The sequence below is a fragment of the Sinohyriopsis cumingii genome, chromosome 13, assembly GCF_028554795.1.
Source record: "Sinohyriopsis cumingii isolate HCF-2022 chromosome 13, ASM2855479v2, whole genome shotgun sequence".
NCBI lineage: Eukaryota > Metazoa > Mollusca > Bivalvia > Unionida > Unionidae > Sinohyriopsis > Sinohyriopsis cumingii.
The window spans coordinates 77,708,219-77,996,576 of record NC_142973.1 but is presented as its reverse complement, the minus strand read 5'-3'; the positions used below and the strand labels follow the sequence as shown (position 1 = coordinate 77,996,576).

General features: G+C 36.2%; 4 protein-coding genes across 14 annotated transcripts; 1 reads left to right on the top strand and 3 right to left on the bottom strand.

Annotated features, from left to right (window-relative positions):
• Positions 1-38,859: 38,859 nt before the first annotated feature.
• Positions 38,860-62,011, bottom strand: LOC149785862 (uncharacterized). Of its 6 annotated transcripts, none has more exons than XM_089979838.1 (4): positions 61,899-62,003; positions 55,548-57,300; positions 47,554-49,253; positions 38,860-42,266 (listed from the first exon to the last, which is right to left on the bottom strand). In XM_089979838.1, exons 3-4 carry the CDS (start codon positions 49,215-49,217, stop codon positions 41,384-41,386), a joined length of 2,547 nt encoding a protein of 848 aa, XP_089835964.1. In that variant the 5' UTR covers positions 49,218-49,253; positions 55,548-57,300; positions 61,899-62,003; the 3' UTR covers positions 38,860-41,383. The 6 variants fall into 6 exon arrangements, with proteins under 6 accessions (XP_089835964.1, XP_089835961.1, XP_089835962.1 ...); XM_089979835.1 differs by having other exon boundaries at positions 55,548-57,288; XM_089979836.1 differs by lacking the exon at positions 61,899-62,003 and adding an exon at positions 61,610-61,819.
• A 2,062-nt stretch (positions 62,012-64,073) lies between these two features.
• Positions 64,074-64,571, bottom strand: LOC149785861 (uncharacterized). The gene has a single exon (XM_089931143.1). It carries the CDS (start codon positions 64,569-64,571, stop codon positions 64,074-64,076), a length of 498 nt encoding a protein of 165 aa, XP_089787269.1.
• A 31,066-nt stretch (positions 64,572-95,637) lies between these two features.
• On the bottom strand, positions 95,638-161,544 carry LOC149785860 (centrosomal protein of 72 kDa-like). The gene is made up of 14 exons (XM_089931250.1): positions 161,457-161,544; positions 151,407-151,534; positions 145,454-145,491; positions 140,504-140,658; positions 137,665-137,826; positions 131,375-131,500; positions 121,839-121,885; positions 120,714-120,927; positions 120,333-120,493; positions 113,718-113,997; positions 111,440-111,654; positions 106,209-106,344; positions 102,831-102,945; positions 95,638-96,470 (listed from the first exon to the last, which is right to left on the bottom strand). The coding sequence occupies exons 1-14, from the start codon at positions 161,518-161,520 to the stop codon at positions 96,293-96,295; spliced, it is 2,019 nt and encodes a 672-aa protein (XP_089787376.1). The 5' UTR covers positions 161,521-161,544; the 3' UTR covers positions 95,638-96,292.
• Positions 161,545-163,142: 1,598 nt separating this feature from the next.
• On the top strand, positions 163,143-260,913 carry LOC149785859 (PHD finger protein 20-like). 6 transcript variants are annotated; one of them, XM_089979828.1, is made up of 19 exons: positions 163,156-163,266; positions 169,368-169,502; positions 174,352-174,926; positions 179,865-180,030; positions 182,257-182,341; positions 187,969-188,057; positions 198,866-198,926; positions 215,389-215,439; positions 215,859-216,055; positions 218,004-218,199; positions 222,236-222,358; positions 222,741-222,941; positions 228,250-228,372; positions 232,055-232,218; positions 235,966-236,065; positions 237,835-238,099; positions 247,928-248,468; positions 249,834-250,137; positions 260,389-260,913. In XM_089979828.1, the coding sequence occupies exons 3-19, from the start codon at positions 174,364-174,366 to the stop codon at positions 260,523-260,525; spliced, it is 3,366 nt and encodes a 1,121-aa protein (XP_089835954.1). In that variant the 5' UTR covers positions 163,156-163,266; positions 169,368-169,502; positions 174,352-174,363; the 3' UTR covers positions 260,526-260,913. The 6 variants fall into 6 exon arrangements, with proteins under 6 accessions (XP_089835955.1, XP_089835957.1, XP_089835953.1 ...); XM_089979829.1 differs by lacking the exon at positions 169,368-169,502 and having other exon boundaries at positions 163,143-163,266; positions 187,969-188,024; XM_089979831.1 differs by lacking the exon at positions 169,368-169,502 and having other exon boundaries at positions 163,143-163,266; positions 237,901-238,099.
• Positions 260,914-288,358: the final 27,445 nt, after the last annotated feature.

Below are 288,358 nucleotides of genomic sequence, written 5' to 3'. Positions count from 1 at the left end.
GCCATTTTTTGACCGTTTTTCGAGGGCAAAAACCCCAGGAAATCATTTAGAGAAAATCGATGTTTTTGCTGAAAAATCGAAAAAAACGACTATAGGCAACAAAAAATGACCAAAAATGACTAGAAATCAAGAAAAAACCGGAAAAAAACCGGATTTTTATCGAGGGTAAAAACCCAAGGAAATTTTGATAAAATTTATTCCGGTTTTCCACACGGCGGTGGGGGGGGGGTGATCAATCACTGGTGATCACAATCACTAATTGAAAAACCGGTGTTTTTATAATAAAGATGATCATACACTACAACCACGATAAACCAGTACTCGTCTACGTGGTAAACTCGCGATTGCCTGTTTACCGCGCGTACTATGGAGATGGTCTCGGTAGCACCATTGCGGGGTTATTTACAAGAATGGCTCCAAAAGTAGCGCCGTTAGCCAAACAATTAGGAATGAAGGCTATTGATGTTATTCGTGATAGGGGTATTAGTGCTATTGGAGATATTGCCGGAAAGGCGCTTTCTGCAGCAAAGGACAAACTAATGTCGTTGGTGAGGAGAAAAAAACAGAAACCACCGGTGATGCCATCAACGACGGTGATGCCTGCAAATGTCAGTAAAGTAATAAATAACGCCGTGGAAGAAAAACTAGAGTCGTTGGCGGCTCAGTCGTCCACCAACGCGCCCATAAACGCAATAGCGGGGGAGTGGTCTTAAACAGAATTCAAAGAATTTACGACGAAAAAATCGCAATTGAAAACATCAACATGATAAATAATAAAATGTTTGCGCGAACCGCTGATCCCGCGTTTGATATGGATGCCCCAGTGCGCAGGGATGATTCTGTCCGTGATTATCAATATTATTCTTATTATGCAGCGCAACCCGACCTACGATCGCGAATTGAACTTCAAGTCCAAGATACCAGTAAATATTTTTTGCCGTGTGAAGCGTTTATCGAAATTGAGGGAGAACTCGTGACAAATGCCGCCGATAATGCACCATACGCAGATGACGATCGTGTTCGAGTTGGCTTCGTTAACAACGGTATCATGGCGTTATTTGAGAGCGCCAGATATCTTATTGACGGGCGAGAAATTGAATCAATAGAACGCGAGGTTGATGTTGCAACGACGATAATTGGGTTAGCGAGATATTCGGATGATTATACAAGATCGGCGGGTCCATCTATGATGTTTGCGAAGGACTCCGCCGATAACGCTGACCATTTTCAGTACGTTAACGTGCTGGTAGAAAGAGATACCGCAGTTGACCCACAGGCTGAAGCAAATAACCCAGACCGCAGAGCAAGACCAGGCGCTAATTTCAATATTATAAAGAGTATCAACAATGATTACAATATGGGATTCGCAGCACGAATATTGATGCTAAAAAGACCACGCCGACAGTTTTCATGCGCGATTCCACTCCATCACATATTTGGATTCTGCAGAAATGTCAGGAAGGTTATCTATGGGGCTAAGCATACAATCGCGCTGACGCGAAGGGGCGATGATAACAATGCAATATGGCGTGCTGCTGGCGTCGCTGGCGGTAAAGTCATTTTAACTAAAATGGCATTGTGGATGCCGGTGCTGACTCCATCAGTTACCACGGAAGCACGATTGTTAGCATTTATGGAACAGGGAGGAAAATCGTTGTTGAGTTGGCTAGCGGTAACAACTGATGCTAAAGAGGATAACGTCGCCGATACGTTTACATGGCACTTGGCATCAAAACAGGGTGTTTCAGCCCCGCGTCATATATTCATAGCGCTACAGAATAGGGAACGATTGGGTAATCAAGAACGCAGCCATATGATATTTGATCAATTAGGAGTCAGGGATGTTTCGCTGAGAATAAACGGACAACAGGAACCATCCGAGGATATACAGCTTAATTACGGCGACAACCATATCGCACGTGTGTACCATCGATTGCTGTCATATATGGGTCGTGATCAAAACGTCGACACCGGTTTGCAAATATCACAATTTGATTTTAAAAACCTGTATCCGATTTATTATTTTTCGCTGGAACATCTTGATTTAACGAGACAATCCGTCGTTGATATACACTTTAGAGCTCGTATAGCCCCGGGTGGTGTTAATTACAGAGCGGTTGCTGTCATTCTCAGCGATAAATCAATGCTGTTGGAAGGTGTTGGTGGACGAATGAGAATCGTTGATGCGCCAGTGGAAAACATGTAATTGAAAGCACAAACACGTTTACAATAAAATGTCGTATAGTGTAGTCAGTGTAGAGTTAACTGATGGTCAAGTCAAGAAATTACGATCAAAGTCGGCTAAGCAATGCGGGACCACAATAACGCTGAAGCCGTCGCAGATGGCGGGTGGTAATCATAAGATATCGTTGACGGCGCGTCAAATAAAACATTTCAATGATGCGATGAAGAATAAAAAGGGTGTTCAAATAGATTTTTCAGCCGCAGCGATTAAAAACATGGAAAAGACCGGTGGGATATTTCCGCTGTTAGCTGCGATTCCAGCGTTGATTGCCGCGGCCGCACCAGCAGTGGCTAAGGCGGCAGCGTTAGGAGCCGTTGGTACCGCGGCGGGAATGGCACTGAAAAAGGCAACCGGGAAAGGCTACAAAAAAAACGACCCGTGGCCGGAAAGGGTCTAAGACTACCGGGAACTCCGTATTCATGGTACTCGGGAAAGGGTCTAAGACTACCGGGAACCGTTTATTGACTCAGGAGTCAATGACTCCCATGTCTAATTTTGATTTAATAGACGCCGCAAACGCGCTAGCGATAAAAAACTTCAGAGGTGTTTTTATGAGGGATCAATTACCGGCGGCACCAAGGAATACTGAAACCGGCATAATTAACCTCGATGGGTCCTCCGGAGCGGGAACTCATTGGGTTGCGTACGCGATTGATCCGCGTGCGATCGTCTATTTTGATTCATACGGGTTAGCCCCGCCAAACGAGTTCATGCGGTATATCCGGGCGTGTTCAGCTCGGGTTTTTTATTCCACGCTGCCAACACAGCAGTTAAGCGACCCGCCGATATGCGGCCGTGAGGTATTGAACGTACTCGCGGCGATTTCATCATCGCGGAAACCACCTCATATGGTTGTAAACGAATACACTAGTTGGGTCGTAGAGGCCCGGCGGGTTAATTAGAAACGCCGTTTTTTTTTACAATAACGATGATTGATATTTGGGGACGACCGGTTTCGGCGCTGAAAGAATCCACGGAAACGCTCGCCACCGATGACATAAAAAAACTAATCGAGGATGAAATCGCTGATACGTTGAATTTAACCAGTGTTGACCCAGGCGAAATAGTTGTATTTCAGGACCGCCAGGGTAAATTGAAATCCAGTAATGTGTCGCTGGATGACGTTTTAATACGACAGCGTGACGCCGCCGAGGGCACTATCGCGTTGTATACCGGCGACGGACGACTCAAACCGGGTGAACATATATCGACAATAACGAATAGGGTAACATTAGTCCAAGACGGTTTTATAAAGTTGGATAGATTGGTGACCGAACTTGACGCGCAGGTGAAAAAATCTGTCACCGAGGTGAAAAAATCTGTCACCGATATACAACTCACTACCGCTAGTTTTTTTGGGACCCCGACGGTAACCGAACCGAATCTTGCAACAATAAAAAATACTATTTTGGAGTTTACAACGCTGTCGGGCCAATTTTACACGTTACGAAAAAATGTTAACAGGATCGATGACAACTTTGATAAATTCTTTGGTAAAAAAAATACCAAGCTGGATGAGATTACAACAACTATAAATGATATCACTGCGTATGGACAGGAAATAAAAACAATCAAAGCTGATGTTGAAGCGAACACAAATGGTGTAGTAGTACATGAGCGGGAAATAGAAATAATCGGCGCTAATGTTGCAACGATCATAAATAATGTAGACTCGCATGGACGGAAAATAGAAACAATCAAAACTGATGTTACAATGATCATAAATAATATGAGCGCGCATACACAGGAAATAAGAACAATCAAAACTGATATTGAAGCGAACAAAAAGGGTGTAGACGCGCATACACAGGAAATAGGAACAATCAAAACTGATATTGAAGCGAACAAAAAAAATATAGACGCGTATTGGCGGGGAATAGGAATAATCAAAACTGATGTTGCAGCGAACAAAAAAGGTATAGACGTGCATACATATGAAATAGGAACAATCAAACTTGATGTTGCAGCGAACAAAAAAAGTATAACCGAGAATACACGGGAAATAGAAACAATCAAAACTAATGTTGCAGCGAACAAGAATAATATAGACGCGAGTTGGCGGGGAGTAGGAATAGTTATAACTGATGTTGAAGCGATTAAAGACAGACTACCGAGAATGGCAGAGCAACTCGAAAAAATAAAAACCCCTCATGAGAACATCATCAACACAGTATACACAATTCGGCATGGATCATTCAATTGGACTCCTACACAGAATACAGTAAATATTACCGCAACTGTTAAGGGCATTTATCGATTGACACTGGTTTCAATGATGCGGTTTAATATATTATCGTCGAGTTCATCCGGGTTTAACAATACAATATCAACAATTATAGACAAGGACGCAACTGAACAGTTTACAATTTATGCCGTTGATGGAAATCTAGCCGGGGCAAACATCACATGGTATGTGGAATTTGTAGCGAATCTAAGTAATTAAAAACACTAGCTCTTTTAAAATAAAAATGACCACCAGGGTAATTGAATCAGAGGTATCACCGACGTCACATCAATATCGATTCGATACCGCAAAACAATTCTCCGCGAATTTGAAAACGCTTTCCGAACAATACCGTGCAAAAATAAAAAAATACCGCCGAAAAATAACCGCCATCGACGCGGTCGTGTACTCGGTGTCGGGTATAGTAGCCGGTACCGGTGTTATTTTATCCACGGTGACCACGATAGCCCCGATCGCTGTTCCAATCGCTATCTCCGCGATGACAACAATTGCTGGAGTTGCCAACGCAATCACTAGGAAGATATCATCGTGTTTTCAGAAAAAACTCGACGAGTATACAGTAAAACATCAAATAGTATCCGACGCGTACTCGAAATTATCCGGGTTGATCTCGTTATCGATTGATAATTTGTTCATATCCGATGTTGAATTCTCCACGATGGTCCAGTTGTATAGCTCCGCGATGTCAAAAATCGAGGATTTTCAACTGGAAGCCGGAACCACTTCAATGGGCTCTGGTTGTTGAAATTAGACACTAAAAACAACGAATAATAATAATGTCGCTGAACCCCGAAGGGTTTCAATTACTTCAGCGGATCGCGGAGAACACCACTCCGGTACAAACAAATATGATATCGATAACGTCAACGAAGCCAGAATTCAGTGTGAACTTCCCGTCGCCGGTTCCAGTGAAGGAAATAGCGCTGGCAAAATTGCGAATATATCACAGCTGGCCTAATATCCGAGCGGAAGCATTTAACGGACAACAACCTAATAACTCGCTGGTTTTTGCATGGACAAATAAACCCGATGGAACCCCAGACTGGAAGGAGGTTACAATACCAACTGGGTCATACCAAATAGAGCAAATCAATAAAGAATTTCAACGCAGGATAAAATCGATCACAGGAAAAGAATCAAAAATCGCTATTACGGTTCATGAACCGACGTTATCGTCGACGATTGAAATAAGCACACCGGGGTACATGGTTGATATTTATAACAGTTCAATAAGAACCATACTAGGATGGCCTAAGAATCCACCTCATGAAATCTACGCGGACGCCCCCCCACCAACTATCCTCAGACACGATAACGGAGATGGTGGTAGGCATATTGCTCCATACAACGTAAATATTGCATCGGTGATAGCGATCAATCTGGTGTGTGATGTTATCGAAGGGAGTTACCAGGTGGATACCAAGCAATCAAATCAAGCTCAACAGGGGTATATCCTTTATTCGTTTTCACCAACAGCCCCTCCGGGATTTTTAATCGTTGAGAGTCCGATTAATCCGGTCTATATGCGATGCCATAATCGGCTTTTAACGAGAATTAATTTCAGACTTACCGATCAGTCAAATAACCTAATTGATTTACAAGAGGAGGAGTTAGTGATCACTCTGTTTGTAAGATCATAGCAGCAGGGGGGGCGATGACATCGACGCGGTCGTCGCTGTGTTTACCGGACGCTGACGACGCTAGGATCGGCGCGCAGAAGGTATTAATTAAACCAAATGACGTCCGGACAATTGTCGATTTGGCCCCTCGACGATGACAACGACGACGACGTCGTTTTTTTTTTACCAGGCGCTGACGACACCGGATCCGCTGAGTGCAGAAAGTACTAATTAAGCCAAATGACGATTGGACAAAATGTCGGATTCGCCCCCCCCGCTGCTTAATGAAGCAGATTGTCAGTGGATCTATGAAAATCCCCTAATTGCCGCGTTTGAGATTCTACCGGAATGGAAAAACAACGTGTTGAGAAAAAAAATCAAATATAGCAAATGCATGGACCTGGTGGGTATGTAGTGAAGTTACTGCGTTTAAACATGCAATTGTCCTACTGTATGAATTTTATAACAGAAGGCTTAAAACAGTTGCAGATGAAACGTTGACGAACGCAATGAAATGCAGCAAACATTTATGGAAGACGAACATAGGGACAGACTCAGAAATTGGCCTCGCGCATGTCGACGCGAACCGAATCATCACATGAGTTTGAACCTGAACCCGACACCTCGTACAAGTTTTCCACACATGTTGAAAATGAAACATTTGCACGAATAATCGAATATTTAGCTGCATATTTAACGGAAAAACTTACCCGAACAAAACAACCCGTTACGAACAAAACATTTACACCTGCAGCGGCAAAACAAAACCATCCCATAAGAAAATAAAAGCTATACCACGAACACAGGAGCAACAACATAAGAAAGGAAATGGTGTAACTGAACCTGACCCAGAATAGGATCCTTTACCACCAAGAGGACAGCTAAAATTTCGTCATTCGCGTGAATAGCAATACTTGTATGAAGAGGGAGTAAAACAATATGTACGTCCTTGGCCTTATCTTGCTGAGTTTGCTTGTTTTGCCACTAAATTACCAATCATACAGTAAAGTGAACACCAACCAGAAAAGAATAAAAACAGAAAACATGAAACCTGTAAGGGTATTTACCGCCATATACGACAATAAATAAACATACAATCATTCAACGTGGGACAAATTTAATCTAATTGTAAAATAAAATAAAAACACAAACGACCTACTGTGACAACAATAAAGCTGTCAATTTCACGCCTCGCATGCTTTTTCAGGATGAAATCTAACTCCATTTCGTAGAACCTGCCTTCTGTATAGTACTTGCATAGGACGATAATCACGTGACGACTGACATCCATCGTATCCAGCATGGTACCAGTTGTAGGCTCTCCACGCGTGTTTGTTTTCATGGGAAAGTGTGTGTGTGTGTGTGTGTGTGTGTGTGTGTGTGTGTGTGTGTGATTTAGATTTTTAACGTAGCTTTAGCAATTTTTCAGTTATATCGCTACGATGTCTGCAGTGTGACAGTTTATAGTGATGTCTAGCACTGGGGCATCATGCTGCAGACTTGCAGCCTGATGTCCCACCCAGTCACATTATCCTGACACCGGGCCGACCAGTCCTAACACTAACCTCTTAATGCTGAGCGCCAAAACTGTCAAAGTCTGATCGAAAACTGTATGGATCTGGAAACTTGAACTTAAAGTGCTGGGAAAATTTACATATGGACTGGGGTCGAACAATGAGTTCAGTGTACAAGATATATTTCTTGTAAAGGGACTGAATCAGGCACTCTTGGGCAGGCTCACGATTCAGGCTCTCAAGATTATTGAACAGGTAAATATATCATCAGTAAATGCCTCGGATAAAAACTCACAAAATCCAAGAAATATTCACGATAAATACATAAATTTAGATAGGGATTATCGCGAGAAGTTCCCAAATTTGTTTAAAGGTTCTAGGTAAAACAAAATGGTTCTATAACATAACTCTGAACAAAAACGACAAACCTTATACCTTATCTATTCCAAGAAAGGTTCCTATCCCTTTATTGAATTCTCAAGAGGTGTTGGATAGAATGGAAACAATGGGTGTTATTTCAAAAGTAGATGAGCCTACTGAGTCGTGCGCGGCAATGGTTGTTGTTCCGAAACTAAAAGGTACGGTAAGAATTTGCGTGGAACTAACTGAACTGAATGAATCAGTTAAAAGAGAGAACCACTCACTACCATCAATTGAAGAATCCCATCGCTGCCACTATGTAAAGTTATTTGTTATTGAAGAATAACTGCAGAAGGTGTTCTACACTATTTATTGAATTCAAGACATCAATAGAGTTAGGAAGGGGAGCAAAAACTGCCTTAACGTATTTTTCCCATGGATCATAAACCCAAGTGAATGTATAACGTAAACCAGCTGTTTGTGTGTGCCTATTCTAGTTCAGTGTGGAATATCTGATTACTTTTACTGTCAAGTGATATGTGATGTGATTTGGATTTTTAACGTAGCTTTAACAATTTTTCAGTCATATTGCTACGATGTCTGCACTGTGGCAATTTATAGTGATCTCTAGCACTGGGGCATCATGCCGCAGACATGTAGCACGATGTCCCACCCAGTCACATTATCCTGACACCAGGCTGACCAGTCCTAACACTAACCTCTAACGTTGAGCGCCAAGCGAGGCAGCTGTTAGTACCATTTTTGTAAGTCTTTGGTGTGGCTCGGTCGGGATCGAACCCACGACCTCCCGCATCCGAGACAGATGCTCTAACCACTAGGCCACCGGAGCGGTGTCAAGTGATATTACAAAGGTAATTAGATTAAGGCTTACACTACAATCTTTGCTCATCAGTTTTACTTTAGTGGTTGTGATCCAATCCCTGAACCATCTTAGATCACACGTAAATGCAAACGGATTACCTGTCCGGTTAAAATTTTGTTAAAGGAAATCGCGACCACAGAGATCATTCAAATTCTGGTCTCTGAGGATGGCGATGAGATTCATACTGAAGTCAACATCCGTTAGATGTACATTTGTCTTGAAGAGGTCTGAACCCCATCCAGAGATTTTATTGTTCCTCAAAGCGAGATTCGGTAAAGAGACCAAATCGAGAAACGAGAGGTCTGGAAGATCAGTGCTGTTATTATTATCTAAATAAAGTTCGTACAACTGTTGAAGTCCTAGCAGGAGAGATGAAGTACCGTCATTAGCTTTCAAAGGTCCAAAGTTGTTATTTTCAAGATGTAGTTACTAAAAAGAGGCTAACATGTTAAAGGAATACAAAGGAATATAGTTGCAATAGTTGTCTGCGATGTTCAGTAGATCAATGAAACCACTGGAGAGAACAGGTCATCTGCATCTTGAACATGCTTCAAATTGTTTTTATTTAATTCAAGCGATTTGAGGCATATCAGAGAGTTGAAAACCTTTTTTGGGAGCGTAGCAGTTTTATTTGCCATAATATGAAGTTTACTTAAATCTGCCAAACCAGTGAATGAATTTTCCATCAATTCATGAATCAAGTTATCCCCAAGGTAAAGCTCCTGAAGATTTAGATTGGCAGAAATATTGTCAAGTAAGGAAGCTATCTTGATACCATTTAAATAAAGCTTACGCAAAGTCGATGGGAGATTAGATGGGACATCGTTCAGGAGGTTGTCATTCAATGCCAAGTTTTCATGGGGGCAATTTGTAATAAATCCAATAAAACTGTCATTGCATGACATCATTTATTAAATTGTATGATAGATGAATGAGCTTGTATGTATTCGATAAAACTAACTTGACAAGAGAGCAATAATTATGACAGCGACAAGACGGCAATAATTATGGCAGCTACAAGAGGGTAATAATTATGGTAGCTACACGAGGACAATAATTATGATAGCTACAACAGGCAATAATCATGGCAGTTACAAGAGGTTTTCCCGGGTTCTTCCTCCACCATTAACACTGGCCGCCATGCATAGGCTATCGTGTGCTGAAAAATGGCATTAAGCCCAACAACAACAACAAAAACTACAAGAGGGCAATAATCATGATAGCGACAAGACGGCAATAATTATAATAGTTACAAGAGGGCAATAATTTTAATAGCAACAAGAAGGCAATAATTTTAAAAACAACAAGAGGGCAATAAGTATGGCAGCTACAAGAGGGCACTAATTATGGCAGTTACAAGAGGCACTAATTATGGCAGCATCAAGAGGGAAATAATTATGATAGCAACAAGAGGGCAGTACGTATGGCAACTACAATAAGTCAATAATTATGGCAGCTACAAGAGGGCAATAATTATAATTACAACAAGAGGGCAATAATTATGATAGCAACAAGAGGGCAATAATTATAATAGCAACAAGAGGGCAATAATTATGACAACTACAAGAGGGCAATAATTATGGCAGCTATAAGAGGGCAATAATTATGATAGCAACAAGATGGCAATAATTATGGCAGCTACAAGAAGGCAATAATTATGATAGCTACAGGAGGGAAATAATTATGGCAACCACAAGAGGTCAAAAATTATGATAGCAACAAGAGGGCAATAAATATGGCAGCTACAAGAAGGCAATAATTATATTAGCAACAAGAGGGCAATAATTATGATAGCAACAAGAGGGCAATAATTATAATAGCAACAAGAGGGCAATAATTATGACAACTACAAGAGGGCAATAATTATGGCAGCTACAAGAGAGCAATAATTATGATAGCAACAAGATGGCAATAATTATGGCAGCTGTAAGAAGGCAATAATTATGGTAGCTACAAGAGGGAAATAATTATGGCAACTACAAGAGGTCAATAATTATGATAGCAACAAGAGGGCAATAATTATGATAGCAACAAGAATCAAGCATTGGTAAAGAAAGACAAGACTATAAAGACCTCAATTTCTTTCATTTGGGAAAATATTTTTTTTTTCTTCTTTCTTTGATGTGCTTTGTTTTGGTGATGGATGTATGAATGGGTGGCAGATGCAAGACAAAACAAAGCAATGTCTTCGAAAGCCACAGATCCCAGACAATTTTGTAAATTATGCCTAAGGAAATAAAAATGATAGATCGCGAAAGCTATCGTTGCAGCGCTGAATTAGAAGACTGGCAAAATAACTCAAAGCTCTGAAGAACGAAGACAAAGAGAAAAGGTCAAGACTAAGTAACCATAGATCAACCCTGCATATTATCTGAAACGATTGCAAGTAAGTTGTAGGACACGCTGTAGTATTCGCATTCTATCCCGTTTGTTTGTATCCCCTACCCATTTTAAAAACGAAAATATTCAGGATATAAAAAATGCACACAACCTAGTCATTTTCATTCATCGATTTATAATTTATAATCTGACTGTCGCCAAGGGGTCCCTAACACTAACAACTTTTTGGCGTTTCAGAGCAAACGGAAGCTCTAGATGTCAACAAGCTGTCAGACTGCTCACTCTCCTTTTCTGGTTTCTAGAACAGTCCAATTCAGTAAAAACTCTGTCGTCTGAGTCCAATATTTGCAATTGCTAGTTTTAATATTTCTAAAATAAATAGAACATCCCGTGGCAACATTCAGGTCAGAACTTATAAATCAGTGAATGTAATGACTAAGTCTGTGCATTTTTTTATATCATTGATGTCTTTTGTTTTTAAAATCGGTGTGTGAGGGTGGGGTGTGAATACTATAGATATGATTACCCCTCGCAGAAGAGAAGATATGTCGACAAAGTGTAAAAGGAAAATGGGTTACGATAAGTGCCCTCAGAGATGCAGAAGCTGGTGAAGGGGATGCTATGGATTAACTTCAAGATGACTCACGGCACAGTATACAATTCCTGGATCATGGAATGTCTTCAAAGCCAGAAATATATACAAAATATAACCATAAGCATCGTTATGTGCAGAGAAGACACAGCCAGCGCCTAGCTATTCAAAGGTACAAGTAAGGTCATTGTTACCACCATTATTGCACTTGTGTACCCTATTTAAAAATGACCAATAAGAAAAAGCCGAGTACACAAAAACCAGACTGTGCAGAAGTAATAATTTGACACCTAGCCATCTATTGTATCCAAGGAACCTCGACTGATTCCCAAATTTAGCACGTCACACTAGCATTAGATATGCTGTTAGAACTGTCCTGGAAATACAATACGAAATTCGTCGTCAAATGCTTTTATCATAGCTTAATACGGAGAATGGCAAAAAGAACCAAGGCAAAAGCCTGACGTAATGTAACGGTTTAGACCGACCACATTTCAGTGTAACTGAGGCTAGACAATGTTGATAATATACAGTACAAGGAATTAATGAAAGGGGTGGAATTTGTGGATATTTTTTACGGAAAGGAACAGAATAAGTGAACACATTTAAGAACTTATTCTGAAGTCAAAAGGTCATGAGGTTTTGACGACAACTTCCTATAAAGTTTTGTCCCAGACCACTAGTTTAGGGCATGACGTTTCTTGCCTGTCGTGACATTTCTGTTCTAAAGACTGACACTGAATCAGATGTATCGTTTTTATGCACTGGTGAATTTAAGATAATATTTCGATGGTAACTGTTAAATTATGGTTAACGATGCCAAGTTGATGCCCCAAATGTATATGTTAAAACGTTACCATATATCAAATACTGAAGCTCCGGCGAATGAAGACAGAGCAGGGCGCCATTAAAGGTGGGCAGGGTGAAGTGCCCTCCTAAGAAAAACGAAGGACAACACTACTGTCAAAGAGTGCATATGAGGAAATATTGACACAAAATACAATCGAGTGCATATGAGGAAATATTGACACAAAATACTATTGGGTGCATATGAGGAAACATAATGCATACGTTAAGCAGCGGAAATGTAGCGTATTGGATCGATATTGCTTAACCTTAAAGGTGTTTGATGAAAACAAAATGTCCAATTTGGGAAAGCGGTCAGACAGCTGCTGGCAAAATGGCTTTGTAATAGATGCTGTTAGAACTGTCTTACCCATTCACTTATTCTGCACATTCTCACCCATTCTATATTTTACACACAAATTACACTGATCATGCCAGTCTTTCGCTGATTTCGGATTTACGATCTATTGCTGATTTGGTGTTTTACAGCACAGCAACACAAGGAGATTCTTTAAATATTGGGGTATAGTGCCTTGCCTAATGACAATCTACGGTAGCGGACCCAAGCTTTACCGATGGTAGGATACGAACCCGCACATTTCGGTCATGAGTCCAGCACGCCATTAACTAGGAGTAGTTAAGTGGGATACTATACGTACAATGGGAATTAGCATTACGGAGACCCCTGGGACAATACACGTACAATGGAAATTTAACATGGCGAAAAATCGTGGGTCAATATACGTACAAGGGGATTTAACATGGAGAAAAATCGTGGGACAATATACGTACAATGGAAATTTAACATGGAGAAAAACGCTGGGCCACTTTAGGGACAATGGGAATTTAACATAGAGTTTGGGTCTGTCTAGGGACAAGGGAAATTAACATGGGGAATAGAGTTTGGGCTTTTGGGATTTTTTTTTTTTTTTTTTTAAAAAGTTTTTTTAAATTTAAATTTAAATTTAAATTTAAATTAAAAAAAAGGGGTAGGCAATGGAAAGGCTATCTCTTTTCGAGAAATATGGCTGGCCCTGAAAAGGGCCTTTGGGTTTTCTTCTGCTTCTAGTTTCTTCTTTTTCTCCACCAAGTTCTTATTTTATCTCCAACACTCTTTCTCTTCTTTGGGGCCCCGAGTGGCCGAGTGGTCTAAAGCGCTCTTCGTTACGGATCACTGCCATCTCACCTCTGTCTGCGGCGGTTCGAGTCTAAGATTCAGCCAATGTGGGCATGTGAGAAAGCTTGCCAGTAACTTCTCGTGGGTCGGTGGTTCTTTCCGGGGTTTTCCGGGTTCTTCCTCCACCATTAATACTGGCCGCCATGTATAGCCTATCGTGCTGAAAAATGGCGTTAAACCCCAAAACAACAACAACAACTTTCTCTTCTTTTCTTTCTTTTTTTTCTCCTGCTCTTCTTTCTTCTTCTCTTCCTCCTCTTCTTTCTTCCTCTTCTCATTTTCTTCTTCTTTTTCAATCTTTTCGTTCCATTTGCTTATTCTTATTCTTTCCTCTTCATCCTCCTTCTCCTCCTTTATCTCTTTCATGACACCACTAATCTTGTCCTTTACCTTTTTTAAGTTATTAATTTCCATCTTTACACGATGGGGACTATAGGAATAATGGTCTTCAACCAGTCTTATCAACATCTGCTCCATCATTCCTAAGTTGTCTAAAACGTCTTGTAATGTTTGTATTTTGTCCAATTGGTTAGAAGCCATCTTCTTTTTTATTCTTTGCAGAATGGTTTGAACGACGAATACTGTGGGTTCTTATACTTAAAGCGCGTACGTGAAGGAAAACATCCCCCTAAAACGTAAAATTGATCTTACCTAGATCATGACCAAACAACGCGCGGACGTGAAGGAAAACATCCCCTACTTTTTCATTTCATATAATAAAACCCAAACTATACTCTCCACATACGCTAAGAAACAATAAACAAATCCATAATCTACTATCCACACAATCGTACGTGAGCGGGTACAAACACAAACACACAAACACATACGCTAAGAAACAATAAACAAATCCATAATCTACTATCCACACAATCGTACGTCAGCGGTTACAAAACCCAAACTATACTCTCCACATACGCTAAGAAACAATAAACAAAATCCATAATCTACTATCCACACAATCGTACGTGAGCGGTTACAAAACCCAAACTATACTCTCCACATACGCTAAGAAACAATAAAGAAACCCATAATCTACTATTCACACAAACATACCTTAGCTCTTACAAGCACCAACACACAAACACATACCCTCACACTATCTTAGAAAAGAGTTAGTGTTTATATTCACACTACTCTACCTACACATTGGCAAATTGATGGTTATTTCTTTTCTAGTGTATTGGGTAGCCCTGAAAAGGGCTGTTTTTTTGGAACTTCATGGACACCTGGTTAATGGTGGCACCTTCCAGGCCTGGCGCCACATACACATCTTATCCCCCAGTTACTTTTTACTTTTTTGGGGGAGAGAGCAGAGGCAGGATATGTCGCTTCAGAATCCCAATTTTCGCTCTCTGGGATTCTGAAATTTATTCTTCTTCTCTTCTTTTCCTTCTCCCCCTCCTCTTCTTTGTTTCTTCTCTCCTCCTCTTTGTATCTTCTTTCCTCTTCTTCTTCTTCTTTATATCTTCTCTCCTCCTCTTCTTTTTTTCTTCTTTCCTCCTCCTCTCTTATCCTTCCCTCCTCCACAATGGCTTCCGCGGCCAGTTCATTCAACAGGCGCCTGGCATATTCCAGATGCACATGAAGTTCCAACAGTTTAGACAGTCTCGTGTTCATTTTTGGTGTTGATCAATCAACAAGGGTAGCTAGACTGTCCAGCGAGTTTCAATTTATAGTGAAAGCGCGGACGTGAAGGAAAACATCCCCCTAAAAAACATAAAATTGATGTTACCTACATCATGACCAAAAACAACAACGCGCGGACCTAAAAGAAACACTCACTCACTTTTTTATGCTACCCATCACTATTTTAAAATTTGTTATAAATCACTTCATTAGACTATCCACATACGCAAAGCAATCCAATCTAACTCCAAATATACACCTCAAACACCAAAAAAAACATGATTTTAATCTACTATTCATACCAACTTACTTAAGCACTTACTAACACACAAACACATACCCTCACATTTTTTAAAAAAGAGTTAGTGTTTATTTTCACACTACTCTACCTACACACATTGGCAAATCGATCGTTATTTCTTTTCTAGAGTATTGGGGTAGCCCTGAAAAGGGCTGTTTTTTTGTTTGCTATGGCATTCTTTTTTTAGTTTCTAAGAATGCGATGTCCTCTGAGGATAGACTTTCTGGCGATAGGTCTGCTTCTTCGGAAAGAAAAGAAGAACTCTTTGGTGTCGATACGGCAATCGACAAAGCCTCTGTCAGGTTCAGGTTGCTGCTGCTGCTGCTGTTGTTGTTGTTGTTGTTGTTGCTGCTGTTGCTGCTGTCTCTGAAGTCTGTACTTCTCTGTCCATTCTTCTCTTTCCCTGTTCATTTCTTCTCTGAAGAGCTCTTCTATCAGGTCTTCAGTGATTTTTAACATTCTCACATTCTCTATTTCTTCTGGCTTCGGTATCAGACTGTGTCTGACCCTATGCAAATTCACGTAGGCTTCGTTGAGCTTAGCCAGTTTGGAGCACATCTTCGTAGGAGGATGTTTTTCAAAACACAACATTTTTTTATTCAAAAATCACTTAACACTAAACAACAACTCTAACATTTTTAACAATAATCCAACATCATAACATCAAACAATTTTTTTCAAAACACAACATTTTTTCCACAGTCTCATCACATTCCATCTTTAAAGTTTCTCCACTAGGTAAAGAGGGATAACAGTCTTCCATGGTTTCTAGTAATCTAGGATGACTTCTCTCAAACTGTTGATTTCTATGGTATTATCGAATTCTGCATACAGGATGACGTTCACCGTTTCATCAGGGTCTCGGTCTTTAAACTGAATTTCCACACGAATCTGGCCGGATTTTATAGGGTGGAAATGTCCCTCGTCGCTGCCTTGGTCTGGAGTGAAATCGAAAGCCCACAAAACGTAGCCTCCTGCATAATCCTCGTACGTAATACCGTGACTGGTATTGGTTCCTAACTGTCCGGTGGCTTCGTACAGGGACAAGTACGATCTCAAGTAATTCTTCTTGGTAAAGTCAGGTTCGAAAGGTCGGGTACACAAGGTCTTGCCATCGCGACTGACTTCGATTTTGGACACGCCAAAGTGTTGAAAGTAGAAAGGATTTTTTTCGGCAGCTCCGTTGAAGGCTGTATTCTCGACGATACCAACGATCAAATGTTTGGGTAACTGTCCTTGGAACAGATGATCTTCGATCATGGATCGCTGTCCCTTGGGAATGGTGAAGGTTTTCACTTCCACGCGTCGTATGGGATACTTGGCGGTCGTTCTGCTCAACGTCTGACTGATGTCGTTTCCCACTTTAGGTAACACTTCCACACGGCGTACGTAGAGTCTGGCTTCTAGGATTTTGGTTTTGTAACCGTCACTATCAGCCATCAAATGGAAAGCGGCACTGCTACGATTCAGTCTCAGGCGGACATCCACCCCGTTCAGCAAATACTTTTCTTGCAACCACATGTCCAAATGCAAACGATCCATCAGTTCTAAACTTGTGTCGGCTCCCGTGATTCTCTTTCTTCGTTCTACAAATCCATCATTGTTTTCTTTCTTTTCATCAGTTTCCAATATTTCAAACTTGGTAGGTTCGTCAGCTTCCCATACCACACAGGCATTGAGATGAGTGTTCTTGGCATCTATTCCGTACGTCAAGAGATTTTCCAGGTAGGCACGATAAGGGTAAGTATCCATGCTGCTACTGACCAGTTTGTTATTCAAGTACAAGTCCACTCCACTGAACAAGGAATGCATGAAATTGTTGACGGGAGCTACTGCTTCATCGTCTATAGGACCTCCAGTCTTATCTAGAATTTTGACTTTCAGGTACAAGTAACTGCTATTCAGATCGATGTAATCTTCGGGCTGTCCTTTGATTTCAAACTCGATGGGAGCGGAATCGGTCAGTGAGGAGACGGGGTGAAATTCCACCCACTGGGATTCTTGCATGGTCATCATGGTAGGGGGCATGGCAAACAGGTCCAGTTCCGTCTTGGAACAAGCGCAAGATTCTCGGTGCATCATTTTTTTGTCTCTTTTCTCAATAATCGAAAACGTCTAAGTCTCGAACGGTTCTTCTTTTCTTGGCCTTTCTCGCTTGAAGTCTGGTGAAAGGGTGTTTTCTTCGTCGTCTCTTTCTGCCTTGTCCTTGCTGAATGCCTGACTCGGTAGCGTGCAGGGCATTTATAGGTGTTTCTCGTTGGCCTAAAATGTCTTTGCCCGTTTGCAGCAAGACATTTTTGCCTGCCCTCATGAAGGCTTCTTTAGGGTTTTGTTTGTCGATGATGACATTTTGGAGAAATTCTTTGCCTTGCGTCAGTGCCGCATCTTTCAAGGCGTGCAATCCGCGTGTCACCATCGGTTTCAACACCGGGGCCACCGAACGAAAGGCTGATTTTAACATATCTCCTAAGCCGTGTCCTCGCTGTCGAGCAACCCCTCGGTACACTGGATACATGACTTACTTACGAGTCGTGAGAGAACCGTTTTCGAAAATGGAGTTTCACCGTGACTTTTCCTTTGGTGAATGGAATATTTTGTCCCAAATCTCCTTTTATAGCAATGTTGATCGTGTCCAAATACGACTTGCTGACCGGCAAATAGTGAGGATGAACAAATTCGCGGTGGACGTGGTAAGTGTTTCCACCTTCCTCGTCAGCGTTCGTGGCAGAATCTACCTTGAAAGGAATGACACGCAGTAACGGTACGGAGGTGTGTCCCACCACGTTGTACTCCACCACATCGGAATACACGAACATCAAATTCAGTCCTTGGTTCAGTTCTACCGGGGCACGAAATAACTTGCTAAAAGACTCGTTGTCGTAAACGATGGGTAATTGGTTTTCTTGAGCATGGTCTTTCTCATGTCCATGTCTCCGCCCAACATGTCAAACAATTCAGGACAAAATAAAATGGACATGATTTTACTTCGTTCAAATTTCATCAAGAAGCGACGAACTGCTTTGTGGTACTCCATGGTGACACTTTTGTTGACATGCTCCAAAGCTTTCAGAAACACGACATTAAACCTGGAGGCTATGGTGCTGACCAAATGTTGACCACTAAAATAATAGCCTGGGGGAATGAACAAGTGATAGGTGGTGTACATTTGTGTACGGGTTTTCTTGTCATATTTGACATTGCTATCCATCCACTGTTGAATTTGCTCGTCATGAACTTCCACATCAAAAAAATTTTGATTGGGAAGGACATTGAGGACTTGGGTCGGGTGAATCATTTCTACTAAAGCCACTTCCCAATGGGCTTCGTGATCTAACTGGATGGCTTGAGGTAATTTGGCCGTGTAACAGCACAACGTGTTCTTGGGAAACACCTCCATGGAACTGTCACTGGGTAAGGTTAAGTAAAATTGGTTTTGGTGACTCATAATTCCAGAGTTCTGTGGCTGTCCGAAGGGTTACTGGACGTCAGAGGCGTGTCTCCTTCTAAAATGGGGTTCTGGTTGTGATTGAAGTGGTGACTGGCACTGGCACTGGACACAAGGTTCCCGTGGTTCCCGTTCGAGGTGAATTTCAGGGAGGGATTAGGAAGCAGGTAACCGATGCAACTGCTCAATAAAATGGTCCACAATTGGTTGTCTCCTTGTTGCAAACTCAAATTGGCGATGGCTGCCCCGATGACACAATACACCACGAAGATTTGGCAGAAAAAGACGATTTGCGTTTTAGGCACACGTTCTCCACACCACACCCACAAGGGTTGTTTTTGTAAATCTTGCACAGAAGAACTAGGTGAAGGAGGAGTGGTCGACGTAGCTGCGTCTGCTGTGTGAAAGGGCATGATGGTCACTTCTTTTTATAGTCAATGACTTGCGAAGCGTCGATCCAAGAATTAAAACTGGGTGGATATCCTTTCCAACGTACTTTGACTTCTTTGACACGTCGTTTGCCCACTTTACGGGTTCTGCGTTCGAGAATGCTTTCGATGTCGTACACGTCGTCTTCTTTTTTGGTCACACGTTGTAACTCGGGCAAATAAAACGTTCCTTTGAGCACTTCTCCGTTCATGTCTTCCAATTTATAGACGGCAGGATGACGGCCATGCACTCGTCCAGTGACACGAAACAATTCGGTCGTCCAGTTAGGTAAGTAACCTTTGTCGAAAGTGCGTTTGGTTTTGCCAATGCGCACCCAATCTCCTACGGCCAACTCTCCACTTTTCTCGGGGACAGCCCTCGTCGGGGACGTACCAAACAGACGCTCAAACACCAACACTTCGTTGTCGGGAGTCACGTCTTGCGGGGCACGTCCGATGCTTCGATGGTAAGATTGGTTGTACGCTTGCACCAGGTGCGGTAAGATGTCGATGTACTTCAGAGTGTGGTGATGCGTAAAATATTTCCACATGCGTTCTTTCAAAGTGCGTTGAAAACGTTCCACGATGCTGGCTTTGGTTTCGGGATTCTCGGTGGTAAAAAAATGAATGTCACGTTTCTTTAATTCTTTTTGGAAAGCTTGGTTCAGAAATTCGGTGCCTTTGTCCGTTTGCCATCGAAGAGGGTGACGACCGCTTTGTTTCAACACCCGTTGCAGGGCTCGCACTAACTCGCTGCTCGATTTGGAAGTCAAGGGCACGACCCAGGCAAATTTGGAAAAGACGTCGATGACACAAAACAAATATTTGTAGCCACGATTGTAGCTGGCCAAATGAGAGACATCGGCTAAATCGGCTTGCCATTGATGATCGATGCCTTCCACTCGGGTGCGACTTCTGGCAAACTTGCGTCGAATGGGTTTGTGTAAAGTGTAGGTAGCTTGTTCTTGCAACTATCGTTGCACTTGAGGTAAACGGAGACTTTTCAGTCGCGTTTTGGCAGCACGATACAATTTTTGAACTCCTGCGTAACCTGCAGGATGGGAGGGATCGTAGTAAATGCTGGCTAAGACTTTTTCCATTTTTTTTTGTGTTGGTTGGTGTGTTAATAAGACACCCACTCTTGGAGGATGCTACTCTTTTTCTCTTGGGGTATTTTCTTGGATTGCAATGCTTTGCGTGTGCGGCCAGCAATAGGTGTCGAAGAGGAGAAGGATGTCTGAGCGGGGGATATCGGTTCTTGTTTCACTTCTGTCTTCACTTCTGTCTTCACTTTCTTTTTCTCTTGTGAGGAAGAAGGGGTGGCCATCATCTTTTTAATCCATCCAATTCTGGAGGTAGGTGGTGTTGTTAACTTGCGTACTTTTTCTGGTGGAGTTTGAAACCCTTCCTCTTCTTCTCCTTTTTCTGTCTTGGTCACGGGTACTGGTGGTACTGGTACTGGTACTGGTACTGGTGATGGTGCTGGACTTTTCATCAAGGTCTTAAAATCTTTCAGAGTGGGTAGAGCTGTTTCGTCTAAAGCTTTCTGGTGAAAGAGTTGCAGTCGTTGCAAGAGTTGACCGTACTTTTGCGATTTTTCTGTTTCGGACAAATCTTGGCGATCCATCAAGGACTGCAATTCGTGTTGTAACTGGGACATCTCGCACAAATGGGGATTGGGAGGTAAATGCGGGGTGTGTTGTTCTTGCCACCGATGGTATTCCATCCATCGTTTGTAAGGCACTAAAGCTAGTTTTCGTCCTTCCATGGGGTTGTCAGGGGTCGATTCTGAGATCTTGGAACTTCCGAGGCCTTTTTATCTTGCTCCCACCAGTCCTCCCAACATGGTTCCCAAGACTCCTTTCAGAATGGGGCCTAACAAGAGAGGTAAAATACCTCCACGTTGCACTAACATCTTCTTTTTTTGACGAATGGGAATTTTCTTTTGAACCATTTGGCGAAGAACGTGACGATGTTTGCCTAAGCATTGTTTCTGGTGTTTGGACAAAGGGATCGTGCCTTTCAAAACGTTCAAACAACATTCGCACACGGTATCGATGACCTCTTTGGAGGCCGTTTGAATGAGTTTTTTTCGTAGGGGTGGAGAAGCTTTGGACAGGACAGATAACATGTCCCCATGTTTGGCTAAACGTGGTGGCAGTCCTTTCCTTTTCTTTCCTTGGGGTTTTCTGGAGGGTGACATCTTTGAGTCTTCAGGAGCACCGAAAAAACACTGATACCCGACTTGGTCACAGGCCTTTTTTATACTGGAACGCGTCGCCACTGATTGTCTTTACGTCGTATTAGTTTGAGGACAGGCATGACACGTCGTGCAGGGGTACGCAACGGACTAAATCGAGCCAGTTCTTGCTTGGACAAATCCAGTAAACTTTGTAACATGCCCGATCTTTCTTGAACTTTGATTTTGGGAGAAGGTACTTTGTGAGCAGCAGACACTGCCACTAAATTGGAAGGTCCTGCCACTGGGAAAGTTCTTTTGGGGGTCATCAACGGAGAAGTTCTTGGTGTGATCAACGTCTCCAAGTACTCTTCAGTTCTGGGTGTCATTAACGGAGAAGTGGACAAACGTGAAGCTGCCGGAGACGCAGTCACCGCTGTGGCAGGTCGTGGTTTGCGAGTGTAAGGTTGCGTCCTGGCCGAAGTGCCTCTCTTGCGACTAGTTTTCTGTGGACTTTTCTTTTTCTGGGGGGCTTCTTTTCTTTTTCCGGGGTGGTGTCTGGTCAGAGGAGGGTCCTGCCACGGGAGAAGTTCTCCTTGGGGACCTGGTCTTTTTTTTCTTGGGGCTTCGTTGGACTTTTGTCTTGGGGATAACTTTGGGGACATTAGGATCCCATCTTAAGAGTGAGCGAATGATGACCCCTCCTAGAGTACCGCTCCCTCCAGGTTTCAAAATGATTTGTTTTTTGGTTTGAGTGTCGATGCGGGGATCGGCCAGTTGGACCAAAGCGACTTTGTTTCGATCGAAAAAGCGTTTGGTTTGATGAGGAATCTGAATGATTCCTTGGAGTAATTGACGTACCGTCACCGTGAACCATCGTAAGACTTCTTTGAGACTAGCTTCTAAGACACGAGCTCGTGCTTGTGGATCTTTTTCTCGACTGATGCCATACAAGGCACGAATCAATTTGACGGGAAGATGCGACTGAAGGGACGTCATGTTCGCACTGAGAGTGAGACAGACGAAAAAGGGTCTGAGGTTTTTATAGATTTTTTTTATGGGGAGTGAAACGAAGTCGAGGACGGAGACGTGTACAGGACAGGCCCTCCGTCTTGGCACCAGTGGTGAAACAAGTGGGTACGAAATCGCAAATCCTCGGGGGTCGTAGGTTTCAATCGACGAGTAAATAGGCGTGTGGAGTTTGAGTGGCATCGTCGTACGCCTGAGTCAGCCAAGGCGTTCCTAACTGTTTGGCTAAGACGTGCACTTGCGATTTATCTCGAGGGCTTTTAAACAAGACCACGTAATGCGCATTGAGACTGATGGTGCGATGGGCTTTACTTTGTTGAAACAAATTTTGGGTGATGTAAACGACACTGGCATTACGGTGATGCCCTTTGCGCGTGAACCACAGTTTAATTCCTTCTTCGTCTTCTCCTAACATGTCGTCAAAAATGACCAAATGGGTTAGACGGGAGTCAGAGACGATGCCATCGTCTTCTTCAGGAATGCCTTCCACAAACACGATGGAATCGCCTTGACTTTCTCGCAAGAGGCTGTACGCCGATTGCCACTCTTTGTAACACCACACGATTCGTTGAGGGGGTCGATCGATCAAATGATGTTTATGTTCGATCAAACGTTTGACGAATTCGGTTTTGCCTGAACCGCTAGGTCCAGCAATGAGCATGTTAAAGGGATGGCGAAGATACAAAGCCTCCCAAATGGCACGATCTAAGTGTTCGTCGATGACTTTGACAGTAGAGGAAGAGGGAGCAGAGACAGCAGAGGTAGCCATGGTGTGAGAAATGTCACTTGTGACACGAAAAACAAACAAGACAAGAGTTTATATACTTTTTCAGAACACGTTTATTGAATGTTTCAAACATGAATACGAAAGACAAAAATGCATAAAAGCCAAAGGCTTAAGTACAAGAATAAAAGGCACATGATAACCATGAACGTGGAATAAACACAAGTGTCTGTACAACATGTTTTGGGTAAAGTTCTAACCAGTTCTATAGTAGGGGGTAAGGTCACACAAGTGTCCTCCCGAAAGGGTCTTTCAGGCCTGTCCACGACAGTCCTGTCCTGGGTGACGGGTTCTTCTGGCACCGTCACTAACACAGGTTGAAAAGTAACTTTTTTCCTTGAATAACTCTCGTGCATACTGGGCCACCTCTTGTGTCCAAGCCTCAAAACCCTGGTCTCGGTGATGTCCAACATTTGACTCCTAACCAATCTGGTTTCTTCTTCGTCAACGACATGGTAAGTTACTTCAATGAACAATGAACTATCGATCTTGCCTAGGGTTCCTTTTCATATACAGACCAATACCGACGTGACCGTACGGTAAGGTGAAGTGATTGGGAAGTCTCACTCGCTTCTGGTATACAATTTGATAGACTTTTTCCAAGGGTCGACTGACGATGTGGTGAGTGGGTAAACGTACAATCTTGTTCGGTTGATAGGTGGTCACTTTAAAGTTTCCATCCTCTCCCGATTGCAAGGCTTCTTTCAATACCCCAAAGTTGACCACTCGACTGGTACGATGATTCAGAGTCAGTCCTTTCACTTTGCACGTCGTGTGCACTTCTCCTTGTTTGTCCCGGTATTCGTAGCCGTAATTTTTGGGACCACCACTGACGAAACTTAGAATCTTGTCGTCGGGATGCTCGTCTGTCCAGGCTCCTAAACGGTCTCCTTCGATGTCAGGGTGCTGTTGAATCGGGTGATGGATGTAAATGCAACTGTCCGTGTCAAAGTACAGGACGCGTTCTTCTAACAGTTCTAAAGCTTCGTACAATTTTAAGCGAGCATGAGCTGTCACGTAAGCCGCAATGATGACATTTCCAAAAGGGTCGTCTTGTACAAAGTCCAGATCTTCTTCGTAATTGACCAAGATCAAATCCTCTCGAACGACGTCCACGTGTTTCATGTATTTGGTTTTGTCGTGAATCATCTGGAAGTAGCGGGAAGGTTCTGTCAAATATTCCGTCTTGGGTAAACACGGTCGTTGTGCCATTTTACCCCACAAGCAATTTAACATCACTTTGGCAAACGATCGCCTGCCTTCGTTTTTTTCGATGTGGTCTAAAGAGATGCCTTCTTGTGCGTAGTATTTCTCTTTGAATTGTATTTGGTCTTCGGGAGTGTGACACCAGGAAGGATAGCCGCTGGCTTCTTGTTTCAGTTTCAAAAAGGCATCCACGTAGTCGGCGAAAATGCCTTTCTGAGTAGGGTCACCCTTGTGGTACTGTTGTGTCTTGGGAAAGTGGCAAATTTCGTACACTTCTAACAGTTGGTATCCCATGTCCAGAGCTTTGAACAATTCCACGCTGACCCAGGTTCCCGTCAAGGCACGTTCTTCCTGGCTGTGATGGCAAGGTTGGTCCTGGTTGCACGTTTCGGCACAAGTACGGCACAATGGAAACATCAGTTTGCCTTGACAATGGTGAGGTAAGATGGGATGGTATAGGTTCGTGGGAGGCAAAACTTTACACTTGATCAAGCCTTCGTATTGTCGAATGTTTTTCAGGACGATGTGTTCCGTGAACAATTGCGGGTGCCCTACAGGAAAGCGACAATATTTGCACACGTAGGGATACAGCGAACACACGTCCAAGTATTTGATTTCTTCTCCTTTCTCTTCGTCGGCTTGGTACAGCAAACAGGTGGCATTGGTCCTTCCTCCGTACAAACTATCCCTCGAGTTCAGCGGGTCCATGAACTGGTAACTTTCCACGAGGCGTTTAAACTCGGGATCGGTTTTCAAACGGTGATCGTACTCGTGTTCCCACATTTCCACCACTTGGTATCCTTGCTGTTCTAACTTTAGGCGTCGCTGACAAGTGTCCTGGTACAAGTCTTCCATGGTTCGTTGCAAAAACTGATTTTTAGTGTCACGGTCAGGGTAACAGACGGGACATCCGTGAAATAAGCAACCGTTAAACTCGTACACAATCTTGGGGTTTTCTAAGTCCCAGCCATCTACCGAATACGTTCCGATGGTCTTTTCGCCTCCTCCGTTGCGGGCATGCTGAATCCATTTGTCTTAGTTGTCGCACAAGTAATGTAACCAACGTAGGGCTTTGACCGAGTATTGACGCTTGACATAGTGGGTCGTTTGAGGACTGATGACAGCCACGGTGTTTTCAGGCATGAATCGTTGGCGGTACACTAAGGAACACGCTTTGGCAATGGTGCAAGCTTCTTTCAAAGGATCGACCCCTCCGTGTTCCATGAACAGTTCTCGAAATTTTCCACAGCAACGCCGTAAAATGTCCACGTCGGAACGACAATACTTTAACATTTCTTCCTGAAAGTCGAAAGGGTCCGAGGCGTGAGCTTGGTGCCAAGCGTAGAAAGCTTCTCGTTGTTCGGTACGCATGTTGTCGGGGTCGTAATAGTGAGCCTCAGGCAAATGGGGTAGAACGGCATGTTGATTGGCTTCCGTATTGAAAAAGTGTGGAAAGTACCCTTTAGCCATTTCTGTCATTCCAAACGTTTTAGGCATTCGGCTCAAAGGCATGGCCAAGTAACTCATCGAATCTTTAAACTGTACTTGTCCCACTTGCATGAAAATGATTTTGGCTCCGTTCAAAATCACTTTAGGACGTTCGGTGCCATGTTCCGTATAGTACCTCAAAAGAAACTGTCCATCGTATCCGGAGAAATTGTGAGCCATCACCGTGGCATGACGATGACAATCTCCGTAACGTTCGATGTCCTCTTGGCTCCACGTCTTGTCGATGGGGTGTAAGACCCATTGGGCAAAATCGGCTAACGTGTTTGGTCCCCGAAAGATTTTTTTCACGTCCTCCAGGAATCTTGCTGCAGTGAGGGCAATGACTGAAGATAGGTTCTTGAATGCACTTCTCGCACGCTCGATGAGCCACGCAGAAATTAGGGATGTGAATGCCAGTCTCTTGCATGCATTCGAAATCGAAAAAGATGAAATTGCCTTTCTTCTTGTGACCGTCCTCTTTCTCTGGTGGGGGTTGGTATTTTTGCACGTAACATTCGTGTTCCAAGTCCACGATGTGGTGACAAATGTGACATTTTTTCTTTCCTCGACATACGTGTGCCTTGGCATTGTTGGTAAGTATGCCTTGTCCACACGTAGGGCACAATCTCAGGAGTTGACAAGCACATTTCTTCTGTGAACCTTGTGTTTTCAAATGTTGCTGGTAACAGGCAGGGCTGACAAACGTGCGCAGACAAGTCGAACAAGGCACTGGTTCTTCGCTCAGACAGGGTGGAGAGGCCAAACATCCTGGGCATTTCAATCCACAATGCTTGTGTTGCTCTCGATTGTTATAACCATAATCACATTTCTCACAATAATAACCGTATCCCAGGAATCCGGTGATACTGGTAATGGTATCGAAATGGTCATCGTGATGATAAACATGAATGTATTTTCCGTCCTTAAAATCCTGGCCTCGAAACAACAGAGACCCGCGCATTTCTTGAGGGTACACTTTCAAGGTGTAGCGTGGAGCTAGGGCATCTTGCAATTTTTGCATCTCAGGAATGCCACAGGGTGTGTCTTTGGACAGGCCAGCTTGTTGCAACAGGAGTTCTGCTTCGTTTCGTTGTTTGGCTCGATCGGATCGTTGAATAGTGTTCCAGGTTCTTTTCCATTCTGTCGTGTCGTTCTTGTTGGCATAGGTTCGTCCCACCACGATGGCACGGGCTAAACACATCTGGTCATGAGGATTGTGTATTTGGACAAGACTACGCTTAATGCTGCGAAGCTCGTTCACCAATAACATCTTTTTGCGTCCTGTCCCTTGAGGAAGAGAGACGTGGGCCATTTTCAGTGTGGCTTTACCATCGGTGATGTCAAACTGGTCATTAGATTGTTGTACGTGTTGAATCTTGTCCATGATTTTGGAAGGGGTTAGTTCTGCAGGTCTGCTAAACTCGATCCAAACAGGGGATTTCAAGCTGTCGTGTTGTATGGATAGTGTCAAGCGATCGTCTTCTTTGGGTTGACATTGTCGCTTGAGTGTGGTGAGCAAAGAATCCCACATCTCGGTGATGAACCCTTCTGCTTTCTCCAAGGGTACGTCGGCCTTGAAATCTTTAAACTTCACCGTGTAGGTGTAAGCCGTGGTTCTAAATTTTCTAGAGGAGCGCTTTTCCGTCTCTCGAATGGAATAGTATTTTTCAGGGTTGACTAAGGGTGACGAACTTGGTTTTGAGGTTTCAAATTCTGGTTCACTCATGTCCTCTTCAAAATCACTGGCATGAATCTGTGCCAAGATTTCAGCCCTGGTACGAGGCGATAGATCACGTTTCTGCCTCTTACTTTCTTCTTCTTCTTTCTTCTCGAATGAATGGGATCGTTTCATCTTGAGTGCAAAACGTCAAATGACTCAAGTTTAAACACCATAGACTAATTTATAGTCTTGGCAAACCAGCGTATATAAAAAGGGTGTGTGTCTTGTCCTTTCACTATTCATTTCACTCTCAAGCTGAGCACAACGATGGAAGAGACAACCCAGATGGAACGTTTCGTCAGAGCTTTGCGAGGGGTCATTAGAAAATTCTCTTCAGACCAGCCGACAGACTACTCTCCTTCCTTTCGAGATAAAAGTCAAGATACTTGCTATATCTGTCAGAAGAAAGGGCATTGGTCTTCAGAGTGTCCAGACCGTCAAAAAAGAACAAAAACAGGGGCTAAAAAAGACAAAAGTCAAGATACCTGTTATTATTGTAAAGAAAAAGGACATTGGTCTCCAGATTGCCCAAAAAAGAAACAAGAGGAGTCAGAAGAAAAGAAGGATTCTTCAAAAGAAGAGAGGGATTCTTCGGAATAAGAGAGGGATTCTTCAGAGGAAGAAGAGGAAGAAAGAAGACAATTCTATTTAAAAGAGGCAAAGAAACAGGAGAAGAAAAGAAGAAGGGAAGAAAATGAGGAAAAAACGGTGAAGAAATTCAAAAAACAGAGAGACTAAATAATGAAAAAGAAGAAGTGTACGAACTTTTTAAAGTGTTCTGTGGTGAATTGTGAATTGGATTGTAAAAAATGGATAAAAGAATACATGAATGATATAAGGTAAGTGTCTTTGAGCTTTGATTTTAAAATAAGAAGCTACACTCACGCACTCATACACAGACACGTACTATAAGGGTAAAATGGGTGGGTTTATTTTTGAGTTATTGGCAAATTGAAATTGTATTTCTTTTCGAGAAATGTGGGTGGCCCTGAAAAGGGCCTTTTTTCTTTATGGTGTAGGAGTGAGTTTAACCAATCAACTTTAACTGCCTTAAGCCTTTGCCACGGCCAAGGCCTACTTCTGATGATTGGGTTGAAATCACTAAGGGTGGTACGACAGGCTTAGTCACAGGGTTGGCGTGTTTAGCTCGGGAAGGTCGTATTCTCTTCGGTCGTGATAAAGAAGTCCTTTACATTTGTTTCAGACTTCTTAACTCCGCTAAAATGTCCAACAGTACCGTAGCCGTTTGATTTTCACCCTCTTGTTTCTTTGCTGCTACTTCTTCTTGCTGTTGTTGCTGTTGTTTTTTTCTTACCTCTTCTTGTTGCTGTTGCTGTTGCTGTAGGAGAAAAGCTTGTTCCGCTTCCTTTTGTCGTTGCATAAATTTCTCCAATTCTTCTTTCTGTCTCTGTCTAAAATTCTCCACTTGCGGTAATGAAGAAGGTAACGAAGGTTCCGGAACAAATTCTTGCGAGGTAAGAAAATCCACAAAATCCCAATGTACCTCTTCTGAAAGTAAGTCCGGGTTCCCTTGGGCAGTCTCCCCTGCTGGTGCACCCCAATGGATCGTTTTCTGAGTTTCCGTCATGTTGAATCACTGTCGCATAGATTGACTGCACACAAGCGCTAGCGAATCTATATAGACCAACTGACGTCACAGACTACTCTCTTCGGATTGGATGCGGGCTGACTGAATTTTGTAACGCGTGTTTGGATTGGTGAATGAACTCAATCCGTTTCAATCCTGCCTCTACCTATAAATAAGCGCAGTTCAGTGCATTGATTCACCTATTCTCGTCGCTTCAAGATGTGGACCGATGTGCAATCTTCTACGCTTGTGTCTTCCATGATGTTCCGGACGGACATACCCATGTATGTCCGATCCAAGTGGGCCGTTGTCCACAGGACAAACACCAGCCTGTGGATACGTAGGATCTACGTAGAAAGACTAGGATGCCTGAAAAGAATGCTGATTTACGGACCAACAGTGAGACGTAGCCTAAGGACAAGAAGAAGACCAATGCGGTACCATTTATGTTAATGAATACATTAACATAAACCCAAAGGCCCTTTTCAGGGCCAGCCATATTTCTCGAAAAGAGATAGCCTTTCCATTGCCTACCCCTTTTTTTTAATTTAAATTTAAATTTAAATTTAAAAAAACTTTTTAAAAAAAAAAAAAAAAAATCCCAAAAGCCCAAACTCTATTCCCCATGTTAATTTCCCTTGTCCCTAGACAGACCCAAACTCTATGTTAAATTCCCATTGTCCCTAAAGTGGCCCAGCGTTTTTCTCCATGTTAAATTTCCATTGTACGTATATTGTCCCACGATTTTTCTCCATGTTAAATCCCCTTGTACGTATATTGACCCACGATTTTTCGCCATGTTAAATTTCCATTGTACGTATATTGTCCCAGGGGTCTCCGTAATGCTAATTCCCATTGTACGTATAGTATCCCACTTAACTACTACTAGGCCTATAAATCAGCCCTTCACCCATGATGATGTTGATTTTCGGGTTATGGGCTGATATCACCTATTCATTAAAAGCTGCTATTATCTGCATACAAATTTGACTGCAGAGATCGGTCTACATTTTATACACTTGCCGCTACATCTCGTGGCTGTGCAGCTACCGTCGGCTGTAGAATTCTTTTGGTGACATGTATAGTATATTTCCGAAGCATATAATATGTTTGGTGACTTGTAAATCCACCTGGAATAGCACAACCATCTGTCCTGTGGCCATTTTGAATTTCGCGCTTGATGTGTCTGTTACCAATTACCTGTATGTGTCTAACGTCTACGCAGGTTTGTTCCGGAAAGATTTGCATGCAGCAAAATTGCACATTATAATGAACAGGTCACATCATACCCACATATCATCCATCAGTATCAACACAGATTTGGGAGGCTGATTTATTGGACTAGCAAACAACTAAACCGTCGCGCCTCGATCGATGTAAGTACGTAACAAGCTCTTACAAGCTGCCACTGTATTTATGTAGAAATTGGACTTCTCAGTAAATAGAAGTTTAATATTACTCTTAAAGTCCCTTATCTCCCTCTCGCTCGCACTCTCTATACAAGGACAGTTGCGTACAATGTGTCACGGAGGACAATATAAGCAGCGAGTCACCGGAATAAGGAAATTGATCAATATATTATTGTCATTGTGATACCACCGGTAACGACGGCACTAATGCTTCATAAATGAGAGCAAGAAACACCGTATTTAGGGGGAAAAGTAAGAAAAGTTGAACAAAAAGAATGTTACGATTATAACGAATAATATTGATCCAAAATCCACATGGCACCAAATGTGTTGAAATTGACGTTTACATCCATTTTTCAGTTTTAGGTTCCTTTATATTCTTTGACAATGCGCTCGTTTTTCTTCTTTTCAGCATAGAATTTACAGTACAGTCAGTTAGACTCAATGTCAAAATACAGACAGTCAACTGTTACATGCATAGCGCGAGCGATATGAATGGGTGCAAAAAGGGAAGAGATTTAAAACGCATTGTGCATTTAATAGAGAACATAACATGAATTGACCACACACACACACACACACACACACACGTACGTGTCAGCTTTTTCAACCAGCTAAGTATCAAAGTCTTTTTAAAAATCTTGAATACTCCACAACACCTAAAGTTTTATCTTTAAAAAAAATGCAACTTGTGTACATTTTAATAGTAAGGCGCCAGGAGAATTAGGTTAAGCAATCTATTTGAAACAAAAATATTTTTCATGTTGATAAGGTGTGAAATAGCTTTAATGTGGTATTTTAATTTAATTTTACTCTTTCTTCTTGTCAGATCTACGGTCCTACGTGGAGATCTGACTGACATGGATGGATTAAGTCTCATGTTTTGGTGACATTTAGAATTCTCAGTCACCTTATTTTTAGCAGCCTGTCAGATGAAGCATTACAAATTCGTGTTAGGGAGAGTTATTGTTAGTAATAATATGTTCCGAATGACGTGTGTCACTTTCAAATCCTGGAAAGTTTTGATTTGATTGGTCAACTACAAGATCAACAGAGCATAACCTCTTATTGGTGTCTATCAGATCTTAACGTAGGCCTGTGATGGTTCGATTTTATTCAGTTTGGGCATAAAGCAATTTTTTAGTTAGCCAGTATATATATATATATATATATATATATATATATATATATATATATATATATATATATATATATATATATGCAGAGTATTTGCTTGACCGAGCAGTGTCAAACCCTGGCGCGATTCCGCTAGAAGTCATAAGTTTACCCCAAGTTTCCAAAGACTTGCATACAACTTCAGTTGTAAATTAGAAAGCCGGACGCGTCTATTCAATACATAAATTTAACTCTAATCAATACCACAGATCTCACAACTTTCCAAATATCTATCAACCGCACTTGTGCATGGTTTCTCTTCATCAACTTTCTGTACCGTCAGCAGTTGACGCGGTAGAAACTATACAACTATCCCATAACACAGAATTATTTTACTACGCCACCTTACGCTAGTCGAATCATAGTTTCGGGCTACATTTCGCCAGCAAAACTGCATCACATTTGCCACCATGACGACATAAACGGTATATGTTGTGTCCCTTCTTGTTTATTCCGCTGTGTAATTTACCAGTCTCCAACCATAAATACTGCACCTGGAGTCACACAACCAATGTACACCACTAGATTTTAATAGGGACTAAGGAACGACAATGACACTCATGCGGCTCTGACCTGAATTCACTAAAAGTAAACCATGGCATCATGGAAACTCACTAACATGTCACTCCATGACGTTTGCTCCTTGCGATGAAAGGTAAACTAGTATTAGGGTCAAGTAATTAATCGACCAACTATTATTATTATGGAATCGATTTATTATAGCCCAAGAGGATATTGGAGTGGTATAGCAGTGATTAGTAAACTTGCTGATGCAGCAAATGACACACATTCTGTTGCTGCAAATTGGTTAGCACGACAGGCAACATGGCAAATTTAACTACCACCACCTAAACAAATTCAGTATGGACATTTGTAATGTCAGCGCTCCCAATGAAGTTCATCAAGCAGATATTTTCTTTTACCACATACTATTAAAACACGTAGACGTCAATCGGGCACATACAAATACGTGTATATTGCCGTTGACGTTGCAAGTAGATATAAAGAAGCAGAACTACTATCAAGTAAAACAGCAACTGAGGTTGCACCTGCGTTTGAACGAATTTATCAAGGTGGTGGTCTACGATGGCCACAGTTGCTACAGGTTGATCCTGGCAAGGTATTTCTTGGTGCAGTATAATCTCTAATGAAAACACGTACCAAAAAATCAGACGAGGACATACCGCAATTCATCGCGATCAAGCAATCATTGAACGATTTAATTGAACATTTTCTGAGTGGTTATTTGGATATCAATATGCAAAGATATCCACCGACCTTAAGTCCTGGGATAAGAGATTTCGCGAATGGGATGCAAGACTCGTGCAAATTATATGAAACCCATTAATGCAGCCACACAAAAAATATACCAATACAACGATATGAATCCTTCTCAAAACAACCAGTAATAGGTAGTGTGATTGTAAAATATTTATATGAACCTGGTGAAATTGAAGGGGGTAAAAAAATGACAAATGATCCCATTTTGGAGTGTAACACAAAAAATTTTCAGCGTGGTAAGATCCATGGGTAGACCTGCAATCTACATATTAGATTCAAGTGCTCCTCGGCGTGGATTTGTACATGAACAATGACAAGCAATTCCTGAAGACACAATTGTCACTATGTTCATTTTTGTGTACTAGTACCTCGATGTCGATTACATTCAAGACAGGTCAGCATCATATTTTCGTGTGACCAAAACTGCTATTAATTCTGTTGACAGTAAACTGTCTTGGATTATTATCTGAATACTGCCACATTACTCTGTTACTGCTCACACAATGATTATTCTGTCATTGTTTCAGTGTCATGATAAATTCAGCAACAAGATCAAAGTTGCACTTTTTTTATCACACTGCTTATAACTAGCTGTTTTTTCCTTACTACATCGTCGTTGATTTTCTGAGTTTGATTATTATTCACTGCACAGTCCATGACAACCCTCCATAGCCGAGATATTCTTCTGACTCAAGACACTGCGAGATAAACTAAATTTGACCATTCAATATGATCATCAACAATCCAAATATTTGTATCAGAAATAGTTAACCCTTGTGACGAATGAATCATAGTAGAATATCCTGGAGTCCATGGAGTTGTGTCCATCATTAACATGCTCTCAACAACAATGACAGGAACTAAAACAATATCATTCAATACAATAATTTTTCTTCCATCACCTGGAATTTCAACTTCGATATTTTGTTTTCTAGTATCTAGCAGTCAATAGCATAATGGAATGGGTAGATTTGAACATTTTTCTTTATGTAACAGAAATAATTGTTGCTTAAATGTATCACAAATTATCTTTCTACTTGCAACTATCAAATCATCTGGTTTCCACATATTCCTAAATTTGTTCATAAGAGTTTCTGAAATTATCTCATGCATTATTTCACACTGAACTTTATTTGGTTGTAGTCTGAATAGTTACATAAGCTCTCTTTATTCTGGATCAAGCGCTCTATGATCATCAGTTATTTCCTCATAATAATCTATGAACTTTTTTAGCCATTCATGTGGAGACAATCCATCGCAAGGCAGTGGTTGACCATGATCACCACACATTTTCACAGCAGTATTTTTCGTTAACAACCAATCAAGAAATATTTTAATGTCTCCAGCGACACTGTACATACTTCATCCCAGATAATAATCTTTGGAATATATTTTTCACCTAATTTAGTTCCATCTGACATGTGTAACTCACAATTGTACCTAATTTAGTTCCATCTGACAGATAAGCTATTTCTGGGCTAATCAGGTATTCTTCTTTGTTGTATCAGCAATTAAAAAGTCTAGTTCAGCATCATCAATAACTAATAGACAACAATGTCGTTTATGATCGAGTGATCCTCCTTGTGTGAACTTACTGATTTTTTTTCTACCGAAATCCTGAGTGAGTTTATTTTTGTAATCAACTTTATCTTCATCCTCATTGGGATCCAAATATCATTTTTTTCTCTAGCCAAATTTGTTTCTGTGGTTGATATATGATCGCTTCACTTATTGTTAACAATATTAGTGTTTTTACATCAAGCATATATCATAATAAAACTACTGGTGCTCACATTTTTTCTGATTTTATTTAGCCATGGATGGCTTGTTGCACTGATCCTCAAAAGTAATTTTTGCCTGTTCCATGTTTATTAATCAGTGCAAATTCAGGTGTGGCACTACCAAATATCAGTGTCGCAAAATCCTGTTTTGGGAGTGTGGATCTGATTGGATTCCTAAGAAAAACATCAATTCGAGGATTGCGATCAAATCTGCAGCTCATTTCCACGTAGATGTGGTCAGCACAACCATGGATGGTCAGAAATAAATCCAACTCACCACGAGGTTAACCACAACAGCACTGAAACAAGTTCTGAACACTACTGGGAATTTATCACATGCTCTGATGGAATGTTTCAGCAACCACCTCTCCAACTCAAACTGTTTGTCATGCAGTCATTGCTGGAATTACTGGGGGTGTACTTGCATTTGCAGAGGGTAGTGGGTGTGGGTGCATGTGCTGGTGTTGGCCCTAGTGTTGGCCTCAGTGCCAACATTGGATTCAGCCACCCTATTGAATTTATCGTGGCCACTTGAATCACATAATCAACCACAGACATGACAAATGTGACCATGGCAATGATATCCACAATTGTCCTGGTTGACCTGGAAATAAACACCTATTCAGAATAACATTCCAGTATTTCGTCCGATAGGTCCTGTTCAGAAAACAATTCTAGCACAATATGTAATAAATTCAAAAACATGGCTATTCTCAAAGATCAACTCATAGAAGCTGCAATGGTTGGTGGAAGTTTTCATTCTTTATTCCAATCTGTCCAAAGGTTTTCTCTGGACAAATATAACGTGCATCAAAGACATTCTGATGGCCATGGTCCATAATCATAAAGAGATATACTGTATGTATGGGAGAGTTTCCAAATATCATCCCATCTCACCCCACTGACGTCGCATTGAAATAATAAAAAAATAATAAAATAATATCACTATGGTTGCATATGCAATTGATATAGTGGTATCGGCACAAGTAGCAACAAATCATAGTAACACAAAATGATCTGAACAAGAAAACCACAAAAGACTTGCACTAAAAAGCATTGTTGATATATCAGCAACACCTCAACAAGTACAGCAAGAATTACACTGCATTACAAGATGAACTTCAGGACTTTGCAAAGTGACTTCACGTATCATGTCTCCAATGAAATGCTATGTGACTATTAAGCATAAGTCTGTGCTGAACTAATCCTACACACACCGTCACAAATGTCCATAAAACCGACACTGCAATCACTGCCATGGCAACTGGAGCAAGTGTTTTTCTCATCAGAAATTAGCCTAATCACAGTGCTTGTTTCCTGCTTGGGGGAATCCACTTGATATAAAGCAATGATGACTACCATCCCAAAACAAAATCTGGTCGATTTCAAGTGCAGTGAGGACTTAGATACAGATCAATAATATATAATTTGAATTCATCAAGGGTGGTGATGCACAGCAACAATGTACTTCATATCACCCACACAGATCTGCATGTAGATATCCACATACATGTTAACCGACAAGGTATTCCTGATGACAACTTGACCCTAATTGACGCAGTTAATCATAGAATCATATATTAATGCAACCACAGCGAAAATAGTTCTGGGATGAAACTGATATGCATGATGATGTGCAATCATGATGATGCTTTCAGTCACGTACAGACCTGAATTGACCCAAGTGCATAATAAATCAATTGCTGTGTCGCTGCTGAGGAAAACCTCATGGAAATTAGGTTTCCTGACCTATTTTCACTAAACTATTTACATGTGTACATGCATAATTTTGCACAAGTAAAATCAGGGTCGATCATGTCATTGCATTTATGATATTGTTGGTGCCATTACTTGTTAAGATTTATTTGTTGTGGATCAATAAGCAGTGAGCCAACTGAGCCTAATAACATGTACATATCAGGAATGATTGACCACTCCTGAATGTTCAATGCTAGGATTGACTGTTATTAACGCAAATAGCCTAAATGCACTTGGCCACATCACTGCAATTAATTTCACACATGGCCATGTCACCCCTCTCAAATCATGACTACTTAAATTATCACTAATGACCCTGTCACAGAATTGCTTTAAAAAATGTGTTGAGATTGTAATAAAACTTCCTAATGCACAAAATGAATGCAGGGAAAAATATTGTGTCAAAGTATTTCCAAAAAACTGGATGCGTTCAGATTCCTGGAATAATTTCAGTAGCATACTCAATGTGTTGATACTGGCACATTTTTTCAGTTTATTTTGACAGTGACATCAGAGTGACCAAGCACCTCCCTGTGCTCATCAAATATCTCTGCTGCACCAATCTGTGACTCATGCAGAAAAGTTCTCAAGAGGACAGGGATTGCGTGCACAGTTCTCCACAAGTATTATGTACAGTTATTATGATAGACTCGATGATACTGACAGTTAAATTGTAATCGGGACCTAGAATAAATCTCCAAAGATCAATATCATCAGCCATACATCACGCACGACCGCACTTGTAATCATTGCAGAATTTGTTGATGCTTAAACTCACAAGTGGATTGCAACTAATCTCAACCCAACCACAAGTGCCTGGTTAAGCAAACGTGATGATAATAATGATCAGGATTCTGTTCTGCTTGCTACTATCACGAGAGTGTTTTGGTAATACTGGTGTGAATTGGTGTGTGTGTTATTAGGATTTTTAACGTAGCTTAAACAATTTTTCAGTCATATCGCTACAATGTCTGCAGTGTGGCAGTCTATAGTGATGTCTAGCACTGGGGCATCATCATGTAGCATGATGTCCCACCCAGTCACATTATCCTGACACCAGGTCGACCAGTCCTAACACTAACCTCTTAATGCTGAGTGCCTAGCGAGGCAGCTATTAGATACTTTTTTTAAAGTCTTTGGTATGACTCAGCCGAGGGTTCAAACCCACAACCTCTCGCTTCCAAGACGCTCTAACCATTTAGCCACTGGAACGGTCTGGTGTGAAATGGAATCGATGTGTGAATGCACTTTTGATGATACCTATGCATTTGCATTTATGAATAAATATCTGCACGAGCCTATTAATACAGCAATTTGGTATCATTTTGTTAACAATGGTTGAATACTCTCAGCTGGCCAATAATACAACTATATCAGTCTATGGCAAGTACAAGATCACACAGAGGCATGATAAATTGTATAGATTTTGTCCTTACTGGTGTTGTGGATACTTATTTGTGTCAGGAGATTTTACAGAGTACAGCATAACCCTTTATGGCTATGCCGACATGGAATAATATCAGATTATCCAATCAGCAACTGTTACAAGTTATTTCTCACGACTGAGCAATACCTCCACAGGTCAAATAGGGGTTGTGGATTTGGTCCGAATCCTAATAGATTAATTAGATAATTCCTGTCAAATCTACAGCCTCAATCCAAATGTCTTATTGCCAATCCGAGCCCTCCATGTTGTGGAACCTAACCTGTGATAGCACTGTTTATTCAGTCTTCTGAGTATTGTAATCATCAAGACAACTGTCATTTCGACAACTGGGGAATCTGAATCAAAACCACATTATTGTTTTTACAGTGTCCTGTATTTGACAACATATCTTTTTCTGATTGATCATCATCTACAAATTTTAATTTCATGAAATAAATGCTAAATCCCTGCATGTGAATATAAATAAATTAATAGTATATTATGCATATATTGCTTACAAGTACAGTTGAACAACATGGTAAAAAGTTCACACAGACAGCATGTTTAGCAAAATACATTTTACAAATTTATGGAGAATTCCATGCATGTATATGCAGTCTGTTCTGCATTTATGAGAAGTTATCGAACACAACAATATTCAAATTTTGAGTCTGATTAAGAACTGCTAATGGAAGAACAAAGCTGAGCTCTTCTTTATTATTCTTAAAAGTGTATGGAAGAATGATGCCAAACACTTACTGACTTATTTGAGGGGCCCAGAGGGGCCAAGTAGTCTAAGGCACTCTCCGTTACGGATCACTGCCATCTCACCTGTCTGCATGGGTTGGAGTCTCGGATTCGGCCAATGTGGGTATGTGAGAAAGCTTGCCAGTAGCTTCTTGAGGGTCAGTTGTTCTTTCTGGGGATTTCCCGAGTTCTTCCTCCACCATTAATACTGGCTGCCATGTATAGCCTATTGTGTGCTGAAAAATGACGTTAAACCCTACAACAACTTATTTGAAAGTGCATGGAACAACGATGCCAAACTCTTATTAATGAATTTGAAAATATACAGAACAACAATGCCAAACTCTTATTAATGAATTTGAAAATATATGTAACAACGATGCCAAACTCTTATTAATGAATTTGAAAATATACAGAACAATGCCAAACTCTTATTAATGAATTTGAAAACATACGGAACAACAATTCCAAACTCTTATTAATGAATTTGAAAATACACGTAACAACGATGCCAAACTCTTATTAATGAATTTGAAAACATATGGAACAATGATGCCAAACTCTTATTAATGAATTTGAAAATACATGTAACAACGATGCCAAACTCTTATTAATGAATTTAAAAATACACGTAACAACGATGCCAAACTCTTATTAATGAATTTGAAAATACACGTAACAACGATGCCAAACTCTTATTAATGAATTTGAAAATACACGTAAAAACAATGCCAAACTCTTATTAATGAATTTGAAAATATAAGGAATAATGATGCCAAACTCTTATTAATGATATTGATAATATATGGAGCTATGATGCAAAATTCTTATTAATGAATTTTTTTAAATATACGGAACAATGATGCCAAACTATTATTAATGAATATTTTTAAAATATACGAAACAACGATGCCAAACTATTAATGATTTTTAAAAAAAATATAAGGAACAATGATGCCAAACTCTGATTAATGAATTTTTTTAAAAATATACGAAACAACGATGCCAAACTCTTATTAATGAATTTGAAAATATATGGAACGATGCCATACTCTTATTAATGAATTTTTGAAAATATATGGAACAATGCCAGTCGCTTATTAAAGAATTTGAAAATATATGGAACAACGATGCCAAGCTCTTATTAATAAATTTGAAAATATAATGAGCAATGATGCTTGTTGTTGTTGTTGTTGTTGTGGGGTTTAACGCCATTTTTCAGCACATGATAGGCTATGTATGGCGGCCAGTATTAATGGTGGAGGAAGAACCCGGGAAACCTTCGGGAAGAACCACCGACCCACGAGAAGCTACTGGCAAGCTTTCTCACATACCCACATTGGCAGAATCCTAGACTCAAACCCACGCAGACAGAGGTGAGATGGCAGTGATCCATAACGGATAGCGCTTTAGACCACTCGGGACCCCTGAGCAATGATGCAAATTTCTAATTAATGAATTTGAAAATATAAGGAACGAAGCCAAACTCCTCTATACTCAACTTGAAAATGTGCTTGAAAAAGATATGTCAATCCCTGAGAAAATCTAAAGGAATCATGTATATGTTTGAAGGCTACACCTTTTTTGAACTCCACTGGTGTGGATGAATCTATTGTATAATTGTACTGTAACTATTGGATCTTGAAAACACTGGGCACCATATCCATCAGAACTGGGCACCATATCCATCAGAGCTGGGCACCATATCCATCAGAGCTGGGAACCATATTCATTAGAATGGAGAAACAATCTGTATACATGTTGAACTGCAAGTTGCAAATGCCCTGACAAAATTTCATGATAAATGGGCAAAAGAGTGGACCAAAATAAAAGTCTCTCTAATGTTGTCTGTCATTCTTAGAAAATCAGCTTGTTGGGCATGACACAGGGCAGTTCATCAGTTGAAGGTTTGAAAATGTCAGTATTTATTCCCAATTCAGATGTCCAAACTTAAGCATAAACATATCATGAAAAAACTGTCTAAAATTTATTGCGGTTCAGATGAGGAAAGTGATGGCAAATATTTAGGTAGCTTTTTTCTCTATTAGGTAGAACTGGAAACCAATGCATGAAATAATAAATTAGAAATGAAGAATAGAAACAAGATTTGTTTTTAAAGTAAACTTGTACATATTTTTAATACATTTATGTCACTTGAATCTTTATGCCAATATTGATTATCTGAATTCAATTTTCAGATTGCTGAATTACGATCGTCCCATCATTTTGAGCAATTATATTTTCAAAAGAAGTAATGCAGGTTATCGCCTCCGTTGCCTCTCCAACTTCGTTCTTTAGCGACTGCACTGTCTGGATTTCAGAATGTTGTTCCTGTGGAATAGCAACTACCTCCATGGGGTGAAGAAGCATGTGATGTGATCCCGTTTCCATGGCAACATCTTGCAAGGAGCCAAGTCCATGAGGAATGTGAAATGTAATTGTATGCGTAGTCAAACCATCTTTTATTGAAGAAGAACTGACAGATGTCTGCACATTTGGTAAGGGATTGGCAGTATCACCATCATGACCACCATTCTGTTGCTGTTGAGAACTCTGAGAAATTGCATTAAGGGCAGAGTATATAAGTTGTGCTGCAGTAATGTCTCCAGGAACAAGCCCCTCATAGCTTGAGAGTTTAGCCAGATCTTCAGCACTGATGACACTTTGTCCTTCCTCGTTAGTCTGAACTCGCATCTGGACTTCTGTAGTTTCACCAACCTTTTGCACCTCTGCTCTTATCTCATTTCTAAGTGCTCTCGGTTTTCTGGACTTTAACTGCGCTTTGACTTGAGACAATTCTGAAGCATCTAAGGAGTCTATCAATCCATTCTCGTGGTCCTTCATGTGATTTAGATAATGCAGCTTATTGATAGTTCTAAAGAGACATAATTCACAGTTGTATACCCCTTCCATGCCTGGATGTTTGTTCTTCATATGGACCTTGAGAGAGATGGCCTGGATACATGCATATGGACAGTGGGGGCATTTGTATGGCTTCTGACCCGTATGACGCATCTTATGGCGTCTTAATGAGTTGTGATCTCCAGTTGTGAATGTACAGACATCACATCTGCAAAATATCAATGAAAGATAATCATTATTTACATTCACACTGAATTCACTTGCAATAATAAATTTAGATGTATCAAGCATTTGAAGAAAGAACATGAAATGGTTACAAACATACAAAAAATTTCAAATACACTGGCGGAAACATTCTAGAAGAACTCCTCCCTATTCTCAGACCTTCTTGATAGAGTCAATGAAACTAGATGATATCCACAATAAACTTTTGACACACTTATCTGACACAGCTCTAAATACAATGCTAAACATTTTCAATAAAGTTAAAGAATCTGGTGCCTTCCAGCAGACTTGGTGAGAAGCAACAATGATACCAGTGACCAAACCAAAACCGACCTTTCTAAATATAGTCCCATAATATTCACAAGCTGCATTTGCAAAACTATGGAACAGATGATAATAGTCTATCATTCTGCTATCTAGATTGTTGCAAGTTACTATCAGATGTTCAATGTGGATTCATGCCACCTTATCAAACTCTAAGCATTTATATGAAAGCTTAATAAAGAAAGAAGATATAGTTGCTGTCTTTTCTACATCGACATAGCTTACAACGCTGTATGGAAATACATCTTAAGTCTAAGTGGCTGCCTACTTTCTTTTAAATGTTTTGACATATTGGATATCTCAGAACAAAAGCCCTGGGTTTAGTATGAGTCATGGCAAATATCAATTGGGGAGCAGATTGGATGGTCTTGCTGCGGTTATACAGGTTATTAGTAAGATCAAAATTTGACTATAGCTCTTTTGGTCAGATTAACTTGTAAATCTTATCTGCCGATGCTTGATCCGATACTCAATCAAGGATTTCCCCTTCAGAAAGCCTTAATACTGTGACAAATGAACCACCACTTTATCTCAGACAGACAAAACATGGTCTTCAGTATGCTAACAAACTATCCATTTACCAAATCGCATACTATTGATATACCAAACTGCATTCCTTCAGTATGCTACCAAACAATTCACTATTCTACCAAAGTATCCATATCTCAAATCACATTATTGAGTATGCTACCAAACTATCCATTAACCAAATCGTGTTCTTCAGTATGCTACCAAACTCTCCATTAACTAAATCACGTTCTTCAGTATGCTACCAAACTATCCATCAACCAAATCGCATTCTTCAGTATGCTACCAAACTATCCATTAACCAATTTGCGTTCTTTAGTATGCTACCACTCTCCATTAACCAAACCGTGTTCTTCAGTATGCTATCAAACTCTCCATTAAACAAACTGCGTATTTCAGTATGCTACCAAACTCTCCATTAACCAAATCACGTTCTTCAGTATGCTATCAAACTATCCATATACCAAATCGTATTCTTCAGTATGCTACCAAACTATCCATTAACCAATTTGCGTTCTTCACTATGCTACCACTCTCCATTAACCAAACCGTGTTCTTCAGTATGCTATCAAACTCTCCATTAAACAAACTGCGTACTTCAGTATGCTACCAAACTCTCCATTAACCAAATCACGTTCTTCAGTATGCTACCAAACTATCCATATACCAAATCGTATTCTTCAGTATGCTACCAAACTTTCCATAGACCAATCTGCGTTCTTCAATATGCTACCAAAACTATCCATTAACCAAATCGTGTTCTTCAGTATGCTACCAAGCTATCCATAAGCCAAATCGTGTTCTTTAGTATGCTACCAAAACTATCAATATACCAATTTGCGTTCTTCAGTATGCTACCAAGCTATCCATTAACCAAATCGTGTTCTTCAGTATGCTACCAAACTTTCCATAGACCAATCTGCGTTCTTCAATATGCTACCAAAACTATCCATTAACCAAATCGTGTTCTTCAGTATGCTACCAAGCTATCCATAAACCAAATCGTGTTCTTCAGTATGCTACCAAAACTATCCATATACCAATTTGCATTCTTCAGTATGCTACCAAGCTATCCATTAACCAAATCGTGTTCTTCAGTATGCTACCAAACTATCCATTAACTAATTCATTTTCATCAGTATGCTGCAAAACTAAACATATACCAAATCACATTCTTCAGTATGCTACCAAACTATTCCTATACCAAATTGTGTTCTTCAGTATGTTACCAAACTATCCATATACCAAATTGCGTTTTTCAGTATGTTACCAAACTATCCATATACCAAATTGCATTCTTTAGTATGTTACCAAACTATCCATATACCAAATTGCGTTCTTCAGTATGTTACCAAACTATCCATATACCAAATTGTGTTCTTCAGTATGCTACCAAAGTATTCCTATACCAAATCACATTCTTCAGTATGCATCCGAACTATCCATATACCAAATCACATTCTTCAGTATGCTACCAAACTATTCATTAACCAAATCATATTCTTCACTATGCTACCAAACTATTCATTAACCAAATCATATTCTTCAGTATGCTACCAAACTATCCATATACCAAATTGCATTCTTCAGTATGTTACCAAACTATTCATTAACCAAATCATGTTCTTCAGTATGTTACCAAACTATTCATTAACCAAATTATATTCTTCAGTACGCTACCAAACTATTCATTAACCAAATCATATTCTTCAGTATGCTACCAAACTATCCATTAACCAGTTCACCTTCTTCAGTACAATACCAAACTCTCCATATACCAAACCACATTCTTCAGTATGCTACCAAACTATTCATTAACCAAATCACAATCTTCAGTATGCTACCAAACTATTCCTTTGTTCAGTATGCTACCAAACTATCCATTAACCTATTCGTGTTTTTCAGTATGCTACCAAATTATCCATATACCAAATCGCATTATTCAGTATGCTACCAAACTATTCATTAACCAAATCGTATTCTTCAGCATGCTACCAAACTATCCATTAACCAGATTGCATTCTTCAGCATGCTACCAAACTATCCCTTTGTTCAGTATGCTACCAAACTATCCATTAACCAATTCGTCTTCTTCAGTATGCTAACAAACTATCCATATACTAACTAAATCATGTACATTCAGAACCAAACTCCCTTCAATATTTTGGCAGATGAATTTGTCGTCACTTGGAAACAGCAAAAATCAATGTTTGAACTATTGTCAAATTATGTATTCTCGAATCACCAACCTGGCTATTAAAAGACCCAAATTAATATTTGAGCTTTTAAAATAAAAAATGACCTAAGGTGAGTTTTAGAGTAATTAAATAAGCCTATCATTACTATACATCACTTTAAACAGATGGTTTGAAATATTGAGACAAAATTGGAGCCATTACAACACCACAAGGCACCATCTCGAGCTAAATACCCCAAAAGCCTCACTTTATACTTCAGAAATTACAGTCATATCCAAAATTAGGTACAACGTTGAAATCCAGATCTGTCAACTCAAACAAGAACTGCTCAGTAGGGCAGTCAATTTTTTGCTGCAAGTTAGACCAATTTTCAGTAAGGTGTAACAAAAAACCGTGTACTGCTATAGTCAAGTTGGGAAACATACATTTGAAAAGTTCAGTGGCGTGACTGGAGGCTGATACAGCAATTGTAGACATTATGTTCAACTAAAAGGTTTGAAAATTGCACATAGACCTTAATTACCCACAGCACAATTAAATTTCACAAGCTGCATTTCCAAACCCTAAGGAACTCAATATCTTCTTGCTATCACTTAACTGTTTGAAATCCTTTAAATTTTTATCCAATTTCTCATGGAGACGGCAATCATCTCTCTCACCACAAGACATACTCAAATCAACACACGATGTCTAATAAATGTAACTGTTGCCTTTCTCTTCCTATTTTTCTGTACCGACTACTAATATTTCTTATGATGCTTAAGTTATTGCCACTTTCTTATGATGCTTAAGTTATTGCCCCTTTCTTATGATGCTTAAGTTGTTGCCCCTTTCTTATGATACTATAGTTATTGCCCCTTGCATCCTAAAGGACTTGTGGCTAAGGCCAAAACAATGTGCACATACATACATACATATATACATACATATATATATATATATATATATATATATATATATATATATATATATAAAATGATCAGTATATATAATGTATTAAGCATTTCAAGTACTAGGGTAAACCAACTCAATTATATGCACAAATCAATTTCAGATTATTTTTTTTAAATTTTCTTTTAATTTTTTGAAACAGTATATGTATTATAGTAATTATTGTACTTCAAGTACTGGGCATAAATTACATGCAGAAATCAATTTTGGAATTTTTTTTTTCAATAATTTTTTTCTTTTAATTTTGTAAAACAATATATGTATTATAGTAATTATTGTAGTAAGTACTTCATGTACTGTGCACAAATTAGATGCACAAATCAATTTTGTGAATTTTGAGGTGGTGGGGTTTAATTTGTTATATCCCAGTGGAAAATGTGCTAATTTCAGCCCACCAGAAACACATTTTTTGGGGGGGCGGGGGGTCTATTGATATGGAAGAATGGGAACCAGTCTAGAAATGGGTGAACATAACATAGTATATAAATGGATTTAGTTTGCCAAGATTGGTTGATAATGAAACTAACAATTTAGTGAAAAGATTCTTTTGAGAGCCTATCCAAGTTGTAATTGGAAAAAAAATACAGATAATGTTTTACTGACAGAATTTCAGTCCTATTACAGATGAGTTTGGAAAATCATTAATGAAATTAATATTTTACTGTCGTATGGAAATGAAAATACGTTTCAAAAACATAGATCAAAAGAATGCAGTAGTTCATATGGTTTTCTTTACACAAGGATATATCTATATTAATAAATATAGGTTTGATTGTGAACACTCTGAAATGTAAAATCATTGAATTTTTAATATCATAGTGTTTGCATGGGTTTGCTTGTTCGACGCCATTTGCAGAAAACTCTATAAACAACAGCTGGATCATAAAGATGTTTTGTTACAAAAACTGTAAATTTAGTTTAGTTTTCAGACCAACTCCACTGAATCTAATAGAAACCTAAATCCAAATCAAGCATGGATATGCCAGTAAAATTAATCTTTCACAAAAGTAATGAAACATAATATAGTTTTCCATTTTACTTTAGTTTAAACTACTCTGCAATGTACCCTTCCAACTCTTGACACTTACATCCTCCCCTGTCAGTGTCAGTCCTCCATCTAACTTTCCTCTTGATGTCTACACCGACTATAAACTGAAGCTAAGTACAGACCACTAATACATTTATGTTGAATAGTTATAAAAGTTATGTTTGTACTATTTAAGTACCTAAGTAAATGACACGTCACTAACACAATCAAACACAGCTTACTTGAATGGCTTTTCCTGAGTATGAACACGAAGGTGCAGTTCAAGCATGGCTTTGCGGGCACATGCATGGTTACAGAAGTTGCAAACATATGGCTTCATTTTGCTGTGAACTGCCTCGATGTGTTTCTTCAAACATTTGGCATTCGCAAATGTTCTCTGGCAGATCTCACAATCCTTGCTTGTGTACCACTTGTCCGGGTCATCCATGCTTGGGACACTGTGGGACATCTGATGATTCTTCATCTGAGCAAACTGTTTAAACCCTTTACCACACTGGTCACATGTGTATGGTCGTTCATCACTATGGATTTCTTTGTGAATCAACAGTTTGGACATTGTGTCAGTTTTGAAAACTCCGCATACATCACACGTCAAAAGGTCTGTGTCCATGCCATGTCTCTTCCACAAATGAGCTCGACATGCCTTCCAAGCAAAGAATTTCTCCTCACATGACAGACACCGGAATACCTCAGCCGTTGAATCCTCAACATGGCACTCCAAATGCATATGTAAACTCTCCTCATTTCTAAACTTTGCATTGCACCCATTTGTGTTACATTTGAGAATGTATCCCTCCACTCTTTGTCGTGTTTTTGTTTTATTCTTTCCTAAGTAATAATCTTGCTTCAAAGCTCTTGGTGGACGCCTCTTTCGTTTGCTTCGTCCATTGTACATATCAATTTCTAACTTTTCGGTCCAATCTTCATCCGAGTCGGACATCTCTGGTGATTCGTCCTTAGGCTCCTGAAGTAATTCACTCTTTCTTTTTCTTCCAGGTTTTTTCTTTGGCTCTACTTGAGTTGCAGCATCCACTTTCATTGACCAAGAGTCATCCGCCTGCTCTGACAAGGCCTGACCATGCTCAGCAAGCATGTGAGCCTTACAGTCATGAATACTGTTGAAGCCTACACTACATTGCCCACACAAGAACAACTCCTTGGTAACATGCCCTGACTGACCTTCTTGCAGTGAATCGGCAGTTGTGACTGTATAGTGCTCATATGACGCATCCCCACGTCCAACTGCAACAGAGACTGTGTCAGAGCTTACATCAACCATGGTAGGACTGTTGCTGTCTTGCTTTAGTTCATTTTCCTCCATAGAGACACTGTTTTCAGACTCATCATCCACCTGAATGTTCAATGATTCTGCAATGTGACCTTGTATAACAATCACCTTTTGATGACTTTGTGTGGCATATTGTTTGTTGCTTTCATTGTCTTCTGATACATCGTCACTTACAACACTAGTCTGTGTGTTGGCAGTTTGAAACATAGAAACAAGGTGTTCTAAGGGATCATTTACTACAGTTATGGGTGCTCCTTCATTTACCATAGTGGTCAAAGCTGTCAAATCTTCTGTCCTAGGAATGGTTCGTGTTGGCATTCCTGCATCAATGATGATGGAAGCTGGTGAACTGGAATTTGGAATTGTTTCCTGTACTGATTGCTTCAGTGAAATGTTTGATGGAATGCCACTCTTCTCCTTGTTATTTGTTGATTTAAGATGAACTGCTTTAACATGTAAGCCCATTTTGGGTGCAGCTGTGCACGAAAAATCACAAAATTTGCACTTGTAAGTTGTGACCACATCCATGAAATTGTCCAGATCCATTCGAGTTTCATCATAGTCCTGTGACGTTCCTCCATTCTCTTTATACTCCATCTTGACAAACGTTTCTGCTTAGAGCTATTGAGAAACCTGCAACAGATATAAACCAAACACATTATCAGCTTTTGGCTAATTATTTGTACAACTACAATAATTTACATCAAAATCAGACACCGCTGTCAAACGTTTCTGCTTAGAGCTATTGAGAAACCTGCAACAGATATAAACCAAACACATTATCAGCTTTTGGCTAATTATTTGTACAACTTCAATAATTTACATCAAAATCAGACACCGCTGTCAAACATTTTTTAAAATTCACTTTTAATGTGAGACAGACAACTATATTAGCTGATCATCAACAGTTTTCATTGTTGGCTTATCACTCTGTTCCATTTTCCTATATAAAGTCAGAAATAGCTGAATTGGTGGTAGTATTTCCTTTCTAAGTAAAAATATAAATGACCTGTGTCTTGTCCCTTAAGTTTTCAAATATGCACCTGTGTTAGACAAACTGATGTATTAAATTTTAAAATGGTTGAAATCATCCACGTCATGGAAATGTCTAATCCATCTGGTAAGTTATTATCCAAGTTTCTAGCTTGGTTGGAATGAAATAAGCGATTTGACCACACTGGAATCCAAATATCATATTTCTTGTCTGCATTGACCATTTTTCCCAGTTTATAAACACATCCAAACGAAAACAGAATAGTTCAGGGAGCACTGCGACACACTTCCAGCTTTAGAAAGACTGTAGATAACTTTCATTCACCAACTTTTCAAAAAGTACATAAATTCCTAGCCTAGATCACCCAGTCTGCTTTGGCTTTCTAAGTTATTCAATGGAAAGCTGATATAGGGCCTGGGAGGAAGATAAAAAAAATAGAAGCACATGAAATGAAAATGAGTGTTTACTTAAAGTGAATTAAATTAATACTGAAAATAAATCATGCCAATTCCAATCTTCAAGATAACCTGTTATTTACAAAACAATGATTGACCAAAATTTTTTAAATGCATCAAACTATTCTTTCATTCGCATCTTTGTGATCAATTGGGAAGCCAATCCAATCCCAAAAATAGTTAAGGCGGACCTAATAAATTGCAATTTCTTTTATGCAAGAAATACTTTTGCTGATGGAGCTAGGAAATTCCACACAGTGACAAGCGTTAGGTTGTGTTATTATACGTGAATTTACAAGCTGTCAAACATCGAATTTACAAATAGCCAAAAGGACCCTTCAACCCACCTTATTTTAAGAGCTGTGAGAAACACTGGTGTCTAAAAATGATCAATATAAGCACTCATGTTTTCCAGACAAATCTACCTGCAATTAACTGAAACCTTATGAATAGGTGAGATTGTGGTCCAAACCATCTGAGATACTAGTATCGATCTGGGGATAAACTGTTGCGCGAGGTTCTGCGTCTTCTACTTAGTAGTATAGTAATTATAATTACATGCAACTTTATCGCTCACTTAAATAGATTTCAGTTTCCTATCAATACATTAAGAAAATCATCCTGGAACTGTTGTATTACTTATTCTATGTAACAGTAATTATTACTGTAAATATCAGTTTTGACAAGTGCCAAGAACAGGACTATAATTTTCAAAGAATCTGTTCTTTGCAAATCTAGCTGAATGTAGGACTGCCAAAAACTTTCCAAATCAAAGTTATTCAGAAAGAGATGATTTTCCAACTTCCCAGACTGCATTCAGATCATCTTCATCTCTTTCTGATGTGAGTCGAACAACTTTGACTCTTGAAAGAGACAGACTCGTCCCATATAACATGTATCCATATAATTATACATGTATAAGGGAAGTAGCTACATAGGAACCAGGGAACCTATGAACGAGACAGGTAATTGCAGTGACACTTCCCAAACTGAAAGTTTTCCGGAGGTCAAACATCTGGCTTGATGTGCACAGACAGAGTTTTATAACATCTAAGTTTATGAAAATAACACTCAATGACATTTCAACAATAACACTCAATGACATTTCAACAATAACACTCAATGACATTTCAATAATAACACTCAATGACATTTCAACAATAACACTCAATGACATTTCAATAATAACACTCAATGACATTTCAACAATAACACTCAATGACATTTCAATAATAACACTCAATGACATTTCAATAATAACACTCAATGACATTTCAACAATAACACTCAATGACATTTCAACAATAACACTCAATGACATTTCAACAATAACACTCAATGACATTTCAACAATAACACTCAATGACATTTCAACAATAACACTCAATGACATTTCAATAATAACACTCAATGACATTTCAATAATAACACTCAATGACATTTCAACAATAACACTCAATGACATTTCAACAATAACACTCAATGACATTTCAACAATAACACTCAATGACATTTCAACAATAACACTCAATGACATTTCAATAATAACACTCAATGACATTTCAATAATAACACTCAATGACATTTCAACAATAACACTCAATGACATTTCAACAATAACACTCAATGACATTTCAATAATAACACTCAATGACATTTCAATAATAACACTCAATGACATTTCAACAATAACACTCAATGACATTTCAACAATAACACTCAATGACATTTCAATAATAACACTCAATGACATTTCAATAATAACACTCAATGACATTTCAACAATAACACTCAATGACATTTCAACAATAACACTCAATGACATTTCAACAATAACACTCAATGACATTTCAACAATAACACTCAATGACATTTCAACAATAACACTCAATGACATTTCAATAATAACACTCAATGACATTTCAATAATAACACTCAATGACATTTCAATAATAACACTCAATGACATTTCAATAATAACACTCAATGACATTTCAACAATAACACTCAATGACATTTCAATAATAACACTCAATGACATTTCAACAATAACACTCAATGACATTTCAATAATAACACTCAATGACATTTCAACAATAACACTCAATGACATTTCAATAATAACACTCAATGACATTTCAACAATAACACTCAATGACATTTCAACAATAACACTCAATGACATTTCAACAATAACACTCAATGACATTTCAATAATAACACTCAATGACATTTCAACAATAACACTCAATGACATTTCAACAATAACACTCAATGACATTTCAACAATAACACTCAATGACATTTCAATAATAACACTCAATGACATTTCAACAATAACACTCAATGACATTTCAATAATAACACTCAATGACATTTCAACAATAACACTCAATGACATTTCAACAATAACACTCAATGACATTTCAATAATAACACTCAATGACATTTCAATAATAACACTCAATGACATTTCAATAATAACACTCAATGACATTTCAATAATAACACTCAATGACATTTCAACAATAACACTCAATGACATTTCAATAATAACACTCAATGACATTTCAACAATAACACTCAATGACATTTCAACAATAACACTCAATGACATTTCAATAATAACACTCAATGACATTTCAATAATAACACTCAATGACATTTCAACAATAACACTCAATGACATTTCAACAATAACACTCAATGACATTTCAATAATAACACTCAATGACATTTCAATAATAACACTCAATGACATTTCAACAATAACACTCAATGACATTTCAACAATAACACTCAATGACATTTCAACAATAACACTCAATGACATTTCAACAATAACACTCAATGACATTTCAACAATAACACTCAATGACATTTCAATAATAACACTCAATGACATTTCAATAATAACACTCAATGACATTTCAATAATAACACTCAATGACATTTCAATAATAACACTCAATGACATTTCAACAATAACACTCAATGACATTTCAATAATAACACTCAATGACATTTCAACAATAACACTCAATGACATTTCAATAATAACACTCAATGACATTTCAACAATAACACTCAATGACATTTCAATAATAACACTCAATGACATTTCAACAATAACACTCAATGACATTTCAACAATAACACTCAATGACATTTCAACAATAACACTCAATGACATTTCAATAATAACACTCAATGACATTTCAACAATAACACTCAATGACATTTCAACAATAACACTCAATGACATTTCAACAATAACACTCAATGACATTTCAATAATAACACTCAATGACATTTCAACAATAACACTCAATGACATTTCAATAATAACACTCAATGACATTTCAATAATAACACTCAATGACATTTCAATAATAACACTCAATGACATTTCAATAATAACACTCAATGACATTTCAACAATAACACTCAATGACATTTCAATAATAACACTCAATGACATTTCAACAATAACACTCAATGACATTTCAATAATAACACTCAATGACATTTCAACAATAACACTCAATGACATTTCAATAATAACACTCAATGACATTTCAACAATAACACTCAATGACATTTCAACAATAACACTCAATGACATTTCAACAATAACACTCAATGACATTTCAATAATAACACTCAATGACATTTCAACAATAACACTCAATGACATTTCAACAATAACACTCAATGACATTTCAACAATAACACTCAATGACATTTCAATAATAACACTCAATGACATTTCAACAATAACACTCAATGACATTTCAATAATAACACTCAATGACATTTCAACAATAACACTCAATGACATTTCAACAATAACACTCAATGACATTTCAATAATAACACTCAATGACATTTCAATAATAACACTCAATGACATTTCAATAATAACACTCAATGACATTTCAATAATAACACTCAATGACATTTCAACAATAACACTCAATGACATTTCAATAATAACACTCAATGACATTTCAACAATAACACTCAATGACATTTCAACAATAACACTCAATGACATTTCAATAATAACACTCAATGACATTTCAACAATAACACTCAATGACATTTCAACAATAACACTCAATGACATTTCAACAATAACACTCAATGACATTTCAACAATAACACTCAATGACATTTCAATAATAACACTCAATGACATTTCAATAATAACACTCAATGACATTTCAACAATAACACTCAATGACATTTCAACAATAACACTCAATGACATTTCAACAATAACACTCAATGACATTTCAATAATAACACTCAATGACATTTCAATAATAACACTCAATGACATTTCAATAATAACACTCAATGACATTTCAATAATAACACTCAATGACATTTCAATAATAACACTCAATGACATTTCAATAATAACACTCAATGACATTTCAATAATAACACTCAATGACATTTCAATAATAACACTCAATGACATTTCAACAATAACACTCAATGACATTTCAATAATAACACTCAATGACATTTCAATAATAACACTCAATGACATTTCAACAATAACACTCAATGACATTTCAACAATAACACTCAATGACATTTCAACAATAACACTCAATGACATTTCAATAATAACACTCAATGACATTTCAATAATAACACTCAATGACATTTCAACAATAACACTCAATGACATTTCAACAATAACACTCAATGACATTTCAACAATAACACTCAATGACATTTCAATAATAACACTCAATGACATTTCAATAATAACACTCAATGACATTTCAATAATAACACTCAATGACATTTCAATAATAACACTCAATGACATTTCAACAATAACACTCAATGACATTTCAATAATAACACTCAATGACATTTCAATAATAACACTCAATGACATTTCAATAATAACACTCAATGACATTTCAACAATAACACTCAATGACATTTCAATAATAACACTCAATGACATTTCAATAATAACACTCAATGACATTTCAACAATAACACTCAATGACATTTCAACAATAACACTCAATGACATTTCAACAATCAATGAAATACCTGCACATGTAATTTTAAATCCTATTCCAGCAACTTTGTAACAAATAAAATGGAAGAAATCATTCGATTTGAGTTGTTTGTGACTTTGGCTTTTATCATTGTTATAGTGATGTTAGGAAGTCATTATGACAAAGGGCTTCAAGGTCATTATTTACATTCAAGGTTTTTCTAGCATGGGATGCAAATGGCTGAGGAGGTTCCAACTGCAGATTAGTAAGTTTTTGGCTTCATTTCAACAATAAATGAATACATGCACTTTTAATTTTTAATGTTATTATGACTCTATGGTCTTAAACAAAGTAACAAAAAAGAGCAAAAACCAACAAGTTTTGCAAAATTCAACAGATAATTTATTTCCCCAGAATATAAAGTGAAAATTTAAAAAGAACTTACAGTATTGTGAATTAACTCCCAAATAGTCCCAACAGTTTTATCACAAGTCCAAATGTCTAAAATTCCAACTGAATTCCAGTGGTATTCCAAGTAAGTTCCAATATTGAATCTGATGTGCCTGTAGTCTTGAATATGCTAATGTGCCTTTATCCTGTAGTGTGGCAATGTGCTAACAGTCTTTTGACGTATCACAATAATATAATGCAAAATTGTTCTTGTCTAATATCACTTTAATTCCAAATTAATGTTTCAGTCCAAGAATATTATATATATGCACTTTGTAATTCCAGTGAATATTAATTTGAGTAAATAATTCCACCCATATGAAAATAATTAACATAACAACAAGACTGATTCTGCTTCAAGATGTTAAGGCAGTTTTCATTGGAAATAGAGGCCACTGATCCATAATAAAGCTGTCACCCAAAATGCACATATACATAGATGATGTGCTAATATTTAATACAGTACATATTTCATTGCCGCTGCAGCAAATGGTATATAAATAATGCAACTCCATGAATAACAAAAGGATTCTGTTTTGACATAAAGCCATCAAATTTTTCTAGGGATGAATTCTTATAACAAGGTCTGAACACTTTTCTCTAAGATCCTGATAATGTTAACAAATGACAAAATGTAGGATATTCATCTTCTATGAATGGCAAATTACTGCGATAACAAAAATTACATAAACTATATGTACAAATAACACCATCATGTCTACCAATCTGTATTGAAAATTTATGACTAAAACGTCTGAATCTCAAAAGACCTTGATGAACATAAATAAACATATGGAAAGATACTTCTTAACATTTTATAATGTTTTATGATTCTGATCATACCTACATTCTGATGACAGCATAATTTTATGACGGAAGTATTGACTAGTACAATCCGTCACTATGTGAGATAATGATGTTACAAATACTCCAACATTTCAATCTGATTAAAATCAGATTTCCGCTGTCATACGCGAAGATCTGACGATGACTGCTTTAGGGTCATGTTATGGTGACCTTTGAATTAGCAAATGAAAATGTGGCTTTCAAAAATCTGAAATTGAATCAAATTGTTTGGTACACATTCATGCTCTTCATCCACAGTGGTCTGTCTCCAAATGTGAAGATATAAAACTGACTGTCTGATAAAATTGGCAACTATAGTAATAACATAGGTTTAAAAAACATTACCCCTTAATGGTTGCTGTCAGATCTTCATGTACAACTGTGGAGATCTGATTTTAATCAGATTGACCAACATTTCCAACATTTTGCAATATCCATACAAAGCTGAAATAAATGTCTCACCTGTGAAGCCCATGTGATATAATTATTCCCATTGAGATATTGTTTACAGAAATGGTTATGTGTACTTATGTTTTGAAGAGAACTTGTCTAGTACTTTCACCACACTAATATCTGATGATTATCTATGTATAGTCATTTTCAACATCATGCTCCATTTTATTCGTGGGACACTCTCAATCAAAAGAGACTAAAACAAAGTTTTGGCCTCCTTTTTTGAGGTGTCACTCCTTGCAACGTTGACAGTTATTTTACATCACTGGTGTGCAGAAAGGTACTGGGTTCAAACTGAGAGAAAAGTGAACTCTGTGATGAAGTCTAAGCAGCTTCTTGCAGCAAGGTTCAGGTGGTGGTTATGTGTGCGATACTGGAAGAATGCAACCTCACTTCCATAAAAGGCCATCGATTCTGGCGATGGGCTCATCCTTGTGCTTAAAAAAAGACTTTAAAAAATTAAATTATTTGTTTTCCTGATCTTGCGGAAATTTACAACCTGTCTTATAACATCATCAATTTCCATGTATGTTTGCCCAAGCAGCAAATTTTTATCATACCTCAGAGTTCATAACCTTTCCAATACCTGTTCTCGGATTGACAGATGTCAGCACAAAAAAATTTGCTGAAGTAGCAACTTCTTCACAAAGTATATGTACTGAGCTTAAAAACATAAGCAGTTTTTCTTCCCAAAGTATCTATGCTGAGTAATGTTATTGAATTCACTACCTTAAAATATAACAGGAAAGATTATAATACTCTTGTAAAATGTATTGCAACCAATTAAAATAATACACATCTGAGTTATAAAAATTACATTTTATGACATTTCCTCAAAAATTTTACACAAATTATAAAAGTCGTAGTTGTAACAATAAAAACTGCATTACATAAAAAATTCGTACAAAATTAAATCGTAACACTTTCAATACAATTCTGACTGTGTCCCCAAATTTCAGGACCATAAGTTTTACAACAGTATCAAGTATTTTAAAGGCATCCAGTAAAGAACCCAAATTTCCTTTTGTGTGTGTGTGTGAATAGGATTTTTAACGTTTCAGTCATATCGCTACAATGTCTGCAGTGTGGCAGTTTATAGTGATGTTAACACTGGGGCATCATGACGCAGACATGTAGCATGATGTCCCACCCAGTCACATTATCCTGACACCAGGCCGACCAGTCCTAACACTAACCTCTTAATGCTGAGCGTCAAGCAAAGCAGCTGTTAGTACCATTTTTGTAAGTCTTTGGTATGACTCTGCCGGGGATCAAACCCACGACCTCCCACATCCAAGGCAGATGCTCTAACCACTAGGCCACCAGAGCGGTCTAAATTTCCGTTTGTAATAAAAGATAGCAATAATAGATTTGATACTGTGAGCTAATATTGGGGTTCTACTTAACCATCATCCAGGACAATTGGGTATAAACACAAGACACATATAGTTGTAAAATGAAACTGTACCAATTTATGCCCATTTAAAAATGACCTTTGATAATTTCTTAAAAGTCCTTTATTGTGAAACATGATTATTTTTCTCTTATTACAATTTTTATTTTATTTTTTCAAGAAAAGAAGAAAAAAAAAGCAAGCTCTGTCTTTGTCAGATGATATGAAAAATTAGTTTGGAAGACAATCTATTTTTATCGATGGCATCATGCCCCTTTCCCACTTCTGTTTATGTGTACTGGTGAATGGGGAGTGGGGATTAGTAGAAATATAGAAATTAGTAGATTAAAACCAAAATGCATGCTCTAAAAGGAAAGTAACAATAATATGCATCAACTGGATTAATTTTATTTTCTCCATGTTCTTTTACAATCAGACATGGATTCAATAGTGTCTGAGCAAATACATCAGGGTCTTTAAAGGTTTGTTCCAAATATATTTCTGCAAATTTTTAATATTAGCAGCTCAATTTAGGGGCAAAACTTCAAGAAGTACTGTTTTCTACATTTTCATTGTTTCTCTGATTCACTTTATTGAAAAAAAGTGAAATTACAATTGTGTTCCAAGTGAAAAAGCCAAATTTTGCATTTTAAAAAGGTCAAGCTTAAATGTATGAATGTGTTTCCCCCATCAAAAAATGGAGCATTGCTGGAGTAATATGGCTACATGATGCCTAAATATGTAGTCTGAGATGCATTTCTGTGTTAATAAAATACTATTTACTTCTGTTGCTGATATGTTGAGATCATTTTAATGCTCAGTAATGCATATATTATTATATATATAATTCATTTAGTGTGTGTGCTTGACCAAAATTATTAGGATGGAAAATCAGAATCCATAACACCTATAATAATAATAATAATAATAATATAATAATAATAATAATGCTTTATTTATAGAGGGTGACTCATTAGTCAAGGACTATTCTCCCCCGAGGCCCTCTTAAGGAGAGTATAACAATGCACATTATAAGAAGATAGCAATAATTACTTTTTATTATAACATGTTTAGTATTAAAATTTGTTGTGTATATTTAATTCATATTGCATGCATGACCTTTGTACGTGACTGAGGGTAGAGTTTTTGCTATCATGAGTATTTTTGTTATGTTCTGTATACTTGATTTTTGTCATGCTATTAAGAGGTGTAGAAAATGTTTCCTAAAATTTGGGTTCAAAACCTGGATTTTTTCAGAGGAAATTTGATTGTCTTTTGGGTCAAGTGAAATCAGCATATAGGAATTAGTAAACAATTATTCATTCCTGTTTCATATCAGTATTTTGGAATCTACAATTAGAGTTTGTAGTTGGGTACAATTCTAGAAAAATTATTTAAACCATTCATTGAAATTACTAAAATGTTCAAATGATTAACACATTACTTTGAGATTTTTGTCAATTCATACAAAGACATCCTGATTATATCATTCTGATACATACAAATTATTGGTATATCAACACATTTAAGTCTACTGGTACACTAAAACATTCAAGACTATTGGTACATCAGCACATTCAAGATTGAAATTCCCTTTGAACATTCTATACTTTCTTGACTTGTGATACATTTAGAACTGTTTGGGATTTAATCCACAATTCTGTAAATGTTCACTTTGTAACTTTGATAAATAAATTGTTGATTTTACTAAACTTGTTTTACCTTACAGTTTAAGACCTACAGTATAGATCCACATATATAAGCACATCAATCATGATTGCGTTGGCAAAGTATGCTAAACATTTGTTATTCCTTGTAGTAGTTTCCTATACTCTGATGCATGTATGGTCATGCATTCACATTTATAAATTATGTTAAGACCCACAGAAAGTAATTTCTGGGTGTAATTACATACTATTATGGCTAAATTGGCTTTGTCAATTTTTCAGATTATGTACTACTCATGCGAGACATTATTAAACATATTTTCCTGTTGGTTCAATCCTTCTAAAAAGCCTTCAAATTTGCATTTGCATCAAACTATATGCAATACATTATTATTATTTAATGATAATGATAAAATGATGACAGAGGATAATAGTGATTAATTAGCGATGATTAGTATCATCAACATCATTACTCCAAAATGATGTCGATTTCATAAGTTACTTTGAATAAATTAATGAAATTAATTAGTCAGTTTATGCAATTAAATAAATATAAAACAAATATTTAATAAATGACTGAATAAATAGTCAAATTATCCAAATGTTTCATAAATTCAAATCTTGGTAAGCATGGGTTATAAATTGATGTTGAACAGTTTTCCCTTAACTATAAGCTGTATATTCATGTTAAAAATGTATGTGATTTAATTAAGTACACAGATAAATCTGAAATTGTTATGTAGTAGCAGTAGTTTTTATATACCTCATTTTCAATGGTGACTGCTTTGATGAGTCTGTAAACAACGATCGATCTGGATACAGACATTAATGAATTTTCGTACCCACATATTATGTAAATTATCTCACCAGATATACTTGATGTCACAGTATTTAAGTCAAGTGTACACTGTAGGTTTTGTATTTGATATTTTTTCCATTTCCTTACAATGCTAAATTTGATGTGTGCTTGGAAGTCTCATGTAGTATTTACATCTAAATCAGCACTCTAACTGCCAAAATTCAACTAATTCTAAACTACAACTACTACTTTAAGCTTCAGTAAGTTTTTATTTATATGCATATGAAATATACAAACTTTTCATTCAACTTTGCTGCACTTTCTTGTATGGGATATATAAATTTACTCTGCCATATACTCAGGATTGTGCTGATGTGCCATTATATATGTAGCAATTACACCGAGAGTCGGGCTGTGAAGCAAGCTCTTGTGGTCCTCTTCAAAGGACATTGTTTCTAGTTTCCTATTTCCAAGGTTTTTTTAAATTAAAAAAACAATTTAATCTGTAGAGTTCACCAAAACAAAAATACAAATTTCACAACAAAAAAAAATCTAAGCAAAGAAAATGATAAAAATTCATATATTTTAATATATGTTCAATATAATCCGAAAAAATTAATATACCACTCATTAAAAAAAAACTTCTTTTGCACAGCCGAATTAAATGCATATGATTGAAAACATTTCCACACTGGTCCACAATATTGTTCTTGCATCAAGCATTCCTCTACTTCAAGTTTTAAGAAATATTTAGTCATGACACACGATATATTTATTTAATATATATGTTGATACTGCGTTTGTATCTCCAAGGCTTTACTTATTTCAAATTCACAGGTAACGTATCAGTTCAATTTCATAGTCGTACCAAATTGAAACGAAATATTTTCAACACTTACATATCCAAAGGAGTGTATGTATTAACCCTCAACCAGCACCTACAAATGACTGTAGTAAAGAAACCCAAAAAGGTGTTGAATTCAAAATATTTGTACCATTCTTCTTTAATTTAATGTCTAAAAATGAATTTATACGCCACTAACTTATCTTCAGACAATAAATAGTGTTAACAGCAAGGAAAAAATTTATCGAGAGTACTATCCAATATCCTCGATGCCGTATACAAAAGCCACATAATATATCTTTTTAATCTAAGTGAAATTCAATACACAACCAACTAAGATATACCTTTGTCTTCAAATGATACTTCTGCGGTGTAAAAATGCCCGAAAAGACGTCAATATGCAAGTAATTCTGAACACGAGCTTTTCTTCTCGATTACTAAAGGTCAAGGTGAAAACACTAGGGGCTCTGCTTAAACTTTCACAGAACGAACGCCTGAATCAATTTGATCCGGCTTTTAGTTATCAACTAGGACCAAATTCGGTATTGACACTGACTGTAGTAGTATTTTCTTGCTTGCAAAAATATGACAACGAGTGACAATTATTCTTATTTTTCAGTAATACAATGAAACAAACACATTCTCTACCCTGTAAATTCACAAACTAAATACTCTTCAGTTTACATCAACCTCCAGTATTCAGGGTGCTCTCCTTGGGAATTCACTTTCTTACCATGTACAAAAATCTAATAGCTTTCAAACACATGTCTTGATTATTTGTAAGAAATCAGTTTTATGTATAAATTAGTGGTGGTGTTTTTGTTGCAGGGGTGAGGTGGGGATGAATATGAAATACCCTATTCTATTTAAAAAGAAATGGCTTGGTAGTAGTTGTTCCCAAGTTTAAATAATAATAATAATAACGTTGTTTAAAGAAGAAGCTTAAAATGCACAATTGGTACAAGATAAAGTGTCTTTATATAAAATTTTGTTAAAAGATTGGCAATTGATCTACTGTTACAATAAAAATATGTACAAGGCTTTAAGGATGAGTACATACAGGATTCATACAAATAGCAGTAGCGAACATGTATAAAACATTGTAGGTGAGTACATGACAACAATGTTGTAAAAAGTAGTAGTACTGAATTAAAGAAAATCATACCAATGACTGTTTCTGTAGATGTTGACTAAGAAGCTTTTTAAAACCTTGGCATGTTTCAGCAGGCTTTTAATAAGGTGGTATGGAATTCCATAGTTTGACTACAGCAAAAACAAAACTCTCTTATAAAACTCTGAATTTGGTTTTGGTAAATATAACTTGTTGTTTGAGATGGATCTTAGTTTATACATATGTACATTTTTAACAAATTTAAAATTACATTTAAGATAACCAGGAACTAAACCATGTTAGGATTTATGGACTAGTAAACCCTTCTGAAAGTGAGTTCTTTGCAAAGATGGAAGCAACTTTAGGGTTTTAAAAAGATTTGTTGATGGTGTATCTAAACCTGTATCCAGAATAACTCTGGCTGCTTTTTTGTTGAAATCTCAGTAATCTTTCCTAATTTTCTATACCACGTGTCCATTACCACAGACAGTACAACACTATTCTAGGTGTGGCATGATATATCAGTTTTGCTTGTCACCCCTGCCGGGGTATAGGCCACCCACAAAAGATCGCCAGAGACTTCTGTCCTGTGCCATCCCCTCAAGCTGACTCCATGTGTGACCCATCATAGTGATGTTCACCTCAAGGTCGCATTGCCAGGTGTTTCTTGGTCTGCACCTTCTCCGATTGCCTTGAGGGTTCCACCTCAATGCCTGTCTGGTAATGTTGGTTGGCGGCTTACATAGGGTGTGTCATTATTCAACCCCACCTTCTCTTCTTGATCTTGTCCTCTACCAGAAGCTGGGAGGTTCTTTGCCAAAGTTTGGTGTTGCTGATGGAGTCTGACCAGCAGATCTGGAGAATTCTTCTTAGGCAGCTGTTGATGAAGGTCTGAACTCTCTTTATGGTCGACTTGGTGGTTCTCCAAGTCTCTGCACCATACAGTAGGACTGACTTCCTGTTGGAGTTGAACAGTCTGATCTTGGCAGTCAAGGAAATTTCTTTGGAGCTCCAGATGTTCTTGAGCCATATGAAAGCTGCCCAGGGGACTTCCCTGCAGTTTGTCTGGGTTGTTACTGACATAATTGATCTTGAGGATCTTGGTCTTGTCTTTGTGGATGTTGAGACCAACCTGTGCTTATGTGGCTGCCATTATGTCAGTCTTGTCCTGCATTTGCTGATAACTATGGGACAAGAGCGCTAGGTCGTCGCAAAGTCCAGGTCCTCAAGTCGACTCCACAATGTCCACTGGATCCCATTTCTCTGCCCATTGGTGGATGTCTTCATAATTCAGTTGATGGCAAGAAGGGAGAGAAACTGCGACAGCAAACAGTCTTGCCTTACGCCAGTCCGCACTAGGAAGCTGTCTGTATGCTGTCCTGCATGAATGACTGTCCAGGACATTCTGTTATAAGTGTTCTTGATCAGGTTCACCAGCTTGGTTGAATGCTATAGTAGCAAAGAATTTTCCAGAGTGTCTCTTGGTCCATGCTGTCGAATGCCTTCTCATGATCAACAAAGTTGATGTAGAGCAAAGCAATTTTGGCTCCAACAATTGCTCTACTATGATGCGAGTAGTATCTATTTGGTCCATACACAATCTGTCCTGACAGAAGCCCGCTTGCTTGTCTTGTAACTGTTGCTTGACCACCTCATTCATCCTTTCCAAGAGAACCCGGTTGAAGGCTTTCCCTGGTACTGACAAGAGTGTGATTCCTCTGTAGTTAGAGAAATTGCTGAGGTTGCCTTTCTTTGGGATCTTGATGAGGTATTCCTCCTTCCAGTCAGTTGGTATTTCTTCTTCCTCCCAGATCTTCTCAAAGGGCGGGGGGGATAGCATTTCCACTGAAGCCTTTAGGTCTGCTCTGAGGACTTTTGCTGGGATGTCATCAGGTCCAGCTGCCATGCTGTTCTTCAGCTAGGTGATGGCTTTCCTGATCTCATCTCTGGTGGGATTATAACAGCTTATGGGGAGATCTGCATAGACTGGGTGGATTTCTGGGGGATTTAGTGGTGCTGGCCTGTTCAACAGTTCTTCAAAATGTTCTGCCCATCTATTCATTTGGTGTTCTGTACTTGCTATGGTCTTTCCCTGCTTGTCCTTTATGGGTCATTCTGTTTTGCTGTACTTGCCAGAAAGCTTCTTGGTGATGTCATACAGCTTCTTCATGTTGCCACTTCTGGCCACTTCTTCTGCCTCTTCTGCCAGTTCTTCAACATAGTTTCTCTTGTCTATCTTGACGCTTCTTTTCACTTCTCTGTGGGCGTCAGTGTACTCTTTATGTACCTTTACTTTTGTAGCTCTTGTCCTACGGCTATTTACTGCTGCTTTCTTTTGTTTCCGCTCCTGGCTTTTGAGCAATGTTTCAGCTGAAATCCATTCTTTCTGCTGATGTTTCATCAAGAGGCCTAGTACTTCTTGGCATGTTGATTTTACTGCCTCCTTAACTTTCTACCAACTGTTGTTCGCATTGTCTTCCTCATCTTCAAGAAGCTCTTGTAGCACTTGGTACTTGTTCTTAAGTGTCAATCTGTATTCTTCTTTAGTTTTTGCATCTTCAACAGGCTGATGTTATACTTTGTTTTCTTCTCTTTTGTGTCCACCATCCAGTTCTTCCTCAGCTTAAGTTTCAGCCTTGCGACAACTAAGTGGTGGTCAGATGCCACATCTGTTTCCCTCTTCACCCTCACATCTTGCAGGGATCTTCTGAACTTCTTGGCTATGCAGATGTGATCAATCTGATTTTCTGTCACATGGTCAAGTCATATCCATGAGTTCTTGTGGATTCTATTGTGGGGAAAGATGGTACCCCCGATGACCTGGTTGTTCAGTGCACAAAGGTCTGAGAATTTCTCTCCATTCTTGTTCATTTCACCCAGACCATGGATCCCCATGGCTTGTCTGTACCCTGATATATGTATTGTAGAATATCTTTCTCTGTTCTTGAGGGAGATAAGATTTTATTCTGTTCAAGATATAAAGCTGCGAATTAACTTTTTTAATGATCTTGTCATCTTGTATTTTCCAGCACAAGATCTGGTGTATCATAATGCCATGTAGTTTTTCATTTTCAGACTGTTGTATATCCATTCCTTTTATCATTACTTTGAAATCATTTTTCGCAGCTGTTACTCTTGCTCGACTACCTATGATCATGGCTTTTGATATGGCTGCATTTATCTTCATACCAGTGTGTTTACTAAATCTGTATTTAATTTAGTGCTACTCTAATAATAATAATAATAACTTTATTTAAAGAGGGTAACACAATTAGCTAAGAACTAATCTACCTTGAGCCCCTCATACAAAGAAATTTATTTATTTTAACTGCATCGCTCAATATATTGGGTTTGGAAGAAGGAAATGGAGTGGGCATTTCTAAACTCCACTCACCCATACATTGTGTTGGCATAGGTATAATAATAATAATAATAATAATAATCATCATAATAATAATGACTTTATTTAAAGAGAGTAACACAATGAGCTAAGAACTAATCTACATTGAGGCCCTCATACAAATGAATTTATTTTAGCTGCATCTCTGAAGCCACTTGATATGTTGTTTTTGGAAGTAGGAAATAGAGTGGGCATTTCTAATCTCAACTGGAATATTATTCCAGAGCAAAATTCCAGAGTATTTTGAATAGTTCCTTACTTTATTTGGGAATTTTATACTGTCTGGTAGACATGGATTGCAGGTGGGGAGAATTACCAGGTAGCCTATATTGGAATAGTGATTATAAATATTCAGGAGCACTATTACTGGATATCCTGTACATTAAGTTGGCTTTTCTCAACTACTTTCGGTCTTTAATAGGTAATATTTTAACTTACGAGCTAAATTTTCTTTGCTTTCTTTCTGGATTAATTTTTTTTAGCCCAAATGCTCTTTTTTGAAGATGTGCTTAGATTAGCTTTGTTTTTATCATTTGAATAATACCCCATCATACTGTATACAGTAGTCTAAATAGGTTTGTATGTAACTGTTATTAAAAAGTTTTTTGTGCCTTTCAAGGAGAAAATATCTTATTCTACTGAGAAGCCATAAACTTTAATTAACTTTTTCACTGATATGTTCAGTCCATGTTAGGTTATTTTCTACCAAAACACCAAGTAGTCTATCATGACAGACCATTTGCAAATTGTTATCTTTCCCTGTCAGACAATTAGTTCATCACTATCAAGATTTGTTCTTTTTTGTCATGTTGATATAAGTAGTATTTTAGTTTTACCAGTATTTACCGCCGTACCATTGCATGTGCACCAGTTGTTCAGTTTGCTTAGGGCATCCTGTAAAGAAATTTCCAGTTCACGCTTGGTGTATTGGATGTCTGACAATGTTGTGTCATCTGCACAGAGATCTGTAGATGATATTGAGTCTTTAGTAAAAGTGGTACATCATTAACAAACAGTATAAACAGTAATGGAATTAGAACTGAGCCTTGTGGTACTCCATATCTAATTGTTCCAAGTTCAGACAGAACATCATTTATATAAACATGTGTTCTTTCACTTAAGTATGCTGTAACCATCTAATTTTGTTTTCATCATATCAGAGGCGTAGCTGGGGGGGGGCAGGGGGGTACATATGTCCCCGGGCGCCAAGGTACAGGGGCGCCAAAATGAGGCTTACAACGTTACATTATAATAAGTAAACAAGGGTAATATTCAAAAATGTGATTAAACGGGGAGGGGGCTGGGGCGCCAATTTTATAGTTTGTCCCCGGGCACAAAATATCATAGCTACGCCTCTGCATCATATTGGTAAATTTTCAGTTTCATCAAAATGATTTCATTATCCACCATGTCATGGCCTGTTTATCAAAGGTTATATAATGTTGTATCATCTGCAAAAATGTTGGTGGTGGATAGCTCAGTGTGATATGGTAAATCATTGATGAACAGCAGAAAGTGTAATGGTCCAAGAACTGACCCTGGTGGAACACCTGACCATACCAGTTTCTTATCTGAAAGTTTATTTAAAATATAAACTTGTTGTTGTCTGCCTTCAAGATAGGATTGAAACCAAGTTAAGCTTTCATGGTTAACTTTTGTATGCTGAGTTTTTCCAGCAGGATTTTGTGATTTACAAGGTCAAAAGCATCTGTATGGTCAAGAAACAATGTGCCTACAAGGATGCCTTGATCTATTACTGTTAACCAATTATTCAACACTCTAGTTATTGTAGTCTGGTGTGAATGTCCTTCATGGAAGCCTGATTGTCATGAATGTAGCAAATTAAATGATACAAACATATCTTTTTAACAGCTTTAAAAGTGATGATAAAACTGATATAGGTCTATAGTTATTCATATCAGAAAGATCTCCCTTCTTATGCATTGGAGTTACTTTTGCCAGCTTTAGCCTGTTTGGAAACATTCCTGTGGAAATACTTAGACTGAAGATATATTACATCAGTGAAGATGCAATCAATTGAGATGAGTTTTAGAAATTTAGCACTTATATTATTTAGACCTGTTGCTGTTGTGACATCAAGTTGGTCTAATTCATGTAAAATGAATTCAGTGCTTATTTTAGGTATTTTAAAGCACTCTTCTTTGCTAAGTTTTTAAGAAATATGTTCATTTAATTCATCACTGGAGAATCTTCTAGGAGTTGTGAAATCCACCAGTTTTGAATTCACTCAATAATCATTTAGTGCATTTTCAGTTTCAAGCAGTTCTTTCTTAATACTACCATTTGCATCACTAATACATGTAAATGACAGGTTATTGACAGATTTGCCTTTCATCACTAATACATGTAAATGACAGGTTATTGACAGATTTGCCTTTCATCACTAATACATGCAATGGCAGGTTATTGACAGATTTGCCTCTCAAGTCATTGGTCATTGAAGGTTTTCTAGAGTTTTCTAGGATTTCTTTTTGTATGTACTATCTGATATTTCAGTGGAATAATGTTTTCTTTGCCTTTTGAATCATTGACTTGACTCTTTTTCTACGAAATCTGTAACTTTCAGTATCTTTTAATTTATGAAATCTACCCATTGTCTTAATAGCATTTGGTATATCACATGTAATCCCCATAGTTTGGTTGATTTTGTTGCTTGACTTTCTTGAAATTAATAGGAGCATGAGTGCTCAGGGTGTCAGTAAACATGTCTCTCAAGATGTCAAGAGCATTTGATGGGTCATCAAAACATTCAATTACTGACCAAGGGATATCTTTCAGCTCGTTAAGGAATTGTGAATTGAATCTTTTCATTATTTGATCCTTGATATATGTGTGATGATAAGGTTTACTTTTTTGACTTAATTTTCTTGTACAGCATATAGGATAATGATCACTTATGGAATATTGGGGAACTGCAACTTCTATAATATTGCCAGCATTGTTAGCATAGATGTGAACAATTAGTGTTTCAGATACCTCTGTTATCCTAGTGGGTATATGAATTAGCTGTTTGATAATTCAGGGAATTCATAGTTTTAATCCAGCTTTGACTGGTTTTATAAAGTAAATTGTAACTGAAGTCACCCACTAAATAAACTTCTTTGTTTTCTAATATACTGAATTTCAAGTTTATTTTGAAATATAGTATACAAAGTATTGTCAGTGTTCGGTGGTCTTATATACACAGTCTGATACAAATGGGTTTTGGACATTATGTCTCATTTGTAACCAAATCACTTCCATACCAGTTTCCTCAAAATCATATTGATGTTTGAAAGAAATGCCATTCTTAATGTAAAGGAGAAGTCCACCACCCTTTTGGAAAAGTCGATCTTTTCTTTGAAAACTGTTGTTAAGAATTTTAATTTGATCATCATGAAAATGTTCATGTAAGGTTTCTTTGAAAGCAAAAATATGAATTATTGAATTATTTCCTGAAAGAAGTAATTTGATTTCATCTAGTTTTGGAAAAAGATAATGTTTGAGACCTTTTTGCTTAAGTCACTGATTTTGAGACAATTCTAAGTTTTGATGGTTTTGAGATGAATGATATGGAATATCTGAATTAATATTTTCACTATCAATATATGAACCATGATATTCCTCTAAATTTTCTTCTATACAGTGTCCTAAATCATGACTATCAACTGTTTTTTCATAATTCTTTTCAATGACTCTTGAAACATTAGCATATTCAGCAGTTATGTCAGAAGCAGGTAACACATCATGGTCACTTTCATTGATGGAAGCACTTTATGGGATTGCACCAGAGGTAATTAATGGACACCATCACTCAATGAGGTATCTGTATCTGGGAGAATTACACTTAATAGATCTTATAGGATGTTTTGAAGTTTCCGGAAAAATGTGTTTGGTTGCTAAACTTATGGCCCCATCTTCATTGCCATTTTCCTAATGCTGCATATTTGAGTCGAACATTTCGAAGTCTTTTCCTTATGCTCACATTGTAGACAGTCATGACACTGTATTTTGCTTGTGTGTCTGCATGATTGCATATTGTAGACAGTCATGACACTGTATTTTGCTTGTGTGTCTGCATGATTGCATATTGTAGACAGTCATGACACTGTATTTTGCTTGTGTGTCTGCATGATTGCATATTGCAGACAGTCATGACACTGTATTTTGCTTGTGTGTCTGCATGATTGCATATTGCAGACAGTCATGACACTGTATTTTGCTTGTGTGTCTGCATGATTGCATATTGTAGACAGTCATGACACTGTATTTTGCTTGTGTGTCTGCATGATTGCATATTGTAGACAGTCATGACACTGTATTTTGCTTGTGTGTTTGCATGATTGCATATTGTAGACAGTCATGACACTGTATTTTGCTTGTGTGTCTGCATGATTGCATATTGTAGACAGTCATGACACTGTATTTTGCTTGTGTGTCTGCATGATTGCATATTGTAGACAGTCATGACACTGTATTTTGCTTGTGTGTTTGCATGATTGCATATTGTAGACAGTCATGACACTGTATTTTGCTTGTGTGTTTGCATGATTGCACATTATGCCCTTGTTCAAAACAGTAGAAACATGATTTCTGATGATGGTTAGAACAGTTTGCATGATCCCAATTATGTTTGTGATCTATGTTTCTATGCCTTTCAAAGACATCATAGTTGTCCTTTATCTCATTTACTGTATTGAGAAAGTGGGATAAACCCTTCTTATTTAGATAATTTTGTCTTTTACCATTAAGTATTCCAGAACTAATCCAGATTTGGTCACAAATCCATGTTCAATGTCTATCGTTTTGTGATTCCACTCCTGACATAGATGTTCAGTTAGAGCATTCAACTCATGAATGTGTGAAAGCTAATTGTTAGTTTATTATTTATTGTCTGTAAAATGCCCCCATGAGATAATTTTGTATTTTTATGTAAATGTAAATTGACTCTGAATAAAATAAATAATAAATCGTGTTGGCTATTGATGGTAGAATTGTCTGTTAGCTATCGATGGTAGAAATGTCTGTTAGCTATTGATGGTATAATTGTCTGTTAACTATGGATGGTAGAATTGTCTGTTGGCTATTGATGGTAGAAGTATTTGTTAGCTATTGATGGTAGAATTGTCTGTTAGCTATGGATGGTAGAATTGTCTGTTGGTTATTGATGGTAGAAAAGTCTGTTGGCTGTTGATGGTAGAATTGTCTGTTGGCTATTGATGGTAGAATTGTCTGTTGTTGTTGATGGTAGAAGTGTTTGTTAGCTATTGATGGCACAATTGTCTGTTAGCTGTTGATGGTAAAATTGTATGTTGTTAATAATAGAATGGTCTGTTGTTGATAGTAGAATTGTCTGTTGTTGATGGTAGAATTATGTTAGCTATTGATGGCACAATTGTTTGTTAGGTATTGATGGTAGAATTGTCTGTTGCTGATGGTAGAATTGTCTGTTGGCTATTAATGGTAGAATTGTCTGATGTTGATGGTAGAATTGTGTGTTAGGTATTGATATAGAATTGTCTGTTGTTGATGGTAGAATTGTCTGTTGTTGATGGTAGGATTGTTTGTTAGGTATTGATGGTAGAATTGTCTGTTACCTATTGATGGCACAATTGTTTGTTAGGTATTGATGGTAGAATTGTCTGTTGTTGATGGTAGAATTGTCTGTTAGCTATTGATGGCACAATTGTTTGTTAGGTATTGATGGTATAATTGTCTGTTGTTGATGGTAGAATTGTCTGTTAGCTGTTGATGGTAAAATTGTCTGTTGTTGATGGTAGGATTATTTGTTAGGTATTGATGGTAGAATTGTCTGTTGTTGATGGTTGGATTCTTTGTTAGGTATCGATGGTAGAATTGTCTGTTGTTAATGATAGGATTGTTTGTTAGGTATTGATGGTAGAATTGTCTGTTGTTGATGGTAGGATTATTTGTTAGGTATTGATGGTAGAATTGTCTGTTGTTGATGGTTGGATTCTTTGTTAGGTATCGATGGTAGAATTGTCTGTTGTTAATGATAGGATTGTTTGTTAGGTATTGATGGTAGAATTGTCTGTTAGCTGTTGATGGTAAAATTGTATGTTAATGGTAGAATTGTCTGTTGTTGATGGTAGAATTATCTATTAGCTATTGATGGCACAATTGTTTGTTAGGTATTGATGGTATAATTGCCTGTTGTTGATAATAGAATTGTCTGTTGGCTATTAATGGTAGAATTGTCTGTTGTTGATGGGAGAATTGTCTGTTAGCTGTTGATGGTAAAATTGTCTGCTGTTGATGGTAGGATTGTTTGTTAGGTATTGATGGTAGACTTGTCTGTTGTTGATGGTAGGATTGTTTGTTAGGTATTGATGGTAAAATTGTCTGTTAGCTGTTGATGGTAAAATTGTATGTTAATGGTAGAATTGTCTGTTGTTGATGGTAGAATTGTCTGTTGTTGATGGTAGAATTATCTGTTAGCTATTGATGGCACAAGTGTTTGTTAGGTATTGATGGTAGAATTGTCTGTTAGCTGTTGATGGTAAAATTGTATGTTATTAATGGTAGAATTGTCTGTTGTTGATGGTAGAATTGTCTGTTGTTGATTGTAGAATTGTCTGTTGTTGATGGTAGGATTGTTTGTTAGGTATTGATGGTAGAATTGTCTGTTAGCTGTTGATGGTAAAATTGTATGTTGTTAATGGTAGAATTGTCTGTTGTTGATGGTAGAATTGCCTGTTGTTGATGGTAGGATTGTTTATTAGGTATTGATGGTAGAATTGTCTGTTGTTGATGGTAGGATTGTTTGTTAGGTATTGATGGTAGAACTGTCTGTTAGCTGTTGATGGTAAAATTGTATGTTGTTAATGGTAGAATTGTCTGTTGTTGATGGTAGAATTGTCTGTTGTTAATGGTAGAATTGTCTGTTGTTGATGGTAGGATTGTTTGTTAGGTATTGATGGTAGAATTGTCTGTTGTTGATGGTAGAATTGTCTGTTGTTGATGGTAGAATTGTCTGTTGTTGATTGTAGAATTGTCTGTTGTTGATGGTAGGATTGTTTGTTAGGTATTGATGGTAGAATTGTCTGTTGTTGATGGTAGAATTGTCTGTTAGCTATTGATTGTAGACTTGTCTATTTATGATAGAACATTCATGGATCTGTATGCAAACAGTTGCCATTATAATGTGATTTAATGTCAGTATGAATGAGTCACATTGCTTTGTACATTGCCCATTGTGCATGTTTTAGTTCTGTCAATTGATTGTAACATGGTTAATTTTACTCACTTGGGTCACTGACTTACAATTATAGCAATAGTGCGAAGTTCAGGTGATAGGATTATCCTTACCTTCCACATGCTGTCTGTAGTTTCTGTCATATACAGTTATAAAGAGTGCTACTATTTCTGTCCATGGTTTCCATTATATACAATTATATAAAGTACTAATATTGCTGTCCATGGTTTCTGTCATATACAACTATATAAAGAACTAATATTTCTGTCCATGGTTTCTGTTATATACAATTATATAGAGTGCTAATGTTTCTGTCCATGGTTTCTGTCATATACAGTTATATAAAGTACTAATATTTATGTCCCTGGTTTCTGTCATACACAATTATATAAAGTACTAATATTTATGTCCCTGGTTTCTGTCATATACAATTATATAAAGAATATTTCTGTCCTTGGTTTCTGTCATATACAATTATATAAAGTGCTAATATTTCTGTCCATGTATTCTGCAATATACAGTTATATAAAGTATTAATATTTCTTCCATGGTTTCTGTCATATACAATTATATAAAGTACTAATATTTCTTCCATGGTTTCTGTCTATATACAATTATATAACGTACTAATATTTCTGTCCCTGGTTTCTGTCATATACAATTATATAAAGAATATTTCTGTCCCTGGTTTCTGTCATATACAATTATATAAAGTGCTAATATTTCTGTCCATGGTTTCTGTCATATACAGTTATATAAAGAACTAATATTTCTGTCCATGGTTTCGGTCATATACAATTATCTAAAGTGCTAATATTTCTGTCCATGGTTTCTGTCATATACAATTATATAAAGAGCTAATATTTCTATCGATGGTTTCTGTCATATACAGTCATATAAAGAACTAATATTTCTGTCCATGGTTTCTGTCATATACAATTATATGAAATATTAATATTTCTGTACCTGGTTTCTGTCATATACATTTATATAAAGTACTAATATTTCTGTCTATGGTTTCTGTCTATATACAGTTATATAGAGTGCTAATATTTCTGTCCATGGTTTCTGTCATATGAAATTATAAAAAGCACTAATATTTCTTCCATGGTTTCTGTCATATACAATTATATAGAGTGTTAATATTTCTGCCCATGGTTTCTGTCTATATACAGTTATATAGATTGCTAATATTTCTGTCCATGGTTTGTCATATACAGTTACATAAAGTACTAATGTTTGTTCCATGGTTTCTGTCATACAAAATTATATAGAGTGCTAATATTTCTGCCCATGGTTTCTGTCTATATACAGTTATATAGATTGCTAATATTTCTGTCCATGGTTTGTCATATACAGTTACATAAAGTACTAATGTTTGTTCCATGGTTTCTGTCTATATTGAATTATATAATGATATTTAGTGCTAATATTTCTGTCTGTGATTTATGTGATGTACAATTATACAGAGTGCTAATATTTCTGTCTTCGGTTTATGCCATATACAATTTACACAGAGTGCTAATATTTTTGTCTCTTGTTTATACCATGCACAATTTATACAGAATGCTAATATTTCTGTCTGTGGTTAATGCCATCTACAATGATAGTGAGTGCTAATATTTCTGCCTGTGATTTATGCCATGTACAATTTATACACAGTGGTAATATTTCTGTCAACTGTTTTATACCATCTCCAATTTAGACAGAGTGCTAATATTTGTCTGTGATTTATGCAAAGTAGAATTTATACAGAGTACTAATATTTCTGTCTGTGGTTATATTATGTAGATGCCTTGTAATCTTCATATATCATTCTTTAAGTTCTAGAAGTATATAATAAAAATGTTCAGCATAGTTTGTTATGTTTTATGTTTGGAATTTATCCTAGATTTCTATAATGTCTGGCAATGCTATGGAATTTATCCCAAACTTCCATAATGTCAGGCAATGCTATTTTGGAATTTATCCCAAATTTTGATTATGTCAAGCAATGTTATTTGGAATTTATCCCAAATTTCCATAATGTTAGGCATTGCTATTTGGAATTTATCCCAAATTTTGATTATGTCAAACAATGTTATTTGGAATGTATCCCAAATTTCTATAATGTCAGGCATTGCTATTTGGAATTTATCTCAAATTTTCATTATGTCAGACAATGCCATTATGTGTAATATAGTCAATTTCATGTTTCATATTTTTATCTGAATTTATGAGTTTAATTATTTACCTATAAGAAACTATGTATAATCCCATATGATTATTCTTGTTGAAGATTGATTCTTATATGAACTTGGTTATCAAGAAATTTCAAAGAGTCCTTTTTATTGGCAATAAGTTTTAATATTCAACCAGGTCTTTTTTGTGTACACATACATAACATGTGTCTGTACTGAAAAAATGCTCAGGTTTTATGGTTCACATATTATGTTTCGGTTGTTTATATTTCTGGCTGACTCTGGTTATAGTAGTTGGAAGCATTGGTGTTGGTCTGGCTCAGCATCTTTGGGGTCAACATTGGTGTTGGTCTGGCTCAGCATTTGTGGAGTTGACATTGGTGTTGGTCTGGGTCAGCATTTGTGGAGTTGACATTGGTGTTGGTCTGGCTCAGCATTTGTGGGGTTGACATTGGTGTCAGTCTGGCTCAGCATCTGTGGGGTTGACAATTCATGCTTTAACTTGTGTCAGCACAGAAATATGGTTTCCAGAATGTCCTTCAGCTGATGGGAAAGAAATACAATGTTATTTCTTGTTTATGTCTAATAGTGAAATACAGCAAACACAGTCATTTAACAATGGTGAATTTTCATACATTTATATGTTTTTGTGAAAATTACGATTTCATAGAATTGTATATCATATGTGAACATCTTAACTTCATAATATCATTATGTACACACAGACTAACAATTTCATTACAGAACAGTTTCATATTTGTCAAAGTCACACACAAAATTCATATGTTATTTGAACTAAATATTATAACTCATTGTGTTATAAGCACAATTTACTGTATATAGTTGACTGGACAACATGTGGATTAGCTTCTTAATACTCCATTTGGAATTCAGCAAGTCATTAAAATATCAGTACTCAATGATCCATTTGGAATTCAGCATGTTATTAAAATAGCAACACTCAATGCTCCATATGGAATTCAGCATGTCATTAAAATAGCAGTACTCAACACTCCATCTGGAATTCAGCAAACCACTAAAATAGCAGTAATCAACACTCCATCTGGAATTTAGCATGTCACTAAAATATCAGTACTCAATGATCCATCTGGAATTCAGCATGTCACTAAAATATCAGTACTCAATGATCCATCTGGAATTCAGCATGTCACTAAAATATCAGTACTCAATGATCCATCTGGAATTCAGCATGTCACTAAAATAGTAGTACTCAATGCTCCATCTGGAATTCAGCATGTCATTGAAATAGCAGTACTCAACACTCCATCTGGTATTCAGCATGTCATTAAAATAGCAGTGCTCAAAACTCCATCTGGAATTTGGCATGTCATTAAAAGAGCAGTACTCAACACTCCATATGGAATTGAGCATGTCATTAAAACAGCAGTACTCAACACTCCATCTGGAATTCAGCATGTCATTAAAAGAGCAGTACTCAATGTTCATGTCATTAAAATAGCAGTAATCAACACGCCATCTGGAATTCAGCAAGTTGCTAAAATAGCAGTAATCAATGTTCCATCTGGAATTCAGCATGTCAATGAAATAGCAGTAGTCAACACTCTATCTGCAATTCAGCATGTCACTAAAATAGTAGTACTCAACACTGAATCTGGAATTCAGCATGTCATAAAACAGCAGTACTCAGTGCTCCATCTGGAATTCAGCAAGTTGCTAACATAGCAGTACTCAATGTTCCATCTAGAATTCAGCATGTCATTGAAATAGCAGTACTCAACACTCCATCTGGAATTTAGCATGTCACTAAAACAGCAGTACTCAACACTCAATCTGGAATTCAACATGTCATTAAAACAGCAGTACTCAACACTCCATATGGAATTCAGCATGTTATTAAAGAGCAAAACTCAATGCTCCATTTGGAATTCAGCATGCCATTAAAATAGCAATACTCAATGCTCCATCTGGAATTCAGCATGTCATTAAAATAGCAGTAATCAGCACTCCATCTGGAATTCAGCAAGCTGCTAAAACAGCAGCACTCAATGCTCCATCTGGAATTCAGCATGTCACTGAAATAGCAGTAAACAACACTCCATCTGGAATTCAGCATATTATTAAAATAGCAGTAAACAACACTCCATCTGGAATTCAGCATATTATTAAAATAGCAGTAAACAACATTCCATCTGGAATTCAGCATGCCACTAAAATAGCAGTACTCAACACTCCATCTGGAATTCAGCATGTCACTAAAACAGCAGTATTCAATGCTCCATTTGGAATTCAGCATGTCATTAAAATAGCAGTACTCAATGCTCCATCTGGAATTCAGCAAGTCATTAAAATAGCAGTAATCAATGTTCCATCTGAAAATCAGCATGTCAATAAAATAGCAGTACTCAATGCTCCATCTGGAATTCAGCAAGTTGTTAAAATAGCAGTACTCAACACTCCATCAGCAGGTCATTAAAACAGCAGTATTCATTGCTATATCTGGAATTCAGCAAGTCGCTAAAATATCAGTACTCAATACTCAATCTGGAATTCAGCATGTCAGTAAAAGAGCAGTACTCAATGCTCCATTTGGAATTCAGCATATCATTGAAATAGCAGCATTGAATACTCCATCTGGAATTCAGCATGTCAATAAAATCGCAGTACTCAACACTCCATCTGGAATTCAGCATGTCATTATAACAGCAATACTCAATGCTCCATCTGGAATTCAGCATGTCATTAAAAGAGTAGTACTCAATGCTCCATTTAGAATTCAGCATATCATTGAAATAGCAGTATTCAACACTCCATCTGGAATTCAGCAAGTCATTAAAATAGCTGTACTCAACACTCCATCTGGAATTCAGCAAGTCATTAAAATAGCAGTACTCAATGCTTCATTTGGAATTCAACATGTACAGCAGTATTTAGAGCTTGTGTGTACCACAGAACTGATATATAACACAGTTTTGCAAATTATTATTGTGTATACCACAGAATCAACATACAACATGGTTTTACAAATTATTATTGTATATACCATAGAATTTATATACAACAGTTTTATAAATTATTATTATTTTGTTATACCACAGAATCAATATACAACACTGCTTTATGAATTATTATTGTTATATTGCTATAACACAGAATCAATATACAACATTGCTTTATAAATTATTATTGTTATATTGTTATACCACAGAATCAATATACAAGACTGTATTATAAATTATTATTGTATATAAACTGAATGTCAACTTCATTGAATAGTATACACAATACTTGTTTCAATTTGTTCACTGGCTTAAAAAAGTGCGAAATGTTACATTTATTTGTAATGGTGGATTGAAATATGTCATGTAGTTCATGTTCATTCACTATTATATTGTTATATTAATTCAGATTAATAACACTGAATTTTATTTCTAGTCTGACTCTACATCCTTGTTTGTTTGTACCCCTCTACCGATTTAAAAAACAAGAACGTTTAATGTGATAAAAAGTGCACAGAACTAAGTCAATTGAATCATTGATTTATAATTTCTAACCTGACTGTGACCAGAATGGCATTAATACTGGCATCCCCTGCACCATTTCATGCTTAACGGACTTTCCATACTAACACGGCGCCATATTGCATACACTATAGGCTAGTCTATTTCCATCAGACAACATAATGAAGCAGTTCATCCTGTAGGCAACTGCTAAATAATTGTGTAAAGTACATAACGTTGAGAATTTGGAATTATATCCCTCTGCATATATGAACATAGAAATTAAACCGCTCGTTAAATCCACATGAAGAACAAATTTGTAGTTGTCATTATTTTCCTTTGCTTGATTCAACATTGTAAATATCGGAAGCAGATGACTTGTGTATGTACATTTGTAGTCATGAAACACCCCTTTGCTGAAAATGGACTTGTCCAGAAACTTGAAATGGATCCGAGCATGTCCGTCTATTACACTGAAAACTTTTGTTAAGCATGAAATGCGCATAAGATGATGGAGTTAGGGCCAATCTACTCAGAGTCAGGTTAGAAACTATAAATCAATGAATGAACTGACTAAGTTCCTTGCACTTTTTATCACATTAAAGGTTTCCATTATTTAAATTGGTGGGGGGGGGGTACAAACAAACAGGTTTGTATTATCAGACTATTTTTATTTTTATTTTATAATTTGTGCACCATTTGTTTGCCCATATATCAGTCTTCAGGATTTTGTGTCTGTTATATCACTTAAACTTATCATAGTTGGGGCTTCCAGGGCAAATTAATTTGTACAGGATTACTCTCTTTAAATAAAGAAGTATTATATTATTATTTTTTGTAAAAATAGTACACAACTCACACATGTGTACTGAAACTTCCGAATTCACAGAAGCAATGACTATGGATAAAATATTTATTACAGAAGTAGTAACATTAATTTAAACATAAAGAAATTGGTGAAAATTGCAAGCCAAAGATGATTTATTTTATAAGTTTGTGTTGTGCAGAAATTTTACAAAATGCCATGTATTAGATGCTCCATCGTTTCTCATATACCTGAATCCAAAAAAGTAGGTCACTGCAAACTAACTTTGCTAGCAGTGACTACTTATCCAGATGAATGTACAGGCATTTATGAAGTTTTAAAATTGTATATTGAAGAGATGAATGTACAGGTACTATCAAGTTTTACAACTGTATATTCAACACTTTCTAAGATGAATGTACAGGTACGATCAAGTTTCAAAACTGTATATCCAACATTTGAGACGAATATACAGGTAGGTACCAGTCAAGTTTTACAACTGTATATTCAACACTTCTAGAGATGAATATACACGTAGGTACCTGTCAAGTTTTACAACTGTATATTCAACACTTTTAGAGATGAATATACAGGTAGGTACCTATTAAGTTTTACAACTGTATATTCAACACTTTTAGAGATGAATATATAGGTAGGTACCTGCCAAGTTTTACAACTGTATATTCAACACTTCTAGAGATGAATATACAGGTAGGTACCTGTCAAGTTTTACAACCGTATATTATATTCAACACTTTTAGAGATGAATATACACGTACATACCCATCAAATTTTACAACTGTATATTCAATATTTTTAGAGATGAAAACGTAGGTACCTATCAAGTTTTACAACTGCATATTCATCACTTTTGGAGATGAACATACAGGTAGGTATCTATCAAGTTTTACAACCATATATATATCACTTTTAGAGATGGACATACAGGTAGGTATCTATCAAGTTTTACAACCGTATATTCATCACTTTTAGAGATGAACATACAGGTAGGTATCTATCAAGTTTTACAACTGTATATTCAACACTTTTAGACATTACCTTATCTCTTAGTGACGTTTTTGTTCAGGTTAGTTTTCAGGCATTGTGGTGGTGTATCCATTTTCTGTGAACACATTATATAAAATAAAAAAAATAAAAGCCAAAAGTTTGAAAATTATATTGTATTACCTAAACTTCCACTTTTATTTATTTTTAAATTATGAATTTTACATTTGTAAATTCATTTGATAAATTTCCTTTTTTGGCATCAATATTACTAGTTTTTAAACTTAAGTAGATAAAATGTATGCAGTCCTTTTCCTATTTTCAAGAAGAAACAATATAATTATAATAATTGACAATAATCATTTTGGAGGAAGTATGACCTATAAGTTTTAAAATCTAGATTTATATAGAGGTTGTAGTTTATATTCACTTTCCAGAACCTCCTTTGCTTCAGCAGACCAGCTGTAAATGTAGCATTTCATTATTCTGTTATGGTTTAGCAGTGCCCAATGTACACAGTTGTATTTATGTATGTGGATTCATATGTTTATTAAATTGCACTGTTTAGAGAATCCAATGTTATTCATTGTTGGAAATTCATTTAAAGTTGATAACTTCAGAGACTTAATTACAAAATTTTATTTTGCAACTTGAGAACTAGACCAAAATGTTTTCAAGATTACATAAAGATTAAAATAGAAAAAGGACCCAAAACATTTACTTTTTATATCTGAATCATAGTTTTCGATCAAATTTCTACAATCAATCAGTGAAAAACTTAATGGGTTTAACTGATATTATTACATTTGATATTTTAAATAGATTCCTGTCATGTAAGTAACTTTCCAAAGACTACAGGTAAATATTGGAGAAATGCAGGAGTCATCAGATGTTATAAGTCTACATACTGCATTCAATTTAAAACTGATTTTTTTTGTTACAAGTTAAGCTGATATGATGCCAAATCAAGGAGTAACCAGTCTGGACAGGAGCTCAAACCATACACACTTTCTCTGGAAAAAGTCAGTATTATTACAAAGAAATGCTGTATAAACTCTGGAAAGTCGGTCATAGTGACCTATCTTTGATGCATGATGAACATTTATCCCAAGATGCATTCCCAGTGCAATCATTGTGACAAAGGATGGAAAGATAATGTATTGACAGTCCAGACACATCTAAACATTGTAAAATAAGTCAAAATGACCCATTTTTGATCTGAAAAAAACATTTTCATCAAAAGCTGGAGCTACATAGCAAGTCTGGTGGCAATATGTAGAACTGAAACCATACCCCAATTGCATGTTTATAAATATTTTCAGAAGGGCCAGGAAACAAGATTAAAGCTACCTTGTTGCATTCATACAGAAAGCCTGGTCTCAGTGTATTTATTAAAAATACATTACAGCTTAGACTGAGAGGATGGACTGAGAGGATGGACTGATGGACTGAGAGGATGGACTGAGACTAGTCCATGATCTAATTGTTACATCAAGGTATAAGGCCCCCAAAATATGTTTTCTATTCCACTGTTTTTAGAATTAGGGTAGGCAGGTCTTTTTTAATAAACATTATATATATTTAAAGTGATTTCTTTTGTTAACTTTTTTAACCACAAGGGAAAAACGTACTAGAGTTGGCAATGAGAAACAAGAATGGTCAGCTGAATGGAAACAAATTTTTTCCTAAATGAATAACTGTCACTCATTATAGTACTAGTCTGAGATTTAATTGTCACATCAAGGTATAAATGAATAACTGTGTCACTCATTATGGTACTAGTCGAAGATTTAATTGTTTCATTAAGGAATAAATGAATAACTGTCTCTCATTATGGTACAATTCCAAGATTTAATTGTCACATCAAGGTATAAATGAATAACTGTCACTCATTATGGTATTAGTCGAAGATTTAATTGTTACATCAAGGCATAAATGAATAACTTGTCTTTCATTATGGTACTAGTCGAAGATTTAATTGTTTCATTAAGGTATAAATGAATAACCGTGTATCTAATTTTAGTACTAGTTCAAGATTTAATTGTTACGTCAAGGTATAAATGAATAACTGTGTCTCTCATTATGGTACCAGTCGAAGATTGAATTGTTACATCAAGGTATAAATGAATAACTGTGTCACTCATTATGGTACTAGTCGAAGATTGAATTGTTACATCAAGGTATAAATGAATAACTGTGTTACTCATTATGGTACTAGTCGAAGATTTAATTGTTTCATCAAGGTATAAATGAATAACTGTGTCTCTCATTATGGTACAATTCCAAGATTTAATTGTTTCATCAAGGCATAAATGAATAACTGTGTCACTCATTATGGTACTAGTCGAAGATTTAATTGTTACATCAAGGCATAAATGAATAACTGTCACTCATTATGGTACTAGTCCAAGATTTAATTGTTACATCGAGGCATAAATGAATAACTGTCACTCATTATGGGGGGCCCCGAGTGGCTGAGTGGTCTAAAGCGCTCTCCGTTACGGATCACTGCCATCTCACCTCTGTCTACGTGGGTTCGAGTCTCGGATTCGGCCAATGTGGGTATGTGAGAAAGCTTGCCAGTAGCTTCTCGAGGGTCGGTGGTTCTTTCCGGGGATTTCCCGGGTTCTTCCTCCACCATTATACTGGCCACCATGTATAGCCTATCGTGTGCTGAAAAATGGCGTTAAACCCTACAACAACAACAACAACAACAACACTCATTATGGTACTAGTCCAAGATTGAATTGTTACATCAAGGTATAAATGAATAACTGTGTCACTCATTATGGTACTAGTTGAAGATTTAATTGTCACATCAAGGTATAAATGAATAACTGTCACTCATTATGATACTAGTCGAAGATTTAATTGTTACATCAAGGCATAAATGAATAACTGTGTCTCTCATTATGGTACTAGTCGAAGATTTAATTGTTTCATTAAGGTATAAATGAATAACCGTGTATCTAATTTTAGTACTAGTTCAAGATTTAATTGTTACATCAAGGCATAAATGAATAATTGTGTCTCTCATTATGGTACTAGTCGAAGATTTAATTGTTTCATTAAGGCATAAATGAATAACTGTGTCACTCATTTTAGTATAAATCCAAGATTTAATTGATAATGAAGGCTTATTGTAAAAGTTGTACAAGTTTTGTTAAAATTAGTTAGAACTACAACTTCCTGATTGCCAACAATTATGTTTTATATTTTGCAGTTCCAGGCCTTGGCTACATCAGCTTACATTGCAAGTTTCATCAAATTAAATAAGAAATACAGCCTTTATAGGCGGTATAAAAAATTCAACAACTTAGATGTTTTTGAAAAGGGCACTGACAGAACAAAAACAATGTACAAATAATCTGGTTATAGTTTATTAATGCACTCTTCATCATCATCAGGTGATATGAACACAAAACATTACAACTTTGTACACACAACATTACAACTTTGTACACACAACATTACAAATGTACAAAGTAATATGCACACAAAACATTAGAAATGTATAAAGTGATATGTACACACAACATTACAACTGTACAAATCGATATGTACACACATTACAACTGTACAAAGTGATATGTACAAACAACATTAAAACTGTACAAAGTGATATGTGTACACATTACAATTGCATAAAAGTTGATGAAAGTATTGCAAACTAATACTGTCTGATATATCATCTGTGTTAAATTTGCATTTAACAACTGAAACTCATAAACACAAATGCATGTTTTATTCTTTCCTGTTCAAGTTCAATGCACAACAGAATGAAAAGTTCACCAGTGAAAAATAATACATTAATAATTAGAGTAATAATTAAGTATAATAATGTGCATCACTTTTTTTTATTAAAGCCAACTCTCCTGGACTCAATTATGCAACCTCTGTTGTAAATATAATTATCACTGATTGCACTATTTAGAATAACCCCACCCCCATTATGTATACATGTTCAATTTCAGTGTGAATGAGATATGGTGTTAAATTATACAACAGATAATGACAAGAAGAAGAAGAAGAAAAAGAAGAAGAAGAAGAAGAAGAAGAAGAAGAAGAAGAATAACATGAACAAATAAAGTTTAAAAAATATGTCTCAGAAGCTAAACCAGCCTAATTGCTTTTGGAAATGAAACTTCACGATTTGCTCAAATGAGAAAGTCAGTGAGACCTACTTCCAGTCTGGACAATGGACAAGAGGAAGTTCCATAACATTTGAAATGATACAAAACCTAGCTATCAATGCTGACCATATTCTGTAGGTCTGTCACATATGTGGAAATTTTGGCATCTGTGGTATTTTTTATCCTGAAATACTTTAAAATAATGTACAGCACATCTGAGCTATATGAAGTGACTATTCGGATTGTTGAAAAATAAGTGAAATGATTAAAACAAAAGTAGAATTTGGCAGCATTGTGGTCCTGTATTGCCTCGTATCTGTTGGCTTACAGTAATGTATCAGAGTGGTCCTGTATTGCCTCGTATCTGTTGGCTTACAGTAATGTGTCAGAGTGGTCCTGTATTGCCTCGTATCTGTTGGCTTACAGTAATGTGTCAGAGTGGTCCTGTATTGCCTCGTATCTGTTGGCTTACAGTAATGTGTCAGAGTGGTCCTGTATTGCCTCGTATCTGTTGACTTACAGTAATGTGTCAGATTGCCTTGTATTTATCAACGGACAATGGAAGTTTGGGATCATTTCCAGTTCAAAAAGGCATTAAAAACCTGCTTATTAATATCAACAGTTAAATCATCAAAGTTTTGTTCAAAGAATAGGAAGTAAAATCACTAGCGATAATGACTAAGAACATCATGATTTTGGGACTAACATGCCATCGGTCTATGATCAAGTTGAAATCTTCATTAACTGAAGAAATAAACTGATTATGATTTGTGTCTTCAACTATGATGACAATCTGCATTAAATAAATTATAAAAATAATTACATTCTAATGCTGGGGGGCCCCATGTGGCCGAGTGGTCTAAAGCGCTCTCTGTTACGGATCACCTCTGTCTGCATGGGTTCAAGTACTGGATTCAGCAAATGTGGGTATGTGAGAAAGCTTGCCAGTAGCTTCTTGTGGGTCGGTGGTTCTTTCCGGGGTTTTCCCGGGTTCTTCCTCCACCATTAATACAGTGTGACCCCGCCATAACACAGTAGTTGGGAGCCATAAAACCTGACCGCGTTATATACCGAACCGTGTTATATGCAACCAAGTCAGTTAGCTGAAGAAAATGTACCCCCCAAAAAATTGGGGTGGGGGTGGGTGGGTAATAAATGCGGGCAGTAAAATACGTGCTTCGTCAGCTTAGTTAACATCTTAAATTGATGCGTATTAAACAAGAAATACACCTGTAGTGAAAACAGAGAAGACACGTTGGAAAATGCAAAATTCCATCAGATTCCACCACTTTCATTTAAGTTTGGTACTGACTTCCTTTGAAGAAAAGTTCTTTGCTGTTACTGAAAGATTGTAGTTGGCTTTCTTTGATGAAGGGTGCATGCGCTATTGAAGTACCGCTAAAGGACAGCTTTTGGAGAATCAAACAAATGCGCATTTCTTATTGTGGCAGCAACATCAAATAATTGTATTGCACGATTGAGACTGGTATTTTTTCCATTTGCTGAGTACGTTTTCATAACAGTCAGTGCTTAAAAAATAATCTGTTTCCTTTGAAATTTCAGCAAACTATTTTATCTGGGTATATTTTTAAAAAGGAATTGGTCGTTGTTTACACTATTCTAGTTACTGTCCCTCCATGACTACTGAATAAACCAATAAGATGTATTTTTTTTTTTTACATTTGTGGTAGCAGCATGATCCTGCCTTCCACGCATGCGTCTAAAAATTAACAAATGGTCAACAGACGATAGAGATGCAGGTGTTCTGATGACATGGATTATTACAGAAAACATGAGTGATCTGAAGGATTTAATTCTGAGTGAAAAGAAGAGGAATTTTACTTACCATCCACATACAAATGTCAGTCTTTGTAAATATATTAATTACTAGCGAGCGGCCGAAAATCCGATGAAAGATACGAGACAATGCCTTGTCCGGTTGATCTCCATAACCAGAAATGTCAACAACAAAAAAGCAGATATTTCACAACATACAGAACTCATGCTAGATGTGAGGATAAGCGGATTATGATATAACAATGCACTGTTTAGATGGTTTGTCAGTATGGACAAAGAATTTGTTTATGTAACAACAGATAAATTTCAGTGCATTTTATATTCAGTTTGCGGCTCCCTTTCATGGGGCCTCTGAATTTCTGCACTCCAAACCAATGGTTGTATATAAAAGTTTAAACAGCCAACAATGTCGCCAACAAATATAAAAAGCACCATTTGTTATGCTTTGCAGCCAATAAGGAAAAACAATCCAAGTTTCCGACAATGGCAAAGACCTACGTGATCCCAGAATAAACCTTTTATGCGTTTTTACTTCTTCTTACTTTTAAGAAGAAAAAAAAAATACTTTTTCGTGCACGAGAAAAATACATATAAAATTTCAGGAGCCAAGTCACGATTGTCTTGTATTATTCATACGCGATCACTTCCCCAAAATAATAAGCAACTTGTTACGGTTTTTTTTTCATTCTTCTTAAGATTATTTTTTTTGGCACAAGAAAAATACATGTATATGAAATTTCGGGAGCCACGCCATGACCGCATTATATCTGAATTCGCATTATAACGGAGCGCGCTATAGTTGGGTCACACTGTACTGGCCACCATGTATAGCCTATCGTGTGCTGAAAAATGGCATTAAACCCTACAACAAGATTCTAATGCTTATAAATTCAAAATTAAAGCTCCCCACTAGAATGGGAATTATTTTTAAATGCTCAGTTATAAAATACATTTTCTCAGGTGGAATCAAAGTGTGTTTGCACATATTTTAGTACTAACCACAATGGAAGGAAAGACACAACTTTCCTGATCATGGGTTGTTAACTTGAAAGTACTGGATAGGATTTTTTGCTTTACATTTTGTGACATGCTCTTTGAATGTTTATATGATGAAGAGCAAACGGTAAATAATTTTGTTTAAAGAATAAGCTGTCACTCTGCAGTCACAACCTTGCAACACAATGAATAATGAAGCGTGGTTTGCCTAATTTTTAACACTTTGACACTGATATGATAAGACCATATCCAAAACATGCCCATCCTTCACTTTTTGTCAATTATATTAGGCCAGCCACCTGGTCTTATCATCTGAGAAATATGGTAATGAAATAAACATCTACTAAGACATGCTTGTTAAATAAAATGCTAGAATCTGAAACAACTACACAAATAGAGCACAAGTGATTTAAAGTTATATCAACTGCTTCTTTGAAAAATTAGTAAAAGCATTCAAACTACCAGGAATTTATTAAAATGTATTAGCATCACATGCTGACAATTATATTAATGCAGGAAAATTAAAACGGCAAATGGGTTAGGCTTTATCTTCATACAACATATTAAAAGAAAACCTCAATTCCCCAACAACATAAGTCTACATCTGCACACCAATTATCACTTCAGAGGAAAACAAACTAGATGTTAAACTTTTTCACAACATGTGTGTTAAAGTTACTTAATTTAAACAAGTTACTACAAAATTCAAAAATTTCCACTCTGGACCTAAAAATGGGACATTTTTACTGATAAAGCAAAAGAGCAAGATCAGTAAACCTTAACAAAATTGAAAAAATGTACATAACAATCTGAATCTGTCCAATAGAATGCGTTACACAATCTTTGTTTGCAATAAACCAACACAAATCTCTGTACCCTTCAAAACAGGGGATGATCACAAACAAAAAGCTATAGGAAGATAAAGTAGTACAATCCTAAACTTCTTCATATTCCTGACAGGAGAGTCTTTCTCTCAAGATAAGAGGTGTATTGTGTCCCTCCCATCACTCAATTAAATCTCCTGTGTATGCATAATTAGTGAGAGAAAAAAAATCAATACTTTTTCACACCTTGCTTCCAGTGTATTATATTTACAGTAATATTGCATCTGATCATGTGACTGTGAAATGGCTTAAGCAAGGTAAGACAATTTAGTTCCTAATTTCAAGCAGCATAAAACAATTAACACCGTTTTGATTATGTCTGCATGGTCAGTTGGCTTTAGTGTTGAAATTTGTTGAAATGGATTATATTATGTGTGGTCTAGAGTAATTCCTAAAAGGATTAAAAAGATAAATGGATTATGTTTGGATTACTGAAGAGCTCAATTTACATAAATCTGGGTCAGTGTGGTGTTTAAAGTTTGTTGAGATGTATAGGCATTATATTACAATACTAAAATGCCAATAATCTAAGCAACCAAAATATCACACAAAATTTAATGATGGATGGAAATGGGAATCTCAGTGGCTGGAATCAAGTTCAAAACACATGAATTCACATAATGTGATTCCTGTAAAGTTGATTTTAAAATCTGCTACAGTGGCAAGAATGACATTATGTGTCACACAGCATATTAAATCATATTAAATATCACAACAAATAAGATATCACTCAAATCCATGTCTGCAGAATCTGCATTAAACATGAATAAACATACAGGTGATGAGAAACTTTTGCCAGCTGTAGATAATCTTTCATTTATGGCAGCAGATCTTTTTTCCAGTTCGAGTCAAATTTATAAATTCCATGACTCGTAAATTACAAGAAAGTTCTCATGCAAACATAAAAACTACTCACATAGTGATACAAGCTTTGGGTCATCAATAGGATAAGAAAGTCAAAGATATATGCTGCAATGAAAATGTTGCCTTTTCTCATTGAAAATCCTCCTTCTTTCGAAATTAAAGCATTTGTCCTAAGCTGACTGCTCTGTTCTGTCACATGTATGCTACTTTAAGCTACTGTACAAGGGTAAATTTAATGATTTTTGTCACCTGGTTACATATTGTGTAAACTTAGTATCAAGGAAATAGAAAAAAAAATAACTGGAGCACTAAGCAGAGAAAGTTAAACAAAAAAGAGTTCAAAATTTATAATTTAATTGATTAAATGAAGTTTAAGTAATACACAGTGCATCCTTCTCTGGCCCCTTGCTGGGCCCCTGAGTGTCTACTATGGTTTCTCTGCCCAGACATGATGTCATTGCAGCCAATATATTTTAATAAGCTAGTAACTAAATTTAGATATGTTGTCATGTTGAACCAATCAGATGAATGAGTTGGAGCATGTGATCAAACATTGTGTCAGTCAGGGTATCAGTCATATAGCAACTCAGATGCCTGTAGAACCGCAGTCCTTTCAGTGCAGATGCTGCATTTAAATCTTTAACATTATTTGCAGAGAGAAAATGGATTTAGATTCTCTGCATCAAACTGTTCTTATGGATTTGTGCTGGCTCTGAATTGGTCTACACTGGGACAACATTTAAAACATGATTGACAGTAATTATTGAGGCGGTCATCACAGTAGAGTCAACCCTCTTGCTCCCCCTGGCTAGCCATCAATGTCCAAATATGACTGGACATACCGGAGAATTAGTCTCTGCCCAAGCTTAGATAAAAACTTTCAAGCTGAAGCACATGAAACCTAAAAGTAAATGAACTTATGAAAGAATTAGTGCAGTCAATGTTTAATGGGAGTGAAAATATTCATTGAAACAAATTCACACATCAAGTTTCATCACTGTTTTTGCAAATGTCAGAGAAACAGAGCCAGCTTCAAAAGATTAATGTAGCCACAGGAGCCATGAAAAGAAGGTTACTGAAATATAAATTCTTCAGCAGTGACACCTATGTCTCCTTTACGCTTTGCAAGAAAGAAAAGAAAATAAGATGTGTCCTAACTTACAGAAATAAAATTGCTGCAATTAGAAGAAAGATTATATGAAAGACACTGAGTCTCACATATATTGTACTTGAAAACAAATTACTTAGAAGGCAGTGACAGTTTCTTAACAGTGAGAAGGAAATGCCCAAGTGAAAATGCTGATCTAGGAAGTACATCTGTGAGCAGCAAAACAAAATATCCATACCATCAAAATGCATTAAAATATCATTATCTATTCAATGTGTATACATACAAATGTTATTTATGGTTAACAAAAGTCCTCTAATTTACACATGCTGTGTTTTCTTCATATTCTTTTATCTGAATCAACATAAACGAATATTAGCTTTAAGAATACAGAGTAATGATTCATACATGTGATGCTTAATTGCTGTGTATAAACTCACTAACTTTTGTGTATAAGCACTGCTCATTAATTGCTGTGTACAAACACTGCTCATTCAAATATAACTTGCAAGACATATTCACAAATCTAGAAATAGGAAACAAATATACAATAATACTCAGATAAAATGGAATGACTTCACTGGTACTATAGGTAGATGAAGTTTCAACTGTACAAGAGGTCATTTATCACATAATTACATCAGTATAACAATAATACGGGACGGATGTAATTCAGATCACAAGTTTTGATGCATTGCATCACTTTGATATCTTTCATGAACAAGGAGGGACACAAAATATAGTTGGCAAGACATACACAGTCCAAGTGTAACAGAGGAACACAAAATATAGCTGGCAATACATACAGTCCAAGTGCAACAGACAGGGCACAAAATATATCTGGCAAGACATACAGTCCAACTGGAACAGGGTGGGGCATAAAGTATAGAATGCAAGACATCCAGTCCAAGTGTAACAGAGAGGGACACAAAATATAGCTGGCAATACATACAGTCGAAGTGTAACAGGATGGGGCACAAAATATAGCTGCCTTGGTGACCAAAGAAGCTGATCCAAGTTGGGCAAAAATAAATGTTTTTTTAATGATGAAATCTCATTTAATCATGACTTTTATCTTCTTATTCCACCAATAAGAGGATTACAGATGACCTATAGACTGCCTAATGGCCAGCCTTTGTTCATTGCCTATTTATGACCCATAAGTCAGAAATTTGCCTACAGGTTAGTTACTAATTTGCATATAAAATATGGATGTTATATCCCAAGGTGACCTATAGGTAAAATTTACAAAATTCATTTCAAACAGACTGTTAGTCAAATAAGAGAAGACAGCAAAGAGTCACTGAGTCACTCAATATCCTTTAATTCCACTGAATATAATTCAAATTAAACTTTAACATACCTAGTTGTGCTACCTTCCATCTACAGCACACTTGAAATTGTATTTTACAAGTGTAAAGACACTTCCTATGTTTCTTCATATGCAAATGCATGGACTAGAAATTCTCTTATTATCAGGAGTGTCAATATAATATTTACTGAAATGAAACCAGGTAAATGAGGTATATTGTAGAAATGAAACCAGGTAAATGAGGTCTAATGTAGAAATGAAACCAGGTAAATAAGGTCTGTTGTAAAAATTAAGACTTTTTGCACAGATACAAATACCTCAGAATTTAACTAAACACCTGGTGATCATTCCTTTTTTTTATACAGAATTAGCATTAGTTCATGTTATAAGCAAATATTCAATTAATTGTGAAAAAATATGTCTGATCCACCCCAGAAATAATGTCTAGACCAGTCAGTACTCACACTACAAAGTTACAAGTTTCGTACCAAGAAGGCTGGTTTGTAAGTGACTCTGTGTGACCACTACACTACTCTCCTTAACATAATATTCAACAACCACCATTCTGTCATTTCTCACACAACCTAGTTGTGCCCCTCAAAGTGACTGAAAACAATTTTAAGAGAAAAACATATTTCTTTGATAATATTTAACTGATTTTAATGCATCAGGAATACATTCGCTACTTTCCCAACCCAGTCCTCCCAAACTAAACGAAAACAAAGAAGACATCTGCCATGTGTCCAACCTGCTTTAGCAACAAAAGTGCTCTATCAATCATCTGCTCGCCAAGTCAGACAGGAGTGGTCTTCCCTAAGTAGGATTGTTGCCACATTGCAACAACACTTAGTTACTACTAGAGCTGACATCCACTCTTCAATAGGTGTTAACTGCAGGCAGAACTTGACTTGGTGTGACTCTATTATGATCAAGTAAGTATTATTAAATAAACATTATTTACTCTATAAAGTGGTTTCTTCAAAAATATGTTACCCACGTATAATACATTACCAAAATAAGTAAAGTAGGAGAGAATAACATCCCCTTATCCCAGTGTTGGTTTTGTCTCTGGACACCTAATGTCCAAGAAGGTGCTAGGGTTAGCACATGGTTTGTGCATGGGCATTATTTAGAGAAAAAAATTACACTACCACAATTCTAGCAGAAGTAAAGTAACCTGTCATACAAAGTTGCTGAAGAACAATAATCTATTGAACTGCTGGTCCCACCAGTCAAACTGGGCCCTTTATGATAAACCTACTCAACTGCCGTGATAGGTCCCACCACGTCAAACTGGGCCCTTTATGATAAACCTACTCAACTGCCATGATAGGTCCCACCACGTCAAACTGGGCCCTTTATGATAAACCTACTCAACTGCCATGATAGGTCCCACCATTATGGTGAAAGGCTTGAACCAACAAGGCCCATATCTTCACTGATCCTGCCTGCTGTAGCCATAGTGACTAGAAACCAAATCTTGTATGAGACTTAAATCATGATGACTCTGGAGTGTGGTAAAAGGGATGCCTTAACTAACCATGCCAGAACCAACAAGTTTCCAGTGTAGATAAAGAATCAATATCTTCAGTCAAGACAAAGTTTACAAGAAGGAGAGGCCTTCATTTCAATCTATATTCTCCTGTACATTTTTCTGTGAGAAGGATGATGTGAAGAGAAGTTGGATCAAAACTGGCCATTTCCTCACCATATAATAACCTTCGTGCAGCCTCTTTTTCTGACCTCAAAAATGGCCATGAAATAAAACGTTGAAGGATACAGGGTGCAATCTCTGGATGGTCCTGAGAGGACCTTTTAGTAGCATGGAAATTGTGTAGAATGCTGTTCTTTCTGTGAGGGCCTTTTAGTTGCATGGAAATTGTGTGGAATTCAGTTCTTTCTATGAAGACCTTTTAGCAGCATGGAAATTGTGTGGAATTCAGTTCTTTCAATGAGGGCCTTTTAGTAGCATGGAAATTTTGTGGAATTCAGTTCTTTCTATGAGGACCTTTAAGTAGCATGGAAATTGTGTGGAATTCAGTTCTTTCTATGAGGGCCTTTTAGTTGCATGGAAATTTTGTGGAATTCAGTTCGTTCTATGAACGCCTTTTAGTAGCATGGAAATTTGTGGAATTCAGTTCTTTCTATGAGGGCCTTTTAGTTGCATGGAAATTGTGTGGAATTCAGTTATTTCTACGAGGGCCTTTTAGTAGCATGGAAATTGTCTGGAATTCAGTTCTTTCTGCGAGGGCTTTTTAGCTGCATGGAAATTGTGTGGAATTCAGTTCTTTCTGTGAGGGCCTTTTAGCTTGGGTTTAATGGACTATAGCCATGCTCTATAATTATTATGGACTTCTAAAAGTGGGACCAGTATATGGTGAAGTTGACTAAACTTGCAACATACAGTGTGGAGAATGTTGGCATACATCTATGCTATTTTCATGAACTGTTACTAAAATTTATTTATATGTGGTAAATATGAAAACTATGCACTACGTAAAGCTGACAGCTTTAAAGCTATGTACTATGTAAAGCTGACAGCTTTAAACTATGTACTATGTAAAGCTGACAGCTTTAAACTATGTACTATGTAAAGCTGACAGCTTTAAAGCTATGTACTATGTAAAGCTGACAGCTTTAAAGCTATGTACTATGTAAAGCTGACAGCTTTAAAGCTATGTACTACGTAAAGCTGACAGCTGACCAATATGGCAGAAAAATGATCCTGAACTAGTTCAGAGAACACTAAAGTTGGGAAAAATAATATTGCTAAAGTAGACAATACAGCTTCTGAACGTCCAATAAACTAGTACGGCAAGGAAAATATTGTGAAAAGGATGCTAAGAAGAAAAAAATTAGAAATGCGAATGAATGTTGGAATGATCTTACATGTAACAAAAAATCAATTTCTTAACAAATATCATAAACAATGTTGAGTATTGACTTGAAATGAAAGTACAATAGACCAATGGGCCAGTAATTAAGATGGAACTAATATGTTTATCTTATGATGAAACTAGACCACTATGCCCAAAAATATTCACCTATGATAAAGTTAGACCACTATGCCCAAAAATATTCACCTATGATAAAGTTAGACCACTATGCCCAAAAATATTCACCTATGACAAAGTTAGACCACTATGCCCAAAAATATTCATCTATGATAAAGTTAGACCACTATGCCCAAAAATATTCATCTATGATAAAGTTAGACCACTATGCCCAAAAATATTCATCTATGATAAAGTTAGACCACTATGCCCAAAAATATTCACCTATGAAAAAGTTAGACCACTAAGCCCAAAAATATTCACCTATGATAAAGTTAGACCACTATGCCCAAAAATATTCACCTATGATGAATATTCAGCTGGAAACTGAAAATTTGGTTAGAGGATACCTCACAAAGACATAAGTGAATCTAGTCTTTGCAAGTGAATTTTGTCTTTGTAAGATGCAAGTGACTGCAAAATACAAGTCAATTTTATCTTTACAAGATACAAGTGAATTCAATCTTTGAAAGACACAAATGAATTCAGACTCTGAAAGACACACGTGAATACAGTCTTTGAAAGACAGGAGTGAATTCAGTCTTTGAAAGATAAGTGAATTCAGTCTTTACAAGACACAAGTGAATTCAGTCTTTGAAAGACACAAATGAATTCAGTCTTTACAAGACACAAGTGAATTCAGTTTTTACAAGACACACATGAATTCAGCCTTTACAAGACACAAGTGAATTCAGTCTTTGAAAGACACAAGTGAATTCAGTCTTTTCTGCAAGACCTATGCTATTAATCATGAACAAAAGCAGTAAGTGACAACTGATGGGATTAGGTACCAATCCCTCTATGGGGAGACCAGTCTAGTCTTACCTCCTCCTTTGCATGCAGACAACTTTAAGCACTTTTGTTGTACAAGCCAATAATGACAGTCTGAGCATTTTTTATCATTTGAGGGGCTGGAAGTGTGAGCAAGTGAATGTACTCTTAGCATATAACAATCATGTCTCGAGAAGAAACACTTTAACATTTCACCAGTAGAGGGTTGGTAATGAGGTTAAATATAATAAGAGGACTTGTCAAATTTACTATTGTGCTAAAACAGGATCAAAGTAGGCCACTTTTGTTACTCTGGATTAAAGAAGTTGCTTCAGTCTTTCTTACAATGCTTCCATGAACCTATTCATATTTAGGTCAGATGTGTGATGAAATGTACTGGGTTATATACATCTCATCTCTCTAACTTGCTTGCATATGTATAAGTACAAAGGAAGATTAAAAATATTGGAGAATAACAAAAGGCTAGAGACTGAAATCGATCTTCACTAATTCCTAAAAATTTTCCATATCAAGTTACGAAAGATTTGCTTCTCTTTCAATAAATATATTACCATACCACATAATGATAAGACTGATGGACACATTTGTTTTGTCTTCTAAACCTTATGAATCACTGTCATAAAGAGTTGCAGAGGCTGTGTTTTCTTTTGATGAGGGGAGGTAATCCATGGTCTTCCTAAGCTCTTCATAGTTCCAGTTAAGCTGGGTTACTTCCTGTCTGTGTTTCTCACGTAAGTCCTCAAGGTCCTTTAGTAGATGTTCATTTGTTTGCACCAGAGATCTGAAACAGGGTACCAGAAAAAATTACACAAGAGATCTGAAACAAGGTACCAGAAAAAATTACACAAGAGATCTGAAACAGGGTACCAGATAAAACTACACAAGAGATCTGAAACAGGGTACCAGATAAAACTAGAAAAGAAATCTGAAACAGGGCACCAGATAAAATTAACTAATTTCAAATTAACTAATTACAATTCAACAATGGATCTGAAACTGGGTACCTGATAAAATTACACAAGAAATCTGAAACAGGGTACTAAACAAAATTTGGAGATTAATGACAAATCAGTTGTTGTATTAATCACATTTATTAAACAACAATTAAAACTGGGTACTAGTAATTTACAAGACATTTTATAGTATCAGTTTAATCAATTAATGAAGACTATACTTGTCACTTATCATACACTTTGTACGGTTACAGCTTAATCAATTTTAACTGTGTATAAATAACTTACTATATATCCTGCTGGGTTCCAGCTTAATAATTGAATGTAAACCTGGGACCAGTAACTTACTAGGCATTTTATACACTTAATCAATGAATGAAAACCTGGGACCAGTAACTTACTAGGCATTTTATACACTTAATCAATGAATGAAAACATGGGACCAGTAGGTATTTACTTGGCATTTTTCTACACTCACTGCTGCTGAATCAAGCAATGAAAACTTTGTACTAGTCACTCACTAGACATCTTGTAGGGTAACAGCTCAATTAAGCAATGAAAACTTTGTACTAGTCACTTACTAGACATCTTGTAGAGCCACAGCTCATCAAGCAATGAAAACTTGCTAGTCAATTACCAGACATCTTGTTGGGTCACAGCTCAATCAAGCAGTGAAATCTTTGTACTAGTCACTTACTAGACATCTTGTAAGATCATAGCTCATCAAGCAATGAAAACTTTGCACTAGTCAATTACCAGACATCTTGTTGGGTCACAGCTCAATCAAGCAGTGAAATCTTTGTACTAGTCACTTACTAGACATCTTGTAAGATCATAGCTCATCAAGCAATGAAAACTTTGCACTAGTCAATTACCAGACATCTTGCTGGGTCACAGCTCAATCAAGAAATGAAAACGTTGTACTAGTCACTTACTACACATCTTGTAGGTTCACAGCTCAATCAAGGCTCAATCAAGCAATGAAAACTTTGTACTTGTCACTTACTAGACATCTTGTAGGGTCACAGCTCAATTAAGAAATGAAAACTTTGCATTAGTCACTTACTAGACATCTTGCAGGGTCACAAATAGCAAGCAATGAAAACATTATATCCGTAATGTATTAGACATCTTGTAAGGTCCCGGCTTGATGAAGCAATGAAAACATTCTACTATTAACTTACTAGACATCTTGTTGAGTCATAGTCAATGAAGCAATAAAAACATCCTACACCCTTCTCCTGATAACTTGTGCACAACTGGGTTCAAAAACATAATCTGCACTATAAGCAAAGGCACATGGGACCTTCAGACAACAATGAAGTGATGCCCTTCACACTGGACATTGGGAAGACCAGGGGTTTAATGGCTCTTTACTTGTTTTATAATCATTTTGGGAATAATTGTTAATAAAGCTCTTTTACTAATGAAGATGTTTGCTTTTCTGTATAAATTACCTTTGTTGTCAAGATGCCCAGCCTCTGGAAAAACATTAATATTATTCCATCTTGTTTCAACAATCTTCAAGCGTACACCATAACACTGTGTATTACATCACTACTTTTGTTGTTATCAATTCAGAACCAAACAAGATTCCCATCTTCAAAAACCAGGGTTATTTATTTAGTAAAATATCTCTCAACATCGAAACTCAATTTTTAAAACTATTTTATTTGTAAAATATTTATGCCATCATTTCACTGCAAGTAATAGTGAAGCTTCTTCCCGTCCTTGAGGAAATCTCTGAGTGCCAATTCAGGAATTTTAAGTTAACTACAAACTCTGGAACTTGCTTCTCTACAATGAACCATATCTGTCAAACAAAGCTTTTTATTCCACCAAATACTCATTATACCCGAAATCCTTGCTATGTTTAATTGCATTTGTGAATGAGTAGGCTGATTTAAGGTAGTTATTTATAGCATGTACACAACAATATTTATAACAGTGTTCAAGAGATCCATTTAAATGAGTTGATCTGACACATGACCAGGGACACAAGCTCTTATGCTTAACTCACTGGAGGAACGCACAAAAAACAGACAAATAAAATTCACTCACTTCTGGTAAATGACACCATAGTCACTGATGAAACTGACATTGCAAATGTTTTCAATGATTTTTTCATCAACATTACCACAAAGTTAAAAGAGCCAGTGATAGAAAACAACTTTAATGAACTGAAAAAGTTCTGCAGCAGTAAAATCTCAAAGGAGGTATGTTTCTCTATCCCACCAGTGTCAAAAAACTTTGTTAAAAAATGTCTCAGTGAACTTGATACCAAGAAAGCTACAGGACTTGATCAGATTGGTCCACGACTCATTAAATCTTCTGCCTTTGCTATTGTAGATAGCATAACATTCATAATTAATTTAAGTATTGCAACCTCATCTGTCCCCAAAATATGGAAAACTGCAAAAATAACTCCTATTCACAAATCTGGTTCTAAGGATGATGCTGATAACTACTGACCAATTTCAATACTACCAAACTTGTCAAAATTGATTGAAAAACATGTCCATGACTCATTCATGTCATATTTAACCAAACACTTGCTGTTACACCCTAATCAATCAGGCTTTAGACAGAACCATTCCTGTGAGACTGCCTTGATCTCCCTAACTGATAAATGGCTTCAAGCACTTGACCAAGGTAGAATAATAGGAACTGTATTTGTAGATTTCAGGAAAGCTTTTGACATGGTGGATCATGAAATCCTTTTGAAGAAACTGAAAATCTACCAGTGTGATGAAAGAACAATTAGATGGTTTACTTCGTACTTAAATGAGAGAACACAACATGTTTACATAAATAATGTTCTGTCTGAACCTGAAACAATTAGATATGGAGTACCACAAGGCTCAATTCTAGGTCCACTACTATTCATTTTATTTATTAATGACCTACCACTTTTACTAAGCGACTCAATAACATCTACAGATCTCTATGCAGATGACACAACATTGTCAGACATCCAAAACACAAAGCATGAGCTCGAAATTTCTTTACAGAATGCACTAAACAAACTGGAAAACTGGTGCACATGTAATGGCATGGTGGTAAATACTGGTAAAACTAAAATATTACTTATCTCAACACGGCAAAGAAGGACAAATCTTGATAGTGATGAACTATGTCTGACATGGAAGGATACAAATCTGCAAATAGTCTGTCATGATAGGCTACTTGGTGTTCTGGTAGATAATAACCTATCATGGACTGAACATATCAAACATACCAGTAAAAAAGTCAATTCAAGTCTATGGCTTCTCAGTAGGATAAGACATTTTCTCCCTGAATGGCACAGGAAACTATTTTATAACAGTTACATACAACCCTATTTGGACTACTGTAGTACAGTATGGGGTAATTCAAATGATAAAAACATAGCAAAGCTGGCACATCTTCAAAAAAGAGCATTTGGGCTAATATCAATCCAGAAAGAAAGCAAGGAAAGTTTAGCTGGTAGGTTAAAAATATTATCTATTAAAGACCGAATCTGTTTGAGAAAAGCCAAATTAATGTACAGGATATCTCAGAATAGTGCTCCTGAATATTTACAATCACTATTCCAGTATAGGCTACCTGGTAATACTCCCCACCTGCGATCCATGTCAACCAAACAGTATAAAATTCCCAAACCAAATAAGGAGTTATTTAAAAAAAGTTTCCAATACTCTGGAACTCTGCTCTGGAATAGTATTCCAGCTGAGATTAGAAATGCCCACTCTATTTTCTTCTTCCAAACCCAATATATCCAGTGGCTTCAGAGATGCAGCTTAAATAAATGAATTCCTTTGTATGAGGGCCTCAAGGTAGATTAGTTTTTAGCTAATTGTGTTACCCTCTTTAAATAAGGTCATTATTATTATTATTATTATTATGCAGGTAGAATTTACATGCCTTTAAACTTTTTTTTTGCACACTCTTTATTTGATCTGATACAAATGATGCAAATAATGTGATAATACAAAGCAGGCATGCTTTTAATTCTGTGCAACAATAAAACAATTACTTCTTCAAGTCAGATCAAAACATGGTTGGCACTTAATTAGGTCCTCACAGAAACACTTGCAGACATAGCTATTTAATGATAAACTGACATATTTCACATCTGAATATGAGGGTGCATTGCATTTACACTTAAAGTGAACTAAACGATATAACTAAAATAACAATTTCACTTGACAAAACTTATTTAATCAATATTTATTACAGTGCTGCCTCCAGTAAGCTTTAGTGACCTTTTCGTTTATTGACATTTTTTTATGGTTTACTATTTCTGTTTGGAAAGAAATTTAACAAAATATATGACTCCTTATTAAAAGTTGAGAAGTTCATAATGTTGATTCAAATTTTTGGCAGCTATCTACCATTTTCATTAATAAAACAAACTATATATCAAGGTTTCAGTTAGCAATTTTGATTGCAATTTTCTTCACATTCAAGAAATGGGAATTTTTTTCATATTTTCTAGTTTAAAAAAATTGGAGCCATGCCTGACCCTGTATTGTAATTGGGTTCATTAGTTAACATGCATGAGTTATCAAGGGAGTGGTGTAATAGTAGCAGACATCTTGTAAGGTCACAGCTCAATCAAGCGATGCCAAGTTTCTACTAGTAAATGAATAAACATCTGGTATAGTTACAGCTAAATCAAGCAATGAAAACTTATTTAAAAGCAACTTGCTAGATATCTGAATGAGTGACAGGTAATGAAGCAATGAAAACATTCTACTATTAACTGAGACATCTTATACAGTCACAGTTCAATCCAAGCAATGAAAACTTAGTGACTTACATAGCATCCTGTAGAGTCAAAGTTTAATCAAGCAATAAAAATTTTGTACCAGTAACTTACAAGACATCTTGTAACATCAATGAACAACGACGCAATGAAAATTTTGTACCAGTAACTTACAAGACATCTTGTAACATCAATGAATAATGATGTAATAAAAATTTTGTACCAGTAACTTACTAGACACCTTGTAACATCAATGAATAATGACGCAATGAAAAGTTTGTACCAGTAACTTACCAGACACCTTGTAACATCAATGAATAATGATGCAATGAAAATTTTGTACCAGTAACTTACTAGACACCTTGTAACATCAATGAATAATGATGCAATGAAAATTTTGTACCAGTAACTTACTAGACACCTTGTAACATCGATGAATAATGATGCAATGAAAATTCTGTACCAGTAACTTACTAGACACCTTGTAACATCAATGAATAATGATGCAATGAAAATTTTGTACCAGTAACTTACAAGACATCTTGTAACATCAATGAATAATGATGCAATGAAAATTTTGTACCAGTAACTTACTAGACACCTTGTAACATCAATGAATAATGATGCAATGAAACTTTTGTACCAGTAACTTACTAGACATCTTGTAACATCAATGAATAATGATGCAATGAAAATTTTGTACCAGTAACTTACAAGACACCTTGTAAGGAAAATGCTTAATCAAGCAAGAGGCATAGTTATTTTATCCATCTAAAATACATAAGAAATAATGCTAAATCCCTTTCAATGTAATACTGTGAACCTAAAACAATATTTATCCATAAATATTTGAGAAGATTGTTCTAAATGAAATCTCTCCTAGATTTTTCATATACAACACCTTCCAATCCATTGTCAAGGTTTTCTTCTTTTAGAAATTATGTATAAACAAAATCAGATATGACACACATTATATGCAAACACATGCACATATGTACAGATGCAGCAACTGTGTTTACATTGGTATAACTCTTTTCCAGCACAGTTCATAGATATTTAGGTGTGAGTATAGCTTTGCTGAACTTATCTGCATCTAGTCTTCACAATCACAGACACATATTCATATATATGCACACACAGGCAAACAATCACAGACCCATATTCATATATATTCACACAGAGACAAACACAATCACTGACACATATTCATAGATATGAACACTGAGGCAAACACTATCACAGACACATATTCATATATATGCATACACAGGCGAACACAATCACAGACACACATATTCATATACATGCACACACAGGCAAAAACAATCACAGACACACATATTCATATATATATGCACACACAGGCAAACACAATCATAGACACACATATTCATATATATGCACACACAGGCAAACACATGTTATAATTCCATGAACATACTTATGACTGTCCTGTAGCATTGCAGAGAGTTCCTGAAGCTGTGAGTACTGTTTCAGCTTGATTTGCATCTTGTCTACCTCCCTCTGCAAAACCTCATTCTGACGCTGCAGTTCATCTGTAGAGTAAGATGAATCTCCATTTAAAACATCAACTTACCAAATTTCTTTCAATTGTATCTTTCTCCAAGTACTATCAAATCAAGACAAAATCATAAAATACTCCAAGAAAAAATGATCAATTCCTCTAAGACAAAATTATAAAATGTTCTTGTTTCTTCAACTTAAAGAGTTTTCATTAAACAGAGATATATGCTTATTTTTGCCACAAAAAGGTCCAAAGGCCCATGGCCATGTGTTTTTGCCACAAAAAGACGTGAAGGCCCATGTCAATGAATTTTTTGTCACAAAAAGTTCCTAAGGCCCATTTGCACTTATTTCTGCTATAAAAATACCAGAAGGCCCATGTGCACTTAGTTTTGCCATAAAAGACCCAAAGGTCCATTTGCACTTGTTTTTACACAAATAAAATCCTGACAGCCCATGTGCAATTATTTTTGCCACAAACAGGCCAAAAGGCCCAAATGCAATTATTTTTGCCACAAAAAAAATAAAAGGCCCAAGTGCATTTGCCACAAGAAGACCCAAAGGCCTATGTATACATATTTTTGCCATAATAAGTCCCTAAGTCCCATGTGCACTTACTTTGGCCACAAAAAGATCCAAATACCCATTTACACTTATTTTTGCCAAGAAAACATCCTGAAGGTCCATGTTCAATTATTTTTGATACAAAAGAGACCCAAAGGCACATGTGCACTTATTTTTGCCACAAAAAGATGTAAACACCCATGTGGATGTGTTTTTTGTCTTTATTCCAGAGTGCTCATCACAAAACAGAGCTTAAGCTACCAAAACCTCACAAAAGCGATTATCGAAGCAGATCTATATAATCTCAGACTTAAAATACTGCCCATAAAGTCGCAAACTCAGTACATTCAGGACATTTACAAAGTGGCTTAAGATTGGTAAAATTCAATTTATGTGGATAATGTCGTCATTCCATGTGATTTACCAATTTCTTATTGTTCCTTGCAAAACTGCAGGCTTTGACTGTCGTTGATAAAGCCCATTAGAGTGCAGGGATGCTAGCTATACTGACAGACAATGGAATCACATGTCTGTGCCTTCCTTTTGTATGGACAACTGAAAACCTTTAGACCTGACAGTAAATAATACAAAGAAGAATATGTGAAACAGGTCAAGGAGACCATGAGGAATGAAGGAAGACATCACTGGTGAAGATCAATGAACTTTTTAACAGTGGACCTCACAACATCATCACTTAAGCTGATTCATTTTTATTATCACTTGTTTCTGTAATTAATGTATATACATTATCACTTGTGCTTCAAGCAATATTTATAGTATTTTACAGTTTTAAAGTTTTGTTGTTAATATGGATTACCAAAGTATGGCTCAAATGACATGCACTCTTAACAGAAAGTTTCCTGCCGATAATTATAAAATGCTTATATTTATCTATGTTTTATGCAGATTATTAATTCAGAAAGATTGCAACTATGATTAAACCTTTTATTTCTGATATTTTTATTTAACATGTAGTTTACACTCTTTCTCTTTTCTCTCTATCCTTATTATTCTCATAGCACATACTGATTTAGGTAGCAAGTGGAACTGACAGTTACTGTATACTGTATAAATATATCTGCAGTTAAACAGAAAATACATTAAAATTCTTTGATAATTATATTTATATAAAAGGGTTTTTAAAAAACCAACTTAAAAAGTAATATTTAATCACAGTAATGAAATTGAAATATCAATTTGCTCAGCTTTGGTGATTGACAGGAATGTATCAGTAAAAAAAAATGGGGTGGGTGTCATCAATGCATGTGGTTAAGTTTTTGCTTGATCTTTAAATTCATAGTTTGAAACAATCACAAAATAAAAAACCCACAAAAAAGTGAACTGACACAATCAGTTTTGAATGTGTGTTATAATTGATTTTGAATCTCTGAGATTGCTGTCTGATTCCAAATTAGACTGGATTTGCAATTTAGAGTTTGAATGAAAGTCTGATATCACAGCCATCACTGTCCTACTTTTTCAACTGGTGCAAAACTATTCTTTAATAAATGAAGGGTATACATTTATGTTTACATATGATGTGGATACAATTCCAAATTGGATTCACTGCAACTGCTGAATATTATTTTTCTACAAAGGTCCAAGTATTCTTATCAACAGAAGTGCCTGGATGTAGATTGTATATATTATGAAGTCCACATGCCATGCAAGAACATTCTTTTTCCTAGATGAGGTTCATCATGTGAATACATTTAGTGTTTGACACAGACACTTTCTGTATGTGTACTTACCTTATCTGACACCCCCCATCTGCAACCATCTTTTATACTGAACCAGTTTATAAATCTTTGTTCTCTTGGTTTAGTGACATATCTAACTCCTTTCAGCAGTTACAGGGGTCATAATTAGCAGTTTTAGGGGTCATAATTAACAGTTACAGAGTCATAATTAACAGTTACAGGCATCATAATTAGCAGTTTTAGGGTCATAATTAGCAGTTATAGAGGTCACAATAAGCAGTTATAGGGGTCATAATTAGTAGTTACAGGGGTAATACTTAGCAGTTACAGGGTGATAATTAGCAGTTACAGGGTCATTATTAGCAGATACAGGGTCATAATTAGCAGTTATAGAGGTCATAATTAGCAGTTATATGGGTAATAATAAGCAGTTATAGGGGTCATAATTAGCAGATACAGGGTCATAATTAGCAGTTACTGGGTCATCATTAGCAGTAGCAAGTTTAATGTTCATATCAGAAGTTTCAGTTCAATACCTGCATCAAAATTTACTTCCACGATCCTAGGACTGTGGTGAATACATAATACTATGTAACTTCCCTAATCTGGGCAATGTCAAAAGGAAACATTACGACTATTTTATAAAGGTAGGCAGAATAAATAAATTTGTTTACTATCAGAATGGCATAAAAATATGTTGCCAGTCTACTGAGAATGCTGAGTTACCCGAGTTGATTTTTCACTGTATTTATCTGGACAAGAGATCAGAGGGCTTGACTCCATGCCAACATCAGAAAAACAATAAATGTGTACCTACATGTAATTCATCAGTGAGCTGAGATCTGGCATGTATTACTGAAAATGTATGTGATTTTTCTACCAGTTCTAAATTGGTGGAGGTGCATGCTACATTAAATTCATATAGATTTTTTTACCTGTAACCACATGCCTTCAACAACCAAAACTATTGGCTTGCTGGCACTGAAGTTAACTAGACATGTTTTTGTGTATGATGCAGGTCAAGTTAGTACCTATTTGATTCTGAGTGATGCTAGATGTTGAGGCAGCTGCCCCTGACTGGTTGTAACTGGGTTCTGCATGTTGTAACTTCTGCTGCAGCTTCCTGTTCTCCTGCAAACAGTCATGCAACCTCCCCTTCAGTAGTTCCTGCAAAATGTTCATTTTTAAATAAGATGAAAATATTCAGGGGTCATAATTAGTAAAAATATTCATTTCAAACATTCATTTTAAACACAATGAAATCACTTTTAGCTTTAAGGGGACCGATATATTGTTAGTTTCATTGTTGCTACAGACCATAAAGTTAAACAACAATGATCCATTTCAGAAAAAAACAGAAAGTCCTTTACAATGAACAAATGTCCTTTAAAATCAACCAGCAAAATGTCCTTCACAAATGAAAGAATGTTCTTTACAATCTACAAGAATGTTGTTTACAATCAAGAGGATGTCCTTTACACTGAACCAACAGAATGTCCTTTAGAACCCAAAAGAATGTCTTTTATACTGAACCAACAGAATGTCCTTTAGAACCCAAAAGAATGTCCTTTACACTGAACCAACAGAATGTCGTTTAGAACCTGAATGTCCTTTACACTGAACCAACAGAATGTCCTTTAGAACCCAAATGAATGTCCTTTACACTGAACCAACAGAATGTTGTTCAGAACCCAACAGAATGTCCTTTATACTGAACCAACAGAATGTCCTTTAGAACCCAAAAGAATGTCCTTTACACTGAACCAACAGAATGTCCTTTAGAACCCAAATGAATGTCCTTTACACTGAACCAATAGGATGTCATTTAGAACCCAAATGAATGTCCTTTACACTGAACCAACAGAATGTCCTTTACACTGAACCAACAGAATGTCCTTTAGAACCCAAAAGAATGTCTTTTATACTGAACCAACAGAATGTCCTTTAGAACCCAAAAGAATGTCCTTTACACTGAACCAACAGGATGTCTTTTAGAACACAAAAGTATGTCCTTTACACTGAACCAATAGGATGTCATTTAGAACCCAAAATAATGTCCTTTACACTGAACCAACAGAATGTGCTTTATACTGAACCAACAGAATGTCCTTTACACTGAACCAACAGACTGTCTTTTAGAACCCAAAAGAATGTCCTTTACACTGAACCAACAAAATGTCCTTTAGAACCCAAATGAATGTCCTTTATACTGAACCAATAGGATGTCATTTAGAACCCAAATGAATGTCCTTTACACTGAACCAACAGAATGTCCTTTAGAACCCAAAAGAATGTCCTTTACACTGAACCAACAGAATGTCCTTTAGAACCCAAAAGAATGTCCTTTACACTGAACCAACAGAATGTCCTTTAGAACCCAAAAGAATGTCCTTTACACTGAACTAACAGAATGTCCTTTAGAACCCAAATGAATGTCCTTTACACTGAACTAACAGAATGTCCTTTAGAACCCAAAAGAATGTCCTTTACACTGAACTAACAGAATGTCCTTTACAACCAAAAAATGTCCTTTACAATCAACAAAATGTCCTTTACAATCGATAGAATGTCCTTTACAATCATCCAAATGTCCTTTACAATCAATATAATGTCCTTTACAATCAACAAAATGTCCTTTACAATCGATAGAATGTCCTTTACAATCAATAGAATGTCCTTTACAATCAACAGAATGTCCTCTACAATCAACAGAATGTCCTTTACAACCAAAAAATGTCCTTTACAATCAATATAATGTCCTTTACAATCAACAAAATGTCCTTTACAATCGATAGAATGTCCTTTACAATCAATAGAATGTCCTTTACAATCAAAAGAATGTCCTCTACAATCAACAGAATGTCCTTTACAACCAAAAAATGTCCTTTACAATCAAAAGAATGCCCTTTACAACCAACAAAATATCCTTTACAATCAACAGAATGACCTTTACAATTAACAGAATGTCCTTTACAATCAATAGAATGTCCTTTACAATCAATAGAATGTCCTCTACAATCAACAGAATGTCCTTTACAATTAACAGAATGTCCTTTACAATCAATAGAATGTCCTCTACAATCAACAAAATATCCTTTATAATCAACAGAATGTCCTTTACAACCAAAAAATGTCCTTTACAATCAAAAGAATGCCCTTTACAACCAAAAAATTATCCTTTACAATCAACAGAATGTCCTTTACAATTAACAGAATGTCCTTTACAATCAACAGAATGTCCTTTACAACCAAAAAATGTCCTTTACAATCAATATAATGTCCTTTACAATCAATAGAATGTCCTTTACAATCAACAGAATGTCCTTTCCAATCAATATAATGTCCTTTACAATCAACAAAATGTCCTTTACAATCAATATAATGTCCTTTACAATCAACAGAATGTCCTTTCCAATCAATATAATGTCCTTTACAATCAACAAAATGTCCTTTACAATCAATATAATGTCCTTTACAATCAATATAATGTCCTTTACAATCAACAGAATGTCCTTTCCAATCAATATAATGTCCTTTACAATCAACAAAATGTCCTTTACAATCAATATAATGTCCTTTCCAATCAATATAATGTCCTTTACAACCAACAAAATATCCTTTACAACCAACAAAATATCCTTTACAATTAACAGAATGACCTTTACAATCGACAGAATGTCCTTTACAATTAACAGAATGACCTTTACAATCAACAGAATGTCCTTTACAATCAAAAGAATGTCCTTTACAATTAACAGAATGTCCTTTACAATTAACAGAATGACCTTTACAATCGACAGAATGTCCTTTACAATTAACAGAAGGTCCTTAACAATCAACAGAATGTCCTTTACAATTAACAGAATCACCTTTACAATCAACAGAATGTCCTTAACAATCAACAGAAGGCCCTTAACAACCAACAGAAGTCCCTTAACAATCAACAGAATGTCCTTTACAATTAACAGAATATCCTCTACAATTAACAGAAGGTCCTTAACAATCAACAGAATGTCCTTTACAATCAACAGAATGTCCTTTGAATGTCCTTTACAATTAACAGAAGGTCTTTAATAATCAACAGAAGGTCCTTTACAAGCAGCAGAAGGTCCTTAACAAGTCTTTTACAATCAACCAACCGAATGTCCTTTACAAATATTTTGTATATTTTGTATCATTTGTTGGCTTTTCTTAAAATTCATATGTTACGTATACCTGTATTTTGTATCTGACCTGGTCCAAAATCAAGTTCATGTTGTACCTGACATTTAGTTTGTAAACAACATATTACATAGCTAAATATTTCTTAATGAGTGTGGATTATATATTCTGACCATTATCAATGGAAGTAAACATGTTTACTTCTATCTGAATGTAGGATATTAGTTTTTCAGATGGAAATTCATAAATTTGCTGACAATTCTGAATGTTTGAGGAAGGAAACTTACCTACATCTTGACTCTATTAGTGTGTCTCAGCTTTTTATATAATGTTGTTTACTTGAAAAAATTACTAATTCTTGCCATAACATCTTAAGCACAATCAATCTTATTCTTGTGTTCAGTCTTTCATTTGGGTGGATTTACTTATTCAGATTATTTATTCATTGGAATTAAAAGTGCTCAATAATATTCTTTGACTGGAACATTCATTTGGAATTATAGTGAATTCAGACAAGAACATTTTGGATTATATTATTGTGGTACATCAAACGACTGGTAGCACATAGCCACACTCAAGGCTATTGGCACATCAACACATCCAATCTTGGAATAAATATGGAATACCACTGTAATTAAATTGAAACTTAACATATTTGGACTTGTGATAGATCTTTTAGGACTATTGGAACTTAGTTCACAATACTCTAAGTTCATTTTAAATTTTCACACTATATTCAAGGAAAATACATTATCTGTTGAATTTTACAAAACCTGGTTTTCACTCTTTTCTGTTACTTAGTTTAAGTCCACAGTCATAACACAACCAAATGAATGTCTTTTACAATCAACAGAATGTATTTAACAATCAAAAGTATGAATAATATTTACAATTAACAGAATGTCCTTTACAATCAATGGAATGACCTTTACAAACAACCAGCAGAATCTCCACTGCAATCAATGGAATGTTCTTTACAACCAATATAATGTACTGTACAACCCAAAGTAATGTCCTTTACAATCAACAAAATGTCATTTACCACCAAAAGAGTGTCCTTGATGATCAACCAATAGAATATCCTCTACAACGAACAGAATGTCATTTAAAACCAAAAAAATTCATTTACCAACAAAAGAGTATCCTTTACAATTAACCCAAATAATGCTCTTTACAATCAACCAACAAAACATCTCTACAATCAACCAATGAAATAAGACCAGTTGTCTTCACCATCCAATAAAAGCCATGATCAGTTGTCTTCACCATCCAATGAAAGTCATGAGACAGTTGTCCTCACCATCCAATAAAAGCCATGAAACCAGCTGTCTATACCATCCAATAAAAGCCATGAAACCAGCTGTCTTGACCATCCAATAAAAGCCATGAAACCAGCTGTCTTGACCATCCAATGAAAGCCATGAAACCAGCTGTCTTGACCATCCAATGAAAGCCATGAGACAGTTGTCCTCACCATCCAATAAAAGCCAGAAACCAGCTGTCTATACTATCCAATAAAAGCCATGAAACCAGCTGTCTTGACCATCCAATAAAAGCCATGAAACCAGCTGTCTTGGCCATCCAATGAAAGCCATGAGACAGTTGTCCTCGCCATCCAATAAAAGCCATGAAACCAGCTGTCTATACCATCCAATAAAAGCCATGAAAACAGCTGTCTTGACCATCCAATAAAAGCCATTAGATTGATTGTCTTCACAAGATTAAGCCATACATTGCATTCAGCTTCAAGTCAGAAAGGGCAACAGCTCACAAACGTTGTAAGCAAAGCAACTTGTCAATATGTGCATCTTGCAGTCCATCAACAACTCTTGGGCTTGCTGCCATAATAAGATTATGTGCCAAATGGATGGATGAAGGATTCCAACTTTGCATATAAAAAGACAAAAAATATTTTGACCAGTTGCATATGTGAATAGCAGCATTAACTGTGAGGCTTATTATGGTATGCTTAAATTAATAGATTTTGATAATTTTACAAAATTGGATTCATAGGAATCAAATGGGCTATATCACTTGCTTCTCACAGCTTACTATTTCAGTGAAGGCCTTATGAAGTGAGGTCTTGCCTCTCAAAGCTTACTATATCTGTGAAGGCCTTATGAAGTGAGGTCTTGAGGTGTGATTCTGAGGCTGAACTGTCTTCCAAGCTGGCTTTTGCCACTTCTTCCTGTCTGCGAAGCCGCAAATTTTCATGCTTCACTTGATTCATCTCTTCCTGCAGGACAGCCATGTCGACTTGATGCCGAGTGTCCATCACCTGGTGCAGGAAGCTGTCTATTATACCATAGGCCAGACCTACAACAATACAGCATTCAAAAATTAGGCTTGGTCTGCAAAAAAACATACAGCATTCATACACAGGCCATGCCTACAAAAATATATTATTCATAAAATGTATATTATCCACAGTCCAGGACTAAACTATTGATAAAAAGTCGCATAAATCACATTCCACATTAAGTTCTATAGGTTTCTTTTGTATTCCAGTGGGTGCAATTTAAAATGGTAAGTAGCTAGGTTGTAGAAGCTTAGGTGGATACTAAGTGAGGATAACATTTGGCTTGCCAAGGAAAAAAATGGAAAATAACCGATCTGCATAGGCTATATTTTCGTTTGCTTTACAAACAAGTCATTAAAATAGTGATTTCAAGGTTTCTCCATTTCCTTTTTATAGTTCTTCTCTTTTTGATGGGACATCAGCATCATTTGTCCAACACTAAAAGACTTTATGTTAAAATGCTGTCAAAGCTGGTCGAATTCTATTGTACTGATTTTAAGAAAAAGGAGTTTAAATGCTTCATATTTTCAGCAACATGGCCATATTGGATAGCAGAATTGTAAAATAAGATGCTCACTGTCAAATTTGTCAAAATTCATTTCAGCATGTAAAGATTTTTTACTATTTTTGGTCTGACGGAATATCAATCAGACTCTGTACAAATTTAAAGGAATTTATGCTAGAATGCTTTTACTAAATTTGTCTAATTCCGTTGAGTGGATTCTTAGAGGATGATGTCCATATCCAATAGTGGATTCATATCTTTTATACAAATCTGAAAGCCATGTGTGCTAGATATTTTCCTATTAAATTTGGTCAAATTCTGTCAATCAGGTTTGGAGATGTGTAAAACAGTATATGCTACCTGACAATACAGCAGACAAAGTACCATACAATGAGTTAAGCTTGCTCTTACAGTCAGCAACACGTTATACTGAAATCAACTTGGAAGCATTTCTTTCTGTTGACCATGTGGTAATGACAGCTGATATTTCCACTTAAAATACAGAAGTCCCTATGGTGACTTGTGAGTATACAACAAGAGCTAAAGTTAAATTTTTGTGGTAGGTTTATGAGTTTGTAATAGCTCGTTAAATTTATCTGAGGTACAAAGAACATTGCATATTTTATATTAGCAAAGTAATCCTGATTCTAACTAATGAGCTGTCCATTTTACAACTCAGCAAAGTAATTCTGATTCTAACATTCAGCTGTCCATTTTACAACTCAGCAAAGTAATCCTGATTCAAAATAATCAGCTGTCCATTTTACAACCGAGCAAAGTAATTCTGATTCCGACTACTCAGCTGTTCATTTTATAACTCAGCAAAGTAATCCTGATTCTAATTACCCAGCTGTCCATTTTACATCAGCAAAGTAATCCTGATTCTGACTACTCAGCTGTCCATTTTATAACTCAGCAAAGTAATCCTGATTCTGACTACTTGGCTGACCATTTTATAACTCAGCAAAGTAATCCTGATTCTAACTACTCAGCTGACCATTTTATAACTCAGCAAAGTAATCCTGGTTCTAACTACTCAGCTGACCATTTTATAACTCTGCAAAGTAATCCTGATTCTAACTATTCAGCTAACCATTTTATAACTCAGCAAAGTAATCCTGATTCTAAATAATCAGCTGTCCATTTCACATTAGCAAAGTAATCCTGATTCTAACTACTCAGCTGTCCATTTTACAACTCAGCAAAGTAACCCTAATTCTGACTACCCAGCTGACCATTTTACAACTCAGTAAAGTAATCCATTATTCTAACTACTCAGCTAACCATTTTAAAACTCAGCAAAGTAATCCTGATTCTAATTACCCAGCTGTCCATTTTACAACTCTGAATGTTTGGCTTTTCTACAATACAAATTTTCAATAATAGACTAATACTTTATAGTCACATGAATTTGTTGGAAATAATTGGAAATATTAAATCCATTTACTCCATCAATACTTAAATTATAAAAAAAAAACAATAAAAAACTTGCACTGCATTAAAGTTTTTGTACTATGCATTGTTGGCAGGGCTATGGTTAATAGTTCTAAAATTAGGCCACAATAAGTGACCTACTTTTAAACTTTGCATGCGTATGGAGAGACTTGGTGCCATTCCAATATCTGTCCACTAGGTCAACTAGCTGTGTTAGAAACTCCCGAGTCTGTGGAGTTTCTAGCTTCATTTGATGAGGAGCAGGAGAGCTGCTAGTCTTCCTAGTGCGCTCCTCCTCTAACCTTGACCTTGATCTTGACCTTGATCTCTCTTCCAGCTTTTGGTTTTCAGGGACTCTTTCCTGTTCCGAGCATTTCTCTGCTTTGGATCTTCCTCCTAAGTCTCCCACAGCGCTATCATACTAAAAGGAAAAACAGTAACTGATGAATTATTTATTACAAGGAAATAAAAACTGTAGATAAAATGGTACAATAAATCAATAACAACCAGTCGTCTTCAATAACTATACTGAAATCTCACTTTATACTATTTGAATAAAAACACATACTTCACTATGGTGGTTTAGACTTATTCAGTGTTTTTTTGCTTAACAACACAATTAGCTTATTTAGCACCAAGGCAATTAAGTAAAGTGTCTTGCTTAAGTATGTACTACGGTATCTGACCTGGGCTGATCTGACTGTAGGATTCCAAACTGCACATTCTTAATCCTAAGTGTTGCATGTTGACTACTGAGCCAATGTGGTTCCTACTTTCATTAGGTGCCATTAGAGAACATGCAGGCAGGCAAATCAGGCAAGTTCTACACACTAAGAAGAAGCACTATGGGGAACTTTCTTATGTTATGAATTTACTTCAATCAGCTGACTGTTGCCTTGGTGGAAGCTCCACATAGCAATCACTCTGGCATCTGTGGGCATTTCTGTCTTCCATCTGGCCACACAGCAATCACTTTGACCTCTGTGTCCAATTCAGTATGTCCATCCATTTTTCCATGTAACAATCACTTTGACATCTGTGTGCATCTCTGTCAGTCCATCTGTCCATATAGTAATCACTTTGGCCTCTGTGTGCATGTATGTCCATTTGTCTACACAGCAATCACTTTGGCATATGTGTTCATGTCTGTCCATTAATCTGTCCACATATCAATTACTTCATCATCTGTGCTCATGTTTGTCTATCCATATGTCCACACAGCAATCACTCTGGCATCTGTGGGCATTTCTATCTGTCCATCTGTCCACACAACAATTACTTTGACCTCTGTGTCCATGTCAGTCTGTCCATCCATTTGTCCATGTAACAATCACTTTGGCATCTGTGTGCATCTCTGTCAGTCCATCTGTCCACACAACAATCACTTTGACCTCTGTGTCCATGTCAGTCTATCCATCCATTTGTCCATGTAGCAATCACTTTGGCATCTGTGTGCATGCCTGTCCAAATGTCCACACAGCAATCACTCTGGCATCTGTGTTCATGTCTGTCCATCAATCTGTCCACATATCAATTACTTCATCATCTGTGCTCATGTTTGTCTATCCATCTGTCCACACAGCATTCACTTTTGCATCTGTGGACATTTCTATCTGTCAATCTGTCCACACAGCAATCACTTTGGCATCTGTGTTCATGTCTGTCCATCAGTCTGTCCACATATCAATTACTTTATCATCTGTGCTCATGTTTGTCTATCCATATGTCCACATCACAATCACTCTGGCCTCCTCTGTATTTATGTCAGTCCCTCTGTCCAAACAGCAATCACTTTTGCATCTGTGTTCATCTCTGTCCATATAGCAATCACTCTGGCCTCTGTATTTATGTCAGTCCATCTTTCCACACAGCAATCACTTTGGACTCTATTTATGTCAGTCCATCTGTTCACAAAAAGCAATCACTTTGGCATCTGTGTGCATGTCTGTCCATCCACCTGTCCACAGACTAAATGAACATCAATGTTAAAGCTTCTTACTTTCCTTTTATGTAAAGTTAGGGTTGGGATGAACCTGCAGGCCATGGCCAGCATCTACTTTTCTATATACAGAATAATCATGTTTTAATTTGAAGGCAATGAGTATTTAAATAAGCAACATGTTGTCATATCAGGTATCTATAAAATATGACCACAGAGCATTTGTTGGACAATTTTCATTGTTGTTGTTGTAGGGTTTAATGCCATTTTTCAGCACATGATAGGCTATACATGGCGGCCAGTATTAATGGTGGAGAAAGAACCAAGGAAAACCCCGGAAAGAACCACCAACCCACGAGAAGCTACTGGCAAGTTTTCTCACATACCCACATTGGCTGAATTCGAGACTCGAACCGGCGCAGACAGAGGTGAGATGGCAGTGATCCGTAACAGAGAGTGCTTTAGACCACTGGGGGCCCCCCACATTTTTCATGCAAATTAGCATCATAATCAGACAATAGTGAATCTAATAAAATGACAATGATAAAAGGCATAATAAGTTGTTTCTAAAATATCACAAAAAAACATGGAATTGCCTGATTATTTGATGTAACTGAAAATGTGTCATTTTACAGACCTGGACCTGCTATTGATAAATACTTCTAATATATGTTTTCATCTATTATTTACCTCTCTTTTCTTAAACAAAATAAATTTATAAAAATGATAACCTTTTCTTATATAAATTATTGTTGAGTTTCATCCTGCATCAGTTTCTGATTCTACTCTAATAACTGAAAAATAAGAGTTCCTTGTGCCAGTAAGCAGACCGTTCTACATGACATTAAGATGCAAAACACAGAGCTAATATCCCTTAGAGTCCAATGGTAAATCATTAAGCCCCTGAAAAAGTATAACATGGAGCTAATATCCAGTAAAGTCCAATGGTAAATCATGAAGTCCCTGATAAAGTATAACATGGAGCTAATATCCAGTAAAGTCCAATGGTAAATCATGAAGCTCCTGAAAAAGTATAATACTGAGCTAATATCCAGTAAATTCCAATGGTTAATCATGAAGCCCCTGAAAAAGTATAACACGGAGCTAATATCCAGTAAAGTCCCATGGTAAATCATTAAACCCCTGAAAAAGTATATGAAGATGATGAAAAAAAGGTTTGCTTCTAGTATTTTTCTATTGATTTAACTGGGATAAGTTATACGTCATTCTCTTGTACCCATTAATAACTGCCATGCATCGATGTATTACTATTCATAAGGGACCAACTTCAAAAGCCAATGACATTCATTGTTGTAAGATTCTGACAATGTCAGACATGCAGTACACTTCCACTAGTCTATTACATACACGTACATGGTTTGCACGCTTTTCTAAAGATAAATTTCCAGGTCATTTCCAGTGTTTTTCCAGGATGAAATTAATATTTTCAAGGTTCAGACATGATCGTTACTGAATGGTTTTAAAGAACATTTTAGATTATAAAACGTGCATTTTCTAAATCTAAAGATGTTCCTATTTCAAGACACTCCAAACCATCTAAGTCAGAAAAGATGATCATGTACAAAACCATAAAATGTATCACACGAAACAAGTTTGACTACCGTATATTCCTATAAATTGGCATGCAAAGTTATTTCAATGTATGGAATAAAAATTCTAACTTTGCTGACCTGCATTACGTTGCTATGTGGAAACAACATAATGAACATGAATAAGTTTTGTTTCCTTTCAAACCTTTAATTCTAAAGAATTCTAGAGCAATATATAGTCATGTTATACAAAGCAAACTTTTCACATCACAATATGAAAAAACAATAAATGCAAAGTATTAGAATCTTATCTTGTAACGAAAAAGTTTAACCCTTAATTAATCTGTACCAATAAAACCCGAACAAGATTTTTCAAACAACTTAAACTTCTTAAGAGGATCTAGTTAAAAATCCATCATTTACAACCATTTACAAAAGGGTTGATTTAAATTTTGACAAAAGACCTCAAAATTACATTTTGTTGTATAAACAAGGACTGAATTTTCTGTAAAATCATGTCTTCTTGTAATTCGATAAACTAGTCCCCAAACCTGTATTGATACAGGGACTCGAATTGTTGTTTAATATATAATATGAGGGATGACAATTTCCCATTTTTCCTGTATCCTCTTTAAGATCCGAAACCAATTCCTCAAGCTACATGCCACTGTTTAATAGTTTCACACCAAAGTTCAGCTCAGAGATTCAACATTTTGGACAACAAATTTGACTTAAAACAAATAGCAGTCCATTTTCTAATATGGGTTTCCTCCGAATATTCCCACCCCATTTTTCACATTTGGACATTTAGGATGGGGTGTGGGGTCAGCAATTGCATGTTGAAATTTGGAATTTGCCACCACTGTGTCGGTAGCGACATATGATAGTCGCTTACCAGCCAGCCTAGCAGATTTATATGATGTTATATCAACTCATACCTGCATGAAATTGATAGGAAAATGGTTTTATTTTCTCAGAAATGGCAAATATTATAATAGTTATGTCTTTAATCTGCTGACGGACTAAACGAAACTACAGCATAGATGAAACCTGACCTGATACTTGCCATTTGCATAACTAGTCACATGACTTCACAAATCTCAAACAATGACATCAGAAGACAATAGTCACCAGATAACCTGTCGCTATCGCAGCAATCTGGCCAGTCGTCAAGCAGAGAGCACATGTCAATATTGTAGTTACATGATGCAACAAAATCCTGATAGTTGTTCTCAGAATATATACAGAGGACTTTGTGTCCTTTCATTTGTTTTGTATTAATAATTTTTATTTTTTTCTATAACATTTGAAATGGGTTATTATTGATAAAACGTGACTGGTGGATTTATGACATCATGAACATGTGGGTTGTGAGATACGTGTACTCGTGTAACTAGCAATGCAAATCGCAAGTACCAGGTCAAATTTCATCAACGCCTTAGTTTTATCTTGTCTACTAGATGAATCTAATCCACTGAGAGTGGGTTGACTCAACTAATATGTTTATATCAAGCGCTCAAATGTTCCATACTGCAACCTCCGAATATTCTGGTCTGATCTCAATAAATTTAACTCATGATCAGTTCAGTTACGACTGAATTATATAATTGTTTCGAGCTTCAAGTGGTGGTGGAAAAATCCCTGGTTTCATCAATTATTTGCAAAATTCAAGGACTTTTCACGGTCAGGAAAAAATTATCATTTCTCCTGACTTTTTCCAGATTTCCTAGTAGTGTGGGAACCCTGTACCTAATGCTTTGTTTTTTTTTATACTGGAAAACATAATGACTGAACAATATCATGTCAGAAATGAAGTACACAGTCACTAGTCTATTACCTAATGCTCTGGTATTGTAATAACTGGAAAACATAATGACTGAACAATATTATGGATAATTATGAGCTTCATAGATCTGACTTGAAACATGATGGGTTTGTAAATGGTCATCTTAGGTGCTAAATTTGTAAATGGTCACCTTAGGTGTTGAGTTTGTATGTGTGTGCGTGTGATTTAAATTTTTAACATAGCTTTAATAATTTTCCAGTCATATCGCTACGATGTCTGCAGTGTGGCAGATTAAAGTGATGTCTAGCACTGGGGCATCATGCCGCAGACATGTAGCATGATGTTCCACCCAGTCACATTACCAGTATCCTGACACCAGGCCGACCAGTCCTAACTCTAACCTCTTAATGCTGAGCGTCTAGTGAGGCAGCTGTTAGTATCATTTTTAGAAGTCTTTGGTGTGACTTGGCCAGGGATTGAACCCACGACCTCCCGCATCCGAGGCAGACATTCTAACCACTAGGCCACCGGAGTGTTGAGTTTGTAAATGGTCACCTTAGGTCTGAGGTTAAACCTGCTCAGTTTGTAACTGGTCATCTTAGTTTACTTATCAGACATTTCAGCAAATATGACCTTTTGAGACACTTGAATTATTTTGACTTCCAACAGTACTTGGCTTAAGCTAAAACTGTCGCTAAATTAGAATTTGTTTTAAGCAAGGTCGCAGGATACCTATCTACCTACTTCATATACAGGATTATCAATCTACTTCATATACAGGATATCTATCTACTTCATATACAGGATTATCAATCTACTTCATATAAAGGATATCTATCTACTTCATACACAGGATATCTATCTACTTCATACACAGGATATCTATCTACTTCATACACAGGATTATCTATCTACTTCATATACATGATATCTATCTATTTCATATACAGGATATTTATCTACCTCCTTCATATACAGGATATCTACCTCCTTCATATACAGGACATCTACCTCCTTCATATACAGAATATCTATCTACCTCCTTCATATACAGGATATCTATCTCCTTCATATACAGGATATCTATCTACTTCATATACAGGATATATATCTATTTCATATACAGGATATTTATCTACTTCATACACAGGATTATCTATCTACTTCATATACATGATATCTATCTATTTCATATACAGGATATTTATCTACCTCCATATACAGGATATCTATCTACCTCCTTCATATACAGGATATCTATCTACTTCCATCATATACAGCATATCTATCTACTTCATATACAGGATATATATCTATCTACTTCATATACAGGATACCTATCTATCTACTTCATATACAGGATACCTATCTATCTACTTCATATACAGGATACCTATCTATCTACGTCATATACAGGATATCTATCTATTTCATATACAGGATATCTATCTACTTCCTTCATATACAGGATATCTATCTACCTCTTTCATATTCTGTGGCTTCAGGTGATTTGGGCTACTGTCTAAATCTTCATATGGGTCAGGGCCTTTGTGCCTCTCTAACTGGACACGGGAGGGAGGTGGGGGATAGGTAGAATCTCGCTCTGTCTGAATGTAAGAAACTTCAGCACTGGCACCATCCCCTTAAAGATAAAATTTAAAACAAAACATTTTGTTAGATATGAAATACACAATAGGAAAATAACATATAAATTCAGGTAACAGATCCAACATGATATTCTTCGAACCTTTGGAATAACAACCAACTTAGTCAAAACTGAAATGACATTATGTCATGCTGATTTTTCTTTCAGCATTCATAAATACAGTATAAGCCTTATTATGAGAATAAATAACTAATACCTGAAGAAGGGTTAGCTGTGAAGTAGCCATGACTTTTAAACTTGGAGTAGGCTTCTGTTTCATCCTGGAACTCTAAGTTGGGGTCTGGTTGTCTTGGATGCCGCTGCGACTCTGACACAGTATTTCTAGCATTTGTAATGTTTGGATATTTTCTCAAATAGGCATCCATCACCTCATCTACCTCTGCAGTGGGCTGCTTCACATACTTTGATTGCTATTAAAAACATATTAAACTTAATATATCATTCCTTTTCGACTCTCAGTTCACGGACATGTGATGTACTGTCATTATCTCATGAGACCATGCTTCACACATTGAAAATGGTGTACTGTCATTATCTCTTGATGAAACAGAGCTTGACACAATGAAGATACACTATCATTATCTCATGATGAGATAATGCCTGACATGTTAAAGAGGATGTACTGTCATTATCTGATGATGAGACCATGCTTCATACATTGAAAATGGTGTATTGTCATTATCTTATGATAAGACCATGCTACACATTGAAAATGGTGTACTGTCATTATCTCTTGATAAAACAGAGCCTGACATGATGAAGATACACTGTCATTATCTCATGATGAGATAACGCCTGACATGTTAAAGAGGATGTACTGTTATTATCTCACAATGAAACCATCTATGATTATAAGCCCATCCCTGCCTTTCCCAATGTTCTAAGAAACTTCTACATCAGTAAGCTTTGCATAAAAAAAAAAAAAAAAACCAATTTACAAGATGGACTTTGAGCTTAGCAAAGGAGAAATACTATATATTGACAGGGCACCTGCTTGTGACAACCATGTTTTCTAAGTGCATAAGCAGTGATTTTCACTACAACAAGAATATTATATCTAATTCATTTATGTTACAAAAACAGTTTGTTAATTTGTATCTGATAATGCACAGCTTACTGAAGGATTTCCTTTTTGGACAACACTGCATAATTCCAACATACAAATGTCTGTAGGAAAAACCGATGCACTCTTCCTTTGTATTTAAAGTTTATCTATAAATACTTAAGATATATACAAATATAGAAATTTAATGTAACTGTGACTTTTTGATAACTTCAAATATGAAAATATGTGATGATGCTGTATTGTGTTTAAGATAACCTGTTTATCCAGCTTGTCCATTGTATCCGAATGCAACTCTTTCAAGCCTAATGAAGAAAAACATGACATTGCATTAAAGCAAAGAATTTCACCTGCAACAGCATCTGTTGTAAGAAAATATTAAGGAAAAGAGTAAAAACAAAATTAAAAACATCAAGTGTCTGCATATTTGTTGGTAGCTTCTATCAATTTACTGGTGAATCAAGGTGTAACAATGACAGTAATTCACCAGTCAACAAAAACTTTAAAACACTGTTATTACAAAAGACACTCTCACCAATTTTATTAATTTTAACCTCTTTGACAGATGCATTAGTATATGGTACAGAATTTTATGTCATTAAATAAAGTGTTACATCTCAAAGTTAAATTTCATACTTATTTTAAGTTGACATGTTACTTAATTTTAAAGCAATTTATTTCCCTATGAATGAAGATGTTCCTCACTGGTACTGTGGAAAAATGAACTTTTTGGTTTGGAAAAAGATGTAACATAAAGTCACCAATGGAATCTTTGACTTACATATTTCACAATATCGCTGAACAGATTCCCAAATAATGTTTTGACTGTGAGACACTAGATAACCAATCTTCCTTATTATATTGAACATGAAGATCAAGATATAAAAGCTGTTATCATTAATTGGCTGAAGATGTAACAGGATGCCATTTTTGCTTTTTTTCACTAAAGATTATGAAATACATAGAGGAAATAAATAATCATCAACTTCAAAGATTTAAGTCTGCAGAATTTTATTACATACCTGTTTTGCATTTTTATGGACTTAATAGTCTTAATTTTGGGAATTACAATTTTCTTGTTCTTTCTTACATCCATGAAAGGAATTTTTTTCTTTTTCGAATCACTTAGTCTCATTACATCATCAAAAACAAATAATGAATAATGGGTATTTTTTTTCTCTATATTTTCTTTTATATTTACAGAAACATTATTAACACTTTCTTATTAAAAAGAGAAATGTGATGTCGAAACCACTTACATGTTATAATTCCAAGGACTAGAAACAGTGTGGTATATGTGGTTATCAAAAGACCTTTAACAGAATGGTTTTACTCATACTGATTGCACATGAAAACTATCTTCTTGTTTTCCTGAAAGAATCACTGTCATGAAATTATCCTCAAACATATATCAAAAAGTGTAAATTTAACACATTAACCCCTTGAGCTTTTTGTCATTTTCGCCTGAAAATCGAGTAGGAAACACATTTTGAAAGCTATTTCTGAACAGACTCGAAAACACCAAATCCCCGGTCAGCTTTCAATAACATACTGCCTAGTTGTGTTAGAAACATTGTTTTTCATTGGCTATTTGACTTGCACATGAGCAAAAGGGTAAAAGTTGGAATTTTTTTATAATTTTTTTTATTTATTTTTATTTTTTTGTTTAATGGAGCCATTATTTTTGTATGGAGACCATTCTTTATTCCAAATGCCCATCTTATCCTACTTTTTGCAAAGGCTCATCTGTCTGTTTGCAGTTCATGCTGGTTTGCCTTAGATTCAAGACCAAAAAGTCTAAAATCTGGACACAAAATTGGATTCCGAACCATGGGCGAATTTTGGGTTAAAAAAAGTTGGGTCCAAAAATGAGTTTTTTTATCTGTATTTTGTAGTGCAACTAGATATTCCAGATTATTTGGTATCATTGTAGAGCTACATCTGTCTACCTTTCTATAATACCACCCACTTTAGTGTATCATGCATGACCATGACGCTACAGAGCTCGGCAGTAGGCTACTACCTCCTGCCCCGTTAATTCGTCGCTAGGGGTTAATGTGTTAACTTCAAATCTAACAATCATGTAATAGTGGATTGCTACATTTATTTATTTATCTGTGCTTAACTTTTGTTAGTGATTGTAGATTGTAATGATCAATTGTAAATAACATATTACATAGTGACTTTGGGGCCCCGAGTGGCCGAGTGGTCTAAAGCGCTCTTCGTTATGGATCACTGCCATCTCACCTCTGCCTGCGCCGGTTCGAGTCTAAGATTCAGCCAATGTGGGTATGTGAGAAAGCTTGCCAGTAGCTTCTCATGGGTTGGTGGTTCTTTCCGGGGTTTGCCCGGGTTCTTCCTCCACCATTAATACTGGCCGCCATATATAGCCTATCGTGTGCTGAAAAATGGCGTTAAACCCGTCAACAACAACAACAACAACAACAACAACAACAACATAGTGACTTTTGTCCATGATTGCAGATTAATTTTAAAATAATGATCATTTGTGAAAAACTTGTTCACTTGGATTTGAGTTCAGGACATTAATTTTCCCTTGGAATAACCCTGGTGTACCTTATTGTTGTCATGCTGTTTATTGAAATTTAAGTAAAAGACCTGACTTTGTTAAAAACTTAGAATGTTCAGGAAATGAACTTTCAACCCACATCCTTGCCATCTTATTGTGACTTAGTTTTATATCTAAATTTGGTTACATCAAATCTATTCATTCCTATATTAATATCTGTCTAGTGGAATCAGTCTTTCAGTTGTGCCCCGTTATAATCTGGGAGGATTTACTTATTTAAATTATTAAATGGAATTACAAAGTGCTTACTGAATTTTGGACTAATTAACATTTTGCAATTATTGTGAATTCATTTAAGGAAATTTTGGTTTATACCATGTCATACATCAAGACTGTTGGTGCATCATCCAAGACTACTGACACGTCAGCACATTCAATACTTAAATTCATTTTGAACACTATACTTCTGGAATTGTGCTAGAACTTTTAGAACTATTTGGGATTTAATTCACAATACTCTATGTTCCTTTTAAATTTTTACTTTGTATACTAGGGAAACAAATTGTTGAAATTTACAAAACTTGTTGGTTTTTCTTCTTTCCATTAATTAGCTTAAGACCAAAGAATCATAACAGGGCAGAAATGAAACTAGTAATCCAGCATGAACAGAGGCTGAAAAAACTAAAGTTCTTGAAAATCAGTTGCAACACTTGAACAATTAATGTATTAATTTAAATAAATGCCACAAAAACTGAACTCATTCCAACTGATAATTATTTATACTATCTTCCACCTTTACAAGGCAAAAATTCCATACATAGTTGTTTACATTGCTGCAACTGTGCTGAGAAAGTTGGCACACTTCCAGTTCATCTGCTGATCAAAAACAAAAAATGAGAATAAGCCTGAACAGTATTTTCACTGATAAGCCTAAACAGTATTTTCACTGATAAGCCTATACAGTATTTTCACTGATAAGCCTACACAGTATTTTCACTGATAAGCCTATACAGTATTTTCACTGATAAGCCTAAACAGTATTTTCACCGATAAGCCTACACAGTATTTTCACTGATAAGCCTAAACAGTATTTTCACCAACAAGCCTATACAGTATTTTCACTGATAAGCCTAAACAGTATTTTCACTGATAAGCATAAACAGTATTTTCACCAACAAGCCTATACAGTATTTTCACTGATAAGCCTAAACAGTATTTTCACCAACAAGCCTATACAGTATTTTCACTGATAAGCCTAAACAGTATTTTCACTGATAAGCCTAACAGTATTTTCACTGATAAGCCTAAACAGTATTTTCATTGATAAGCCTGAACAGTATTTTCACCGATAAGCCTATACAGTATTTTCACTGATAAACCTACACAGTATTTTCACCAATAAGCCTAAACAGTATTTTCACCAATAAGCCTATACAGTATTTTCACTGATAAGCCTAAACAGTATTTTCACTGATAAGCCTAAACAGTATTTTCACCAACAACCCTATATAGTATTTTCACTGATAAGCCTTAACAGTATTTTCACTGATAAGCCTAAACAGTATTTTCACTGATAAGCCTGAACAGTATTTTCACCGATAAGCCTATACAGTATTTTCACTGATAAACCTACACAGTATTTTCAGCAATAAGCCTAAACAGTATTTTCACTGATAAGCCTATACAGTATTTTCACTGATAAGCCTACACAGTATTTTCACCAATAAGCCTATACAGTATTTTCACTGATAAGTCTACACAGTATTTTCAACAATAAGCCTATACAGCATTTGCTAACTGTAAATTGTCTGGTCTAAGTGTGTGTCAGGAATTTAGCAGGTAAAGTTAGTTCCAAGTTTTGTTGAAGTGAGTTTTGGTTTTAAGAGGTTTTTGGCATTGTAATATTGAGATTTGGGATTGAAAATTGTTTTGGTCTACAGAGCAGAGGAGTATTGGTTTATGGGGAAAGAATGATACTAAAGAAGACAAAAATTCAGGACCACCACAAAATTCAATCTTGAGGGGATTCTGGTAAACCAGGTGTCCAGTTTTGAGGAATTTGACTTAGTTTTGCTTTTTCAGGAAACTGAATGCCAATATAACAATGTTATCTCTCTACTGTTTTACAAATAATCAATTAAATATATCACTTTTATCTCTCATCAGTTTTACAAATAATAAATTAAATATATCAATGTTATCTCTCTACTGTTTTACAAATAATCAATCAAATATATCAATGCTATCTCTCTAGCGTTTTACAAATAATCAATTAAATATATCAGTTATCTCTCGACCGTTTTACAAAATAATTAAATATATCAATGTTATCTCTCTATTGTTTTACAAACAATTTAATATATCAGTGTTATCTCTCTACTATTTGCTGCAATTGATATAAGCATTAGCTATAAATTTTGTTAACTATTTTAGGAATAATGACATTTTTTAGACTTAACACTTCATTTTATGACAATGAATTATGTACCATGCATGAGAAAGAGCTTTGAAAGTGGATATTATAACATTAAAATATGTAGATATATGAAAACAGTTTTTCTAGTGGACAGTATAACATTAAATTATGTACCATATATGAGGTTGAGCTTTGCTAGTGGATATTATAACATTAAAATCAGTACCATATATGAGAAAGAGCTTTGCTAGTGAATATTATGACATTAAAATCAGTACCATATATGAGAAAGAGCTTTGCTAGTGAATATTATGACTTTAAAATCAGTACCATATATGAGAAAGAGCTTTGCTAGTAAATATTATGACATTAAAATCAGTACCATATATGAGAAAGAGCTTTGTTAGTGAATATTATGACATTAAAATCAGTACCATATATGAGAAAGAGCTTTGCTAGTGAATATTATGACATTAAAATCTGTACCATATATGAGAAAGAGCTTTGCTAGTGAATAGTATGACATTAAAATCAGTACCATATATGAGAAAGAGCTTTGCTAGTGAATATTATGACATTAAAATCAGTACCATACATGAGAAAGAGCTTTGCTAGTGAATATTATGACATTAAAATCAGTACCATATATGAGAAAGAGCTTTGCTAGTGAATATTATGACATTAAAATCAGTACCATATACGAGAAAGAGCTTTGCTAGTGAATAGTATGACATTAAAATCAGTACCATATACGAGAAAGAGCTTTGCTAGTGAATAGTATGACATTAAAATCTGTACCATATAGGAGAAAGAGCTTTGCAAGTGAATATTATGACATTAAAATCTGTACCATATATGAGAAAGAGCTTTGCTAGTGAATAGTATGGCATTAAAATCAGTACCATATATGAGAAAGAGCTTTGCTAGTGGATATTATGACATTAAAATCAGTACCATATATGAGAAAGAGCTTTGCTAGTGAATATTATGACATTAAAATCTGTACCATATATGAGAAAGAGCTTTGCTTGTGAATATTATGACATTAAAACCAGTACTATATATGAGAAAGAGCTTTGCTAGTGAATATTATGACATTAAAATCTGTACCATATATGAGAAAGAGCTTTGCTAGTGAATAGTATAACATAAAATCAGTACCATATATGAGAAAGAGCTTTGCTAGTGGATATTATGACATTAAAATCAGTACCATATATGAGAAAAAGCTTTGCTAGTGAATATTATGACATTAAAATCTGTACCATATATGAGAAAGAGCTTTGCTAGTGAATATTATGACATTAAAATCTGTACCATATATGAGAAAGAGCTTTGCTAGTGGATATTATGACATTAAAATCTGTACCATATATGAGAAGGAGCTTTGCTAGTGAATATTATGACATTAAAATCTGTACCATATATGAAAACAGTTTTTCTAGTGGATAATATAACATTAAATTATCTACCATATATGAGGTTGAGCTTTGCTAGTGGATATTATAACATTAAAGTCAGTACCATACATGAAAAAAAGCTTTGCTAGTGGATACAGTGTGACCCCGCTATAGCGCGCTCCGTTATAACATGAATTCGGATATAACGCGGTCATGATGTGGCTCCCGAAACTCCATATACATGTATTTTTCTTGTACACAAAAAAAAATCTGTTTTAAAAGTATGAAAAAAATGTAAAAACTTTATTATCATTTTGGGGAAGAGATCGTGTATGTATAATACAAAGACGATCGTGGCGTGGCTCCTTAAATTTTGTATGTATTTTTCTCGTACACAAAAAAGTATTTTTTCTTCTTAAAAGGATGACAAATAACGCATAAAAAGTTTATTCTGGGATCGCGTAGGTCTTTACCAATGTCGCAAATTTGGATTGTTTTTCCTTATTGGAGGCAAAACATAACATGTGGCGATTTTTATTTATTGGCGACGTTGTTGGCTGTTTAAACTTTTATATACAACCATTGGTTTAGAGTGCAGAAATTCAGAGGCCACATGAAAGGAAGCTGCAAACTGGATATAAAATGCACTGAAATTTATCTATTATTACATAAACAAATTTTTTGTCCATTGACAAACCATGTAAACAGTGCATTGTTATATTATAATCCGCTTATCATGACATCTAGCATGAGTACTGTATGTTGTGGAATATCCGCTTTTTTGTTGTTGACATTTCTGGTAATGGAGATCAACAGTACGAGGTATTATCTTGTAATCTATCTTTCATCGGATTTTTGGCCGCTCGCTAGTAATTAATACATTTACAAAGATTGACATTTGTATGTGGATGGTAAGTAAAATTCCTCTTCTTTTCACTCAGAATTAAATCCTTCAGAACACTCACATTTTCTGTTATAATCGCTGTCATCAAACCTGAACGCCTGCATCTCTATCGTCCGTTGATCCTTTGTTAATTTTCAGACGCATGTGTGGAATGCAGCATCAAGCTGCTACCACAAATTTTTAAAAAAAAAATATAAAAAATAATAAAAACTACATCTTACTTATTGGTTTGATCAATAGGCATGGAGGGACGTAACTAGAATACTCCAAATGATGACCAATTCCTTTTTAAAAAATGTACCCAGACAAAATAGTTTGATGAAATTTCAAAGGAAAGAGATTACCATTGAAGCACCAATTGTTATGAAAACGTACTCAGCAAATGGGGAAAAAAAATCAGTCTCAATCATGCAATACAATTATTTGATGTTGCTGCCGCAATAAGAAATGGGCATTTGTTTGGTTCTCCAAAGCTGTCCTTTAGCAGTGACTTGAATAACGCATGCACCCTTCATCAAAGAAAGCTGACTACAATCTTTCAATAAAACAAAGAGCTTTTCATCAAAGGAAATCAGTACCAGACTTAAATGAAAGTGATGGAATCTGATGGATTTTTGCATTTTCCAATGTGACTGGAACACGTTAACTGTGCCATGAAAGTTTTCTTTTTGTAGGGAAAATGTTTATGCTTACGAACGCTACCAACGGTGGCTTAAAATGCAAACTAACTTTTACTGACTCTGGACGTACTGAAAAGTAAGTGTGCTTCGTCATTCGTTACATGATTGTGCTATATTTTTCCACTGAATTCAGACCATTATGACCTGTGACAAAATTTATTGAATATTTTAAAGCTGTGTGTGTGCATGTTTTCGATGAAATCACTTGTATTGTGGATTCAATGTATATGATGAGGTTTGCGGGTGAGTACACGGTGTTGATACTATTCATGCTATATATTATACGTATATATAAACAGTATTTGCATATATGTACCAATTTGTGGTTCTTTAAATAAAGTAAACTACTATATATGTCCTCTCTGTTTTCACTACAGGTGTATTTCTCATTTAATATGCATCGATTTAAGATGGTAACTGTGCCGATGAAGCACGTATTTTACCACCTGCATTTATTACCTACGCCCCCTCCGTGCAATTTTTTTGGGTACATGCATAATTTTCTTCAGCTAAATGACCTGGTTGCTTATAACACGGTTCGGTCTATAACGCGGTTGGGTTATATGGCTCCCAACTACTGTGTTATAGCGGGGTCACACTGTATTATGACATTAAAATCTGTACCATATATGAGGTTGAGCTTTGTTAGTGGATATTATAACATTAAAATCAGTACCATATATGAAAAAGAGCTTTGTTAGTGGATATTATAATACCTAGACTGTAAGGGGACACTCTAAAGATATTATGTACTTCTGAGTGAGTGACAGGTGTAAGGTGAATTACACATTTACAACATGCACAATGGTGAGAATGTTGGCATATCTCTGTTACTTCATGTAACATGGCTGAAATTTCTTTGGATATTGTACTTAAGGAAGATCTACATGAACTAAGTACACAGCTAACCAAAATGGCTGCTCCCATGTGATCAAATATCAGCCTGAATTAGTCTAATGTACACTATCTTTAGCAGTTATTAACAAAGGGAAAAGGAATTTTGCCAAACTAGACAATACCAGCTTCTGAAAGTGCAATGAATATGAATGAATTACCAAATAAATAAAAACGATAAAAAGTTATTGTCTCTTTTGCTGTACAATTTACTTCTGAAGTCCAGGAAGTGATAATGATAAGGCAGAGCTAGAAGAGTTTTGATAGTGCACATATGAAGTATGGTCAAGCTGCATACTCATAACCCAAATTTAACCCATCAAGTGTACACCAAAATAAATGGAATTAAAATTCTTTTAACAATACCTGAGGTTTACATCCTTTTAAAAGGCCAGTATAACCAGTGATGAAAATCTGGGAAATTCTTTTTCTTTCAAAATCTAACCCTATGCAAAATATGACAGTGTTGAGCACCACCTATGAGAGTATACCACTTTACTTTCACATCTATATATAGAAAATTATGAAATAAGGTTTCTTTCTGTTTTCACACTACAAATATTTACTAACCATATTCATGTTTTTCCATCCAATTTTAATTTTTGTTCCCTATGCACAATGTTTCACAACAAGCAGGTATTATATTTTCAGATCCTTTTTAACCGTATCATCAAATTGTTTACTAATTTTGAATTATGATTTGCAAGAACTATATGGGAATACAATTAAAAGTTTATCAAACAAAACATCAACAAAAGAATCAAGTTTTTTTTTTACAGATGCCAATACACAGTTGTTGCTTGTGATCAAGCACAAAGTTAAGCCTTCATTACCTATGAAATTTATGACAATAAAGACTTCATTAATAACTGAAGGGCTTTTCAGGCAGTTTATTTCAGTTATATTTGTACACATGCTATCTTCTGTCAATAGTACAAGATACGAAAATAAGATTGAAACATAAACATACCATTAAGAGAGTAATCCTCTACACCAGGTTCACGTGCTGATGACCCCGTCACAGGCCATGGCTTTCGCAAGTCACCTCCAGTACGGGCTATTAGGTCTAAAACTTCCACATCATCGTCGTCTAGAGCTGTAAGTATTTATGACTGCACTAGTCTAATCATAACTATTAGAAATAGTAACTGTGATAATTATATTTGTAAAAGGGGTGGGGGCATATAACTAATTATAATTATGTAATGTAATGTAACCTGATACTATTGCACTGCTTAACCTTTCCAGGACTTGTAGTCCTGAGTTCAAGCTAATTATTCACTACACCAAGTAATGTTGGAGATCCAGAATTGAAAAGAACATGATCCAAGTCTGACTTTTTAGTCACATGCAACATTCTGACATGGACCTAGATTACTGGACATCATTGGGAGGGGGTAGGGGAAATCTTTGCAATAGTAGTAGGTAAGCATTACCGTACTTAATTAAAGTTGTTCCCCCGCCCCCAATACAATTTAATAACAGTAACAGATTACCTGCTACTACTGCATTGCTGAATCTACCAGGGTAAGAGTGTTCACTATTGTAAGTTGGTAGAAAATTGGTCCATGTGTCTCTGCAGACTACTGTAAGTTGGTAGAAGAAGGGTCCATGTGTTGTGCTGTCACCATATGGTCCAAAGATAGAGATTGCTAGACTGCTAGAAGGATCTCATAACATCATCAAAAAGGAGTGATTCAAAGAGGCCTAATTTGCAGCAACAGTCCTAACTTCATGGGCTTTAATTCTCATAAAAGACAAATCCATACCAATAAGGGTGGGACTCATAACCTACCCCGACAGTGAGGACAAATCCATCTGTAAACAGTGTCTTCCAAAATATCGGGAATTTTTTAATAGAGGTGATTCCAACTCTCCCCTTTCCCTTTAAAAGAAGCCAAATAAAACTTTTAAGATCCTAACTGGGCAAAGGTGCTTGATCATCCCTGTTAATGGACTAAAGACAGCTGATTCTCAACCAGAAAGCCTAATGTGCAAAGATAAGAAACAGAATCATGATAACCACTTAACTGTAAACAACCCTTATTCACTGACCAGGAATGAAGGCTCCTTCTTCTTGCTGATACTAATGGGAGCAGGAAAACATTCTTAAATGTAAGGTATTCAAAAGAAGCTTCACTCCAGGGTTCTAAATGGGTTATTAACAATGCCCCCCAAAAATACCATCTATGCATTAGTGATTGAGATACAAATCTCTGAAGCTCAAAATACCAATGAGGTTAGACAGATAAATGTCCAATCCAGCAGAGGCACCCATGGAGAACTTGTTAATGTTAGAAATGGTGGCCCTATAACCCTTGATAGTGAATATTAAACATTCTCTTTCCTCTAAAAGGAAGAGGAGAAAATTCACAACTGCTTTTAAAGGGGTCCAGCAAGGACCACTGTTTCTTACTGCATCAATCACAGAATATTCCCCACTTGCATCATATACCCTGGGAGCCGACTGCCTTGTAGTCTGGACGATGCAGATGGCAACCTTGCTTAATAACTTGTCCTGGTAGATTGATTATTGGAGATGTGCCAAGTATGAAGGTGGTAAATGTTTAGGCTATTGTAGAGGATAGATGCTCTGTGCTAAGGCAGCTTGTCCCTCCTCAGCAGACTCAGCTAGCAACAGGATGAGTAGGTCATTGAGTAACAATTGTTGAAGCCACAGAAGGTCTACCATGATGAGCCAACAGTGGAAATCCTGCCATGGTGGAGCACGTGTAGTATTATTTGGTGGAATTGGAGGGTGATCTCCTATAAGGTTACCATCAGAGGGTTTTCCAAACTTCCACACAAAAGGGATAGCATCTGTGTACCTCCCTGATGCTTAAATTACACTGTTAATGATGTGTTGTCTGAGGTGACCAAAATGCAATGCTGACTTATGAGGCTGACACACTCCAGTAAGGCTAGAAACACTGTCTGCATTTCTTAGCTGTTTATGTAAAGGATCACTTCTTCCTGTAAACCAAACTCCCTGAAGAACTATACTGCTTTCTGGCTCTAGGTAAGCACTCCATTCTGAATCTTATGCAGAAAGCAGAGGGGTCCAGGGGTGTGAACTGGGATTCTAGTCAGAAACTGGTTCCAATATAGCCATGAACACAGATGCAGTGAAAAATGGATCCCAGGGCAATCCAAGCTGACATATGGTCCTTGAGTAGTCTAGAGAGGATGCAAGTAATGTCTCCTTAGGAAAACCACCTCTGCAGCTAAGAATAGAGTTTCCAGGAGAGAGGCAGAGGTCAAGTCTGTCTGCAGGAACACAAACTCTTCCAGCTGGTGCGGAAATTCATCCCCACATACATAAAGTCCTGAAAGGGTATGAGATTTTAATGAGATCTGACATATCTTTATTTGTGACAAGATTGAGACAGGTCATCATCAACCAAACAAAGGGAAAGATCCTTCAGAAATGAATCTCTCAGAATGTTGTACATCAACCAGTCACTGAAATACTGGAGGATATGGATCTTAACAACCTCAACTGGGCTTCAACTACCCTCATCTCCCTGGTAACAGTTTTTGGGGCTGAGGTGAGGTGAAATGGAAGAGCTCAAAACTGAAATACCTCTTGGTTGAGACAAAATAGGAGGCATTTTCTGCATGGAGGAAAGTTGGGGATTTGAAGGTACACATCCTGAAGATTAATGGAGACCACCCAGTCACAGGCTTTATGATGGTCTTGTCTGAGGCAGTAGCCTCCATCTTGAAGCATCATTCTTGAAGAAATATGTTTAAGGTAGAAAGGTTGATTATGACACACATTTCTGCCTTTCTTCAACACCAGAAAGTTCCAGGAAATGAAAGCCAGAGTCTGGATGTTTCCAATCTTCTCAACTGCAGAAGGTTGTGTACCACTTCCCTTAATTGAGTCAGTTCTCAAAAACAAACATGGTAGACGTCTTTTAAAGTGGAATGGACCCAAACATTATCCATGATGCTCAACCAAACACCTGAAAAAAAGACTAGAGCTCTTATTGGAACACTGGAAATTGGATTCTAAGACTGACCCCCTCCCTCCTTAGGAGAAGAAGAAGGAGTCTTACAAATGTCTCCAGTGACCTTTCCAACTGATAGGTGAGAGGGAGCATTTCACTGTATTGTGAGACTGTTGAGACTGCTTGAAAAACTTGGGAGAAGGTTCTATAGGGTGGTTAGGGTGAGTGTGGATCTAGGTTTACTTGGAAGGGCCTGGAGCTGCTGCCAATGACCTGAGTTGTTGGTCCCTCAAATTCTGGGACACAACAGAGTAGATGAGTCATCCAAAAGAATGTTTCCACCTCTAAAGGCACAGACCATACAAGGTTCTTGCTGTTGTTCAGCAGGATCTTCAACATCTCCAAGCTGTCATATCTGCGGAAAGTACCATTAATATGGTAAGTACACATTGCAATGTTGTTGCTACAGACACATAAAATGCTGTAGTGCCTGTGGAGACCATGATTCCTCCTTAAAGATACTAAAGGAGACTGCCAAAAAGAGATTGGCATGTGAGGTAATCATGACAAGAGTATGGGCCTTAAGGCTTCCAAGGTTTAAACCAGGAAGTAAGATGATATCCCTACTTGTGACACCCCAAGAGTCCAATTGGGGGTGAGTCGGGTGTTTAAGGGGCTAAGTGAAATAATGGAATAGATAGCTTGAAGCAGAAACCAGCAGCTAAAGCAAAGAAGAAGGGACAGACTGCCCCTTCTGCTGCCTGGCAAACTCCAGTCTCTGTGAAAATGTCAAAGCTCATAAACCATCACAGTGTGTCGAAACAACATAAGGTGTGGATGAGATGCAGTCACCTGGTGACTCTCCAGACCAGACAGAATATTTTCATTCTTAGTATCAGAAGGTTAAGGACACAAGTTCTGGGGGAAGGAGGCATTAAACTTCATTAACTGCCTTATCAAATGTCCAAAGTTCCTGTTCCTCCAATACCTGACCTGACAGATGAGAAAGAGCTGGGAGCTCCAATCAAGAAGGATGGACCATCATCACTGGTTTCCCTGAAAACTCATTTGAGTCCACCATGATGGAAATACAATCATCATCCTGACCCCACTTCTGAGACAATTAGGACTGTCCAACTAGGATTTTTATCCAGAGAGGGGGACATCAGAATGGATTTGCCCTCAGCATAAAGTCTCTTATAGGATGGGTAATGGGACTAATGCTACTAGTGGACTGAGCACATGATACATTTTTTATTGCAATGATGAAAATATTCAAGGAAAATATGACAGCCTAGAGCAGATGACATGGTTAATGTGGCAATCAATATTATCTCATTTTTGTAGCGGTATTGGTGTATTATTTACTGTTAGTTTCATCTGTCCCCCTAAAATGGTGTGTCCCCCAGATTTGAAGAGAGTGGGACACATGTTCCCTGTCCTTAGAATTCTATGTGCATCACTGCTTGATAACATCCAATGAGTTAAAAATTGACTGGACTATCACATTTAAGTATAAATGCATTCACATAGAAGATCATGAACTGGAAATATAATTTTTTTAAATTGCTTTTATTGACTTTTTAATTACATGAACATGCAAGTGTTACGCTGATAACTTTGTCATCTAATTCAATCATAATAATACTAACATATAAAATCACATATAAGCCAAATAATTTAGGAAAACATGAAGGCCTGGAAGAAGGGAGGTTGGCTTATATTTGGGCCAAGGTTTAAACTTGAAAGTTTTTAAGACTATTTTGTTGACTACCATAATGGATTTTCCGTGTCCTAAGATATAAATGCATGTGAAAAAAAATACATTCTTGTTGAACACTTACTAATCTGTTATAAACTACTATGATTGTTTTTATTATTATTTTGCATGTGCACATTTTCTGATTTCTCCAACATAAATTAAATAAAGGTAAAAAAAAGACTTTATAATACAAGGGGCCGGTTCGAGTTTACCTGGAAACCAGGCTGTAATGTACATTACTTAAACAGTGCAAACTGTGCCTAGTGTCACTTTAATCTTTGTTTATTCCCAAAAATACAAGATGCAGATTTTGCTTTATTCATTTTTTCAACCAAATCGCATTCTTCCATATAATACTTCAGCTAGCTGGTAATAGCTGTTTTATTTACGTTGATCCACATGCTCATGAATTACTAATTTTCAATGATATAAGCGACTCTACAAATTGAGATAATCTTTATGAAAAGGTGCACATGTTCAATTGTGCAAGGCACAACTAGCATAACTTTACATGTTCATGAAAGAATGGTAATAATAGTGGCTAAATTATGAATATAGATCAAATAAGATCATCATCAATCTATTTTACTTTTGTATTTTGGCTGAACAAAATCATTATTTCCCACACAACGGAAAGCTGGATGTTTTGGCGTCCCCTTTGTTTATAATTAGCGGACTTGTCTTTTGTTTTTCGATATCAATACAGGCCAGTTAATCATTAAAGCCCTGAAACTGGCTTGGGTTAAAAGAGAATTTTGACCAGCAACTATATCAGTATTTTGATATTTAATTACCTTTCAGTCTGTATAATTAGTACAATTACCATTGGTTTGTAAAATGGGGTGTAAGGTTGCTTACATCAAAGCAAACAAAAACTCAGTTTTTACGGTATTAGCATAATTTTTCGAAGCATTATTTCTTAAACTTCATTATTGTATTGTTGATTTATCATTACAGTTTAGTGCAGTGGTGCCCATGATCTGAATCCAAGGGATGTACTTTATTCAGCAAGTGTTCAAAAGTACAATGTACATGCGGTGGCGCCATTGTGTAAATACACTCACTAGCCTATTTACGAGCATTGAATCCAACCCTATCGTTGTTCATTGTTGTCATACTGGGATAATATTTTAATGACTCAGATATTTAAAATTTCAAGGCCAATAAAACCCTAATTACTGGTGGACTGATATAAAAAGTCTAATGCAATAATGCATAAGCCAACAATAATAAGAGTCAAAAGGGAGAGGTAGTGTTACAGCAACCCACGAATGCTCAATTCTTGCCATTGTCCGATCATGCATGAATCTGAATTAGGCAAAAACAATAAGAAAACAGAAAATTAAATACATTTCTTGACTTTTCAAACAAGTATATACCATTTCTATGTAAAAATTGTACATGCCAACCCCGAGAGAGTTTTACAGGTAATTTTGGTTAATATGAGTTTGCCTTAATAAATGCATTTAGAAAAGATGCAAGCCAAAGTGTTTTACTTATGGCTGTAAATAAAAATAAATATATTTATCAACTACCATGACAAACCTGATGTCCTTTTCCCCATCTCCTTCACATATTCTGCCCGAGGGTTGAGGGCTCTCTGTGGTGGCTCAGCTTTCTGAGGGTGATAGGTCATCTCTGTGGCCTGACTAGAGCTAAAGTGTATGAGAGCACCTTGTCTTTCCCTGTCACGCACACTACGGTCATCTGGCAATAAAAATGTCTCACAATAAGATACATGAAGCTTCAGTAACAAATTAGAAAATGTGGCTTAAATAAACTGAATATGAACAAAAAATGTAAATGAAAAAATTTTAATGCCTATTAAGCTGTAATGGTACTCTATTGATTATGCTGTGAACTGGTAAGACAATAATCAATTAAATGTCAAGTGTTTTGCTTCCAAGTCCCTGAAGGCTTAAAGATCTAAAGTAAGCCAAGTACATTTGGATGTTTGCGACACAAAGAATCTTACAACAGTGAGCTGAAATATTGCATTCATGACACAATAAAATCAAAAAAATTTCAATCAATCTTTTGAAAAATTGCATGGTTTTTGCAACAAATTAGCTATCTTTGATGTCTATTGTAACATCACTATTTGATACAATTGCCTACCTTGGCCTTATATATGCTATTTCACAAGTTTACTAATAAAGGTCTGAAACAGGTTAAATTAATGCCCCAAAGACAATGCCATGTGAAAAAAATAGATTTTATTAGATTCTAGCTTTCTTGTAAAATAACAACTTGAACTGGACAATATGGAAATCTCATTATTTTTTAAAAACAAGTGAAATCCCGGAGTTTACGTCCTCAGCCTTTAGCTATCAAACTACATATAAAAATGTGAAGAAATCCAATAATAATAGAGCTATTAAATGGAAACAAAAGTGGCAGAGTCTAAAAATCGAGGGATATAACTCTGCTGAATGATGACACAGAATGCTGACAATCAAATTCAGACAACACTTCATGAAAATCAAGCTGCATATCCGACTGGGTTGAAGTTGAATAATATTTATGTCACCTATCATGTGGAAATGAAAATTCGTGAATTAGACAACAAAATTAAATTCCACTAAATAATGACAAAGAAAGCTGAAAATCAAATGCAGCAGAGCTCTCATCCATATCAAGTAGCATTTCAAATCTGGTTGAAATCAAACAATAACCAAACAATTTATTGTGTGGGAGAGAAAGTGGGTCAGTCTAATAATCAAAGTCTATACACCTGCCAAATGACATAGAAAGCTGACAGCTGAAAATCTTGCTAAGGTCTCGTCAGCACCAATTTGGTTAAATTCCAATAAGAATCAAAGGACTTATTTGTGTTAAAAAGAAAGTGGGTGGGTCTGAGAGATCAAAAACATAATCTTCAGATACGTAACCAATAAATGTTTGTGGGCAATAAATGGACATCAGACACTAGACACAGCCATACCATGGCCTTAAGGTCGTGGGAGCTAACTAGTGAATGCAGAAAATTCTACATATGAAAAGGCACCTCTACACTACTTTCTTCCAAAAACAAAATGTTTATGGACAAACAGAAAAGATAGACTGTCAGACAAATGGACATATCAACAGAAATATTCCCCATATTACATAATAGCAGGGATAAAAGAGAAAATATATTTAAGAAATGTATTAAATAATACTTAACCTGTGTAAAAACTAATTAATGTGATCTCATAATAATATCTGAAGGCTATGAAATGAATTCTTGGAAGAGTTCAGCCAAATAAGAGTTAATAATCTTTTGCAATGAGTTTTCAAAATCATGCATGTAACTAAAATATATTTCCAGTGAAGTTAAATTTGGTCTCCACAACAAGGTGATTTGTGTGAAATAACCACTAGTGGACAAATCGTGGCCTCGCTCATATAAAACTTTTGATTTAAAGTGCTGAAAAATATGTATTTTTCTCCCAGTTTTTTAGCTTTGCTAAATTTTCAAGCTTAGTTGCTTTAGAATAAAAGTGTTTTCAATGAATCAGATGTGTCTTGGACAGAGCAAGGTTATGCATTCAACTGTTGGAACATTTTGCTTTACATTCTTAATGGAATCAGTGGGCCTGTAATTGAACTGATCCAATGAAATTAATGTGCCAGTGTATACACTGAGTAACCACTATCCAGTCTGCATAACTCGAGAATGTAAAGCAAAATGTTCCATCAGTTGCATGCATAATCTAGCTCTGTCCAAGACACATCTGATTCATTGAAAACACTTTTATTCTAAAGCAACTAAGATTGAAAATTTAAAAGAGAATGATTTCCTTCTGACTGGTTGAGGATTACATCTCATATTAAAACTCAAGCTAACAGCTTTATAATATCCAGACCAAGTCTTGAAATGTCTTTAACAAGAAACTCAAGCTCAAAGTTTGATACATATATATATATATATATATATACTGTAATAGCAATTAGAAGACAATTAAAATCATAGAAAAATCTTTAAGTACTTTCTTTGTGCTAATTAGTATGCTAAATTTCAATAAAATGAATGTGCATAATTTTTAAGTTCCTTGCTTGTGTTTGACTTTCTTACTCAAACAATCTTAAGAATACAAAGCAGGGCTCTCCACTCTAAACATGCTGTGAGCAGATAATTCAAGCTGTGACATTAAAGTCCAACAATGATAACCTTCTGTATCTTTCACAGAATGAAGTTAAACTGAAACATTTTTAGGATTTTTTTAAAACTTTTGTTTCTACAAGGGTGCTATATTTAAAAATTATGTAGGTTTACTCCATTCCTATCTGGCTTGAAGGCTCTGAGTTTCAGCTTTAGTCACTTGCTGAAAAGGTTTTAAGAATAAGTCCATGACAATCTATGATAGAATGAAAAGACTACACTGTCTGCCTTAAATCGCACCCAGTTTCTGGAGGTTAGGAAGCATGTGTATGAGGTAGAGCCTGTAGTCGCCCTCAGTCCGTGTGACAGGGTTCAGCCGCAGATCCAACTCCTTCAGGTTCGGATTATGTTTCAGTCGCTTCAGCTCCTCCAAACTGCCGATGCTGTTGTAATATCTAAGTGTTTATCAAGGAACAATGGAATATATTGACCAATGGAATATATGGAACAATGGAATATGATACATGGAACAATGGAATATACTGAACAATGGAATATATGGAACAATGGATGGAATATTACAAATACCAGCTACATGGAATATATGGAACAATAGAATATATGGAACAATGGAATATATGGAACAATGGAATATACGGAACAATGGAATATATGGAATATGCCAATATAACAATGGAATATATGGAATATGACAATATAACAATGGAATATATAGAGTATGACAAACACATTGATTATGACAAATATATGGAATACGACAAATACCAGCTACATGAAATATATGGAATATGACAAATACCAGCTACATGGAATATATGGAATATGACAAATACCAGCTACATGGAATATATGGAATATGACAAATACCAGCTACATGGAATATATGGAATATGACAAATACCGGCTACATGGAATATGACAGCTACAAGACCAGGCTTGATTTTACTAAAGAACTTTAGTTAATGATTTTTGCATGCTTTTGTGTATAATTTGCAAAAAGATTTGTACCTCATTGCTTAGTATGCACATAAACTTGTAAAATATTTGTATGTAAACCAATGGAAGTACAAATGACAGGATTTTCAGTGATTTGTACTAGTCACTTTGATGGTAAAAATAAATCAAGGAAAGCAAAACAAATGAATATCTTTCAGCTTGTTTTTTTTTTTTCATCCAAAAAGTCAGCATTTTAAAACATGAATGATAATCATATATATATATATCAACATATCCATGATCAATAAGTGGCTTGAGTAAAGACTGCAATTAATATACACACCAACCACATAGTTTGAAAAAGATTTTCATATAAGGTGACTGCTCAAACTCATTTGAACTTAATAATAAGCTAAACTGTACTGGGATATATCAGCTGTGCTTATGTTTAAATCTTAAAATTTAATTATAGTGTAAAATGATACTGTACATGAATGAACAATATGAACAATAAAACTTTGAGATCTAAACTACATTATAAAATTATAGTCAACATAATGCATAATGATGGATCTTCAGTTGTAATGGGACAACGTTCACATTTTGCACAGTGTCAGCTGCAGCAGAGTTAGATTTAGATCAGCTTGGTACTTCAGTTGTATTGACATAATGTTCACATTTTGCAAAGTCTTTGATTTTGTCAGCAATCTTTTAATTTGTAATAAACAACAATTAATTAAGAATTAGCGGTAGACAGATGCAATTTTCAATTCTGATCCGTCTACACAATGTCATCACAAACCAAGCACTGTTGATCTAATTCTCATCTTAACATAATTATATGAGATGGCATGATTAAGGCTAATCAAAATCATTTTTCTTAAAGAAAGGTTATTCCATGGATTTTCATGGGTACAGTTAGTCAGGTTTTCTAGTCTATGCAATTTTACACATACCAGTATAAAATTCTGAAAAGGAGTTTTCTTTAATAACCACTAAATTTTGCAGTGTCTTCATATCTGACATGTCTGCACAATTTTGCTGGTAATGCATGCAGTCTATGCTGACCTATAAATCAGATCTTGACATGTACCATGCTGGTAGATGTAAGACTATGTAATTTATTTGGAGTAATCAACACAACACACAAGACAGACCATGATCTTGACATATACCATGCTGGTAGCTGTAAGACTATGTAATTTATTTGGAGTATTCAACACAACACACAAGACAGGCCATGATCTTGACATGTACCATGCTGGTAGATGTAAGACTATGTAATTTATTTGGAGTAATCAACACAACACACAAGACAGACCATGATCTTGACATGTACCATGCTGGTAGATGTAAGACTATGTAATTTATTTGGAGTAATCAACACAACACACAAGACAGACCATGATCTTGACATATACCATGCTGGTAGATGTAAGGCTATGTAATTTATTTGGAGAAATCAACACAACACACAAGACAGACCATGATCTTGACATGTACCATGCTGGTAGATGTAAGACTATATAATTTATTTGGAGTAATCAACACAACACACAAGACAGACCATGATCTTGACATGTACCATGCTGGTAGATGTAAGACTATGTAATTTATTTGGAGAAATCAACACAACACACAAGACAGACCATGATCTTGACATGTACCATGCTGGTAGATGTAAGACTATGTAATTTATTTGGAGTAATCAACACAACACACAAGACAGACCATGACCTTGACATGTATCATGCTGGTAGATGTAAGACTATGTAATTTATTTGGAGTAAGCAACACAACACACAAGACAGACCATGATCTTCACATATACCATGCTGGTAGATGTAAAACTATTTATTTTATTTGGAGTAATCAACACAACACACAAGACAGATTATGATCTGCTGGCACATTATGTTACAGAATATCAGGGTCAATGTTGTTAGCAATTGGATCTGACTTATTGGCAAATGTATTAATCAAATTTCTTGAAAAGTGTATTGAAGAAACAAAATTAAATTGCAGCTACTTGGGATTCTTTTGATTTTCATCATGGTTTTGTAAAAATGACATTTTCATCAGTACTTTAATACACAGATATAACTTGAAACTGATTAACTGAGAAATGCTGGAATATTTAACTTTGTAAAAAACTAATATTTTTATGTAACTATTGGTCCAAGCAATTCAAAATAATTTAAAAGTTATAGGTTGTCAGTAAATTTTTACACTGTTTTGAAACAAAACTCTATCCCCAAGTAAGAGACATTACATAGAAATGTACTATATAGAAGAAAGTACACTGTCCCTTGTACATAGAAAAGTATGTAAGAAAAAGCAATCCAACCCCTCTTATGTAGAGAAGTTTAAAGGATGATGTACCCAGCATCTCTTACATAGAAAAGTATACAAGGACAAATACCTTGTCCCAATAACATAAAAAAGTATGTAGAAACAAATACCTTGTCCCTCTTACACAGAAAAATATATAGGATGATATACCCAGCCCTTTCTTAAATAGAAAAGTATATAGGAACAAATACCTTTTCCCTCTTACACAGAAAAGTATGTAAGAAAAATTACCCTGTCCCTCTTACATAGAAAAGTATACAGGAACAAATACCTTGTCCCTCTTACATAGAAAAGTATGTAGGAACAAAAACCTTGTCCATCTTGCATACAGAAGTATATAGGAACAAGTACCTCGTCCCTCTTACATAGAAAAGTAGGTAGGAATAAATACCTTGTCCCTCTTACATAGAAAAGTATGTAGGAACAAAAACCTTGTCCATCTTGCATACAGAAGTATATAGGAACAAGTACCTTGTCCCTCTTACATAGAAAAGTAGGTAGGAATAAATACCTTGTCCCTCTTACATAGAAAAGTATACAGGAACCAATACACTGTCCCTCTTACATAGAAAAGTATACAGCAACAAGTATCTTGTCCCTCTAATATAGAAAGTATACACGAACAAATACCTTGTCCCTTCTACATAGAAAAGTATGTAGGAACAAATACCTTGTCTATCTTACATAGAAAAATATGTAGGAACAAATACCTTGTCCTTCTTACACAGAAAAGTATGTAGGAACGAATACCTTGCCCATCTTACATAGACAAGTATGTAGGAAAAAATACCCAGTAGATAATTGCCATTAAAATAGTAGCTAAACTACTACTTTTTAAAATAATTAAATCTGAACAGGATCAAACACACAAAGAATATTAAGATTACATTGGGCCTTTCTGTAATTGGAAGTCTGCATGGCCATTGTACAATAGTTTATAAATTGTTAAGAATTTCTCAAGGTCTTGTATCGCTTTCATTTTCTTTGAAAGGACTTTTACTGCTTTTATTCAAATTATATAAGGATTTGCTTCCATTATTGGGGCCCCGAGTGGCCAAGTGGTCTAAAGCACTCTCCGTTATGGATCACTGCCATCTCACCTCTGTCTGCGTGGGTTCGAGTCTCGGATTCTGCTCATGTGGGTATGTGAGAAAGCTTGCCAGTAGCTTCTCGAGGGTCGGTGGTTCTTTCTGGGGATTTCCCGGGTTCTTCCTCCACCATTAATAATGGCCGCCATGTATAGCCTATCATGTGCTGAAAAATGGCATTAAACCCTACAACAACAACAACAACAAAAGCTTCCATTATTAAAAAAGACACAAGCACATCATTTGATGTCCAATTTCTGAGTTCATAATGTTACAGTATAGTAAGTGCTGATATTGCAATAACCAACCTCAGAGGTGGATTTCTGTTCACTGGGTCCTTAAATCTGTGGTTGTGAGAACCATATAAGTCATTGGTCTTTAAATATGTGTTTGTGGGGAATCATATAAGTTATTGGTCTTTAAATATGTGCTTGTGAGAACCATATGACATTATTCTTTAAATAAGTGCTTGTGGGAAAAATGTATGTCATTGGTCTTTAAATATGTGCTTATGGGAATCATATAAGTCATTGGTCTTTAAATATGTGTTTGTGGGAATCATATAAGTCATTGGTCTTTAAATATGTGTTTGTGGGAATCATATAAGTCATTGGTCTTTAAATATGTGCTTGTGGGAATCATATAAGTCATTGGTCTTTAAATATGTGTTTGTGGGAATCATATAAGTCATTGGTCTTTAAATATGTGTTTGTGGGAGGCATATAAGTCTTGAAAATAGCTACCTCATGAACAACAATGAGTTCATAGTATTTGTGTGTGCAGTCCCCCCAAAAAATAACCAAAAATGGCTAACAGAAATAGACTTTGCAGTAACTAACTTATCTTAGGATACAGATTCAGTTTCTCCAGCAGCTTTAAGTGCTCAAGACCCTGAAAAATAGCAACAAAAACATAATTATAAACTTTTTTCATGGATGATCTGTAACATGAGACATGGATGATCTGTAACATGAGACATGGATGATCTGTAACATGAGACATGGATGATCTGTAACATGAGACATGGATGACGTAAACATGAACATACATGAAGTCAAACATTTTTAAAGTGCTCTTTTGTTTGGAACTTTATGAACAAATTCTCTAAAGGAATTTACAGTATACAATGAGTTTTACAAAGTTATATAAATTGTGCACAAATGTAAGATCAATGATGCAGCAAATTAAATCTAAAATACACAATTCATGCCAATGTATATATAATCGACTGTTACAGACTGATTTAATCAAAAACATCACGTCATTGAGCTGATCAAAGTGTACCTACTAGAATGATGACTTGATGTGATAGTGTACCTACTAGAATGATTAGGTGATGTGATAGTGTACCTACTGGAATAATGACTTAATGTGATAGTGTATCTACTAGAATGATGAGCTGATGTGATAGTGTATTTACTAGAATAATGAGCTGTTATGATAGCCTATCTACTAGAATGATGACGTGATGTGATAGTATATCTACTAGAATGATGACTTGATGTGATAGTTTATCTACTGGAATGATGTGCTTATGTGATAGTGTATCTACTAGAATGATGACGTGATAGTATACCTACTAGAATGATGACTTGTTGTGATAGTGTATCTACTAAAATGATGACATGATGTGATAGTAGTGTATTTACTAGAATGATGTTGTTGTTGCTGTAGGGTTTAACGCCATTTTTCAGCACACGATATGCTATACATGGCGGCCAGTATTAATGGTGGAGGAAGAACCCAGGAAAATCCCAGAAAGAACCACCGACCTACGAGAAGCTACTGGCAAGCTTTCTCACATACCCACATTTGCCAAATTGGAGACTCAAACCCATGCAGACAGAGTTTATGTGACAGCCTATCTACTAGAATCATGACTTGATGTGATAGTCTATCTACTAAAATGATGATGTGATAGTGTCTCTACTGGAATGATGAGCTGATGTGATAGTCTATCTACTAAAATGATGACTTGATGTGATAGTGTAACCACCAGAATGATGAGCTGATGTGTTAGTGTATCTACTAGAATGATGAGCTGATGTGATAGTGTATCTATTGGATGATTTGTTGTGATAGTGTCTCTACTGGAATGATGAGCTGATGTGATAGTGTATCTACTAGAATGATGACTTGATGTGATAGTGTACCTACTAGAACGATGACTTGATGTGACAGCCTACCTACTAGAATGATGACTTGATGTAACAGCTTATATACTAGAATGATGAGTTGTTGTGATATTGTCTCTGCTGGAATGACTAGCTGATGTGATAGTGTATCTACTAGAATGACATCGGTGCTATAGGGTCCATACTGGCTGTCAATGCAATACAATTTTCATTTAGTACCAATTAGACATCATAAGAAGTCTTCTGGTGAAACCTCAATATCCACATGACTTTCAATCTAAGAGCGAAAAGACTTTCAAGATTGCCATATTAGTTATCAGATCAGCACAATTTTTATTAAACACCAACCAGATGCCATAAAAAGTCTTCCAATGAAAACCCCATGCTGGTATGATTTTCTGTTCAAGAGGAGTAGCAATAACAAGAATTTCAAGAGAGCTCTTGTGGTTGCCACGTAGATGCTTGGCACCATTGTCAAAGGACCAACATGGCATCAAAGAAGTCTGACACAACTATCAATTTAGGTGGAGTAGCAATTACTAGATTTTCAAGATGGCCATTGGATTTACTGGTAATATCATTTTCATTTAGGATCTACTAGACATCATAAGAAGTATCTTGGCAAAACACCCATGTGGATATGATTTTCCATTCAGGTTGAGTTTTGATAAGACTTTTAAAATGGCACACATGGTGGCCATATTGGATATAAGATCAGCAGCATTTTCATTTAGAACCAATGAGATACCACAAAAAGTCCCTATCTCAATATGACCATCCATTCAGCAGAAGTAGCCATAATGTGATTTTCAAGACAGCAGCTATGGTGGCCATACTGGATGTCAGAGCAGTTCTATTTTAATTTAGAACCGACCAATCCATGGAATGAATGTATGTGTTATGTTTCATGGCAATTATCCATGTACTTTTGGGGAGTAGTGACAACAAACTTATGCTCATGGACTCATGGATGGCCATTGGACAATTATGTTGGGTGATGGACAACAGACAACTGGCCCCCTCCCCCAAGCTCTTTTGGTTTATGACCAGTGTGAAAAATTCTTACGTAATATGGCTTAAGAACAAGATGTAACTAACAAAAATAAACATGATATAAATATATTTACTTTCTTTTGTTTTTGTTTTTTTTCTTCTCACTTTTATGATGATAACATGTTTCAGAAAAAACTTATAACACTACTGCTTGCTTATACCGATGCTGTTGAAATTCATAGGGAGAAAAATAAAAATAAAAATCTATTTGAATCTTGATATTTAATCGTAAAGCCCATATTCTAATTGTGACCAAAATAGTATAGAAATAATACTTTTCACTCAAGCATTCAGATGCCTGATAATGATACTATTTTTATGCACAGATCTTGCTTCCTATTGAATTTGTCCCTGATGTTCATGATAAAAGCCTGAATTGCAAGTTTGATCAAAATTAAATCAGAAACATGGTTTCCAGTGTGTCAATAAGTTCTGCCAATCAGATGCAATATCAATTCCATAATATGCATAAAATTAGCATTTGAATAATTAAAAACTGTATCCAACAAATTATTTTATGCATTCAGTCTTACTGATTTAAACTGCATTTTGGCTGAATCATGCTTCATACATTGTTCCCACCATGGGACAATATTAACTTTAATATTGATGCCTAGTGTATTCCATTTACAATGCTTGTAGCACACATTTTTGTCATCTCTCTATAATCCACAACAGCTGCTTTAGTCTTTCTTAAACGTATGTCAACCATGGTGCCAAGCTGATGTAATTTCTGACTCATCAGCAATTGATTCTTTTTTGAGATTGTTGCTTTGGTATGCTTTCAATCAGACATTATTATATATATGAAAGTGGTTTAGTCAACAAAGTTTTCATTCCTGTTTTAATATCAGTCTGGAATCACTTTTACTTGTGTTTAGATATAATTTAAGAGGAATTATATATTTAAATTATTCACTGAAAATACAAAGTCTTAATTAACTTTTCAGACTAAAACACCACTTTGGGATTATTAAGGACTCATTCAATGACATTCTGGATTATATCATTGTGATACGTCAAGAATATTGGTACATCAGCACATTCAAGATTAGTTAATTTCATTCAGAACATTCTATACTTTTGGACTTACGATAGAACTTCTAGGATTATTTATTTAATACAGTATTATTATTTAGAGAATTAAATTACTTGTTGATTTTACTAAGCTTGTTCATTTTTCTACTTTTAGTTCCTAGGTTTAAGACCATAGACCATACATTTCTGCATTTTTGTCATCTAGATGAACTGGTGATCAAGTTGCAGCTTGTCCCCATAAACTTATATTTGACTTGAACATTGGAATCTGATAATAGCAATTTAAATAGTATCATCTCCATCAAACTTGGAACGGTTGACATACCTGTCCTAAAACAATTGTTTTTTCCCATTTTTGTTCTTTAAATGGACAGATAAAACCTTCAAATTACTTGCTTCTGCTCTGGTATTTATTGGATTCAAAATAACCATGATACTTTCTCAAGTGTACCCACGTTTCTTCAGTTTTTCACTAATGTTTCACAGAAATTGTATTCCACAAGTGTCATTATTTTGCTCCTAAATGTATTCTTATATATTCAAATTACACCCTCTACAAGTACAAGCAGTTGTTGTTGTTGTTGTGGGGTTTAACGCCATTTTTCAGCACGATAGGCTATACATGGCGGCCAGTATTAATGGTGGAGGAAGAACCCGGAAAACCCCGGAAAGAACCACCGACCCACGAGAAGCTACTGGCAAGCTTTCTCACATGCCCACATTGGCTGAATCTTTGACTCGAACCGCCGCAGACAGAGGTGAGATGGCAGTGATCCGTAACGAAGAGCGCTTTAGACCACTCGGCCACTCGGGGCCCCAAGTACAAGCAGTCTTCCTAAACTAAAATTACATTGGTAAAAACTGTATCAGTCCAAAAGAAAGCAAAAAATTTCAATTAAAAGGCACCAAACTCTAACCAGTTCATCCATAAAACTTGAATTCCTTCATCTGCAAAAACCCTAATCGGTTCATCCACCAAACTCAAATCAGTTCATCCACAAAGCTATAAAAAACATTCATCTGCCAAACCCTAATCTGTTCATCCACAAACCCAAATCAGTTCGTCCACACAACTCAAATCAGTTCGTCCACAAAACTCAAATCAGCACAAAAAGACGTTTAATATACCTCCGTCACATAGGACAAGTGGTTTCTGCATAATCAAGTTATCATAGTTTTACCCCTAAAAACTCCAGGTCAAAATGTTTGAGAACATTTTTAAAAAATAAAATAAAATCACTAATATGGCATGAAAATATTAACGAACCATCTTTATGGAAATGGTCACAATCCTATTGGCTTTCCTTTCCATACAGCAAGTAGTTTTGGATGATCATGTTAACAAGGTTTTTCACAATAATGGTTGTGTTGTGTATATTTAATTTGTATTGTTTATTGGCATCTCTGATTGTTTGTTATGTATATCTGTATTCTGTACCTGACCTTGTCTGAAATCAAATTAATGGTGCACTGACAAGTGACATTTCTTTTGTAAACAAGATACTACATAGCTAATATTTCTCTAAGAGTACAGATTAAATATTCAGATCATTATCAATGGAATGGAAGTAAACATGTTTACTTCTATCTGAATGTAGGATATTTGTTTTTCAGCTAGAAATTCCAAAACTTGCTGAAATTTTTTTAGAGAGTAGATGGACCTACATCATGGCTCTATTACTCTGTCTTAGTTTTTTATATAATGCTGTTTGCTTGAAAAATTACCCATTCTTGCCTTACCATCCAGAGCAAAATCATTCATATCATCATGCTCAGTTTTTAATTTGGGTGGACTTTATAATTCAAATTAACATTCACTGGAATTACAAAGTGCTCAATAATATTCCTGAACTAAACCATTAATTTGGAATTATAGCAAATTCAGACAATGACATTTTGGATGACAATACTGTGATACTTCAAAAGACTTAACACATCATCACATTCAAGGTCACAGACTCATTAGCACATCTGAGACTACAGACACATAAACACATTCAATATCAGAATTTATTTGGAATTCAATTGGAACTTCATACATTTGGACTTGCCATAAAACTTTTAGGACTATTTGGAATTTATTTCACAATACTGCAAGCTCCTTTTAAATTTTCACTTTGTATTCTGGGGGAAATAAATTTGCTGAATTTTACAAAACTTGCTGGGTTTTGCTCTTTTAAGGTCATAGAGTCATAACAACAGAGAAAGTTAAAATCATGTCACAAAAACATCAACAAAAATTTATAAAAACATGAAATCATTGAAACTACATGGAAATCAAATCTAATCATCTGGACAGTACCAACTAAGAATTCCCAGCTGCATGGTCAGAAAGTACCAAAGAAGAATTCCCAGCTACATTGATGGACAATACCAAATAAGAATTCCCTGCTGCAAACAGTGGTGGCAATAATGGAAATCTGTATTATTATTTATTTCCACACATCAATATGGATTATGTTTATCATGCCTGAGTGTTCCTCATTGTCACATTTATTCAAAATATGCATGTAAAACTAACAACATTATTTCTACAAATCAAAGGCTAATACTGATTCCTTGTCATTCACTACACTTCACCTGCAAGCTTGTGATGGCATTGCGAGATACATCTAGCTGTTTCAGACGTGAAAACTTGCGAAGGGAAGATCCTAGACTCACAATCTTCTCATGGTAAGTGCCAGGCAGAGCCAAAGATTTGACATCCTCTGTAAAAACAGACATAAATACTATTATCTCCTCTGTATTGTATGAAAAAAAAAATAAACATCTGGAAAAATATTTTATCCTCTATCTATATCATTCTTCTTCCTGAACATAGCTAATATTTCTCATAGCTGAAATATTCAGATCATTATACCTGAAGGTTTATGTTTATTTTAATCCAAGACTTGGACATAGTTTTTCAATTTGAAATTCCTATACTTGTTGACTACTTTGAATGTTATAGGTAGAAGGCTGACCAATATCCGAGCTCTGTTATTGCATCTTAGTTTTTTATATAATGTTGTTTACTTGAGAAAGTACTTATTCTTGCCTTAACATCTTGTAGCAGAATCAGTCTTAATGTTGTGTTCAGTATTTAATTTTAGTGGATTCATTTATTCATTTTATTATTCTCACAAATTACAAAGTGCTCAATAACATTCTTGGACAGAAACATTAATTTGGAATTATAGTGAATTCTGACAAGGACATTTTTGGACTATGTTACTGTAATACATCAAAAGACTGTTAGCACATCATCACCTTCAATATCGGAATTTATTTGGGAAATAAATTATTTGTTGAATTTTACAAAACTTGGTTTAAGACCAATGAGTCAAACACAACACATGATATTCCTTTACCTAAACAATGCCTTTCTCAAACATCCAGTTTGCAAGGACTCAGCGATCACTGAACATATGCTCCATTGACCACTTAAGGTATGAAGAAACCGATGTTTGGTTAGGAAACACTTAGCCGCTGACTGCAAAAAGCAGGTGACCATTACACACATAACACTTTTATAGGAAATTTGCCAGATGGAAATTAGAATGATCATTATGATCAAGTGATCTCTATGGAAAGGTGACCATTAGGGTTGGTGAGAGGATTTGAAATAGCAAGCCATTAAAGTTGCTTCAGAATATGTTTTAACGCAGGCTCCAGTGTCAGTTTTCACTTCTTGTTTATTGTCCATCGAATGTTTAACTTGGTAGAACAAGGTCAACAAATATTGTTACAAGTTTTTCTAGTAAAGAAACAAAACAATTATGCTTAAAATTGTAATGCAAATTATCCATCACAGTCAGTGATGTATGATCTGAAAAATTACCATATCTGTAATAATAATAATAATAATAATTGTAATTACCTTAAAAAAAATAATGCATATAGTTTCTGAATCTACCCTGAGGCCTCTTATATTTCTCACCCATGTGACAGAGAAATCTAGCTGTTTTTTTAACCTTACTTTTCTTATCTCAGTCTAGTCATCTCAGTCAAGGTGTCCACACGCTACAGACTACTTTATAAAGGGATGCAACCATTGTTGTCTTAAGCTTGGCCTGATAGAGTTATTTTCCAATCAAACAAACGCTAACACTTTGGGACATTTAACAAAAGATTTTTTTGGAGGAGGGAAAAAATAACTTTCAAAAAGAAGATTTAGAAATAAAATGATAAAGATAAGACAAAGAGAAAATGGACTACAAGGTAGGAAACATCTTGACTCATAGAGGTAGAACAGCAAAAATCATAAATATTTACCACCCACTGGGTACCTATTCCATGTATACAATCTACCCTGAGGCCTCCTCTTATATCTGGTGTATATTTATCTCTCTCTCTCACTCTCTCTCTCTCTCTATACATATATATATATATATATATATATATATATATATATATATATATATATATATATATATATATATACACACGACTTAGCACAAAAGAATTGTGATATTCTGAAAATCAAAGTTTCAATCCAAGAACGTAGGCACAAGCATCAGTGAGCACATAAACAGATATAAAATATCATACTGTTTTGAAACATTATCTGTGAAAAAGATATACTGTGTAAACAGAGAAAAGCATTAGGTATTTATACCACTAGAACTATTCAACTGTTTTAAGATTTCGTCCATTTCAGACACTGATTATGAAAAGGTATCCTAGGAGCCTGCCTTATAATGTCACTGGGGCTGTTGTTCCATGCCAGTGGACCACTATATATAAAGCTTTGTTCAATCAATTCCTTCTTTGGTCTTGATCTAATTTAACTGTTACTTCTAATGGACCTTAAATTTGTAGTACCTTCAACATCTCTTTAATTTAAGATATTGCTGAGGGAGAATGGAATTATGGCTTTTCTGGACACTTTATACATAAATTTGGCCTTTTTAAGAAATCTTCTTTCATATGTTGATAAAAAAATTATATTATTTATTGCATCTTGAAAACTGTCTATACATTGATCTAGAATTAAATCGTGTGCTCTCTTTTGAAGTCTTAAAAGTTTAAAGGTATTGCCCCAAATTACATTAGAATAGTCCAAATATGGCTGAATATAACTTTTACACAGGAAGACTCGATATTGAATAGGAATGATTACAATTTTGTTGCTAAGTAACCAAGATAAAAAGGAACCTTTTTCAAAACAGGTTTAATATAAATAGACCAAGTTAGATTGTTATCCTTAAATAGACCAAGAATTTTATCATGAGAGGTCATATTAAGGTTCATATTACCAAACAGAAACTGGAGTTTGTCACTTTTGAGCCCTGCTCATTTTGTTTTGTTATAACTAGTACAGCTTTTGTTTCCTCTGTATTTATTATAATCATACTGTTTTCCATGCAGCATACTTCAAGTCTGAACAGGGGCCCCGAGTGGCCGAGTGGTCTAAAGCGCTCTCCGTTACGGATCACTGCCATCTCACCTCTGTCTGTGTGGGTTCGAGTCTTGGATTCACCTAATGTGGGTATGTGAGAAAGCTTGCCAGCAGCTTCTCGTGGGTCGGTGGTTCTTTCCGGGGGTTTTCCCCGAGTTCTTCCTCCACCATTAATACTGGCCGCCATGTATAGCCTATTGTGTGCTGAAAAATGGCGTTAAACCCTACAACAACAACAACAAGTCTGAACATCTTGTAAATTATTTTCAAGTACTGTTTCTGAACATAGAGCCTTGTGGTACCCCACAATTAATATTTTTACGTTCAGAAAGTTGACCATTTAAATATCTCTTTTGCACTCAATCAGTTAAATAAGAAGTAAACCAGTTAACAGAGTTTTCATTACTTTAATACATGTAGATATAAAGTTTTTCAAGGAAAATGTCATGGTTGGCAAGTTCAAAAGCTTTACAAAAATCAACCTTAATAGTTCCTACCATTTCTCCTTTATCTAATGTTTTCAGCATTTCATCAATGAAATGATAAGTACTGTTTTAGAGTGATTCTGTCAAATTCCAAACCATTATCATGACTAAGATTTTACGTTTTTGAATAGTTGATGAAAGAATCATGTACATGTTTTTCAATTAAAATGTGGAAAGACAAGGAAGGATAGAGATGAGTTTATAGTTATTTACATCATCTTTTGTTCCAGCTTTATGCACTGGTGTTACCTAGGCAGTTTTCCAAGTATGGAGAAATTGTTTGGACCTAGTACTTTCATTTCAAACAAAAGTTTTACTCTCAACTATAGCAGGTGCAGCTGCCTTTAGTAATCATGGTCCAATCATATCAGCTGCCTTTAGTAATCATGGTCCAATCATATCAGCTGCCTTTAGTAATCATGGTCCAATCATATCAGCAGCCTTTAGTAATCATGGTCCAATCATATCAGCTGCCTTTAGTAATCTTGGTCCAATTATATCAGCTGCCTTAAGTAATCTTGGTTCCATCATATCAGCCACCTTTAGTAATCTTGGTCCAATTATTTCAGCTGCCATAACTAATCTTGGTCCCATCATATCAGTTGCTTTTAGTAATCTTGGTCCCATCATATCGCTGTCTTAAGTAATCTTGGTTCCATCATATCAGCCACCTTTAGTAATCTTGGTCCAGTTATATCAGCTGCCATAAGTAATCTTGGTCTAATCATATCAGCTGCCTTTAGTAATCTTGGTCCCATCATATCAGCTGCCTTTAGTAATCTTGGTCCAATTATATCAGCTGCCATAAGTAATATTGGTCCCATCATATCAGTTGCCTTTTGTAATCTTGGTCCAATCATATCAGCTGCCTCTAATAATTTTGGTCCAATCATATCAAGTCCTGTGGCTTTATAAATATCCATATTTGGAATATAATTTAACACAAATTCAGAACTCATTTCAGGAATTTTAAACTTTATTTTGTTGTGAGGTTTTTAAAGCACAAAATGTTTTGAATTTGAGATAATCAGGAGATTTTAGGTTATTCAACTTTTTCAACAATATGAACAAAAAAGTAATTAAAAGTGTTTGAGACGTCACTTGAATTATCAGTATAAATGCCTTCATGATTGAGGGATGCATGTTCAATGTTACTCTTACATTTTCTGCAACAGACTCTGTAAACCCTCTCCAGATAGGTTTTGGGTTATTTCTATTTTCCTGCAGCACTTTTTTTTGGTGTGCTCCTGGCATGATTTATTATTTTCTTAACTTTACTCCTCCAAATTCTATATTCAGCCTGAGTTCCTGCAGTATTTAGATGGTCTCTTTGCTTTATTGCATCTAAAATTTGTGGAGAGATCCAGCCTAACTGATGGTCTTTCTCTATCCTGTGTGTCTTTAACGGGGCATGTTTCTCTACTGTTTCCATGACAAGATCCTTCCAAGTATCTAAAACATCATAGTATGTTCAAAGATTTGGACTAAATTCCATGGAATCTATTTCAGAGCTTCACGGATTTTGACACTATCAAAGTTTTGAAAAGATCTATAACCAAAAGGCTTATGGATGTTATTTTTCTTTGATTTCCTATTGATTTTATATGTAACAAAAGTTTTGTGAAGTTGTCACTTAAACAAATCTTAGGTGTTACTTCCTGAGAAAAAAATGTAATGGTATAAACATGGTATATAAATGTTTTAGAGGTAGATGTTACTCTTGTGGGTTCATTTACACAGCTGCTCCATACAAAACAAAGCAATAAAATCCATCCAATTAATTTTTAGTTGATAACTGAGAGGGTATCTTTGTATATCAACTAGAATGTAAAAATCACTAACTTCACTTTTAATCATCTGAAATTATTCACAGCAATCAGTGTGTGATGGTGGGGTTCTGTACAAAAGACCAATTATATAGGGCAGAGCTTTCTCTGGACTAATCTGTAGCCAAATGGATTCAATTTCCTGTATTTCTATGTCTTCCCTTCTTTTAGCAACTAAACAATACCTGTTTGTACACAAGCAGCCCACCTCCTCCTGCTTTCCTATCCCTCTGACCTGTTCATTAACCATATGACCAAGTTGTTTATCAGAATTATTATTTACAATTACTGAATGTTAATTACATATAACTGATTTAATTCTTATTTATTTTAATTGAACTGTTTGTCAGTTTTAATTTTTTTATTTTATTATATGTTATTATAATGTAGATTTATTCACTGGAGATATTTTTCCAGAAAATCAGTTGACCTGAATCATTCTTTTATAAACACCAGGTTTTGATCTAAATCTTGACCTTGTTTCAGAATTTGTAACAACCTTCGTAAACAAGTTCTATTTTATTTTAAAATGATTGGTTTTTGTCAGGGTCATTTTTGGTGTACGTGACATAAACACGATCATGTGACCCCCCATTCGATTTTGCAATTCTGGTTTTTCCTTTACTGCTCATTTTTCAGTTTTAATAGAGATGTGTAGAGAGAGATTTCTCAGTTTTGGACTTTTTACACTGATGTCAAGTTATTTTGTTGTAGCCAGATTTTGAGTTATAATTTTCTTCAGATTCGTTGGATTTCAAAAGGATTAATTCTTTTTTTCTCTGGAAATATTTTGAGGAGTGCTCGCACAGAAATTTTGGAAAGACATTGCTTACAAATTTAATTTGGATTTCGAACACCGGAGTACCTTTATTTGTATTTCTACAAGGAACTGTAGATAAGCACAGTACTGATGACAGCATACATCATCGTCATCCATCTGGATTTTCCATCAGGATTCGAATTTGAAATTATTAGAACATTTATTACTAGGACTTTTGCAATTTAAGTCATGGATTATTCTTGGATTATTTTTGGATTTGATTCTTGAAACCTTAAGTTCTCTTTTTTTTCATTTTTACAGAATTTTTCCAGGGAAATAAATTTTTAAATTTTAAAAAGCTTGTTGTTTTCACTCTTTCTGTGTTACTGTTTATTTGAGCCTAAACACGTAACAATGTGCAAACATCATATAGGCATCTCTAAATCAAATTGATTTTAATAAAATCTGACATTCTATGTATTGGTGTTTTTCTCTCACACTGAACCAAATCAAGCTGTGTGTTTATTTATCACATATTTTAAGAGTTCCAAGACATCTGAATATACTTGAAATACGAGGAATCTTGTAACCAAATAAAAGCTTGTAACCCCAAATTTCAGATTTTTGTCCACAAGAGTTGAAAAAAAGATTTTTTTGTATATAAAAATAAAGCTTTTACACAAAATCACAGGACAGACAAGATCTGTATTTGCATAAGCAAATTTCTGAGTTGAAGACAGTTGTTCTTCTTATTTTCTCACATTTCTGAACGTCAGAGACTCCTTCTACAGTGTCAAAAAGAAACACTGATAACTGCCTATCTCATTTTACTTGTTATTAAGGTTTATATATCTTCATACACATTTACATGTATTCTTTTATTTTCCTCTTTTATGTAAAATAAGAACATTATTATGAAAAATTTACTCATCCAAATTTATTTCTGTGTTAATTTATAAAAGGGCAAATTACGAAATATAATATGCTATCACAATACTGGTTAGTCCTGCCTATGTGTATTTGCCATGATAAATACTGGTTAGTTTTGCCTCTGTGTATTTGCCATGATAAATACCTGTTAGTCCTGCTCTGTGTATTTACCATAACAAATACTGGTTAGTCCTGCTTATGTGTATATGCCATGATAAATACTGGTTAGTCCTGCCTATGACTGTATTTGCCATGATAAATACTGGTTAGTCCTGCCTATGTGTATTTGCCATGATAAATACTGGTTAGTCCTGTCTATGTGTATTTGCCATGATAAATACTGGTTAGTCCTGCCTAATCTGGGTCTGTACTATCCATATCTGCCTACAGATTACACACAAGGAGAAATGTGGTAGTTTCATTATTCCAACTTCTGTCTGACAGTGCGCTGTAAAACTATACAGCTGTGGTCAATCAGTGGTCACCTCTCTGTATACAGATGTCTATATACAAATGTCAAGTATGCTAAACAGGGCTTGAATTTAACTTTACTACTTCGTTTATTTGCAAGCAGATAAATAATTAGTTTTCATAAATGCTATTTCTACTGGCAATATTTTTACCACTTACTTGTATTAATCTATGCTTCAAGCCAGGAGCTTTGGTGTAAGAATAAACTATGAACTTTTATAGCAGTTTCAACTTTTTTATTATCATTCTGAATTAAAAAAATCTACATATTCATCTCAATAATCTTTTCTACTTTTCTTGTATAATACTGAAGTCTGAAATAAGCTATGCAATTCCAGCTCATATAATTGCAATATAATGCAATGAAAAGAAGAAATAAAATCTCATACTATTATTATGTCCTATTAGAAGAAACATCTTTAGAAAATATCAGCCAAAAGAAATATGTAGATAACTCAATTTCTGCAAAATTAAATGGTTTATATTCATTTTTATTTTTTGGGTCAGATTATAGATAAATACAGCAAATTTTTACAAGTTTTAAAATTTAAGGCATCTTAAATACATCTGGCTTCTGTCCAATATTTTTACTGCAGACTATATCCAAATATGGTAAAATTATAAACATTGTAAAATTTATGATAAACGAATTTTTTGCCTAAACTAAAAGTATAATAACCTAAGTAGCTGAAATAGCTAAATCAGCTTTAAAACATTTTTAATTAATAAAAATACAGCAATACAGCAAGCGGGCATGTATTAAATTTCAAAGTCTCTTAAATATTTCCCATCTGATTACTTTTACAACTGTTTTTATGACCTTTAGCATCTTAACTTCTTGCTTTTTTCATGACCTCTGGAAGGTCTGTTGTTTGCCACAAGTGGATTTTTGAATGGTTGTGCTTTACAACCTTTTCTTTTCTGATTTTCAAGCTAGTAAAGTGTTTTTCACTAAGCATGTTGTATGATATAAGTAAATCTCTTAAACAATTGTTGTGAAATAGTGAAGTTTATAGAAACATTGTTTTTCTTACAAAACAACTGGCTTATTCCTGAATTATATAGGCTCTTCCACTAAATATTTATTATGAATGTGGTAAAAAGAACAAGCAAAGTCATCTTTGCAGTTAGCAAAATGCACTTGATCTCAAAGCTAAGCTCATACGATGATATACACTTGATGTTTATTCAGAGTAAAATGTGATTTACAACCAATTAAACAAGTGATTCAGGTTTGGAAAACAATTAAATGAGTCATATGGAAAATAACATACTATTTATAAAGACATTCATTTTGCATTTAAGGCAGAAGGGTGAACTGAAAGGGGCAAGCCTTTTAAAAGGTGAAGTTGGGCATTACTCTACTATTATATGATAAATGGTTGGACTTCTGTTGTACTTTTGTGACAACAATACTGAGCTGCAATTTAATAAAACAAAAATTAAAAATATGTTATATTGTTTTATTCTTATGATTATTCTTTCCCACACAAATCCATGCATCCCCTACTGAACGCACAACACACCTTGGCAGATTATATCTGCAGGCTAAATATCTCTGTGTACTAGATATTCAAGAACTCTGAAGTTTCTCTATACATTGGATGTCTTTGGTTAAGGTAATTCTTGACATGAGAACACAAGAACATTATGTTCCCATGGTTATTATATAATCATTTTCTTATCACCATAACATGAAACATGCTGTTTGAAAATGTTTTCAAGCTGAGAACAAACAACACCTCTGGAAGCAGAAGAGCGTGTGTGATTTGGATTTTTAACGTAGCTTTAACAATTTTTCAGTGATATTGCTATGATGTCTGCACTGTGACAGTTTATAGTGATGTCTAGCACTGGGGCATCATGCCGCAGACATGTAGTATGATGTCCCACCCAGTCACATTATCCTGACACCAGGCCAACCAGTTTTAACACTAACGTCTTAATGCTGAGCACCAAGCGAGGCAGCTGTCAGTACCATTTTTGTAAGTCTTTGGTATGACTCGGCCGGGGTTCGAACCAGCAACCTTCCGCATCCAAGGCAGACACTCTAACCACTAGGCCAACGGTGCAGTGGAAGCAAAAGAGGACAATAACAAAGGTGGCAGAAAATGCTGAGTGTTTTATGTGCAATTGTTTGTTCCCACATCCAGTCTAATTGTTAGGGAAAGCATCCCAAAACATGTTGTCAAATTACAACCGTGGTGGCTGGTCAGATTCAAAGTCTGTTCGCTTGATTACAAGTTACAAACTGCATTTGAATAGAAGTTACATCCTAGGTATCCATTTCATTAGCATTGAAAAGAACCAAGTCTGAAAGTAAATATTAAAAAACCCCAGATACATTCTAAACCTCTCACAGCTTGAATTTCAAGCGCTTACATTATAAGAACAAAGGGCCCTGGAGAACCAAATCTTATTATCCCCGCTTGTCTAAGCAACGTGTCGGGACTTGTTGAGCAACATTCTCGTTATGACACTTTCATAACTGAGCTGGTACTTATATGGGTAATTAACTGAATCCTATGACACTAGTGATATACCTGATGAATAAACTTTCCGATAATTTGCACCCCCACCCCGAAATAAATTACAATGCGTTGCTACCCACGCCAAGAGAAGTTGCACTATGCAGCAGTCTTTGCGTGTCATCTCAAAGAGGTCATACAAACTATTCAGCACTGAATTTGTACTTCACAGTATAACAAATCAACAGTTCATATGTATTTCGTACAGATATTAATTTATAGACCAAAACGTAATGACATGATGCATTACCCAAGTTTTCGTGCTGAAGGTTAACCCTACTTCTGAGAAGTTCTTCTGTCAAAGTAAGCGCCATGTTTCGAATATGCAGTGTACATTGGTCACCACAACGGGAAAAAGGTAGAGGATTCCGTATATGATAATGCTAGGTTATGCTTAACTTACGTAGGAGAATGTTAACAATACTCAAGAACTCAGGTACCAACTGATGCCTTTGGTAACAGCTGTTCCTAATAAAGAATTGAACTACATTGGAAATTTACACAAGTTAGAACGCATAATAAATATTTATATGCAAACAAACACGTTCATAATATCACATCTTATCACTTATCCTTCTTGATTTATGAAAATATTTTATCCTCGTCTAGCCACTTTGAAAAACTTTAAAAGTATCTAGGAATTAAATAAAAGTTACAGGCTTCATATTGGACCATTTTATAGGAATTATAAAAAGGGACATAGGCTTTATGTTGAACCATTTTATAGGAATTATAAAAATGGATATAGGCTTTATGTTGGACCATTTTATAGGAATTATAAAAATGGATATAGGCTTTATGTTGGATCATTTTAAAGGAATTATAAAAATGGATATAGGCTTTATGTTGGATCATTTTATAGGAATTATAAAAATGGATATAGCTTTATGTTGGATCATTTTATAGGAATTATAAAAATGGATATAGGCTTTATGTTGGACTATTTTATAGGAATTATAAAAATGGATATAGGCTTTATGTTGGATCATTTTATAGGAATTATAAAAATGGATATAGGCTTTATGTTGGACCATTTTATAGGAATTATAAAAATGGATATAGATTTTATGTTGGATCATTTGATCCTAAAAGTGTATTATACAGTTGTTCCTCCATATTTTATCTACTTCTGTTATGTACAACGAGAATTCTATAACTCTTCTTATCTGTACAACAAGTGACGCCAGTGTGATTTTAAATGTCAAAAATATTTTTAACATTTTCAATATCTTTCTTTCAAAACTTTTAGATGGATACCTGACACATTTTATTTAACATTTGAAGTATGATATTAAGCAAGCACATACTTTTTATATTTGTAAGAAATTATACCTATGCAGATATTTTAATCTGGATATTTTTGACTGCATAACATTTGTATGTGAAAGCTATGATACATCATGTTATGATAGTTTGTTCACTTCATGTAATTTGTATTAACTCACATTTTATTTATATCTTGTGTTCAATAAATGATTACTGTGTTTAGTCTTGTCTAATTACATGTTGATTTGTTTTAATTGAAGGGCTATAATGTAAACTATGTCACCCTGTTAAATAATGGATGTTATTATTATTATTATTATCATTATTATTATCAAAACATGTACAAATAATCCTATCATTGATAAAACTGTTTCTATTTTACTAACTGGTCAGTATTTCTAACATCAGTATTTATTGCTGTTGGAAAGAATCCCCCTTCCATAATATTAACAACTTCATGAAATTGATGATTTTATAAAACTTAAATATAAATATGAAAAAATTATCAATCATGCCCAGCTTTTTTTTTCTTCATACAATATAGTCAGTCTGAAAAGAGTATTTTCGATTCTGTGTATACTTTATTTCATTTTGCGTTCTGTTTTTTTTTTCTTCTGTTTCTTTCTTGGTTCGCTTGGTGTTCCTTACAAGGTCATGAGATAAATATGACAATGTATCTTGAGTACAACTATAAAGACAAATGACGAAGAAGGGTTGCTGATGTTCGAACTCATTACATTCAGTATAGAAAATCACAATTTGTACAACCTGATAGTTATTGGAAGAAGTTATTGGTAAGCGTTTGAGAAATGTTATAGTCGATACTTAACATTTAAACCATCGCATTAAATCTTCAGAGGCCATCAATTTCCAAGCGGTGTGATACCAATTTTTATCCACGATGAAAATTTTATCTATCAAGTTACATGTCAACGAGTGTTGTTACTCCATAGGGCGCGATACTGAAAAAAAAATAGCTTCTTTTTAGAGCAGATTTATGATAAAAGTATGTACCAATCGTGCAATCAGTGAATCACACATACACATTGGTAGGTCACACTAACTCAAGCTTGCTGCCAGCGGGCTTTCTACTACCTCTACTACCTATAGTCTGACTATACCATCCTGTTTGTTTGTAACCCCACCACCACCACCACCGATATCAGTAACAGTAATCGTTATTATAACAAATTAAAATGTGCACAGAACTTAGTCAGTTCATTCACTGATTTATAATTTCTAACCAGAATGTGACCAGAGTGGCCCTAACACTGGCATCCTCTGTACCTGTCATGCATAACAGACTTTCCATACTAACACGGCGCCATGTACTATGGGCAAGTTGATTTCCTCAGACAATATTGTGACGTAGTCCATCTTATTCTGTAACTGCCAGATAATTCCATAAATTACCATAGTGTTGAGAGATTAGAGTTATATCCATGGCACACATGTACATAGAAATTACACCGTTTGTTAAATCCACATGAAAGGCAAATTTATAATTGTCATTCTTTTCCTTTGCTTGATTCGATGCTGTAAATATCAGAAGCAGGTGACAGTATTTTCCTTCTACGTGCATATACAACTTCGCTGAAAATGGACTTGTCCAGGAAACTGGAAATGACTGGCGAACAGGTCGTCTTTTACACTGAAAAAAACTCTAGATTCTAATTATCCTTTTAACCGAAGCTTTTTAAAATTTAACAAATAATTTATTTCCCTGGAAAAATAAATAAAAAAAGAACTTACGGTTTAAAAATCAAATCCAAAATTAATCCAAAAATCCATGAATTAAATTGCAAAAGTCCTAGTAATAAATGTTCTAATAATTTCAAGTTCGAATCCTGATGGAAAATCCAAGATGGATAACGATGACATATGCTGTAGTCAGTACTGTGCTTATCTACAGTTCCTTGTAGATATAAAAATAATGGCACTCCAGTGTTTGAAATCCATATTAAATTTGTAAGCAATGTCTTTCCAGAATTTCTGTGTGAGCACTCCTCAGAATATTTCCAGAGAAAAAAGAATTAATCCTTTTGAAATCCAACGGATCTGAAGAAAATTATAACTCAAAATCTGGCTGCAACAAAATAACTTGACAATGTAAAAAGCCCAAAACTGAGAAGTCTCTCTCAACACATCTCTATTAAAACAAACAAATGCGCAGTAAAGGAAAAACTGGAATTGCAAAATCAAAATGGGGGTCATGTTATTGTGTTTATGTCACATACACCAAAAGTGACCATGATGAAAACCAATCATTTTAAAATAAAATAGAACTTGTTTATGAAGGTTGATACAAATTCTGAAACAAGGTCAGGATTTAGATCAATACCTGGTGTTTACAAAAAGAATGATTTTTAGATCAACTGATTTTCTGGAAAAATATCATCTGTGGTGAATAAATGTAATTATAATAGCATATAATAGAATAAAAAATTTAAAACTGACAAACAGTTAAATTGAATTAAAATAAATATGAATTAAATCAGATATAAGTAACACCAGCTTCCAATGCATTCCAGCCAGATGAAATGTATGTCAACTGAACTTGAAAATGTGTCATTTTGCTTGTCTGGGAATTGGAATTTATTAGGAAAAAGACATCAGAGTAAATAAAGTCTGACTAATATATTATAACTTTAGTTTTTAGAAAAGCGCCAATATGGGCTGCCAAGTGTGTAAGATATTCCTGAAAATTTGCCTTATTGGGCAGTAAGAGCTCAACGCCCAAAACATAAATATAAGGGTCGCAGTCTGACATTGTAGATCTAGACGCCTCCCCTTATATTTATGTAGTTTTAGGTCGCCATCTTAATGCCTAAATAATGGTGTTGTAAAGTATGTTCCATATAAAGACTAACATCAGAATGAGAAGTCAGATTTTCGTGAATATCTCACACACTTAGCAGCCCATATCTATGCTTTTCTACAAACTGAAGTAGTATTGCTTTAGTTGGACTTGAATGTCTTTTTATTCTAATAAATTCAAATTCTGACTGGAGCATAAAAACATGTTTACAGGTTCCATTGACCTACTATTCGTTTGGCTGGAATGCAATGTAAGCAAGGAATGCCAAAATCGGATTAATTTGAAGCATGTTTCTTTTACAAAATGAATCAAAACGTACTACCTGTTGAGAGACCTCCCATTCAGCCAACAAAAAACAGTCTTTCTAGACAGTTGTAGGATTGAACGCCATTTTTCAGCACACGATAGGCTATATATGGCGGCCAGTATTAATGGTGGAGGAAAAAGCCAGAAAAGAACCACCGACCCATGAGAAGCTACTGGCTAGCCAGGTGGTCTCTCATAAGAGGTTTGTACAAAAAAGACCAGTTTCCATGGTCCAGTTTTAGAACTGTATGAAGAAAAATGACCACAATCACTGTACAGATATTATATTCTTTATTAATAGTTCTTGCTAAAATATTGTATGCATTCATCTGAAAACAAAATTATATAGCATTAAAGATATATTTCTATCATTAAACATGTAATCACATTTACATTGAAGATCACATGTATTAGGATATGAAATCATTTCTGATTTAATCCTTTTTCGTTATATGACCCTAAATTTGTTTTACCGATGTTTAAGCCACTAGTTTGCAAGTGGTCTGATCTTTTTCACTTTTTTCATTTACAATACATATTTTATCCAGCAGAAAATTTTTTTCATTTTAGTTGGAGGTTTACCCATTGTTATTAAAGTTCTAGGTGTTAACATTATTAGTGCTGAGTTGTAATATTGATTGTACAGACGATTTTGACTAGGGTTTGGCAAAATATGAAAAATCTATAATATATAAGTACATTGCATATCTAACAGTTAATGAAATAAAAAGAAACAATTATCTCATCCAGAAGCAGAATCATTTACTCAGAGACAAAAGTCAATGGCTTAATTCAAAGAATACGTACAGGGATTAACTCTATAAACAAAGTTTGTTACCCGGTTGCATCAACTTGAATAGATGACTACTTTGTGATCGGGATGTAATCACTGTAACATCAGAGGGGAAAACAACAAACATCACAAGTCTTTAACACTATCAATGAAATCTGCAAACAATTCTCTTTAGCTGGATTATTAGACAAAGACCTTATTCACCACCAGGTAATACAGGTTAACTCTAAGGACAAACAATACGCATAACCACTATGTCAATTTTGTCACTACAATGACAGTTCTTGGCATGTACATTAGCCTGGTTTACAGACTGTAGCATCTACCACCGGTGACCACAATCCCCTTTTTATTGTTGTTTAATTGTATTCTTTTTATGTTTGTTTTTTATCAGAGCAATCATTACTAATCAAGTGGTCATTGTTACAAATGATTACATATAGGTCAGTGATGTCTATGTTCTCGCGATACAGTCTTTCATAGGGATACTGGATGTCTGTGTTCTCATGATACAGTTTTTCATTGTGATACTGTGTCCTACTCATACGTATGGGCTGTCTACGATAAGGCCAGGAACCAGGCTAAGTGCAGCAATAATCTATGTGTACTTTAGTCTGGTTTACAATAGAAACTCTAAAACACTATAAGCATACCTACAAAATTTTGGATATCGGGAGCCAGCCTATTTTTTAAATATTTTTTTTAGAATGGTATACTGGCCGCCATGTATAGCCTATCGTGTGCTGAAAAATGGCGTTAAACCCCACAACAACAACAACAACAACAACAATATTGAATAAAGTTTTTGGCTAACTTTGCTTCATTCAAGATAATTATCATAATTTTAACTGATTTAAGCATTCCCAGCTTTCATTGCATTCCGGCCAACTGAAATGTTGGTCAATGGAACATAAAAACACCTATTTTTTGCTTCCGTCAGAATTTGAACCCCCTGGCTTTGCCTGGTTAAAAAATAAAATAATGACTTTTACTTTTTAATGTGAAGCTGTGCACTGAGTCACTGCAGTGGGGCTGTTAATGGCTTCCATGTTGGGGGTGTGATAGGAGGGTGAGGTGGACAGGACAGACCCAGGTCTTATTACTGACTGGACAGATAAATTCACCTTGTAATGCCAAGTTAGTATGTATACTTTAAGGGTGGGGCTATCAGAAGTCTTAGAAACACTTAATCGTGCATATTTGGACACAATGTTTTTAAATCTAGGATGCAGAAATTCACCCCACAGGAGTCCTCAATACACATGCAATAGCTAGGTGGCAAATTCAAATGCTTGTCAGTCCTGCTGCAGGCACCTACTAAGTGGGGAAAATATGTTGATCAATTGATCGTTTTAGCAGTGCTAAGTGAGAGAATCCAGTGGCTGAAAGACCCCAGATGTACATGTTGCAATTATAAGAATACATCAAAAGAAAATGGCACAGTATCTGTTCTGCATGCTCAAAGACTTCAAATAGCTGCTGAGTGGTGGGAAAATTTGCTGATGCTTATAGTATTAATTGAATTCAGATGGGTAAGACCTAGAGATATACATGTGGTCATTATAAGAGTACATCAAATGAATAAGTAGTGAATGTGACCTCGAAATCAAGACTTTGACAAAATACTGTTTGCAAATTTTGATAAGTATTTTGGGGTTAATTTGCAAACTGACAAAGATTTCATGAGATTCAGATGAGTGCTAAAGTTGCTAGAACTGATAGTTTCAGATAAAACAGTAGCCAGGTGTTAAGAAAGTGTATTATGCCTGGTTTAGCATTTGGAATAAGACCTTTCATTGGACAAAATTCAGCCCCAGGATTCTGACGAACAAACATAGTGTATTGTTATGTATATTTAATTTATTTTGTGCACTTGACCTTTGTGTTAGAGGATATAGTGGTTATTCCCTACCTGACTTTTTAAAATTATTTACTGATTTTTTGGTTCAAGCTTCAATGTCTAGCCTTATTATAAACTCAGTACTGTATGTTCTAGAGGAAGCAAACTTGCAACCTACATCGTGGTGGGACATCGGTCTGTTTAAGACTGTGGTACATCAGCACATTCAGTATTGGAATTCATTCAGAATTGCTATACTTTTGGATTTGTGATAGAACCTTTAGGATTATTTGGCAATTATTTCACAATATAGTTCCTCTGAAATTTTCATTTTTAACTTAGAGAAATAATTTGTTACATGTTCTTAGTTTAAGACCATTGAGTCCTGTGTGTATATGTGTAGAGAGAGAGAGAGATATACATGCACAATGTTTTCCATAGGATTTGAAAAGTTGTAGGCCATGACTCCTTCCTTCCTTGAACAAAATTGCAGTCAAAGCCCTAAAGCTTGGAGTCCCAATAATGATACTTTTTTTCTTTGCAGAACAGTGTGTATATTACTGTATCTCCAATATAGATGTCATAATCTTGCTAGTGACTCATTTTCAGATTTTCTAAATTTTAGTAAACAAATGAAAAAGTAGATAATGTTGTTGTTGAGTTTAATTATAGTGGCATGCGCACAATTGTACATGTGCCACTTTTTTCTGACTGCACCGCAGCCTGCTAGTTGTTCCTGGGGAAGGGAATGGTGCCACCTTCCCCAGGCTTTAATTGGTTCAAGGAACCCTGATAGTTTGGCCTTAATCTGTGGGTCCATAAAGGTTCCTTACAGTTGAATGGTTGGCTGTCATTAGTGGGAAGGAGAGCTTGGGAACGGTCCTGGTTGCTTCACATCACTGGTTTCTTGTTGCATTTGCCTGGTGTTTCTTGAAGTTTTTTTTCCATTCAAAATGCTGTTTATAGAGGTTGTTAGTAGAAATCATGTATGAAGAGAGATTTTCAAGGTTATTATGGTATTACTAGTCGAGGTGTTTAGGGTGTGCTTCCTACGTTACGTTATTTTTAGATATTGCCTCTTTAAGTTATTTATTTATTAATGTTTTTAGAGATTGAATTTCATTTATACTTTTTTTAGCAAGAGACCAGAGTCCTAGCCGATTACATGGTTCGTTAAGGACATCTAGGACCTAAGTCCTAGCTGATTACTCAGTTCATTAAGGACATCTAGGACATCCAATTTGCGGTTTCCTTAGTTTTTGATAGGTGCTTCGTAAGCTAATTGTTTATTAATATTTTTATAAAATTGAATGATATGTTATGGGTTTTTATGTGGGGGCTTCTAAATTTATTTAGCTAGTTACTGGGTCTTTTGGTTTTGTGGGGATAGTAATTATATTTTGTTCCTAAGTCCTGCTGAGTCTACGAATTTATATTTTTATATGCTGATTGTTTAGATAATCTTGTTGATTGTGATCATAATATTACTCTATTACAGGCTAATAATTCTCAATTACTTTACCATCCCATTGTTTAATTTTGTGCAGCAAGAAGTCAAAGAAGAGAATACACTTTCTGTTATATAGTGCAATTCTCAGAAAATCTTATAGCCTTGCACCTGGGGCCCCTCTTATTTCAGACTGGGCTTCTTCTGTATCCTAAGTGAGATGACTATTGTGCATGTTGCAAAAAATCTAATTTGCCTAAGAAAACTTTGATTGTCCAGATAAACTGCAGACGTTGAAAGGCTTGTAAATTATTATTTATCCCCATGTATGCCACTTACCCGTTTAAGGATTATCTCCTTATCATTCTTCTATCAAAAGCTGCATGAATGAGAAACATTGACTGGATTACCTATAATTAGTGTTCACATGACTTTAACACGTGTGTGATTCTGCCAGAGGTTGTACAAAATACCATTTTTGATATTTATACACATTAGAGAAAACAGCCAAGCAGGTACTGGAACTGTTCCAGCAATTGGTGCAGTGATGTGTGGCTGTGTAATAGGATTAAGGCTAGCATGTTGTTTTGAATCTATATTCTTAAACGTAATAACAGAAAGAAAGCAAAACAGTTTTGTAAAAATTAATAAATGATCTAATTCTGTAAGTTATAAAATAGAATTCAAGAGTAACTTGCAGTATTGTGAATTAAATCCACAATAATTCCAAAATTTATATGACAGATTTAAAAGGATAGAGTGGTCCACAATGATTCCAAAATTTCTATGACAAATTCAAAAAGGATAGAGTGGTCCAAATGAATTCCATGTCTTGAATATAGTAATGTACCAATAGAGGGTTTCACAGTTGCAACAGAGTTACTGGTTGTAACGCTTAAAATTAGCTCCAGTGCGCATGCCCAAAAAAATGTTCAGTTCCAGATAGTTCAGAATTTCGCACTGTTTTAAGACTCACTGTACTAATTCAGTTCCCAAAGTGAACCTATGCAAACACCATGATATTTAAAATTCAATAACTTAAAATTTCTGAGTGCTCATGATCAAACATATATTTATCTGTAGAGATGAAACCTTTATGTCAGATTCTGTGTAGAAGAAAGGATATGAGCCGCAGCATTTTCTGGACCTGCAAGTGTTTGAAACATGTGCTTTTAATTCCACACCAAAGAGTTGGATGCAGATTTTAATAATGAGTGTTCCAAACTCAAGACTGTTAAAGGACCTAAATTCTATCAATAAAACAATGTCTCTATTTTTCCACTTACAACATGGATAAACTCTCAAAAAATTCTTTTTTCCTAAAATATAACTTACATAATTAACCAATCCTGGTCAGCCAAACCCATATATGCTCCATTTCCAGGCTGGTTCCCTTTTTTTTCATATCATTAGTACCATGTGTCCTTTACACTTGGTTAGCGAACATAAAGTCAACAAAGGACGGAATCTTAGCTGTACTTACAGATCATATTGGTTAAACCAATGAATAAATTATATATGTCTAACATCTTTTGTTCATACTAGGAGAATAATTATATCAGATAATTAAATAATATTTACTGTCCATACTTAAATGATATCAAATAATTAAATTAAATACACTGTCCATATTTATATTATACCAGATAATATAGATTAATTATCCAATATTTCAGATACATTTGTAGGAACATTTCACTTTGCTCTCCAATTTTAAACATTTATTGCACAGTTTTGGCTGCATAACTTTAACGAAAACCATCTCAACAATTTGTATTTTTCATATGTTGATATATCCTTCTTTCTTAGTTTTTTTCTCAAGGCTAATAGTTTGTTTATAACACAAGTTAAGAGAGTTATAATAATAATAATAATGAGGACTTTGTATAGCGCCTAATCTTTAGAAGCTCCAAGCTCTTTACAACATTAAACAACACCTATAAGATAAAAAACATATAACGATATGATTACAAAAACAAACACCATGAAATTAGAAAACATTAAAAAAAACGTGCTGAGAATATTTAAGGTAGGAAACATTATTAGGTCTTTAAGTTTGTTCTTGCAGCCGAAATAAGTGAGTTTTGAGAGCTCTCTTGAATGTGATCACTGTGTCTTTGTGTCTAACACGAGTTCGATAAGGCAATAATAACATGAGTTCAGTACCTCAGCTGATCTGTAATGCTGAATATTTTAATCCAGAAAAGCTTTTTAAAATGGAACACAGTATATTAATGTAGTCAGAGGAACTTAACAAAGCAATAATTACATTAGCTATCATAAGGATAAAGGAGTGTAATTGATGCATATGGAATATTTATAAATATTTGGGTGTAAATATCGTACAATATTCAGATTAATTAACATGCCCAATGACGTTTTTGTTTCATTTTTTTTTTGGTGGGAGGGGAGGGGTTCTCCCATCTTTAAACAGTCAAAAAAGTATTTCCTCATATATTTTTTCTTGCTTTGTCCAGTCAAATAAATATAGCCATGCATTCATTCAGCCTAATATTTAGTTATTTACATTCCTCGCTGTTTTTTTTTCTCTCAAAACTTGAAGCGTCAAGTACTGAACAGTGCATGCAAAAACTTTCAGTGTGAGTTTTCTTTGCTTATGCCGACACGTAATAATTCTAAAATTTGCTGGGGTCTTTAGACAACATTTCTGATTGCCACAAGCAAATTCATCTGAAACAGCCTTCTTAAAGTTTAATTCTGTTTAACTTTCCTTGCATCAAATATGTAAGTTTAAAAGATCCAATTATTTCACAGATTCTGTCCTATTACTTTGGTTTGCCTTTTAAATCAATATTGATCCATGTGACATGACATAAAATTGCAGACAGTACGATTTAAAAAAGAGACTTTGTAAGAACTTGCTCTTAATAAATGGATACTCTTACATTCATATTTGTTGTCTTTATCTATCAGTACCTCTTTCTTTCTTAACACCATATATACTCGTTTTTAACCAGAAGTATGTTTATGTAATATACACATGTGAACACACATTCATTCAAGCATATACATAACCATACACCAGATGAGATGAAACATACAGGCAGATAGGTGAGAGCCACAGATATCCTATACATGCATAGTGTGTCTAATATCGATATATCTCTAAACTGTATACTCTAAAAATTCCAACCATTCATGGAAATAAAATTCAAATAATCATCAAGGAGACCCATACGTGCGCCTGTCTGTTCAAGTGTGGATGACATTTGTGCAGTTTTAAAAAAATACATCCTTCCTAGAAATCGCCCAAGTTATTTCAAGAAAAATATAATGGACACAAATAGAAATAAACAGTTTATATCAATAATAAAAGAACCTTAAGAAGTTAGAATTTTTTTCTTCTTGTTGTTCAGCCTCCAGTAACTGCATTGATTAAAGCTGTAAAAAAAATAAACATATATTCATTATTCTTCAAGCGAGCTGAATTGCAGTAACAACCTTTTTACGCAGTGATAAACTTTTCACACAATAAAATAATACAAACTAGAGCATGAGGTAGTAATGGAAAGATATTGAAGTTCTGAAATGGGCAGAGAACATTTATTTGAAAGCTGGGAACAGTGCAAGTTAGTGAACAAAATAAAAGATGTAAAAACAAATATCGATAGAATTTCTTTTTACAGTAGTGAGATATTGATCTTGATTGCGGAATGTGAGCAGTCTGTCACATTTGCTTGATCTACATCTGTCATCTTTATTGATTGAACTATCCAGAAGTGAGTTGCACTGAGATGCTGTCTGGTGTTTTCAAGGGGAGATAATAACCATGAAATGATCTATAGCTTGAATGTGCTTAAGTGCCAACAGTACTGATACATCACAATGATATTGTCCACAACTCCTTTGAATGAATTCATAATAATTCCAAAATCATACTTAGTCCAAACAGCCATGTGCACTTCGTAATTCCAATAAATAATTTAAATGATCCTCTCAAATTAAATCTAAACACAGTATTAAATACTTCTCAAGACTGAATAAAAATAGTAATGAAATGTAGGAATTAGGAATGAATGAATTGTTCTCCTCTTTCTCCTTATACAGTGCTCAAAGAAAATCCAATTCAGGTCACTTAAATAAACTCACAATGACTAAAATTCCTTAAGCCCAGACTCAAATTTCAATATCCCCATAATTTCCCCTTTTTTTAATATTGTTAATGTTGCAATAGGTACAATTTGAATATAAATTCAATAGGGTTCAAAGATGCTTGAATGTAATGCAAGTGTCATTAGTGTTCATTGATACTCTGGCATGCTTCACAAAGTAAAACTCCATCATCCAAGAGTTCAGAAATTCATTTTTGTTGGGCTTTGCTGATTCCTTCTTGAAATTGGAATCAAAAGTGAATTACACTTAAACATTCTTTTGACAACAAAATGATCATGCTTTGCATTCTATGTATGCAGTAAAATCTGACTTCTAAGAAACATTGTCGCTGTTCACACACTTGTCAAAAATATAACACATATGGCGTAAACATTCTAATGCAATGCAATAATGTGTAATAACTTTTGTTCTTGTACATGTATCTATAATCTCTTTGATTTGATGAGAGCTGAGAAGGTAGGCAATATAACTAAATAGCATGGGGGATAATTTGTGGTGCCAAGTCTTAGAAGTTTTATTTATTTTTGTTTGTTTTTTGCAGTTGGGCAGACCAATGGATAACACAGCTAGAATTCCACAATCATCTGTAACTAAAGTTTCATCAAATGGTGGAACTGAAAATGAGGCTAAAGAATTTCATGACAAGTCACAAGACCTTAAACAGTCTCAGCAACATAAGAATCCATTGGAGCAGTGTAAAGATGGAACATCTGAGATTCTGCAAGAGGGAGTCTCTAGAAGATCTAAGAAAGGCTCATTCCAGGGTCGGCAAATAGATGCTGCTACCCTGCTAGCAAATAATGGTCATGATTGCCCAATAGGTCTGGATTCTTCTCTTACTCCAGCCACTGACCAGTCAGAAAGATTTGATAACATTGATCCCTTCCACAGTGCTTCTGGCTCTGGTCGTGCAACACCATCCAGTCAGAGTGACCAATCTTTGTATCTCTCCAGCTCAGGAAGGGGTACTCCCAAGAGGAAGAGAGATTCCATAGATGGGTGTGATAGTATGTCTGTATCGTCTGGCTCAGTAAAACTGGGAAAATGTCCTCTAAGACCAGGAATAACTTGGAGGCAGGGAGAAAAACTGGAGGCCATGGACTTTATGTCTATGTGGTAATTAAAATTATGCATCATAACACTTTGAGTGCCAATATACCATTAAAGTGGTCTTATAAACTTGACTGTATATAGTAACAGTCACCCAAGTTTAAAGAAAGTCCCACAAAAGAAGTAAAAAAATTCAAGGATATGAACCAGATTTTTCAGTCAGTGTCACGTAGTTTGATCTCATTACTAAGACCAGCACAGTTATGAGAAGCTTTTCTCATTTACTGTGAGTGGTATTGATGGCAAGGTTATGAGACACAATTCTCATTTACTGTGAGTGGTATTGATGGCAAGGTTATGAGACACAATTCTCATTTACTGTGAGTGGTATTGATGGCAAGGTTTTACTGTACACTGTAACATCTTGAAAACGAGGCCAACTTAATGAAAAGACAAAAAATTTATAGCACATAGGCTACTGCTTTTGCTTATAATAAAAGTAAGTGCACATGCAGGAATAAATGAAGAAAAAGATTTCTTCTCTTAAAACATCTGCATACTTGCAGAGAGTATTTATTTATCATTTCAGTTTTACTTCCTGTGCTACTATTTCTATCTAACACTTGAGTGGAGAGAAAGGGAAAGTACACACCTAATATCTACCATGCATTTTTAGAATTTGATATTGCTGGTGTGGTAATATACACCATTCCCTTGATAACTTGCATACTGATAACTCACGAACCTGCTTATAACATAAAGTCAGGCACCACTCCCACCTATCTTTTAAACATAATTACCAAAAAATTACTACTTTTTGTTGAACTTGAAGAAAATTGTGATTATAATTGGTAACTGCAACTTCGATATATTGCTCATTTCATTATCGAAAACGGTAGATAGGACCTGGAAATTGTAATCAACATCATGAAATTATCAGCTTTTAAAAAGAAGTCACATTTTCTTTACATTTTCTTTCCAAACGACATTCATAGTACACAGTAAATAACGATATTCAATGAAATTTTCATCTATGAAAGTGTCACTTACACCTGCTGGAAGCAGTACTTTAATAAATAAAAACCAATACAATAGTTTTTTATCAAGTGAAATTTGTGTTTTAGTTCTATATTTTAGTTGGGTTTTAAACACTGGTGTAGTGCTAAGTAAAGAAGTGAGGAAATGTATGTTACTCATATGCAGGAGAACAATGGTGAGTGCAAAAAGAACCTAAAGCAACGCTGTTCCCACACATTCCTACAGCACTACACTTTAAGTGTAACGCTCATAAATGAAATGTGCCCAACTTCTATTCAAACGTAAAATGTGTCAAGCTACCTTAACAGCTGCATTTCTCTAGGAAGATAATTAAGTGCCGACTGTTTTTATATCTGACTTGAGGAAGCATTTGGTGTATTGTTGCCCTGAAATAAAAGCTGACCTTTGTATTATAACATTAACTGCATTTGTTGTTCAGCTCAAGTCAGCATGACATCCAGTTGCCATAAAGTAAAAATGGTATGTTAGCCATTGTGGCTCCTCTCTCATATTTTGTGCATATCTGTATTATTGGGGTCATTCCTGGTACATGATTTTATTTAATTTTTGTGCATTTTTATTCATGGTTGTAAATTGTACAGAAGATCTTTACTTAGATTATACCTACATGACCCGAGTCAGTTAAGAGCAAAAGTCACATAGGATTTATAAATAGATATTTATGTATGTGTTGACAATTATTAATAATAAGACTTAATGGCTTCTTTGGATTAATTTCTCATTGGCTGATGGGGTTTGGACATTTCTAGAAAAACTCAGTAACTTCCCATTGGTTGGGTTGGGTCACATGAATAGGTAAATTTGAGACAAAATGAGTAGTAAGATATGTCACATGGAGTATATTGTAACATTTAGTCACAATTGAACCTATATATATATATGGAGAGAACTGTTCAATCAGATTCATTCTGATTTTTGGAGTCCTCCTCATTTTTTGTGTTCCTGTTGTAAATCAACAGATGTGTTTTATGTTGTAATTGGATATTATTCGAGATGGAAAACATATGTTTGGACTGTCCAGTGGAAAAAAAAGTGCTCATTATTTGGACTTTAATATTATTCTGGAAATGTTTTGAATTATTTGAAGAAGTTCTAGACAATGCCATCTTGACAAAGTCATGGTTCTTGGCAGACCAGTGCATTTCAGGTTTTGAAATTTATGTAGAACTTTTCATTCATTTAGGACTTGGATAAAACTTCATCAGGATTATTCTGGATTCACTTAATAGTACTGTTAAGTTCTTTTCACATTTTTATTTTTAACTTTAATAATTGAATTCTTTGTTAAGTTTTACAAAACTTGATGGTGAGAAATTTAATGTTGGAAAGATTTATTGAAATGTTGACAATTACACATGCAACAGTTGGAAAATGGAATGGATGGACAATGATGGTTACCGCTAAATATTTGGGCCCTGATTTTACTGACAAGGTGGTTTTGCACCATGATTGATTATTCATAGTTAATTTTTAAAAACATTAACACAAGTTTTATCATTATTGATTCCATTAAGGTACTGTGTTAAGTATATCTATAGTATATGTGTTAATTTCCTGATTCTAGATTGAAACAGTCATTTACTAATTAACATATTTAATACCAATATTTTTTATAGTTGTAGGTTTGCACTTTAAAGTTGAGGTCATTCTTGTAAACACATTCTTAGTTTCAGAGATAGTGAGATATACTTTTACTGAAGTAAACATGTTGGTGAGTTCGCTACATGTCATGGGATTCCCCAGAACAAAATCCAGTTGACCTAATTTCTGATTGGCTAGCTGCTAAAATAATTGACCTTGTTTAAAATTACAATGACTTCAAAATGTTTAGTTGGGCCTCATTCTGCTTTATGTATTGCATCTCAGTTTTTTATATAAGGGATGATTTACTGGGAGTTAGTTATTCCTACATGAACATCCGTTTTGGAAGAGACAGATAGTTGTGATTATTTGAGTGGATTTGTTTATTTATTTCAATTCATTGGAATTACTAAGTGCTCAGACATAAGGATTTAGTAGCTGTTTGGAATTACTTTGAATTCATTCAGAGACATTCAGGATTATAATTGTGATACTTAAAGACTATTGACACATTAGCACAACAAAGTAAACTTCATTTGGATTACCACTGGAACTCATTTGTATAACTTGATTCTTTTGGACTTATGATTAGCTTTTAGGACTAATTAGGATCTCATTCACCACACTGTTTGTTATTTTTGATTTTTCACTTTCTGTTTTAGGGCAATAAATTATGTATATTAAATTTATTTTATCTGATTTAATATATATTTATTTCAATTTAATTGTTTGTCAGTTTTAAATTTTTTATTATTTTTCATTACATGATATTGAAATGTAAATTTATTCACTAGAGATGATACTTTTTCAGAAAATAGTTTGACCTTGACTGTTCATTTTATACCAGGTGTTGATCTAGATCCTGACCTTGATTCAAAATTTGTAGTAACCACATAAACAAGTTCTATTTTTATTTTAAAATGATCGGTTGTTGTCAAGGTCATGATGGGACTTCGTGTTTAAGATATAAACAGTTGTTTTTATTTTTTATTTCTTAGAGTAAAATGATTGGTTTTCATCAGGGTCACATTGGGTGTACGTGATCTTTAACAAGTACCTAATTTCTGTAAGCTTCTAGAACATGATCACGTGACCCTTTGTCTGTGTTTTAGGAGATTCTCTGTTTTGGAGAATTATTCTCAGTTACAGCTGGGTGGTCTCTTACACTGGAAGTTGTATGTTGTGCTGTTTAGATTTATTTCAAATTTCTTGGATTCAAAAGGATTAATTCTGTTATTTTTCTGGAAAATATGTGTGCTCATGTGAAATTGTTGAACAAGGACAGTTTTTTATAAAAATTTATTCAAATATCTGAAACCAGAATGATAATTCTTGTTTCTATAAGGAACTGTAGACTTCAACACTACAGATTGCAGCATACATTATTGTCTTCCATCTTGGATTCTTCGTCGGGATTCGAACTTGAAATCAGTAGAACATTTTGTTATTAGGACTAAGGAAATTTTATTCTTGGATTATTTTGTATTTGATTCTATACCATAAGTTCATAATATTTTTTTTTACAGAATTTTTCCAGGGAAATAAATGATTATATTTTTCAAAGCTTGTTGTTTTCACTTTTTCTTATGTTACTGTTTATTTGAGCCTAAACATGTGACATAAGAATTATATTTTGAATTTTACAAAATTTGTTGCTTTTCACTCTTTGTTTCAAACCATCGAGTTGTAACACCTGTGATTTTTAAATGAATATATTATATATATAAGAATTTGTTATGTCTTCATACTTCATATGTAATTATTATTCATAACTGCGTGATACCCCATTAGAAATGCCACTCATCTTTTAAGGCAACATTCCTACTACAGAAAGATGCATGTTCTAACGATTTAAAGATGGAAGTGACGATGTTTCTTCTTGGGCTGTTTCATCAGGTATGCACAGAAATTTGACTTGAAAATGACAGATCCAAGATACTTGTGGAGGCTATGAATACAAACAAGTTTTGAGAAAGTTGAGAACTTTTACAGAGATTTTACCATAAGTAATAATTATTTTCTTCACATCGAAAATTTCACTATAGCTCATGAGTACAGTAATCCAAGTCTGAGTTTCCTGTGTTTGATATTGGGACAGCTATGTTAAGGTGGCAACAGAACTGTCCCAATATCTAACACTGGGTGTGAAATGTTAGAAGAAACTCAGATTGAGTAGGCTTGCCTTGCCCATAGCCGCCTTTTTCAGATAATAAAACCAGTCTAAAGATCCTTTGAGAAGGAGAGTGTAAAAACTGGATCTCATCCACTGCTATCGGTATGTTGTACTGCTATTGGATGGTGTACTGCTATTTGTATGTTGTACTGCTATTTATATGTTGTACTGCTATTTGTTTTTCCTTGTAGGTATGTGGCCAAGATTGTTGATTTGGATGAAGAAGACCAGACAGTTTTGATTCACTTTGATGGCTGGAATCAGCGATATGATGAGTGGGTAGATATGAGCAGCGAGAGGCTGCGACCCATCACCAGACATTCAGACAGGAAGGGTGGAAACAGGAAACCCAAAGCGGTGATTATTGTTCACAATCTCTCTGTTTTAACTGCTTCTTCTATAACTTGCATGCAGTTTTGTCATTTGAAATCGACTGCAGGATAAGCAGAGGATAGATATAGCAGGAGAGACTCTAGTATTTGTGAACAGTAGGGGATGGTCTCAGTAACTTTCAGTGATGCATGAAAATTGTAATCTGCATTGTCTTGTCTAATGGATTTGAATATCATGGATTTGAATATTATGGATATTATTTTTAAGCAGGACATGCAGATTGAAAAAGAAATGACTAAAATAAAGACAAAAATACATTTATTTTATTACAACTTAAAATTACTTTAGAATATACACTACACTGCAAAGTTTGAAGAACAATTACAGATTAGCCAAAGGCAAAAACTTATCATTTGTCCATGTGAAATTTTATCAAGCAGACAAGGCTGATCCTGCACTTGGATGCTACTGTGATAACACGTATCACATATTGTAAAATGATGATGAAAATTAATCTATTAATTATCTTTTGCCATTACATTAGTGTGATCATTTAATTCTCAGCAATTATCAAAATAAAGCCAGTTTAACAGCTGAGTGATTAGAATTATTACAACTCATTGTTAGCTAAGCTGGCCACAGGTCTAAGTGAAGTTATTGTATCGTGATCATCAGTTGTTTGTTACCACTCTGAAGGCCATTGTTCTGATCTGGTTTTGATCATCAGTATTTCTTAAGAGTTTGCTAATTAACAAGATCCATTGGTATTAACGAGGTGATCTTGCATCTAATTGGCTGAGTTTGCTACCATGCTAGAGCCCCTATTTCTGATCTTGTTTTTCTCCAACCTGGAATAAAGGTCTATATCTTCAGAGTCCTGGACAGTTTTAACAATGAGTCAGGTCCATGCATGATAATTTTAAATGAGTAAGATCAATGTGTGATAATTTTAAATGAGCAAGATCAATGTGTGATAATTTTAAATGAGTAAGATCAATGTGTGATAATTTTAAATGAGTAAGATCAATGTGTGATAATTTTAAATGAGTAAGATCAATGTGTGATAATTTTAAATGAGCAAGATCAGTGTGTGATAATTTTAAATGAGTAAGATCAATGTGTGATAATTTTAAATGAGTAAGATCAGTGTGTGATAATTTTAAATGAGTAAGATCAATGTGTGATAATTTTAAATGAGTAAGATCAATGTGTGATAATTAGGTGATCTTTCATGTGATTGACTCTGCTTGTTACCACCTGGGAGGACATATTTTTGATCACATATTAGCCAGACATAGAAGATAGGCATGTATCATAAATATATTACACACATTTGATACTATTATTAATATTAATATTGGGAATTGGTAGAGATCCACCAGACATAGTGGTCATATATAAACCGTAGTAGATACTTAATTCCTTGCCCCCATGTGTCCACCATCTTAAGTGGGCAGTGTGAAATCCATGATGTGTACAGTACAAGGGAATTTTTCTCATAAATGAACCAAGCAACATATCATTTTCATGTATATGATATATATATATATATATATATATATATATATATATATATATATATATATATATATCACTATGCATGTATTACAGGCATGAATTAACTGTAAATAATTAAAGTATGACCATGACACTGAGGTGACATCCTTCTGGATGCTTTGCGTGCAGAACTCCCAAAACAAACATCCCTTAATCCTTGCAGAAATCTAATGTTAGATTAACTGAATTACCAGAACTCGACCAAATTAACAATGTTATTCTGGTTTTTTCTTGTATGTTTTCAGAAATACTAAAACAAATTTCAAATGAAAAAGAAAAAGAAAATCTTTTATTTTGCATTTCTAGTTAGATTATTAATGTGGGAAAAAAATTATCAAACAGATTTAGTCAAAATGTACATTGGTTACTATTTTCAAACCTTAATAGAATTAATTGTTATCACTTGATGCACCATAATTAGTAGTTCAGTGTAATTTACAAAGAGTAACAAACAGTTCTTATACATAGTTTAAGAAGTATTTTTATAACTTCATTTGAAGTGATCAAAACCTTTTAATTTTTGGGCAGCTAATCTTGTTTTAGTTTCCCATTTCATTCTACTATCACCAATTTATTGGTATTTTGAGTCTGTTACCAAAGAAAATATTACAGTTGATTAAACATCAGTAATATCGAACCACCCCTTTTACAACAAAAATAACAATTCCACTGTTGTATTTATCTTTGAAACAGATGCACAAGGTCGGAGAACAAGTATATGCTAAATGGACAGATTGCAAGATGTATCCAGCAAAAATCATTGGCATCAATTCAGACGGTATGAATTTTAATAACATACTGTGCGTTTTCATTAATCCAACTTTAGTTTTTATGCCTTCCACATATTTTAGATATAGTGTAACCTGTGCCTGTCTGTCCACTCATGTAAACATCACATCATGTTTGCCATTTGCCACAAATTTCATTTTTTCCTCAGTTGTGATAGACATTAAGCATTGAAACCAGATGTAATGTGGTATTTTATTTTAACAAGGTGTTTGCTGAGTGTTATATTAACCTATTTCTGTCAAAATTTGAATGAATTACAGGCCTTGTTTGATGTCAAAGTTTATGTCTTCAATGCCGTTTCTATTCATTAGATTATTGTGGACTTCATGGATTGAAACCAAATTCATTGTCTATTTTGTCCAGTCAGAAATTTGTTCTTATGGGTGAACAACTTTTGCAAGGTTACTTATCCGTGGACAAGTCAATTGTGGCCTATAACTTGAAAGGGCAATAGTTTCAGTTTTGGCTAAGTAATGTTTACACATGCGCCGTTCATATTTGTTACCAGGTACCATATGGATCTGATGTATATTTACATAGTATATGATGAAATTTATCAATTTGGACTGAAACCAACAACAGCTTCTATGAATACAACCAGTGGAAGCAGACAGTACTGGTTTAGATTATATCAGTTGATGATTACATCAAAATGAATTTCATTGACTGAAGGATATGGCTTCCCCAAGGAATCTGTTATTTTGAACCATTCCCTGGACTGCTTGAAACCAAACCATTATGTGCAACTATGCTGAATTTTCCTAGGAATGCATCTGGATGGATAGTTTTTTTTGTGAAACATGGGCCAAATGATGAAAAGTTGAATGGGAAGTCAACAAAATGGGTCAAAACTAAACTTTACTATGACTGGGAATATGAAGAAAAAAAAAGAAAATGTGAGTTCAGAGATAATTGACTATAGGAGTTGATTGGCTCAAGGTCGGTGAAGATCGAACAAATGCATATTGTATAGTTCTTTTGACATGGCATCACAAATTTTATGCTATCTGTAACTCAGTTGATCTGCAGTTCAGCATCAATAAATGTAACTAAAAGTACCTAATTCATTTCACACAAAATATTTAAAACAAATGAGCTACTTTTAGCAACATTCAATGCAGATGACATGAAAATTTACTGAATACAGATGGCAGATGGGATCAAATTTGCGATGATGTGTGGAATGAACTGTAACATACACAAGAGAAATCTCTTAAGTGCTGGCAAAACCAGTGGATTATCACAAGGAAAGACACCATTAAAACACCAAAGAAGTGCAAATCACAATACACCTCAGTTAAAATTTGATAATGAAAAGGCCAAATTGGAAAAATAAAAGAAGTTGTGTCTGATTTGACAGAGTGATCAATAAATACAATCTGAGCCAAACTGAGCATTACAAGCAGCTGTTTAACACAGCATATGCCAAAGCAAAGGTTTCATTCAATAGTGGAGTTGGTCTTGGAACTTATAACATCAACAGAACTGCATGCATAGATTTAATCAGCAGCACATCTGATGTCCTTCTGAAAAAATATCAAGGATAAAATATCCAGAGCTAAATTCATATTCATCCTTTCAGAAGCTAGCAATGATTCAATAGTTATATGCCAAGAATGCATTCTTGTTAGATTTGTAGACCCTGACCATAAAAGTCCAAAAATAAGATCAGTTGAAATATCCAATACGTGTATGTATTCATACTGTATCCATTTAAATGGTGCAGCCTAATGAAAGTAAACATTTTAACTGTCCTGTCTTCTACTATTTATGTTAACAATGAAAATATGGACAGGTGTCATTTTGTATGGACAAGTAAACTTTTTCCTGTACTTGACCTTGGACAACTTTTCTACACACCTGACTTGGTATCATTTGAATTACATCTTCGATTGAATCGTAACATTGGTTCCAATCGGTATCATTTGAGTGGCATTTTTGGATTGAATCCAAGTTAATTATTAGAGCAACTGTAGTGGTTTGCCATCACATATCGTCATATTTTCAACTGCATATTAAAAAACCCTACCCCAGTCTTGATTCTCAATATTCCATTCCTCAAATTGTGTTCCTGACTGTGACCCAGAGGTCAGAATGCAAAATGGGTAACATATGTGATGCATCTTCCTGCTTTGAGGTTAGGTTGAAAATATTTGGACATATCATGGGAATTGAAATTGTTGTATATATGATTTTGGACTCCATCCCAGGGACACCCGAGTAGAAGTCAAGTATGACAGTCCTTACATGGATGGCTATTTCAGAAGCAACTTAATTACAATGTTTTGTGAATTTATACACAGGGGTTTATATGGAAGTGTAGCAATGGATAAACGGAGAGAATCATGACATTCCCAATGACTGAAAAGTATGTTATAATGGTTTATATTGTTCTCAAATATTTGTGTCAGAATTTGATAGAGTTACAGCATCTCTTTGTCTTGGAAGCTTTTCATTGCATCAGAAGCCATGGTGATTGAATTGTCAGTGTGCCATACTTGTGACCAAGGTGCAGGTTTTGGCTCCAGACTAGGTCATGTCAGCAGTCACAGTGTGTCTTGGCATGATATGACCTTTCATTTGTTGGTGTGGCATTAAATGCCAATCAGTCCTTACACTACCAATTCCACTAACGTTTTATGCCAGTCAGTTAATCTGTACTTGCATTGCCAATTCCACTAATGTTTGATGCCAGTCAGTTAATCTGTACTTGCATTGCCAATTCCACTAACTTTTGATGCCAGTCAGTTAATCTGTACTTGCATTGCCAATTCCACTAATGTTTGATGCCAGTCAGTTAATCTGTACTTGCATTGCCAATTCCACTAACTTTTGATGCCAGTCAGTTAATCTGTACTTGCATTGCCAATTCCACTAACTTTTAATGCCAGTCAGTCAGTTGGTCCTTACATTACCAGTTCCACTAATGTTTGATGCCAGTCAGTTAATCTGTACTTGCATTGCCAATTCCACTAATGTTTGATGCCAGTCAGTCAGTTGGTCCTTACATTACCAGTTCCACTAATGTTTGATGCCAGTCAGTGAATCTGTACTTGCATTGCCAGTTCCACTAATGTTTGATGCCAGTCAGTTACTCTGTACTTGCATTGCCAATTCCACTAACTTTTGATGCCAATCAGGTAACATGTTCGTGCATTACCTGCATTACTAGTTCCACTAACTTTTGATGCCAGTCATTCAATCAGTCCTTGCATTACCAATTCCACTAACCTTTGAAGGACTTTAAGGATTCCAACAAAACATGGCATGAACTTTTGTATTGAGAAGACCAAGGTCGGGTATGTTTTTCACCTAATTTGACAAATTTATTTTCCTGTTTGACTGGGAAATTTAACATTTCTTCTTGAACCAAGATACCATTGAATATGCCACATTGGTAGAGACATCTCTATTTTCACACATTTCTAGTTCTGACCATAGCTTTATGTGATGCCTTAATGGGAATTATTTATTGGAGGTCATTCAAATATTATTACTGGCAATGGCAAGTTTTCATCAGCTTACTAACATTTCTCCTGTTTGGTTTGTCATACAGCATGTTGCTGTCATCATTTGTATGTGTATATTGTGACCGGCAGTTTAAAGCTGTACTAGTCACAAACCAGAAGAGCTTATGGGATGATCTTTTATTTGTCCATTGATACATTAGCACACTTTTTTTAAATCACTGATCCTCCTATACTACTTTGAGGATTGCCATGAAACTTAGCACACATTCATCAAAGGCTGTTGTTGGTCATAAATAAAAGTAAACCTGCTTGGAAATCCAGCATGACTACAACAGTAGCCATCTTGGAAATCTTGCTATTGCTACTTCTTCTGAATGGATGGTCATATCAATATAAGGTTTTCATTAAAAGTCTTGTTACGTTTTCTAGTTGCTCCTAAACAAAAATGGTGCCAATGTGACATCCAGTATGGCTGCCACAGCATCAATCCTGAAAATCTTATTACAACTCCTCTTGATTAGAAAATCATATATGTGGTGTTTTCACTAGAAGACTTTTTTTAATATCCAGTTGGTTTTAAATGAAAATGGTGCCATCTGATATCCAATATGGCCACCACACAGTGGCCATCTTGAAAATATTTGTCTCACTGTTCCCTTTGAATGGCTCTCCATATTAGCATGAGGTTTTCCCAGAAGACTTTTTGTGATGTCTAGTTACTAATGAAAATGGCATTTCATCAGAAGTCTTCTAATGACGTCTATGTTGTCTTAACAAAAATAATGCCAGTCTGATGTCCAGTATTGCCACCACAGCAGTCCTATTTAAAAATCTTGTTATTGTTGAATGGAGGATCATTATGACATGTTGTTTTCACCTAAAGACTTCTAAAATAGTGCCAGTCATATATGTCCACCACAATATCTAATATGAAAAGTTTGTTATTACAGAATAATATCATAGATGGTTTCAACACAACAGTTAAAAGGAAGATATGGTCATATCTTGAACTCCTTCAGATTCCTTTCACCCAGTTGAATGTCATTCCATTTGATGGACATGTTACAATATATCTCTATACAGAAATGATGCGGCAACTAAATTCATTAAATTGATGAAATTTCAAACTCATTACACACCCACCATAAGGAGGAACTTATTATGTTATGATGTTGTCAAGTTGTCCACACTCTACATTTGCCAGACTTTGTGGATAGCTTGCACAAATCTAAGTCCTCTGCATTAAGAACTGTTCAACAGTCATTTTGTTTACAGTGCAACAGTCTCTCATAAATTGTGGATAAAGGCAAGGGTGATTTACTTCAAATTAAGTATACATAATAATGTTTACTTTGGAATTTAAAGTAATCAAGTCCTTCATCTAGCATCCTAATCTAAACAGTACCAATATGGAGTACCTATTTTTAAGGTTTATATATGCTTGTCACTGAAATTTGCAATCAGCATTTTCAATCTTTACCCAGTGATTTCCTCAAAAATAATTTCAACCACTGTATAGCCCATGACTTAACATTACGCATAAAAGTACCCTTAATACATTTCAATGTTAAATTGTTGGATAGATTGTATGTAAAATAATCCACATGTAGTACTTTGGTACTTAATTAAAAATGTACGAATTTTGATAAGACTAAACACTGGGTCTTCTTCATTTAATGACTTCTTTCTCAGATCCTAGTATATGATGTAGATTTTGGGAGCCGTACACAACCTTCTTATTGCTGTCGATACATTTATTTTCAGTGCTATCAACTTTGGTGCCTTTGCGAAACTTTACATTTTTGTCAGTTGTATTCAGGAACTGGAAAAGTAGTTACATCATTTCCATAGAATGATGTGCATATTATTTCCATAGAATGATGTGCATATTATTTCCATGGAAGGATGATCATATCGTTTCCATGGAAGGATGATCATATTGTTTCCATGGAAGGGTGATCTTATCGTTTCCATGGAAGGATCATTGTCAGGTTTTTAAACTGGTGGCTTGTAGCAACTATAAAGTTCGTGACAATTTGTAGACCTTGAACAAAGTAAATTCTAAGTATTTTCAGATGATATCCACTTTGATACTAAAAAGTTCTAAAACATGTTGTCTAATTACCCTATGTTATTCTTTTGCCAGGTTCCTATGAGGTGATATTCTATGATGGTTTCAAGAAGACAGTCCAGCCTATCAATGTGCGTAATATGCCCCCTGAAAGTAAGCAACAGGTAATAACCAGCAAATAAAGTAACATTTAGGTAGGATAGCTGGTATTTACCCTGAAAATAAGCAACAAGTAATGTAGTATATGCAACCAGCTAATACAGTAACATTTAGGTAGGATAGCTGGTTTTTTGAGACCGAAAATAAGCAACAAATAATTGATGTGACCAGCAAATAAAGTGATATTTTAGTAGGATAGCTGGTGTTTTACTCTGAATGTGATTTTCTCGTAATTTCATTCCAGAAATTTAGAGCTCTTGATTTAATTTTTGATTCCTTGCTCAACTTCTAAGTATTTTACATTTCTTCTTTAAATACGTTACTTAATCATATACCTTTGGAGAACTACTACTACCTCACAAATCTAGCCCTCCCAGATACTATTTTTAGCTACAGGGAGCTAAAAGTTGTCTAATGACACATCTGGCAGTCGGACAGATTTATCTTCCCTTAGATATTAGAATTGGCGGCAAAGTCAAAGAACCTCTCAGTTACTACTTCCGCTCATGCCAAGAAGCATGCTGTCGTCATGATAGGCCTTGTATAAGCCAGAATCTACATGGAAGATATACCATTACAAGTTGGAGGAGTTTTTTACTCCTGAGGAATGTATCTGCCATTTCCAACTTTTTCTCTTCCTATGTGGACAGTTCTGCCTTTACAGTTTGCTAACACTTTGTTGTTGTCACACTTTTAGGTACATGCATGGGGAAGCCTAAATGATGTTACATTAAGTTTAGGTGATAATTATTTTATGTACATGCAAGCCTCTAGTGCTTATTTTTTTTAAAAACGTAATATATGTGTAATTCTGTTACGAATGGGTACATATCGGTGTGTTTCTGTTCCCAGGCATTCAGTGTCTGGACACCAACTTCAGTGACTTTACTTGTACAGGCAGTATATGGGCCTTTTTCCCTGCAGGTAATTACCTCATAATGGATATTGTTGCACCTACTTTGTGCACATCTATAACAGTGCTTCACTTCCCTTTTATGTGAAGGTTTTTGAGTGTAATGTAGACAGGTGTACATTTCTGTATTGCTTCCATTATGGTTGGATAAATACAGGTAATCTTTCTATACACGGTTCATTCAGTTGCTTCATGCTCATGCGTGTTTCTGTAGATAACTCTTGAGTCATGTTTATCTGCACATGCATTCCATCATGTTAATGAACACTTAGTGAATTGCATGGGTATCCTATGTGACTTTACAAGACTGGTTTGGGCTACAATATTTATAAGTGTGCATGCCTTTATGTCCTAAAGAAACTCCTTATATATGTATAATTCCATCCTTTCTTGCACATACAGGTGAGTTTCTTTTAGCAGGATATCCTTAGCCTTGAAACAACATGCTTCAATGATTCTACCTGTATATGCTGTCCTTGACCTTACCTATGGGTTGTTTTGTAATTGAGATCGTCTTCTTTCCAGGCAACCATCATTTGGCATAGCTCTGCACCCATACTATATTTCAAACAAAACATGTGCAGGCCCATAGATTTTTACTTCTCCCTACAGGTGGTATTTTCATTATATTTTACCTGTATATTTCATTGCTTTATTGATGGTTTGCTGTCAATTTCTAGTCAACTTTTTAAACATTTATTTGTGCACCAACATTGCGTTCTAAAAGACTGGTGCAGGCCTACAGTTTTATACATTTTGCTCTATTTCTGACACAGATTAAAAGTATTGGCAAATCTAGAAATGCACAGCACAGGACGAATACAACACCAGTCTGCAAGCTGGCCTTTGCACAGTGAGAATTTCTGGCAGACAAGGAAACCGATTAACTCTTACCCTTCAGCCATGAAGCACCAGACATGAACACATGAAATAGCTCTGGCACACCTTGAGACACTCATTTGACACTTTGCAATCTCTCCACACTCTGTCACGAGAAGAGAGTCTTTACTCAGCGACAGTCTTGACATCACAGTTTCTGATTCATTGTGTTATACAAGTTTAGTGAGTGGCAGACCTCATCACTATTCACCAGCAAAGTCTCATGCATCCATAATATTTTTGTTCTTTTGATATCACTTCTCGATTATCTGATGTCACGTGAAGATTCAGCCTTTTGAATCGTCATTGATAATGTTTTCTGTCTTTGAGTTCTGGCATCCTCCTCACACTCCATCAGCAACCTGGACCCGAGCCCCAGCATCTCTTGATTTTGTGATGAAACAGAGTTCAGTTATTTCTGTAGTCTGGGAGAGTTATGAACATTCTGACCTGCCTTCATCATGAATTTGGTTTTGGTCCTACCTTGGCCATACACCAGTATTTCATTTGGAAACTCCAGCAGTTGACTGTGATATATTGCTTTGGGGATGACAAAGCCAGACTCCATATGTATGGATCGGATGGCAATTGATGACACTTTGCAGTTAATGTGCAGTATTGTTGCTGAGACTTCAGTGTTAGACTTCCACTCTATGGCTATTTTCAGACATGTGTAACATTGCTTATTCTCTCCCACAATGAATACCTCAGTGCATGCATGGAAATCAGTGTCAAGAATGGCCCAGGTACTGAGCAGAGCTGCTGAACACATTTCGGCCAATGCTGTATCCATGGCTACAAATTTACGATTGGTGGAGCATTATTCTGTGCTCTCTGCCTGTACTTCCCTGAAGTACCACCATAAGGCCAAAGCTAAGAGCACAACCTTTATCCTCTAACCATTCTTTTAATGGCCAGATTGAAGTAGTCCGCAAACAAGCCATTGAGGAGACTAGTTTCCTCGACCACAACTACAGCGTTGATACAGGGATATTACAGGAAATCAACAAAAGGATCCAAGGCCCACACATATGACACAAACCTCTAAAGACCATCCTATCAAAGCTCCACCCAGTGATGCCCACAGTTCTCGCAAGCTAAAGCAGATAAAGCACCAAGAGGGTCCTATCGTTCATTCCAATGTTGCTCTGGGATTTTATCCCAGACTTTACTTGGTCTCAAAGGTAATGGCACTCTGCATCCAGTCATCAACCTAAGCAACCTCAATCAATTCATTCATGCCCCATTGGTTCTCAGTGGAAACACCACAGTACATTTCGGAATGCCGTCCAAGAGGGAGACATCACCATCAGTATGGACTATACAGACGTATACCTTTATGTCCCTATTCACAAGGCTTCCAGGATGTTCTGCCATTCGCCGACAACATCATATTCCAGTTCATGGCAATTCTATCCACACGAGAATTTTTTTGCCTACTAGGCTTGCTCAACATGGCAGTGGACCTCATTGTCCTGGGTCACCTTTTTATGTACCCATAACAAATGATTCTTTTGTCACAATGAAAGCCAAAGTTTGCCCATGGGACCAACCTCTCCCCACCTGCACACATTTGAGGCACCATCTGTGGAATTGGGGCATCCAAATTAGGCTCATGGCGGATATAACTCTGCAAGTGCAAACGCCCAAGACTACAGTCTGTACCGAGGCAAGCACAGAAGGCTGGGGAGCCCACCAACGACCATCCTTTCTGGTAGCCAGCGGTGCATGGTCTTCCAGGAATGCCATCTGCATAACAATTTTCTGGAGATGAAGGCCATTGTGAAAGCCTGGTGGCAGGAATGTTTAGATGGCAAGGGGGCTCTCATTCTGTCAGACAACTTAACAGTAGTGACTTATCTTAAAAGAAAAGGAAGAACCAAGTCCCCAGACCTTATTATCATGGTGTGGGACATTCTAAGGTGGTGTTGTCAACAATAAATCCATATATTTGTACGCCATATCCTGGATGCCTAAACAGACTGGCCCATTCTTTGTATCAGAACAATCAACTAATACAGACAGAATGGTCTCTCCATCCCTCAGTTTTCACTCATATATGTACCTGATGGGACCAACCATTGGTGGACCTCTTTGCGATAAAGTGGAATACCAAACTCCCAACCTTTGTCTCTCCAGTCCTGGACCCAGAAGCTTGGGCAGCCCATGCTCAGTTACTCGATTGGAAAGACCTGGATGCATGTGCCTACCCTCCAACAGCTCTGATTCCAAAAGTGATTCAGAAAGCAAAAGAATTACCCTGTCATCTCATGCTCATTGCACCATTCAGATGGGAAAAGTTGTGGCTCAATGACCTCATCAGTCTTGCATTGGAAACTCCTAGGAATATTCAGATTTTCCCTCATCTACTCAAACAACCATGATGGCAGTTGTTTCATCCCTGCCCAGAGCTACTGAACCTGCATGTCTGGATCATATTAAACAGGTCCTCAGAATTAAACAATTCTCGCAACCAGTCATGGAGAGAATCACTCAAGTACAGAGGCCCTCCACTCTGAAAGCAAACAAAGGTAAATGGCACATTTTCCCTCAATGGTACACAAACATGTCCTGCCTCTCCAGGCATCTATATCGCAGATAGGTAATTTTCTTCACTGGCTCTTCAAAGAAAGAAAGTTAGCGCTGAGTATGATAAAAGGTTTAACACTCCAAGATTGCTGACACCTTTCATCATAATGGCTGAGAGGATATTGGACAAAACAAGGTCTTTTCTGACCTACTTACCAACTCTGAGTATACACAATTGAAACATTAACCCTATCTTGCAAAACCTATCTTGTGGATTAACCTGGCTGAACAAGACACCTTTTGAACTGATTTCATGGGCATCTCAGGTACACCTTTCATACAAGACCTGCTTCCTCATGGTGTTATGAACTGCAGGCAGAATTAGTGAAATACATGCCCTATCAACAGACCCAAATTACATGCAGTTCCAACAAGACGGGTCAGTCTTACTCCTGATGGCATCCTGTTTCATTGCCATGAACCAGATTCCTTCCATGGGTAACCAGAATTTAGTCATGAAACGTCTCTCTCATCTGGACACATCAGCTGAAAGCCACCTACAAGACCCAATTGATGAAGCCCTTTGCATTGAGAGATCACACCTTTCTATCTCTCAAGACAGGATAGAAGGATAAATCAACACAGACTATCTTGTTTCAGATTTAGTGGGTTATTCGCTTGGCATATAGAGAAATAACCCCAGCTCGCATGAATTTGTTATGCATTTTGGCTCAAAAGGTTAGAGCAGTTGCCACCAGCCTAGCATTCATCTGAACTGTTTGCTAACCGACATCATTCATGCTGTGGGATGGAGATTGGAGTCTACATTTTTTAGCTTTGATCTCCAAGATCAGTCATCCCAAAGGGCCCAGTTCTGTCTGGTAGGGCCTATATCTGCAGCTCAATAGGTCGCCATTACAGGTCAATTAGCAGCTTCTTAAGACACTGCTTCACAACTTCCGCTGGATTTGCAAAGGAAAATTTATATCTGTTTGAAGCTCCACTCCAACAGATGGAGTCCCCTAGAAGCTGTCTCACATTTAAGGGACTGGAGATGATATCTCTGGGGTAAGGGGATGTACCTCCCTCCACTTCTTACCTATTTTCCTAAGGTATTACGATTGGTAACATATTAAAAGAAGAAATCAATTTGTTCCTATTATGTTCTAGCTCACAGTATATTTTTATGTACCTGCCCCCTGCAGAAGAGTGTAACCCCTTGTGCATATGTGTACATTATTTTGTTGGGTCCCAGGTGGCCAAGTGGTCTTAGGCACCCATTTTTTCAGATCACTGGCATTCACCTCTGTCCATTTGGCTTTGAGTCTCAGCTTGGCCAATGTGGGTATGTGGGAATTAGCTTCCCTTTGATTGGTGATCCTTTCCAGGCTTTTCACAGGCTCTTTATACTGTATGCCATGTATAACCTGTCGTGTGCTGAAAATGGTATTAAAATCCCCAAAGCCACATTATTTGTACATTTTTGTTTACATTTTTTGCATCCTGTATGCATACCTGAAATGATCAGACATGTTTGAGGAAATGGATCTTGATGACTGCTACACTCTCATAATAAAAGTAAGTCACTGTGATCCATATTTCATGTTTCACTGAATTTGATTAAAATTTGTGTTTTCAATTTATTTCTCAAGCTTTTGTGAGAATCATTAAACTTAATTGTATGTATTTGTTATTAAAGTGCAGTATGCCCTCCACCTCCCACCCCATCCCATGCATATCTAAAGAGGTGACTAATAGGGACCGTCTTTTTGTCCTGTGGTTGCATCCTATGTTAATGTACCATCCAAAAAGGTCTTGGAATTCATTGTATTTTAAGGTATGTCCCTTTGTTGACCTTGTGTTTGTTTTTGTATGCCTTATTTTTAAAAAATACATAAAAACTTACTGTACACTGTATATCCAAGACGGTGCTGATGTGCATTAAATGTTAAGTTTACTTAATTACATACTGTTAGTGCTATGCCTTTATAAAAAAAAAAGGTCGCAGGTGTGTTTAAAGTTCATTGTTTGGTGAATGTTTTATTTTAAAGTTCATTGTTTGGGTGCTTTTTATGTTCAAGTCTTAAAATTTTATAATTTAATGCATCTCTGTTAGTACTACAAACTTACAATGAAAAGCTACTGTGGCCAATCAGACATCCAGTATGGCCACCATGGCAGCCATCTTAAAACTCTTTTGTACTTGAACAGAAATTGATGTGGAGTTTTCACCAGCAGACTTTTTATGATGTCCATTTGGTCTTAAATGAAAATGGCACAGATTTGGGCATCCAGTATGGCTGCCACAGCAGCCTTCTTAAAATTCTTGTTATTGCTACTCTTGAATGGAAAGTCATATCTCGTGATATCCAGTTGGTCTTAAATGAAAAAGGTACAGATTTGATGTCTAGTATGGCCATCGCAGCAGCCATCTTAAAAATATTATCTCTAATCCTCTTCAAATGGATGTCTATATCAAAATGAGTTTTCAGCAGTAGACTTCATAGAATACCTAGTTGGCCCTAAATGAAAATGGTGTCAGTTGTACATTCAATTTGATTGCTATATTGACTGTCATAAAAATCTTTTTGTCACTACTCCCCCTAAATGTATGATCTTCATGACTATTGGTTTTCATCAAAAGACTTTATTTTTGTATATGTGCTATTATATAATTTAATATCACATCAGCACAGGCTGTGTAGTGCCAATACATTTCAGTATTCAAAATAAAGTTTACAAGACAATGATAAAGGCAAAAAGGGTAAAATCCTTTCAGTAGAAAATCACATTATTGTTATATAAACCATGCTTTTTGAAAGACCTTTTCAGATGGAACATCATCACAGGTTGTATCCCAAAGATTTGCCTTCATTAGTTGCCTTGTATGACATGTATCAGGGCTATTCTACATCCTGAAGGACTGACTAATCTTGACATGCATTAAGCCTATTCTGCATCCCTAAGCAGTGGCTGATCTTTACATGCATTAGACCTGTTTTACATCCCGAATGGCTGACTAAGCATTAGGTCTATTCTGCATCCCTGAATACTGGCTGATCTTGACATGCATCAGGCATATTGTACATCCCTGAGTGCTGACTAATCTTGATATGCATTAAGCCTATTCTGCATCCTTAAGCAGTGGCTAATCTTGACATGCATTAGGCCTATTTTACATCCCGAAGGGCTGTCTAATCTTGACATGCATTAGGCCTATTTTACATCCTGAAGGGCTGGCTAATCTTGACATGCATTAGTCATATTCTACATTCCTGAGGGCTGGCTGATCTTGACATGCATTAGGCATATTGTACATCCCTGAATGCTGACTATTCTTGACATGAATTAAGAACGTTCTGCATCCCTAAGTACTGGCCTATTTTACATCCTGAAGGGCTGACTAAGCATTAGGCCTATTCTGCATCCCTGAGTATTGTTGATCTTGATGTGCATCAGGCATATTGTAAATCCCCAAGTACTGGCTAATCTTGACATGCATTAGACCTATTCTGCATCCCAGAGTGCTGACTAGTCTTGACATGCATTAGGTGTATTCTGCATCCCAGAGTGCTGGCTAGTCTTGACATGCAATAGACCTATTTAGCATCCCAGAGTGCTGACTAGTCTTGACATGCATTAGGTGTATTCTGCATCCCAGAGTGCTGGCTAATCTTGACATGCATTAGACCTATTCTGCATCCCAGAGTTCTGACTAGTCTTGACATGCATTAGACCTATTCTGCATCCCAGAGTGCTGGCTAGTCTTGACATGCATTAGACCTATTCTGCATCCCAGAGTGCTGTCTAGTCTTGACATGCATTAGACCTATTCTGCATCCCAGAGTGCTGTCTAGTCTTGACATGCATTAGACCTATTTAGCATCCCTAAGTGCTGACTATTCTTGACATGCATTAGGCCTATTCTGCATTCCTGGATACTGGCTAATCTTGACATGCATTAGACCTATTCTGCATCCCAGAGTGCTGGCTAATCTTTACATGCATTAGGCCTATTCTGCATCCCAGAGTGCTGGCTAATCTTGACATGCATTAGGCTTATTCTGCATTCCTGGCTACTGGCTAATCTTGACGTGCATTAGGCCTATTCTGCATTCCTGAGGGTGGGTTCAATCCCCGGTTGAGTGATACCAAAGACTTACAAAAATGCTACTAACAGCTGCCTCACTTGGCGCTCAGCATTAAGAGGTTACTGTTAGGACTGGTTGGCCTGGTGTCAGGATAATGTGAGGGGGTGGGACATGATGCTACATGTCTGCAGCACGATGCCCCAGTGCTAGACATCACTACGGCATGATACCCCAGCACTAGACATCACTATAAACTGTCACACTGCAGACATCATAGCAATATGACTGAAAAAATCCAAATCACACACACACACACGCATTCCTGAGGGCTGATAAATCTTCATTGCTTCACTCAAGTGGGAAAATCACAAATCAGCAATTGCCTGAATCTAATAGAGGAGATTCTTAGGAAATTCCTGCCATCTTACCTGCTGAAAGAAATGTGCATGCAGGGTTCCATACTAGTCATGAAATGCTGAACCTGTACACAAGGTTCACATCAAACAAGCCCTCACAACAAAATGTTTCTATAAGTGGTACACATAATTACACAGGCCAGAAGGCCCACCACTTTGAAAAACTCTGAAGGGTAATGGAGATCCTTCCTGAAATGTGCAAGCTGAGAAACATCTCTCCATTGAAAGGCTCAGAACCACATATAGGTAATTTCTTCCTTTTGCATTTTGAGAAGTTAGTCTCTATCGATATCAAGGGCTTCTATTGCATAATTTCAGGCAAATCATCATGGAAGGAAGGACTGTGGCCAGAAAATATACCTCTCCAACTGTCTACCCAAAATGAGTTTGTCTTGACTGAAGGCCTCGTGTATGATTGTATGAAATGGTACTTTTCATTGGGTTTTATTTTCTTGAAGGTACCTAAAGCCTTGCTGACTCAGCTTTAATGTAAAGTCGTCTTCCTAGTCATCTAGCATTGGTATAATTCATGCCTTTTCAGTCAACTCAAACTATCATCAATTCCGTTATGATGGTTTGGGTTCTTGCATGACAGACCATAATTTCATTTCCATTAGGATGGTTCAGGTTTTAACATGGCAGACTCTAGTTTCATTTCCATTAGGATGGTTTGGGTTCTTATATGAAAGACCCTAGTTTCATTGCTGACTACATACTTCCACATATGTGAAGCCAGTCTTTCATTTTGAAACTCCTGTCTTCTTTGGACCCTTCTTTGTAAGGGTGTCTTCAGGACCCTGTTAGGTCCTGAAACTTCTGAACTAATCAGAAGAGGAGATCTCACTTGTTCTTACCACTCAAAGAAGGAGGGGGTGATCTTTCTGCACAGGCTTTTTGTCCTGGATCCTGCTTGTCCTGTAGGAAATGCGCCATTTGAATTTCTTGCACAAATTGGCTGATGTTAGAGCAATCATGGGCACAGCATTGGAGCAAGGCTGTTCTCAAAATAACATCATTCAAGCCATGGGGTGGAGATCTGACAAAATTCTCCAGATTCCATCTGAGAGACCTTTTGTTTCAAGGGCTTTATTTGACTCCTATACAAGTAGAACAACATGCATCCCCCCCCCAACCCCAGATCACTGAGCAGCTTCATAGCAACTCCAATTTTACTACTTTGTTGGGTTCAGAGCAGCATTTTTTTTTTTAAAGCTGTGCCCATTCATCTGTCTATGCTAAAACTAGCCTCAGGTATCTTGTGTGAGACCTGAAAGTGCTTTTATTTACCTTAGGAAACTGGAGCTAGGGGCAGCTCCAGCACTGTTAGTAGTATCAAAGCACCTGAATGGTAAACTGTCCATTCTCATTTTGTAAATATAGTTTGCATTACTAATACAAGTCAAAAACTCTTTGCTCTTGCTAGAATTGGTAACAAAGAGTATAGCCACTGGCCAATAACTTTAGTTCTGTGTCAAGTGAGGCAATTCAAATTTAGGTCACTGATTAAAACTGAGTTATATCCCATGAATATTGTTCCTCGGAGGGTAATACTTGAAAACAATAGTAGAAAATGCATCTAAAGTAAATCACCACCATAATTCTGCAAATAATGTTTCAGCTGTTTATATAAATTCTCTAATGACCTAAAAAACAAAACACATACTTTAGAAAAGAAATATAAAGATATTTAGAGCTATATAATACCATTACGGCCTCTGGAGCTGTATTCCATCTAAGTGTATGTAAATTAAGATCACTTAAACCCTACCAGCCATCAGAACTCACAACACTTTGATAAAACAAGACTAAAGACATTTTTTTCACTTGGGAAGGCTAGATTTCAATGGTAGTGGATGTTCTCCAATGACATTATTATCAGGTAAATATTACTGAAGAAACATATTTTACTCTAAAAATTTGTTTTTATACCATGGTGTAGATTTTTCTAATGCGTTTCTGTTCTCATTTTTTAAAATCACAATCAGACACTTGAGCTAAAGCCAGAACCCGAGGACCAAATCAAGAAAGTCAAACTAATAGCAGATGGTAAGATTGTCTTTGGTTTTGTATTTTCAAACCAGTACTTTTGTGTGTACATGTTGTATTACTTATCTTAGATAATGGATTTAATCAAAGTATTGATTAAAATCAGTGTGTATATATATATATATATATAATTGGCTTACATTGATATCATATTTGTTGGTATCAGCTTTCATGGGTTTGAAATGAAGTAATGACATTTTCATTGGCACCTAAATTTGTGAATTGTGGAAGGAGTCTTATTATGGTACTATTTTTATGGGGGGGTGTTCTTTTAAAGAGGAATCGTTTTCTCTTACTATAGATACTCATAAATTGAGTCCAACTACAGACAATCCTGATCTGCTATTGCATAATGCAGTTCAGCAAACAGTATAGACCTTGATCTGCCATTGCATAATGTACCAGCAGATCTGGGTCAGTGTTGTTTATTCTACAGTGTCTGATGTTGTTTGTTCTGCATTGACAGAGCATTACGCAGCAGCATGTCAAGGTGTGTGCAGTATGAAGTTAGACACAACTTTGAAATGAGTAGAAACATTAGGTCTTTATATTCTTGGTTTATAACCAAGAAATTCCAAAATTTGGTACCCAATGAAAACTAGTGACTTCACAGTATATTCTTTGTTTTGTGTGTTTTTTTCTCTATAATTTTTATTTATACTGGTTGCATTGTATATACTAATTCTGATTTTGCTGTTTTTCTTTAATTAGCTCAAAATTTGGTCTTGTTCACCTGGATTTTGGAGGCCATGTTACTGATCTAATTTTGATTAAGCTTCGAATGTGCTTTATCTAAGGTCAGTTTGATAATTAGTGAGTTTGATTATGAGTGAGATCCACACATATTTAATGAGGTGATGTTGCATCAGTTTGGCTGGCATTGTTTTCAGTATCGATGCCATGGCTAGCATTGTTTTCAATAGTGATGCCATTCTTCTGATCCATTTATGAAGAGACTTGAAATATTGTATCATATCATCAAGATCTTTGATGGTTTCAGTATTGAGCAAGATCAACACAAGGTAATCTTACATATATTAACTGGCCTTGTTACCATTCTATAGATTTCTGATCCGATTGTGACCTACATTGGATTTTTGATGAGTAAAATCAACATGTATTAATGATGTAAATGTGCATCAGATCTGCTGAGTTTGGTATGACTTGGGGAAACTGTATTTTCGATCTGATTGAGATCAGACTTCAAAATCAAGATCTCACGTGATTTTGATAATTGCTTGGTGATCTGTCACTATAAATGGTGATCTTGCGTGTGATTGGCTGAGTTAAATTCCACTCTGGAGATTATACATATTTCAGGTACAGTTTTGATAAATTTTTATAAATAAACTTAAACCATTAACATTTTGGATGAATACAGTTATGAGCAAGATCCTTTCATATTTCTGAGGTGATTTTGCATCTGGTTGCATTTGTAAATACTTTACCAGCCTTTTGGATTATATGTTTATTTGATTAATAGGTTTACATCATCAAAATATAGATGTTTATTATGAGCATGATGTACTAATATTAATTAGGTGTTATTGCATATGATTGGCTGAGCGTCTTGCCACCTGAAAGATTATCACCCTTACCCCTTTTAATCAGACTTGGTAAATAGGCTAATATCAATGATATGTTAGATGACATTTTTTTATGAGTCCAGTGTATGTTTATGAGATAATCTAGCATCAGATTGGTTTTATTTTCTAGCACTCTTGTTAAGATTTTGATCAAACTTGGTAAATAGGCCTGTGTCATTAAGAGCTTGACTGAGCAGATTGAAATTTATGCATATTAATCATGTGACCATGCATCTGATTTGCTGAGCTTGTCAGTATCTAGCAGATATATTTCAGATCAAAGCTAGATCAAACATTTTAACAATGTGGCTGATGAGTTTGATTATTAGCAAAATCTGTGCATAAGAATGGGTAATCTTGTATCAGGTTGGCATAGCTTGCTACCTTTCTGGATAATCTCTCAGATCTAGAGACTGTTTTTCTCATTCAGTTTCTATCAGAATGCATTTATATCATTAAGATCTTGTGTGATTTCAGTTATGACATTGTACCTTTATCTTTTGAAAGATTTTTTATCAGGATATAATAAATTAACACGTTATACAGTATTGAAGACAGTTTGTATAGGTTTTGTTCATAATTCAGGATAAGTCTGCTTGGTGAAAGGAATAAACTGCTATGTAAAACTGATTAGTGATATCAAGTCCACTTTGGCCGCGGAGCTATGCCCGATGGATATGTCATGGGGCACAAGGTTGCATTTAGTGTGTGTATCTACAGAGAGAGAGAGAGAGAGAGAATGAACATTTAAGCATATCAGGAAAAAAGGGAAGTAATTACTACAGACTGATAGCCACTCACAGAATGTTTTTATTTTATATTTTTAATAGGTAAATCATTCACCAGAATACTCTGTCATTATAAAGAATAAACAATTTTATTGTTTTTGTCTATCACTATTATTATTTCTATACAGTTCAAAAGCTGTTGATCAAATTTATTTTATTTTGCAAAAGCAATGAAACTTAAAAATATAAAAGAAAAGTATTTGTTTAGTATTACCCCAAGAAAAGGGCAGTTTACCAGTAATATGTCCACTCGCTTTTGGTTTTTAAAGTGGCCACTCACTTTTGGGACTTAAAATGGCCTGCTTTTTTTTAATGGGTGGTGGTGGAAGTTCATATGTTTATTTCAGTGTACAATACTCCCTCAATAACTTGTGAGTATTGGTGTCCATAAACATTGACTAGAGCATGAGCAAAGGCACAAGTTAGTGAGAGAGAGTCAAAGTTTGGTTAATAGTTGAATAGGGTTGGGGCTGAGCTGTTAACTGCCACTAACACATGAGAATTATAAGTTCCATAATTGTACATAAATATTCATTTCATTTGCAGGATTTTAATATTAATGTATATTAGTTCTAAAGAAGTTAGTTAAAGTCAATATTAATTGATTACATGCTTTTATTACAAATAAAGTTGACACAATATTCAGAAGGTCAACCATGGCCTATTTTGGAATTGCCTCGGGAATGAAACTTTCATAGCTTCACTTACACTCATAAAATGCTGGAGCTCATCTGTCAGCATACACTTCTTCATCAACAATACATCAAATTAAGCTCCTACTTGTACTAATAAAAAGTTCGCAGTGGCATGGCCCCTGAACACTACATCCGGATCTGGAAAAAGAATGGCATAAACAAAACAGAAAACAAAAATTAGGTGTGTTATATTAGAACTTTCAGATTATTTTAGAATTTATCACTACAAAATTTGTAAAAGCAGAAGCTTGGGAGTTGTTTGTTGTGTTATTTTAGCAAGAAATTAGGTGAACTCAGTACCCAGATTGTCTATAAAAAAAAAGCCTCTTGAATAAACTTTAATGTCTACCATACTAACATAACTCTTGTATAGACTGTAATGTCTACCATACTGTCTTATGGAACTCTTGTATAGACTGTAATGTCTACCATACTGTCTTATGGAACTTTTCTGTAGACTAATTTCTACCATGCTGTCTAATGGAACTCTTGTATAGACTGTAATGTTACCATACTGTCTTATGGAACTCTTGTATAGACTGTAATGTCTACCATACTGTCTAATGGAACTCTTGTATAGACTGTAATGTTACCATACTGTCTTGTGGGACTCTTGTATAGACTGTAATGTTACCATACTGTCTAATGGAACTCTTGTATAGACTGTAATGTTACCATACTGTCTGATGGAACTCTTGTATAGACTGTAATGTTACCATACTGTCTTATGGAACTCTTGTATAGACTGTAATGTCTACCATACTGTCTAATGGAACTCTTGTATAGACTGTAATGTTACCATACTGTCTTGTGGAACTCTTGTATAGACTGTAATGTCTGCCATACTGTCTAATGGAACTCTTGTATAGACTGCAATGTCTACCATACTGTCTAATGGAACTCTTGTATAGACTGTAATGTTACCATATTGTCTTGTGGAACTCTTGTATAGACTGTAATGTCTACCATACTGACTTGTGGAACTCTTGTATAGACTGTAATGTTACCATACTGTCTATGGAACTCTTGTATAGACTGTAATGTCTGCCATACTGTCTAATGGAACTCTTGTATAGACTGTAATGTCTACCATACTGTCTAATGGAACTCTTGTATAGACTGTAATGTTACCATACTGTCTTATGGAACTCTTGTATAGACTGTAATGTGTACCATACTGTCTAATGAAACTCTTGTATAGACTGTAATGTTACCATGCTGTCTTGTGGGACTCTTGTATAGACTGTAATGTTACCATACTGTCTAATGGAACTCTTGTATAGACTGTAATGTTACCATACTGTCTGATGGAACTCTTGTATAGACTGTAATGTTACCATACTGTCTTATGGAACTCTTGTATAGACTGTAATGTCTACCATACTGTCTAATGGAACTCTTGTATAGACTGTAATGTTACCATACTGTCTTGTGGAACTCTTGTATAGACTGTAATGTCTGCCATACTGTCTAATGGAACTCTTGTATAGACTGCAATGTCTACCATACTGTCTAATGGAACTCTTGTATAGACTGTAATGTCTCCCATACTGTCTTGTGGAACTCTTGTATAGACTGTAATGTCTACCATACTGTCTAATGGAACTCTTGTATAGGCTGTAATGTTACCATACTGTCTTATGGAACTCTTGTATAGACTGTAATGTCTACCATACTGTCTAATGGAACTCTTGTATAGACTGCAATGTCTACCATACTGTCTAATGGAACTCTTGTATAGACTGTAATGTTACCATATTGTCTTGTGGAACTCTTGTATAGACTGTAATGTCTACCATACTGACTTGTGGAACTCTTGTATAGACTGTAATGTTACCATACTGTCTATGGAACTCTTGTATAGACTGTAATGTCTGCCATACTGTCTAATGGAACTCTTGTATAGACTGTAATGTCTACCATACTGTCTAATGGAACTCTTGTATAGACTGTAATGTTACCATACTGTCTTGTGGAACTCTTGTATAGACTGTAATGTTACCATACTGTCTAATGGAACTCTTGTATTGTCTTTAATGTTTACCATACTGTCTAATGGAAGTCTTGTGTAGACTTCAATGTTTACCATACTGTCTAATGGAACTCTTCTATAGACTGTAATGTTACCATACTTTCTAATGGAACTCTTGCATTGTCTTTGATGTTTACCATACTGTCTAATGGAAGTCTTGTATAGACTTCAGTGTTTGCCATACTATCTAATGGAACTCTTGTATAGACTGTAATGTTACCATACTATCTAATGGAACTCTTGTATAGACTGTAATATTACCATACTAATGGAACTCTTGTATATACTGTAATGTTTACCATATTGTCTAATGGACTTCTTGAATAGACTTCAGTGTTTACCATACTGTCTCAAATGGAACTCTTGTATAGACTCCAGTGTTTATCTTACCGTCTAATGGAACTCTTGTATAGACTTTAATGTTTACCATACTGTCTAATGGACTTCTTGTATAGACTTCAATGTTTACCATACTGTCTAATGAAACTCTTATATAGACTTTAATGTTTACCATACTGTCTAATGGGCTTCTTGTATAGACTTAAGTGTTTACTATATATTATTCAGCCTCAGTAAAAGTTACAAGTGATTGAGTTATTTTGGAGAACACTGGCATCTGTTCATATCCATCCAGTGTTTGAATCGTGGGCATGGATTTGAGAGTTAGATCACATCTTCCTGATTGATTAATGGAGAGAATTTTTGCAATCTTAGGGAGAGATGATTAACACAAGCCTAACACATTGATATTATTATTATTATTATTGTTATTATAATAATACATATAGTGAAACATTTGTTTCTAGTGTAAGATGCAGTTTCTTTTTCTGTTTATGTTTTTCCAACACTTCTGATGACTTACCAAAGTTTATCATTAGAACATTTTATTAACCCCAGCTTTTCATAGAAAAATGGGATATACCGGTAAAACCTGTTATAATGCAATGCTCAGGGTTCAAGGAATAACATCATGATATAAGCAGGATCACATTAACAAATTCTCTGAAAATGTCAAACTAGCTAAATGTTGCTTCTTTCAAACATTAAACAGTGCCGACTGTATTCAAAAATCTTATAACTTGTTTGAACTTTATAGATTTTCTTTATTTTTGTTAAGAAATATAACACTGCAATATGTTTTAGAAAATTTCTGAAGTTAAGGCAGCATTAAACACAGTACTAGGATTAAAAATCTGCTAGGGATACGAATAATCGGCTTTTCCAAGAGCATGTATTTAGGATGTTAAAAGGAGAAGTCACCTTAAATTAAAAAATGGGAGCCATGCTTCCATTGCATTATAAGCAGAATCACATTATAACTAATCGCATTATAATGGTTTTTACCTCTATGTATTAATATATTGAGTCTGTCAGTCTATCCATTCCATTTTCATTTCCACACAGTAATTATTACAGAATTTGAATTGATTTTGGAGTGCATCTTGATATTAAATAAACCTCAGCACTTTATTATTATTGATTTTCAGTCAAATCTGGAATGCATCTCATTATTGATGAAATCTCTGAAGAGTTTGATTGACAATATTCTATTTCATTGTTTAGCAGAGTTATTGTCCCTGATTGTCATACCTGGCCACGTTTGTTTCCCTTAATTATTGTTTTATTTTAACCAAATTCGATACTTGATTTTAATGAGATCTATTGGGTAGTTTTGATTTTCAATATTCAGCATCATTGTTTAGCTGAGTTATAATCTCTCATTGTCAGCATCTACTCACTTTTATTTTTGCAATAATACTTCATTATTGGATTTCATCTTAATTTTGTATGCAGTTTAATATTGATGGGACTTTTGCTGAGTTTCAAGCCATCTATATCTATCTTCCTTTAGCAGTAAATAGCCATTGATTTTCAGACATGCACATTTTCTTTTCTACACGATAAATTGCTTGATTGTATTTGACTTTGACAAAATTTTATATGCCACTTGATAATGTTGAGGTCTTTGCTAAGTTTATGTGTCATTGCCCTGCATCACCCATAGCAAAGTTATAGCCCCTGATTATCACCCCCACATATTTTCATTTTTGCAGAATTCCTCCCATAGCAAAGTTATAGCCCCTGATTATCAGACCGACATATTTTCATTTCTGCAGAATTCCTCCATTAATTATCTCTGCGTTTCAAATAAATTTGGTATACAACTTGATGAGATTGTGATGGAGTTCCAATGTCCACTTCCTGCATGATTGTTTAACAGTTACAGCTCTTGATTTTCAGAGGATGAACCTTGCAAAAAGTAGGATAGGTTTCAGACTTGGAGATAAATGGGGTCTGGACGCAAAAATTTAGGGTCCAGTATGCAAAGAAAAATGAAGAATTTTTAGGTCTTCTGCACATGCCTGGCTGAAATAGCCAATCAAAAACAATATCTTTGTTATACCTAAGCGTCTAGTTAAATGAAAATCTCTCAAGGAAAGATTTGTTTAGATACATTCAGAAGTGACCCAAAAATGAATTTCCTGGCCCCCCAATTTCAGGTGAAAATAAAAAAGAATTTCCAGGGGACATTGAGCTAGTACCAGTGTATTGAATTGCATGGAGTTGATATATCTTTACAGATGATAGGGCAACAGTCTTCTGGTTTATGTAGCAGGATGTCAGTAATGTGATAGTATCCAGTTGTAAATTGTATCCAGTGCTAAAGCATTTAAGATTCCCAGACATAAACATCTCACTTAATAACCGTCCATGATCCCAATCCCACCACATTTTACCCCAAATGTTAACTGTACTGCTTCTTCACAACCTCATGGCCTCACTTATGATGTGCTCTATGCATTTTGCCCAGTTACTCAATGAGTTATTGAGGGAGTGTTGCATGTGGACGAAGGTAAATAAGAAACTAAGAAAAGTCCCAAACTGGTATGTATGAACATTTCTGAGATTTGCATCAAAAGAAACACACATGGGTAAACTTATTGACCTAACTGATACAAGTCGGACACCTTTCAAATTTTTGGATATGCAGTATGAAGGAGTCAGATAAAGTCCATTCTTTCTATAATCCAATTATCAATGCAGTACTCCCAAGTGCATGTGACTGCAAAGTGGGTGTTGCCTCTCTTCCCTTTTTTTGTATGTGTACTGATTATCAGCAAATACACAAGAAGTAAAGCTTCCTAACTTGAATTACGCTTACAAATCGACATCTGAATCTATTGTCACATTTGCAAGTAGCTAATTCCTCGAGGCAGCAAATTTAAATGGCAAGATAGCTACTTCGTTGATGTCACGTGGCAAAGACTGAGTACAATTCCATGTTTTTGATACTTGTAAGCCATGTTTTTTATTCTAGAAAGAAAGTTGGAACATGGTATGGTCTTGGAATACTAAGTCAAGAGTGGGGGGGGGTGTCAAAATACAAGTTGGCCTTAGATTGATCACCTGTCTGACATCTAATGTATAGCTAAATGCAAGAGCGTTTGGCCAATAAAGTGGTATAAGAGGAAGATTTCAGTAGTACTGTCATCGAGTGCTATTGACTGCATAGTTTATAAAAACAATGTTTCCATGTTTTTTTCTTCCAATCATTCATATTTGAGTTACATCAGTATCATTGAAATAGTGTTGAAATGGTTTTGTGCTTTCTGTCAAATTTGTAAAATTATGTTGAATGTTTTGGAGATTTTTATTAGATAAAGTTTACCTAGCCTATTTCTGACCATCATGAAATATGTTGTCCACAAGGGAGATAATGATTTCCAGAAAAGATAAATATAAAAAAGATAATTTTTATTTACACACAAATTACCTGAACAGCAAGTCAAAAAGGGAATAAATAATCATATTTTGACAGAAATAATTCAAGTACAAAGGCTTTCATATTTATATACTGAAGATTCCAATCTACCTTCAGATATGGCCGTCATATAAAAAAAGCGATTTCACAAACAATGCTGAAATGCCATTAAATATGTCTGCCATTACTATAGATAGGAAAATCAGTTAATGGCCATTTCTTGGGCTAGGTTTGTGTTTTGTTATAATGTAACAAGGGTTCAACCTGAGTTAATAGGAATTCATAATTCCAATAATTAAATAATTAAACATCAGTTTGGTGGGTCTTTTCCTATTTTACCAATGTATTTAAAGTGATGCATGCAATGTTGTATGTTTGCATTGCTCCTAGAGAACAATAAAGGTTAACTGAACATCATCCATATTGAATTCTTGTTGTTGTCGTAGGGTTTAACACCATTTTTCAGCACAAGATAGGCCATACATGGCGGCCAGTATAAATGGTGGAGGAAGAACCTGGGGAAACCCCAGAAAGAACCACGGACCTATGAGAAGCTTCTGGCAAGCTTTTTCACATACCCACATTCGCTAAATCCAAGATTCAAACTCATGCAAACAGAAGTGAGATGGCAGTGATCTGTAACTGTGAGCGCTTTAGACCACTTGGCCACCCGGGACCTTTTGAAAAATAATAAGAAAGAAGAGAGAAATTCCTCACTAGTGAATCCTTGTTTACCTTGTGCAGATACACTGGGGTTTATATAGTACACAGTATGTACAAAAGGTGAGATCCATGTGTGAAAATAATACAGTATTGTTATTATTATTGTTCTCTTTAATTTCAGAGAACAATGTTAGGACAGTCTGGGGGAATGTGTGGCAACAAGAAGGGCTCTTGGGACTCTTACTCATACTGCCTGACATATTCAAAGTGCACACACAATAATCATTGTTCTTTTTGCATAATATGGACTTATGAAGTCTGGAATCTGTCTGATTCCAAATGTACATATAGAGGACAGAGGAAACATCAATCTCCTTCATCATCTGAATTTTCAAGTTTTTATCTTACTGAGCTGCAAGAAGAAACCCATTGTAGAAGAAAATCTTTTCACCTTTGAAGAATACTCCCAGGAGTCTATGGGACCAGTCTCTATGGAGATGGTTAAGGCCCTTCTTGTGGGAGGGAATCAACATTAGAAGGGTAGATCGCCTCCCCACAAAAGTGAAAAGTCATACACAGGTCACTTTCACAGTAACCTCATGCAAAAAAGTGGTAGCATGTTCCTGCCTTCTACATGGAAGGATGTGTATTGCTTATCTCAGGGTAATGTGTCTCACCCTCCCAAGGGGGTGGTTGGCTGCATTGCACCCAACATTTCCAGATTAGTGTGTTATGCCCTCCTGAATGGGAGGAGTGGCACTGCACCCTCATAAATGATGAAAGTGAACTAGACTATAACATATCTATGATGCCTGATGGGTCATTGACAGGTGACTGGTCCTATCACTGATCAATGTTTTATGACTGGTCACTGGCCACCAGGCAACAGTCACCAATCAGTTCATCAAAGTGATTGGCCAGTTATACTGACTGTTCATTGGACACTTCATCCCATTGACTGGTCAGATTGTGCCAGTTGCTGACTGTACACTGGCCATCACACAGTGGCCTCATGATAGGGATCAGACTGAGATCCCCTCTCTCCCCACTCTACCATCATAACCTGTGCAGGATTGAGATTTTGTCCAGAAGGTCCAGGCAATGGAAGGGAATTGGATTGGTATCTCCCCCTTGCCTTATCCCAGTGAATGTGTATGGAACGTGGGGCCCTCGACCTCATGGCAATTGGTCCCATATGTCCCCATGGGCTACTGGACCCTGAACCCAGAGTAGAGGTGATGCTGCATTTGATGTCCCACCATCACCTCTTTGTCAGGTGGCATCCACCAAGAAGACTGGAGGCATAGTATCATCCTTGAAAGACAAGAGGTATTGTCTTCATCCTGGAACTTCTAGAGTCCCTCCTCACCTTGATGAACAAGTTCAGTAATTGCAATGAGTAATCCTATGCCACTTCCTCTAATGGACATAGTGATTCCCAGCCACTCTCCTGCATCGAGTGTTCTAGATGATGATGTGTTATCTATCCTTGCCGACTCCAACAACTTCAAAAAGCAGCTTAGCAATAGCTCATTTGATGCCTCCTATGAGGTCAACAGCTCCTCTCAGTTGGATGAAGAGGATGAGATCTGTTGTCTTGGTAAGGCGGTAGATGCAGCTTACCACCTTCAACCCACAGACTTCTGCCTGAAGCCATCTGGAAAACAGCCTGAGAAGATCCTTTTTTGATGCTCATTTAGTGCAAGGGGCTTCATTCTCCGCTATCTTTGGACTCTTGGGAAATCATTGCTCCACATTGACAACCTGGAAATAAAAGCCATATTTCTGGTTTTGCAAGATGCATAGACTTATCATGGTTCCCTCCGACAAAAGGTCCTTCACAGCATATCTCTGATGTGAAGGAGGCACACATACCCTTCTCTATGCATTAATGATGGGAATTTTCCTCCATATGGCCACCTTTAAGAGCATCACCCTCCAAGTTTGCCATTGTACAGGGAAGAAAAGCTTTCTAACAGACATTTTGTTCAGGTCAACAACAGTTCTCATCGAATGGACTCCACCAATCTGTAACAGAGTCCCTTTTCTCACTATGGGGAAAGTCTCTGGTGGACTTGTTTGGGATGAGGCTTAACAACAGACTTCCCTTTTGTATATCGCAAGTCCTGGAATTGCTAGCACGGGCAGTGTCAACATTGAGTTTCCAGTTGGATTGTCTGTTTACATATTTCTCCCTGTTCCGAATACTGCCTCAGGTTCTACAAGAAGTCAGAACTTGCACTGCTCATATCATTCTCATAGACCCACTGTGGCCCCAACAGTTGTGTTTCAGGGATCTTATTGGCCTGTTGATAGATCAACCCAGGTCTCTGCCTCACAAGAGGAATCTATTGTCTCAACACAGGGACTCTTTCCTACACAACAACCCATACATTCTCTACATTCATGCTTGGCTCATCTCAGGTAATCTATCCACCAGAACAAATTTTTGGGCCAGGTTGCTAGTTACATCCTAAAGGCCATAAGAGCATCAACATCCAAGGTCCATGGTGCCAGGTAGAGAATCATATTTGATTGGTGCAGTAGGAACATGTTTGATCCTAGTGGTCCCTCTGTAGCATTACTAAAAACAGAGGGGCCCTGAGTGTCCAAAAGGTCTAAAGCGCTCACCCTTATGGATCACTACCATCTGACCTCTGCATGGGTTCAAGTCTTGGGTTTGGTCAATGTGGGTATGTGAGAATACTATCAAACGTAAGACTGATTACCATCACACAAAATATTACATTTAACTACACCCCATTACCAATTTATGAAGCAGTCAGAAAATGTGGTGGCGGGCATTAACTCTATCATAGAGTTTATCTCAAAGGAGCCCACCCCAGGTTTGTGACTGTAATCCAAATGAAAATCAAGACTGTCTACCCAATTAATTATCACCCAGTTTCAAACTTATGTAATATGGGAACAGTAAACAGACGGGGGCAGTGGGCAAAAACCCTGTGAAGGAGTATATCCCAATGGACACCACCACCCCGTTTCCTGTCACAGCTAGTATATCTTGAATAGCGAACAGCGCTTATAGGAGAATAACAGAAACAGATGTGCCGGCTAGAGGCATTAACTCTCTCAAGGAGTTGATCCTAAAGGAATCTCAATTGGCACCTCGTGCCAGCTAAACAGATATGGCCTGTGTGATACAGTCTGGGGAAAAAACTATCCTAATAGAGCCCTCACAGGCCCTGTCTGTACCCTAAGTCCCACCAAAACCCACAAACAGTACAAAAATCCAACAAACCCACGCACCCGATTTTCTAACTATGGAAAACCATAAAAATCGCAGATAAGTATATACACAGTGACCATACATCATACCGTATATACACAATAAAACTGCAGACATGCATACACTAAACAAATCAACAAAACATGTAACTTGAAAATTTAATCCAATATGAATAACTCTAAAACGACATAATTACCTGTATACAAAATATCCCGCTGAAACCTCAGTTTTAACCAATAATGCCAGAAAACCATAGAAACACTAACTGACAATGATTTTATTACACTTCAGACTGAAAAGTCACCACACAGTCTATCAAATTACAAACAGTACTTCTCCCCAGGGAGAAATTAATAGCATTCTACCTACCAACACAAACCACTCAGCTACGTTTTGGAAAAGTACTGCTATCAAACTGCTAATAAACTTCCAGCCTAACAATCTTGATACAATATTTTAATATTATAAAACATTTAAATGTATAAAAAAATTTTGAAAAATAATAATAATAAAAGTAAGACACATTTGGAAAAGGAACAGTATAAAAACTGCATAAATATACTCCATCAACCCCAATAGTCCATCCCTACCATACCACACCATGACAGATAGATAACCCCAAAACTCTAAAGATACGATCTAGATAGTGCCAGTCCTTACAGGAAAATATACAATAATAGCAAAACACAGACAAACAGCACCACAGCAGGACAATAATGACGATGGCAAGTCACTCAAAGCTAAAAATGATAATCGAATGGAGATGGGAGCGGAAACTGAAACCCCGGACACATGTCCAGGGCAACTTGAGTATGATCCTAAGTTTCATGCATGTAAGGTTAAAGGTTGAGAAAATACTCAGAGTTCGAGTGAGAAGCAAGTACTAACCTGAGAATGGAAACCGACCTGTGTACCAGGCGGGGATGGAGTACATCTCAGGACCAGCATGCAGGGACAACTCAACAATATAATGAAATGAACCCAAGAACAACCCTGTCGAAAACATCATAATATTTTTAAAAAATAATATTTTTTTTTAAAAACAGTCGCATGAAATTCACATTTGGGAGGCAGGGATACATGAACACAAACCATAACCTTTAGAAAATGAAAAACAGGGTGACATGGGTAGCCAGCATAACTTTTTTTAGAATTTGATTGTACATTCCTTTAAATGACAATTAGTCACTTTATTTGGATCCTCTTACATCTATATTCCTTTGGACGATCATTATTTACATACAGTAAAATCAGTGTTAAATTATGTGGACATTTTGGACAAAATCAACCTAAAGGCGTGATCCAGTACAATCTGGATTGAATGTTGCACAACGTGATGTCATGATGATAACTACACATGTTGATTTACAAGTTCGTACAACTCTATATTATGACGATTAAACTCTATATGCTCTTTTCTTGACCCAGTTTAGCACCTGGCCAACGTTATAAAAGTCCATTGTGATCAGTAATTTTCATCTGGATGTTTCTTAATGACAGTTAAGGTGCAGAGCACCCAGTAATCAGGATTGAATAGAATATGGTTAAACAAAATTAATATTCAGTTTTAAAACAACAATTTATATTTAATTTAAGATGATTAAGTTTTGCATACATAACCTCTATCACCTTTTCTGTCATCTACCACAGTGAGAAGAACGTAGAGCAGAAAGTTTTGTTTTGTCCCATATTTCATGGCCAACTGCTCTTGCATTTGGAAATGAGGCTCATGTCAGTCAGGTGAATATGCTCAGTCCCATTTGGACTGCTTTTTGTTTTTTTCTGATTTTCTTTTCTTACACAGTTTTTTGTACATTGCCTTGGTTGTGTCCTAGGGTTATTACAGCAGGGCTGAGTAAATTGTGTAGTACATCATAAAAGAATATTTTTTAAAATTCATCACGTTTCTTCTGTAAATTAAGACTTTCAGTAATAAATGAAGAAAAGTTAATTTGCCCAACAAAATGATTGCCCTCATGATATATAATACCTAAATCCATTGACAAGTGATAAGTCACTTGACAGCAGACTAGAAGATCAGAAAAAATATTTGCTCAGCTTCGAATATTGGACCCTTTGTTAAAAGACTGTATGGTAACCCTATACATGGTCTCTGAAGATGGGTGATCTTTAAGCATCTAAAGTATCAGATATTTCAAAAAGTGTGGTTTTTGAAGTTATGTGATTTGGTCAAACTCTGTTCTCTTAAGATTTGTGGCTTGGTCATGGAGCTGATATGGGTTTGACTTCACTTTAGGAGTAAAAGTTTTACATCAGAAACCAAGAATGCAAACCACAGGTTAGTATAATATAATAAGTCACAGGTTAGTATAATATAATAAGTCACAGGTTAGGATAATATAATAAGTCACAGGTTAGTAAATATAATAAGTCACAGGTTAGTATAATATAATAAGTCAGAGGTTAGTATAATATAATAAGTCACAGGTTAGTAAATATAATAAGTCACAGGTTAGTATAATATAATAAGTCAGAGGTTAGTATAATATAATAAGTCACAGGTTAGTAAATATAATCAGTCACAGGTTAGTGTAATATAATAAGTCAGAGGTTAGTATAATATAATAAGTCACAGGTTAGTATAATATAATAAGTCACAGGTTAGTAAATATAATAAGTCACAGGTTAGTATAATATAATAAGTCAGAGGTTAGTATAATATAATAAGTCACAGGTTAGTAAATATAATAAGTCACAGGTTAGTATAATATAATAAGTCACAAGTCAGTATAATATAATAAGTCACAGGTTAGTATAATATAATAAGTCACAGGTTAGTAAATATAATAAGTCACAGGTTAGTAAATATAATAAGTCACAGGTTAGTATAATATAATAAGTCACAGGTTAGTAAATATAATAAGTCACAGGTTAGTATAATATAATAAGTCAGAGGTTAGTATAATATAATAAGTCACAGGTTAGTAAATATAATAAGTCACAGGTTAGTATAATATAATAAGTCACAAGTCAGTATAATATAATAAGTCACAGGTTAGTATAATATAATATGTCACAAGTTTGTATAATATAATAAGTCACAGGTTAGTATAATATAATAAGTCACAAGTTAGTATAATATAATAAGTCACAGGTTAGTAAATATAATAAGTCAGAGGTTAGTATAATATAATAAGTCACAGGTTAGTAAATATAATAAGTCACAGGTTAGTATAATATAATAAGTCACAAGTCAGTATAATATAATAAGTCACAGGTTAGTATAATATAATATGTCACAAGTCAGTATAATAAAGGTCACAGGTTAGTAAATATAATAAGTCACAGGTTAGTATAACTGAATAATTGAGATACTACAGTCAGTTTTCTCAAGATCAGTCATGAGGGTGACATGCTTGTGCAACATGGGAAAAATGTTGAAGAAAGCTAGAAGAGCTTCACATAAAAATTTTATGACCTTTTATCCCCTGTGTAGCACATTAAGCAATACAAAATTTCACAAGCATGGGTAGGAAGGGGGAAAATATTTGCTTTTCAGAACTAAACCTTCACGTTCTCTGCATTTGAGTACAGTGTGCAGTTATTCAAACAAAGCTTGTCTCTTACTGATGAGTAAAGCATAGTCATTTTGCAAGTCAGAAAATCAGATTAAGAGGTTTTCACTCTTAGCAAGTTATTAAGAGATTTGTTGATTTCACTTTCCAAGGTTCAAGGAGGAACTCCAAAAAAGATCTGCAGAAATCAGGAGTGAAATCAGGTAAATAAAGCACCAAGTGAAAGCATCAATTTTCCAGTGGTAAGTTTAGAAATTATCCAGTTTAGTGGACTTTTGAGTTTGGTGAACAGTGCTAATGAGCGGCTGATACAGGAATGATAAGTAGATTGTATTTGCAGGTCATAGAGTTGTCGGATTAATTTTTGTCCACAATTAGATTAGTGTGCTTGAGATTCCAATCTTAAATACATATGTGTCTTACATTGTTGTACATAATGCATATGTTTAATCAATTTAGCAAGAGGAAACACATACCAATAGAAGTCAACAATAAGTTCACACTGGACTCAATACAATGAAAAATGGCATTACGGGTAATAAATGTAGTAGAACAATCATTTTTGTCATCAAAATAAGAGATATCTACACATTGCTTGATTGAATTTGCACATTACTTTCAGAGGAGGTCTTGTCAACAAAACCTCCAATAAAAGGAAAAGAGAGACGTCGCAGCTCCACAGAAAAAAGCTCAGATGGACGAGTTGAAGTCAAGAAGAAAAAGAAAAAAGTAGTTGAAAGTGCCTTTCCGAAGGGGCAGGTCTCAAAACCTCTTGCCAGCAAGACAGCGGGCAGTCAAACAGCTGAATCAGATGTACAGGTAGTATAGGAAATTTTTAAGTGTTTTAAATTTAAGCATACTTTTACAAGCACATCTAACAACTTGTATCAAGTATTCATGACAGTTCAGGTATTGGAGTAAGAGGGTCTGTACAATTTTTTGTTAGGTTGGGGGGCATATAATTTTATATGTACTGGAAGTAGTGTGTAAGGTCAGTTTAAACTGGAACCCAAGATGTATAGAATGTATTGTCTCGGTACTTATTCCATTGACACCCTTCTTTGTGGTACACAATGCATATATAGTAAACAAGACAATGCCATTTTATAGAGTTGGCCAGTGTATGGATGTTCAAATAGTATTTTGGAAAATGGTCTTATTAGTTCCAAAATATTTGTTCAGTCTGCATAGGTAGTTGGGTTGCAGAGGGACCAGTTTAGAAAAACTCGTTACACCACCATTGTCACATTAGGACACACAAACTTAAACATGCAAATGGTTTGGAATACCAAAGAAGTTGTGCCATAAATCATTCATTTCTGCTTTTCATATCCATTGTCACAGCTTAAAGTCGCAAATATTCCTACCTTGATATAAAGATGTCAAGTTCTAGTTAGCAGTAGTAGTAGTGTCAATGATCCAGCTATAAAAAACATGTCACATGTCCTTCCCTACATCATACTTATGCTGTGCTGTGATGTCCTAATGATTGGACATCTTTGCTGTATAATAAATGTGTCACATGTCCTTCCCTACATCATACTTGTACTGTTATGTCCTAATGATTGGACATCTTTGTTGTATAATGTGTCACATGTCCTTCCCAGCATCATACTTATGCTGTGCTGTGATGTTCTAATGATTGGACATCTTTGCTATATAATAAATGTGTCACATGTCCTTCCCTACATCATACTTGTACTGTTATGTCCTAATGATTGGACATCTATGTTGTATAATGTGTCACATGTCCTTCCCAACAACATACTTATGCCATGCTGTGATGTCCTAATGATTGGAAATCTTTGTTGTATAATAAATGTGTCACATGTCCTTCCCTACATCATACATCAACTGTGCATTGATGTGCTACTTGATTGGATTTTGTTGTCCTGTAATAAATGTCTCAGATATACTTCCCAACGTTGTACTTAGACTATACTCTGATGGGCTACGTGATTGGACATCTTTGTTGTATAATAAATGTGTCAGATGTCCTTTTCATCATTGTACATGTTCACTGATGGGCCACTGATTAGCCATCAATGTTGCCCATAAAATTAGGTTTGCATATCACCAGATAGTAATTTTAGCAGAAATTGTTTGGAAACATGAATCATATTTTTCTATGCAAGAGTGACACTTGATATTAGAATATACTTCTGCATACAGATCTGTAGAAGAGTGACACTTGATATTAGCATATACATAGGCATACTTATATATTATCATATACTTAGGCATACTTGTTATTAGTATATACTTTGGCACACTTGATATTAGCATATACATAGGCATACTTGATATTAACATATACATAGGCATACTTGATATTAATATATACATAGGCACACTTGATATTAGCATAGACATAAGCATGCAGGTCTGAAGTAGATCCCTCTTCTTTAAATAACTGTAATATGACACTACACATGTTAAGATTGTATTGGAAATATGCAGGGCATATTGGCTCAAATAAATGGGAAAAGAAATAGATGATGAATCATCTCACCTGTGAACAACTTCTAAACAAAAGTCCAACATATTTTTAAGTCATATGTCTGGCAGTAGTTATTTGTTTCTATTTTAAATGGTGCAGTCACCTGTCTGTATGAGTCAATTTACCACTTGAACTTGCATATGCATCCTGTATTATGATGTAACAAAGATGAGTAACTTTTTAATTGGAATCTTTATCCTAAGTTGGAGCACTAATTGGGACCAGTAATAAGGAATCAACACACTATAAATCTTGTTCTGTTTACAGACAGAGTTGGCATTAGTTGATATTGTAAGCAAAAGTGCTGTTGAGATTGTAAAGCCAGCTCTCACAGGGATATCCAGTGCTGATATTGCAAACAGAAGTAGTGTTGAGATCATAAAGCCAGCTCTCTCAGTGATGTCCAGTGCTGAAAGTCAGTCTTCAACCTCTATACCTTCTTCTCCTGCAGAATCTATTAAAAGTAAGTACCATCTTACCTTTTTCGTTAAATTTTTTTGTACTAGGAAGAAAATACAGTGGTTTTATCTCTCTTCACTTTCAGTACTTTCTTTTCCTGCAGAATCTGTCAACATTGAGTTCTTAATCTCTTAAATTAATTATCCCTTCATATCATGTTTAAACTTTGCATGCATTTCATTGAGTGATTAATCCCATGATATGATGTGGAAACTTTGTGTACATTCCATTGACTGATTCATCCCCACATGTCATATGGAAATTTAGCATGCACTCCACTGAATGATTCATTCCCTCCTATCATGTGGAAATTTAGCATGAATTCCACTGGATGATTCATCCCCTCGTATCATGTGGAAATTTAGCATGCATTCCATTGAATGATTCATCCCCTTGTATCATGTGAAAATTTAGCATGCATTCCATTGAATGATTCATCCCCTCGTATCATGTGGAAATTTAGCATGAATTCCATTGAATGATTCATCCCCTTGTATCATGTGAAAATTTAGCATGCATTCCATTGAATGATTCATCCCCTTGTATCATGTGAAAATTTAGCATGCATTCCATTGAATGATTCATCCCCTCATATCATGTAGAGATTTAGCATGCATTCCACTGAATGATTCATCCCCTCATATCATGTGGAAATTTAGCATGAATTCCATTGAATGATTCATCCCCTCATATGTGGAAATTTAGCATGCATTTTTATTGAATGATTCATCCCCTCGTATCATGTGGAAATTTAGCATGAATTCCATTGAATGATTCATATGATGCAGAAACTCATATGATGCAGAAACTTAGCATGCATTCCACTGAATGTTAGAATCCTAGTGAAGAGTTTGCCAATCAAGCATTAAGAAGCATACTTTGATCACATAGCTAGGTCAAAGAGACATTCTCCATTTTCATATGAATAGCAAAGAACACAATGTAGACAAGAAAGCTTGATAAGGGAAAATAGGAGAACATCTTTTATGAACAGTATCACATCTTTCAGATTTTTATCTTGCTTACAACACTGGACAAAAGTAGGTCACTATCTTTTATGCTTTAGTGACTGCACAATTTATGGATAATGCCATTGTTGAACAGGTAAAACCCAGCATTCCATGGAATTCTTGAATTTGTGTTCCTTTGCATACTAAAACCAATTCTGGAATCAAACAAAGCCCTAGTGCCTCCGTCCATTATGTAATATACCATAGTATCTGAATCAAAAACCTTTTTCTATTATGTCATATACCATAGTATCTCAGTCAAAAACCTTTGTCCATTATGTAATATACCATAGTATCTCAGTCAAAAACCTTTGTCCATTACGTAATATACCATAGTATCTCAGTCAAAAACCTTTGTCCATTATGTAACATAACATAGTATCTGTCAAAATCTTTGTCCATTATGTAATATACCATAGTATCTGAGTCAAAAACCTTTGTCCATTATGTAATATACCATAGTATCTTAGTCAAAAACCATTGTCCATTATGTAATATACCATAGTATCTCAGTCAAAAACCTTTGTCCATTATGTAATATACCATAGTATCTGTCAAAATCTTTGTCCATTATGCAATATACCATAGTATCTGAGTCAAAAACCTTCATCCATTATGTAATATACCACAGTATCTTAGTCAAAAACCTTTGTCCATTATGTCATATACCATAGTATCTCAGTCAAAAACCTTTGTCCATTATGTAATATACCATAGTATCTCAGCCAAAAACCTTTGTCCATTATGTAATATACCATAGTATCTAAGTCAAAAACATTTGTCAATTATGTAATGTGCTATAGTATTTAGTCAAAAACCTTTGTCAATTATGTAATATGCCATAGTATGTCAGTCAAAAACATTTGTCAATTATGTAATATGCCATATTATCTCAGTCAAAAAGGTACATAATCAGTGTAAATAAGATATACAATCAGTCTAAATTATGCATTACATACATGATAAGTCAAAAATAACATACATAATCAATCTAAATTACACATTACATACATGATGAGTCTAAAAATGATACATAATCAGTGTAAATAAGATACATAATCAGTCTAAATTACACATTACATAAATAATCAGTCTAAATAACATACATAATCAGTCTCAGTTACACATTACATACATGATCAGTCTAAATAACATAAATGATCAGTCTAAATTATGCATTACATATCTAATCAGCTAAATAACATACATAATCATTTAAATTATATATTACATATATAATCAGTCTAAATAACATACATAATCAGTCTCAGTTTTACATTACATACGTAATCAGTCTTGGGGGCCCCAAGTGGACGAGTGGTTTAAAGCGCTCTCCATTACAGATCACTGCCATCTCACCTGTCTGTTTGGGTTCGAGTCTCAGATTCGACTAGTGTGGGTATGTGAGAAAGCTTGCCAGTAGCTTCTCATCGGTCAGTGGTTCTTTCTGGGGTTTTCCCAGATTCTTCCTCCACCATTAATACTGGCCGCCATGTATAGCCTATCATGTGCTGAAAAATGACATTAAACCCTACAACAACAACAACAACAACATAATCAGTCTCAGTTATACATTACATACATAATCAGTCTCATTTATAAATTACACACATAATCAGTCTTAATAATATATGTAATGAGTCTCAGTTATACAGTACATTTATAATCAGTCTAAATAACGTAATCAGTTTCAGTTAATCATTCCATACATAATCATTCGAAAGTACACATTACATTTATAGTCAGTGTAAATTACACATTACATACATAATCAGTCTAACTTACATACTTAATCATTGACTTCAGTTTAAGAATTTTGGCTTAAGACAGTTGGTCCCAGAAGTCTTTCCTTTTGCAGAATAAATCTAATGATATTAGTGTTGTATTTTATTTCATTCCAGTGCCCTAAAGCACTTTTATACAATTTGTAACAATGCTTGTGAGTTACATGTATTAATATGATTGTATGGATGGCATTGTGTATGAATACAGTATACTCTCAGTTATTCAAACTCTTATTATGCGAATACCCATTACTATCCAAACTCTTTGTCTAGTCCCAGGTAAATTTGGTCTTTCTTAGTGTCTTTTTTCTTCATCTATTTTCTGAATATCGATTATTCAAGTACACCCTGTATAATTGAAGTAATTTAGCATTCCAAAATCCTCTAAACCTGCTGAAATCGTAATGCATTATCTGAAGTTTGAAAACCGTCATGAAAGGCATGTTTGATTTCTTGAATTGTGATACCACCAGTCTGTCTAAACTGTGAGTACATTTTTTTAAAAAAATGGGTTATGTGTCCTGTTTGTCACTAATCCAGTAACTGACTCACTTTTTGTAACCCTGTTATTAATTCAATTAATAATGGTAACTTTGTGTAAAGTAGGTTTGATAAAAGAAAGTCAGAAAGTCATGTAAACTCTTTGAAAGCTACATTTGACAATCCATGTCTTTTTTTAAAAAATCTAGAGGAAGTCACTTTGTTTACTATACTGTATCAGAATCACCAAGCCAAGAAAAAACTGGAATGGGTACAGTGGGAAGAGGGAGGGAGCTGGAATATATAAAAACCAAATATAACACCACCCTTGACATAGAACAGGGTCTCAAAAGCAAAGCCAAGATCACTAAGCAGTGCAACATTCCAGTGAACATGCTATCAACATTGCTGAAAAACAAGAACACAGTAAAAGATGACAACAGGTAAAAATTTCCAAAATGAAAGGCAATGAAATCCAAGGTTTTCAACAAGGTTGAATAGGCAACTCTGAAGTGGTTTAAATCTGTCAGAGACCAGAACATTCCCATCTCAGGGTCTATGATGTACACTTGTACCTTCTTGACCTTTGCTTATTTGAACCCTGTTAATATCCAAAAGTTTCCTTCTAATTCTCCAGATGTCAGATAATCGAGAGTCTACTGTATGAGTCACTAAGTTGAACCTGCATATGGAAATTGAAAATTGCTGAGAATTACTGAAACTTTATTGTGTGTAATAGAATGTGAAGTCATTTGCTTTCTCTCAGGTGAGAAGAAGACCAGTAAACTGCGTTCACCTCCCAGTGTGTCAGAGACTAGCAGTGAATCAACTTCTGAGACACCAGACAATGTGAAGCGGAAGAGAAATAAGTCTCTGGAGGAAAAATCAGGTAATTCATCTGTAATTATACCTTTCTCCCTAAAACTTATTTATTTAGCTAGTTGTATAGGACATCATTTTTGCTTACTCTTTTTTCAGACAATCAGTGTAGCAGATCCATTTTATATTTTTTTCATAACATACTTTTAAAACCATGTTCAGATGAGAACACCTTGCTGTTTTAACAACCTTGAGTATATCTCAGTACTTTGACTGGTTATAGATGACATGACCTCACCAATTATAAGCAACAAATCAGCAGATTATTTGAAAGAGAAGAGAAAATATTATAGTTCTTGCAGAAAGTTCATTGGAATAAGATTTAAATGTCAGTTGATTGAGAAAATTTATTAATAATCTTTTTTTTACTTATTCTTAATTTATATTTGTAGTTATGCCACTTGATATGGTACCTCCGAAAGCCTTTGTGGTGGAGAATGATCACAATCACTATAAGTGTATGTTTGAGAGTTGTAACAAGGGTTTCCGTAAGGAGCACTTACTTCAGTATCATATCAAGTACTACCATAGGCCCGATGGGAAAGCTGGGGAACATGTGCCTACCAAAAAGAGATGCAAAACAACTAGCGTATGTAAGTTGAGATGGATTTCACCAATATTTAAATAACATTCATGTTGGTAAATAAATATTACTAGGTTAAATTTTCATGCTGTTTGCGGATTTTTTTATTTTGTTTATGATGTGTGTTTACATTTTGTACAAATGTACTTGATCTAAACAAATGAAATTTGTAGGTATATATATATGTAAATGAGTTTATTAATTTTTGTACAAACTGAACAATTTTTTTATTATTTTGTTTCATACTGTTTTCTTACTTAAGCTAGACATTTTTGCTGAAACTGTGTCTGCATGATATGGTAGAAACTGGTTGACCAAGGCAAATAAGGTTTAAAATGCACATGACCTGGTTATATTTTTGTCCCATTTAAATAATTTTTCCATACTTTATCAGCTTTTCAGAATTTCTGATTAGAAAACAAATCTGTATTGTTTGACATATATATTTTACAATACACAAGGTTTGTTTTGAAATTTTCTAGCTAATAATCTTTAGTTGTTGCATCATAACTTATAATCTTTTGTTATTGCTTCATAACAGAAGAATGAAGTCATTCATATAAACAATAACCTGTAGTTGTTAAATCATAACAGAACAATTACATTTTATAAATGATAACCTCTTGTTGTTGCATCATAACAGATAAATGAAACTTCCTTATAGATAAGCAATTCATGTACTTTCATGTTTAGCATTTTTCATGGATTAAACATTTTCCTCAAGACTAAAATTGTTACGTCTGAAAAGGAGTCCTATTGCCTTTACAGATTTTAAATTCTTGCTGGGTCTTTATATTCTTGATTTTGTCATCCACAAAAGTAAACTACAACCTTTACTCCAGTCTGTAGCCAAGGTTAAATACAGTCTATACATAAGATAACTACAGTCTGTACCTTAAGATAACCACAATCTGTACACTAAGTTAACTACAATCTGTACCTAATTTAATAACAACCTGTACTCCAAGTTAACTAGTCAGAGAGTACCCTAAGTAATCTAAGTTCACTACAGTCTGTAACCTAAATTAACCACAATTTGTACTCTAAGTTACTTAAATCTCTACCCTAAGTTAACTACAATCTGTACCCTAAGTTAACTATGCACTATCTTTACTTAAGTTAACTATAGTCTGCACCTTAGTCTGTACCTGAAGATAATTACATTCTGTACCCAAAGATAACTACAGTCTCTACCTTAAGATAGCCACAATGTGTACTCCAAGTTAACTACAATCTGTACCCTAATTTAACAACAACCTGTACTCCAAGTTAACTAGTCAGAGAGTACCCTAAGAATAAAGTGTATATTATCATTACATTATCACATCATCAATATGATGTTACTTTTCACCTAGTTATATGGTAGCACTATAAAATCTGGAAGATGTTGGATGTTGGGGTATGGTTGCATCTTCTGTCCCTTGTCAAATAATGAAAAAGAAAAAAATCTTGTAGCATTTTCATGATGAAATCTACAAAGAGTATATGAGAACATTAAAAATCTTATTATGTATATTTAATATGCACTATTTGTCAGGGTTTTCATATTCTTTATATGCTTTGGGTTACGTAGAACTGTATCTTGCTGCTGACCTTGTTCAGAATCAGGCTTATTGTTTACCTGACCAAAATCATTGATTGGCACATTATAATTCAGGTCATTGGTACATTAGTACATTAGAGACTACAAGCCATTATATGTACATCAACACCTTCAGCATTGGAAGTTATTTGGAATACCACTTAAGTTTATTGAGAACTTTATTCCTTAGGACAAGTGTTAGAAATTCTAAATTTGGGATTTAATTCACAGTACCCTAAATTAGTTTTAAATTTTCACTTTGTATTACAGTAGTCCCCCTCTTATAAGGCCAGCCCTAATGCAGCAGGGAAGTGGCCTTATAATGCAGGTGGCCTTTCTAGAGGGGGATGACAAATGTGAATAGTAAATACATATGAAAAAAGTCACAAGTACATTTAATTTTAAATATTTAATATTTTAATTAAAAAATCACATGCATGATGTGAAATAAATGTAAAACAAACTTTGTCATCATTTTCAAAAGATTGCTATGAATAACCATTGATATAGTTTTAAAACTGTCTTTATAATTATGTTACAGTTCACATCATCTGTCACTTTGTTGGTAACAGTCTAAAAAAACAAACCAGTCTTGTCCATCATAAAAATATCCTTGCTGTCATATCCCCTGCATATATCGTTTAGTCTTTTGTTCCAATCTTTGACAGCTTCATTATTAACATTAGCTGATTCGCCACTTAGGAAAGAACACTTGATATTGTGTTGTACTTGAAATCTGTGCAACCATCCATTACTTGCGGTCGTCATATCCCAATTCAAATGACAAAATTTTTGCTTTTTCTTGTCATTCAAATCAGGATACAAACGTCTCCTGGCTTAAACAATCTTCCTTTCTCCGTCCATTTCACCTTTCCACTTCTGCAGAATTGTTTCATTACCTTTCACAATACTGTTTATCAGAGTCTTCCCGACATTAGTTTTCTGCAAGGATCCTCGACGCCCCCCCCCCCCAATCAGTTGAATTACTTTCATATTCTCCTCTAAACTGAGAATTTTTATTTTCCTCGATGACATGTTGCTCTTTTTGCAGTAATTTATTCATGTTGCCAACTACAATACTGATAAAAAAAATTTTTATGCATCTAAACAAATTGCCGTGTTTTTTTAAAGGAAGTGATCTTGTCACGTGATTCGTTACTCGCAGTCTGGTACCCTATTGTTTTTATACATTTCTTGAAACTGAGTGAGAGAAGCCAAAACGGCTTCAATATGTACCATTAACATCATGCAGATTTGACCTCACGGCCGCTAGGATTCGTAATTTTTTGACAATTATTGTCAGTAGTAATAGCCACTGATTATCAAAGTGAACAATCTCAACATCTTACTTAGGGAAGCCATAAAGGCTACCAAACCATTTTCCTGCTGACTTGGGTATTTGTACATCGATACTGCCACTTCTCAGCTGTTACTACTGTTCAATAATTGTAATTTTAACAATTATCAGAGTGACGAAACCGGACTTCTTACTATAACACAGCAGTAAGGCTAATTGGATTACATGTACGTACCCTTTTGTATGGATTAAAATTTGAGTCTTTCTCGGTTTTTATGGAATAAATTTGGCTTCTCGTGAGGCGTAAATGATATAATATTAACCTTAGTGGTAAATGTACTTTATTCAACACTTCTTTCAGTAACGAAAACCAGACATCGGGAAACAGAAATCGGATTACTTAACACACATTATGAATAAAATACTTGTTCCGGATACATATTCAAATAAAATGCGGCCGCTTGTGAGGGGTAAATTTTATAATTTTGCACTGATATGCTGGCCGCTGGTCACATTAGCCGGGTGGCCTTTCGCGAGGGGTACTTTTGAACACAAACTCGTCGGTGCCAGCGGATTCTGGCCGTAAGGAGCGGGTGGCCGCTGGTCAGGGGGGCCGTTCAAGAGGGGAACAACTGTATAGGGAAATAAATTGTTTGTTGAATAGTACAAAACATGTTGGTTTTGCTCTTTTCTGTTACTTATTTTAAGACCATAGAGCCATAATAATCTATTATGATTTACTATGTGCCATAAGTCAGTGTTGCAGGCCATCTGTTTTAGAAGAGCAATGTGATCACAGCATTTGTGACCTAATGAACAAATACACACACCTACATACCCTTTCTCTGCCTCACCTTCATACCCTTTTCTTTGTGTAGTTGTTAATGAGTCCATGATCTTCAACCTGTGCAAGTTTGATAAATTTGAAATCTTTAGTCACTATTACTCTATGGACATTAAGTAACAAGGTACTTTCTTCCATACTTTTTTGTTTAAGTGACAAGGTACTTTATTCCAGTCTTTTTTAGTGGTACCCTTGGTTGCATATTTTCATGTGTTAGCATTTTGCAAGACCCAGTCTCTCATTGGAATTTTTCATGTGATAACAATTTGCATGACCTGTTCTGTCGGGACAGTTTTTCATGTATTCGCTGTAAATATGCATTCTGATAGCATTGCACAGACTCTGAGAATGTAACATACTGTAAAAAAAACCATGCATATTTTTAAATATAATGTAGTGAATTTTTTGGAGCAAATATCAGCATATTCACAGTGGATGAAATTCTAAGTCCATTGGTTACCTATACATGTGTCCCAAACCTCTATAATCTTACCTTCACTGGCAAACTCATGCGTCCTTTGATGAGTGAAACAGTTGTCACATACCTTTTGTATGAACATATCCCTTTTGTTTAAGCCACAACAAACTAACAGCTTGTCCACAGTACAAGTAACCCTTTTTACTAGCACACCACCCAGTGTACTCTTTTTTTGACCAACTTTGTTGCAGACTTAATTCATTAAATTTTGTACGATGAATATCAAATCCTTTGTTACTGACGTACTTCATTAAATCTTGTACGATGAATATCAAATCCTTTGTTACTGACTTAATTCATTAAATCTTGTACGATGAATATCAGATACTTTGTTACTGACTTCATTAAATCTTATACGATGAATATCAAATCCTTTGTTGCTGACTTCATTAAATCTTGTACGATGAATATCAAATCCTTTGTTACTGACGTACTTCATTAAATCTTGTACGATGAATATCAAATCCTTTGTTACTGACTTAATTCATTAAATCTTATACGATGAATATCAAATCCTTTGTTGCTGACTTACTTCATTAAATCTTGTATGATGAATATCAGATACTTTATTACTGACTTCATTAAATCTTATACGATGAATATCAAATCCTTTGTTGCTGACTTCATTAAATCTTGTACGATGAATATCAAATCCTTTGTTGCTGACTTCATTAAATCTTGTACGATGAATATCAGATACTTTGTTGCTGACTTCATAAATCTTGTACGATGAATATCAAATCCTTTGTTGCTGACTTCATTAAATCTTGTACGATGAATATCAGATACTTTGTTGCTGACTTCATTAAATCTTGTACGATGAATATCAGATACTTTGTTGCTGACTTCATTAAATCTTGTACGATGAATATCAGATACTTTGTTGCTGACTTCATTAAATCTTGTACGATGAATATCAGATACTTTGTTGCTGACTTCATTAAATCTTGTACGATGAATATCAGATACTTTGTTGCTGACTTCATTAAATCTTGTACGATGAATATCAGATACTTTGTTGCTGACTTCATTAAATCTTGTACGATGAATATCAAATCCTTTGTTGCTGACTTCATTAAATCTTGTACGATGAATATCAGATACTTTAATATTCCAGGTTCTACAGACTCTGATCATTCACAGTCGTCCAAGTTGGTCACATCTAGCAGTCGTAAAAAACGACACATATCAGCAGGCAGTATCACCAGTAATATTAGCGTTGATGATGAAAAATTAGAAGGTGAGGCAGTTCAGAAAGTTTCTTTCATTGTCTTGAATCTAGTAATGAAGATGTGTGTGATTATAATCAGCATTCTGCATACAGTGTCATCTGGTTTTAGAGGGTCACATCATGTTTAATGTACCTCCTCCATTGCCCAGGGTCTCATCAGCTACTAATGTCCCTAAAGACCCATTCAGGGTAGATGTTATGCAGCAATAAATGAACACCTTTTATAACAATGTAAATCACCAGGAATTTTAGTTACACAGGTCATAGAAAAACCTTGTCCATCATATGTCATCCGATTAATACTATTCATAAACTACTTGGAGATTGCAGTGAAACTCTATACACACATTCATCCTATGGTCTAGTTAATCCTAAAAGATGATGGTGCTACTTGAATGTCCAATACGTCGGCCGCAATGATCATCTTGAATTTTTTTTTTATATCAACATGCAGTTTTCAGTGAAACACTTCTTATGTTTAGTTGATCCTAAATTGAAATGGTGCCAATCCAGTATCCAGTATGGTCACCATGGCAGCCGCCTTGCAAATTTTTTAATCACTACTTCTTCTGAATGGATATTCATATCAACATAGGGTTTTATTTAAAAACTTTTTGTAATGTCTAGTTAGTATAAGATAAAAATGGTGCTGATATGGCATCCAGTAGGGCCCCCACAGTGACCATCTTGAAAATCTTTTTATTGCTACCCCTCCTGAAAGGATGGTTATATCATCAACACGGGTTTTTCACTAAAATACTTCGTATGATGTCTAGTCCTAAATGAAAATAGTGGCAATCTAAGTAGAATATGGCTGCCACTGTCTTGCAATGTCTACTCCTCTTGAGTGGATGGTCATATCAGCCTAAATACTTATGATGTCTAGCTGGTCCTAAGTAAAAATGATGCCAGTCAGACATTCAATATGGCCACCATAGAAGTCATCTTAAAATTTTTATCAGAACTACCTTGAACAGAAAGTCTTATTGACATTTGATTTTTCACCAGAAGACTTCTTATGATGTTCATTTCATCTTAAATGAAAAAGGCCCAGATCTGACAACCAGTATTGGCACCACAGCATACAGCTCTCCTTCGATAACTTGCGCACAACGGGGTCCACAAACATGGACTGCATTATAAGCGAGGGCACAAGTTACTGAGGGATCTCCATAAATTGAAAAAATCTGCTTAAACATCGAGAATAACGCAGGGGAAAGCTAGGGGACTGGGCTGTTTAATGACTGAATCCTCTTTTTACAATCATGTCAATAATAATTGTTAATAACTTGCTTTTTCTAATGAAGTTGTTCATTATTCTGTATAAATAACATTTATTTTCAAAATGTGAAAGATTGTTTGAACTAATTTCAACAACCATCACGTGTATGCACAAACGTGTATTATGTCACTGCTTTTTGTTTTGTTGATTAGTCTGGTTCCTGGTGTGGTTTTTAATAATATCCCACCAAATTGGGAGTCTGTTAGCAGGGAACTAGACTAACTGTTGATTCACCACCAAACAAGATTCTTTTTTTTCTCTCAAAAACAAGCGACATTTATTTCATGAGACAATCATCTGCGTCGAAACTCAATTTTTGATTTGTTCAATTAGTACATTATTGGTGTCGTGATTTCACTGGAAGTAATAGTGAAACTTCTTATCATCCTTGAGGATATCTCTAAGTGCCAGTTCAGGAATTCTCTGAAACTCGCTTGCCCACAGTGGTCAGTATCTGTGAAACTAAGCTCTTTATTTTATGATGTATTCTTTTAGCTTGGTTGCCTTGCTATCTTTGATCAGTTTTGAATGAGTTGGTTAATTTAAGGTAGTTTATGTTACATATACAATAATATTTTTAACAGTGTTCAATTTTTCCATGGAGTGAGTTCACCCAACATATGAACGGGGGCTGCTGGATTTTAAGTTTGTAGGATTTGTGTACCTTTTAACTTTTCCTTTAATCCACCACCTTTATTTGATTCAAAAGACAATTAACGTGATAATACATCGGAGGCCAGCTTTTAATTCAGTGTAAGACTACAAGAAATACTTTCACAAGTCAGTTATCAAAACATGGTCAGCACTTAATTAGGTTCTCAAAGAAATGCCTGCAGGCATAGCTGTTACAGTAGATTGACACATTTTTTGTTTAAACACACATTGCATTGATGATGATTACACTTAAGAGGAACTAAAAGATAGAATTAAAACACAAATTTCACTTGACAAAAATAATTTAATTGGTATTTAAGTATTGATGTACTGACTACACTAGGCATTTTGATCATTTTCATTGATCAAAATTTCCTTGAATATCTTTAATTACGATGTACTAAGAATGCATTTGCAGAGAAAATGTAACAACTTCTTTGACTTATTAAAAGTTGATAATTTCAAAATGGTGATTAAAATTTGGAGGTCCTATCTACCGTTTTTGACTATAAAATGAGCGATATATCAGCGTTTCAATTACCAATTTTTATCACAATTTTCTTCAAGTTTTAAGAAACAGGTATTATTTTTTGGTATTTTCTGGTTTTAAAAAATGGGATCCACGCCTGACTCTGCATTATAAGTGGGTTCACGAGTTATCAGGGCGCGAGTTATCGAGGGAGTGGTGTACTTCTTATGATGTTCATTTGGTCTGAAATGAAAAAGGCCCAGATCTGACATCTAATATGGGCACCACAACATACTTCTTGAAAATCTTGCTATTGCCAATCCTGAATGGAACGTCATATCTTGAAAATATTGTTATCTCTACTGCTCCCAAATGGATGGCTATATCAATATGGGGTTTTCAGCATTAGACTTCTTATGATACATCCAGTATGGCTGCCATAACAACTTAAATTTTATTGTCAGTACTATGATCTTTATGACATAGTGTTTTCCTCACCATAAGGAATTTAGCTCCCTGAATCATGATATTGTAAAATAAAATGAGATCCCTGCCTTATAATGATATGTTCATTATCTGGGCATGAAAATGTAAATGTATATATGCAACGTACATAGTCACATGCATCCATCTTTATGCCCATGGGATTTAGACAGTGGGTCATATCTTGGAAACTATCAAGATCCCACCCCACTCTATTACTATTAGCATACTTAGTGGGCATGAAAAGGTAAGTACACATACCTGACATCTGCCCTTGGAGCATTCCTTGCCCTTAGGGACCTATCCAAGAGGCTCAAACTTCTGGGTGAAGGTCAAAAGAGAGATGTGTTGTGACAAGTGTCTTATATACACAAAATTCTAGTTTAATTATTGACTAATAAAATTCTTGTTTAATTATTGACTAACAAAATTCTAGTTTAATTATTGACTAACAAACTTCTAGTTTAATTATTGACTAACAAAATTCTAGTTTAATTATTGACTAACAAAATTCTAGTATAATTATTGACTAACAAAATTCTTGTTTTTTCATTGACTAACAAAATTCTTGTTTAATTATTGACTAACAAAATTCAAGTTTAATTATTAATTAACAAAATTCTAGTTTAATTATTGATTAACAAAATTCTAGTTTAATTATTGATGAACATTTTGTCAAGAAGATTTTTTTTCTGATAAATAATAATAATAATTTTTAATAATATATCACCACCAACCCACTGACCAAAATGCTTCAGTAATTTGTAATTTCTAAATTATCTCTCTGATTGTCTTGTCCAAAGTGTTAGCAAGCCCAGAGGATGTTCAGGCTGTGAAGCATGAGAGGACAGCCAGCCAAGACACGGCTGTTACTGAGGAATCCGGAATGACAGAAGATGAGTTGGAGAAAGTTGAGGTGGTCAACTGTATCTGTGGTGTGAATGAGGAAAATGGACTCATGATACAGGTGTGTAAAACAAAGTTGGTCCTTACCGAGTCTTCTAGGTCTAATCACAGTAAATAAGTATGGAATCTCATAAGCTTGTTTGAAATATAAGTTTGGGAAATGTGACAATTTATTCTTAAATCTGTTAAACTTACAACAGTGACGACATGACATTTTATTCTTAAATCTTTAAATCTTCCAACGGTGCATGATACATGTGCAGAGATGCCAACCATTTGGGATTTTTGGAAATATATATTTTGACTGAAAGTTCCACCTTCAAAATTATATTGACAAAATTCTGGAAAATAAAATTTCGTGGGATACAGTTCTAAACAGGACTCTCTTTTGCTGACAAAGGTAATGAGAAAACTACAACTAAGACCACTGGAGTCATATAACTTAGAACCAATTGAGTCATTTAAGCTAGAACCATTCAAGTCCTGTAAGCCAGAACCATTTGAGTCCTATAAGCTATAACCATTTGAGTGCTAGAACCATCTGAGTCTTTTAAGCTTGGACCATTTGAGTCCTATAAGCTAGGACCATTTGAGTCCTATAAGCTAGGACCATTTGAGTCCTTTAAGCTAGAACCGTTTGAGTCCTGTAAGCTGGGACCATTTGAGTCCTTTAAGATAGAACAATTTGATTTCAGCTTCCACTGTTCCAATGTCATATAAGTTAGGACCATTGGAGACAAAGGATTATCAATGGATTAAAAACGATATCTCATGTAGTATTTATTGGGCTCTTTTTAAAAAATTGCCTGAAGTGAAACACACTTTTCTCTTAGTTCACCTATGTTGAAAAATAGTACTGTAAAAACTGTATCTTACTAACCTGTGTCTAATGTATACACCCGTCTAAATGGCATCATTCTTTGTTTACAAAGTATAATGTATACACCCATCTAAATGGCATCATTCTTTGTTTACAAAGTATAATTTATACACCCAGCTGTGGATGGCATCATTCTTTGTATACAAAAATTATAATGTATACACCCAACTAAATGGCATTGTTCATTGTTTACAAAGTATAATTTATACACCCAACTGTGGATGGCATCGATCCTTATTTACAAAGTATAATGCACTGGCAGATCTGGGAATATATTGAATTTGTGCATTTTGGGGTTATCTTAAGATTCAGTTTTTTGTGACAAAGTGGCATCACAGATGGCTCACCATTGTCACCCTGGTCACAAACCCAGAAGCCTGGACCATACATGCACTGTCAGTCAGTTGGGAGGGGTTTGGGGCCTTTGCTAACCACCACCACCACCACCACCTAGTACCAAAAGTAGTAAAGAAGATGAAGGGCAGTACTGCAGACTGATTCAGATAGCCCCCTCAGGTGGGACAAGTACTTTGTTAACAATCAGTTCCAGTGATAGATGTGACCAGGAAATTCATCCCAAAGTCTAACCTGTTCCAGACCTGCCAACCCTAATGATTTTGGTGTTAATTTCACGACTCTCAATAGTGATTCACGCTGCAGCAAACAAATAATGAATTCCACAATTTTTAATCGACTTAAGAATAAAATAACTTTTATCCTGTTAATTGCTAGTCTTGATATCAGCAATGGTCACTGATGCCAATAACGTTCCCATACTGATAGTATAGATGTTAGCATAACTATATCCAGTTGTTAGTTTGCCCTGTAGCAAGCATTTAAAACTATTTAAAGTATATTTAGAACAGAAGTTTTACAAATACTTGTGAAGAAAATGGGGCCCAATTTTTTTTAAAAAATGGCACGTGTTACTCATTGCAACTGGAATTTTAAAAAAAAACAAACACTAAATGAAGACAGCTTTTCGAGTGTAGGAATTTTTTAGATATTGAAAGATTAGCATATATTGTATTTTGCTTGAGTTCATATTTTTCCATGCATGCGATGACACCTCTAATCGTTAACCATTCGACATCTCATCATCTGGATTAGCACTATTTCGTAATTTAGCTACACTACTGTTAAAATATTTTCTCCAAGGAAAAATAAATTTATTGCACAAAATGTGAAGTACAGACTGGAATTCACCAAAAATTAGCCTTGTATTCAACCATCAAATATCGATGTACATTATGCTTATTTTTGCGCACAGTGTTCCACAAATTTTAGAAATAGGAATTTGCACAGTGGCTTACATTGCTTGCAATTTACCTGTCATACATGTACTATATAATATTATATAGTACATGTATGACAGGTAAAATGTAAACAGCAATATGAGCCCCTGTGGACATGTGGCAGAGATGATGTGAAAAAGTGCATAGATATCAGGAAAATTAAGAGCACCCAGCAGATTTCAGCTGTGGAATACCTGAAGCCACCTACCCAAGTCCTGCAATCTACCAGTGCTGGAATACTTAAAGCCATCTACTCAAGTCCTGCAATCTACCAATGCTGGAATACTTAAAGCCATCTACTCAAGTCCTGCAATCTACCAATGCTGGAATACGTGAAGCCACCTACTCAAGTCCTGCAAGCTACCAATGCTGGAATACCTGAAGCCACCTACTCAAGTCCTGCAGGCTACCAATGCTGGAATACCTGAAGCCACCTACTCAAATCCTGCAAGCTACCAATGCCGGAATATCTGAAGCCACTTACTCCAGTCCTGCAATCTACCAGCGCTGGAATACTTAAAGCCATCTACTCAAGTCCTGCAATCTACCAGTGCTGGAATACTTAAAGCCATCTACTCAAGTCCTGCAATCTACCAATGCTGGAATACGTGAAGCCACCTACTCAAGTCCTGCAAGCTACCAATGCTGGAATACATGAAGCCATCTACTCAAGTCCTGCAATCTAACAATGCTGGAATACGTGAAGCCACCTACTCAAGTCCTGCAAGCTGCCAGTGATGGAATACCTGAAGCCACCTACTCAAATCCTGCAAGCTACCAATGCCGGAATACCTGAAGCCACCTACTCCAGTCCTGCAAGCTACCAATGCTGGAATACTTGAAGCCACCTACTCAAGTCCTGCAAGCTACCAATGCTGAAGCATTGTTTGTGAGTCTTCTAAGTAAACATAACCAGCCTTTTCATGTTTGAGATCAGCAACATTGACATTTTCACTATTTTACTAATTGCAAGTCAGGATGGTTGGCAGCTCTGCTGTTCCGAAAGCTGCTCTTATTTCATCCCTATTCAAGCATGACTGGCACTAGTTGTTAGATCTCTGCAAGGAAAGGTTTTCAGACTTCAGTTATGGAGAGAATCTTGTGACCTAGAAAGCTTTCCATTTTGAAGGCACATGAGGGAAAGTAGAATGTTTTCAGGTATTGGTGCTGAGTCAACAACTTTGTCCCTTTGAGTACCACAATCCCACATCTGGTGTTTATCTGGTTGTTTGAGTAGAAAAAATTAACTCTGATTGCTTTCAAAGGTTCTTGCTCCATGCTATTGACACTTTGAGGCATCATGGAATAAGGGATGTTGGTCATGAAAAAAGTCTATCAGAACTCTAAGCCAGTTTTGATTTGAATAGACCAAAATCCCTCACTTTTCCAAAATGGGATCTCTCATGGGTTTTGACATGGTTTTTTTTCAGATCAGATCAAACCTTTGCTAATATTACTCTTATACAAGACATGTTTTCTGATAGGATTTGCTTCAGCAAGAAATGTGAGCTAGTTACATGCCACTTCATTGGACACAAACTGTCTCCAGTTTAGATTGGATGGTTCTGTAATGTGATTGGGTAAGTACTCTCAGAGAAATACAATTTACTAAAAATGTGCTCTCTCATTTCAGTGCGAAGTGTGCTTGTGCTGGCAGCATGCAGCATGTTTTCACATCAATGAGACTTCTCTACCCAAAAAATACATCTGCTCTGTCTGTGAAAATCCACCAGGTGGGTCACATAGAATCAGTTGTCATCGTCTTTAAGGAGACTGGTATAACAACTTCCTTATGAGGACTTGTGTCAGATCTTTAGGGCGACTTGTATATAACAAACTTGTCCCATAAATTTCATATGAAATGAGGACTTGTGTCAGATCTTTAGGGAGACTTATATAACAACTTGTCAGATAAATTTGATATGAAATGAGAACTTGTGCCAGATCTTCAGGGAGATTTGTATAACAACTTGTCCCATAAATTTCATATGAAATGAGGACTTGTGTCAGATCTTTAGGGAGACTTGTATAACAACTTGTCATATAAATTTGATATGAAATAAGAACTTGTGTCAGATCTTTAGGGAGACTTGTATAACAACTTGTCCCATAAATTTCATATGAAATGAGAACTTGTATGAGATCTTTAGGAAACTTGTATAACAACTTGTCAGATAAATTTCATATGAAATAAGAACTTGTGACAGATCTTTAGAAAGACTTGTATAACAACTTGTCCCATAAATTTCATATGAAATGAGAACTTGTATGAGATCTTTAGGAAACTTGTATAACAACTTGTCAGATAAATTTGATATGAAATGAGAACTTGTGTCAGATCTTTAGAAAGACTTGTGTAACAACTTGTGAGATAAATTTCATATGAAATGAGAACTTGTATCAGATCTTTAGGAAACTTGTTTAACAACTTGTCAGATAAATTTGATATGAAATGAGAACTTATGTCAGATCTTTAGGGAGACTTGTATAACAACTTGTCAGATAAATTTCATATGAAATGAGGATTTAATTCAGATCCTTTATATACTTAAAACATGTTACCAGAACAAAATCTTTGATCATATGTGGTATCACTCATTATAATGTAGGCCATGGAGTCACAGAGGATACCACACTTAATGAAATGGGATTCATTTCCATACCTGCCTTATTACAAAAACTATGTTTTAAAGAATGGCCTTATAGTAATGGAATACTAGACCTGCCTTATTACAAAAACCATGTTATAAAGAATGGCCTTATAGTTTTGTACCTGCCTTATTACAAAAACCATGTTATAAAGAATGGCCTTATAGTTTTTTACCTGCCTTATTACAAAAACCATGTTATAAAGAATGGCCTTATAGTTTTGTACCTGCCTTATTACAAAAACCATGTTATAAAGAATGGCCTTATAGTTTTGTACCAGCCTTATTACAAAAACCATGTTATAAAGAACGGCCTTATAGTAATGGAATACTAGGCCTGCCTTATTACAAAAAACACGTTATAAAGAGTGACCTTAGAGTTTTGTACCTGCCTTATTACAAAAACCATGTTTTAAAGAACAGCCTTATAGTAATGGAATACTGTATCTGCCTTATTACAAAAACCATGTTATGAAGAATTGCCATATAATACTGTACCTGCCTTATTACAAAAACCATGTTATGAAGAATGGTCTTATAATACAGTATCTGCCTTATTACAAAAACCATGTTATGAAGAATGGCCTTATAATACTGTACCTGCCTAATCGTAAGAACCATGTTATAAGAATGGTCTTACAGTAATGGAATACTGTACCTGCCTTATTACAAAAGTCATGTTATAACCAAGTATTCACTGACATTTAATGCTAGTAAGTTGTCAAGAAACAAATGTTTTAAGTACATATGACCCTGTTAGCTTTTTAAGAATATCACCCTTTTAGCTTCGTTAGATGAATTCATTTATGTTTGGAAAAGGACACAAATAAGTCTGTAAATTTATTGTATTGAAGGATTTTCAAACAGTGAGGCAGATGATCTTCAGTGTCCTCTTTCAACCGTTGCTGTTCCTTCTTTAGGAATACGAGAAGGTTGCCATTACATCCATGAACAGGAATGGTTTCGGCAAGGCCAGATTCCATCCTTTGACTTCCTGTTGAGCCAAGGCCAGGGCGAGGAAAAGTGTCAGGCCATTAAAGCCACACATGATCTAATTGGGGACATTCATAACCTCACCATGGTACTACATGCTATGAAACAGAAACTGAAGATTGTCAGGTAGATACAGTCTCATTTTTTGTCATCAATAAATTAAGGGGAAGGTACAAAAAATTGGGATTTTATCACCGTTTAACTTGTTCTTGGTCCAGAACTGAGAGAAAAATAATTTACTTTGATTGTATATAAGACAGGATCCATAATCAGAATTTAACAAAGTACTATGAATATATTTATTTTGAGGGATATACATTTTTTTTTGTTTTGCAAACAAGTTCATTTTTCTCACTACTTAAATCTGTGATAATATTTTATATCATTAATAAAAATTATTATTATAGACTTGTTACTTTCTTGGTATTTAGTTTAGTTTTTAGCATCATCATTATTGTTTAGCAGACCTATAGCTTGTTACCACTGCTAACTTTCTTGGTATTTAGTTTAGTTTTTAGCATCATCATTATTGTTTAGCAGACCTATAGCTTGTTACCACTGCTAACTTTCTTGGTATTTAGTTTAGTTTTTAGCATCATCATTATTGTTTAGCAGACCTATAGCTTGTAACCACCCACTTATGTTTCCACATAAAAACTCGTTTAATTATTAATTTATTTTAGCCAAATTTGGGATGGAACTTGTTGTTGATGACACTTTGGCTGAGATCAAATGTTAGCATTCATTTTCTCTGTTTAATAGAGTTTTAGCCCCAGATTATCCTTTACAAGCAATAGCTTCCATAATTATTATTGGAATTCAGTCAGCATTCATTGTCACTGCTCAACAGAGTTATCCCCACTGATTGGCTTTTCCAAACAATAGCTTTCTTAATTATTGCTAGATTTCATCCAGTTTTATTAAGCAGCTGGCTGTTGATGAGACCTTAGCAGCGTTTGTTGTCAGTGTACCATGTCATCATTTAGTGTCATTAAAGTCCCTAATTGTCATGCAACCACTTCGTATTTCTGTACTATAAATCCCTTATTTGTTATTGGATTTCAATCCTAAATCACTTATTTCTTATTGGAATTCCCTTATTTCTTATTAGATTTCCCTTATTTAACATTGAATTTCTCTTATTTCTTATTGGATTTCAGTGCAGCTTGGTATGCTGTTTGATCTTGCAGAGACTTTGGCCTGGTTTAATTGTCTATGATCTGTCTTTAGCAGAGTTATAATGAAAAATCTGCAAAGAAATCCATTGATGTGGTCAGCTTTGATATATTTATACATCAACTCTTCATATCTTCATATTGTAAAACATATTTCGGCTATATATATATATATATATATATATATATATATATATATATATATATATATAAATGACACAAGTTTGGTTAACATTACAAGCATTGTTTCTTTCATTGTACTGGTTGCCTCATGAAGTATTGCCTCTAAACAGTCTGTTTACATGAGCAGATGATATTTTCCCCACAAAATGAAACAGAAATGGACACTATCAAATTTGGTGTATTTAGATTTTTCTTGGAAATCTTTTGTTCAAGATTTTGTAGTACATGGAATTCACCTGCGCAGTTGAGTATGTGTGGAGTTCAGGAAAAGATAATCATAATCTTGTTCAGTTGCACTGTAAGATCTTGAGTCAAACAAGACTCTGTTAAACACTGTATTAGTCTATGTCTGTGTGGCACAGTAAGATCTTGAGTCAAACAAGACTTAAAATACTATTAGTCTCTTTGTGACACTGTTAGATCTTGAGTCAAACAAGACAGTTAAAACACTGTATTAGTCTATGTCTGTGTGGCACTGTAAGATCTTGAGTCAAACAAGACTGTTAAAACACTATTAGTTTGTCTGTGTGGCACTGTAAGATTTTGAGTCAAACAAGACTTAAAATACTATTAGTCTCTTTGTGACACTGTAAGATCATGAGTTAAACAAGACTGTTAAAATACCATATTAGTCTATGTCTGTGTGGCACAGTAAGATCTTGAGTCAAACAAGACTTAAAATACTATTAGTCTCTTTGTGACACTGTTAGATCTTGAGTCAAACAAGACTGTTAAAACACTGTATTAGTCTATGTTTGTGTGGCACAGTAAGATCTTGAGTCAAACAAGACTTAAAATACTATTAGTCTCTGTCCGTGTGGCACTGTAAGATCTTGAGTCAAACAAGACTGTTAAAACACTATTAGTTTGTCTGTGTGGCACTGTAAGATTTTGAGTCAAACAAGACTTAAAATACTATTAGTCTCTGTGTGACACTGTAAGATCATGAGTTAAACAAGACTGTTAAAATGCCATATTAGTCTATGTCTGTGTGGCACAGTAAGATCTTGAGTCAAACAAGACTGTTAAAATACTATTAGTCTCTTTGTGACACTGTTAGATCTTGAGTCAAACAAGACTGTTAAAACACTATTAGTCTATGTCTGTGTGGCACTGTAAGATCTTCAGTCAAACAAGACTGTTGAAATACTATTAGTCTCTGTGTGACACTGTAAGATCTTGAGTCAAACAAGACTGTTAAAACACTATTAGTCTCAGTTTGTGTGGCACTGTAAGATCTTGAGTCAAACAAGACTGTTAAAACACTATTAGTCTATGAATGTGTGGCACTGTAAGATCTTGACTCAAACAAGTCTCCATTAAAATGCTATAATAGTCTGTGTGGCACTGTAAGATCTGAGTCCAATAAGTCTCCATTAAAATACTATAATAGTCTGTGTGGCACTGTAAGATCTTAGTCAAACAAGTCTCCATTAAAATACTATAATAGTCTGTGTGGCACTGTAAGATCTGAGTCCAATAAGTCTCCATTAAAATGTTATAATAGTCTGTGTGGCACTGTAAGATCTGAGTCAAACAAGGTTCTGTTAAAATACTATAGTAGCCTCTGTTTCACTGTTACCAGTGGATGGTGCTTCCAGTAATGTGTGTTGAAATGACACTTTGAGTAAAAGACATCTCATGTTGTCATTAAATTTATATAGACATGCGTTCTCAGTTTTTCAAACCAAAATTAATTTGAAAGGATATCATTGAACAGATGCTATAGCAGGAGGCATGTGTTATGTGTATTTAATTTTCATTGTTTGTTTTTTTAAATAAAATTTCTTGTTATTATATGTTACTATGGATAATGGTATTTTGGACTTGACCTTGTTCAAAAGCAAATTCATTTTCTGCCTGACCTGATTCATTGATTTTTGTTTTGTAAACAACATGTTTATCTCAATCTGAGTCCAGAACATTTGGAATTCCTCTATGAAATCCCAGGTCTTCCTGTTATTTACAACATTTTGTAAGTTTAGGAACAGACCCTCCAAATATGACATTGATTTTATCATTTGGAAACTTCCAGAGTGAAATTTTTCATTAGGTAATGGTTTTGTTTAGAAAAACCTAATCGAGACTGGAGGTCATGTAGAGGACTTTTTAATCTAGAAATTATTAATTCATGCTATAAGAGCTGACCAGAATCAGTTGTTCTATTGTTGTGTCCATTGTTTCATTTCAGCTGGAATTTATTTATTCAGGTTATTTCATTCAAGTTATTCTTCTCAGGTAATACTAAGTGCTCAAAAAATATCTTGGAAATAGAGACTTGGATTTTTAGTGAAATTCAAATAGGAATATATTCTTGGATTATATTATTGTGATTCAACAAGAGACTGTTGGCACATCACTATGACACATGTCATTACAGGTACATCAACACTTAAGCAATGGATTTGTTTTGGAATGCCACTTAAGTTTATTAAAACTTTAATCATTAGGACTTGTGTTAGAAATTCTAAGATTATTTGAAATTTAATTTGAAATACTGTAGGCTTTTTAAAAAATACATTTTTCACTTTGTATAGAAAGGGAAATTAATTGTTGAATTTTACACAAGTTGTTGGTTTTCACTCTTTTCTGTTTCTTTGTTTAAGATCATAGAGTTGTAATACACATCTCAATCAGCCAAGGAAACTCTGTAAATTTGAAATCAGATGTCATCACATAACTCGTCAAACCATCATTGATGCATTACAAGTTTTTTTTCCACAATACCACCATTAGGCAAAAATCTCATAAAGTCAACTGAAAATCCATTTGAAGTTAGACTAGAGAAGATGGGATAGTGATCAGACTGATTGCCAGAAAGGCAGACAGAGGGTGTCACAGCATCATTATAGCTGCCAGAAAGGCAGACAGAGGGTGTCACAGCATCATTATAGCTGCCAGAAAGGCAGACAGGGTGTCACAGCATCATTATAACTGCCAGAAAGGCAGACAGGGTGTCACAGCATCATTATAGCTGCCAGCAAGGCAGACAGAGGGTGTCACAGCATCACTATAGCTGCCAGAAAGGCAGACAGGGTGTCACAGCATCACTGTAGCTGCCAGAAAGGCAGACAGGGTATCACATCATTGCAAGCTTTTAAAACAAAGAATTTGGCAGGTATTACCAGGAATATGTTTCACCAGTGGACATTGGTTGAACATTTTAGCAACATTGTGTTAGAATGACAGGATTGTTATGATCAGAGTGTAATGGGCTTTACATTTGATTATAGAAATATGGCTTTATGATGGTTGACAAGAATGTCCTGTTCATTCCATTTGACCTTTCATTAGAATACAGATTAGGCCTAGTCCATTGACCTTTCATTAGAATACATATTAGGCCTAGTCCATTAACCTTTCATTAGAATACATATTAGGCCTAGTCCATTAACCTTTCATTAGAATACAGATTAGGCCTAGTCCATTAACCTTTCATTAGAATACAGATTAGGGCTAGTCCATTGACCTTTCATTAGAATACATATTAGGCCTAGTCCATTGACCTTTCATTAGAATACATATTAGGCCTAGTCCATTAACCTTTCATTAGAATACAGATTAGGCCTAGTCCATTAACCTTTCATTAGAATACAGATTAGGCCTAGTCCATTAACCTTTCATTAGAATACAGATTAGGCCTAGTCCATTTGACCTTTCATTAGAATACAGATTAGGACTAGTCCGTTTGACCTGTCAAAGAATACATAATAGGCCTAGTCCATTTGACTTTTCATTAGAATACAGATTAGGGCTAGTCCATTGACCTTTCGCTAGAATACATATTAGGACTAGTCCATTGACCTTTCATTAGAATACAGATTAGGGCTAGTCCATTGACCTTTCATTAGAATACAGATTAGGGATAGTCCATTGACCTTTCATTAGAATACAGATTAGGGCTAGTCCATTTGACCTTTAGTTATAATACATATTGGGCCTAGTGAAACTTTGCACAGAGAACGAATTTTGTGTTAGATTCTGGATCAAATAGATAGCCAGTGTAGGGTTCAGAGCACGGGGGAGGTGTGTTCTGATCGTGGTACTCTAAGGATGATCAGAGCAGCTGTGTTTTGAACTTTTTGACATTTCTGGAGTAGATATTGAGATGAACCAGACCGAATTGAGTTACAATAGTCCAGTCTTGAAAGTACTAATGAACACACAAGTGTTTTAGTGGCATCAGCTAAAAGATATCCCTTAGGAGCTGATGCGATTCAGCTCAAGATATGCAGCCTTGCATATGTTCATGACATGTTGGAGCAAGGTGAGAGTACTGTCCAGAGTAACACCTAGGTTTCATACTGACTGTTTGAATATAATGTTGGTGTTGCTGATGTTTATTGTTTTAGGTAAAGGATGTGAATGAGAAAGTCTTTGTGTTGTGATCAGAATGGCCTCAGTTTTATCATCATTCATCACGTCAGAAATGCACCTCTCTACACCTTGGATGGTAGCATCAACTTAGTTGGGTGGCTAGATTTGTATATTTGGCTGTCATCAGCGTACAATTGGTGAGACACTGCATGATCTATGACACTTGAGAGCGGCTGAGTGTATAGAGTGAAGAGAACAGTTCCAAGAACAGACCCCTGTGGAACACCACAACATAGATCAACTGGGCTGGAGTGTATTTCATTTACGGACACAATTTGTTTCCTGTTGACCAAGTAGGACTTGAACCACAGTAAGGCTGCATCATGAATGCCAAATACATGCTTGAGATGGTGAAGTAATATGTCATGGTCTATTGTGTCAGATACTGCAGACAAATCAGGGAGGGTGAGGACTGTAATATTTATACTATCCAAAGGAGAGAGAGGGTCATTAACTACTTTCAGAAGAGTAGTTTCAGCACTGTAGCAAGGGTGATATGCAGACTGTACATTGCTAAAAAGACTTTGAATTCAGATGAGATACAAGTTGGGAGAGAACAACTTTTCTAAGATTTTTTATATGAATGGAAGATTAGAAACTGGGCAGTAGTTCTCTAACAGTCGAGTGTTGGTTTCTTCAGCAGAGGCTTTACAATGGCAGTTTTCGAAAATGATGGAAATTCCCCGGATGAGAGAGAGGTATTAATAACATCAGTTAGTGAAGGCAGTATTGGATTTAAGTACTCAAGCAGTAGTGATGTCAGAATGGGATCAAGTTCACATGACTTTGGTGCTCTCTTCATCCTGATTGTATGTACTAAATCCATAGAGACAGGTTCAGATGCTGCTAACAGCATTTGACCATTCATTAGAATACATATGGTGGAGCTCTACAGTTTCGTATTTTGCATAGGGTTAGAATTTTAAAGAAAAAGGATTTCCCCGGGTTTCTTCACTAGTTATACTGGCTATTTTAAAAAGACCTTGTATATCTTAAGTTGGCCTTACTCCAGATGTGCACCTTTCAAAAAAGTGCTAGCTCCACTTTGTTATTTTCACTTCCTGAACTTCAGAGGTAAATTGTTAAAAAAAAAAGCTGATAACTTATGATAACACCTTCATCTACTCTCATGTTAACATTTCTCTATTGAATGCCTGATCAACACCGACATCTACTCTCATGTTTAAATTACTCCCTCAAATGCCTGATCAACACCTTCATTTACTCGTATGTTTTAAGTTCTACATTAAATGCCTGATCAGTACCTTCATCTGCTCACTGGTTTAAATTTCTCCAGTGCTTTTATTGCTGTGATTTACCTCCCAAGGCCAAGTGAGTTCATGGTGTGGTCCTGTGTGTGACATTTATCATCCCTCATCCTCCTTGCATCATCCATCAATAATTGTTTATTTTTCATTTTTCTCAAAAACCAATAAGAGTTATAAGGCAGTTGTCATATCAACCATATTTGATGTACGACTGGCACAATTTTCATTTAGGACCAACTAGGTATATTAAGAATTATATTGGATATATATTCTGGAGTAGCAGTAACAAAATTGTCAAGATGGCTGCTGTGGTGGCCATACTGGGCTGCAGTTGGTACCAAATTCATTTAAGACTGGGCATCATAAGAAGTCTTCTGGTGAATATCCTACATCAGCATGACTTTCTGTTCAAGTAGAGTTGTGATAACATGATTTTTAAGCTGGCTGGCATGATGGCCATATTGGATATCAGATTGGTATAATTTTTATTTAGGACCAGTTGGATATTATAAGAAATCTTTTTGTGGAAACTCCATGCTGATATGACCATTTATTCAGGAGGAATAGCAATAACAAATTTTCAACATGTCTGCTGTGGCAGCTATATTGAATATCCGATGAGCACCATTGTCTATTAGGACCAACTAGAGAAGTCCTTCTGTTTATATATTATGACCATGCATCCAGGAGCAGTAGCTATAGCAAGTTTTTCAACATATTGAATGTCAGAGTGGCACCATTTTCATTTGGGATCAACTAGACATTATAAGAAGTCTTTTAGTCAAAACCCTGTCTTGATATGACCTGAATTTAGGAGGAGTAGCATTAACAAGATTTCAAGATCATGTATTGTAATCACAAATTGATGCTTCTCAGTAGTCTTTCCATTGAAATTTTGGTGCAAAATAAAGAAGCTATTGGATCCAGTTAATGATATAACAAAAAACTTGTGTCCGATGTAAATATTCCATGACTGAACAGAATTTGAAAGAAATGATACTAACGTGAAGGAACATGAAAGAAATCATCCTGACATGAAAAAGGCCGCAAGTTGTACAAATGATTTGCATCCTTTGTCAAATACGGCCATCATTATTAAAAACAGAAACACATTTAAGCAACTTCTTCTCAAAAACCACTTAAGAGAATTTGATTAGTCATCCTGGCATTAAAACTTGGATACAAATGATCTCAAACTTCCATCATATATGGCCACTTGAACTATAAATACAAACTGCATTTAACATAGACTAAATTTGAAAGCAAGTAACCTTGCCATCATCACAAGCATTGACAGCGAGTATCATGGCTACCTGTGCAGAGATTTCCTCATTTCTCATGAATATGCGTAAACCTGCTTAACCCAAGAAACTTTTTCTTGCCATTGCAAACCAACAGGACTTTCATACAGTTTGAATGATCCAATCACGTTTTCTCTTCTAAGTACAATCTCTTATCAATCAATAAAACAGGCGTTTCCTTTGATAAGTAGGATATTACTATGTTGTAAATCTTGGCACAGGCTGCCGGAACATATTGGATTATCACCAGTGGTTTGTGACAATGGTATCCAGACATAAAGGCCTTTAATATTTGCATGAAGTATGATCATCCACTAACATTTTAGATCATACCTAAACCAATGGTCTCAACATGTATGCATTGGCATATTAGCTCTCAAACTAGCACCATTCAAGGGTCCCTCAAGGCTCAGTTTTAGGCCCTCTCCTCTTCTTTATCTATATCAAATGATCTACCATTAAATAAGCAATCCACAAATACAAAGTTCTTTGCAGATGATGCAACATTCTATACATCTAGTTCTGATACTAAAGTTATCCAAACAAGATTAAACTCAGACCTTGTTAGAGTCCAAAACTGTACAACAAAATAGGATGGTAATTAAGGAAAGTAAAGTAAAATGTATGATTTTGGGGACATCACAAAAGCTACACAAGTCAGGGAACCCAGAACTATCTCTTGCAATAAATAATCATCCGTTAGAAAATTTCAAACATGAAAGGCTTGTAGGTGTATCCGTAGATAATAATTTATTATGGAATGACCATATTGATAAGCCTTAGTAAAACACTGTCATCCAAAATTGCTCTACTCAGCAGAATCAAGAAATATTTACCTATGAAAACTCGCAATCTGTAATACAAGTCATGTATTCTTCCAACAATGGATTATTGTTCTAATTGTATGGGGAAGCTGTGCTAAACCTGAGCTTGACAGGATTTATAAACTTCAGAATTACTGTTACTGAAATAGAAAGACCATTAAATAACTTCTTAAGTAACAGATCATGGCCATAATTCACAGATGGAATCCTGGCATGAAACTTTAAAGATTTCACAGATGGAATCCTGGCATGAAACTTTAAAGTTTGCACAAATTATGCTGGTCTGCCTTCAAGTATAACTGCCATTACTAAAAGAAGAAATTTTGCAATCTCATAACAAATCATGCAAAAACAGATTTCTTGGTCAAATGCCCAGTCATTTTTGCCAGGACATGGATGTCAGTTGGGTGAGCAATCTCAGGCCCACATTGGGATCTCATTAAGGCCTATATTGGGATCTCATTATTTATTTTAGGTTCAGTTTTTTGGGTAATAATATCTGAGTTTAAATTATTTCTCCTTTTTCATCTCATAGCAGACTTATTGAGCTTAAATTCTTTCTCCTTTTTCATTTCATAGCAGACTGTCAACTTTCACATTTAGTTTATAGCCTTCACAAGTTTATATGGTTTCAGAACATTTTTGTATTTTGTGAAAACAATAATATATAGTACATGCTTTCATTCAGAACAGTTCATTAAGAGAATCAAAGCTCACGGTCATGCAAAGGCCTGTAAATAGGTCTCCTTAAGTATATCATACATTCAGCTGAAATAATGGATACAACAATTCATCAAATTAGCTTATCTGTTTTATTCTTTTTTAGAAACAAAGACCATCCAGAATTCAAACTTTGGAAGAAGGACTGGGACAATGAACAAGACGTAGAGGAACATATAGATGTAGAACAAGAACAGACCCAGTCTGATTCTAAAGATGTGACTGTGGCAGAAGTAGATAGTTGTATGAAATTGGAAGATTGTATTCCAAATGAAAATGTTGAAAATCAGAGCTCAGATTCATTCAGCCCAAGTAGAACTACAGACACTAAAAGTAAATGTGAAAACAAACTTCTGTCAGATGATCTTAGTGAAGTCTGTAGGACTTCAGAGGACAAAACTGTCACGAATGAGGCAGGAAACAAACCAGGGTCAAACCCAGATAATAATGTTCAAGTACCTTACAGAAATACTGATTGTGGTACTAAAATGGAAGTATCTTCAGACAGTGCATCACAGAAACATGAAAATAACACACATCAGACCAGGACATCAGAGAAATCAGAAGATAATGTTGATGTAATAAGAAAAGTATCACAGTCAGAACCATCAGCTCCACCTTGTGGTACTCATGACTCTAAAGAGGAGGTAACTAGCATTGTTCATACTTCTTTTAATGATGATGATAAGGTAGGTTCTTGAGAGGAAAGAGATGGTAATTTGAAAGAAGTTGGCTGAAAGACCATGCATACTGATTTTTGTATATTTTAGATGATATCATTCTTAAATGCGTATTGTTCACATATCTTTCATAATTTCCTGGAACCTGCAATAGAAGGACAATGATGAAACTGAAAGAAATAATACATTTGGTGTAAATTATAACCCCATGTGATAAAGACCCGTTTTAAGATTTAGCTCATCTATGTAATTATTAAATAACAAAGGGGAAAGAACACTTCCCTGCCTCACTGCATTGGTTACATGGAAGCAGCTGGATATTACACTTCCCCAACACACAGTACAACTGTTCACCATACCAGTTAACAACAGTATGAACTGTGTAGACAGTTATTTGATTATCAAGCAACTTTTTAAAGAGTGTCCAATGATCGACCCTATCAAATGCCTTACTAGCATCTGAAAAAAATGCAAACACAGGGCTACCATGTTCAATATAATAGTTGACAGTTTTCTTAAAGGTATAGAGGCTTAAGTTTGTTGAATGTTGTGTTTTAAAACAAAACTGATTATCAGAGATTGTGACTTCACATTGTTATAGTGTAATACATTCAGATATTTTTTAAATCATTGTCAGGTTACCAATTTAACTGTTTTAGTAGTGGGATATTTGTAACTTTTGTGAAATCATCTGGAACAAAGTTGTGTACAGACATAAAATTAAATAAAATCATGAAAATGACACGAAGTCTGCTGCCTGAAAATTTAATAGGTTCTACACATAAAAAAATCTGTTCCTGTACATGTACCCTCTTTTTATTTAGCTATTGCACATTGGATCTCAGATGATGCGATTTGTTCAGGATCCAGAAGGGCAACTGAATACTGAAAAACATACTCCTTATTTGAATTGTTTTTAACACTACTGAATAAGGCTTCTGTTGAGGTGAATAGGAATTTTATGAAGCCATAAACCTCATTGACTGAGATGAGGCAGAGGTCAGTATGACAGGTTTACCTGTTCAGTAAATCTCGTATTGACTGACATGAAACAGCGGTAAGTATTATAGCTTTATTAGTTCAGAAAGCTATATTTACCAGAACAAATTCTGTAATTGTTTTATTGCATGGCTTAAAGAAAAGAAAATGTAATTTTATTTGATTTAGAATTGTACTGATGCCTTTTTAATTACAAGAAGCTAGAAAAGGGAATGTCTTGCTATTATGTTAAAGTTGGTGATGTCATGATGTTAATAAATTTGGTACAGTGATTTTGTAAATGTGTTACAGTGAATATTTGTTTTCAATTGACCCACAATGTCTCTGATTCAGGCTGGAGAGATGGATGAAATAGATATGGATGTTGATGAAACAGGGGACCATGTTGAAGAGGCAGACGCAGAGGAAGAGGAAGATGAGGAAATTCAGATTGTGGATGAAAGTCTTGACTTAGAGACCCCAGTCATAGATATCGCAGGAGAAGGAAAGGAGAAACTTAAAATGGAGGGGTTACAGAAGAGGGTGGTTGTAGAAGAGGATCCTTTTAAAAACTGTGAGATAAATCTGTTACGACACATCATCCGAGTCCAAAGTGAGATCAACTCTAGGCTTGACCTGATAGAAGAACAGATAGCTGGTACACATTGATTAGCTTAGTTTTTTTTGTTTTCAGAGCTTCAATAATTTTTTAATTTTCGCCTTGCCCAGTATGGTGTTCATGAAATGTCATGACAATCCAGATTTTTTCTTTCTATTTGGACCGCTTCAGTGGCCTAGTGGTTAGAGCGTCCGCCTCAGATGCGGGAGGTCATGGGTTCGATCCCGAGCCAAGTCATACCAAACACTTACGAAAATGGTACTAACAGCTGCCTCACTTGGCACAGCACTAAGAGGTTAGTGTTAGGACTGGTCGGCCTGGTATCAGGATAATGTAACTGGGTGGGACATCATGCTACATGTCTGCGGCATGATGCCCCAGTGCTAGGCATCACTATAAACTGTCACACTGCAGACATTGTAGCGATATGACTGAAACATTGTTAAAGCTAGGTTTAAAAAAATCCAAATCTTACTATTTGGTTTAAAGTATAAGTCAGTAGACCCCCTTGTTAAATGGCCACCCCTTATACAATAGCAAAGTGGCCTTACAAGATGGGTGGCCATTCTAGAGGGGGATCACACATATCTGTGTAATAACTGCATATATTGCATGAAAGACAACTAATTTCTTTATAATTTAATATTTTCATATAAAAATCACTGGAATGTTATCAAGTGTAGGACTTAATGTGGTATAACTTATAGAATTGTTATTTTAACAAAATTCTTTGTTGTGGTGCAAAAATACATTGTCAGTAAAATCTTGGCACAGTCATCTGGTTGAAACTACACCTGAAAGTCCATCTATTCCTCTGGGTCCATCTATTAATCTGTGTCCATCTATAAATCTATGTCTGTCTTTTCCTCTGTGTTCACCTATACTCTGTGTCCATCTATACCTCTGTGTTCATCTATTCCTCTATGTCCATCTATTCCTCTATGTCCATCTATTCTACTTTCCCACTCAGTGCAGTTCAGAGAAAGCTTGCCAGTGGCTTCTCCTGAGTCAGTGGTTCTGTCTCGGGTTTTCTCAGGTTCTTCCTCCACCATTTATAATGGCTGCCATGTATAGCCTATCTTTTGTTGAAAAATGGCGTTAAACCATACAACAACAAAAAGTGCATTGAGCTTCGACCAGGTTATTCCAGTTGATACCTATATGAGGGCAACATTTGACAGAGCAGATCAGGTTAGTGAGGCTACCAATAGGGAAATGAGACAATACATAGGAAAATGAAAAATTTATTACAAAAATTATCTACAGACATGAGTTTTTGGGGCTGTTGTTGTTGTAGGGTTTAACACCATTTTTCAGCACAAGATAAGCTATACATAGCGGCCAGTATAACCATGTGACCCATATTTTTTGCTCAGTGATTTTGTTCATATTTTGTGTGAAACATTTATTTCTTGTGTATTATGTTCTAGTCATAAAACTTCAAAATTGAATGCATCTCAGTCACTAAAATTTGCTTAAAAACAAAGGTCACTGTGTTCTATATTTTATGCTTTACTAATAGGTGTTAAGTATTTGTGTGTTTGGTCACATTGATTCATCCATGCTTGACCTATACAACAGTAGATTCTACCCTACTCAGCAGGCCCTTTTTGACCAAGGCAGTTAGAAGTAGAAATAAATAACATTTATTCCGTGGTGGTGAACTCTCTAATCTAATAAATGTTCATGGTTTATTGGCATGTGTTACCCTCAGCAGGTTAACTGTATTGTACATGTGAATGAGTATAGGAATTAGTTAAGTGGAATGCATGCTGTATGCTTTTCAAGTGAGGCTTATTCTGTAGTGGTTAATCAAGGTAACTATTGATGCATGAATTATACACTTCTGAAAGTCATTCAGAGTTTACCCAGGTCTGTAAAATTCACCCATTAATATATTTCTTAAAGGGTGGACAATTACAATAAATTTTCTGGCAGATATTTTTAATAAAATTAATCATTGTGGTTCAAAGAAAAATTGTTATAAAGTAAGTTCCTTGACCAAAGTTCATGGATCGCTTGCACTTATAGCACTGAAGATACCTAGGTGTCTAAGGTCAGAGGTCATGGTCAGTCTAATAAGAAAATTATGATTTCTTTTCACATTGAATTTAGTTTAAGATCACATTCATTGACCAAAGGTCAAAGTCATTGAGACCCATTGGTCAATAATATTCAGTCAACCATATCCTACTATAGCCTACACACAGGATTATACAACATGGGGCAAGTGTATAATGTGCATGGCCAATACTAGAGCCTACATTGTGGACTGTAAAACATGGTGAAGGTGTTTAATTTGCATTACCCTGCTAGTACCTACACAGAGAACCATAAAACATTACCTAGTACCAGGGCCTACATAGAGGACTGTAAAATCTTGGGGCATGTGTATAATGTGCATTACCAGGATAGTGCCTATATAGAGGACTGTAAAACATGGGGCAGGTGTATAATGTGCATTACCAATACCTTTGCCTACATAGAGAACTGTAAAACATGGGGCAGGTGTATAATGTATATTACCAATACCATTGCCTGCATAGAGAACTGTAAAACATGGGGCAGGTGTATAATGTGTATTACCAATACCATTGCCTTCATAGAGAACTGTAAAACATGGGGCAGGTGTATAATGTGCATTACCAATACCTTTGCCTACGTAGAGAACTGTAAAACATGGGGCAGGTGTATAATGTGTATTACCAATACCATTGCCTACATAGAGAACTGTAAAACATGGGGCAGGTGTATAATGTGTATTACCAATACCAGTGCCTTCATAGAGAACTGTAAAACATGGGGCAGGTGTATAATGTGTATTACCAATACCAGTGCCTTTATAGAGAACTATAAAACATGGGGCAGGTATAATGTGTATTACCAGTACTAGCCCTACATAGAGGACTGTAAAACTTGGGGCAGGTATAATGTTTATTACCAATACCATTGCCCACACAGAAAACCATAAAACATGGGGGCAGAAATATAATGTGCATTACACTGATAGTGCCTACATAGATGACTGTAAGACAATGGGACAGGTGTATAATGTGTATTTCCAGTGCCTACATAGAGGACTATCAAATCTTGGGGCATGCTTATAATGTGCATTACCCTGATAGTGTCTACATAGAGAACTATAAAACATGGGGCAGGTGAATAAGCAGATTTATACAGTTATAAAAACTAATGGATGTAATGATGAACTGGTCTGAAGTTGTGGTTCATGATACAATGTATAATTTCAAATCATCTCTTTCACCATAAACCTTGGCTGTATCACAGCCAACATTGTCTAAAAGTATTCTAAACTGTTTGTGAATTACTTTGAGCAATTCTTCAGCAATGTTGTAACTGGGCCAGTTGCTATTTGTGATGGTTATTTTGGAATTGTGTTCAGCATTACTTGAAACTTTGCCTGATCTAAACATTAACAGTTATTGAATGAAGTCTTTCCAACATTTCTGACTTAGTTATATTGCATAGTGGTATCTAAGGAAGATATAATTTATTGATGCAGTAAGCATCGAATATCTGTATCATAGAGCATTTATTTCAAATAATATGATCATAAAGTGTTTCACTAACCTGCAGCTTCAGCATCTCTTATGATATGTTTTGGGGTAACTAGGAGATACGAGTATTATTTAAAACTGTAGTCATGATAACGTGTGGCACCAATATCTATGGCTGGCCATCTGACAAAAAATAATAGCGAGTCATCAGAGGATATATTTAAAGATAATATTACTTCCCTTTCAAAATGTAATGGTTGTACCATAGTCCACAATGTAGGTACATGTATGGCTAAAATGGTTGTATCATAGTTCACGGTGTAGGTACGTGTATGGCTACAATGGTTGTGTCATAGTCCACTGCGTAGGTACATGTATGGCTATAATGGTTGTGTCATAGTCCACTGTGTAGGTACATGTATGGTTATAATGGTTGTATCATAGTCCACTGTGTAGATACATGTATGGCTATAATGGTTGTGTCATAGTCCACTGTGTAGGTACATGTAAGGCTACGATGGTTGTATCATAGTCCACTGTGTAGGTACATGTATGACTACAATGGTTGTATCAGTCCACTGTGTAGGTACATGTATGGCTACAATGGTTGTGTCATAGTCCGCTGTGTAGGTACATGTATGGCTACAATGGTTGTATCATAGTCCACTGTGTAGGTACATGTATGACTACAATGGTTGTATCAGTCCACTGTGTAGGTACATGTATGGCTACAATGGTTGTGTCATAGTCCGCTGTGTAGGTACACGTATGGCTATAATGGTTGTGATATAGTCCACTGTGTAGGTACATGTATAGCTACAATGGTTGTGACATAGTCCACTGTGTAGGTACATATGTGGCTATAATGGTTGCAGAGATGCTGCCAGGATGCGAGATCGCTTGATTCGATCAAAATTTTTGTGTGAATTCTCACACATGGAAAGTGGTGATGCATAAGAACTCCTACAGATTAATTTCCAGACATGCATATGAACTGAGTGCAGTATACAGCTTATTCACCTGTTCACCCTTAAAGTGCTTGTAGAAATTGTAGAAATATTGCAGCACTTGTCACAACATGTACAATATTGTAACTGTTTTCTCATCTCGTTTCTTCAGCTTGGTGTAATTGGTTTCTAGACTAAATATTATTGGCACATTGGGCCCCATAACAAGCATTGTGTTGAAGTTTTGCAAATGCTCATTTATATAGGCTATCTAGAAGACCATAAATGGCTGATTCCCAGCATTGTTCCTCTTTAGATGATGATGATTTAGTTCAGCAAATGCTGGCTAACCATAGTAAAGAAGGCTTTTTTTTTTTTTTAAGTTAGGAAGTGCATCAGATTATAGGTGCTGGGAAGGCAATAATGGTGATACCAGTGAGTGATTTTGAACAAAAAAATAGTGTTAAATAAAGTCTGATGTACATGCTGGATGGACCGAAACAAATAGCATGACAAGCGAACCCCTCATTTCAGTAGTATTTCGAGATTAAATGTAGAATAGGCCAACAAACAAGCCAAATTAAAATACAAACAATTTAGAAGTAGAGTGCACTTTTTGTTTCTTTTTCACATACCAGTTTAGCCCTGTAGGATCATGTGCTACAAAACCATATAGGTCAAGCATAAAGGTTATGATTAATCTAATAAATAAGAATCTAGAAATGAAATTAAAAGTGAAGATATTTATTTGATCCTAATACCTCTGTTTGAACAAGTCAACTATGGCATTAATGGACTTAAAATCCTAATACAGCATTATGGAATAGTAAATCTGTCACAGTAGTCAGTAAGGTGCTAATTCAAAAAAGTTAAACTTTGGTAAAGCTTATGTTAGTGAATAATCTTATTTTGGAACAGAAATTATCAAATGACAATACCTGTTAGCTGTGAAACAGGGTTCTCAGTACAGAACAGTATTCATACACAGATAAGAAACAGCTTAAGCTCACTGTGTAGACACATTATGGCTATAATGATTGTAACATATTCCATTGTGTAGGTACATGTATGGCTATAATGATTGTGACATAGTTCGTTGTGTAGGTACATGTATGGCTATAATGATTGTGACATAGTCCATTGTGTAGGTACATGTATGGTTATAATGAATGTGACATAGTCCATTGTGTTGGTACATGTATGGCTATAATGATTGTAACATAGTCCACTGTGTAGTTACATGTATGGCTACAATGGTTGTGTCATAGGCCACTGTGTAGGTACATGTTTGGCTTTAATCATTGTGTCATAGATCACTGTAGGTGCATGTATGGATATAATCATTGTGTTATAGACCACTGTGTAGGTACATGTATGGCTACAATGGTTGTGACGTAGTCCTTTGTGTAGGTACATGTATGGCTATAATCATTGTGTCATATACCACTGTGTAGGTATATGTATGGCTACAATGATTATGACATAGTCCTCTGCATAGATGTATGTATGGCTATAACCATTGTGTTATAGACGACTGTAGGTGCATGATTGGCTATAATCATTGTGTCATAGACCACTTTGTAGGTGCATGATTGGCTATAATAATTGTGTCATAGACCACTTTGTAGGTGCATGTATGGTTATAATCATTGTGTCTTAGACCTCTGTGTAGGTACATATATGGCTACAATGGTTGTGACATAGTCATCTGTGTAGGTGCATGTATGGCTATAATCATTGTGTCATAGACCACTTTATAGGTGCATGATTTGCTATAATCATTGTGTCATAGACCACTGTGTATGCACATATATGGCTACAATGGTTGTGACATAGTCCTCTGTGTAGGTACATGTATGTATGGCTACAATGGTTATGACACAGTACTCTGTGTAGATACAGATATAACTAAACACTAGACAGCTTATCTTACACTAGGGGAATAAGTGCCAAAACAACAATCATTTTGCTTTGATATGATGGTTAGGTTTTGAGGTGTTCAGTTGGTCTTTCGATGCATTTAAAGTCAAAATCTCACAGCCAAAAGCCTAGTTTACCAAAATATGATCCTTAAAAAATTTTGTCCCAATTTTTTTTCTTCTTTTACGTAATTATTTTTCCCCAGTAAACCAAAATCCCTCAACTCTAAATACCAAAACAAATTTCAATGGCAAATTTCAATTTTATACTTTAAAAAAAAACATAAAACTAAAACTCATTTCATACTTGGTGTTGCAACTCAATGGTCTTAAATTAAGTAACAGAAAAGCAAAACTAACTAGTAAACTTCAGCAAATAATTTATTTACCTAGAATACAAAGTGAAACTTTAAAAGGAACTTCACAGTATTTTAAGTCCAAATAATCCTAAACATTATTTCACAAGTCCAAGAGTGTTCTGAATGAATTCCATTTGTGCTCCAAATGAATTCTAATCTTGAATGTGTTGATGTACCAATATACTTTAATGTGCAGATGTACCATTAGTCTTGATGTATCACAATGATATAATCTAGAATATCTTTGAATGAGTCCTCAATAATGTGCAAATAGTGTTTTTGTCCAACGTTTATGAGTACTTTGCAATTCCAGTGTATAATTTTTAATTAAATGATTCCTCACAAATTATATCTGAAAACAACACTAAGTACTTCTACAGACTGAAATTAAAAGAAGAATGAATTGTTTTTGTTTATCAGAACCTTACATAAAAACCAAAGAGAGAACAAAATGACTAGGATGAGTGTAAGAAGGTCATTTCCAGAACATTCTCAGGCTAGGCCCTGAACTCATATATCGGTAAACAACCATAAACATGTCAAAAATCAAGTGGACAGATTAATTTCCAAGGGAAAAACCCAAGGCCTGAACTCAGATCCAAGTAAACATTAAAAAAAATTACATTAGTCAGGTAGGCCCAAACGTCTACCCCCAGTTATGGACAAAGATCAAGCACAAAATACAAATTAAATATGCATAACACTTGGAATATATTTTATCTGCTAAATTCCTAACACTTGCTGGAACATATTAATTATGGTCAGCAAGTACTGCAGTGTGCTGATTTGTGAGACCAGGACCCAGAAAATGTCCCAAGGGCATTAGAGGTTAAGACAACACCTGTCACACATGCTGACAATGATTAGGGCTGACAGTAGGTTAATCTGAAGTCTTTGCACCATACAAAAGAACCAGCTTATAAGGCAAATAAATCAAAACTAAATGCTTGTAGTGTGTGTGTGTGATTTGGATTTTTAACGTAGCTTTAACAATTTTTCAGTCATATTGCTATGATGTCTGCAGTGTGGCAGTTTATAGTGATGTCTAGCACTGGGGCATCACGCCGCAGACATGTAGCATGATGTCCCACCCAGTCACATTATCCTGACACCAGGCCAACCAGTTCTAAAACTAACCTCTTAATGCTGAGTGCCAAGCAAGGCGGCTGTTAGTACCATTTTCGTAAGTCTTTGGTATGACGCAGCCAGGGATCGAACCCACAACCTCCTGCATCCGAGGCTGATGCTCTAACCACTAGGCCACCAGAGTTATCTACTTATTATCTAATTGTGATTGATGCTATTAATTCATATACATGATCAGTAGAACATTTAGTGTGACCGTTTTAAATATTGGGGTTTTATTAACCAGGCATGTGTCATGCTTTTGATGCTTTGCTGACAAAGCAATATTCTAAAAGTCAGATTCACCTAGTCATGTATCCTGAAGTTTTAGATCTAATACAGAAATAAAGAAAATAAGTTAATGATGAGGGATTTTGGGTGCAACATAAGAAATGGAGTCTTTAACACAAGTCATATTAGCTAAAGAAAGAAGTAAGAAAATTACAAGTCTTCAAGTCTGGGTTTTGATTGAACTGAATATTGTCAGTTCTATGGAGTATTTTGGAGTATCATTCATAATTGTTATGTTATGGACTTGAAGTAATGTTATAAAATTATCACATTACGCAAATATTTCCTCTCTCTCTCTCTCTCTCTCACTCTTTCTTAAATAAGCAGTTTTAAAAAAAAAGACTTTTCTTTCTCTCTCTCTCTCTCTCTCTCTCTCTTAAATAAGCAGTTTTAAAAAAAAGACTTTTCTTTCACATCTGCAAAAACCTCATTAAACTGAAAACTTCTCAAGACCGAAATATTTTGATGGGTTCCAAGGGTTTTCGGTTTGTAAAGGGTTTCACTGTACATCCTTAAAGGAGTTTTACAAATAATTTGATATACATTTTGTGAAACACTTACAAAAATTTGCAAGAGTTTGAAATTTCAACTTGCATTTTCCATAAGTATCTTGCTTATTGCAAGTGTTCAGGTGCTGAATTTGAGCCATGCCTCATCTTTACCAGCCAGGGTCACCGATCCACTTTGTTCCCTATCAATACATGGCATCTTTACCAGCTAGGGTCACCGATCCACTTTGTTCCCTATCAACCCTTGGCATCTTTAGCTAGCTTAAATGGCATCTACTGCTCCACTGTCTGATTGGATGCAGATGACAAACACTAATGCCAATCATTGGAAGTTTGTTAGGAATAATCATGGCAGTCTCCATGCTCAACAACACGTCGTACACAAGTTCTCCAATTTAAACTGTCCATACAACTTTTTAATTTTCAATTTTGCTTGCTAGGAGCAAGATTTGTTTATCTGTAAGAGGGCACTTATTCAATCACTGTTTCTGCTATTTAAAGATGCCAAGGGTGATACAGAAGAAAATGGATCAATAACCCTTGGCAAAGGAAGATGGCATGCTTTTACTAGTGCTCATACTGTCTGTCACTTGTCAGGACTACTCAAATCTTGTGACTTTCACTCATTAAAATTGGGCTTTTAGGGGTCGACAATTGGTTCTGAAGTAGATTTTAAGATCAGTGCTCATTTAAAACAGCCAGAAAAATGAAATTAATATATGGGGTTTCTGTCAATTCATTAGAATGCAAATACTCAGAAAGCATGATAGAGGTGAGCTATTAATCATTGACATCATAATGGCGGGTATTCAGCAGGGTGAACGTTTATCATGGATGTAGAAAAAAATGGCTCTCAATGACAAATATATAAGACTTACATCCTTTATATAAATAGAAAACATTATGTTAACTAGACCAGTTACAGTATGATTTAACAATTTCTTGACTACATGATATAGACAAATAAACCATGTACTTGTAAATAAATAATAATTATAAATGATACGCATGCATGAGTACCCCATCATCAATCAGGATGAGTACCTATGTCATCAATCAGGGCTAGTACCCCATCATCAATCTTTTCTTAAGCAGAGAAAAACTTTTCCAGCCTTTTGTTAGCAATGCAGCTCTTTAAAATCTTATAGGGAGGCAACTGCTACAGTTCAGCTCAAATGTGCCTGTGTCATCAAACATGTGTCCTATAAGGAAACTGTTGCCCATTGCAGCAATCAACTTGCATCTCTTTTCCTCACTATAGTATAGCCAATAACATGTTAAAATACCATTGCAACCAATAAAAACACAAGAAAACATTATCTCTTGTACCATATCAAACAAACACCTGACTGCAGGCAGCATAAACACAGATCTGCCATTACAAATTACACCACCAGCTCAGGATTTATGCTGTTTACTTGAAACCATTTATAGTTAAACAGCAGAGACCTTTTATGTTCTGTTGCTTTATATGATAACAGGTTTGAGTGTGTAATGTTTGCAGTTTTTTTTTTTTTTTACCATGTACAAGTATCCAGTGGATACATCATTTGTGCAAGACCTTAGATATTTAAAATTACCTGATTTATACACAAGATTTTATTAAACCATCTTAATTGCAGCCCTGGAGAATTCTGACCCCAGACTGGCACACAGCAACCCAAGAAGTCCACTGTCTGATGTACCAGCCTTGAAAAAATCTCTGAGAACCATTCAAAGGGACCTGTATAAAGTGAAGAAAATGGCTATCTTTCATTGATAGGAACAATATAAATACTTTATTGACAAAATCTTTTCTATCAGCTTTTTCTATTGTAAGGTTTTGCCTTGGACCTTTCACATAAAAGCATCATTTTAAACACCAGGACCTATCACTCTGTGGTAATATTGACTAAATGATTTTAATTTTTTTTATAAAAACTAGCTAAGGCAGTGCTATCAGCTGAACATCTTTCTTGAAACAAGGGTTTTTTGAAAAATCAAAGTTATGAAATTCTGTATACATATTATATCATTGAATAAACAAGAACAACTTGAATCCAACTTAGTTGCATGCAATAGAAAATTTTCATCCATTTGTTTTGTAAATATGATGTTATATTTCTTGTGAATATTGATGTAAAAATAAAATCAATCTTTGCAGCCTTTTTCAAGTATTTTGTCATTCGATTGTGTCACTTTTTATCTCCCTGCCAACATAATTACTAGTCGAGAAGATGGTATCTTGCCTCAGAATTCATTTGCTTAATCGGTTCATGCTCTATATACCATTCATATCTTGGACCCTGTTTCACCTACTTGTCAAAATTTGTATGTTGCTGCATCTCTATACAAAAATTAGGTCACTGTGATCTACAGTATTTTTCATGGTTAACTGCATTGTCTATTTTGATTCACTAATTCTACATCTATCTCTTGAATCAATTTCACTTTCACTCATCCAAATTGATATCTGATGTTTCTTCTTTAAATATGTTACCCAATCATAATATATTAGGGAAACAACTACCTCCTTAATCCAGCCCTCCCAGATAGCATACTACTTCTAGCTAACAAGAGCTAAAAGTTATCTGCCCACCTAGGTGGTGGTTGGGCAGAGTGATATTCTTGTATTATAGGGATTGGCGGCAAAACCCATAAATATCTTAGCTGTACTTTCAATTAAGTTAACGTGCCAGTCCCTGAGACCTATAGAAAACTTTTAATGTATGTGCAATTCCACAACGATTGGCTACATACAGGTGAGTTTTCTCTGCTAATACCTTTAGTGTCAGGATGCCAACCTTCATTGCATTTACACGTATGGGTCATCCTTGAACCTCTCACTGGTAATATGGTAAATTATTTGGTAAAATTTCTCTGCTATTATCCAGTTAATGCTAGAAGGCATAGTTCAGTACTATGCATTCATTAATAAGCGCTGTAACAGGGTTATATGTTCTGCTCTATTTGTCTTACAGATTAGAACATGGGTAAAGCGCAGACTAAGGATGAAGACACAATAGGATTACATGTTGACATGTCCTCAGTGCCAGACTTTTCGGTGGATAAGAGAGATAAATGAACAAAGACTCCAGTTCCAAAATGCAAGAAACAAAGACAGCCCTGGCACATATGTCATCACCACAGGATTCCTCATTGCTTTCTTTACCTTTAGGCCTTGCCTTCTTGGGGTTCCACTCTACAGCTCTAGATGATAAACAGCATGTGAACAAACAAAACAAAGTATCCTTTCACTCCACCAATACATGGACCAATCACATGGATCAGACATCTCATAACTTGTCCCATCATCATAACTTGGACAACATCCTCCCTACCAGCATGGCCTCTTTCCATTTTGAAAGGACTAGGCCTGCCATAAGAGCTCTTCAGGGACAAAGACCTCAACACAGTAATTTTCTGGTTATCAATCTATCATCCAGTCTGATGAACCTGGTGTATACAGGCAATTATGGAGACCAGTCTAACCAAATATGACCTCACATCACTCAATTTATAGCTCAACTTTCAACAGATGCCACTTCTCAATTCTCTCAGCCCTTGGTCACCATGAAGGGACTCTTTAATTGATGACCAATTGGAAACCACCAATTCTACTTCAGGGTGCTCCACAACTTTTGTTATCAGCTGACCTCGACACTCTTCGCCAATTCTGTCTCTGGCAGCTCAAGAGACATCAGCCTCACTCATGCAAGCAGAGAAAATGATGCTTGCTCTCAGGCTCCTTCATCACTTCTTCATTTCACTGTGTAGCAGGAAGACTCAGCCTTAAGAGCTTCCTTTGATGAAGTTTTCTGCCTTTCACCCCTGAAGTTCTGCCCACCTTTTCCTACCTTACCAACCTGGACCATTACTTCACCTCCAGCTTCTGTTGATCTTATCACGAGAAAAGAAGAATCAAACTTCAGAATACTTCCTCAGGCTGGCAGTCAGACATTTGTAACTGTTATCAATTACAAGACCCCAGCATCAGCCATCTCTTTTTCTTACAAAACACCTCCCATCAACTTATAGTCAGCAGTTCTACTATTACCATGCACCAGTTTTTCATTTGGAAACCTCAGCAGTTGACCAGGACAACACAGCTTTGGGGATGACGATACCATATTCTATTTATATTGATCGAATATCTTTCAGTGACACTCAACAATTGATCTGCAGTGTGTTAGCCATGAGCTCTGTATTGGACTTGGTATCAATGGCTATCTTCCAACAGGCAGTACAGAGCTCATTATCTACTCTGAATTCTATGGTAGCTACATGGGAGTTGGACTTCAGAATGGCCCAGGTCTTGAACAGAGTTGCTCAACATACTTGAGCATTTGCCATCACAGCAGCTGCAAATTTACAGTTTGTGGAATGAGATGCACTGATCTCCACCTCCACCTTCCTTAAGGATCAGTATATGGCCAAGCTACAATCACAATAATTATCCGCAAATCTACTTTTTAACAGCCAGATCAATGAAGTACACAAACAAGCCATACGGAGATGAATTCTCCCGCCCCTCAACCACAACACCGATACAGGACCTTTTGGGAAACCAACAGAAAGATCCATGAGACACAACTCGAACACACACTTATGACCAGTTTCCTATTGTAGTTCCTCGTGTCAAAAACCACATTCCTCGTGAACCAAAGTGGACAAAAGGTGGAGAAGTAGCAATCACATATGCCAAAGTTTTTCCACATGACAGCCTCAATTTCTCAGAAATGACATCATCTCTTCATTGCCCTGTCTACAAATCCCTGTAGGAGGCAGGCTTCACTTCTTTGCTGCTGAATTTGCCATGAAAATCATTGGACCTGACAAGTGGTTTCCAAGGAATGCTGCATTTATGCAATATCCATTGATTGGAACAGCCTGGATCGTAGTGTCACCTCGTCCTCATTGCACCACTCATGTGGGAGAAGTTGTGGAACAGTGAACTCAATCTCACAATGGAAATTCCCTTGAAAATAGCAAATTTCCTTCATCTACTCAAACAACCACAATGGCAGTTGTTTCACCCCAGTCCAGAGCTTCTGAACCTGCATGTCTGGATCATATTAAACAGGCCCTCAGAATAAACAGGTCTCACAATCATTGATGGAGAGAATCTCTCAAGCAAGAAGGTCCTCAACTCTAAAAGGCAAATGGAAAAGTTTTACACAGTTGTGTATGAACACATTCTGTCACTACAAGCATCCATACCTGAAATAGCCGATTTCCTCCTCTGGCTCTTCGATGAGAAACAATTAGCACCGAGCACAATCAAAGGTTACTGCTCTATGATGGCTGAGACCTTTTGTCATCATGGAAGAGAGGATATCAGACAAACTGAAGACTTGTCCTACCTCCTCTTCAACTTTCATTATACACGGCCAACAATGTTTGCGCTATGCCTAATGTGGTATTTATCATGGGTACTAACCTGGTATAACATAACACCATTTGAACTGCTTTCAAGGGCATCTTTGGCTCACCTTTCATACAAGACTTGCTTCCTTGTTCCTTGTCACATTAGCAACAGCAGGCAGAATCAGCAAGATACATGCCCCATCAGGGGACCAATATTACATGCACTTTAACAAGATGGGTCAGTTTCACTTATGACATTTCCCCCTTAAATCATCAGGCTTCCATAAATGGGCAACCAGACCATTGTACTGAAATCATTGTACTCTGGACTCTTCCACTGAAGGCCACCTGCAGGATGCAGTGCAAGTCCTAAAGTGGTATCTTAAAAAGACAGCTGTTGTGTCATGGTAGATCATTCCTTTTTTTAACTTTTCAAACAGGGACAGGACTGTATAATGGCACATACCCTATCTTCTGTTAAATGGGTTATTCACTCTGCATATCAAGAAATATCTCTAACTTAGATAAATTTGCATTTTGGCTCATGAGGTTAGACTGGATCCTTTGACTGGAAATGTTCTCTAACTGATATTATCCATGCTGTGGGATGGAGATACGAGTCCACATTCTCTAGTTCTTACCTCAAAGACCATTCATCCTAAAGAGCTCAGCTTGATCTGGTGGGGGATTTAGCCATGGTGCTACGGGTGACCTTTCCAGGTTGTTTGACAGCTTCATAAGATGTGGCTTCACAACTTCCACTGGATGTGCGGGAGGGAAAGGTTTTCCATATTGAAGCCACTCCCATACATATGGAGTTGTCTCCAGTTGAGTTAGATAGAATCTGTCTCATACCTTAGGATATGGCATCTCCAGGGTACAGGGATGTATTTCTCTCTGCCTCTTACCTATTCTCTTAAGGTATTATGATTGGGTAACGGATGTAAAGAAGCAACTATTTTTTTCTAGTAAAATGTGTTTTTTTTGCAAATACCTACCCAATCATAATACACATACACTCACAGCCTCCCCACAGTTACATCCAGATAGAGTACATGCCAGATGTTCAGTAGTATTCATGAGTTTTGCTGACAGTGAGATATTCATGGATTTTGGTGCCAATCCCTATATCCAAGGGAGATTACTCTGCCTGATCACTACATAAGTGGGCAGATAACTTTTAGCGCTTTCTAGTTATAAGCTTTATCCAGGAGGGCTGTATTTGCAAGGTAGTAGTTGTTCTGTTACGATATTATGATTGGGTAAGTATTCATGAAGAAACAAATTTTACTAGAAAAGATTAGGTTCTCAAGAATGTTAACACCTTTAGGGAATGTAGGAACCTAACCAATTTCTCAAGCTTGAGTTAATTGTGTATGTTTGTTCACTGCACCATCCATATATTTTCACCATATTAAGTCTAGACTCAACATTAAGTTTCAGTCGGATATACTTAATGTAGGTCATAATAACTTGTGAGTAAAAGTTAATTCATCTTTTATTGTTTAGTGACACTAGAGCCTTCAATCCTTTAAATTTTATTGTTTCACTATTTTGCTGCACTACGCTCATTTATTAAGCAGGTCACTGTGACCTACTTTTCATGTTTGAATGACATGGTTGAGTTGAATTTTTAACCAGTATCTCAAACAGCTTGTCCTTTCCCTACACATAACTATGAACTTCCGGAACTGGACCACAGCATTCTTAGGTCATGCCTGCAGGCCATGGACCTACATCATTTTACATCTATAAACAGTCCATTAAGTGATCACCATCTTGAATAGGTCCTCTTGCAGAAATCTCTTTAGGGAGGAAAGGTCAACAATAAGACAAAACTTTACTCCATTCCTGGGAACAGCCCCTGGACATTTCAACCCCAAGACATTTCGTTCATACCTTGTCAAGGACCCAAGCAGCGATTGAATACTATGTATTAGTCCAAGGGACGGAATGCCAACTTCGAAGGAAAAAATTTAATATACAAAAATATTCAGACTCTTACTTTTATTGGCAATCAATATCTTAAGCATCACATGTCGATGATTTACACAAATTTATATAATACTTAATATACATGTGAAGATTTACTTTTCAATGAAGTTTTACAATACAATTTTTATTGTTGTAACTTAAATTTGTCATTTAATAAAAGATTGTAAATTTTGCTTAAATACAGCAATACGTCTAGCATTGTATAAAAATACTGCAAAAATGCCTACTGTGTTCTAAGTTGGCTAATTCATTAACACAAGACGTGATATATCAGAATGATTCAATAAATTAGGATGTTTGCTCAGCGACTGCCAGTTCAGTAAATTTTTCTAAGATACTGGCTCCACAAATTTTTTATACATACATGATGAGAAAAGTATTAGATTTTGCATAGGTCATGAACTGTGAAGTCTCAAGCTGTCAAACTATAGCCTATAGTATAGGGCCATATATGGAAAATGGAAGGTGCTATCATACAAGTCTGGATGTTTTCATAAATCTTCTGGAACAGGTCTTGTAATGTTTCTTAACACCGAAGCGCAGGGATGAATCCATTATACCCTTACAGGGGAGCAAACTCACATTCCTCGCTGCTCGAGATTGCAATATATGTGAATGCACCCAAGTCCTTGGGAATAGTTTGGCTCAAGACTTCACAGCATTCACAAATTATGTACTACATTTCAAAGATTTTCTTTTAAAGCTACGGTGGAATAATATGAGTGTTTTAAGACATTATGTTTAATTTATTTTAGAAACAATTTATATGTCGAAGCAGTGGACCTGATTCCCCTAGGCAGACTGCACATGCATCCTCCCCAGACTTTTTCTTTAAGCTGGTTGGAAACCGCACAGGAACCCCTTGTATGATATGATTTCTCAGTGTCGGGATTTCCTCTATCATCTGAATTGTTGGACAAATCGGAACTGGTTTCTGTCCGAAATCCCCCCAGCCTCCCAACCCACTCTTTCCTGTTTGCAGAGCTTCAGACTCATAGTTGAGCACACAGCCAGACTAGACTGGTTCAGGGATCATGGTCTCCAGAAGAATCTTATGTAATTATTACACCATTAAAATTAAAGTTACATCACACACAGTAAACTACATTTTTATGCTAAAATCACTCGCTAGCATTTTAATTTTGTATCATTTTGTTGAATTTCACTATTCAGCTCTTTTGTAGCCCTCCAATGATTTTAAACTTTGTTCATTTTGTTCTAAATATTGTTGGATGCCAGGCACTGGCCTTTGTCTTGTGTCGACTCGTTCTCTCAGTGTGAGCTTTAAAATGTTTCCCTGTGAACACATCCAGAGAATCTACATCCCATTTTGTAGTTCTGATATGTATGTGTGTGTGTCTGTCTGTCTGTCTGTGTGTCGGTGTCTGTGTGATTTGGATTTTTAATGTAGCTTTAACAAGTTTTCAGTCATATCGCTACGATGTCTACATTGTGGCAGTTCATAGGGATGTCTAGCACTGGGGCATCATGCCGCATACATGTAGCATGATGTCCCACCCAGTCACATTATCCTGATACCAGGCCGACCAGTCATAACACTAACCTGTTAATGCTGAGCACCTAGCGAGGCAGCTGTTAGTACCGTTTTTATAAGTCTTTGATATGACTTGGTCAACGTTCGAACCCGCATCCGAGATGGACGCTCTAACCACTGGGCCACTGGAGCGGTCAGTTTGGATATCTCACTAGGTCTAAAGTTCAATAGCTGTTAATTTAGTATTTTAAATTAGTAATTTAGTATTAGTTATAATCCTGTTATTGATGACTTTCAAATTGATTTCGTCCAGACCCCTAATGTATTTTAGTATCAACACATTTCAATACAAATAAGCAAATGGATTGTTAGTTAATATGATGGGATCATGTAAATTTCAGACACAATTGTTAAAATTTAAGTCGTAATTATTTATGTAATATCTTTCTTGTCTATGACACAATGTACAAATGTAAACTACACATAAACCACATAAAGATATTTTTGGCACTAGTTTAAGTGACAATTTATGTTACAGGCATACAAGGACAATTCAAACTTCATTTTTTATGATGATATTTATTTTTTTGATTGTTTATTTTTCGATTGCTTACATTGGCCATTAACATATGAGTAAAGTTTCCATGGAAACATTTTCAACTGGGAAAGAGATAAACAAATACTAGCCATTGGAATCATTTTTGTGTAATTGATCTGAATGGGAAATGTGTCCAACTTTGTCGGTTTCAAAAATCCACAAATAATGTCACATTTAGTGTGTAGTTCTCTAATTAATCAAATAATTTGATATTGTAGTTATGTATGCTCTGGAGTTATTTTGCATGTTGATTTTAACTTTGGGGCTGTGTTTCAAGCATTTGGCATTTATTTCTTCACTATCAGTATAAACAGCGGCTCCTTTAACTTGATTCGTGTACATATCTCAGAAGTGAGAATTTTCTTTGACTATGAGGCTTGATACCAATGTAAATCTGTTTTAAAGATTGCTAAAACATAAATTGAACAACAAAAAAATCTCTAGTTTTATAAGTAATTGCCATTTTTTATTATTAAACAATAGCCAAAACATTGAATTTGAACTTGTCGTTTACTGTTTAATTCAACAGAAGTTATTTATTTATATTTATACCAAAAATTTTTTTTGATTGGTTCAGTTTAGGGTAGGTTCCTGGGTGGCAGAGTGTTTAAGGCATTTGCAATTACAACTCAGTCACACATCTCACCTGTGCCTGCATGATTTTGAGTCTGAACTGAAGCAATGTAGGTAAGTGAGAAAATTTGGCATTTTGGCCTCCACCAAATATACTGCTGACCATGTATAGACTACTATCATGTACTCAAAAATGGCTTTAAGCCCTACAAAACAAAACCAATTTGGGGTATTTTATTTTTCTGGAGAGGCAGTTTTCAATCAAACATATCGTGTATGTCTTAACACTAAATTTAGCAAAGCTAAATGAAAATTTGAATTGTAAAAATAAAATGAAAAATGGATACACTATCAAAATAGTGATTAACCCGAAGTGAAAGAAATTGCTAAGGATGTTAAAAATAAATTTTCATTTAGCATGCTTATTCTTTTTATTTACATCGTCTTAAGTGGAATAGAAACATTGTAATTATCTCTTGGGGATGAATGAATGAAGTGCGATATGCCAGGCACTTTGCAATATTTGCATCAAACACCTAAACATTGGTAGCATAGATGTCAAACCAACGTTAAGTCGTCAAAACGTGTAATTATTAAAGCAGAAATACTCTGAATACAGAACTGACAAATTGTTTAAGCAGTACTTGTTGATTGAAAAACAAAATACCAGTGATGATAGCAATGCCATATTTGAATATCTGCATAACTGGCACCATTATAGTCAGACTGGATTTACGTTTCTGTGCCAAAGAAAACAGATAGCTATAATCTTCACAAAACTACCTTTTTATTTAACTATCATTTCTAAATCTAATACTGTTCCAGGTGAAATCCAAGACTGTGTTGATTAAGAAGTTTCACACAATAGTATAAACAATGGAATCTGATCCTTGTAACCTAACATTATTGGATTTAGTAGATGCAGAATTTCTTCTCATAGAGTCAACGAGGTCTTCCAGAGAGGTAATCCTAAAAAAAAAAAATATTCCTCACTGTGACCGTTGGAGACGTAGATGCCATAGGCATGAATATATTCAGTGGTTTTTTTTAAAGGAAAGTTCATATTTAGCACATACCACAGGATTACAAGAAGTTGTGTGCGAACTGTGAGCCAGAAGGTAATGAAAAGTTCCCATGCATCTATTCTATCGCTTTGTTTTCTTCACAGTTAATGATAAGACATTATTTCACAGATGATTTTTTCCTTGAAAATTTATGTCGGGTAAGTCGATGGATAAACAACAGGTAGTCTCCGTACCTAGTTTGCAAGAGAATCTCGATAGGGGCCATCCATTTAGTAAGTACGCAAAAATCTGGCAAAGCTTGACCCCTCCCTCTTCCCTGTACACATGCGTACTATTTTTTACACACACACGCACCCACGCGTACGTACGCTTAACGCACCACCCACCCACCCCGCGAATTTTATAGAACGGCCTATATTTAATTCACGCAGAAACGATCAAGGGTTAATAATATTAACGGGTTTAATAAAACATAGTCCACCGACGTTGAATGCCTGGCTGCATCAAAGAAATAGGCTGCGTAACTTAAAAAGGTTTGTCTAGTGTCCGTTAAAATTCAACATCAATTGAACCCAGTTGTATACGTTACGTGTTAGACACATTATTATCGAGGTTTAAAATCCCCCTCCACTGTTTCCTATGCGTACGTATATTATAAATAGACCCCCATACGCAAGCGTATCCATTTGGATTGCCCCCTTCTCCCTCCATGCGTACGAACTAAATGGACGGCCCCGTATGTCTCATCTCCAGAGAAGTTGATGGAGGTTAGGAATGGTCAAGAAAGTTTTTATGCCACTTGCCCCTTTCAGATACTCTTCAAACTTCTCTTATTGACTCTTTATCAAATATCTCTCATGTTGTTTCTGACAAGGATGATCAATAATTTGACATCTATAGCAATGTTCTTTGGTCAAGCTGGCGATTCTTTCAAGCAGGTCTGAGTAGCAAAACAGGAGACTAGATGTACTTGTTCTGGTCATCTGGAAATGATTTTGTCTTCTTCTCTTGGCAGGAAAATATCTTCATCGCCTATATCCATAGTGTCTCCTTGATCCATCTTTCTGATAGTTTAGGATGGCTCCTGTCAAATTATTCATTTCAAGATTATTGTGAACTTTCTCATACAATATTACATTCACTCTGTTGGCCAGAGCTACTGCAAAGAGAAGTTCCACATAAAGAAGGCTATAATTTATAGGATGGAAATGTCCCACGTCGCTGCTTTGGTCTGGAGTAAAATCAAATACCCACAAAGCATATTCCCCCTGCATAATCGTTATACGAAATGCTTTGGCTGCTGTTGGTACCTAACTGTCACGTGGCTTCAAAGTCTCACGTAAGACCTCAAGTAATTTTCTGGACAATGTTAGGTTCAGAACGGCTGATACACAATGTATGGACATCCCAGACGACGTCTATCATCGATGCGTTGAAGTGTTGCTACTCGAAAGGGTTTTGATCGATGGCTCCATTAAGGGTTGCAGTGCTGAAGATGCCAGTCAACAAACGTTTCGGTAGTTCTCTGTGGATAACGCGATCTTCGTCTTGGATTAAAGTCCAGATACAATGAAGCCATTTTCACTTCCACTCGTCGTAGAGGATAACTGGCTGTCGTTCTCAAAGTTTGACTAATGTTGTTTCCCACTTTAAAATAAAACTTCCATACGGTGCCCATAAAGTTTAGCTTCTTCGATGCTCCTTTTGTACCCGTCAACATATGGAACACGGTACCATTCAGCATCGTGCATATATCCACTCCATTTAACATACTTCTTCTTTCAACGACATGTCCATATGCAAACAATCTGTCAGTTCTAAAATCCAACATCTGTCAACTCTGTGTCGTTGAACTTGTCCAAATTGTCAGGTTTTCTCAACCATGGAAGCATATAGATGTGTGTACTTGCCTTCTTTTTGTAAGTCAAGAGATTTTCCATGCAAGTAAGGATATGTATCAATGTTTCTGCCGACTAATTTGTTATTTAAGTACAAATCCGCTTTTCTAAACAACGAATGCATAAAATTATTGACGGGAGCTTCTCTTTCATAATAACTTAGGTTGGGAACTTGACATTGAGGTTGTTACGAGTCTGTGCTCTTAAAATAAGTAACAAAAAGAGTAAAAGACAACAAAAGCTTAGTAAAATTTAACAAATAATTTATTTCCCTAGAATACAAAATGAAAATGAGAAGAAAAAACTTATAAAAAATAACCTAAGATTTATAAACACAAGTTCTATTAATATAAGTAGTTAAGTGGGATACCCTAGGGACAATGGGACTTAGCATTAAAAAGACCCCTGGAACACTCTAGGGACAATGGAAATATAACATGGAGAAAAATCGTGGGTCACTCTAGGGACAATGGGAATTTAACATAGAGAAAAATCGTGGGTCACTCTAGGGACAATGGGAATTTAACATGGAGAAAAATCGTGGGTCACTCCAGGGACAAGGGGAATTGAACATGGGGAATAGAGTTTGGGTCTGTCAAGGGACAAGGGGAATTGAACATGGGATTTTTGTTTTTTTAAAGTTTAAAAAATGTGCTAGGCAATTGAAAGTCATTCTCTTTTCGAGAAATATGGCTGGCCCTGAAAAGGGCCTTTGGGTTTATGTTAATATTAATATTAACATAGATGGCATCTGTCACATCTTCTTCTTCTTCTTCTTAAACTCCTTCTAACTGCCGGTCCATACACAAGTACCCTCTTGAGACATCCTTGTCTTTCTATGTAAACTCTCCTCATCCATTGACTAGTATCTGTCCTATCAACAACAGTCCACTTGGACCTGACATACATGAGCATGTCCGTCCTAAACATCATGGAAGACACAAGGGTGGATGACTCAACTGTGGTCCACATCTTGAAGCGACGAGAATAGGTGAATCAATGCAGTGAACTGCGCTTATTTATAGGTACAGGAAGGATTGAAACGGATTGAATTCATTCACCAATCCGAACACGCGTTACAAAATTCAGTCAGCTCGCATCCAATCCGAAGAGAGCAGTCTGTGACGTCAGTTGGTCTATATAGATTCGTTAGCGCTTGTGTGCAGTCAATCTATGCGACAGTGATTCAACATGACGGAAACTCAGAAAACGATCCATTGGGGTGCACCAGCAGGGGAGACTGCCCAAGGGAACCCGGACTTACTTTCAGAAGAGGTACATTGGGATTTTGTGGATTTTCTTACCTCGCAAGAATTTGTTCCGGAACCTTCGTTACCTTCTTCATTACCGCAAGTGGAGAATTTTAGACAGAGACAGAAAGAAGAATTGGAGAAATTTATGCAACGACAAAAGGAAGCGGAACAAGCTTTTCTCCTACAGCAACAGCAACAGCAACAAGAAGAGGTAAGAAAAAAACAACAACAAGAAGAAGTAGCAGCAAAGAAACAAGAGGGTGAAAATCAAACGGCTACGGTACTGTTGGACATTTTAGCGGAGTTAAGAAGTCTGAAACAAATGTATCAGACTTCTTTATCACGACCGAAGAGAATACGACCTTCCCGAGCTAAACACGCCAACCCTGTGACTAAGCCTATCGTACCACCCTTAGTGATTTCAACCCAATCATTAGAAGTAGGCCTCGGCCGTGGCAAATGCTTAAGGCAGTTATAGTTGATTGGTTAAACTCACCCCTACACCAAAATAAAAAGGCCCTTTTCAGGGCCACCCACATTTCTCGAAAAGAGATAGCCTTTCAATTTGCCAATAACTCAAAAATCAACACAAAAAAAAAACAAACCATTTTACCCTTATAGTACGTGTCTTTTTTGTATGAGTGCGTGAGTGTAGCTTCTTATTTTAAAATCAAAACTCAAAGACACTTACCTTATATCATTCATGTATTCTTTTATCCATTTTTTACAATCCAATTCACAATTCACCACAGAACACTTTAATTAAAAGTTCATTGACTTCTTCTTTCTCCTTGTTTAGTCTCTCTGTTTTTTGAATTTCTTCACCGTTTTTTCCTCATTTTCTTCCCTTCTTCTTTTCTTCTCCTGTTTCTTTGCTTCTTTTAAATAGAATTGTCTTCTTTCTTCCTCTTCTTCCTCTCAAGAATCCCTCTCTTCTTTCCAAGAATCCCTCTCTTCTTCCAAGAATCCCTCTCTTCATCTGAAGAATCCTTCTTTTCTTCTGACTCCTCTTGTTTCTTTTTTGGGCAATCTGGAGACCAATGTCCTTTTTCTTTACAATAATAACAGGTATCTTGACTTTTGTCTTTTTTAGCCCCTGTTTTTTTTTTTTTTTGACGGTCTGGACACTCTGAAGACCAATGCCCTTTCTTCTGACAGATATAGCAAGTATCTTGACTTTTATCTCGAAAGGAAGGAGAGTAGTCCGTCGGCTGGTCTGAAGAGAATTTTCTAATGACCCCTCGCAAAGCTCTGACGAAACGTTCCATCTGGGTAGTCTCTTCCATCGTTGTGCTCGGCTTGAGAGTGAAATGAATAGTGAAAGGACAAGACACACACCCTTTTTATATACGCTGGTTTGCCATGACTATAAATTAGTATATGGTGTTTAAACTTGAGTCATTTGACGTTTTGCACTCAAGATGAAACGATCCCATTCATTCGAGAAGAAAGAAGAACAAAGTAAGAGGCAGAAACGTGACCTATCGCCTCGTACCAGAGCTGAAATCTTGGCACAAATTCATGCCAGTGATTTTGAAGAGGACATGAGTGAACCAGAATTTGAAACCTCTAAACCAAGTTCGTCACCCTTAGTCAACCCTGAAAAATACTATTCCATTCGAGAGACGGAAAAGCGCTCCTCTAGAAAATTTAGAACCACGGCTTACACCTACACGGTGAAGTTTAAAGATTTCAAGGCCGACGTACCCTTGGAGAAAGCAGAAGGGTTTATCACCGAGATGTGGGATTCTTTGCTCACCGCACTCAAGCGACAATGTCAACCCAAAGAAGACGATCGCTTGACACTATCCATAGATCACGACGGTTTGAAATCCCCTGTTTGGATCGAGTTTAGCAGACCCGCAGAACTAACCCCTTCCAAAGTCATGGACAAGATTCAACACGTACAACAATCTAATGACCAGTTTGACATCACCGATGGTAAAGCCACACTGAAAATGGCTCACGTCTCTCTTCCTCAAGGGACCGGACGCAAAAAGATGTTATTGGTGGACGACCTTCGCAACACCAAAACAAGTCTCGTCCGAATTAACAACCCTCATGACCAGATGTGTTTAGCCCGAACCATCGTGGTGGGACGAACCTATGCCAACAAGAACGACACGACAGAATGGAAAAGAACCTGGGAGAACATTCGAAAATCGAACCGAGCCAAACAACGAAACGAAGCAGAACTCCTGTTGCAACAAGCTGGTCTGTCCAAAGACACACCCTGTGGCATTCCTGAGATGCAGAAATTGCAAGATGCCCTAGCTCCACGCTACACCTTGAAAGTGCACCCTCAAGAAATGCGCGGGTCTCTGTTGTTTCGAGGCCAGGATTTTAAGGACGGAAAATACATTCACCTTTATCATCACGATGACCATTTCGATACCATTACCAGTATCACTGCATTCCTGCGATACGGTTATTATTGTGAGAAATGTGATTATGGTTATAACAATCGAGGGCAACACAAGCATTGTGGATGGAAATGCCCAGGATGTTTGGCCTCTCCACCCTGTCTGAGCGAAGAACCAGTGCCTTGTTCAACTTGTTTGCGCACGTTTGTCAGCCCTACCTGTTACCAACAACATTTGAAGACGCAAGGTTCACAGAAGAAATGTGCTTGTCAACTCCTGAGATTGTGCCCTACCTGTGGACAAGGCATACTTACCAATAATGCCAAGGCACACGTATGTCGAGGAAAGAAAAAATGTCACATTTGTCACCACATCGTGGACTTGGAACACCAATGCTACGTGCAAAAATACCAACCCCCACCAGAGAAAGAGGACGGTCACAAGAAGAAAGGCAATTTCATCTTTTTCGATTTCGAATGCATGCAAGAGACCGGCATTCACATTCCTAATTTCTGCGTGGCTCATCGAGCGTGCGAGAAGTGCATTCAAGAACCTATCTTCAGTCATTGCCCTCACTGCAGCAAGATTCCCGGAGGGCGTGAAAAAATCTTTCGGGGACCAAACACGTTAGCCGATTTTGCCCAATGGGTCTTAGACCCCATCGACAAGACGTGGAGCCAAGAGGACATCGAACGTTACGGAGATTGTCATCGTCATGCCACGGTGATGGCTCACAATTTCTCCGGATACGATGGACAGTTTCTTTTGAGGTACAATACGGAACATGGCACCGAACGTCCTAAAATGATTTTGAACGGAGCCAAAATCATTTTCATGCAAGTGGAACAAGTGCAGTTTAAAGATTCGATGAGTTACTTGGACATGCCTTTGAGTCGAATGCCTAAAACGTTTGGAATGACAGAAATGGCTAAAGGGTACTTTCCTCACTTTTTGAATACAGAAGCCTATCAACACGCCGTTCTACCCCATTTGCCTGAGGCTCACTATTACGACCCCGACAACAAGCGTGCCGAACAACGAGAAGCTTTCTACGCTTGGTACCAGGCTCACGCCTCTGACCCTTTCGACTTTCAGGAAGAAATGTTAAAGTATTGTCGTTCCGACGTGGACATTTTACGACGTTGCTGTGGAAAATTTCGAGAACTGTTCATGGAACACGGAGGGGTCGATCCTTTGAAAGAAGCTTGCACCATTGCCAAAGCGTGTTCCTTAGTGTACCGCCAACGATTCATGCCTGAAAACACCGTGGCTGTCATCAGTCCTCAAACGACCAACTATGTCAAGCGTCAATACTCGGTCAAAGCCCTACGTTGGTTACATTACTTGTGCGACAAGGAAGACAAGTGGATTCAGCATGCCCGCAACGGAGGAGGCGAAAAGACCATCGGAACGTATTCGGTCGATGGTTGGGACTTAGAAAACCCCAAGATCGTGTACGAGTTTAACGGTTGCTTATTTCACGGATGTCCCGTCTGCTACCCTGACCGTGACACTAAAAATCAGTTTTTACAACGGACCATGGAAGACTTGTACCAGGACACTTGTCAGCGGCGCCTAAAGTTAGAACAGCAAGGATACCAAGTGGTGGAAATGTGAGAACACGAATACGATCACCGTATGAAAACCGATCCCGAGTTTAAACGCCGCGTGGAAAGTTACCAGTTCATGGACCCACTGAACCCGAGGGATAGTTTGTACGGAGGAAGGACCAATGCCACCTGTTTGCTGTACCAAGCCGACGAAGAGAAAGGAGAAGAAATCAAATACTTGGACGTGTGATCGCTGTATCCCTACGTGTGCAAATATTGTCGCTTTCCTGTAGGGCACCCGCAATTGCTGACGGAATACATCGACCTGAAAAACATTCGACAATACGAAGGCTTGATCAAGTGCAAAGTTTTGCCTCCCACGAACCTATACCATCCCGTCTTACCTCACCATTGTCAAGGCAAACTGATGTTTCCCTTGTGCCGAAACGTGCAACCAAGATCAGCCTTGTCATCACAGCCAGGAAGAACGGGCCTTGACGGGAACCTGGGTCAGCGTAGAATTGTTCAAAGCTCTGGACATGGGATACCAACTGTTAGAAGTGTACGAAATTTGCCACTTTCCCAAGACACAACAGTACCACAAGGGTGACCCTACTCAGAAAGGCATTTTCGCTGACTACGTGGATGCCTTTTTGAAACTGAAGCAAGAAGCCAGCGGCTATCCTTCCTGGTGTCACACTCCCGAAGACCAAATACAATTCAAAGAGAAATACTACGAACAAGAAGGCATCTCTTTAGACCACATCGAGAAAAACGAAGGCAGGCGATCGTTTGCCAAAGTGATGTTAAATTGCTTGTGGGGTAAAATGGCACAACGACCGTGTTTACCCAAGACGGAATATTTGACAGAACCTTCCCGCTACTTCCAGATGATTCACGACAAAACCAAATACATGAAACACGTGGACGTCGTTCGAGAGGATTTGATCTTGGTCAATTACGAAGAAGATCTGGACTTTGTACAAGACGACCCTTTTGGAAATGTCATCATTGCGGCTTACGTGACAGCCCATGCTCGCTTAAAATTGTACGAAGCTTTAGAACTGTTAGTGGAACGCGTCCTGTACTTTGACACGGACAGTTGCATTTACATCCATCACCCGATTCAACATCACCCTGACATCGAAGGAGACCGTTTAGGAGCCTGGACAGACGAGCATCCCGACGACAAGATTCTAAGTTTCGTCAGTGGCGGCCCCAAAAATTACGGCTACGAATACCGGGACAAACAAGGAGAAGTGCACACAACGTGCAAAGTGAAAGGACTGACTCTGAATCATCGTACCAGTCGAGTGGTCAACTTTGGGGTATTGAAAGAAGCCTTGCAATCGGGAGAGGATGGAAACTTTAAAGTGACCACCTATCAACCGAACAAGATTGTACGTTTACCCACTCACCACATCGTCAGTCGACCCTTGGAAAAAGTCTATCAAATTGTATACCAGAAGGGAGTGCGACTTGCCAATCACTTTACGTTGCCGTACGGTCACGTCGGTATTGGTCTGTATATAAAAAGGAACCCTATGCAAGATCGATAGTTCATTGTTCATTGAAGTAACTTACCATGTCGTTGACGAAGAAGAAACCAGATTGGTTTGGCTTGGACCCAAGAGGTGGCCCAGTATGCACGAGAGTTATTCAAGGAAAAAAGTTACTTTTCAACCCGTGTTAGTGACGGTGCCAGAAGAACACGTCACCCAGGACGGGACTGTCGTGGACAGGCCTGAAAGACCGTTTCGGGAGGACACTTGTGTGACCTTACCCCCTACTATAGAACTGGTTAGAACTTTACCCAAAACATGTTGTACAGACACTTGTGTTTATTCCACGTTCATGGTTATCATGTGCCTTTTATTCTTGTACTTAAGCCTTTGGCTTTTATGTATTTTTGTCTTTCGTATTCATGTTTGAAAAAAAAACATTCAATAAACGTGTTCTGAAAAAGTATATAAACTCTTGTCTTGTTTGTTTTTCGTGTCACAAGTGACATTTCTCACACAATGGCTACCTCTGCTGTCTCTGCTCCCTCTTCCTCTACTGTCAAAGTCATCGACGAACACTTAGATCGTGCCAGTTGGGAGGCTTTGTATCTTCGCCATCCCTTTAACATGCTCATTGCTGGACCTAGCGGTTCAGGCAAAACCGAATTCGTCAAACGTTTGATCGAACATAAACATCTTTTGATCGATCGGCCACCTCAACGGATCGTGTGGTGTTACAAAGAGTGGCAATCGGCGTACAGCCTCTTGCGAGAAAGTCAAGGCGATTCCATCGTGTTTGTGGAAGGCATTCCTAAAGAAGACGACGGCATCGTCTCTGACTCCCGTCAAACCCATTTGGTCATTTTCGACGACATGTTAGGAGAAGACGAAGAAGAAATTAAACTGTGGTTCACGCGCAAAGGGCATCACCGTAATGCCAGTGTCGTTTACATCACCCAAAATTTGTTTCAACAAAGTAAAGCCCATCGCACCATCAGTCTCAATGCGCATTACGTGGTCTTGTTTAAAAGCCCTCGAGGTAAATCGCAAGTGCAAGTCTTAGCCAAACAGTTAGGAACGCCTTGGCTGACTCAGGCGTACGACGATGCCACTCAAACGCCACACGCCTATTTACTCGTCGATTTGAAACCTACGACCCCCGAGGATTTGCGATTTCGTACCCACTTGTTTCACCACTGGTGCCAAGATGGAGGACCTGTCCTGTACACGTCTCCGTCCTCGACTTCATTTCACTCCCCATCAAAAAATCTATAAAAACCTCAGACCCTTTTTCGTCTGTCTCACACAGTGTGAACATGACGTCCCTTCAGTCGCATCTTCCCGTCAAATTGATTCGTGCCTTGTATGGCATCAGTCGAGAAAAAAATCCACAAACACGAGCTCGTGTCTTAGAAGCTAGTCTCAAAGAAGTCTTACGATGGTTCACGGTGACGGCACGTCAATTACTCCAAGGAATCATTCAGATTCCTCATCAAACCAAACGCTTTTTCGATCGAAACGAAGTCGCTTTGGTCCAACTGGCCGATCCCCGCATCGACACTCAAACCAAAAAACAAATCATTTTGAAACCTGGAGGGAGCTGTACTCTAGGAGTGGTCATCATTCGCTCACTTTTAAGATGGGATCCTAATGCCCCCAAAGTTTCACCCCAAGACAAAAATCCAACGAAGTCCCAAGAAGAAGAAAAAGACCAGGTCCCCAAAGAGAAGAACTTCTCCAGTGTCAGGACCCTCCTCTGACCAGACACCACCACCACCCCGGAAAAAGAAAAGAAGCCCCCAGAAAAAGAAACAGAAAAAAGTCCCCAGAAAAAGAAAAGTCCACAGAAGAAAACTAGTCGCAAGAGAGGCACTTCGGCCAGGACGCAACCTTACACTCGCAAACCACGATCTGCCACCACGGCAGTGACTGCGTCTCCGGCATCCTCACGTTTGTCCACTTCTCCGTTAATGACACCCAGAACTGAAGAGTACTTGGAGACGTTGATCACACCAAGAACTTCTCCGTTGATGACCCCCAAAAGAACTTCCCCAGTGGCAGGACCTTCCAATTTAGTGGCAGTGGCTGCTGCTCACAAAGTACCTTCTCCCAAAATCAAAGTCCAAGAAAGATCGGGCATGTTACAAAGTTTACTGGATTTGTCCAAGCAAGAACTGGTTCGATTTAGTCCGTTACGTACCCCTGCACGACGTGTCATGCCTGTCCTCAAACTAATACGACGTAAAGACAATCAGTGGCGACGCGTTCCAGTATAAAAAAGGCCTGTGACCAAGTCGGGTATCAGTGTTTTTTGGTGCTCCTGAAGACTCAAAGATGTCACCCTCCAGAAAACCCCAAGGAAAGAAAAGGAAAGGACTGCCACCACGTTTAGCCAAACATGGGGACATGTTATCTGTCCTGTCCAAAGCTTCTCCACCCCTACGAAAAAAACTCATTCAAACAGCCTCCAAAGAGGTCATCGATACCGTGTGCGAATGTTGTTTGAACGTTTTGAAAGGCACGATCCCTTTGTCCAAACACCAGAAACAATGCTTAGGCAAACATCGTCACGTTCTTCGCCAAATGGTTCAAAAGAAAATTCCCATTCGTCAAAAGAAGAAGATGTTAGTGCAACGTGGAGGTATTTTACCTCTCTTGTTAGGCCCCATACTGAAAGGAGTCTTGGGAACCATGTTGGGAGGACTGGTGGGAGCAAGATAAAAAGGCCTTCGGAAGTTCCAAGATCTCAGAATCGACCCCTGACAACCCCATGGAAGGACGAAAACTAGCTTTAGTGCCTTACAAACGATGGATGGAATACCATCGGTGGCAAGAACAACACACCCCGCATTTACCTCCCAATCCCAATTTGAGCGAGATGTCCCAGTTACAACACGAACTGCAGTCCTTGATGGATCGCCAAGATTTGTCCGAAACAGAAAAATCGCAAAAGTACGGTCAACTCTTGCAACGACTGCAACTCTTTCACCAGAAAGCTTTAGACGAAACAGCTCTACCCACTCTGAAAGATTTTAAGACCTTGATGAAAAGTCCAGCACCATCACCAGTACCAGTACCAGTACCAGTGACCAAGACAAAAAAAGGAAAAGAAGAAGAAGAAGGGTTTCAAACTCCACCAGAAAAAGTACGCAAGTTAACAACACCACCTACCTCCAGAATTGGATGGATTAAAAAGATGATGGCCACCGCTTCTTCATCACAAGAGAAAAAGAAAGTGAAGACAGAAGTGAAGACATAAGATAAACAAGAACCGATATCCCCCGCTCAGACATCCTCCTCCTCTTCAACACCTATTGCCGGTCGCACACGCAAAGCATTGCAATCCAAGAAAATACCCCAAGAGAAAAAGAGTAGCATCCTCCAAGAGTGGGTGCCTTATTAACACACCACCCAACACAAAAAAAATGGAAAAAGTCTTAGCCAGCATTTACTACGATCCCTCCCATCCTGCAGGTTACGCAGGAGTTCAAAAATTGTATCGTCCTGCCAAAACGCGACTGAAAAGTCTCCGTTTACCTCAAGTGCAACGATGGTTACAAGAACAAGCTACCTACACTTTACACAAACCCATTCGACGCAAGTTTGCCAGAAGTCGCACCCGAGTGGAAGGCATCGATCATCAATGGCAAGCCGATTTAGCCGATGTCTCTCATTTGGCCAGCTACAATCGTGGCTACAAATATTTGTTTTGTGTCATCGACGTCTTTTCCAAATTTGCATGGGTCGTGCCCTTGACTTCCAAATCGAGCAGCGAGTTAGTGCGAGCCCTGCAACGAGTGTTGAAACAAAGCGGTCGTCACCCTCTTCGATGGCAAACGGACAAAGGCACCGAATTTCTGAACCAAGCTTTCCAAAAAGAATTAAAGAAACGTGACATTCATTTTTTTACCACCGAGAATCCCGAAACCAAAGCCAGCATCGTGGAACGTTTTCAACGCACTTTGAAAGAACGCATGTGGAAATATTTTACGCATCACCACACTCTGAAGTACATCGACATCTTACCGCACCTGGTGCAAGCGTACAACCAATCTTACCATCCAAGCATCGGACGTGCCCCGCAAGACGTGACTCCCGACAACGAAGTGCTGGTGTTTGAGCGTCTGTTTGGTACGTCCCCGACGAGGGCTGTCCCCAAGAAAAGTGGAATGTTGGCCGTAGGAGATTGGGTGCGCATTGGCAAAACCAAACGCACTTTCGACAAAGGTTACTTACCTAACTGGACGACCGAATTGTTTCGCGTCACTGGACGAGTGCATGGCCGTCATCCTGCCGTCTATAAATTGGAAGACATGAACGGAGAAGTACTCAAAGGAACGTTTTATTTGCCCGAGTTACAACGTGTCACCAAAAAAGAAGACGACGTGTACGACATCGAAAGCATTCTCGAACGCAGAACCCGTAAAGTGGGCAAACGACGTGTCAAAGAAGTCAAAGTACGTTGGAAAGGATATCCACCCAGTTTTGATTCTTGGATCGACGCTTCGCAAGTCATCGACTATAAAAAGACGTGACCATCATGCCTTTTCACACAGACGCAGCTACGTCGACCACTCCTCCTTCACCTAGTTCTTCTGTGCAAGATTTACAAAAACAACCCTTGTGGGTGTGGTGTGGAGAACGTGTGCCTAAAACACAAATCGTCTTTTTCTGCCAAATCTTCGTGGTGTATTGTGTCATCGGGGCAGCCATCGCCAATTTGAGTTTGCAACAAGGAGACAAACAATTGTGGACCATTTTATTGAGCAGTTGCATCGGTTACCTGCTTCCTAATCCCTCCCTGAAATTCACCTCGAACGGGAACCCCGGGAACCTTGTGTCCAGTGCCAGTGCCAGTCACCACTTCAACCACAACCAGAACCCCATTTTAGACGGAGACACGCCTCTGACGTCCACTAACCCCTCGGACAGCCACAGAACTCTGGAATTATGAGTCACCAAAGCCAATTTTATTTAACTTTACCCAGTGACAGTTCCATGGAGGTGTTTCCCAAGAACACGTTGTGCTGTTACACGGCCAAATTACCTCAGGCCATCCAGTTAGATCACGAAGCCCATTGGGAAGTGGCTTTAGTAGAAATCATTCACCCGACCCAAGTCCTCAATGTCCTTCCCAATCAAAATTTTTTTGATGTGGGAGTTCATGACGAGCAAATGCAACAGTGGATGGATAGCAATGTCAAATATGACAAGAAAACCCGTACACAAAAGTACACCACCTATCACTTGTTCATTCCCCCAGGCTATTATTTTAGTGGTCAACATTTGGTCAGCACCATAGCCTCCAGGTTTAATGTCGTGTTTCTGAAAGCTTTGGAGCATGTCAACAAAAGTGTCACCATGGAGTACCACAAAACAGCTCGTCGCTTCTTGATGAAATCTGAACGAAGTAAAATCATGTCCATTTTATTTTGTTCTGAATTGTTTGACATGTTGGGCGGAGACATGGACATGAGAAAGGCCAAGCTCAAGAAAAACGAATTACCCATCGTTTACGACAACGAGTCGTTTAGTAAGTTATTTCGTGCCCCGGTAGAACTGAACCAAGGACTGAATTTGATGTTCGTGTATTCCGATGTGGTGGAGTACAACGTGGTGGGACACACCTCCGTACCGTTACTGCGTGTCATTCCTTTCAAAGTGGATTCTGCCACGAACACTGACGAGGAAGGTGGAAACACTTACCACGTCCACCGCGAATTTGTACATCCTCACTATTTGCCTGTCAGTAAGTCGTATTTGGACACGGTCAACATTGCTATAAAAGGACATCTGGGAAAAAATATTCCATTCACCAAAGGAAAAGTCACGGTGAAACTCCATTTTCGAAAACGGTTCTCTCACGACTCGTAAGTAAGTCATGTATCCAGTGTACCGAGGGGTTGCTCGACAGCGAGGACACGGCTTAGGAGACATGTTAAAATCGGCCTTTCGTTCGGTGGCCCCGGTGTTGAAACCGATGGTGACACGCGGAAAGCACGCCTTGAAAGATGCGGCACTGACGCAAGGCAAAGAATTTCTCCAAAATGTCATCATCGACAAACAAAACCCTAAAGAAGCCTTCATGAGGGCAGGCAAAAATGTCTTGCTGCAAACGGGCAAAGACATTTTGGGTCACCGAGAGACACCTATAAATGCCCTGCACGCTACCGAGTCAGGCATTCAGCAAGGACAAGGCAGAAAGAGACGACGAAGAAAACACCCTTTCACCAGACTTCAAGCGAGAAAGGCCAAGAAAAGAAGAACCGTTCGAGACTTAGACGTTTTCGATTATTGAGAAAAGAGACAAAAAAAATGATGCACCGAGAATCTTGCGCTTGTTCCAAGACGGAACTGGACCTGTTTGCCATGCCCCCCACGATGATGACGATGCAAGAATCCCAGTGGGTGGAATTTCACCCCGTCTCCTCACTGACCGATTCCGCTCCCATCGAGTTTGAAATCAAAGGACAGCCCGAAGATTACATCGATCTGAATAGCAGTTACTTGTACCTGAAAGTCAAAATTCTAGATAAGACTGGAGGTGCTATAGACGATGAAGCAGTAGCTCCTGTCAACAATTTCATGCATTCCTTGTTCAGTGGAGTGGACTTGTACTTGAATAACAAACTGGTCAGTAGCAGCATGGATACTTACCCTTATCGTGCCTACCTGGAAAATCTCTTGACGTACGGAATAGATGCCAAGAACACTCATCTCAATGCCTGTGTGGTATGGGAAGCTGACGAACCTACCAAGTTTGAAATATTGGAAACTGATGAAAAGAAAGACAACAATGATGGATTTGTAGAACGAAGAAAGAGAATCACGGGAGCCGACACAAGTTTAGAACTGATGGATCGTTTGCATTTGGACATGTGGTTGCAAGAAAAGTATTTGCTGAACGGGGTGGATGTCCGCCTGAGACTGAATCGTAGCAGTACCGCTTTCCATTTATTGGCTGATAGTGACGGTTACAAAACCAAAATCCAAGAAGCCAGACTCTACGTACGCCGTGTGGAAGTGTTACCTAAAGTGGGAAACGACATCAGTCAGACGTTGAGCAGAACGACCGCCAAGTATCCCATACGACGCGTGGAAGTGAAAACCTTCACCATTCCCAAGGGACAGCGATCCATGATCGAAGATCATCTGTTCCAAGGACAGTTACCCAAACGTTTGATCGTTGGTATCGTCGAGAATACAGCCTTCAACGGAGCTGCCGAAAAAAATCCTTTCTACTTTCAACACTTTGGCGTGTCCAAAATCGAAGTCAGTCGCGATGGCAAGACCTTGTGTACCCGACCTTTCGAACCTGACTTTACCAAGAAGAATTACTTGAGATCGTACTTGTCCCTGTACGAAGCCACCGGACAGTTAGGAACCAATACCAGTCACGGTATTATGTACGAGGATTATGCAGGAGGCTACGCTTTGTGGGCTTTCGATTTCACTCCAGACCAAGGCAGCGACGAGGGACATTTCCACCCTATAAAATCCGGCCAGATTCGTGTGGAAATTCAGTTTAAAGACCGAGACCCTGATGAAACGGTGAACGTCATCCTGTATGCAGAATTCGATAATACCATAGAAATCAACAGTTTGAGAGAAGTCATCCTAGATTACTAGAAACCATGGAAGACTGTTATCCCTCTTTACCTAGTGGAGAAACTTTTAGTGTTGGATTATTGTTAAAAAATGTTAGAGTTGTTGTTGTTTAGTGTTAAGTGATTTTTGAATAAAAAATGTTGTGTTTTGAAAAAATTGTTTGATGTTATATTGTTGGATTATTGTTAAACATGTTAGAGTTGTTGTTTAGTGTTAAGTGATTTTTGAATAAACAATGTTGTGTTTTGAAAAAAATGCCTTTGTCTTTTGTTTAGCTATAAGAATGTTGGATTGATGCTCTTTCATTTCTTACTATCCCTCTCATGACACTCACTAAACGTTGCGACTCAAAAACCGTGTGGGGGATGTTTTCCTTCACGTCCGCGCTTTGACTTTAAGAACCGGGTTGTTTCCAGTCTAACCATCCATTGTCGACTCATCCTCCTACGAAGATGTGCTCCAAACTAGCTAAGCTCAACGAAGCCTACGTGAATTTGCATAGGGTCAGACACAGTCTGATACCGAAGCCAGAAGAAATAGAGAATGTGAGAATGCTAAAAATCACTGAAGACCTGATAGAAGAGCTCTTCAGAGAAGAAGTGAACAGGGAGAAAGAAGAATGGACAGAGAGGTATAGACTTCAGAGACAGCAACAACAGCAGCAACAGCAGCAACAACAGCAACAGCAGCAACCTGAAGCTGACAGAGGCTTTGTCGATTGTCGTATCGACACCAAAGAGTTCTTCTTCTCTTTCCGAAGAAGCAGACCTATCGCCAGAAAGTCTATCCTCAGAGGACATCGCATTCTTAGAAACTAAAAAATAAAAATGCCATAGCAAACAAAAAAACAGCCCTTTTCAGGGCTACCCCAATACTCTAGAAAAGAAATAACGATCGATTTGCTAATGTGTGTAGGTAGAGTAGTGTGAAAATAAACACTAACTCTTTTTTTAAAAAATGTGAGGGTATGTGATTGTGTGTTTGTGTTTGTAAGTGGTTAAGTAGGTTGGTATGGATAGTAGATTAAAATGATGTCTTTTTTTTTTTGGTGTTTGAGGTGTAGATTAGGAGTTAGATTGGATTGCTTTGTGTATGTGGATAGTCTATTGAAGTGATTTATAAAAAAATTTTAAAATAGTGATGGGTAGCATAAAAAAGTGAGTGAGTGTTTCTTTTAGGTCCGCGCGTTGTTGTTTTTTTGGTTATGATCTAGGTAAGATCAATTTTATGTTTTTTAGGGGGATGTTTTCCATCAAGTCCGCGCTTTCACTATAAATTGAAACTCGCTGGGCAGTCTAGCTACCCTTGTTGATTGATCAACACAAGAATGAATAGCAGAATAAGCAAACTTCTTGAACTCCAGATACATCTGGAATATGTCAGGCGCCTGTTAAATGAACTGGCCGCGGAGGCTATAGTAGAAGAGGAAAGAATGAAGAACGAAGAGGAGGAGAGAAGACAGAGGGAAGAGGAGGAAAAGAAAAAAGAAACTAGAAGAGAGGATGTCGTACAATATTCTCGAGACAGAGGATTGGGGTGTTGAAGCGAATCATCCTCCCTCTGCGCTCCCCAGAAGAAAGGAGAAAGGAGACTGGGGAAGAAGATGCGTGTGTGGCGCCAGGCCAGGAAGGTGCAACCATTAGATAGGTGGATCTGGAGTTAAAAAAAACCAGCCCTTTTAAGGGCTACCCAATACTCTAGAAAAGAAATAACTATTAATTTGCCAATGTGTGTGTGTGTGTGTGTGTGTGTGTGTGTGTAGGTAGAGTAGTGTGATTATAAACACTAACTCTTTTTTCATAGTGCGAGGGTATGTGTTTGTGTGTTTGTGTTTGTAACTGCTCACGTACGATTGTGTGGATAGTAGATTATGGATTTTGTTTATTGTTTCTTAGCGTATGTGGAGAGTATAGTTTGGGTTTTGTATCCGCTCACGTACGATTGTGTGGATAGTAGATTATGGATTTTGTTTATTGTTTCTTAGCGTATGTGGAGAGTATAGTTTGGGTTTGATTATATGAAATGAGAAAAGTGGGGGATGTTTTCCTTCACGTCCGCGCGATGTTTGGTCATGATCTAGGTAAGATCAATTTTATGTTTTAAGGGGATGTTTTCCATCACGTCCGCGCTTTCACTATAAGAACCCACCACGTTCGTCGTTGGAACCATTCTACGGAATAAAGACAAGGAAGATGGTAGCTGTAACAGAATTGTTTAACCAGTTGAAAGACATTTGGTATTGGATGGTGGATGGAGCTTATGCAGTGGAAAGGATTGAACGAGAATGGAAGCATGAACTTACCCGAGATTTTGTCAGAAGACAAGTGACCAACCTAAAATTATCTATGGATCTGGTGAAAGAGATGATAGAAGAAGAAGTTAAAAG

Excerpts from the sequence above, each read along its gene's own strand:
- LOC149785862 (XM_089979833.1), bottom strand. The coding sequence starts at position 49,217 with ATGGAGTATAAAGAGAATGGAGGAACGTCACAGGACTATGATGAAACT. Across the intron at positions 42,267-47,553 it reads ACTCAGGAAAAGCCATTCAA|ATGTGATGTCTGTACATTCA; the intron begins GTAAGCTGTGTT and ends GATATTTTGCAG.
- LOC149785861 (XM_089931143.1), bottom strand. The coding sequence starts at position 64,571 with ATGGCAGCTGGACCTGATGACATCCCAGCAAAAGTCCTCAGAGCAGAC.
- LOC149785860 (XM_089931250.1), bottom strand. The coding sequence starts at position 161,520 with ATGGCGCTTACTTTGACAGAAGAACTTCTCAGAAGTAGGGTTAACCTT. Across the intron at positions 113,998-120,332 it reads AGCCACAGAATATGAAAGAG|TATGATAGCGCTGTGGGAGA; the intron begins GTAGATAGATAT and ends TTTTCCTTTTAG. Across the intron at positions 102,946-106,208 it reads CATCACTCAGAATCAAATAG|ATGAACTGCAGCGTCAGAAT; the intron begins GTACTAACTTGA and ends CTTACTCTACAG.
- LOC149785859 (XM_089979827.1), top strand. The coding sequence starts at position 174,364 with ATGGATAACACAGCTAGAATTCCACAATCATCTGTAACTAAAGTTTCA. Across the intron at positions 215,440-215,858 it reads GAAATCAGGAGTGAAATCAG|AGGAGGTCTTGTCAACAAAA; the intron begins GTAAATAAAGCA and ends CATTACTTTCAG. Across the intron at positions 232,219-235,965 it reads AAAATGGACTCATGATACAG|TGCGAAGTGTGCTTGTGCTG; the intron begins GTGTGTAAAACA and ends CTCTCATTTCAG.